Source organism: Electrophorus electricus, chromosome 5 (assembly GCF_041902795.1).
Source record: "Electrophorus electricus isolate QZ-2024a chromosome 5, ASM4190279v1, whole genome shotgun sequence".
Lineage (NCBI taxonomy): Eukaryota > Metazoa > Chordata > Actinopteri > Gymnotiformes > Gymnotidae > Electrophorus > Electrophorus electricus.
Genome location: NC_137501.1, coordinates 3,907,293 through 4,150,000, shown reverse-complemented (window position 1 = coordinate 4,150,000; position 242,708 = coordinate 3,907,293). Strand labels below are relative to the sequence as shown.

Sequence of the window (242,708 nt, the reverse complement as noted above, 5' to 3'; positions counted from 1 at the left end):
GGGCTTATCTGTGTGTTGGCCAGTGTTTCTAGTTACTGACAGCGAGGGGCTTACCTGTGTGTTGGTCAGTGTTTCTAGTTTCTGACAGCGAGGGGCTTATCTGTGTGTTGGCCAGTGTTTCTAGTTTCTGACAGCGAGGGGCTTATCTGTGTGTTGGCCAGTGTTTCTAGTTACTGACAGCGAGGCGCTTATCTGTGTGTGGGCCAGTGTTTCTAGTTTCTGACAGCGAGGGGCTTATCTGTGTGTTGGCCAGTGTTTCTAGTTACTGACAGCGAGGGGCTTATCTGTGTGTTGGCCAGTGTTTCTAGTTTCTGACAGCGAGGGGCTTATCTGTGTGTTGGCCAGTGTTTCTAGTTACTGACAGCGAGGGGCTTATCTGTGTGTTGGTCAGTGTTTCCAGTTACTAATGACTGCGTGCACACGTGCACAGACTACATGACCAGGCGTGTTTTTCCCAGTGATCGTTCCTGTCTTGACTCTCTCCTGCCGTGCTGGCAGCTTACAGTCTCATGTCCACCTCTCCTTCTTCTGTCCTGCTGTCTAAAGTCACAGCTGCACTCAGATCATTAGGTGACATTTCTCTGTTTTTGCTATTGAAATGTAATGGCTTTGTGAAAATAGATAGAAACTGATTCACAACTTATATTCCGAGACCAGTTTTGCAATATATTTTCTTTACAATGCAAGACTAGTTGGACGAGTGTTTTTGTGCTTAAAAATTTAATTGCAAGTTAATTTTAAAATATTAAGATTGTAATAATGTGAAGGCGTGTGTGTGTGTGTGTGTGTGTGTGTGTGTGTGTGTGTGTAAGCACATGTCTGGGTGTGAATGGAGTTAGACACAGACTGTAAAGCCAGTGGCAGCTAGGATGTCCTTGGTCCAGAGGCAAGAATTAGTGTGTGTCAGTAATTTCAACATATTGACCCTCTAGCAGCATATCCTCTGTAAGCAACACAGCCTAAGAATGAATCGTATTACGTGCACATTACAGAACCGTACTGACCTTGTCCTGCTTATAGTGGTCAGTGTACTGCAGGGGCTGCGAGGAGCTTCTGACGTCTCAGAGCGCCCTCATTACAATACCTCACTGAAGCGTGTGTGCGTGTGTTTGTGCGTGCGCATGTGTGTGTGTGTGTGTGTGTGTGTGTGTGTGTGTGTGTGTGTGTGTGTGTGTGTGTGTGTGTGCTGAATAAGGGGAATCACTGGTGCGGTTCTCCTTACCCACACTCCCCCGCCCAACATTCTCAACCAGCTGATGAAGCTGCCAGTGCACTTCCTATACTAAGCGCGCATGCGTGGTATGTGTGTGTGTGTTTGTGTGTGTGTGTGTGCGTGTGCGTGCGTGTGTGTGTGGTGCGGAGAGGAGAGGTGAGGAAGAGGTGTGATGAAGAGCGGAGGATGCTGGGAGCCAGACACGGTGCGTGCCTTATGCAGCTCTGGCTGCCTGCGTCGCCTTGGCAACACCCAACCCATATACCACGCGCACGCCAGCGGCCGAGGAAGAGGAGACCGAGCCTCGTCCTTATCCGCACACGCTCCGGCTCTAGTTCCAGCGCTGGTTCCAGTCCGCTCCAACTCATTCTGTCAGTTCTTCAGTTTCACCTGCCTCCGAGGTAGCGGCTTCCTCCTGTCCTCCTCTCATTCATTCTTTCTCTATTTCTTTCCATCTCTCTTTCTATCTTTGTCTCCGTTTAGTTCAGTTCAGTAGTCTTTACTGGCATTACTATATTTAGATACAGTACTGCCAGACCCTCATTGAAATGACCTCTCTCTCTCTCTCTTTCTCTCTCTCTCTCTCTCTCTCTCTCTCTGTCCTCGCTCTCTCTCTCTCCCCCCGCTGTTGTGTTCATCCTGCCGTGTTGTGTTTTCTCTCTTTCTCTCTCTCTCTCTCTGAGGTGTTGTGTTCTCTTTCTCTCTTTCTCTCTTCCTGAGGCTTTTTCTCTTTCCCCATCTCCGTCGCTCCCTCACACAAGTGTTTTGTGTGTGTGTGTGTGTGATTTGCAGCATCCCCTCACTTCCTCCTCACCCTACCATCATTTCATGGGTGTGACTGCTGTTTCTAGGCTCTGACTGAGGTGGACTCTAACTCATTACTCCCTAATGCGCTTGCTTTATACATCTAGCTTTCACTTTAATTTTCTTTATCTCTTCTGGCGTTCTAACCTGTTCCTTCTTAGTAGATTTCATCACATATATAATTGCTTGTCATTTCAATTAGCTGTTTCGAAATTTCGAAAGCTGTTGGCTTTTTTTTTAAACTTTGTTGAAAACTATGTATGTAAATGTATGCAAATAAGTGATAGAGCTGCTATCCATGGTGATCTGGTAATTGTGCAGTACTTCATTACAGAAATTAACCCAGACTAGGTTGTGGGCAAAAGTGTGTTTTTCTGGGTCACAAAGCCCTACTATTTAATTTATTACTAGTAAAGTATAAATGAAAAAAAATTTTAAGCATAAAGTTCTGTGTAGGTGTTGGCATGGAAATGCCACAGCACTGATATGTCATGTGTTCTTAGCTGGTCATGTGTCAATTAGGCTCTCAGTAGTGCAGTTAGAAATTTTTTACATAGTATAAATAAACTGCAGGAAGCATTTTGCCGGTCCCTCGTCCTTGGATGTTGCTGTGTGTCCCTGCCGCAGAACCCCTGACTCCTTACCATGAGTTGGCTACAAGCCGCCTGTAAAAGTTGGCTCTTAAAAACAAACGTACAACAGCAAGCCTAAATTTGCCCTGCGTTCACAGTGACAGGATCTGTTACAGCAGCAGTGTGACACTCGCAGTGAGTTGCTTTCTCTGAGATCCGGTGATGTGCAGTGATGGGAAGCATGGCGACCGTTGACTAAGGGAGCGGTCCAAAAGAATGCGCGTGGCAGGAAGTGGCATAAAGCTGACCAAAGCTGTACTTTATGCAGATGAGAAGTGAAGTGAGGTAGCAACAACCGATGGGCGTGAGAAGGGTGGGATTACAGTCTATATGTGCTCTCTACTTGCACTTAAATAATACTTTTAATTACTCAGCCTTATTTTTTATATCAGATGTTTGGTCCTTTCAAAGGTGGTGGATAAATACTTTTATAAATTGTATATCATTCCAATAGGTCTTTTCTTGCAAATATTTTTTGGTTAAATGCATGTACTGTCTGCATGTTAGCTAGGTAAGCTAGTTTATTGAGGCAGCCAATTTAGAGGGGAAGTGCAGAATCTGTGCTGCATTTTGCCTTCACGGAGTTAGTTATGAATACTCATGTAGCAGTTCAAGCACAGTACCTGTGAACACCCTATAAGAGTTCAGCCGCATTACCTGTGAACACTGTATAACAGCAAATATTCCACTATCATTACACATTCACAGGTAATGCGCTTGAAGTCATGTGACTGTAGATTAAAGTTGAACTAAAACATTTCAGCATGCGCTGCTTCATAGCACATGACAGCAGTGTGACAACCTTTCTAGACAATTGAGGGAAAATGCTTGTAAATACTGTATCTCTTTCTCATATGCTATGAATGAATTCAAATATTTGCACAGTGAGTGAAAGTGTCAGGTTGTGTTGTGAAGTACACCGCCTCTGATGACACTCGCAAGACTTGGCCATTGTGTATTTGTATAAGGAACTTCAGAACTGAGTCTGAGTGTTTGCTTTTCTGATGAAAACACACTTTACTTGTCCACTCTATAAACAGCATGTCACACACAACATAGTACATTGTCGACATTAGTCTTTGCAATGTTACCAATAAGGGCATGCATTATAAAGAAATAGCTGTAACATATAAGATACGCTGTGTGCTGTAGTATGTATACATTGCAAAGACAATTATTATAAGGTTAGACAGAGAAATACTAAATACTAACATGCACATAAAACACTATGTAACACATAAATAAACACTATTGCATTTAACACACAGATAAATACCCCTACAATAAAGTTTAGGCAAATAAACATTAATGCTCTAAGAAATAAGAATTTTTTTGTTGGGTGGAACATGCAGGCGGATTGCAGTGCTGGTATATCTCAGTGCAGGTGGATGGTGAATTGTATTTCTGCCCTTTTGACTCATAAACATTCAGCATGAAAACACAAGGCAGCCTGTCCAGCAGAAGACAGGCAACTTCAGCGTCACTCTGAAAAACATTTGTCCTTTATCAGCAGTTTTCATCAGGCCACACCAGTGTTCATCCTTGTTTTCTGCCATTTTCAGCATGAAAAGACAAGTTTATTTATAGAGCACTTCATACGCAGACCTTTGGATTATCAGATGGAGTTTGATCTTAGTACTGGGTTGTTGTTTTTTTTGTTGGTCCAAATTTAAAAATGGGAAAGGTACAAGGGAATGGGAATGTGAAGGGAATGGGAATGTGAAGGGAATGGGAATGTGAAGGGAATGGGAATGTGAAGGGGAATGTGTGATTCTAACTACTGGACCCAAACTGGTGCACCAAAACTGGTGCCAGTTGCAAATCATCTTTTACGTTTTTATAATGTTCATGTTTTATAATGTTTATAATGTTTTGGAGGGTGTGACCATTGTTTAGGCTTTATGTATTTCAGCCTCCTCTTGTGCTAAATGCTGGCTTTTACTTTCTTTTATTTATAGTAGTATTCATTTTATGGAATTTTACACTAAGATATATGATGTGAGGGTGTTTATTCTTTCGAATGTCTTCACTCTCTTTATGTCAACACAAATGTTAATGAGATACTAACATTCTTGCACCATCACTGCCAGATTTCACTCTGAGAGAGCAGGTTTCAGGACTAAACTAATTCATTTGTTTAAAAAAAAACAGCGCTTCAGTGAGTTCCCATCATTCACTTAAAGTGCTGATTCAAAGAGCTGGCACATCCAGTCTCCTTCTCCCTCTCCCTCCCTCTCTCCCTCCCTCTCTCCCTCCCTCTCTCCTTCTCCCCATTTCTCTTGTTCTTCCTCTCTATTGTGCCAGTAATTGTATGCCAGCTGCCTGTATGGATGAATAGGCAGGATAATATGAGTCATACTCAACATTTCTGCTCACATATTTTCTTACTAAAGATTTTTTTTCAATGATGCTACAAATAGATAGTGCTTATAATTGTCTGAGATGTTGTTTCTATGGCAACTATTTTCCCCATGTAACCTAGTGGTATGAATTTTGGTAGGAGGTGTCTGGGGTTGTTTGTGTCTGTGGATCACGTGTTGGATGTGGGTGTGCGTGTGTGTTCATGTGCAACTTCGTCTGTTCTTAATGTTATTTATGGAGGGCAGAATGAGTGAAACTTTTTTCAAAAAAAACCCCAAAAAACCCTGATGTGTACACACACACACACACACACACACACACACACACACACACACACATATATGCACACACAAAGACAGATATACAAACAAACATGCTCACATATACCTGCATACACAGTCTTGGGTCGATAAACATAAGTACTCTATCCGATGCCCACTGAGTTTAAATTGCTGTGGTGTACCTTACTGAAAAAGTAATTAAGTGTAGTAGCGTGTTTGACAGTAAGTGTTTGAGTGTGGTAGAGTGTGTTTGACAATAAGCGCTTGAGTGTGGTAGTCTTTTTGACAGTAAGTGTTTGAGTGTGGTAGAGTGTGTTTAACAGTAAGACATACATTGTGGTGTACCATATTTAAAAGCCTTTTTAAGGCTCAATGAAAACATCACAATTATTCAGGGAGGTCAGCCAACTCTACTCAACATCTATAAATTTTAGCCACACAGAAAAAGGTTGAGGGGTATGCCTGGCTGACTAAAGGTGCAGCATACATGCTACTTTTGTTTTTTGAATTGTGGTCGCATTTTTTTTATTTTTAGGAGCTGCATTTTGGAATCCAAATAATTCTTTAAGGTATTGCAAGAGGGGCTCCCCCTTTATGTACCACATGAGTTTGATATAGAGAACTGGAAAATGTCAGTGGCCTTAGCTACGTGCAGCGAAATGTCATCTAATTTTTGTTTCTGTTACAGGCAAAGAATATGCAGCAAAGGTTGTTTTAGATAGTAAATGTGTGAGTATGGTAGAATAAAAGTGTTTTAGATAGTAAATGTGGTAGAATAAGTATTAGACATTAAGCATTTGAATGTGGTAAAGTGTGTTTTAGACGGTAAACATTTGTGTTATATACGTAGTTTCTGTAAGAAGAAATTGAGTGACGATAAGCCTTTGAGTGTTTTAGACAGTATGCAAATGATTGGAATTGTGAGAAATGTGATAGGCAATGCATGTAAATTTGATAGCATGTGAAAAATAATTTGATAGTGAACAAATAAAAGCTTGATAGTGTGTGTAAAAAGCTTGACAGCAGCATGTGAGTATGACTGTGTGTAAGAGAGTTAGATGGTCATGGTTTCTGACTGGCTTATAACCTTGACATTTACATGAACGTTTATGGCATTTAGCAGATGCTCTTATCCAGTTAAAGTGACTTATTAAAGTGACTAGTTCACTACTCAGAAAAGTGTCCTTAGGTAGCACAAACTGGTTAGAGTCCAAACAAACCCTTAAGTGAGATACTGCCAGAGTCAGTGCTGAAACCCAGATTGAGAGAAACATCAGAATCTTGTGCTGTAGGATTATAGAGTACAAGGCAATTCCCAACTTCTGATTTGCTTATGGTGGTAAAGTGCCCCCACCCACCTTCAAAACCGTCGGTGGTTAAACAAAGTTATTTGACGCAGCAGCTATGGCTGTTATCCTGATGAGAACATACTTGCACGAGTGTGCACAGACATACACACACGCGTCTCTTATACAGCCCTGGTGTGCTCTGTTCCAGTTAAAGCCTGACTCCTCTCACAGTAGCTGCTCAGTTTGTCTTCACTTATCCACTGTCTCCTTTTTGCCATTATGTGAGATGTATTCACTCAACCAATGTTGTTTGTTTGTTTGTTGTTGTGCAGGATAAACAGTGAACTCATACCCGCTCTTCCTGATTCTTTTGCTGAGTATGTTGGTGGTGGGCAATGGTGTACAGTTTGTGTGTTCATGTCGGGTTTCTGTGGAATATTTCTAAACTTTGTGCAATTTTACTGGAGTAGATTTTTTTCTGTTCTCTCTTTTGAAATCTGTTGACTGCCCTTATGCCTATTTAATCAATGTGTGTGTGTGTGTGTGTGTGTGTCCCTGTGTGTGTGTGTGTGTCTGTGTGTGTGTGTCTGTGTGTGTCCCTGTGTGTGTGTGTGTGTGTGTCCCTGTGTGTGTGTGTCCCTGTGTGTGTGTATGTGCACATGTGTGTATTGTCTTGCTAGGACTGACATCACCTGCATTACCTTTGTCTGTCTGTTTGTCTGTCTGTCTGTCTGTTTGTCTGTCTGTCTGTCTGTCTGTCTGTCTGTCTGTCTGTCTGTTTGTCTGTCTGTCTGTCTCTCCCCCCATGTGTGTGAAATCTCTTCAGTAAATCGACACCTTCCTTTGTCAGCAGTCCTGTTCTTTAACAGAAGCATAATTTCACACCCACAGAAGAGATGGAGCAGAGTCATGGGTTTAGTTTCTCTAAGACACAGCTGTGTGAAGTTGTGCAACATGGCTGCAGCAGAAAGGCTACTCTGGGTCACAGAACATGTGCACATACGCACACACACACAGGGACACACACACACACACACACATACATGCACACACACACATATACACAATCTGTCAGTGGTAGGATTTAATGATTTGGCAACATTGTCTGGGTCAGGTGGAAAGAGAGAGATTTAGCAACCCTTGTGGAGTAGCACAAGAGAGGTTTTGAAAAGCCTCTCTAGAGGAGCACTAAAACAGTTTTTTTAGGGTAAAACAAGGAAGAGGACTTGGCAACCTCAGAGGGCTGTAGAACTGGGAAGGTTTAGAGCGATGTGTGCGCATATGTATGTGCGCGTATGTGTGTGTATCCTCCCTGTGCCTACCATATATATATATATATATATATATATATATATATATATATATATATATATATATATATAATTTTTTCTTCTTTACACCTATCATTTTCTATCTCTCTCTGTTTTCCATGCGTGTATGTAGATGACTCGGGAGAGGAGGAGCCAACATCCCGCTCGGACCGCAGTGAACTGCAGGGGGCGCTGAAGACCTTGGCGAGTAAGCTGGATGACCTGTGCACGTGCAACGACCTGATAGCGAAGCACGGAGCCGCGCTGCAGCGCTCGCTCAGTGAGCTCGAGGCCCTGCGTGTGCTCGTGGAGGGCGGGGAGAAGATCAAGGCTGTGAACGAGAGAGCCACGCTTTTCCGCATCACGTCCAATGCTATGATCAATGTGAGTAACTCACCTGTACAGCACTGCGGAGTAACACACCTGTCTAAACCCACAGCACTGTGTAGACAGAGTAACACACCTGTCTGAACTCACTGCACAACAACGCCAGAGTAACACACCTGTCTGAACCCACCACACTTTGCAGTTCATATCTCCTCTGATATGGTGAGCTACACACTGACCAAATAAACTTCCTGGATTCTTTAGCCCCAGACCTGCAGCAGTGCACCCTGGTTGATCAGTCAGATCTATCAATTAGTCAGTTGATCAGTCAGCCAGCTGATCAGTCAGTTGATCAGTCAGTTGATCAATCAAGCTTGAGCCAGTAGTGTCGTAGGTGGGTGTCTGACCTTTGGTGATGAGCTACGTGGTTGCACCTTCCTACCGTAGCAATGTGAAGGTAGTTTGGGAGTTTGACTGTGGGATGGATTCTAGGTTCTGGGAATTCTTCATCTCCTCATGCCCAGTTCACACTGCACAAGTTTAGCCCTGATTTTCCGCCCCACAAAAAGCAACAGACGGGGGGGGCTGTATCTTTAGATTATATTCAAAAAATGTAATTCTATTATTTTTCAGAGAAAACAGCAATAATCTCGTGGCAAGGTGTCATGTAATTCTCTGTGTCATGCCTTTCCTGATAAAACGTAGTTTGGGTGCCAGAAAGACTGGCTGGACAATGAAATATCTTGTGTGTTACCCCCTGTTACCCCCTGCCGAGAAGCCGTGCAGTGTGCAAACCACAACGACTTAAAGAATCTTGATTACAAGATAGCAAGTTGTGTAATGTTAACAGTACAGCGATCTGACTACTTTGAAAGTCGTGTAGTGTGTCCGTGGCTTAATGCATTGTGGGGCTCCAGCCAATGCCGTGACTAATACCGAGGGAGATTTTAGTGGCTGTAGTTTTGCTCCTCTGATTAATGCCACAGTTTCCGTTTAAAATGGCGATGCTGGATTAATCTGATTAGCGTTTCTTATTAGAGACTGATGGAGGTTGAGGTGGTTATTAATGTAAGCAGAATGCTTTGGTCACTTTGGTATAGTTGTGCTTGGTGTAAAGGTGGAGTGGGTTTTCCGTCAGGCCACTGCTGTGAAGGGTGTCTGTGTGGTTAAGCTCCAACTGGATCCCCTTCTTGCGATGAGCACCTGGAATTATCTGATGTTCTGAAAGATGGGGATTGCCATCACTCTGTGTTTTTGTGTGAGACAGAAGGAGTGGATGGAAGTCAGAGGTGTGTGTGTGTGTGTGTGTGTGTGTGTGGGTGGGTGTGTGAGAGAGAGAGAGAGAGAGAGAGAGAGAGAGAGAGAGAGAGAGAGAGAGAGAGATGATCTGCTCTGAGCAGAAGTCTCCACCAGCCATAAGAAACAGATTCTCTTCTGAGCTTCTCTACAAGCAAATGTGTTTTTCTATGTAATGATGCACCAGACAAATCCACTTCAAATAAGAATATAATTCAATTTCTAAATAATTTATAATTACTGTTTTTATTTTGCTCTTGCATTATCCAGTAATCTACTACTCTGATGGCCCCAGATATCACGAGGACACTGCTAGCACAGTCTTGTCATATAAAGCCCACCTCCTCTCTCTTTAAGACCCTGCACACTGTGTAGATGATTAATAGTACTTGTACAGTTGAGCTGGGCAGAGTTAGATAGCTATATATTTTAGGGAATTGGGGAATATATTGAGGGATTTATATATTTAGGGGATTGGGGAATATATTGTCATTTTTCTATGTAATCTGTGTTGTATTTATTGTGTTATTTGGTTATGTATTTACCTGTACTGCGACTACAGATAAAAACGAGCTGGTTAGCCAACTCTGGTGCAAAACACTTATTATTTCTTTTTTTAAATGTTTTGTACAAACTAAACATGTGCACATGTGAAATCTAAATTAAACATGAAATCACATCTGGGTGTGCCATTAGTAATGTACGTACTGAATTGTTCTGTCAGAAACATCATTTAGTCCTTACCCTAATGGTGGATTTTTAGCCAAGTCATAGAGGACTGGTGCCAGTCCAAGACTTGCTTTCAGCCCCCTGATCTTTTTCACATTCTGTGTTATACCTTGGAATAAACATTTTCCAGTCGAAAACTGGGATAACTAGGTTGTTTACCGTTAGACTAACACATACAATTCAACAATTTCATTGTGAAAAATACTTTATTTCGACACTATAACTTGACTTCACATTTCAGTACTATGGCTATTTTGTGTAGATTTATGACGTATATTTCAAGTTCATTTAAATTCCAGGTTGTAGCATATCAAAACTGAAATAGTTCAAGGGTGTGACTTATATACTCTTATACAGCACTGTACAGACACAGTAACACACCTGTCTAAACCCACCACCCTCTATATACCCTTATACAGCACTGTACAGACACAGTAACACACCTGTCTAAACCCACCACCCTCTATATACCCTTATACAGCACTGTACAGACACAGTAACACACCTGTCTAAACCCACCACCCTCTATATACCCTTATACAGCACTGTACAGACACAGTAACACACCTGTCTAAACCCACCACCCTCTATATACCCTTATACAGCACTGTACAGACACAGTAACACACCTGTCTAAACCCACCACCCTCTATATACCCTTATACAGCACTGTACAGATACAGTAACACACCTGTCTAAACCCACCACCCTCTATATACCCTTATACAGCACTGTACAGACACAATAACACACCTGTCTAAACCCACCACCCTCTATATACCCTTATACAGCACTGTACAGACACAGTAACACACCTGTCTAAACCCACCACCCTCTATATACCCTTATACAGCACTGTACAGACACAGTAACACACCTGTCTAAACCCACCACCCTCTATATACCCTTATACAGCACTGTACAGACACAGTAACACACCTGTCTAAACCCACCACCCTCTATATACCCTTATACAACACTGTACAGACACAGTAACACACCTGTCTAAACCCACCACCCTCTATATACCCTTATACAGCACTGTACAGACACAGTAACACACCTGTCTAAACCCACCACCCTCTATATACCCTTATACAGCACTGTACAGACACAGTAACACACCCGTCTAAACCCACCACCCTCTATATACCCTTATACAGCACTGTACAGACACAGTAACACACCTGTCTAAACCCACCACCCTCTATATACCCTTATACAGCACTGTACAGACACAGTAACACACCCGTCTAAACCCACCACCCTCTATATACCCTTATACAGCACTGTACAGACACAGTAACACACCCGTCTAAACCCACCACCCTCTATATACCCTTATACAGCACTGTACAGACACAGTAACACACCCGTCTAAACCCACCACCCTCTATATACCCTTATACAGCACTGTACAGACACAGTAACACACCCGTCTAAACCCACCACCCTCTATATACCCTTATACAGCACTGTACAGACACAGTAACACACCCGTCTAAACCCACCACCCTCTATATACCCTTATACAGCACTGTACAGACACAGTAACACACCCGTCTAAACCCACCACCCTCTATATACAGCACTGTACAGACACAGTAACACACCCGTCTAAACCCACCACCCTCTATATACAGCACTGTACAGACACAGTAACACACCCGTCTAAACCCACCACCCTCTATATACCCTTATACAGCACTGTACAGACACAGTAACACACCCGTCTAAACCCACCACCCTCTATATACCCTTATACAGCACTGTACAGACACAGTAACACACCCGTCTAAACCCACCACCCTCTATATACCCTTATACAGCACTGTACAGACACAGTAACACACCCGTCTAAACCCACCACCCTCTATATACCCTTATACAGCACTGTACAGACACAGTAACACACCCGTCTAAACCCACCACCCTCTATATACCCTTATACAGCACTGTACAGACACAGTAACACACCCGTCTAAACCCACCACCCTCTATATACCCTTATACAGCACTGTACAGACACAGTAACACACCCGTCTAAACCCACCACCCTCTATATACCCTTATACAGCACTGTACAGACACAGTAACACACCCGTCTAAACCCACCACCCTCTATATACCCTTATACAGCACTGTACAGACACAGTAACACACCCGTCTAAACCCACCACCCTCTATATACCCTTATACAGCACTGTACAGACACAGTAACACACCCGTCTAAACCCACCACCCTCTATATACCCTTATACAGCACTGTACAGACACAGTAACACACCCGTCTAAACCCACCACCCTCTATATACCCTTATACAGCACTGTACAGACACAGTAACACACCCGTCTAAACCCACCACCCTCTATATACCCTTATACAGCACTGTACAGACACAGTAACACACCCGTCTAAACCCACCACCCTCTATATACCCTTATACAGCACTGTACAGACACAGTAACACACCCGTCTAAACCCACCACCCTCTATATACCCTTATACAGCACTGTACAGACACAGTAACACACCCGTCTAAACCCACCACCCTCTATATACCCTTATACAGCACTGTACAGACACAGTAACACACCTGTCTACACACACAACATTCTGATATACTCTTATATGGATTTTATACTGAAGAAAGGGAACTGGAATTGGATTAGGGCTCGCGGGTTGGAACTTGCCGCAGGCCGACGCTATAAGCTCGGTGTCTGAAGCGGAGTGGAGAGACGGGATAAGTGCATGCTGTGTTTGTGAGTCCGTGGGCTGGAATATGATACCCCATCCCAGAGTTACTCAGATTGGTAGAGTGATTACTGTAATTATTATGTCATCTTTCTCAGAACGTTTTAGAACGTCACACTTTGTGAGCTTTACAGACATGCATATTATTGTGACTCAGTGATTGGTCAGTGTACTCCCAGTGCACTTAATAGAGATGACTGGGCCATGAAAAATAGCAATTGCACAATTGCACATAACTAATTACAGACACCAAAGACACCAAAGTAAGAGATTCATGTACTGTCAGTTTTTCAGATCTAAAATAGCCCCTGTACACACGTTGTGCACGCACACACACACACACACACACACACACACACACACACACACACACACACACACACACACACACACACATACACACATACTTACTTCCTTTATCTGCTGTGAAGTCACGAGCAGTCTGGCTCTCATTTGTATTTCTCAGCAGTAAAATGTGGAAGAAGGTGTTTGAGCATTTGATTGCATGTGAGTTCACAGTGACCATAACTCTCATGTGCTACTAACATTCCACTGACTGCTGAAGAAACCCTGCAGCCCTCAGCATATCAATGCAGAAGGTTAGTTGAGCTTAGGGGCTTTGGGTGAGTGAGTCATTTGTTGCATTGTTTTCTTTATAATCCCTTTGTTAAATGCTTACAATAATATTTAGTATTTTACAATTATTATTTGCATTTAAAAATAATTAAGAATAAATTATACTTTCACTCAGGAATTGCTGTCATTCTGTAAGCTCTCTTCATTAGTTATGTGAAAACACATAACTGAAATGTGTGTGTCAGTGCAGAAATTAAAAGTAATTTTAAGGCTTTTGTGGGTTTGCTTTGCATCAGTTCGTATGGTTTGGTAATTGTAATTGTGTCCAGTCTGCAGAATTAAACCTGAAATGATTATAGTCAGGATTTGTGTTAACCTGAATCACCACCACCAGGATGTTAGCAGGGTGATGGGGAAGGATGGGGTGGAGTCTGACCTGGACGTCGGTTAGAGACCGAACGAGGCGGAAGGCTGGGATGTGAAATGAAGAGAGCATGTAAAAAATGGACCTCCTAAAAGAACCAGTACATGTGTAGACAGTGCTGGTTGTGGTACAGACTGTATGTGTGCAGGCAGGCCAGCCGTGACTGTTCTGTAGTGTACAGAGGTCAGAGCGCATCGCTAACACCAGCACATGTGGCCAAACCGATGCTGAACTGTGGTTTTCAGCATGCTGTGACCCAGAGTAACCTCAGCAACTCGATTGCTCAATTCTGTGAGTGAGTCTGTGTGTGAGTGAGGGAGTGTCTGCGTGGTGAAACCAACTGTAACCTCTGTACTATAGCTAAACTGCATAAACAAAGCCACAAATACGGTTATTTCTTGCGTGTGCCTTGCATGTTGGTGTGTGTGTGTGTGTGTGTGTGTGTGTGTGTGTGTGTGTGTGTGTGTGCGTGTGTGTGTGTGTGTGTGTGTATGATGACCTTGTCATCAAATGAATGAATCTGTGCACTTCTGCTTCCATGCGCTCGTCCGTCTGCTGCTCCGGTGATCAGCCCTGCAGTAGAAACACTGCTGATGGAACAGCAGGACAGAGTACAACATACAATCACCATCCACGTTAGAATGTCAGAGGAAGCTCTACGCTCGATGTCCGTGTGCATGCGAGCGTGTGCGAGCACTCTTGCGTGCTTCTAGAAGAAAAGTGACAGACCTAAGTAAAGGATATTACACTGTTAACCTTAAGAAGAGAAAAGCACTAAGGAGGGTGCATACCAGGAGTTCCTCCCTAGATTATCCCAAGGGAACCGTAGGTCTGAACTGTAGGTCTGGTTGTGTTGCATGACGTGCCTGTATTACGGAGTCTTGGTTGGGAGCCAGTCTTGTTCAAAGACTTCAGTTCACAGAGCCTCACACTAGTCCCGCTCACACTCACACTAGTGTCTCGCACTCCGACATTACTCACGCTCGCGCCCTCATCGCCTCCCTGCTCTCGGATGACAGCCCGTGTTCCCTCTCCTCAGGCATGCCGTGATTTCCTGCAGCTGGCCGAGAGTCACAGCCGGCGCTGGCAGCGGGTCCTGCAGCACGAGCGTGACCAGCGCACACACCTGGAGGAGACCATAGAGCAGCTGGCCAAGCAGCACAACAACCTCGAGAGGGCGTGGAGGAAGGCTCCCTCCCTCGCGCCCGACACACCCTCCGCTCACACGGGTGAGCCGCGCCTCCCTGGGCAAGCTGCCTCTTGACCGTTTTGTGACACCCTCTCGTCAAACAGCGTATATATTTTTCTGATCGTCTTCAGCGTGTCAGTTGGCGGGTGGTCATGAATAATATTTTTAGCCTTTCTCCTCTCTCCCTCCCGCCTTCCCTCCCTTTCTCTCTCTCTCTCTCTCTCTCTCTCTCTCTCATTTTCTTTCTGTGTGGCAGTTTGGAAAATCTCTGTTCTCCAGGGTTTCCCATTTGGAACCATGGAATAGTCCTGCACTGTAGCTTTAATGTGTGTTCACTGTTTTTCTTGCTTCAACAAGCTTCTTCGGCCAGAGGCCTCGTTTCCTCGTAGTTGAGTTGAGTGACCTGAGTGAGTTGTGTGGGACCAGTGAAAACACTGTAATGTGTAATGTAGGAGCAGGACTGGGAAACAACCTTCTGATGTTTCTCAGTGTTTCTGAATGTTCTGTAGTGTTTGGGTTGTAGTGTAGTGTTTGGATTGTAATGTAGTGTTTGGGTTGCAATGTAGTGTTTGGGTTGGGTTGTACTGTAGTGCAGTGTTTAGGTTGTACTGTAGTGTTTAGGTTGTACTGTAGTGTTTTGGTGGTAATGTAGTGTTTGGGTTGTGGTGTAATGCAGTGTTTGGGTTGTACTGTAGTGTTTGAGTTGTGTGCTCTCTGCAGTAGTGAGTGTGCAGTCCAGTAAAGAGGATCCCAGTGATGAAGACGAGGGTACGGAATATTTTGATGCCATGGAAGATTCACCTGCCTTTATCACAGTGACAGCTACAGAACCCTCACAGCACAGGTCAGCAATCTTACACACACACACACACACACACACACACACACACACACACACACACACACACACACACACACACACACACACACGTCTCATCTATTCACATGCATGTGTTGACTGTCTATGCTTACATCAGCACCAGTGAGACCTAGGTTATGCTTAACTTTAACACCACAATTCCCTTCTTGTCCTGTAGAGGGTGCAACTTAATTTTTTTACTACATTTGGCTGCTGCCTCCTTGGGGTCACCACAGAGGATCAAGTCCTGTGTGTGTGTGTGTGTGTGTGTGTGTGTGTGTGTGTGTGTGTGTGTGTGTGTGTGCCTTGCAGGCATTCTCAGAGTAATCTAAGTGGTGCCAGTAGTGGACACCCCAGTGACTGGAACCTAGACGATCATGTAAGTGTCAAAGCTACCCTTTACTGCTGATCTGAGACCAGTTTAGCAGTAATTGCTCATAATCCCAGGGATGTGGGATTGGTTATCTAGATTTCAGTACTGTATTCAGGAAGGGCAGATTCATACTTAGAGAGGTAGATGGTGTTTAATGTTCGTACTGATACCTACCGATGTGCGGCTTAGCTAGAGGGAAGCAAGCATGGAATGATCTCTCCCTCTCTCTCCCTCTCTCTCTCTCTCACACACACACACACACACACACACACACACACACATTGATAACATTGATATTCTAACTTCTAATCCTGTCCTTCTGTTGTCTGTTCTTTATTTCGCCATCCCTCATCCTTAGTCCACTCTGAGTTATAATAATATGACAGGAAAGGAGGTGCAGTCATGCAGGAAGAGGAGGAGCCAAATCCCGTCCAAGCCCAACTATTCGCTGAACCTGTGGAGCATCATGAAGAACTGTATCGGAAAAGAACTCTCCAAGATTCCCATGCCTGTGAGAACGCACACATTTTACACACACAAACACACACACCCCGTCACATTGTACACATACATACACACACACACATACACACACACACACACACACACACACACACACACACACACACTCACACGCGCACACACACGCACCCCCCGCCACATTACACACATACACAGAAACACATACACATGCACTCTGCCACATTACAGACACACACACACACAGCCCACCACGTTACACATGCACACACACACACACACACACACACACACACACGCACACACCCACTCACACCCCGCCACGTTACACACACACACACACACACCCACTCACACCCCACCATGTTACACACATATACACACACCTTGCCCCATTACACACATACAGACACCTTACACAGATACACACACTCTGCATTGTTACACACATACATGGATCTCACTGGTACACACATACACACACCTGCCTAGAATGAGGAAGAAAAGCATATTTCAGAGTCTCTCTCCCTCCCTCCCTCCCTCTCTCCCTCTCTCCCTCCCTCCCTCCCTCCCTCCCTCCCTCCCTCCCTCCCTCTCTCCCTCCCTCCCTCCCTCTCTCTCTCTCTCCCTCCCTCCCTCTCTCTCCCTCCCTCTCTCCCTCTCTCCCTCCCTCTCTCCCTCTCTCCCTCCCTCCCTCCCTCTCTTCCTCTCTCCCTCCCTCCCTCCCTCCCTCTCTCCCTCTCTCCCTCTCTCTCCCCCTCTCCCAGGTAAACTTTAATGAGCCGCTGTCTATGCTGCAGCGTCTGACTGAGGACCTGGAGTACAGCGATCTCCTGGACAAGGCAGCCGGCTGTGAGAGCTCGCTGGAGCAGATATGTCTGGTGGCGGCCTTCTCTGTGTCTTCGTACTCCACCACGGTGCACCGCACGGCCAAGCCCTTCAACCCGCTGCTGGGAGAGACATTCGAGCTGGACCGCCTGGACGAGTGCGGCTACCGCTCACTCTGCGAGCAGGTTACTGAGCACACACCTGCTCTGCCGTGCCAGCTTCAACAGGCACACAGTGCCCCCCCCCGTGGCGTCTCTTCATTTGTCTCTATGGTTTGATCAAGGATCAGTAGTAAAATTGAAGTTGAAGTTTGAGTTTAATTGGAGTTCAATTTGAGTTAAAGTTAAAGGTGAATTAAAGCTTCAGTAGTGGTTACCGTGTAAGTGATGTCATTTATGTAATAGCTACGTAATATTGCTTTGGTGATGTTTTTGTATTTATTTTAGAATGCTTTATGTTATATTAAAGAACATGACAGGTAACATTTGGCTGCTCTACAGGTGAGTCACCATCCTCCAGCGGCTGCCCATCACGTGATGTCACAGAGAGGCTGGACCCTGTGGCAGGAAATCACCATCGCTAGCAAGTTCCGGGGCAAATACCTGTCCATCATGCCCCTGGGTGAGAGCTAGAATGCCCTCCGCCACACAGGCTGGACGGCATGCTTTAGGCAGTCAGCATGTGTTTAGTTTTTAGTGGTACACAGTGTGTGTTCAGTGTTTAGTGTTACACATAATGTGTTCAGCATTTACCGGTACACGGCATGTGTTTGGTGTTTAGTGCTACACGGCATGTGTTCGGTATTTACGGGTACACGGCGTGTGTTTGGTGTTCAGCGCTACACGGCATGTGTTCGGTATTTACCGGTACACGGCGTGTGTTTGGTGTTTAGTGCTACACGGCATGCGTTCAGTATTTACCGGTACACGGCGTGTGTTTGGTGTTTAGTGCTACACGGCATGCGTTCGGTATTTACCGGTACACGGCGTGTGTTTGGTGTTTAGCGCTACACGGCATGCGTTCAGTATTTACCGGTACACGGCGTGTGTTTGGTGTTTAAAGCGCAGGCAGACCCTCTTGCGCTACCAGTCCCACTCCCAGTCTGGCTTTCATGTGTGAAACACCACACACCTCTCATGGGCCTTTTCACTCACCAGTTCAGTTAACTGTTGCTTTGACTGAGGCCTTACGACTGTGTTTGTTTTATTTGAGAACATTTCATTCGTGAAAACAAAAGAAATTATAAGTACAATAAAATAAAATAAATAACTCGATTTAAAAAAAAAGGTTTGCTGTTTTGTCATCTCCACACCACCCCCTGGGTCTCTGTAGGTACCATTCATCTTCAGTTCCACAGAAGTGGGAACCACTATGTGTGGCGTAAGGTGACTTCAACCGTGCACAACATTATCGTGGGCAAGTTGTGGATCGACCAGGTGTGTTCCCTCTCCTCACTACCATGCTGGTAAACTACAACTTATCACCGAGTCACACTTCTGTAAAACTGTAAGACTTTTTATATATTCTACAAAATCCATTTCAGCATGACTGTTTGAATGTTTGTGTTGTTTCTCTCTCTTCCTCAGTCAGGGGACATTGACATCATAAACCACACTACCAAAGAGACGTGTCAGCTAAAATTTTATCCCTATAGCTACTTCTCCAGGGAGGTCCCGCGTAAGGTGAGGTCACCCTGAATCGCAGCGGTGTGTGGCTGAGCTGAGTACCAGTAAAACAATCGGGCAATTTTGCCATTTATTTTATTGGTCTAAAATTCTTGCGTTTCTTGTCTTTCTCTGTCTCCATGGCATCGTCTAGGTGACGGGCGTGGTGGCAGACGGTGAGGGCCAGGCACACTACATCCTGTCGGGCACATGGGACGAGAGGATGGAGAGTGCAAAGATCGTCCAGAGGAACCGTGGCAACAGCGGCACAGAGGGCAAGCAGAAAACGATCTACCAAACGCTCGCTCCTAGACTGTTGTGGAAGAAATGCCCACTCCCGTACGCACGGAGATGTGAAAACGCGCACGCACACACACACACACACACACACACACACACACACACACACACACACACACACACACAGCGTTCCTCAGCTCTTTTTAAAAAGCTCTGCTGTTTCTTTGCAGAATGACTAGAAATATATACCACACAATTATGTTTTCACAAGCAAACATGACTTATCATTTCATCTCTCGCTTTTGCTTCATCTTTCTCCTTCTACTCTTCTACACCTTTTCATTTCTCCCCATTTCTCTCACCTCTTTCTTGCCATCCCTTTTTCTCTCCCTTTCCATCCTCCGCCCCGCACCCACCCCCTCCGTCTCTCCCCGCCTCTCAGAGAAAACGCCGAGAACATGTACTACTTCTCGTCCCTGGCTCTGTCGCTGAACGAGGAGGAGGTGGGAGTTAGCTTGACGGACAGCCGGCGGCGGCCCGATCAGCGAATGATGGAGGAAGGCCGCTGGGACGAGGCCAACGCGGAGAAACAGAGACTTGAGGAGAAACAGAGGGCTGTGAGGAGGAGGAGGGAGGCTGAAGCCTCTAAAGCTCTTGATGAAGGTGAAAGAGAGGATAGGAAGGAAGGAGACAGAGGGAGAGAGAAAGAGAAGATAACCGGGCAGAGAGACTCCCCACAATGCAAAGTGTTCTAGCTAATTATATATGCCTAAGGGAACTCACCAGCTATTGCCCAGACCCTAATGAACTACCCTAATGAACTACCCTAATGAACTACCCTAATGCCCAGATAGACAGTCCCTAATGATTAAGCTCCAACAACCAGACCCTATCAACCAAACGGGTCATGAGTTGAACTGAGTGTGTTGGTAGAGGGTTAACACTAACAATGCTCTGTGTGTGTGTGTGTGTGTGTGTGTGTGTGTGTGTGTGTGTGTGTGTGTGTGTGTGTGTGCGTGTCACTCTGCTGCAGGGCGGAGCTATGAAGGCTACCACCCGCTGTGGTTCCACCAGAGGACAGATCCTGTTACTGGGGAAACAAGCTTTGTATATAAAGGGGCTTACTGGGAGGCTAAGGAGAGGCAAGACTGGAGCATGTGCCCTGACATCTTCTAAACGGCTTTTACTGAACCCAGAAGGACAACACAAAGTGAAACAAAAAAAGGTGGAGATTTTCCCTGACACTCACAGGGGTGTAAAGCCACACCTCAGGAGACTACAGCTACCAGAGAACGTCACGTGTGTCCATGTTTTTGTGCTCCTGAATGCACGCCCTATCCCATACTCTCCTAACAGCTGTGTGTTTGTGTGTCTGTGTGTGTGTGTGCACGCGCAGGAGTGAAGTACACACATCTACCAAACCCAAATCCCAAATCAGGTGCTCTTTCTTCTATAGCCTTCTGAAAGCACTCCTCTCCTTCTGGCCTGTCTTCCTCTCTCTCTCTCTTTCTCTCTCTCTCTCTCTTTCTGTCAGACCATCCCCTTACACCACCTCTTCCTCTTTGCCTCTCCCTATACTGGAAGATACTGGAAGAACTCCAATAGGATAGCGATCCCAGTTAGCACTTGTGCATTACTGGGAAAAATCTAAATCGGTCATTACAATTTGTGCAGTTGATATGGTCGCATATAGGCTGTTCTGTCTTTAGAATGTGTATATTGAGACTAACATCTTTTTTATGTACTTTACATATTTAATACACCAGGTATCTCAATGGAAAGTCCAAACCTGCAGACATTTAAGCTGTTAGAGAGAGTGAGACACACACTAGCACTCTGAGATGAGCAGCACAAGGCCATAGAGCTCTGTGCACGTATCATACATCACAAAAGAGAGACATTTCCAGCCCCCCCCCCCCCAAAAAAAAAAATCTATAACAAAAACTCTTCTAACAGGTTCATTCTGATATGGGGAGATCAGTCTTCTGGTACTTAACGACATTCTACAGTTTTCTCTTCTGTGTGATTGTAGCAGGAAAATCAACTGAATTGAACATCCCACCACCGGGTGGCGGTACTGCACATCTGCCCTTATTGAGGAGCTGAAATAAGAAACATGCAGGACTCAAGTTTGTCTGTTTTTTTCTGTGATGTTACCATGTTTCCCCTTTGAAGACATCTGTGCCTATAAACATCTTCCAACATGGCTATCGTGCTCCACACTCATCTCAACTACCTTTGGAAATACTCAGATTAAATAGTATTTAAAAAAACATACTACAGCCAAAAAGACAAAACAGGATCTTTGTGTGTCTGGAAACGTCTGAGTGAACTACAGTACATGTTCCCTCGTTTAAACACCTCCCGTATCTCAGTACTGATGGCCTGGGGTAAAATGTTCTTTTTCTGTGTCTGAAGCACATAATCTTGTAGGGTTTAAGGCTGAAGTCTGCACTGTGTAGGTGTTGTATGACCCAAAACTTCGAATCTATGTTTTCTAATTGCTGTCAAGAATGTAGGTATACAGGGTATAACCTTACCACCCATCTGGACACTTGTGTGGCTATTTTGTAATAACAAAGGTAACCAGAAAAGTTATATAGTTATAATTAACTGAAGAGATGTGTAATAACTCTAATTTACACTGTTTTGCTCAAATCTGGAGTTTTCAGGACATAATCAGACATTTCATGTAAAGTAAATGTCCTCTTATCCAAGTTCGAGCTAGATGGAGGTTTTAATTTTTGACAAGCATCAGTAGTTTGATTTGAAATTTTAATATTTTATATTAAAAGCTATTTGCTCACACATTTGGAGACTACCCTTTATTAAAGTGAGCTTGACTGTGCCTGCTGCATTAGCGTGCCTGCTGCATGTGAGGGATGTTCGTGTGGTGGTGTGGTTTTGATGAGGGGTGGTGCCTCAGGTCACAGGACAGACTGCACGGCACTGTAACTGTGATGAAGAGAACCCCCGAATCAACTGCTGTAGGTAGAGTTCACTGAGAAGCAGTGAGTGGGGGCAGTGATGTCATAAAAAAAAAAAAAAAAAAAAAACACTATCAGAGGAAAACTGACACAGAACAGTGGGAAAACCCATAATGTGGTTCTCAACACCACACATGGTGCACAGTTCCATACTTAACTATCAGTGGTATCCCCCAACATTTTATGAGTTGGATCAGGTGGGAAATTGGTGCAGTGTGTTCATGTTTGTTTCAGTCTTCATTCTCAAGGACCTAAGCACAACAGACTTGTACAGCAGGCTAAAGCACATCATTTTGTTGGTCCTACATCCGATCGCTCCCTTACATCAAAGCATAGTTTGAAGTTGGATCCACTCATTTAATAGACATGAGCACATCCAGCAACGATCACACACTCACCAAAGTCTCCCTTAGGAACACTATCATTGCACCTGCCTTCACCTTCTACATGCATAGATACATTTGCCTTACAGGTGCATTTCAGACTTGAGAGATTGTGGATGTCGTCATGCACAATTTGTCATCAGCCAACCTCTAACCCTACCGCTGGTTAGTCTGAGCACAGAATCCCAGCTGAGTGGGTGGCGCCTGAGTGGCAGACCCCACACAGCACCCCAACAAAAGTGCCGTAGTAGTGGCAGGGTGGCGTGTGTATTAGGATTGGCTAGGCTGCATAAGGAGTTCTTGATCTTTGTGTGGTGTATTAGACTTGTACAACATTTGTATGAGTGGTTTATATAGATCATCAAACCATGTAAATTCAACTGGTTAAAAAAATTCTTAGATGAAATGGAAGTGTAATAAGTATTGATTTGTAATGTCATCTGAAGCGTCATGTTTCAGCGAAGTGGGAGCAAACTCCAATGACAAAGCTGCAGACCCTGTGGAGAGACACATGTCAGTAACACACAAGCTCCTCTGTGAGATTCTCACAAAATTCCAGTACAGCCTCAAACCTTTCATCATCCTACTACTCATTTCAGTCATCCATTCCTTATTCAAAGTCTTAGCACATTGTTGACTCTGAGTTCTTCTGAAAACTTGTCAATTTTTCTGAATATATCATTGACACCACACCCCCAAAGGTCTGTATGCAAAATGGACTTGCATATGAATATTGATTTAGAATGCTTGAACAATAAATATAAATATACCTCATAAGGAATATTAACAATTCTAAAATACAGCCTAAAACTGAGATAGCTGAATAATTTGTGTTCATCCTAAAACAGAGCTGAGCCATTACCATTCACATTCCTCCTACGGTTTATGACCATATACACAGTGCTGGAAAATCCTGCCTCCTCTTTCTCATGTGCGTCTGTCAGCAAGGATGAGGGACAATGATCCTAGCTAGTGAAAATGCATATAATAGAATCACAGTATTAGGCTAACATACTGCATAGTGTTAGATTAACCTACTGTATAGTATCAGATTAACATACTGCATAGTGTTAGATTAACCTACTGTATAGTATCAGATTAACATACTGCATAGTGTTAGATTAAACTACTGTATAGTATCAGATTAACATACTGCATAGTGTTAGATTAACCTACTGTATAGTATCAGATTAACATACTGCATAGTGTTAGATTAAACTACTGTATAGTATCAGATTAACATACTGCATAGTGTTAGATTAACCTACTGTATAGTATCAGATTAACATACTGTATAGTGTTAGATTAACATACTGTATAGTATCAGATTAACATACTGTATAGTGTTAGATTAACATACTGAATAATATTAGATTAACCTACTGTATAGTATCAGATTAATATACTGTATAGTATCAGATTAACCTGTATAGTATCAGATTAATATACTGTATAGAATCTGATTAACATACTGTATAGTGGTAGATTAATATACTGTATAGTATCATATTAACATACTGTATAGTGTTAGATTAACATACTGTATAGTATCATATTAACATTGTATAATATCAGATTAACATACTGATTTGATTTGTAGAAGAGCTTTGGAAAGCAAAACTTAAGACTTCTAAAGCTGAAGCCAATATGGCAAATTTTTATTTAATGTAATGATAAATTGTGTTTAATAAAAGCAAAACAATAAAAGTAGCTCTGTTAATCATGTTTCATATACACATACATACCTACATACATACATACATACATACATATAGAAACAGATCGTTTTGGACAGAGGTCCTTCATCAGCTGTGCAAGCAAAGCAAATCTTTTAAGATTTCCAACACTTAAAAACAAACAAACAAACACATACACACACACACACACACACACACATCAGCAATGGCACCACACTGTTTCTCACCGTTTACGGATTCATAGCTAAGATCACGTGAGGGCACCTGTTGCCAGGTGTTTAAAGAGTTATACAACACCCGGTGTAAGTGTCCTGGAGTAGAGTTTTCTCACTAGCTTCTGGGTATATTGGTGCTGTACGCTGAACTGGGGTCTGTGAACATTAACCTGAGTTAAGTGCCCTTGCTGTCCAAGTGAGCCAGGACCAGGTGGATGACAGAGACATCCTTTGTGGAGCATTTATGCTTGTAAGCATATCGGTGGAGGTCCAGTATTGGTGGGAAGTTGTCCTTAATGTAAGAAATGCCCAGGTCCTTAACGTGTTGTCCTTAATGTGAGAAATGCCCAAGTCCTTAACGTGTTGTCCTTAACGTGAGAAATGCCCAGGTCCTTAATGTGTTGTCCTTAACATGAGAAAAGTCCAGATCCTTAATGTGTTGTCCTTAACGTGAGAAATGTCCAGGTCCTTAACATGTTGCCTTTAACGTGAGAAATGCCCAGGTCCTTAATGTGTTGTCTTTAATGTGAGAAATGCCCAGGTCCTTAATGTGTTGTCTTTAACGTGAGAAATGCCCAAGTCCTTAATGTGTTGTCCTTAACGTGAGAAATGTCCAGGTCCTTAACGTGTTGTCTTTAATGTGAGAAATGCCCAGGTCCTTAACGTGTTGTCTTTAACGTGAGAAATGCCCAGGTCCTTAATGTGTTGTCCTTAACATGAGAAAAGTCCAGATCCTTAATGTGTTGTCCTTAACATGAGAAATGCCCAGGTCCTTAACGTGTTGTCATTAACATGAGAAATACCCAGGTGCTTAAAGCACTTCATAGGAGGATCAATAGGAGCGATGTGACTGAGGACATTTCCAGCATGGGGATGACAGATGCTGTAATGGGGCCTGTTTGGCAGCCTGCACCAGGGTGATGTTGAAGATGTCTGGGAAAACATCAGCTACCTTAGGGTCAGCAGCTTCGCTTGGGTTCAGCCCCTTCAGGATCCTCCTCTCACTGTCAGCAGTCACAGAAAACCAGTGGGCGGACGGATTCCCACTGGTTCCACGCTGAATGCTTCAGAATGAGCATAGAAAGCGTTTGGAGTGTCTGGGAGTCGTGTCATTGGTAAAAAACATGGCTCTTCTTCCTGTGAAAGCAGCAATTTAACCTGCCAGGTTGTGGGTTGTTAAAGGTCTTTGAATTTGTATTGAAGCAAAATAAAACGAGTAGCCTATGCAACGTCATGACGGACTGTATCAAACGCTGCAGTAAGATCCAGTGTGGAAATTCAGTGTGATGATTATGCCTTTGACTAGAAGTCTACGGTGTGCAGGATGGTGAAGTTCAGGGATAGCACAGCTGCCTGTGGTGGTTCAGTCCTACTCAGTGACTGCTCCGACAGCCAGCTACTCAGTTTCACAAACTGGGGTCTCTCTGACAGGTAGGCTGTGACCCAGGTGATCATGGAGGTGTCCACGTGCATTCTAGCCATCTTCTCATTTAGGTCGGATGTTACTGAACACACTTACCTGGGAGCAGACCTTCTGCAGTGAGTGGAGTAGCACATCCTCCACCATCCAACCACCGATGGCCGACGGGATTGTTTTCTACAGCTCTGGCACCCTCTTCTGACGAAGGTGCAGGTTGCCGAAGTGCTGAAGTATCCTACACAGCTGGTTGACTCATTCCTTAAGTAAGCTCATTCCAGGCTAATTCCATACTTGACCAGGTTTAGCTTCTTCAGCTGTTTCATCTCTTGTGGGACATGTAAGGGGTGGGGGGTCCTATAGGGTATAAGGAAAGACTTTTAAATGTTAATTATATGGAAATGCCATATGTTTGATTTAGACTTTGGGGGGGTACTGCTCACATTTATGGAATTTAGCTGAGGCTTTTATCCAAAGCAACTTACAATTATGACTGAGTACAACTTGAGCAATTGAGGGTTAAGGGTCTTGCTCAGGGGCCCAACAGTGGCACCCTGACAATGGTGGGGCTTGAACCAGCAACCTTCCAATTATAGGTCAAGTACCTTAACCACTGCTTCACACCACCCAAACTATTATACCATTATACACTTCTCACACTACCCAACCTAACACATTTTATAAGTAATGCGAGCAGCAGGAATATTACGGGCTATATTTTGCAGTGGGCTTGAGTTGGAAACGTTTACTGGAACAGGTAGTGTCATTGCTTCTGTGAAATAATGATTCATAGCCAGCATGTATGCCTTTTAAAGACACTTCAGACATCAGGGGTGAGGCCCTGAAATATGTGCTGTGTGTAGCGTCAAGGAATCGGTTAATGCATAAAGGTTGTCATGTCTTTGAAGTCCATAATAACCTGTAGTCTTGTAGCCTGGTATTACTCTCTGATGACAGCATAACAGGTTCACAAATATGTGAATATTTTCAAATATATTCACAAATATATGAATGCATAATGGAAGACACAGAAATTGATTACTGTTATTTTATTATTATTGATCTGTTGTGTTAAGGAACCATTTTTTATAGTTCTAATACACATGTAACAAGTCTCAGGTTAGAGGAGTGATGGCCAGGAAGTAGCCAACAAAAATAAAATATATGCTTAAAGAGATAAAACACTATATACATTTGCCAAGATTTAACAAGGAAATGAGTCAACGCCACCACCTTTTGGCCAAAAAAAAGCACTGCACATGAATTGAAGTATATATGATGATAAAGTTATCTTTGATCTTTAACCTATGTAAATGATTATATAAATACACAAATGTATATAAAATCCTACCTGTTCTTTTTCTCTACATGACAGAGCATGTTTTGAAATAGAAGGGATGAAATTTGGCTATACTGCATCATGCCTTGCAATATAGCAAATAATCATTAGCTACAGGGTTTCAGACCTGGAGTTTGTTTAAGGTTTAGGAATGATTAAGAGTTGGATTAGGGGTTACTGCTGAGGTTCAGATGAGGGTTAGTAGGGTTGGGATTAGGGTAGGAGATGGAATTGGGGTTAGGATTATTTAAATTTGGGAAAGGTGTCATCCTATAAATTAATTTATTTTCAAAATACACACACACAATTTTAGATGTTTCAAGTTTCAAGTTTCAAGTTTGGTTTATTTGTCACATACATAGTCATACACAGTACAACACGCAGTGAAATGGTGGAGAGTGCTCTGTCCAAACTGAGGAAGAGAACCAGGGGTGCATAGAGAAAAAAAATATATATACAGATAAATATATATTCTATGTATGTACAAAAATATATTAACAATGTATGTACAATATATGTATATTATGATTATATACACAATGTACAATGTATATGGTTGAGTATATATGTACACAATCTACAGAATGTACAGATCCATTGTATAGTATCATATCTACAGTTGTTGTAACAGGTTAATTGAGTATAAATCTAAATCTATATATACAGATGTACAGATATACAGTCATGTTACGTGGTGGTGGTCCCCACAGTTTATCAGTTTCCCTGATTCAGGGCCCGAATGGCCTGTGGGAAGAAGCACCCTTAGCAAACAATTTTCTTTTCAAACTTTAGCTCCTCACTCTACAAGTGCTCTGCATAAGTGAGAATGTCTTGATGGAAAAGCATCATAGGTAGTGCCTTATGAAGCCGGTTAGCAGAACACCCAATATGCGCAAAGATGCCATCAAAGTACAGGATAGTTACATTGAAGAATCAAAAATCTAACATAGTCAACATTTATCACAGAATAATCACGTGTTATTTAATTGGTTTCATGCCCTGGTTTTTTTTTTTTTTTAGTGTAGAAAAACAAATAGTAGGTGTGTCCAAACGTTTGACTGGACACACCTACTATTGGATAAACATTTTTATAATATCCTATTGCACCCATAATAGCACTGAACAAAAACAACATTATTTACACGATGCTGATAGAAGATGGAACAAATGAAAATACAGCAGATAATATGCTCCTACATCCATAATAACAACTGAATCACATAAAAATGTTATGTAATGAAAATATATGGCCTACTGTAAGATAAATAGATCAGCAAAATACATTTTATTATTTATTGTATTTAAAAATATTTTCTTGATCTGTGCATAAGTGGCTTCAATTTAAATTGTAATGTTTTAGACTGCATCGTTCAGAAATGAATCCAAGACTGTTGATTCTTATCTAACGGTTTAACAATCTAATGAAGTCAGACTCCTTGCGTCTGGATGTGTGTCGACTTCCTTGTTATTCTAAACGCTAAAGTGTAACGCAAGCCATTTCAGACCAGGTCTAGGACTAATCAGGGGGGCTTACCAGAAATGTCTTATGGTCACATATCAGTCACACTCTCAAGACCAAGCATTGACACAGTGTCAAAATATCATCAAACCAAACATCCAAAGTACAATCCCGTTGACGTAAGAAAAGTTTGTTTCGAATCGGTTTTTTATTGAGCACTTTGGTCCTCACTTTTATGCCAAATCTGAATAATATGATTGTTGAATTCAGCTTTCTAAAGCAAAAAATGGCTGGTTTTAAAACAGAATACCATACAATACCCTAAAACAAAACATAGATTGGTGAACGTGGGGCATGGGGTGCCATCTCATCGACGGCTACACGCGAATACATGCTGAAATGTGCTTGGGCCCCGTTGAGCCGTAAACCATCGCCACAGAATACCTTTACTCAACACATATTCGGCTCTTGTCAGCAGTATTTATATTTACGGCATTATCTTTGTCTTTGTAAACACATTCTCTACCGCAAAATATTTGCATCCATTTTTAGGTCAATTTCTACGTCTTATTTTATTAGTTAAACACACTGCAGTACACGCGTACGTAATTTTATAATAAATATAATCAATATTCTTCCCTCATCCGCGCTACTCTGTACGTGGTTGTGGCCTATTCCCACTCGTCCTCCGTCCTCCGCCTTTCCTGTCTCTCGGCCAAGAAATGCGAAACGCAATCCGAGCACCAGGTCACAGAGAGTAGTTATTTTAAACCCTAAAACTCGGCTACCTCGAAAGAGCATGGGTATACAAGCAATCGGACTGTCAATCGACATCGGTTTACTTGACTTGAAGTAAAATGAAGGAACGCCCGTCAGCGCTTCGCGTCCGTTTACCGCTTGCTGTTCCTTTGCTGCTTGCGCGTTGCCAATGTCTCTACCAGTAGTCCTGCCTGGATCTTGCTGCCGATTAACCGGGGCTTCGTTCGCCCCACACTTTTCAGATTCGTTTTACAGAAGCCGCGACCGCCGCATGCCCGCCGCTCCGTCGCGCACGCCTGGATCTCAGTCCGGGCTCATCCCGGAGTGGCCGCCCGGCCGACCGCTGCTGTCGCTCGGGCTGCTGCAGCTGGTTCTCGGCTGCGCCATGGTGGCGCTCTCCTTCGGGGCTCTGTCCCTCAGTAGCTCGCCCCCCATAAGGAATTCCTGTCCGTTCTGGGCAGGATCTTCAGTGAGTATCGTGGAAGACTGTACCTTCGTTTTCAGCCAAACTTGTAGCCTGTTTCTTTTCCTCCACTAGGGATTGCTTTCGGCAAAACAAGATGCAAATGTGTAAATAAGCTGTTCGCATCAACAGGTATCACACTGATTTGAATGCTTTTGTTTTAAGTAGCCCAATATCACTGTTATGACGTATAGAAATTCGCTCTAAACTGCACAACGGAGTACATGATATTACTTTATCTCTTGCGTAATGAAATCTACACAACAGCGTGATTCAGGGTGACAGGCCGCTGATGTGTTTGGAACTAGTTATAAACATTACTGAAGCTGTCGAAACTCATATGGCACAAACTTAGGAGTTACCCTTCTACGACACAGAAACGTTTGCGCAATGTTCCTTCTTTACTCTGTTCTGTTTAATCTGTTTATGCCGAAAGTGTTTCCCTAGCACTTGTGTTGTGAGCGAAAACATGCATGCGAGTGTTGAGGTTTCTCCTGTCAAGTATTGCTGCTGGAAGTGAGCTCCACATTGCAATGGGGCGGTGCTGTAAGATGGCACTGGTCACATAGCAACTGTTGAGACTTACGCCTCCTCATACACTAATGTTTTCTCAGGATGCCAAAGGTCTTTGATTTGCAAACCCTGCCCACTTCCTCAGAAATAAGGGGTGGTATGTGGTAGCTCTGCCAGGCAGGGGCACCGCCAGGGATTTCGAGCACAATGAGGAGATACACTACAGCGCCAGAGACACCCCTCACCCCACTGCACCCAGCTCACAATATTAATGCTGAAGTAATTCAGTCTGCCCAAACTGGGTTTCTCTCAGCAACAATGTTCCAGACTTTATTTTTGTTGTTGTGTTGTTGTTTGTTTATTTTTTTGCTTGCACGATATAAGAAACTTGATGAGTTTAAACCTCCTCTGTTTGAATGAAGATAAAACCGAGATGGTTATGTTTGGACGACCTGAAGACTTTTGGACAAGCACATTACTGCTTTTGGTTCATTAGCTTGCTACAGTAGACCACGTATCTAGGCGTGATTTCTGATAGCGCTTTAAATTTTGATAAGTTGATTAGTTCTGTTGTAAAAATAGTTTCTTTCAGTTAAGAGATTTAGCAAAGACAAAGGCCTATTTGTCTTTTAATGATTTTAAAAATGTCATTCGCGCTTCTAATTCTTTTCCATTATATTACTGTTCATTATATTCATTAAATTCATTCTTTTAATTAATTCCTTATATGTTGGCGAGGATCCGTTGACACTGTGTAGTCTGCAGCTCGTCTTTTACCTGGGAGAAGGAAGTGTGATTCTACACTGTCTCTTCTGGCGTTCCCATCACTGGATTACCAGGGAAATTTAGGATGGATTTTATGATTTTATAGTTTAGGATTTAGGATTGATATTGAGATATTCATAGATATTGATATTCATAGTTGGGCGTTAAAGCCCTGAATGGGATGGTACCATCAGAGATTCTAGAGGTGTGTCTTCCACTGAAAGCCAACTTTGTGCTTTTAAGAGACCCCAGGTCAGAGGTCAGGAGTAGAGGTGATCCAGGTTTAGGTGACTCTTTGGAATACCGTGCCTTCCCAAATTAGGACTGCTCAATCGTTGGATATTTTTTAGTCAATCCTGAAATCGCATTTCTTTACTTTGGCAGTTAACTCTAGCTGAGTTGGTGTAGTGATCGTAACTATTTTAATGTCTGTCATATTATTAAGATTTAGCTGCTTTTCCTGCTATGATTGTGTATGTTTTACCTTATGATCATTTTACATCATTTTGATCATTTTGTTTAAGCATCATTGTGTTAATATGCTATACAAATACATTTTGCATTGTTTAAAAAAAAAAAAAAAATACAAATGACTAAATGGTAATAGAAATACTTTTCTAGAACATTCCACTCAGCTGACTGGTACATACAAACTGGAAACAGGAAATAGCAGTCAAAACGTCCAAAGGAAAAAGGCATTTATCTGATGTGGAAGTGAGCCAGCTGTGGACAGATATCTGAGCAAGTGTGTTTTCGGAAGTCCTCACAAACACCAGCCAAAACAAGGGTCAAAAAAACACGAAGAAAAAAAGTTCCCTTGGCCCCATGAAGATGCATTGTGCATGTGTTCTTGGAAAAGGATAGCATTATGCAAATTAATGCATGCTCATTGGTCCATTAGCTTTTAATTAGAGTTACCCAAGCCACCATTCTGGGGCGAAGTGTCCCTGTCATCTGTTGGTCCAGGTGCACTGTACTGAATGTATCGATTCCCCTCTCCTCAGGTCATCCTCTCAGGGATCATCGGCCTCACAACATGGAAGAGACCCATGCTCTTGCTGGTACGTGTCTCTCCCTCTCTCTCGATCGATGGAGAAAGGGTTGTACTTTTTTGGCAGTGACTCACACTACCACTGGACCTCTGTAATCACGTGGTCTGAAGCAATATTTTTTCCTAATTAGCCGAACCTCAAGGTGTCCCGTTTTGCTCTTCCCATGGGAACAAACTCCACCTCGTACGGGTGTTTATGCCAGAGGCAGAGGGTGGGATAGCCGCTTTGTTCCTCGAGTAGGCCATCCAAGTAGTCGTTTCGAGATTAAACTCGGTTAATGTCAGGCTTTTAACATCCTGTTTTTTTTTTTTTTTCCAGCCGGAAGCCCCATATCACAAATCGCTCATCTCCTGCAGTCATAACCTCCAGTCATCAGAAAGCTTTTGATTATTCATTCGCTCCTTGTCTATATGCTGCCGTTATGGTGTTTATAATGTTATTAGCCGTGAAGGTGGAAAGAACAGCTTCATGAAGAGATTTTATAGTAGATTCCATTATGGACGGTACTAAATTCCTCAGTTCTTGGGCACCTGTCCGTGTTTGGTGCACACAGGAATCATATGTTACTGTAATCACACCTTTATTGTGTCCCTGGGGTTGCTTGAAAATGATGTTCGTGTAGTCATGTGACAGCAGAGAGGTCACATTGTACCAGTGTAAGCGCAGATACAAGGACACTCTGTTATTCTTTAAACACACAGAAAGCATTGTTCTGTAGCGTACTGTGCAGTGTGCAGCTTTAGCATGTATTATAGTGCATATAAAACTATAAAGATTTGTAGAATACTGAATAGCAAGAGCTTGGTATGCCAGAGTGAGGACTTGATTCATTTTAACATTAATATTAATTTTATTCACATTTTCTGGTTTCCTGTCACTAAAGGAAGGTTTGTGCTGAATAGATTTGAATTAAAGATTGAAGAAGATTGTTATTATTTAGGTTATGGACATATACATAACCTAAATAACAGGTAATGTATCTATAACTTATGAAGTCCCATTATAAACCTGTAAGTTTATCAGGACTTATCATCAGAACTGATTATTGATCTCTCACACTCTCTATCCTTACTCACTCTCTCTCTCTCTCTCTCTCTCTCTCTCTCTCTCTCTCTCTCTCTCTTTTCTGCCATATTTCTACCCCCTGCCCTTTGTGTCTCTGTGTCTTTCTGTGTCTTCCTCTCTCAGGTGAACCTGTTTGTGTTGCTGTCCGTGGTGTGTATCCTCCTGAACCTGGCAGCCTTCATCCTTTGCTGCCAGGGAGCTCAGCTGGTGTCCAACTCCAACTTCTGTCAGCTGGTGAGATCGCCTTCAGATCCGTTACCCTGCTACGCTGCTCCATTCAGAACCGTTACGCTGCCTCGTTCAGATCCGTTACGCTGCTACGCTGCTCCGTTCAGATCCGTTACGCTGCTACGCTGCTCCGTTCAGATCCGTTACGCTGCTACGCTGCTCCGTTCAGATCCGTTACGCTGCTACGCTGCTCCGTTATTTCTCTCCAGGTGCCGAGCCATAGCTCAGATGGCTCTTTCCGCAGATAACGCATAGTGCTATATAATTTGCCTCATCTTGGTTTATTATTATATTATATATCTCATATTACACATTCTGAAATTCAGGTGGAGTAGCTCCAGTTCCATCAAAATGTTATTCTAAACCACTGTAAGATAGACAGACATTATTTTTGGCCAGGGCCGCTGGCTTGGTTAGCCAGAGTAAGCACTATCGGTTAAGCCAAAGCAACTTTAATCTATAAGCAGAGTGAATCCAAGTCAGGGTCAGCGCCCTGAAATAGAGCGTGAAGCCCCGTCTGCTCATCTATGGATCCCGAGCTCATACAGCTGACCCACCACACTGGCCTTCTTCTACCCCCCCATCTCTCTCTCTCTCTCTCTCTCTTTCTCTCTTTGAGTAAAGGAGACTACAGTCCTAGTTTTGCCATCTGTTCCTGAATCAGGTGTTTAGGTGCAGCCAGTTTTTGCCGCCAGAAGGTTGAATCTGAACTGGGTTGTTCCTCGAATGCCCTACGCGGCTCTGCTACAGTAGCCTTGCTTCTTTCCAGGACTTTGTCGGTCTTGCTTCTATGTGCCTCAGTCTTGCTGTATCTGTGAGCAGCAACAATTCAGTCTGAAAAACAACAGGCCCTAAAAGACTCTAATCTCGGATTTGTGCAAACACAAACAAAAAAAACCCCCTCAACCTCAAGGGCTTGTTTTTACTGTTTTATTAAACACAATATTATAATGTTTAGTTTTTTAATGCATTACATATATTGTTGAATATACTTATTATTGCAGTATGTTAATGATAGCCCATTTATTCCTATATACACGTTAGCCAACCAGCTCTCTATCGGATGTTTCTGAGCAGAGGATCAATGCTGGCAGTGACATTGACGCATGTGAAAACACCAGGAGCCCTGCTGTGCCCCCCCCCCCCCCACACACACAGTGTGTGTCACGCACACACACGACACACGCTGCCGTACCACTACCACGTCGGCATCTCTGCGGCAGTATCTGGTCAGCGACCCGAGTGGTGACGAACAGGGAGGCGGGCAGTTGATGAATTGCGCAAGACAACAGATGGACTACAGGCGGTTAACCACCATTAACAGATGATCCCAACAGATGCCAGACTGACGGAGCACTCGGATGTGTTTCAGAGCGAGCGCGGCGACATCTGCAACTGCTGTGCCGAGAGCCCGAGTAGCCAGTGTCAGGACGAGAAGCTGCTACGCATTTACGCTGGCCACTCGTGCGAGACCATGCGAATACTGCTTAAGGTCTGGGCCTGCAGTGCCTGCCATACCTTACATTACCTCACATCACCTCACATACAAACGTGAGGGTGCATGAGAACAGCTGTGAAATGCTGCACGCGATCTATCTCTGTGCGGTCCCACAGGCCGGATTACGTTTTGTGCTTCTTTGTTCCAGAAAGTTCTGTTTGCGCTGTGTGCACTGAACGCGCTGACCACAGCGGTGTGTCTGATCGCAGCTGCTCTCCGATACCTCCAGATCTTCTCTGCCAGACGACCATGCATGGTGAGAGGGCCCGGTTCAGTTCCATTTCACACTGGAATAAAGGTTAGATTCGTGCCTTGTTTTTACACGCTGACATATAATCTCGATGACACGAGCCCAGCTCTGCTGTACCCTGTCCACACGCTCGCACATGGCGAACGTGTTTCACAAGCGTTTAGTAACCCGGGCCACGTGCTTAGCTGCTGACAGGTTGACAGGTGTGGGAACTTTATTCCTCTCTGGCAGGTGGAGGTGCAGAATGTTCCAGAAGAGAGAGAGGAGCAGCAGCGCTTCTCCGATCCGGAGGAATTTGTGCCGCCCGCACCACCTCCATCCTACTTCTCCACCATCTACTCCTGTACCCCACGGCTGGCGCGCAGGTATCAGACCTACCAGACCTCGCCCACGCCCACACCGTCCGGTCTGCATAAGCGCTTAACCTCCCACATCTTCCAGCTGATTTATATAAAACAATGAGACCATGATAAGATTCCTAACCCTGATATGTGTCTTTCAATAATATTTCCAGAGCACATTATAAATAACTTGTGCATAACTTAATAATTTTAAATGTTTAATTTAATAAGAAATACTTTTGAACGAACAAAAATAATTGTTTATTAAATATTTGAAGTTCAACAGGAGTGAAAAGCAATAGGACTGTTGATGGTAAGAATATAAGTAGCAAAATTAAGAGGATACGGTCTCAGCCAGACAGATTTATTACCTCATACCAGCTCTCGACCTTACACTCCATTTACGCTGGGATTACCCCCCCCCCCCCCCCACACACACACACCCATGAAAAGCCCCTTCAAGTGCATTCTGTTCTGCACAGCACAGTAAAGGTCCTCAGAGGAGCTTTACAGTATGCGATATACTCCGTTTTCATGGCGCGGGGGTAGGCCGGCCTATAGCCGTCCTGTGCCTTCACCTAGTTCCTGCTGCTGGAGCACGTTTCATGAGAAATGTGTCCATTTGGCCAGGATGTTCGGGGACAGCGTGATCCCACTGCCCCATATATACGGCGCCCGGATCAAAGGCGTGGAAGTCTTCTGTCCCCTGGACCCCCCTCCCCCTTACGAGGCCGTCGCAGCTGTGGAGACCCCGCCCCTTCTGGTGAGCAGGCGTGGCGTTAGCTAGGGCTAGGTACAGCTAGGGTTGAGGAAGCATGCGTTTTTTGTTTTTTTTTTTTGTTTTTTAACCCATCACTACCAACATTGTCAAGGTTCTTTAAAAGATTTGTAAGATTTACACTATTTGTTTTGGGTTTTTCTTTCTAGCTTTTAGTTTGTTTCTATTTGTGTTTTTTTGGTTCTAGCATGACAATGACTAACAGTTTTATATTCATGCTGTGTAAATAAACAGTAGTGGCAATTGCATCACGGTATGTCGGAACAAGGAATAGGCTTGCAATTATGCTTGGTAGATAATGCATACGCCATAAAAAAAAACACACACACAGAGCTTAATCAAAATATTGGTTTTAAGAATTGTAATTAAATATTTTCCCCAGATTTTGCATCCCTAGGTCTGACTGACCTCTCATCACTTTCTGTGGGTTTTCACCAGACCCACTAACATGCAGGAGTTGTCACTTACATTGGCATGCGCTCAGCCATGAGAAGTCTGACACTGTGTTTATATCAGGTGCAGGGCTCCGAGGCTCAAGTGTCGGATCCTACAGAAGGGCTTTCGTGCTGCTCTGTGATGGATATAGTAAACGACGGTGAGCCATGTTCCTTCCTTTCACTGGCGTTAAGCACGACGGAACGCAAAGAGAATCGCAATATACGCATGTTTGATGTTTTTCTGACATTACAAGCTTTTCTGACATTAAAGATATCGGCATGGCCTCAGTCTTGCAGTCTCGAGCTGGACATCTCTCACTGAAGATTGTGGTCTGAATTCATCTCACACCATTTATGTGAGCAGTGCCCTTGGGTAGAGACTATATTAACAGTTCCGTTTCTATATTTACTCAAAATAGGCAAGTGGTATAACCTCACGGTTACCCACAATTACATCACTCCTGAAATGGAATGTATTTTAGTGGCCCCCCCATGTCTCCTTCTCTTTTCCCGATTCCTCTGCAAGTGCACGGTATTGTGGGCCAGAAAACGAATGATTCCATTGGTTTCTGCGGAAGCTAAAATTAACCTGTATTCAGCCGATTGCTTTAATGACAAAATACCTGTATATCTCATACATTAGGGCTTGTTTAATTATCTGGTTATAGTTCAGTAGAGCTGTTGCCACCTGTTGATGATAAGATGGCCTGATTTGGAGTTGCAATGATCGAAGATGGAATGATTTCAAAATAAACTGAGTAAATGTACTCAGACTCTTTTCAAATACGTTCACTGTATTGTCCACTGAATTGTCTATTTTAGTCTGCACATATATGAACTGGCAACAAACAGTGTTAGTCTGAAACTGGACGAGACACACTTCCACACATTTTGCTAACAGAAGTGCTTTATTTGCTGCCAGAAATACTTATTGCCTAGATAAATTTTAGTTAGTTTTTTTTTTTTTTTTTTTTTTTTTTTTTTTTTTTTTGTGGTTTTTGTGCGTGTTGTGTATATATAATCACAGTTTAGTGACCCGTCCTCCCCTGAAGCACTCTCTGCTTCTGCCGTACGATGGAGTCACATTCTAAACCTGCAGGGTTACTCTTCTCTCTTCAGGCAGGTGTCTGCCGGGCCCCACCCCAAGCCCCCCACGATGCCCCGTGCCGCCCGTGCAGGTGCCCATGGCCGCCAAAGTGAGCAGGAAGGCCCGCAGGCCACGGACGCGCAGGTCCAACAGTGACCCTGTTCTCCTAGACCTGGCTGCCAAAGGTACCTGGACAAGTTCAGGATAAGATACGTAGCACATTCGGAGCCATTACGTTGTAAGGAACGGCGCACCGTGGGTTGTTTGAGGCGCCTGGTCGACCTGAGCAAATTGTTTTGTAAAAACACAACATTTTTCATCAAGGTGGACAAAGGACCACTTTGATTTGGGGTTCTTTAGGGACCGTATGTGGGGGTTAGAGTTCTGGGGCGGACAAATCTTTAGGCTCTGTTCCATGTCATGTCAAACTGGAAGCACACAAAAGTTATTAGACATTCCAGGTTTTTATGCTATAATGGAATACACATACGTTTCAGTGGATCCAGAAGAACATGGCACACGTAAAAAACTAATATAATGAATGGAACCTATTGTTTTTTTCTCAAAAACTAACAGTGCGATAACTGATAAATTAGCATAATTATTATTTGACATTTGCTGCCTGATGCCCATCACCTCTCAGTCAACATTTCTGTCAAAGTTCCCCTTAGAGACTTTGCAACACAGCGCAATTCATTCCTCAATTGCCGTTCTTCTCGCCACCCCCCCGCAGTAATGAGGTGTGAGGCGGCTACACAGACGGAAATGGGGGCGGGGCCAGCCGCTGTCACCATGCGGCGGGGGCGGGGCCCTCGTCGGCCACGCCCCTCCTCCATGGTCGACTACCAGAGCTACAGGGACACCAAGCTGCTGGTGGCCCAGTTCCTGCAGCAGTCGTCCTCGTGCAGCCTCACGCGAGAGGTGCGGGAGTTGATCGACAGCATCACGAGCGTTCTGCGCTCGGACGAGGAGCACATGGAGGAGGTGCTGCGCTGCGCCTGCCTCATAGACCAGGTGACACAAGCCAGCACGCTTTTTTAAAAAATGCATTATTTGTGAAACTAAAAATGTATCTTATTTATTTGATATTTATTATAATCTTATTTATTTGAAGGCAGTGTGAATTTGGTACCATTTAGCGGCGATGAATACCACAAAATTATTGCCAACCACACCAGGTAGTCACATGTCAAGTGATGAGATTTCTTTAGATAAATATGTAGATACTGTATTTAGCTGTAAAACTGTTATAGCGTCCATGTAGGATTATTACAGTTAGCCTACTTGTTCTGCATTGTGGTACACTGCGGGGGAAAAAGCTGTTTTGCATACTAATACAAGCTAACATTACCGAATGCATCGTAAAAAGCTATTTTATATTAGGCGTTTAGTCTGGTTGCGAGACAGCGTATAGACTACCATTAACGTTACGGATCTTACAGACCCGAGATCCAAAGGGTTTTTACCTGTCATGTTTATTGGCTATGACTTAATCAGTTGAGGCTCTCAGTAATGTCACCGGATTTTTGTTTTTTGTTTTTTTCTTTTTCGCATAAATACGATCCTCGTAGCAGTTAACTTTATTTTTTAATACTGACCCGGGAGGAAAAGGTTACGTTTCTGTTGATAACTACGCCCATGCCCTTGTGCTAGCTACAGCTATCACACAACTTGCTTTTCGACTGGTGCAGATTACCTGGCCTGCAGGAAACGGGTATCTTCAGCCTCACCTGGCCATCAGCAACCGCGTTATAGTGCCAAAAATGTAAAATGTCGTTTCAGGTACTCTATAGAGCCAGTGTTTAGTTTGTCCCTTCTGGGCTATTGTATAAACATGGAGGCCTCTGATGGGAGACAACTCTATGAAGGGTTCATTCTAAGATAACGAAAACTCGTGATTATATGCAAATGAAAACATTAGTATACTGTATTCCATTTCTGCCAACAGATCCACTTGAATCTTACACACGGAAAAGACACAAAAGAAAAGGCCTTTGTAATTTTAAGGCACATTTCATAGCTGGTTGACGCCTGGAATATTAGATATTAAGCAGTCTTAGATGTGCAGTAAATATAGTGGTTGTTATTGCCAAACAAGAGTTCCAGCTGTGGCTCTTGCGCTCCAGGTGATGTCCGGGAGTGGTGGGTCGTCACGGGCAACCCAGACCAGACAGCCTCGGTGGGACTGCACCTCCAACACGGTGCCCCTACGAAAGCAGCCAGGCCTGCTGCACCTGTGGAGCTGCGGCGACCTCAGCACGTTCACCTTGGCCGAGCTGCACCTGGCCAGCAAGGAGGCTCGGTCGGGCTCGCGGCCTGGAGCCCGACGCCTCCCACATGAGCGGCCCCACAGCCTGATGGGAGTGTCCCAGGAAACAGTTATCTGAAAGCCGAAGAAAGAAAGACTGACGTCTGCTCTGGAGCTAAGGAACATCTGCCTTCAGCGGCAAGAAGCTGAAACAAAACAGCTGTCATCATTTGTGGTTTTTATTATTTTTCAACTTATTTTTTTTTGTTGCAGGGGTGTGTGTGTTTTGTGGGTCGCACTAGAAGTTGGGAGTTTTCTGTATTGAGTTTTCTGTGCTTTGGCACAGCTGAGATAATGCGATGGAAAGCAACAGAACGATTATTGTTATATGCTAATGATCATGATTTCTTACAAAGGATGTACTCTTTCACATAAAATACTAGAACATGGATTAATACATTGTTTGGTTAAATTCTTATAAAAATGAAACTGGGGCAGTTTTGAGCCTTACAGTCATCCCAGTTTTCTTGCCCACAAATATATTTTTGAACTTGATGTGACCTGCAGATTTGTAATTATTTTATTAATATTCTAAACGTATTGTTTGTACATTTATCTTCGGTATTCCATCTACTGTCCTACTCGTGGAATTCAGTGTGCATGGGTAATATGTTTTAAAGGTCAGCGGAGCGGCCTGAAGACTTCCTGCTTCGGATGTTCACCCTTCATCGGTTGAAAATCAAGATGTGAACTTTAAAGCCATGACAACCATGACAATCATGTATCAAAAACAGCAGCTTTCTATGTCACAGTAAAACAGAATGATTGTAGTACAGACTTTGTAGTGAGGACTGGATTCTTTCAAGGCAAAAGCAACAGGCATCGTGTGTTTTTCAGTAAGTCATTTATTGTTTTTAAATACTGTTACAAACATTCCTGCTATGACGAAGGAATGTGGCTCAATAATTCATCACAGAAAAGCTAGCAAATAAATAAACATTGCCATTGCTTTACAGAAAGTGGTTTTTCCTATTTCTTTACCTTAGACATATAGACAAACAGATATAATTTGGAATACATTCAGAGTGAGTGCATAATAAACACTACAGTCAAACCCACTGCAACAATCTACTCATGTCCTTCAAGTAGAATCCACACATCTGTCTTATCTATGTGCCCTACACATGAAAGGGTTATTTCCTTCATTAATAATGCACCATATCAAGCCACTTGTGTAACTACAGAAATTCACTGAATAAGCCATTCATATAAACCATCACTAAAGCCATCAGCATTGTTAAATCTTGCTAATTTGGCCAGATTTCCTACAGAATGCCTGTATTCTTTGGGGAGGGGGTTGTTTTGTTTTGTTTTGTACAGTGTGGAAGTCTGGGACATTGAGGTGTAAAGTTGTTTACATTTGAACAGTAGTATTCTTGCCTCTCAGCTGTCCAACATTTGGTAAATCACACTTTTACTGTGATATAAACAGGACCTTTCACCTTTCTCATATGCAACGGAAACCTTCCATTCAGTTCATTTCTACTCAGTGATTATGTGCATCATGCTTTTTGCGATGCATGTCATCAAAAATTAGCTAAATGAAGCAACGGCCCATGTCAGAATGTGCTGAAAACGTGTCACAATTTCAGCTAAATGGGGATCACTCAGGCAAGTGTTTCCTTTACCTGGAGCAGTCCATGGGGAGAAATGTTCCAGGACAGAGTGCTACACGTGTAAGACTTCTTATCATTGTGAACTGTACAACTGTGCATAACTGGATGTGTATACTGTACCGTATATGTGTATATAAATATATACTTAGATTTGTTTACAGTTACCCAGCTGGTTTTGTTTAAGGTGGAGTAAATGTAATCACACATCACACCCACTACAAGCATAAATGGGAATGCATACCATGCTTAACAAAACCAAACCAAACAAACAAACAAAACCAAAACAAAATCCTGTGAAGTCATCCTTTCTATGCTTCAGTGGAAATGAAGATATTTTTTAAAAAAATGACAGAAATAGTAAGGCCAGAATGTTTAGGGAGGGGTCAAGATTGGAGCAACCCGTGCAAAAGAACAGCTTGTGGATACGACACACCGGTGTACCTCCACAGGGTGGCACCACAGTCATCAACTGTGAGAGACAGCCAGACTACATAACTCATAGTACCATTAACAATGTGAGAGTTTGGATTTCTTGTACAAAATTATAGGCTGTATGAATCATATCACTTTAACATCATAATATTTGTATTTCTGTATTGTGGTATAATTTCTATCACAGTATCATATCACTTAGCTAGTGAAGATCAGCCAGGATACTGTATAGTACCATTTTAAAGAATGTCTTTGTGGGTGTGGGTGTGTGTGTGTGTGTGTGTGTGTGTGTGTGTGTGTGCGCTCTACAAGAAAAGATGGTTCCATAAGACACACCCGCCTTGGAAAGAATGTAAGTAGTACAGGAAACTGCAATAACATTCCAGAAAAGAAGAGTTCCTGGAATTTCTGGAAAGTCAAGGATTTTCTAGAAGTTTGAAATTTATAATGCAGCACTTATCAGATTTGCAGCTTTGTGCTTTGTAAGAACAGTTTGCAAAAACTGTACGTACCTATTTAAATATTTAAGTCTTTTAAAAGTGCCAATCCAGACTGATCCACACTGTTCACTTAGAGTCCTTGAGCGGGTTTTTGGGGCTATCGCACAGATTAACAATAATCTCGACCAAACTTCAAAACTCTAGTCTGATTTGGATAGCTTCATGAGAATACCCTGATGCATGGTGCATCTGAAAACATGATGTTATACAAGAGTAGGAACTCACGTTATCTGAAATGGTAAAAACAAACTCGTCTGATGGTGTACTACATTATTTACCACGAGGTAAAAAAGACTGCTCTCTCAGTGGAAGGAAAAAACAGAAAAATAATATTAGAAGAAAAGTCAATATACAGGCAGAGATCCCCCCCGCCCCCCCAAGTATAAATTTTTAAAACTTAAATACTAAAAATATGAACGAATCAAAACAGCCGCATCATCCTTAAATATGAAGGCTCCGTAAGAAAAACTAGAAAAGAAGAAACCAAATGTGTGCTGTACACCAGGATACAGAGAACATGATTCCAGTATTCAGTCACAAAATATCAAATTACATGTGATGGGGAAACAACAAATAACTATTTTGTGAACTAAAAGTTAATAAATGGTTGCATCCTAAGCATCACACGAAACAAAAAAAAAAATCACTAGTAACTATAATTTGATACGATTTTAACCAACAGACGAGCTAATTTCTAAAAATTTGGTTATTATGCCATACCAGCCAGACTTAAATAGCATTTTTCATCATGTCAGATCAGAAGATCAAACATCTCATGTTTCTCCATGGCGCATCATGCACTGAAAAACTTTGATTTGATTTTTTCTTTCAAAGTATGGCGTTATGACTTGGTTAAGGCATTAATAGTCCACATTGTACATTATCTACTATATGGAATTCAACATTTCTTCAGGAGCTGAGAGCTATCTTGTTCAATCTAATTAGCCATCTACTCAGGAATTCACACTCAGAGAACACAGTTTCCATAAAACATTTGGTCCACTTCTCCACACTCTCTTCCTCGGACAGCTGCCCTTTTTAAACGGGAGTGGATGAGACTCGAGCTGGAATGTCTGATGGCTGCCACGGTCAAATAAGTAAGAAGCAGGGGGGAGAAAGTTAAAAGTGAAAAGGCAAGTTCTGTCTGTGTTTTTCCAGGGATGAGGTGAGGACGCGCACCTCTCGCACACGCTCGCGCAGGGAGGGAGAGGGAAAATGAGGACGGCTGGAAAAGGGGCCACGCGTTTTGCGCTCAGAGCTGGAAGAATCTCGGTCCGTCTTCCTCTCTGCCTCTTCCTCCGTTTCCCACCTGACACGGGCGTGGAGGGCCACGGAATGAAGAGGAGAAAGACAAAAGGGGAACCTTCATGGAACTTGCCTACCTCGATTTGCTCACTCGGTCGCCAGTCAACGTGAGGTTCCGATTGGGATTAGGTGTGAGGTCGGACGAGGACAGGTCAGAGGTCGAGGGGTGGCGCCGTTGGTTTAGATGTAAACTGGCTGCTCCTGGGCTGTCAACAAACGGTACATTGCAGCGGGCATCGTCTTCATATGAATCTGTTTAGAGAAAGACAGAAGGATGCTGTCATGGCAACAGCCCACGGTCCACAGCGTGCCCGAGAAAGCAGGGCACTCTGTTCCATAGCTTCGTTACGACCCTGATATCATGTGGAATATGGGGAGATAGCTGAGATGCAAAACCTTGCCTTAACTTGTCTTACCTCCCCGACTGCACTGGACAGGATGTGTACGATCTTCTCGTGGGGCGTGGCCACCACGCTCTGGCTGTTGATCTCGATGATGCGGTGGCCAACACGGACTCCGCCCCGTTCGGCGATCCCCCCGCGCATAAGGCTGCAAATCTTCCGGGAAGACGAGAGGATTTGAGAGGCCAAACGGAGTGATTTGTGGTATTTAAAAGATTTGTTGCATTTGCGGAATTTAGAAAAGATCACCTCATCTCACTCTTTGGGCCAAATTCGTAAAACATCGCCTGATTTAACATAATGTTAACAGCAAATAGTGCCATGGTAACACGTCTCCTCATTCATACATGTGTAATTCTGCCACGTTTTACTGTTTGCATAAAATATGGTGTATATTTTGTCCTCGTTTGCATATGACGTTTGTGATTCATAATAGAACACCACTATGCAAAAACTAATCCTGTACCAATGGCACTTTACCTGGTTGTTGCCTCAATGAACTTTTCTGTAACTCATTAACTAATTTTCACTAATTGACAAATTTATTTAAAATCCACATTTTTGGTGTGTAAATGATGGCGAACTTTGCAACTGCAATAGCACAACACGAAGAGGAAATTGACGTGATTGATCAGGATCTTAGAATGCCAGGAACTATCGCCACAGCAATGCAAGTTTAGGTGTTGATTCCCGAAGATGCCACAGCCACCTGTGGCTGGGAGCCAGAGACAGTAAAACTGTCCTCATTGTCACTTACAGTGACACTGACCAATCATGGGTGTCTGTGATTGGGTCAATCACCCATTAATCAAATGCCAGTCAGTCACCCACCAATCATGGATATCTGTGAGCTCTTGCATTAGAAGGGGTTGCATAGTGCTATCTTCCAAGTGTTCCCCCTGATGCTGCACGAGCAGCAGCTTGAAAAGACGTTGTGATTGGCTGCATATGCCTTGGAAGAAGCATGTGACAGCCATTACCCTTCCTGGTTGGCAGGTATTGTGCGATGGGAGAATTACCTGATGGAACAGGCGCTATGACTAATATAGGGAGAAAAATGTGGGAATACCAAATAAAAGAAGTCTTCAAGTGCAACCATACAGTTCCCATATTGATGAAAGTTCCAAAAGTGTTACATTTTTAAGCAGCCGGCAGTTTACAACATATCACTGGTCTCACGGCTGGGGTTAGTCAGTCATGTGCATCTTGGCATTGGTCTTTAATATGCATGGATCATTTACATATAAATTTTGATCGCCTTTCACGTTGGGCACAGGAGAATTTACCGCAGTTAAGTTGACACCGGTGTGCAAATGATCACCACGGGGACTTCATGAATGGTAATTAAATACAGTGTTTTTACGTTTTGCGTAGTGTAGTCTTATGAATCTGGCCCTTTTTTAGGTATTCTCATTCAGTAGATACCCACAATGCCATTCTGCACGCTGAAGCCCAGCTGGTATCTGAGGTCTGGTCGTCTGATGAGGACAGTGGTGACTGGTGGGCAGCGCACGATGTTCAGCTTGATCCTGGACTGGTTCTTCAGCCCCTTGGGAGCAAAGGACACATCCAGTGACGAGAACTGAGGCCACTGTGTCAAATCAATGCATCATTCTACTCTGTACTTGAGGGTTAGTATATAATGAGCTATCTCTAACTGGGAACAGTGAACTAACGCCTAAACATGCTGGTAATTGTGTATTGTGCGGTGGCAAGCCAGCGGCACACAACTCTGAACTTCTATCCCATACTTTGCATAACAAACCACAGCTATAACACCACCAACCTCTTTCAATCATTTGAAACAATGAATCGTAAGCTAAGTTATACCTTGATGATGCTCTGGCAGGTGGAGAGAGGCAGCCCCACCAGGCTGGTGCCGTTAATAGACATGATCTGGTCTCCAATGTTCAGTCTTCCGGATTTTTCTGCCGGCCCAGCATGCATCATGTTAGCGATGATAACTGTGGGCAGGATGGAGCCCCAGCCAGATTCTACAATGACCACTCCGAGGATCTCTCCCTTCTGCTTTTCTATGAAAACCTGTACAGCACACACACACACACACACACACACACACACACACACACACACGGAAACATACATGCACATACACACACAATCACAAATTGTACACTGAATACTGAATGATGTCAACAATGCATGTTGTCACCCCTCTAGCGTCTACACACTGTGCGTTGTTGTGCTTACGTCTTTGCAGTTCTCGGACTTGGAAAAGTGGACAAGGTCGTCGTTGTACATGTCCTGCGTGTTGAGGAGGTCACTGTACTCTTTCTGGCTCAGGTCTTCAGGGTTGATGCCGTTGGCACGCAGAAACTCCTGATAGGCCACACTGAACGCCTGGCCAATGGACTGTGCTATGAGCTGTGCCTGAGGGAAAGACAGGAAAAAAGGACTGTAAACATACCATCCAGCAAAGTCCAGAAAAGTGACAGTAAATATACCGTCCAGCAAAGTGACTGTAAATATACAGTCCAGCAAAGCCCAGAAAAGTGACAGTAAATATACCGTCCAGCAAAGCCCAGAAAAGTGACAGTAAATATACCGTCCAGCAAAGTCCAGAAAAGTGACAGTAAATATACAGTCCAGCAAAGTCCAGAAAAGTGACTGTAAATATACCGTCCAGCAAAGTCCAGAAAAGTGACTGTAAATATACCATCCAGCAAAGTCCATGAGAGAAGTTGGTGGCCAGTACAAATAGGACCATCAGATAAATGCTGTTACCATCGAATATGTGATTTGGTTTATAACTACAGTTATCAAACCACACAGTCATTCTAATGGAAGTCATTCTAATGACAAAATCAAAATCAATTTCTTCATGTCTGAAAATAATGTCTTTAAGGGCGTATTCGTGCTTGGACCATTTTAGCCTTTCAAGTGGTCTCAGACTGGTGAGTCATGGTTATGCATATGTGAACATGTCAAATAAACTCAGACCCACCCCCAAAACTAACCAGTCTTGGATCACCTCCCAAGCTGGTACGGATTGGTTGTGGCTCATACTGTGGTCTGCTTGACTTGTGTGTTTTTATTTACTGTGAATGTCGAGGTTTGTCATACACTTGCCATTGATGGCCATCACTTGTTCATTGTTGAAAACAAACTGGAGAAAAATGACTGCATGGATTGTGTGATTCTCCAGTAGAATATGTCACCTCTGTGCTGGTCTTGTTTTTAAACCATTTTGGTATTTTATATCAGTTCTGTTTTGTTACTTTTCTGCATTTAAAAAATACCGGCACTGAATCGTGAACGCACCAACCATAATGCAGTGTAACAGATTTCTGAAGGACCTGTGCTGTGAACAGCAAGTGGTCATAAGTGTGAAAGAGGACCAGAAGGAGAACAGAGTTCTCGTTAAAGCTCACTTTCAATGTGAACATAAACACTGCGGTCAGTTGCAGCTGGTTCTCTTTCATTTTAACATCATTCTAAAAAAAACTTTGTGAAAACACCCTATCACAAGCTAAAAATACTGCTCAGCTGACGAAACCAGCCATGTTTATGTAATGAATAACGGCTCTTTCTCTGCAGCACTTCAGACGATAGATCGGGACAGACCGGATCAATCCCACTCAGAAGGGAGCATATCAGAGCCATCTGGACAAATGTTATTCGAGGTCAATTCCAGTCAGACGAGTGTCCTGTGGTTAATGTGATTGTGCGATTGGAGAGGCAAATAGATCTTACTTTAAATAACTTTAAATGACGTAATGCCGCACAACATCCTTACAGTAAGGTTCAAATTGGTCATTTTCATCACAATTAAGCAAAAAGTCCCAAATAAGCCTAACTGAGATATAATGTGCATATAGAGGGCATGGTGATAAACTGTGGTGTAGTCAATAGAGCGCCATGCTGACAGTTCATTACAAACGTACATCTTCAGACTCGAACACATGACAGATCATCTTGTACTGCCGCTTCTCATCCTGAGCTGGGTCAGAGGCCTCCAGGTTCTCCTGCGAGTCGGAGCGAAGCATCCGCCTCCGGGCCATCAGTACCACGATGTTCCCGATGTCGGCGATGTAGGAGATGGTCCTCAAAGGGTGGTCCATCATGGTCTCCTGGAGAACAGAAGGGGGGGGAAATCAGCGGTGCCGCAGCTGAGAGCTACACTAGAGGCAGGGATTGAAGGGGGATGCGCGCGCGTGTGTGTGTGTGTGATAAAAATATATAAATATGACAAGAACCTAGCACCTGACAATATGAAAAAATTAACTACTTGAAATTAAAATAGTTTTTTTCAGTCCTAACCAATTCCAGTGCTTTTACTTGTTGAATATACTACTTGAGAACGTGGCTAATGCATTTACTGTTATAATGATGTTCCTTCATATGAAGCTGCTCGTGTCAAAAAACCTTGTTTATTTCATATTATGTCTGCGCATTTGAATAAAATTTGCATTTAAGAAGCGTTTTGGTTTGTGTCAAGCAATTTACTTAAAAATTCATGACAAAAATAAAATGTTACAGAAACAACTATTCCACACACATTCTACAAATTTATTTATTTTTTTAATCAAACAGATTCAAATAAGTTTTAGCTAACCAACTTGAAAATAGAAGAATTAATGGCCTGCAGTAAATATTAGAAAAATTATTTAGGATTATTTACATTTTTAGGAGAAGACACTGTTCAGAAATCAGAAATAATTGAAAATATATTTTCTTTGCGTACATATTATTATCGCAAAATAACATTTTCAGAGACTGACTCATCTTCAGTGGCGTCTTCACCTACTGCCATGCACTGCCCTCCTTGTTATGGCTGAACAGGAAGAAAAGTGGTCATGTGGTAAAAATCGATCATAAGCCCGTAGGAAGGCCGTACCTGGGAGTCCGCGTTCAGCACTTTGATCCGCTGTGTGGAAATGAACAGATCCACCTCGGTCATGGGCTGAGCCTCGCCCTCCGTGGCCTGCTGACACACACAGGAGAGCACGGCACGCAAGTACCTCTCAGCGAAGGCCCGCGCGAGTTAGTCTCGGGTTAGTTCAACACCGGCTGTGCGGCAAGGCAGGAAGAGAGCGGTGTTAGCGGGGAGAGGGGGTTAGTGCGGCCCAGCGGCGTGCCGATGGAGCGCTCCAAGTCGGTTTCGTTAAGGGGAGCCGTGGTCGGCTTTGGGAAGACGCTGGCTTCCTTTCAGCCCCGGGCTCAGTTGGATCAGATAGGGTGTGTAGAAAGATCTCCTTCAGTGGTGTCTTTGATGCTTTTGGCAGTCGTTTCACGGCCGTCTTGCGGCGCAAGCTGGCTTGAGTGAATGTGGTGGTGAATTTTGTCTTGTGGTGGTTTAAATGGTCCGAGTGAGAGAGAGACAGAGGAACTGAGAGGTTTGACAAAGCCATCCACTGGTTGATGATCAGATGAGCAGAAAGCCAATTCGTAAAGCAGGCAGGAGTACCAGAGACACAACCTCAACAAAACACTCACAAACACAGCACATCACCACTGAAAGACTCTAGAAAGAAAATAATGCAGTAGGAATCTGTATTTTCTGCATCCAGCGTCCTCTGTCTTAAACAAATCTAGTATTTTTCCATTGGTGTTTATGGAAAGACCGGATTTACATCCGATATGAAAGGGAGACGGGATGATGAGCAGACTTGGCAGACAAACACCTGGTGCGAAGTTTAATGACTTGTTGCTGGATTCAGAAAAACAGCAGGTGAGAGAAAGAAAGGCAGGAGCTACGAACACACGAGTGTCAACAGAAGACAAGAAAGAAAAGAGGAAGAGGTTTTTAAAAAAAAAGCAAAACACCAAACCAATGAGGATGTACTGCACCTTCTTCCTGTTTTTGGCTAATTTCTGGGCCGTCTGCTTAGCATGGAACAAACAGAGACAGGAGACATGGTTAGAGCAGTGCGGGGCCTGATGGACTCACCCCCACCCGCACCCCCACCCCACCCACCCACCCACCCCAGTGGGTGCTAGAGCTGGAGCTACGTTAGGCCTCCTGGCACAGACAAGCATCGACACCTGACTTATGGCTCACAGTCCTCAACAGATATGCAGGTGGACATCGTTCTGACACTGATAACAGTTTATTTAGGTCGCTCAGTCAAGTTTAAATTCAGCACTGGCCTGACTAGAGACATCCATCATATGCGCTCTCTGAGTCGATCCGTGGCACAAGCAGTTTATTTTCCTTTCCCCCCACCAGGGGGCCTACTTGCCTTTGTTTTAAGCGTGCAGCAGGCGTTATATTACCAAGCGTGGTGCAAAATAAGACCGAGGCCGCACGCAGTGTCGAGAATTAGAACGAGCGCTAATTTGTACTCGCCAGAGGCGCAAGAATAGATCAGACGGAGCGTCGGGGGTGAGATTTGCGTCACGGCAGCCTCCGTGTGACCGGCTGCGTCGAGGATGCTCTCCCAGGGTTCTAGAGCTCGTGCTTTCTTGAAGATGACACCAGACCATTGTGCTGCGCACGAGCCGCGGCAGGATGGCTCGGCGCGTGTGAATTATTGATGGCTGGGTGTTCGGGCGATGCCAGAGGGTAGGAGGAGGGTTTCTGACAAGGCAGGAGACACAGACTGACAGCACCACTGCAGCAGAGTATTCGCCATGCCGAGAACCCCACTGCTGTGTGATCAAACGTAGCGAGACACAACGCGACTTTCACTTTTAATCAAACGCAAAAAAACAAACAAACAAAAAAACCCTGAATCCATAAACGGGATTTTCGATGCTAATGACATGGCCAGAAACGATGCTTGAAGTGTTAAACACATGAACAACATATGAACGATGAATACCCGACCCACTTATAACTAGAACTTTCCTGGGGTCTCCTTGGGTGGGAAAGAGATCAGTACTTCAGTGGTAGTACGCAGAGAAGGTCCATCTCCCAGCCTCTGGGTGGCGCTCACGGAGCCGAAAGCTGTCTGTTATTTATCACCCGTATGACTTGTTAGCTACATTCTCAAAACTCATTACCCTACGTATAGTTGGCCTATTTTTTCAGTTTGCCAGTTAGGGTTTTATTAATGTAACTAGATATTCTGATTGTCAAGTCCACCATCAGGTCAAAGGCTTAATTAGGGCTGATGACATGTGTCTGTGTCTGTTCAGGCCTAGGAACGGTCGCTATGGAAAATGTCTGTGCTGTGGACTTCAGTGATGTTTTGTTTGTTTGCGGGTGTGGATTTTTATTATTTTTTTAAACTGTTATTTGAACACTTCTGTCGCTGTGGCGCCAGAATCGGCCAACAAGGCGCAGCAGGTACTGACAACGGCTTCTTTTGTTGCAACACTCCCGGGTGCCCCTGAGCCGACAGAAACGGTAGAGGCTGGCAGCTGATCAGTCATCCTGACAGCCCTTCATAACTAAATGCGCTTCATTACCGCAATCCACTACAGCAGCAGCACACGGCGAGGCGACACCAAGCGGTGCCGGCCTCTACGCGTTTTTTGAAGGTGATTAAAATCAAACAAACAAAGAAACAAACAAAAACCGCAGAAATGCAGCTGCCTGGAGGGATTGGCTGTCGCGTGCTGCAGGAGGAGGAAGTGGGTTGAGGCAGCAAATGCGTGCAGACGTAGACGCGCGGTGGAAACTCACCACCGGCCTGCCGAGGTGTGGCGGCCATACAAGTTAACAAGTTAGAATACGAGTTATACAAAGACTGCCAAGAAAAAGAAATAGTAACATTATACTAAAATGAGGACCTAATGTAAGGAGTCTGTACACATTTCATTTTTATAACAACTTGTTTATGTTTAAAAACATAACTTGTTTGTCTGTCATATATATTCATGAATGCGTATAAAGACAAAAACAGGCAGTGTTATCACAGCATCTATTAATAAATGTCTATATAAGATTTACAAGTAAGAATAAGTGTTATGAATAAGTATTATTAATGAAGTCATTAAGCATGGCCCTTTATTTACCAAGGTTCCACATCTCAAATATGTTTCTTGAATTAGGCCAGAGGACAAGAGCACTTTGAAATTAATGTTCTTTCTAAAAAGCAGAATGTAAATAGTGCAGCATATTCCCAAGATATGCTGACTTAAGGTTTTTCATTAGCATTCGCCGTTTCTGTCTGGACAACACGTTCGTCGCACACCTCCGATGCTGTTTACTCGCCGCGTTTTGAAATGCTATCCACATCCTCGTGCACATTTACAACGAACGGGACCGATATACACATGCGGCTATCCTTGATCGCCTCTCTCTCTCTCTCTCTCTCTCTCTCTCTCTCTCTCTCTCCACCCTCAATACCTCGCGCGGGGGTTCCCGCGAACCTGTCTGCTTATCCTGAGCACTGCTGTGGTGTTTTGCAGAGAAAGAGGAGTAAAGGGCTGAGGTTCACACTCCAGACAGGGGAGAGCCACCCCCCCTCCCCCATGGCCCTGCAGGGGGGTACCAGGGGCTCTGGGCGCTCACCTTGATTCTGCTCACGGCCTCCTGGGCCTGCATCATGCGCACGTTCTTGGAGGGCGTCTTGTCCGACAGCAGCTGCGTGGAACCCAGGTAGTTTGCGGCGAAGATGATGCCGTCGATGAGGTCCTCTGGGTCACAAGGACCTGGGACTGTGAGAGAAGACAAGCAGGGTCCAGAACTTAGGCAAATGGGTATCAGAACCGCCCACATTGACTGAAAATGTGACGCAGGTGTAGTACCAAACATGGTGGAAAATGATTCGTTGAGAGAGTTTAGAAATGGTTTATCAAAGTACATGATTGGTCAAAACTCACCTTCCACATATGTCGGGAATGAGGCTATGCTTCTCCTTGACTGCCATTGTTAAGAACAGTAAAACAGTCATAACTAAACACCATCATACAGAAAATGTGATATAAAGATAACAACTGATGGAATGTCATCAGCACCTCCTCAACCACACATCTAGACACCCACTCCACCCCTCGGCGGGGGTCACGTCCCAGACGTTTGTGGGGGCTTCATACCTCTTTGTTGGCGGGTGATGGCTCGAGGTTGTCGTCCAGCAAAGGGTGACTGCTGGAAGACTCCGCCCCCTGTGGAGAGGTGGTGTCTGAACCTGGGCACTGGAGGAAAAAAGACGAGACATTCAGAATACGGGGAAATGGTAGTTCAGTGATTAAGGTAATCGTAATAGTAATCAGAAGGTTGCCAGTTCAAGCCCCACTGCTGTCAAGGTTCCACTGTTGGGCCCCTGAGCGAGGCTCTTAACCCTCAAATTGCTCAAAGCGTATTCAGTTATGATTGTAAATCTCTTTGGATAAAAGCGCCAGGTAAATGTAGCCAGATCTATAGATCCCCATTACATTATTAGAAGGGCAAATGTACCGTCAAAGTACCACCTGTTTGGCATTCAATATCGAAGACGGAATAGAAAATAGTAACAAGAAACAGCGCGGGGTCGGCAGAGATGAGTAACAGCACCAGCCGCCAGACTCGGGTCTCACGGCCGGTACTTTCTGACTCACGTTGGTATGGGAAATTCCACACAGTGGCTAAAAAAACAACTGGCTTGCACCCATTGACAAGAGAATGGTTGAACAATCAGAGATAACATTACCACAGATCATCTCCATCTGGAGAGCCCTGGTTGTGATATTACGGTGCCATTTAAATGCTAAACAAAATACATCACATGGTTGTATAGTTATAGTTAAGTACAAAGAAGAACGTTTCTATTGCTTTTTGGGCAATTCTTGTTGCAACATATGTCATCAATTTGTCTTGAAACTAATATTCAGAACCATTATTGAAGAAAGGACGAACACTGTTAACATCATTTAGAAGCAGGCTCCTCTAATCATAACGAACTTTGCTTCTAACCTCATCTTCATGGCTTTGGTCATCCTGGCCCATCCAGAAGTTTTCCATATCGGAGGAACAGCCCAAGCGGGTGAAAACCGGAGCAAAAAAGTCAGACTTAAAAGAAGTCAGCAAGAGCTCGTTGCGACTAATCCAGGTGACTGTTGCTCTCCTGTGACCCTGACACAGATCAGGACTCAACACAGTGTGAGATGAAAGAGCATGCGTTTCCCATTACAGCCCAGCCCTGCACAGCTCTCAGGCTCTCTCTCTCACCCTGTTCAGCTCTACTGGAAAGGGTTATATTTCCCACCTACATCACGGCAAGCTACCCAGTGCTGCTTTACTAACAGGAGATATGGTTCAGTGTTTGTTGGACCAAAGACCAGCGGTAGGAAGGGACGGTCGTTAAAAGTTCCTGCAGGCCAACTTGTGCTATGTTGGAGTATTTTTTACAAGCAAGCAAGGGTCACCTGTATCATGCCTGCTCTATAAAACACAAAACATAGCATAAACAAGCATAACTTTAACCCAGGTTTAACAGAGATGGGAACCTGTGGAAGAAAGCTATTTTTTCCATTCTCCAGTGTTGTGAGTCTCTAAAATATTTACGCGCAACCTCAATCTTTGTCCCTCACCAGTGCTAAATAAATGATACGGCATTTGAGAGAGCATGGCAGCGACCAGCAGTGATCGAAATTCAGAGGAACATTGAGGGGACTCGCAGACATGCAGGAGGGCCTCGGGAATCCCTCAAGACTTTTTGGAATGGTGAAACTATGGCAAGCAGCCTCTCAAGCGCGAGAGCCCGTGTGTGATTGGCGACGTGAAATACGTCTCTGGGGTCTCCTGAAAAGTGCACTAAAAAAGGGTCTCCCCTGAGCCAGCAGAGCCTGACGCTGGCCAATAAGGCTCAGGCAAACACCAGGAATTAGCATGGCCAAAGGAACAGAGGTGGTCAACAATGGCCGTGTCGTGTAGAGGAGCTCACCGAGACAGCGTGTCTGGGTCCCTGGAATAAGGTAATGGCAGCTGCACTAAATGCGTAATATAGCTGAAGCCTGTAAGATTCTGTGGAGGGTGTGGGAGGAGTTGGTCAGAGAAAAAAAACATATCAACTGTCCTGACTACCCAGAACGATATCCGATACTGTTCGAGTAGGACCGGCCTCGAGCGCAGCTGAATGACAGCTATTCATTAAATTAATAAAAAGCGTACTGCTTATATGAGCTTGTGTGTGAGAAAAGAGACACTTCAGGAGACCGAGAGACAGACAGAGAGGGAGAAGAACTGAGGTACAAGAACTATAGTACTGGAAGAGAACTTGGCAATTAGAACGCTTGACTCCCCCCCACCTCTCTCTCTCTCTGTCTCTCCCTCTCTCTCTCCCTCTCGTCAGACAAGCCCCGTCACGGCCGAGGTGAAAGAGGTCCTGTATTTGCATGTGCCGGTCATGCTCGCCATCGCAGAATACAGATGAGCCCTGCGCACCCCCGCGGTGTGAAGCCCATCCACAGCGCCGTGCGCACGAATGGCCTTCCGCAGGCAGGCGATTGGCCAGGGCAGCATCAGTCGCACTCTGAGGACGGGAGGCTGACAAGACAACGCGGGCCTAGGGGCCGAAACAAGACTGGACACACTGCAAGCTGTCCTCCTTTTTCAGCAAATGAGGAAGAAATGTGGTGCAGTCTATAAGTAACAGGACAGCGAGACTTTTTTTTTGTAGTTTCGGTTTTGTACGCACATCGGAAACCATGAAACCATGACTATGAAGTTAATGTGCAGAATGTCGGTTTTAATTTGAGGGTTTTTTTTAGCCCTTTTTATAGATACAAATTCATATCCTTCCATTCAAAGGTACACAAGCAAATGTTCTTGTTAACAGTAATTTTAACACAGAAACAAAACTGTCATATTTGGTACTTATTTGGTGACCCTTTGCGATCGATGTCTGCAAGGTGAATGTGAATCAGATATCACCAAACATTACATGTCTTCTTAGGAGCAGTCCGGAACAATCCCTCACTTACTCCAGTAGTGCGTTTTAGCTCCCTGACCTTTGGCCATTTGGACGTATCTAAGATGTACACTTAATACAGCCTACTGATGTCACTGGCAACTGCATCATCTATAATGCTGCTGTCATCAATAAAGTCCCCAGAAGCTCTTTAATGTACTTTTTGGTGGACAGTCTTGAGTTTAACCTCACTGTTAATGTTTCAGTTCAAATTCAGGGTAGAGATTGCAATGGCAAACACACACACGCAAACGTCACACACACACACACACACACACACACACACACACAAATACACATACGCAAGCACAAGTGTCAGTGTCCAGTTACAGAGTATTCTCTGGCCCTAGAAATATGCTATATTTGCAACACAGACTAAGCATTTAGGTATGTACCATTTTAAAATAGAAAAAACACCGAAGGTGCAATTCAAGCACAATTTATTTATTTTATATGTCATATTAGTAGAATACTGAAAAGGCTAGTCAATAACGGCATTGTTCAGTCAGTAAATGGGACCTTATCAAACGTTAACAATTAATGATGAAAACAAAACAAAAGCAAGATCAGAATTATGACCACGGTCGTTGACGGGTGTACTTACATCGCCCCCTAGTGACGGCTGCAGGGATGACTCCACAGTGGGGCTCAGGTCCTGCCTCATCACCCAGATGGGCTCTTTGGGCTCATCAGGTGTGTAGGGAGAACGCACCGTCCTGGTCTTCACCTCCTCGATGGCCTCCTTGATATCCTTGATGGCCAGAGAGATGGCGTCCCTCTTCTGCTGGCTGCTCCTGGCGGAGGCGGTCTCCTCGGAAGGGCTATTCGCTGGGAGCTCCTCTACCTTCCCCACTTTGCTCGCCGGGTCTCGGGGCTCGCTCTCGTCGGCCGGGGCCCGGTCGCGGTGCTCTGCCTCGGGCCACTCGTCGTCTCCGTCCTCCCTGTCCAGCTCCAGGCTCTGGGAGCTCAGGCTCTCCTTCACCTCAGCCACGATCCGGTCAATGTCCTCCTCCTGCTCACAGCTGTCGGCCCGTGGGTACGGCGCGAACTCCGCCTCCTTCTCGGGGCTGTCCGACTCGCCGTCCGAGCGTTCGTCGTAGTGGTGCAGCCGCGAGCCCACGGCCTCCTGCTGCCGGTACGAGTCGCGCTCGAAGAGGCGGAAGCCGGCAGGCCTCTGCTGCGGCGTCTGACCCTCGGCCGGCACGCCGTGGGCGTCCGGGATCTCCTCGTACACGTGCTCCTGAATGGCGTAGTCGGAGTACGGTTCGGTGTAGGGCTCGTCCTCGGGCTGCAGCTGGCCCTCGTGGCCCGGCCGGCGGTACAAGGGCCGGGCGTAGACGTAGTTGGTGTAGCCGGGGTTGAGAGCCTCAGTGTCGCGCCTGCTTGGCCGCTCCGTGTTGGGCAGGGGGTCGCGGGGGAGGGGCGGGGGTTGGGGCGGGTACTGGGCGTGGTCGACCGGCTGCTGTTCCGACTCCGCGCTCTCTGTGTACTCCTCGGCCTCGGGCCTCAGCGGGAGTCCGTACGTGCCCTCGTCCTCGGGCTCTGCCTCCAGAGCCATGGCGGCGTCGCCCTCCGCCCGATCCGTGTGGTTGTGGAAGCCGCTCTCGGTGCTGGCCGAGCGGGCCAGCACGCTGCCGTCGCCTTCGTCCTCCTCGGGCTCCTCGGGCTCCCGGGGTGGCAGCTGTGGAGGCAGCTCCTCCCTCTGCTGCTCCGCCTCCCTCTGCTGCCGCTCCCTCTGCCTCTGCCTCTGCTGTTGAGCCCTCAGCCGCGCCTCCGTGTCACCCTGCCGCCGGTAGCGCGTCACCGCCGGGCGCGGTATGGGTTGCTGCTCTGTGTCGCCCTCCTCAGGAGTCCGGCGGGAGGCGCGTGGACGTCCGGCCCCTTCCGAGCCCTCGTGCCTGCGGTAGCGCTGCGTGTTGTCGCTGGCGTGCCCGTTGTGGTGGTTGCGGGAGCGGCCGGAGTTATCATGGCGTCTGCGGTAGTAAGGAGGCTGCTGGCTATCGGGGCCACGCCTGTCCAGGTCGGCCTCGGCCGTCTCGATCAGCTCCTGGCCCAGCGGTGCCTCTTGGTGGCTCATGGCTGTAACAGCACGGCGTCTACACACACGGCTTCATCACCCAAGCCTGGGCAGCGCTGCAAGGCCTGCAGGCACAGCAGAAAAGAATTCCATGTCGCCAACCATACCACCATTTTAACACCTCCATCATAAAAATGCTAAATTTACGTTTGTAGAATACACGGCGTGCACACTATCTGTAACTGTAAATATATAGACTAGTATATATCTGAACAACCACAAACACTGTGGTTCCTCTTCTTAAAGTCATAGTTTTTGGAATAGAAAGTGTTGGAGAAGAGGTTACTCCCCTGGCTAATGGACCGAACTTCATCAACCTGTCCTTTTGTGCTAGAGACAAGGTAGCCACATGAATCAGTTCATCTAATCTACTGTCATTCTGTCTGCCTGGTTTTGCAATACTTGATGCAAGCGAACATTAAATCCCATTTATGCTCTGCAGAGGACAGACAGCAGCTGAGATGGACACTATGTTGTGAACACAAAACCAGGCCTCCACTACGACCTAGTCAGCCTGGCACGACCCGGTCGACTTCAGAAATACAGCCACTCACAGCTCTTATCCCAAGCATGCAAACGTGCACGTCCCTAAAAATACTTACAAATCCAAGAAGAATTTTTAAAAACATGCAGAAAATAAGCTTGTAGAAACTTCTGAAAGCTGTTTGTGATCGAGCAAACATCGAGTCTTGGTCGCTATCTTCACTCAGCACACAGCCTGACAATGTTTAGACCACATGGACAACAAAGTGGAAGTGGAAGCTTCTAGTAGCCACATCCCCCATTCTAACTCACACTGCCAAGTGTATGAGTCACCGTAATAAATACACGACTCCTCAGCAGTGATCCAGCGCTCGTGCACCATCATGATGCGCCGTCACAGATTACGGTCATGTAAGCCACGTGTCACAATGTTGATACCCAACAACCACATAATCGTGAGCGAGCGTACAAAAGGAGTGAATCACAAAGCAGGCAGCAACAAGGCGATCAGCCATGGGAGGATTCGAACCCAAGCTGACAGCAGCGCTTTATGCAGCAGGATATCATTTAGTGTAACAGGGCGTGAGCTCGGCTGGACACCCTGCAGGCGACACCAGCTCCTATTAAATCACATGTACAAAAGCAAACCGCCCAACATGTGTGAAGATACGCGTGCACACACACCCCCCTCCCCACTTACACACAAATACACACATGCACGAAGAGCTCCAGTTGCCACGGTGATAATGCTCCCTCCGGTGAGCTGCTAGCGACCAGCGCGTTCATACTCTGTGGAAAAATGTGGAAGCAGGACTGCGGAAACCCGTCCTAGCAACCGCCTCACTCGTCCTGTACTCCCTAGAGACGGCTCGGTCCTGTGAACCCCGTGCAGAGGAAATGAAGGTACAGTGTAAGGTGTGTGTGGGCGAGTCAGAGCAACTAACGAACATGAAGGGTGAAGGAGTGACTGCTGTTTGCGTTTGCACACAAAACATCCAGATCACATGATAGACCCCTCCTGTTCCTCCACCCCCATCAGAACACACCACCCACTCCTCCTGTGCCACATACCCTGGTCATGCAGGTCTCTCATGCACGATATGAGCGCCAATAAAAAAACAGGTTGTTACAGTAACTGATGGACTCATATCTGAAGCCCTCGGTGCCAGCAGGGTTGCTGGAGCAGCAGTGAGTGCATTTGGCTACTACATGTTCAGTTCATTTGCGAGGCATAATCTCTTTTCCATTCTGAAAGGATGTGTAGAAATTTCCATATATTTTCTGCCCTGAATCAACGCAAAAAAAAATAAATAAAATGCTTGGACATTGTACTGATTTGTTGCAGAAAAACCATTAAAAGGTGCAAACAGTGTGAAAATGCAGTGGAATGTTTTGTAAAGAAATCCTGTGAATGAAATAAAGGCATACCAAGCACCGTGGAAGCTCACCTCTGATCTACCTCTGAGAGGAGAGAGAGAGGAGAGGGAGAGCGCGCGAGAGCGCAAACGCGGGGTGGAAGGAGGCTTTGGAGTGCTACATTTAAGGAGCAGCAGTAACAGCTCACCTTGGCAAGAATTCAGATGAAGGTCACTGATTAAGGCACAGCTAACCGGGAAGAGCTGACAAACTGATAACAGAAAGAGGAAGGTCCCACGGGACTGGAGAACCACCGCGGGTTCTCCGCTCAGCCCGCCTTCCTCCTCTTCTCTCTCTCCGGCACAGGACGGGCGGGGACGGGCGCAGCCCGGCCGTCGTCGACCCCTGCACGGCTTCAGCCTCGCCAGCGTGGCCGAGCGAGCCACCGCGCGAGCCTCGGCTCGTGCGCTCGGAGGAGGGGGACAACGGAATGAGCGCAGGTGTCACACGGGGGAAGATGTGGCACGGCGCATGCAGCCTTCGGTTTTCCGTTGAGGGCGGAGCCTGTATCGCGCGACGTCAAAGAACCTCCATTCAACAGCACAAGCACAGGACCTGCAGCGCGCCGTTATCTACCGTCGTCTTCCTCATGGCCGAGCTTGTTATAGGAAAGTGGACACGACACAACACACACACACACACACGAACACGGACATACGCACGGCTGGGCGGAGTGAATTTGCTGTGTGAGGCTAGGAGATGAGCAGGGTTCGTGAGGTCAAAGGAAACCATAAATAAGAAGGCATGGCACCTGCTAGCCACCAAACAATCCATGATTCATTAGCCTCTGCAGCCCCACTGCAGAGAGAGAGAGAGAGAGTGTGTGAGAGAGTGAGAGTGTGTGTGTGTGTGTGTACACGCGTGTGTTTTTCCGTTTCCGAAGTGACCAACCTCTAGCTGCCTCTCCAATCAAATCTGGGATGTCATCAAAACGTAATCACACACTCCCATGCCATTAATTACCTAAAATAGCAACGACTGCTATAGCAACATTTCCTTTAGCCTGCGCACAAAAATCAATGGATGACTGCCAGTGTTCCCAATCAGCGTCTGCATGGCAGAAAGACACCTTTACCCAGTCAGTTTAATACAGAATAATATTATATATAATCAGTGTTCCAGAACCTGCTCAAGACTCTACAAAGAATATTACCACGATATGGTGCGTACACTTTACATAGGTCTGTTGTCGCCTTTACTATTTTGGAGTTGTTCTGAACCCAAAGCAAACCTGCCTGTGCTTACACGTTTCTGAAACTGCGTTTGTGTGCACACAGAGATAGCAGACCTCCACGGGCACAAAGGCAGCGAGCACACAACCCTGCACCCTCCTCAGCGCAGAAACACCCAGAAGCTAGCCGGGAGCACATCAGCGACGTGCAGCTGTAACCAGCTGCGTGGGTGCGAACACACCGTGGTCCTACGGAGGCGCTCATCTGTGTCGCAGACAGCCACGAGCACTGCCGAGTCATTCACTCCCACCTGATTAAGCAGAGTCAGTGTCTCTCTGTAATCACCGGCAAACACAATCACTTGCTCATGTTCGGGCATGTATATCTACACACACACACACACACACAGAGAGAGAGAGAGAGAGCGCTACGTTCGTGAAAGCATGGCGACCTTGATTAAATCGTGTCCCTAACAGGATTACCAAAGGCGGATTTAAACGGCTAACGGTGGATGTAGATGTACTCTTGTCTATTATGAAATAAACTGATGGATAAATTAGTCTTATACTTCACGTACCATCACATGGGAGGTCAAATGAAATGTTTACCTATTTTATACATTACTATAAGCTTTCATTCAAACCCCACCTATTAAATTTGGAAGTAATTGCCATCCATTTCAGCTTGCATCATGCAGCAACTTTAAAATAAGCTCTCAACGAAGCCTTATTAGCATACTGTGACGAATACAGCCAATCAGCGGTATGGATCTCATACCTCATCCAGTCAGGGCCACTCACATGTTCCTGCAGCAAATAAAATTTGGCCTGCAATTTACCGCGGCTGGATAAGCCAGTAAAAACCTTCCAGTGCTGAACTAATTACATTTGCCTGAATAATGAGAAATGCTCTGACAGTTCCACCGCAAGTCAAGGACATGCTGTCTGGGATTAGAGACTTGGTAGGAATTTCTACAGCCTTGGCACTTCACTTAACTATGCTACATGTGGTGTGTATTAATGGAATCACATATAGACTCAGTTATACAAAAAACCTCCAATACTGTGTGTGTGTGTGTGTGTGTATATATATATATATATATATATATATAGCAAAGCAAGGAACAAAACAGAAGCGCTAGAAAGGTGCAGAATTCACATAAAACATTAATTCCAGGTTAATTAAAAGGTAGTCTCAACAGATGGGTTTTAACACTCTGCTTAAATAGGCCTAGACTGTCAAGAGCCCTCAGGTCACTAGGAAGGGAGTTAAAAAACGTAGGACCTTAATAAGGAAAGACTACTTTACTCATTTAGTTGCACTGCAGGTATGGCTAGCATATCACTGTTGGTAGATATGAGCTCTTGCAGGAACATACTTAATAATCAATGCACTAAGGAACTATGGGGCAAGATCACAAAGGCATTTGAAGGTCAAAGACATTTAGGGGCCTAAAAATAAATTCTGAAAGACACACACAACTAGTGCACAGGTATCCAAAATCCTCACAGAAGCAGTTTGAGTTTTTAACCTTTCCAGTTCGTAAAAGGATTCTCACATTACCATCCCCAATAATAAGAAATTCAGTTTTGTTTTGTGATGCATTCAGGATTTACAGCATCAGATAATCAAGCAAGGAGCTGACAAACCTTCGAGGGTCAGTATCTAGGGACGTATACAGCTGTGTATCCAACAGGAACATGCATAGTGCTGGCCTCATGAGCAAACCTTGAGGGACTCCACAAAACAAGGCAAGGCAAGGATACTTGGATGAATGAGTCAGAAGTGCAACATAATATTCACAGCCACTCAGATTAAATCCAATCAAAAAGCTGTTAAAACAAACAAACAAACAAACAAACAAACAAAAACCATTCAATTAATTTAAAAAAATCAAATACTTGATTGAGGTAACTAATTAATGAGGCTTAGAATGTCCTGAATACTTGGTAGGTAGAGAATCGAGAGGGCTGCTGCTAGTATATGTGAACATAAAATGGCAAACACATTAATACGTGTTAATGAGAATGCTGACACAGTGCTGCTTCCCTTCACATGGCTCCAGACGTCTACGGCTGGGTGACATTCATTTGAAATGCTGTCCCTAATGGAATTTTTTTTTTACTATGAAAAAGTTGGCAGTGTCATTTAATTTGTTATTTAGAAGTTTAGATTTAGCATGGGGTGCGTGGCTAATCCTAAGCCTATCGATTATGACAAAAGGTAACTTAAGGGCTGTATTTATGACTATCGATGAGATGTGAAAGTTGGGCCTTTCTAAATAAATGAGCTCATTATTTCTGACTTTGTGATGAGCAGTACCTTAGGCCCCTACTACTCTCAGGATATGTTCCACAGTTCCTATGAGGAGACATTAAATGCGTGATGGCCTGTTTTGTTTATCTCCAGACATACTCAAGGTTAAAAAACTGACTACAGTTCTACAGAGGACTCATCTTTTCCTCAGTGCAGCAATATATGTGCTGAAACGATGGCTGAAATGTGCTCTATACCATACCAATAAGAGTCCTTGTGCAAGACTCTTAACACTACACTTACCTACCTCTGTAACGTGTCTTCAAATTGTGAGTTGCTCCGGATGAGAGTGTCTGCCGAATGCTTAAAATGTAAAAATGTAAATGTATTAGAGGCATCAAGGAGAATATCCAGCAATTGGTCAGATTTATATGTATGGGCTGCAGAGGTTAGTTATGTCCAACTGAATGCTAAACATAACAGCCTATTTAAGATTATTTGTCAGAATTTTGGGGTTCCTTGTTTTGGGAGAGTATACATAAAAACATAAAACAACATATGGCAACCCACCTCCGTGTCCCGCATCTACACTGCTGTCAAATGGGCAAAGCTGCAAATTCTTAAAAGTCAACCACAAATGATACACCGATAATACACAGGACATTAATATCTGGCATAGTTTGGGCGGTCCTTCCTGAATGTTATAAGAAACCCATTTGTGTCCCGTGACTCTCTCTTGCCACACCATTTCTTGAACCCTCCTCATATACCCACAGTCCCTTGGGAAGCCATCGGTACACTGCGGCTGGAGCAGTAAGGAGTGCCTCCTCCTCTCCTGCCCACTCCGGCACCGCACACCCCGGATCTGGGCCCTAAGCCGGCTGCTTGCTGTATCAGATGGCAACATGGGTAGCTAAAGCTCAAATACGGCAGGAATCTAGCAGGAGCGATTAAGCAGAGACAACACGCTGTCCTATGACATGGGCCTTATTTTGAACATGGAGCATCGGCAGTGATGGACAGGCCTATAGGCAGAAGCCTGGACATCCCCAGTAAGGATGTGATGACCAGTGATAATACCATGCTTCCTGCCCCGTTAACTGCAGACACAGGTAAGTTATGTTCTAGCCGACACTTTTATACACTGACACCGGATATGGTCATCACAGACTGAGGTGATTTTTTATTTTTTTTTTGAGAGAGAGGCTGGCTGTGGACCATGCAGCGAGAGAGAGAGAGAGAAAGAGACATCTGATGCTATGGTGCTTTTAATGATGGTAACACAAACGGAGACCTGAACACAGAAACACTGTGATGTGGTTTGTAGAGGTTTCCTGAGAGAGAGGAAGAGCGAAGGTGTGAAATAGAGTGGCCTGCTGCATTGGCTCTCATTACGATCGCAACACAAGCTGAGTTGCTGCTGTCTTGCAGTGCCCAGTGAGAGGTATGGACACACACACACCCCCCGAAGAGTTAACTCACTATTGACCACAGGAACAGTTTGAGCCAAACTGCATACTGCTCAGGCAGGGGATGCATTTAACCAAATTCAAGGTTAAATCCAATTTATTTTCAACAAGGAAGACTAGGAAAGTTTGTATGCAAGAAATCCTTTAACCAGAGCCAAGTCAGGTTATCCCCACACACCACTCACCACCACCACCACCCACGGAAACACAAGGAACATATGGAGGTCACTCTCAAAGCAGTCCGCAGGCCGTCTGATCACTTGTAAAGAGCTGAAGCATTTGAGTTTTTGCATATTGTATCAGACGAGTATTGCTGAGATTGAGATTGCAAGGTGTGAAAGGAAAAGAGAAAGAGAGAGAGAGATGGCAATACTGTACTGGTAGGTACAGCTGGCTCTCCTAGGCACTTCTTGTACAGTCAGATGTGCAATGGTGCCCCTCTCTCTCTCTCTCCCTGTTTCTGTAGAAAATATGATGAGCACATCTGCTTGGCAGTGGGCCAGAGCCACTTGGATGACTCCCCTGTGTGCCCAGGCTGCAGTAATGAGACTGCATGCGCTCCACCTCCTGATGTACTGACCAGCTGGCAGCCTGGCCAGCACCTACTCTCATCCCCATAACAGCTCGGCGCCACGTTCGGCCTTTTCCAGGCCACCGCTTGTGTGATTCTGAACGGTCTCTCTCTCACTGCTGAGCCCGTGGTCTCACTTCCTCTCTCTCCTGAGAGACAGACGTCATCTAAACCTCACTGAGAGAGCAGAGACAAATGTGGACAGGCCGCTGGACTCTGAAAAAAGGTAGTGACCGAAGTGCACAAAATAGCTCCCCCTGTGTCAACTAACGCTGAAACCTGCCTTCTAGGCTCTGTGACCATCACTGTAACTGTCGTGTGCAGCGAGGGCGATCCAGGCAGAAGGGCCCAGAGGTGTGCTGCTGTTCCCCTGGCAATAAGGCAGAGGGTCGGTGGGTTAGGAGGCCGTGGAGGGTGGGCTCCAGCAACACGGATCAGTGGTGTCTCCGTGCCGGCCGTGCATTCAGCCGCGCACTAAAAGAGATGGAAGAGTGCAAGCTGAAGCCCTTAGAGGCCCTACAGCAGATCTGTACACCGAGGCATGATTGGTTGGTCCCTGCAGCAGGCGGAAGAATCAGATGACTAAGATCCTCTTAGATTGAGAGGTAATATTCAGATTCAACACAGGTTACAATATAAATATCAATTGTTGCCACGACAAAAGCATTCTGGGACACATTTTAGGCTTAATATGTTCAAGCATCCCTTCATTCCACAGTCAGACTGCTGACTTGTGCGGGGGGGGGGGGTATAAAAAAATGGCACTGTGAGTAGGTGGTTGGGTGGGTGAGGATTGTGAAGGTAGTCTGGACTGTGATGTATTGTGCTGAAAGTTAGGTGTGATACTGTGGATTTGGGCTGTGATACAGTAGCACTGTGTCCTTTTACAGGGCTGCTGTCCAGATTAAAGCCAGTGTTGAAATCGTGTTCAATAGAGCATCGATGTTCCCAGTGAATTTTGCTTCAGGGCCTTTTCATAGAGTAAAACATGTTTCCTGCCAGTTCCAGGCCTCCGTCATGGCCAGGGTCACGACGGCAGGCCTGTGCACGGGAGGTGCAGGATGGGGGCAGGCCCTCCGCACGGGTCCCTGCACTCCATTGTTACTCATTAGCAGCGCGCCAGGTGCCCCACGGGGTGGAACGAAAAAGCGCTTTCTGGATCCCCCGTGGCCCAGTAGATGCCCTTCCAACCTCAGCCAGCTGTCCTGCTGCAGCTCGGGATGCAGGACGGAGCACCCTGGAGCTTCTTGTGGCTGGGAGGGGACCGGCACTTTTCATTTGCTCCTCTGATGTCAGTCTCAGTGTGAGGTAACTAGCTGAGATATCTTTCAAAGGCAACGAAATGAGAGCTATTTTGAGAGAGGTTTCCACAGGGCAGGGAGTAGGCACCGTCATATACAGGGCTACAAAGAGCGGGGGGCCACTGCGTTGTGCGAGTGCTAAATGATATTACGTCTTATTGATTCTTTAAGCATTTTCATATCATGACAGCAAGCAGCACTATCATACGGTTGGCTACCATTTATACAGCATATTACCTTTTAACAATACATTTTTATTTCTAAAATGTTAAATGTTTCCATCAGTCCATTTTCTTCAAAAATGGTAAAATTACTGTCAAAACCCAAAAGGTTCAGACACGGACTGCTACATAACATCGTGGGAGATGCATGCACACACACGGACATGCACAGGCTTATATAGAACCCCATTTTCTCAAGCTACTGTCAACATCTTTCGCCGACAGCGCTATTTATATTAGTACCATGTGAAAGCCTCTTCCAGGTTTGTTGGGATTTGTTTTTTATTCATGATCTACGACAGCGCTCATTCCAGGATGATGCCGTGCGCGCGTGTGTGTGTGTGTACACGCATGTTTGAGGGATGCATTTGTGTTTTCTTTCAAGGCCTATTTATATCCACATCGACAACAGCAGCGTCTTTCAAACACCAAAGAACATCACCTTACACGTCGCACACAGTTATGAAACACGGCACTGTCGTGGAGGCTGCCTGGATTGGCTGCTCTCCATTCAGTCGCAGAGAAATGTTAACCTGAGTGAATTCGTTTCCTGACCCACCAACTAAACACCTTCACTTCCCATTCTGCAGAAAAAAATAATTTCTGCTGCTGCTCCTGATTCCACTGCGCAACATTTTTGCTCCGATGCCAAAGCTGCTCACCAGTGAGTTTCTCTTTTCATTAGCAGTTCTGCGAGGTGGTGAAGACCAGTACGGTCCTACAATGATGTGACTCGAAAGCATCTGACACAATCTTAAGGTGAGAGCCCTCCGGTGTTAAAGATACAACACATGGACTCAATCAATCACAAACATATTCAAACTCTGAAACCATCTGCCTTACCAGCTTTCACTGGGAGATCTTATTTTGGGTATTCAACCAGTGTTGATCGGGTTTAATCTAATGGGGGAGAGCAGCTGATTTACTACCTTATAAATTTTCTGGAAATAGCTTGTTTTTTTTCCTTTATATCCTGGCCCTCTGTTTGCCCTGATGTGATCTGACGGAGAACTGTGGCTCCTAACACACCGTGGCACGTCTGATGGTGAATTGTGGCTCCTAACACACCGTGGCACATCTGTTGGTGAATTGTGGCTCCTAACACACCGTGGCACGTCTGACGGTGAATTGTGGCTCCCAACACACCGTGGTACGTCTGACGGTGAACTGTGGCTCCCAACACACCGTGGCACGTCTGACGATGAACTGTGGCTCCCAACACACCGTGGCACGTCTGACGGTGAACTGTGGCTCCCAACACACCGTGGCACGTCTGACGGTGAACTGTGGCTCCCAACACACCGTGGCACGTCCACAGGCTTCCTGCATCACCCCATTTGTGTTTTGGGGCAGGGCAGCTGTAGTGAAGAACGGATGAGCCTGATTAGCACGTCTGGTCTTCCTCACCATAGTCATCCAGCTCAAAATGACTAAACAAAGCAATCAGCCAAACGAGGGCTGAGCAGCACTCCGAAGTCCCCCGGTCAAAACTTGCAGATACGAAAAACGCTCCCATCCTTTTAAAAACCAACGTTGCCCGTAAAAATTGACTGCTGAGTTTATGCCGGCACACTACACCACCATGTTTGTGTGCCGGCGTAGCCACGCGCAGCAGTTCAGAGTAGTTCCAAGGAGTTTGCAGGACTTCGCAGCCCAGCGTGATTATCACATACGACTGCCGTCCTGGAATAAGAATGAAAGTGAGCAGGAAAGCGTGCGCTTGTAGGCAACCGAACTGTCTGAAGCCGAGAGGTAAAGGCAGTTGTGCGGTGGGTGTGCACACAGGGAGGGAGAATAAGCTACTGGAGTGACTCGAGAGGTGTATAATTGCTCCCACTGGGGCCCCCGGTGAGGAGGGGTAACCTTTACACGTACACCATGTGCCCCCACACGCCTCACTGGCCTGCACCCACACCGACATGGCATTTCTTAACTGTGCACCGAAGAACAGACCAAACGCTCACATTAGAATGTTTTAACGCGTTCGCCTTTGTGAAAGCCATAATATCTCCATGACAAGCCACCAGATCAATCTCAACCACGTATTACTGTTCTTTAAGGAACCGTATGCCACTGAATCCCAAAACAGGGCTACCTCTACGATGAGCAGAATCAAGTCATACCTCCGCCTGTACTTGTGATGTATGGGGCTTTTTTCAATTTCACCATTAAGCTTAGTTTTGGCTTAAAACTGGTTCAGTGTCTCTCCAAATGAGTCTGATTTCTTTCCCTGACCTCCAAACCGTTGATGAACTAACCGAGAAGCTTTGGCACAGGTCCAAACACAACCATGGTACTGGTTCATGTGCAATAACAAGAAATACCAGCATCTGGCAGCAGCTATTTTATGCAGACACATGGTGCCATTAATACAGACTTTTTATTTACTAAAACCAAACGGGTCTTTAAATGTTGGCTCTGCCTTTGTTTCTCACTACTGAAATGTGCAGTTTTTGTTTGATAGACATAAATCATTACATCATTCTTTTATGCAACAGCACGCATGAAGGTTCCCAGATGGTGAAAAGCTCGTAATCTAAGCCAAAATGTGAATGGCTCTCTCCACGAGACTAAACCATTAACTGAAACCGACCCAACAGTCACTGTTCATGGCAGCGAGTTTGTTTTGGAGATCTTTTGTCTGGGAGCAGTGGGGGCAACAGTGCCATTGCCCCTTCTCTACCCCCCCCCTGCAGCATTAGACCCTCTTTCACATTATGCAGAGTTAATCCGTGCCAGAGGCTAGCCCAGCCCTCCGCTCACAGGGACCGCCACTGAGCGTGCTCTGTGGCTCCGAGACAGAGCTGCTCACATGCGGAGCGACCTTCGAAAGCTTGGGAATTATCACAGCGGGGCCTGCCTACACCTACACACACACACACGCATGCACGCGCACGCACCCCCATCCAAGGCAGCACATGCGCGCGCGCACACACACACACACACACACACACACACACACACAAGGTCACAGTTTCAAGCTCTATACTGAGACGATGGGGAGACTGTGAGGGCAGACATGAGCCAGACACACAAAGAAAAGCTTTATGTTTTGTGTAATTTATACAAGCCAACATTGTTAATCTGAGAGTCTTTGAGGACTCTGGAGTACAAACTACATGCCAATTAGGCTGTCTGCCTCACAATGCGTAATCTGTGAGAGTTTAGCCAGTGGCAACACTGGGCTCTCCTGAAATGAGCGAGAGGCCCATAAATCCATAACACACACCCGCTCCGTGAACACAGCTGACAGATAGACAGTTGATAGAAAGCACCTGTCTACACATGGTCCCCTACTGAATGTAGAACATGCAGCCCATATAACCACTACACTGACAGTGTTTTCTGACGCTGGCTGTATGACGATTCTCTGCTACTGGTGAGCTGCTTCTGAACAACAGAGCTCCGTGCTATGGAAAACATGGATGTAGGTACATTTACGTTTGGTAAATGTTCTTTTAAATCCCTGAACAGACCAGCCATCTAAACTGAATAAAAGATATTGTACTGATGGCAAAAGAGGTAAGAATGTACATCGTTGCCTGGAGAAACGCACGTACATGAACACGGCGTCACATACAGCACTTCAACTGCCGTAGTTACAAACGCGCACATTTCAGTGCACTGAACAGAAGACTCAACATTCACGAAGACCTACACACTACCAAACGTGAACAAACATCCCAGTCCCAAACACAGAGTAGATAGCTGTGGTATTAATAACGTTGATTAGAAACGCTTATTAAAACACGGACGATTAAATCCTGTGTATTAATATTTTTGTCAGGCCTAATAAAACTGAGAGGAGACGGAGGATTACCAGTTAAACGGGAACCCACATAGGAAACATAATCCATCAGTATGTTCCTCCGAAGTTTTTAAGAGATGATGCTGAAATATCAATTTATTAATTTCTCCAATGGAGGAAAAGACAAGGCACTATATAATTAAGCAATTCTCGTGCTTCAGCAAACCTGCTGCTTACATTAATTTTGCTGCACTGCGTTCATTTCCTTATTACGAATTCTTTTTAATTCCATTTGTGTGAGTAATGAAATGTGTAATTTAAGACGCGGCCAGGCTTTTAATAGGAGTTGATGATTTCGCCTGAGCGCAGACAACACCTCACCAAAACAGGCCTCGCAGGGGCGAGATACTCAAACTCTTCCAGAAGGATGTTCTGATTTCTCTGGAGGCAAAGAGCGGCTGTGAGCATCCTACTGAAACATGTCGTCTTACATTTACAGTCACTGGAAAGTGCTCGCATCCAGAGACGTAACATATTTACATCTACATCCCATCTTACTGGAGGCAAGCAGATCAGTGTAGTGATGCATGTCATGATCCAGTCCGTGCGGATTACCCCAGCCATTCCACATGCCTGCTCACCAATCCTCGGTTACCTGGTTCCGCTGTGACCGGGGTGGGGGTGTCCCCGAGAACTGGGTTCAGAAGCTCGGATTTTAATGCCTCCGTTCCAGATGTTTCACACACTGGTCTCAAATCAGATCCCATTTCCCTAATCCTAACATATTTCCATTGTAAACATCACACCTGGTCTACAGACGGCATGCCAAGGCTCCCATCCTCGTTCTCCGTTCCCCCTCGTGTGCCACGCTGTCGCTGTGTAACCTAGTTTCACTAACGTTTAAAACCATTTGTCTGCCCAGATGAAGAACAACCAGGCGCTTCACGAGACTACCGTCCTAGGGAGGTTTGCGCACAGACATAGAAGTCAGGCAAATGGCTCCATTTCCATTTATGGAAATTTAGCTGACACTTTTATCCAAAGCAACTTACAGCTATGACTGAGTACAACTTGATTAATTGAGGGTTAAGGGTCTTGCTCAGGGGCCCAGCAGAGGCAACTTGGCAGTGGTGGGGCAACCTTCCGATTACAAGTCAAGTACCTTAACCACTGAGCTACCGCTGCCCATTTCCATGGCTCGGAAGCAATGGCAGATTCTAGTTCCTTAAACTCCTCAAATCGTGACTGCCCTCTTTCCAGCCTGTTGTTCAGGTAATATAGGCAAGGCCTCTAAGTGACTTTTGCTAATGTTCGACACTGTGCTCATTTCGCCTTGGTTTAGTAATAGTAGGTTCACTTTGATAAGGTGAAACCACCACAGTAACAAATTGGAGTCACGGAGCCATTTGGCCAATAGTTTCCCCTCACAGAAACCGAGGCCGTACAAAACAAATAATAAATAACCGGAAAGCAGTGCAAGCCCTGCACAAAGCCTCGAATATTTTTGAACTGCAGCCATTTGACCTCTGTGGTTTCATATTGGGGTGGCCAGCCACAATACGCCATCCCACACTTAAAAATTCATATGGCCTGAAGCTTTCATTTCTGAGCGGCACACCTCATTATATTTTTAATGATGGGCTGCTGCTCTACTACTCGGCATGTTTATTTGTGATTAATACTACATAATGTGAAAAGTGACAAAGACGCTTTGCCAGAAAGTGTCCGATACATGTGAAATTTTAGCTCAGCCAAATGATTGTTCCACCCACAGTTTCACTACTGTATTTTTCAGACTAATGACGCATGATTTACAAATGAACTTTTTTATGCACACTGGCAGGGAACAGACTCAGAGTAAGACAGTGTTCCACTTATATAAATGACTACAAAAATAAAGATTAATACTGTTCCAAATGCTAAGATAACAAATATATTTTAAACATATTCCATTAAAATGGTGAAAAAAAACAAAATCTCCATGGGCAGTTATTTCATGTTTTGACATCTTAACAAATACATACGTCCCTTAAATGGAAGCTGTCTCCATTGTTCAGCGTGCTTGACCTCTCTGTGAACCGTACAAATAGCTTTGTCCCATGCAAATAACCCCTTCAAAATGTTATCAGTGCATGTTCAAGCCATGTGTGCGCAAAAGCTGTGAAAATGTATGACACTATTTAAAAGAAGACTTTTTCAGGTGGCGGTGGGAAGACACCCACCCACCCACAACCCCAAAAGAAATGTTACGCTTGATGTGAGATGAGCTGCAAAGCTCCCACTTCACAGTCTCCTCCAGTACCAGATTGGTTATCACTGCTAGGCCAAGTGGCTGCAGGTTAAAAAGCCAGGAGGGGTGGGATGGAGCTTTCTTATTCCCACATCCTTGCTTATCTGCCTGGAAAGACTTTCTGCAGGGAGCAAAGGCTTTGTCACACTCACCAGTCTCTAGTCAAAGCGCTAATTTAAAAACACGTGATGGTGGGAAGACAACGGTCACGCCAAAAATCCTCCCTCATGGGAAATTTGGTTGAGGATCACCCTTTGATCCCACCCCTAGAGATGTCATGCTGCTGAGCACGGAGCTTGCAGCCTCTACACACGTCCTGCTTTTGAGACAGCTCGTGTCAAGTGGCTCCTCTGCGTCTTCTACGACTCCAGCCCATGAATGTGCACAGGAGAAATCGAGGTGGAATGCAAACATGCGCAGAGGAGGATTTTCTATTTTGATTTCTCCAAAGGCTACACAAAGATGGAACTCAGTGACTGGGTAAAAAAGGACCTGGTGGAAGACGACCATTGATCATGCGGTTTAGTTAAAAAAATCTTAGGTACGTTCAGAAATCAGCCCCAGCGGGTTTTGTCAAAAGGCTGCACGGTGTTTGGGATTTAATTCCCCACACTGTCTCGAAAGGTAATGGCAAAAAATGCATTGGTATTATAGTTGTGACCACTGAAAGAAAGACTGATTTTCTAGATGAGAATGCACTGTTCCATTCTAGCATCAGCAACATGCTGTTCATGTTTCCTATAGACCAGTTGTATTTACATTAAGTCAATATAGGGTGAGCAACTATAAATTATGTAGCATTTCTACTTTCCAAATTGTTTGTAAGTACTCTTGGAAATGTTTCTCAAGATGTCAGGTCTTTTCTCCTAATTGTTTGTATTTTACCAACCACATGAAGTCCATTGGGATGAACAATATTCACACTTGTTTAGTCCTATTTAATCATTGCCTAGATTGATTTATTGATCTGTTTTTTGGGTTTTTGGTTTTTTTTTGCCTTGAAGTCTAAACATGATTACAGAAAGTCACATGACAGGGATAACTCTCCACAGACAGTGACCATTACCTCTTTAATACTGAGTTCAATACTTATTTGAATGTTACTAATGACCTTATTGATATTAGGTAATTGAATCAATCAATCATCAATCCTGTATCAATCATTTGATACAGATTAATCATTTGTTGGGTATAGTCTTTGGTTATACTGTACATAACCCAAGGGCACAGACTCCATACTGGGGTTATATTTTTCAGTGTTGTCAGTCATACCCACACATTACTACCTGACCACCCTGACATCAACTTTTGGTCATTTTCATCACCCTCTGTTCCTCTCATAATGCAGTTGTGTGTGTAATGCACCATAACATTCCCCTCAAAGCCCTATGTCCCTGATATGACTGCAGTAAGATATGAAAATCGTACAAGCCTAACTCAAGGGTGGACAATTTAGCATAGCTCCGAACATACTGTCATTCACCTACTTCTAAGATTAACTTATTTTGTGATTTCAGTAACAAGTAAACAGAAAAAAAACTGTTAAGAAACAATTAAGCATCGTTCGTCAAAGACAAAACACAAAAATCCACCCATATTGTTATTTTCACGAGTGACTGAGCAATATTGTGTTTGTGTTAGGCTCAGCAGCGAATTCGTTCATATTTGCAAAGGGTGGGTCAAACTAAGGGCTATCCTTACACCTTCATCTGCAATACACAGGCTGACAGGATACAAGAATTACAAAACAGGTATACGGAATGTTCATGGTCCGAGAACAGAAACATACGTGGCCGATTTCACACTCGACTCTCGTTCAAAAACCACCCCAGTCAAATCATCCGTGCCATTAGTGAAGGCGATCTTCGTAGCGCAGTGTAATCTACCTGCACGCAGCACCAACGCGGGCGTGAAGACCAAGCTCCATACCAAGTCGAATTATAGAAAGCACATCAGTGTAACGAAATTCTCCTCAAGAATTAGGAGGATTCCCAGTTTATCACCTATAATGGTTACTCTACTTTCTGTTTCCCCAATCTCCACAGCACCCGATGTCTCACAGCGGAACAGGGCAGGATTTTGCACAAAAAAAAAGCACATTCAGATTACACACACCGCTACCGTACTGTACGGACGCCATACCAAACAACAGCCGACGAACAGCAGCGCACAAGTACCAAGCCCTATGGACCACTGCGACGCATAGGTAGACATCGCGGTGGGAAATAGACATGCCGCACCTACCGATCACTTGTGGCGTGCCAACGGCTTAATGTCGCTTTCTAATAATGTAATCAGGAAATATGAGGGTGGATGTAGCCATGAAGGATTTCGCGCAGTCTCTCTCACACCAACACAGATGCTCAAGCAGTAGCCCGTCTACGCAGAACACTCGCACAGCTGGGAGTTTGTCAGATGTCAAGTTTGCCTCAATCTTCCACCCTACTGACTAGCGTCGCTTTTTTTTTTTTTTCCCCTAAATAAAAATCCATGTTAGAAAGTTAAGGTTATACAGATTGGCCATTCGGGCCCAGATCTCATCTGCATCGCGGATCTGATTCAAAATAAATTAAGTGGGCGTAGCAGAAATGCTCATATGCTTGTCGATCAAGCACCCTCGTTTACCTTCGTCGACGCAGGTACAAGATGCAGTCACTGACAGATTCACCAGCGCCATCAACCACTAATGAAGAATCGCCTCTGAAGTAATCCATATGCACACCAAACTGGCGAGATTTGTCCTCATCGCAAGAGGTTCCTCCCCGCAGCACTGAACAGGCTCGCGGACACAAACAGCTGTTTTGGGGCGCAGGGTTGTTGGTGTGGAAGGCTTTGCGCCAGTGCTACAATAATCTCTCACCTGTGTTGAACGGGCAGGATTTCAGTAATGTAACGGACCACCCGCTCCGCCTGCTTCCACCATCTTCCGTCGCTGCCTGTCGGTCTGCGAACGTGACTCCTCCCACATCGCCACCGTGACATCAGAGGCTCGGTACCGAACCGTACCGAACGCGGCCCCGGTTCTGAATGATACGCTGCTGTTCTGTGTTCGGCTAAACTTTGGGTACTGCCGCTTCGCGTTTAGCTCGCTTTGTTTGGGTTTCACGCCAATTCGCGCTTGGTAAAATGATATGAGTCACTATAGTCTTCTCGCATTTCCATCAGGCCTGAACAGAAACTTGCAGAAGTGAGCAAACAATTAATAAAGGCCTACCCAATTCCAGGCGAGTGAGAAAACGCTATATTTGTACACAATACAATAATCTAGATATTGGGTACAAAATGCTGTATCAGGTACCCAAAACATTTAATCATACATGTCTTTAGCATTATTACTTTAACTCGTGGTCCCATCAAAAATGTTCGATATCACTCGAAAACCCACCTTCCTATTTTGATCCAGAAGCTATTAAAAAGCTTAAAATTCTTTTTCCAAAGAAATTTTATTTTATGTTGTAGGCATCTGACAAATGTGAATATGAGTCTTTCTACAAATAAATACAGAACACATTGGTGAGATGCTAGATTTGTTAGTTATTGTGGCTGATTAAAGAAAAACAAAACAAAACAGTACCTTATGCAAACTTACCTAAAAATACACAACAGAAAAACATTTCTTATCAAAGCTTGATGAAATTGATAAGAATGTATCTGCATAGATGCAACAGTACATTTCCGTTCTTCATATGTTGTTTGTCTAAGCACATTCAATCCAGACAATATGATGCAAGAAGATAAACCATGTTGCAATACAAATTAAATATTTTTGATTTTTTTAAAAAGACAACAGAAAAACACACTTCAACCTGTTAAAAGTTAGATCTTCCAAAACGGAGGATAATAGATTAAAGTTAATATGGAAGCCCTAAAATAATAATAATAATAATAATAATAATAATAATAATAATAATAATAAAGACCTCATTCTCAGAAACGGAAGCTTTCATCTGAACACAAGACTACATGACAGCTCTGGTCGGTTTGCAGACTTCACTGAGTAGTCGGCTGGTACAGTGGCAGAACCTTTATAGCAAGAATACAAAAAAGCAACAGAATTGCATGGAAAGATTAAGCTAGGAGTGAGCGTGTGCTCCCTTTGTGCCAGTTTGGACCAGGAAAGCAGGAGACAACTCACAGAGACATGTTTGATTCCAACGGAAGTAACAGCAACGGCAGCTCTCTTAAATCAGAAACAAAAACGATGGCTTCAAGTAAGATGCAACGAAGTTGTTTTTTTTAGGTGAACATGTAACGTCTCAGTTTGATGTAATGGAACTATACAGGAGTTACTAATATCAAACATCTGGAGTTTAGATTAATGAGGGATGATGTATTTTTAAAGCCACCCTTCGTTAAGGGCTTTGATATACATCAGCTGTCAAACCGTAACGTATGTCTGTTCCAGCATTACCATTATAGGGCTGATGCACACAACAGTGATGAGGAAGACAGAACCAAAACACTATGATGTGTTCATTACGTGAAAGTTCGACACGTGACGAAGGTGATGACACACGGAATGATGTTCCTTTTGCCAGCAAATAACAGATACAAAGCAGTCAACATTTCAATATGTTTAACTGTGCAGTGAATGTGTGTGTGTGTGTGTGTGTGTGTGTGTGAAGAATGGCTTTTATTGCCAAGTACAGACTAGTAACCCAACACCCCATATTACTCCTTCACATCAGGGCAATGTGGCATAAGAAGCCAAACTGCAAGAGCTCTAGAAAAAGTCATCTGATCACTGCACAAAGATGGGAAGGTGAAACACTAATGTGCATCTTCTCTGTGCAACTGCGCAAATATAAGATATGGTACAACTTTTATTAAATCAAGATTAAAAACATCATAGCTCTAAGGGCCAGGTCTCCCCCCCTCCCCAACACAGCTCGAGAATCCAGACCTCAACTAAAGCATAACAACAGTAGGAATTTTCCAATAAATATCATTTTCTGCCTATAAATATGCTAAAACAGTCTAAGCAACTGGTGTTCAAAAATTTCCAAATACGCTGAAGGACTTTTTTTTTTTTTTTTTTGGGACACTAAATCACTACTTTTTCCACAAAGTAAATTTATATATGCAGTAAAACTATAATAAAGTGAATCTAGAAGCGACGTAATCCATAAGATTGATGAGGTCATATTGCTTGTGTGTTTCTAACAAACAGACCTTGAGAAACGTGCTATTACTTCTGCTACTGTTAAAGTTCAATGTGAAGAGTTATTACTACAGGTCAGTACTGAAAGAGGGCTGGCTCAACTATGAATGTCCTTAAACATAATAAATCATGACAAGTAAAGCTACCATGAATTTTAGATCAGGATACAAAAGTTATTTTTTTTTTGTGTGTTTTGCATAAACTTAGTTCAAAAGTATCGTTTAAAGTTAAGCAGCATGTCAACCCAGGCACGTTAAAGCCTTGTTTCACGGGCGTCGAAAAAATGAGCACCATTTAGCGAGTGTTAGACTTTAACTAGGTAGCTTGTACTGGATTCTAATAAAGTAACAATTTCACACGCACACGAGGCGCGCACTACCACAAATGCTGAAATTCCCCTTCATAAGGAAAAGCCATGCTTGTGTGAGACCTTTGTAAAAGAGTATTAAAACAAACAAACAAACAAACAAACAAAATGAACAAAATCGCTGTTTGTGCTTAAACACTGACATTCATTAGACAGCATTTGGTGTTTCTGTCCGGATGAACTGTTTTTAGCATGCGATGAGAATGCCATGTGCTTCACCGAGATTAAAGTTAAATGTGAGAAGCTCGGGCTCCATTCATGCAGGGGCAGATGAGGAACCGGGAAATAAACCCTTAAAAACCTCGCAAGCACTGCCCGTTTCCACTGCATGTTTATTAGCTACACACAAACGTATTAATAGTCTCACTTAGAAATGGCTTGACCTGCTAGACAGACTTCGAGTCGTTTAAAAACCCTTGATTGTGCTCACATTGCTGAGTCTGAGCAAAAACGCTCAGAGATTTGTATTCGTCAGTACAAAAGCTCAAAAGAGGAGCTGCAGACAGGCACCCAAGCCCTGTCTGCTCTTGATTAAACATAAAAAAAGAAGGAAAAAAAAAAAAAAAAAAAAAAAAAAAGAGAAAGTGGGTCAGGATCACTTTGGGCTGCATAAACTCTCAGGTGTGCACCAAAGTCCTTTGACAGAAGATCTAAAACCGAAGACGTGTGCACATCCTGCAGTCGTGGAACAGGAAAAGGAAAAAAACCAAAACAAAACCACCAGAAGATTACAAAGATAAATGGTATAAAAAGTCGTAAATAACGACATTTCGGAACAGACCTGAGATATCAAGTACCTGAACTAAAGTGGGCGTAGCACGTCAGCTAGAGCAGAACTGTACTCTGCCAAGGCTTGCTAGTGGTTTTCATCATGAAGGGGAATTCACTCAATGAGCTTCTCTGTCCAACTGGAGTCCAAACCATTTTCAGCGGGCAGGGACATAAATGAGTGGTGCCCGAACTAAGATGGCCTATCGTGGCTCGCCCACCTCTGGGGGGAGGAGGCATTTCTCACACTACTGACCTATGACGGAGTCCAACCACTTCCTGTAGGCTCTGGCGAAGCGGCCCTGCTCCGGGGTGGAGCGGGTGCCGAGGACCTGCGAGATGAAGGCATGCTCAGAGAGCAGTCCGGGCCACGGAGAGACGGGCCCGCGCTTCAGACGTTTCGTGTCCTGCGTGTAGCCTCCGTGTTTGCTGCCATCCTGTACGCAGTCGATGTCCATGGCCCGGGAGGCCTGGAGCTCATCGCACGGGTCTCGAACCTCGCTGAGGAGGGCGTTGCTGTCGGTAACAGCTGGGGACAAGGACCCTGTCCCCTGACTGAGTTTCTGCCAGCGGTCCCACAGATAGAACACGTGCCGTCTGTTGGGGGAAACACGCTGGGATTACACATCGCAAATTGGTAAAGGTGTGGCCTCGATCTCTGGGGATATGAGATATGATGGATATATAAATGTGTATATGCAAAGGTGTATTATTCAGGTTATTTAGTAGTGATGACGTCTGCTCAGGACAACCTAATTACAGACGTTGGAACACCTTTACCTGCCATGCTTTAACCAAATACCATAGGGCATAGGTGCCATTCTAAAGACTCCATTAATGAGAGAAGGAACACTTAGCCACACCATAACAGTGGGAACATAACAGTAAATGAGACCCTCCTGTTGGCATGGTACTCCTTATGATGGCAACACAAGCTGAGGAGGTGTAAACAACATTCGCTGAGCTGCTGCTGCTGTCCTCCTAAGCCCCGAGAGACAGACGTGGCCAGGGAGAGAGAGAGGGAGAGAGAGAGAGAGAATTCTCTTCAGTAAGCTATTGCTCTGCAGGCCTTGATCATCCATCAAACTCAAACGCTGCACTATAAACACATCACGCAAGTCCATGAGGCCAAGGACAGCTTACTGGAGACAAAGTCACACTACTCACGGTGCACGGCAAGGCCAGCGCCGACGGAGCGGCTTCAATTAGCACACAGCCGAACGTACAACTGAACGCACAACACCCTACCTGATCTCCAATCCAGATGGATATTTACAGTCACAGAGAGTCACTGAACACAGCTCTAGCTAACATGTCAGAGCAGGATACAGCCATTAATGAGACTCCAGTGGGGTTTTAGCTGCTGATGCTGAAACACTAATCGTACTTGCTAGGTTCCCATACAGCTGGGTGAGGCATAGCCACAACTGGAACAGGCTACCACACTACACTCCTTCACATCTAGAGAGAACATTTTACTTTATTTACTACCATTTTCCATACTAATTTTGCTTCAGAAATTTACCTGACTTACAATTTTAAAAAATATTGGGCCCTGCAATCTTTGATAATTATAATTAGACATTGTCAAAATGGATAATTATAATTAGACAGTGTCAAAAAATATATATACATTAAAAAGAAACCCCACTTTATTCTACATTGACCTACATATTACTGCATATTAATTTGCATATTACAACACTAAACTGGGCTAGAACATCTGCATAAAATACAGTCCATATGGCCAAAAAGGGTGTGGCCTAGGTATAGAGTTAGATAAATTAGCTATATAACCAGTCTAAATGTGCTGTGTGGTAAACATTAACTAATGAGAGCACTAATGACTCTAAACCACACAGAGCAACTGGCTGCATTATCTTAAGAGGCTGCTAAAGCTTTCAGGCAGTTAAAAGAAGTAGCAAACTGGATGTGCAATGACACACCCTTGAAATGATGTTAGTGTGGTGTTACTCATGCACTGGGATGTCAGTCTAGGTCCAAGTACCAGGTCTATGACGAGGCCTTCAGGACTCTCACCTGTGGCACCAGAGTGTCTCGTGGCCGGGGTACGATTCGATGAGGTCAGTGCAGAGCTCCATCTCCTCACGGAAGAGCTGAGGAATGGTGTCAGCATGGGGGTCGTCCGTCAGGCCCGCCTCACAGGCCCCGGCCTCTCCGTTAGACTGTGCCGCTGGTCGGGGATCCAGCGGGGGGTGGAGGCTCTCAGTCTGGGACCCATTGTGGGCCTGGCCCAGCTCACCCAGCAAGGCCTTGAGCAGGAACTGCCGATAGTGGAAGCCACTGTGGTCAGACACGTGCATGGACACCCAGAGCCTCGTGGAGGACAGCTCGTCATGAAGGACCTGCAGCAGAGGGACGGCACAGGCGACCTGATGACCAGCGGGACCGAGAGAAAAGGGCGGGTGCGTGTGCACGAGGACAGATGCTGTTGGGGTTCTCTACACTTCAGATCAGTTGTGCTTCAGAAGCAAACTGAGCTGGAAAGACAGGAAGCTCGAGAGCACCATGCAGAAATCAGTGGGTAAATTCATGCATAATTTCATGTAAATCATCTGGATGAACAAATCGAATTCTAAATGGCGATAAAAGGTTTTTATTAAGACGTTTCCCCTAAAGAATTACACGACAGCAGGATTCCTGTCCTCCTTGTTAACCCATCAGCCCTAAAACAGAGGTAGAATGGTAACGTTGCATCCAAATCCGTTTCGGACCATTAAAACCCACCAGCCCCCTCTTGTTTGGCTGGGCCCTGGGGCTCGGATTGTGTTCAGTACATCTGCCTCATCCGGAATCCCATTAAGAGCTGAAAAGGACACATCAAAAATGCTGAGACTCTGTGAGCCCAGAGATCTAACAAGCTCTCCAGACTACCTCCTTGTCACTTATTTCCACAGCGATAAAACACTGCGGCTCAAAGCAGAGCATCACTCAGAGGCCCCAAGGGGAGGCTGGTAAGAGCCAGACATCAAGAATAGACAGTAATAAGGTCACAAAATCAAAACGGATTTGACATGCTGTCTTAAAATAGGGATTATTTTCACTAAAGGTGTCATTTTCATATTTTGTGATTAAAAAAACAAACAAAAACAAAAAAAAACCAACCCTAAACAGGGGAATGCTAACAATATGAAGCACTGCTAAGAACACATTTTCAAAACACCTCCTGCCTTGATTTACAAATGATCATCATTAGGTGCAATAAAGCGGTTCCCTTCACGCCCATTCTAATCCGCGTCCTGCCGTGCCAAATCTAATCTGAGAAGCAGACACGCTGTTTGCTCATAAAACCAACTCACTGTGAGGGACCCGAGGCTCCACGGGCGGGACCTCAGCCTACCTTCACGCTGCCTTGAGACATGTGCTGCAGCACCCAGATGCGGTGAGACCAGGCATTGTAGTTGCTGGGGTAGCGGCTGGCGGCGTCCGCGCACACCCTCAGCTCCTCGTGCAGGGCCCTCTGCAGGCGCTCGCCGTGACCCGGGCCATTGCCGTTGGCCCACGCCTCGGCCTGGCCCCTCTGCTCCTTCTGGTCCGATGGAGACGGGCAGCACTCCCTGTGCAGCCTCTGTAGTACCCACCTCCTGCAAAACCAGGAAACCGATCGAGCCAGAGCTAAAGAGCAAGTGTCTGCATCGCAGGTCTTTTGTCACATTGTTACATGCCGGTATATTCGATTAAAGGGCACATTCTGGTGTGTAGCACGTTAACTAAACCATGAGGCCAATAGTACACTAAAGAAATGCTAACTAAAACTAAAAAGATCCTTTATAGAAACACATGAAGCAACACATTTGAACTAGAGGCCTGTTAAATAAGGAAGGGAACGCTTGTCTTCCTCATACTCCTAGGGCCTATGCGAGCCCTGAGCACCTGATCTGACAGGCTAAAAGTGTATTCTAATGCTCTTAATGTGGCAGGCCTGTGGGCCAACACGTGTGACTGGGGAACTTCATTGCCATTTTTTAAAGGCCTGCTGAACTGTCATCATTTAAGAGTACATAGAGAGAAACAATCTGTCCAACTTGTTGTAGATGCTTTAACTGAGTGTAGGACGCAGTATTCATGCCACTGCATTTAACTGTTTTTCTCGAAAGCAACCATTACATCTAGCTATCATTTTAAGTCTGCTACCATGTAGCTGCACTAATAGGTCAGACTTTTTTTCTTTTCAAAGATAAAGAATCACAAGCAGCCTGACCTGTGTATCCATGTCTCTGGGCTCTTGGGATACTTGGTCAGTGCCAGTTTTCCCAAATAGAGGTCTTTCTCTGGATTCAGCACACCATGCTGAAGCAGCTCCTTTCTACAAATGAAATGTATCAGAACAAAATGCCTCATGAAGATTCAATAACTGAGGGGAATGTAGCAGTCTTGAGTCACAGTTGCTGAGTACTGACTATAGCGCCACCTAATGGACAATGTAATCAATTTGAGGATATATATTTTTATGATTATTAATCGATGTTCAACAAAAAGCCACCAGTGACTCAGCCATTACATCCAGATAAACAATAAAAAATAATAAATCAGTCATCACAAAAACTAGAAAAACTAAATTATTCAAGGAAATAGACCAGGTTATCCATCAGGATCTGAACAGTTTGCTCTCTTATAAATATACTGAGGAGACTGTTTATCAAAGGGTTTTTTAAACAAACAATTTGAGTATATACACCAAACTTTGTACCTGACATTCCAAGCAGTAGTGAAGTCTGGATTTAGCAGCAGTAGCGTGCAAGTGATGTCCACCAGCACTGAAGGGGAGAGAGGACGTTTTTAAATATGGCCAAAGCTTCGATCATTTGCTCTCACCATCATTAGTGTTAGCATGCACGGGCAACTCCTGCACATGACCAACGCAGTGGGAAGCAAACACCCCACTGAGCTCAATCTCGTGCATCTTCAGTCTACCCACTTCACAGCTTCTCTTCTGTCCTTCTCGCAACGCAGTGGAATCTGAGACTCGTGTGAGAAACGGCCTTACCTTCCCTGTCCTGCCACTGCTTGCGCTGACGGTACAACAGTAGCTTGTTGTGCACGTATGGCAGCAGGAACTTGACACACCAGCTCTCCACTCCTAGTTTATTCTCAACCAAGACGATGGGGCTTCTGTTGTAGCGGGCCTCGGGGCACTGTATGAGCCCAATCTCATCTCTACACCAAAAACAATAGAGAAGCATAAAAACAAAAGGGCTGGTGTCTAAGAAAACAAAACAGAACAAAAAACAAAGCCTAACCTATGCCGCACTGTGACGATAGGCAACCGCATACCTAGGCTGGCAGCGGAGTTAACTAGAATGACGCAAGTTAACTGAAGACTGCGATGCAACATTTGGGATGGTGTTTCAAAATAAACACCTTTAAAATAAACACCTGGAGAGTTCTGCTTCTGGATAAGTGCAATGTTAAACCTAGAAAACCTAGAAAATCGGTTTCACTGTGTAAAAGCAATGCAATTTAACCGGTTAAAAGTATCCATCCATATTTCATCGTTACCGGTATGATGTAACCAGACATTAGTCCTGGACTGCGAAGCCCAAAACAACCGAACATCAACATGCTATCGGTATCCAACATCAAAACAAGACGCTAGATGATTAACTGACAACATAAATCCACCTGAGTAACATTAAATGTTAGTTTAAATTCAGTTCGCTGCCTAACCTACATTATAACTGTTCAACCTCAGTCAGCATCCTAGTTACACACAGGCGTAGGTTAGCAAGCAGAGACATCCAAGATCTTATCCAGCTAATACAACAGCACGAAACACAGAAAGCTTGTTAATTTGCTGGTTAAGTACTTTAAAGTAAGTTCAATTTTGCACAAAGTAGGAGTGGTTAATAGTTTTTTTTATGCGTTTGCCAGGTTTTGTGCAGCATCTACTAACGTTACCCACACCTGCCCGGCTATTAGCCATCTTAGCTGGTTAGCTCAAATAAATAGTTTGCACTGTTAACAAGCGGCAACTGCACATTTTCACGCGTGGACCTGAAACACCGTGAAGCATAAAGGTGTTGAGTTGCAATTAAACGAAAGGTACACACATATTAGGATTCCTCTTAAAGGCGTTAGTGATATCTTTGACAACTCTCTGCACCAAGACGTCCACCTCTTCTTCTGACTCGGCCATTTTCAGAGCACGAATGACGTCAGCACGAGTGACTCAACCTCATCCGGGACACTTTATTTTCGCACAGAAGCAGACTGTCTTGGTAACAGCGTGGCGTCATTAGAAACGTTCCGCGAAACGTGGTGAAATGATGATAAGCAATTCATTTTTATTTTATATGTAGTATATTGCTCTGACATACCATTGTGGTTCTACATTTGATTAATAAATTTTAAAAGTGAATGATAGCAGGCTGACTTTAATCTCCAATTGGTGAGTAGTCTTATGAAACAATTAACTGATCAGTGAAACTTATAAGCGACCATTTCTTTGTCTTTTAAAGGCACAAACATAGTGAAGCAGAACCAAAAGACTGATATCACCGCATGTCGAGGCAAAGAAAAGTAATTACACAAGTCAACATATAAACATTTTGGAACATTCATGGACGCAGTAAGTGTTTAGTGTAGCCTACTGCGATATCCATTGTCGGCTGCTTGTTTTTTAAAAAGCCTAACTTTGTAGTAATTCACTGAATAATTTGATTTGCGGGACTGGAGCACAACAACGGAATCCCAGATGTCCCAGTATCTCTTAAAAAAAAGAGTATGAGGTCAAGGACACTCCAAAATCAATGGTGCATGCATGCATATATATATATATATATATATATATATATATATATATATATATATATATATATATATATATATATATATATATATATATTCTCGACCTTTTTCTTCAGTTTCAACTTTACTCCTACTATTATTTTTGCTGTTGTTGCTGTGACAAATACCGGGCTACTTATTTCTTCGTTTAGCACTTTGTCTTCTACAGAGAAACAAGACTGTCAAACACAGAGTGGCAAGCTGCCCTACCTTTCCACTGACCTAACTACGATGAAATGTGAGTAGTGCAGGCTTTCCTACTGTCCACGGCAGTGCGTCACTCCGCCGCTGAGATACACGTTTGTCTGTGTTGGCTCCTTGAGGAGACTGTGTTTGTAACGGAGAAGAGGAGTGTTGTTGCTGTGTTGGCCAGAAGAGGGAGATGGTCATTAGTGCTTGGTTTGGTGCTGTGCTTGGACTTTTGTTTTTTTGTTTTTTTGTTATTTGGTGAAGCAGGCATTGCCATTTATATGTTTATTTGGCTGAGGGGATTAATTACGATTTTTGTTTTTCTGATGAGAGTAAGGAAATGGTGCTTCCTTACGTGCAAATCATCACCTTCTTGAATATGTCATAATACTGTAATCAATCGAGTGAAATTGACAGGTTGTGAGCAATACTAATTTAAGAGAACAGCTCAAGGCTTAAAGAGCCTAATTTGGAAACCACATTGTTACCTCACCCACACACTTTAAAAAAAAGTGTGGAAAAAGTGTTTCACTCACAGGAGGCCTGTTTCCAAGGCTTGTTTTGCTCTGATTCTTGCAGACAGCACACACTGATTTTCAATGCTCATCCCAGACATTTCCAGGGTGATTTGCCTCCCTGCTCAGTGTAAAGCTCACCAGAGCTCACATATAGGCACCAAACCCCAATGTAGCTCCATCCTATCGGCAAAAGACAGTTTCACCTTGAGAACTCGGTGGGTATTATTTTGGTGATATAGGTGAAGAAGGATTACTGCACAGATAAAACGATGAAAAAAGAAAAATGGACTTACCATGACAAATCTAGATATCAGAGTGAGGGAGGGACTTTCATTAATTTACATTTATATCTGATTTCAGGGACCTGAATTCTACACATGCATTAGATCACCTTCCTCCACATATTACAACATAGAACAAAGTACACGATGTGCAATATATAAAGTTTGAAGTAAATATCTGCGGTTAAAGAATGTTTAGAGCTTTATTTGACTCAGATCATGAGTTCAGCTCACAGGTGAGTATATTTCCTTTGGCAAGAGTCGAATTGTTATGCAAACTCTCAGTGAATAGTATGGTTCTTGTTGGCAATGACTTGATACAACTGGCATTCTGTAATTAAAAAAAAATCTTTCTGCAGTACATCAAATGATGTCACATGAATGGTAATCTTTAATTGCAAAGCAGATGAGGGAGTTTTTGCATTTACTGTTATGTTTCTAATGTTTCTTTTCATCCTAAGAGTCATGCTACCATATGAGTAATAAATAAAAATGAAATAAAATTCAGACAACTGGCAAGTTGTCTTAAGTAGTCACCTTTTCCCAGGAGCTGGAAAGTACACAGATGCATCATGCTAAAGTTAATCCTCATAGAGTTGTTCCTCATTCTGAACAGGAAACAGATAAAGATATCTGCACACTGAGCATCTCGTGATTACTGCTAAGTCATCAATTACATTGGCTGTTGTGCCTTAGGAAGACTTGAGTAGTCAACTTGTGTGAACCCCTCAAAGTGTATTACTGACATAGAGCTTATAGAAGAAGCATCAGAGCACTTCCAAACTCAATTTTATTTAATTTACTTTGGTGATAATTTACATCTACAAGAACCACTTTTTTAGTTCTTGTTGCTCATATTTTTTTGCTTGTCTACAGATACCCAAAGAGGATGTGAAGAACAGGAAGGCTGATTTCAGAAGGCGTCATTCCCACTTCACCGACGTGGCCGACCATCGGTGATGGGGCCCGAACACTTGGCAGGATGTAAATGAGACCCAGGCTAGACTCCAGGGAGTAGCCAAGCCCCTCTACACGCTCCTGAATCCTGGCTGCACATAGATACATTTACCAAGTTCTTCCTTTTCTCGATTTGCATGAGCAATATTTAGTAAAGTGTGTTCTGTATGCATGTATCTTTCTTTCTAAATAATCTTTTTAATGCTCTTTTTGCAACAATGAAATCTAGGGTTGACTCAATTACTCTCCCACCACCCCACCAATCCACCCGAATACAGGCCAAGGCACTGCTGTCGTTTGCTCATTGTCACTCTGAGAACTGAGCTGCACATCAGTTAAATGCATCCATCCCTCAGCTCTCTGTCTAAACTGCCTCGTGCTTCCGCTCTGCACCCGTACACCCGCTTCTTTCATTAACCTGCATGCAGCTTGCAGATTCTTGTGCACGGCTCGTTCTGTAGGGATCTTTATCTCCGGACAGATAACTGGCATTTTCTCCACGTTTGCAGGAGGGCCCTGGCCCCTCTAGGCAGATAAAACAACACAGTCAGCACTGACCAGAACTGCGCTGAACGGCACGCCACACGTGAAACGCACGGCAGTGCGTGATCAGTCTCTGCCTCATTGTCTTTGTCCAGGACTGCTGCTACCATGACTGATGTGTTGTGCATCTCCCAGAGACCCTGACATAATTTTCCTCTGCTAGTTTATGGGGTTTCTTTTTTTAGGAGCAGGGCTGATTCCATTACAGCTGAGACAACTGCAGAATCCTAACTGCCTATTATTGACCACATAAAGCAAATGTGGCTGTATTTTTGGACTGAAGTATGAGCCAGGCTCAACCTTAACACTTCAATATGCCTTCATTTCTGTATTTGAACATGTAGATCATAATAAATTACTTAATAATGAATCATTCTTAACTGAGAAGGACCTTACATTTGTTATTTGAAGTTAATCTAGATCCATGGATTTAAGTTTAATAATGGAATCTAACCAAATAAACAGACTCATTTGAAGGGGACAGTAGAAAGACAGATAACATTCACTTTATATGTATTTTAGAGCTGAATCACAGTCAGCTGTGTGTGTGTGTGTGTGTGTGTGTGTGTGTGTGTGTGTGTGTGTGTGTGTGTGTGTGTGTGTGTGTGTGTGTGTGTGTGTATCTCTCTCTCTCTCTCTCTCTCTCTCTCTCTCTATATATATATATATATATATATATTTTTTATAAGAACTCCAAAACCTTACGTTGCATGAAGTTGCAAAAAGTAGTAATTAAAAATTTTAGATTCATTTAAAAAATACATGAACAAACACTTAAATTGTAATTAACTGTTTTACGGTTCATACCCCAGAACTTCTTACCTCATAATTTAATCTTTTTAGATTAAATAAATAATCCAATCCATCATTTTATTGTTTACAGTTTACATGAGGTGTTTATATGTGTGCCTGATGCAGAAACTTGGAATCAGAGACTAACTTTTAAGGTTCAAGTAATTAGAATCTAGGACTTTTATAGCATGGCATTGTGTTGTCTAATTAGCAAGAGCTGAAATGTCAGGTGTCATACACTACAACACATTTTCAAAGCAACTTGTTACTCCAAAGGCAAGGCATTATGGGATTATCTTTAGGAGACCTAGGTCCTAGGTTCTTCAGAGTCTTCAGTTACTATTCAGACCACTCCTCAGCTGCCTGGGCAGAGCTAAATAATGCTGCAGCCCGAAACTGGGGAAAAGGGAGCTGTTAGCTGGGTGTAAACAATCTCTGGAAACTTCTAAGAAGTGTAGTCTGGAATTCTAATGTTAATGTTAGTATTAGCACTGGGCCATTGGATCACAGTCCTCAGATGGTGCCATGATGTTCTCCTAAGGAAGCCCTAACATAACTCAGTCAAAACCCATATTTACATGTTAGTCCAATAGAGAGCTCACATAATAGCATAATAATGTAGTGTTTCAAGAAAAAATAATTTTGAGTTTATTGGTTTTGAAGCAATTACACAATTGAAAAGAAAGATGTAACTACAAAAAGTTGAGTCCACCACAAATGTACCATGTAACAAAATAGCTGGAAATGATATGTCCAATTATGTCATGATTCCGGATTTCAGGACATACTAACCATATATATTCACTAAAGCAACTCCATCAGGCCAACCTAGTTCTAAATACTGAATACTGAAATAACTTCCACTATAGTCAACCAAACACTTATTATCAGTAAACACACAAGAAAAAAATCTATTATCTAAATTCATATTTCTCAAAGGTGTAATATGAGATACACTGTTCTAATCATCCTTCACGTATGTTAGATTAAACTGTAAGGGCGCAACGCCTAGGAGCAACGATACAGTAGATAAATTAATCAAATAAAAAATTATTCAAGGAAGATAATGGTTTCAAGCCCCCCAACAATTAATATCTCATTCTCTTTGTACTTCAAAGGATGAAGCTAAATTTAACCTGCATTTTAGAGGAATTGAATCTTTTGTAGCCATGGAGACCAGATAGCTGGGATGCTGATGAGAACCAGCTGTGCTCCATAAAACTGACTGTCCCAGTCTGCATGCTGAGAGCTATGCTTTGTGCACATAAGCTACGGCTTCATAGTTTTGTTGCCTCAGTGATTAAGATGCCATTTGCAGTCAAGCTGCTGACCTGACCCTAGCTTAGTGTTAATTCACTGTGCAATTGGTTATAAACCAGATGCCATATATTATGCTTGCTGCAGAGTACATCTCAAAGTAAATGTAGAGTGTGAATATTAAGAATATCTCTCCCTTCCATAAATGTATTTGTGGGAATAAAAAGCTAAAAAGTGACCCTAGATATTCTCTTCAAAGTTTGATTCATTACCCTTTCAATGTTTGTTAATTATACTTTTTTTTTTTCTTTTCGATGAGTGCAATGAGTTTGCTATAAGCCAGAGTGTTGTTATGGCAAGTCCTGGGTGGGTCATTTTCTACGCACCTTTTCAACCCCCGATGTGAGGTGTTACCAGCGAGCACAAGGCAAAGAGAGGAAAGATCTGCTCAGAGTTTCTACATTCACAGACTAATATTATTGTGACTTTGAAATCTCTACATTAGTTGAATATTGTGAGAAATGGTACATAATGCTTTGTTTTAGAGGGTAGTTGGCACAGGTTAATGTCTAATGCATTGCATATCTTCCTAAAGCGTCTTGTAACCTTTAACCTTGTACCCTTTAACCCTGTTTACACTTGGCCATTTCATGTGACTTTGGTATCAGCATTAGATCTGCAGAGGAATTATTTACTTAAAGCAAATGGAAGCATATGTGGGATGCATTTAAAACAGGTTTAAGTATGATCGTTTATATCCCTTCAGGAGGTGGTCTGAGATACATTTAAGACAGATGTTACAGAAGTTTCAAAAATCTTCCTCTCCAAGCCTCCTTTGAGTACAATGTCCCCTCCTCATCTCTTCACATCACGAAAGGAACTGTGCAGGAAGCACCTCAAAGTAGCAAAGTTATCATCCTCCTGTGACAATAGGAAAACTAAAAAGACCATACAAAAAAATCATTTGACATATAATGCAACAAGAAAAGAGCATCGATACAGGAAGTTTGTTGTCAGATCATATAAATAGCAATTGCAAATTGAACTAAATAGCAGATGAATTTGAAACTGGCTAACCTGAGATGCATTTGACTACATAGTATAAATTAATATTTATAAAATCAAGATTTGATTCAGATATAAGAAGCATGAAATAACGTCTTGTAAAAGTATAAATGACATTTAGTGTTTTCCCATATCCAGCTTTTTATCAGGTTATTATTATTATTATTATTATTATTATATTTTATTGGTAAAATAGACATCAATTCAATACTGATGAGGAAGGGAAACACTGAGACTTACATTTTTGATGCAAAGCTTCCCAGTGACCTCACAGGTGCTGACCAGCATGACCTGATTATTCCACCGCCCTTTTTTATGGCTTTGAGGCTATAAGCCTCAGGAGCTGATCCTTCATGTTCTTTGCGGTGTTTCATGATAGTTGACGGATATGATGCTTTTCTGGCTAGCACAGGATCTATTGTCTGCCAACTCACCTCTGTTCCCATTCCCAGGCCTCTGAGAGCCTTCCAAACTAAACACGTGTTAAAACTCCAAGAGCTCAACCCACAGTGCACTGCTAGAGAGAGGGGTTTTCAGAACGTCCATATGTGGCAGGGACAGAGCAAAGAGAGAAAGAGAGAGAGAGAGAGAGAGACAGAGACAGAGAGAGATCAGTATGACACATTATTTATCAGTATCTGCACAGTAACATTGTTTATAATAAATTAATCTCAGTTATTTTTCTAACTGTCTGGTTACTCAGCTATGCAACAATATCAGGTCCCTTCAGCTTATATGATGATCACAATACTCAATTATGTTATTATGATGATGTATAATACCAGTTGTTAGCTGGATGAATACAAACTTCACATTGTCAGGCAGCTGTACATTTTATAATCAAAACACTCCACACCATAGAAAGATGTGGCTATTCTAGAAGAGCAACATTGTAAATAACTATGCAGTGGGACTTAGTAGGTTGTGAAACCATATATGTTACCCTTTACTAATGTTTACAACTACAGATCTTTTCCTTTATGCACACCATCATTAGCACCAACTACAGAACACACACACACACACACACACACACACACACACACACACACACACACACACACACACACACACACACACACAGGTGTACATGTGTTTAAAACTATGAGGAGCACTGATCTCATCACCAGTTGGACAGAGGCCCAACGCTGCATCTCTGAATCATCCCCAGCAAACACTGCTCCAGTCTGTAACTCCTCATATATCAAAGTCTTCCCTCTGTTCAGCAGGCCGACAAGTTTTTCTGTGGTGGAGGCAGAATGTGACAATAATAACCACAGTTCTGTGCTATCAGCCTGGGAAACAGCTCAGGGAAAGTGTCAGGTGAAACATGGAGAGAAGTACCCATGACACACACCTCCTGCTCGGAAACATTAAATGCAATTACTCAGCATGCAGAAACTCACAGAGCTGCGTGGGACGACAGCCCATCTGCCTTCCAACAGCAATATAAGAAAAGGTGTGCATGTACAAATGCACAGACACACAACCTGCAAATGTATTTGGGTCTCTGTTTCAAATTGAGTTGATATGACATATGGCTGCCTAGATGCTCTCCGTAGCCACCGTGCAAAAAGGAACCTAGAAATATTTAGTTTCCCAGTTGGCCTGAATTTCAGAGCAAGGAAACTCTGCTGTGTCAGTGGAACAAGCCAAAACTCTGAATTTGCTGAAGGCACAGCCTTGTGATAACTTATATCCAGCGTCTGCTGCCATGTCTGAAGAAATCCAGCACTCTCCCTTGAAGTGGGTGTCTTACGAAGTCCACGCGATGGCGTGCTGTAGAACTGTCAAACAAGTGACAGAGAACCCGAGGTGGACAGACAAGGTTCTGCACTCATCCCTCACACTTTGTTACCACGAAGGACCTGGACTCAAGGCCCCTACCCAGCCCTGGGTGGCTGCAGAAGGGTGCTGTTGTAGAAGCCTGCTGGGATCTCCTGGAGGTCTTCTTCACAGCAACACACTTTGTTTAAATCTGTCTTGACTGGGCCCACTGATATGTTTACATTCTGAGAAGATGGCCTTGCACACTCGAGCAAGTCCATTAATGATAATGTCTGACTTCTATGCTTGAGAACGAGCAGAGACTATGAGGGAATATGTGTGTTTTTAAGCAGAGCTGATTAAGGTGACCCCTGGGTCATGTGTATGGCATGAACATTGTACAGAAGATCGTGTTGTTCTTAGGAGACATAGGAAACACTACGAAGTGATTTGGATTTTTCCAACTCTAGCTTTTAAAAAATGATCTTGGTCATAATAATAATAATAATAATAATAATAATAATAATAATAAGAAGAAGAAGAAGAAGAAGAAGAAGAAGAAGAAGAAAATATGGTCTAATCAATATAATCTAATCAAAAGTGATTTCTGAGGACCTTAGAAGAAGACTCTCTGAAGATCAGCCTGCCCAAAATGGGATTTCTAAAGAATTGGACCTCCATTAATCCACAGTCAGTTTATAAATTGAAGAATTTAGTACCTCAGTCTGTGCCAGGCCACTCCATTGAATCAAACAAATGCCAAAGAACTGTAAGGTGTCAGCAAAGGAGCTGCAGGCCTGTCTTGGACTTTACACCACCATTCATGAGAATGAGCACTGAAGAAGAGCGGCATTTATGGGAAGGGACACCACTGATCTACGAAGCACTCCTGCCCATCTCAAGCTTGCTAAGGTCGCATGAATGTTCCATGCCACTACTAGACATATTTCTTGTGTTAGATAAATCCTGAACTTTTTGCTAAATGTGTGCAGCGTTACAGAAGAAAACACAGCATTGCATATCAGCACCAAAACCTTATCTTGACTGTGAAGTATTGTGGAGTGGGTGTGGTGGTGTGGGCAGCTCTATTCCCTCAGAAGCAAGATGACTTTAGGGACTAGTGAACTCCAGGTTGCATCAGGCGGTGCTGCAGGTGACTGACTGGATGTTTATTTAACGTAAAAATTGGCAGAGGGTGTAATCCTACTAGATAATAGTGATTAGAACATAGGTATAAAAAAAACAGGAGAAAACAAAGAGGAATTGCATTTTAGAATGGCTAAGGCATTGTAGAAAAATACCCCCAAACCACTGCAAAGTAGTTCACATACTTTTTAAAATTTTACCTTTATTGTTTAAAGCATTTTTTAGTTCATTTAAAATTCTGGATTGTACAAGTGATGTGTGCTTTTCATTAAGTAGAACTATTCAATATTACTATTACTTTGGTAAACATCAGATCTTATTTTAGGAGCTATCCATGAAGAAATAAAAGTGATCCCAGAAGGTTCTCAGCCTTTTTCTCACAGCTGTTAGTTCCCATCCTTTGTATGTAACAGATTTTCCCCCCATTAAATCTCAAATGAGATAAAAAATACATTAATTTAAAAAAAACCAAAAAAAACCAAACCCATCTAGAAAAGTACAATATGTTTACTGCAGTAATTTACACAAAAGACACCAGGCTCTTACTGCTAATAGTCTCCTGTATCTTTAGCACATCCGTGGAAACTAGTTTCAACTAGTTTAGAAACTAGTTTGTTTTAAGGGCCACTGCGCTCCATGTCCATGCCAACTGACAGATTCAGCTTAATCCCCCCGTAAAAACCAAAACCACAATTTGTTCCATGACCACATTGTTAATGACTTGTGAAGACACATCCAGGGTAGAGGCTCTGGAAGCACTTTGGTCTTACATGTTGACCTAGAGAGAAACAGAGATAGTGTTTATTAAAAGAGAGAGAACAGACAGTAGCACACACTGATTCACGCGCACACACACAGTCTTTTTACAGCATGGAGTCGAACAGTGGAGGCCAGACTCTTCATTAGTGCTTCTGTGACTTTTGTAACACCTGGTTTTGTATGGTACTCACTCTTTTAGGTGGAGAAACGTAAGGCAACTATGTCATCAACCCTGGTTTCATGGACATGCAGTCCCAATGATGACTTATATGTGATTGCTAACAATTCCATTTACTTCTATTCAAAATTTTATTTCAACTTTATCGAAATCATATCTATACATAGGTGAACAGTATAATGAAACATAACTCAATTTGCCTGAGGTGTAAACATATACAAAGCAGTAAAATGAGTTCTGTATAGTTCACAAGACATTAGTACATATAATCACACTGAATGAAGAACACTGATTAATGTGACACTAAGATAATCAGTAATAAAATCAAATTGATTTAAATCAATTTTGGCTTTCATTGTTTTCAGAAGTGTAAAGTGTAGTACAGGTATATATTTTGTTTTTAATAGAAGATACATTATTAAAAAGTGGCTTTACAAAATGTTGAGAGAAATATTAGCTATTTGTAGATAAATAGCAGATGGATTCAGTTGGGCATATGCAAAGGTGAAATAGCAGTGCAATATTTCTGTTTTCCAGAGACATTTCAAAATGAAGGATAACCATTTAAAATCCTGCGGGGCAGTGGGAGAGGAATCACTTTCCATATGGACGCAGACCAGACTGGCTTTGCATGGATGGGGTCTGAGACAGTGCTGACAGTTCTGGGAATGTATTGAGCATCTACAGGGTCTCGTTTGGTCAGTAATCAGACCTAGACATCTGTAAAGGTGCCTTGTGACAAGGCCTGTTGTGTATAAATAAATCGGACTTGACGTGAGTGACTGTTGAGCTACCATGACCCTGCCGGACAGCATGCTGGGGTACCATACTATGCTTTAAAAATGAACAAGAAATAGTTAATGGGGTGTAGGAAGATCAGAATATATGATTTCACATTTGTGGAACAATCAAGAAATATGTATGATGTTCAATGGATAGAAACAGGCAGTAAGACGGAATTATCTTAAACCAATGGACAGGTTTCCCCTCTTCAAAACGTTTAATATTTAAGAATATTTAAGATTACACACAAAAAAAGAAAAAGAAAAAGTAAGCTTTTCCTCTCAAGGCTGAACTGCGCCCTTTTCAGAGTATTTATTATTTGCAATCGGGTTTCTTCTTGTTTTCTAAAACACTTGTGCAGTTCTTTGCCGTTCCTGAATCTGAACTGGAGAAGAGAAAAACGGCTAACATGTTGGTAAGACAGTGGCGTTGATTATTTCATGTTTGTATACATGATGCTGAAATTGATAAATGAAGTGGAGCTTCTCATGAACTTTAGTGTGTGTAGTGCGTTTGACAATCGGCATACCCAGATAAACCACAGAAACACGAGTTTGCACCTGCATGTGTCGTACTTCTCTTCACTGTATTTATGATTACTAAACTATCAGCATAACTGTATATTACTATTTAACTGCTTACCTAAGCTGGTACACATTTTTAAAATCAGTTTGTGTTTAAATAGAAACAAATCCAAAAGGTTGTTCACACCACATTTGAAGGGACAAGCATTGGCACCTTAAATGACAGTCCACATCCTAACGCAAATATTACGATTAATGATCTCGTCTGTGCGAGAATCACTCATCCCATGGTGTCCCGTTTAGGAAGACGCGCACGCCAGCAGAGGAGCGACCCCTCCTCTTTCCAGCCCGACCAACTGAGCGTCCAATTGCGGCTTCATACAAACGATGGAGATTTTATGTAACGGTAGTTAACGAAGTGACTCTCCAGGAGTCGTTGAACATCCCCGCGTATGACTTGCGTTGACGCTGTCCGGTCTCAGTGATTGTGGAGCAGACAAAGCTTACGCCATCGGCGCTGTCTCCCGCTGCCACCTCTGCCATGCGTGTCCTTCATCTTTCAGTACTTCTGGGTAAGGCATTTCTTTCTATTTTTTTTTTTTTTTGCTTCCACACATGCAAATAGTACGTGCATAGTTCATTTGAACCATTTTCACATGAGCAGTAGCAAGCGTTTGCCCCGAGGTGTACGTATAGATCCTCTGCTCATCAACGTGAACTTTTTTCCCGTTGGAGAGGCAGCTTTTCCCCGTAACCCCTTCGGGTACTAATTTCTCGTATGACTACCGACGTGCTTTTGTAGTTTCTGCAACGATTTAGAGAAGCTTTATTTTATTAGCGTCTAATATGTCTTATTTCTAATTTTGCGTTCTCAGTCGCGCTGGCCGTGGGGGCGCAACAGCGACTGCTCCCCGGTTCCTGCGGCTTTGAGCAAGGCGCTTGCGGCTACACCTCTGATCCGGCGTACGCGCCGTGGACTGTCAACGACGAAGGTATGTTAGACTACTCTGGCATCCATGCTGCCTGTTGAGATTAAACTCTTGCAGATTGATAAAGTGGCCGCAGCGGTTTCGTGTTGATAAAAGTTTCTTTCAGCGTCCCTTCACGTTGTGAGATTTTTTCAACGAAACTCGGAAATGCATGAATCACGGGGTTGACTCGAAAGATTAGGTTCACTCAAACTGTTATACAGTCTTAGAACACTCAGCTTCCTCACTTTGGCCAATGAAACTGACCACGATAACACAACAGCGGATTACAGGAGACACTGGCCACCACAGTGGCCATAACACAACAGCAGACGACAGATGTCACTGACCACTACAGTGGTCAAAACAGCAGATGACAGGAGATGACACTGATCATTACAGTTGCCATAACAAACAGCATATGGCACTGATCATTACAGTGGTCATAACACAACAGCAGCTAATAAAAGACAGCTCCATGGCAGCAATAAGGGAAGATACAAATAATTTAAAACTAAAATATAATTGGGTTACCATGGAAAATGCCTTTAAATGGTTAAAAAATGTAAGGGTCAACAACATCATAAATCATAAGTCATACAATTGCATTGACTAAAACTGTGTTTGTGGTGCTCCATGTGGTTAAGGGCAGATGTATTCAGCAGAATTCAACAAAAATATTCAAATAATGTACATGCTGAATTATTTAAAGATCATCTGCATAGATGTTAACGCATATGCTTAAAATGTACTTATCTGATTAGCAGGTGCTGAAACCAGATAAAGGACATATGAAGAATTGTGCTTAATGTTTCCGTGGTCAACATTCTTTGCACAAGTGCAATACAGTATTTTTCACTATTTATTTTCTTGCTATGTTGTGGTAATAGTGTGACCTTCTCACCTCTGTTACATACTGAGATGTAAAAACCCTGAGATGTAATGGCTCATTAATGGACATGAAAAGACAGGAAAGACTTGGGGTCCTGCCATCTTCACGAAGATTGCCTTTTTGTTTTTGTTATTTTAGTTAATAAAGTCCATCTGAAGTCTTTCAAGCAGTGTATGCAAAAGAAGCAACCTACTGTATTCTTTAATACACATTCTTTTTTCTCCCTCCAAAACTAAGTTTTGCTGTCATTGCTAGTGTGCCAAAAAACCTTTACTGTTGTAAACAGTTGGTGGTGGAGAAATGTGAGGCCTTGAATCAGTGAGCCGAGTGAAGGAAGTAGGCCACCACCACTGACCCAGGATCAGCTGTAATGGCACTTGTGGCTGCATGGTAGGTAGTTGTAACCATACCAATTGCCAGAAATGTCACCTCCTGACTCAGCCCATTGAATGGGGAACAGTTGTTCTGCATTTCCCCTGATAGTATGTTAAATAACACCATAAACCCACACTGGGCCATGACTGTGTCTCTGTTTGGTTTCCCTGGCAACCCCAGCACTCTGTGGTGGAAATACTTTATCCCGTAGGTCCTGTAACAAACTAGCCAGTATGTTGAGGTGAAATATGGTAAATATTTTCTTAGTATTAATGTGGTTTACAAATCCAAGGTGCTTTTTCTCTGGGACGATTGATATCCTTCACCTTCAGCGGTGAGTTTGTACAGCCATCGGTGATATATGTGGAAGTATGGGGGTTTCTTAAGGCATGTGTGTCTGAGAAAAGCAAATGAGGGGGTGTCCTTGTCTTCTGGGGATTGAGTAAGTAAGTCCAGCAGCCCTACTAGCCTGTTTTCTCCTGACATTTTTGAACAGCTGCAGAAATCATTCTGTAAGTGTTTCGAGACACACAGCGTACGTCCGCAAGCTCCAGCTCAGCATCTGCATGCATGGGACGAGGAGGATGCTTTGAACCAAATGCCTCGATTTTCAGGGCTCCCTGATTTGGGCAGCAGCTGGAATGAGTGGGAGAGTGTAGAGGGAACCTGAGTTAGTGGAGTTCTCGCTGGGAGGGGAAGCTCAGCAAGTACCGAGGCTGTTGAGTCATTGTGAAATAAAGGCTCTACAGGGTAGCATATCCCCTTACCACCAGGGCAGCCATCACCGCTACTCCATGTGCATTTCATTGAGTCATGTCTGCAAATGACATCATCACCTGCTTTGTGGCTAGACTTGGTGCCTGGCGGTCAGAGGCACAAAGTGCTGCCTGTCTTTTTTGTAATGAGCTCCTATGTGTTTGATGACTCGAGGCTTTTTGGCTCATAAAAAAAACACTGAGAGAGAGGAAATATACCCCTTCCTAAGTCTCAGTGCCTTAATTAGCAAATGCAGCAGCTGTCTGTTTTGTGTTTTTGAGACAACAGAAGCTTTACAATAGCAGTAAAAGGCCTTTCGATGAACCCAGTTCATGTATGTACACCCGCGGCCTGTCTGCATGGGGCTTTGAAGAGTGTAGAAAGACCAAGATTAACTGCAAACTAGTGCAGTGACATTTGGCCGGCTTCTTTCTTCATGTTGACTGACTACGGCCAAGACATATGGCAGCTGTGTGTCTATTTTTCCACAATCAACCTTCCCAATGTAATACCTTAAATACAACATTAGCTCTAGTAGGCTAGCAACAGAACAGTCTAAAGACATTATTTCATCCATCAGACACCAAGTTCAGAAGAAACTGGGGCAACGGTTCTATCTGAAGGTCTAGTATTTGCCCATGGACTAAATAAATTAAAAAAAAATCCCAAGTACCAAGATGTTGGAAAAATCATTTTAACAAGAGAGCATACAAAGAGAAGACAAAGAAGAGAAGCAGAGATGCAGAATGTGGTGGAATCAGTAGCAGCGCAACTGTGACAACGTTTGGAGGAGTTCCAGAAGGTTCTAAAGGTCATATGGCATGCTGAAATTTCCTTGACAAATAGCATTTCTGTACGCTTTTCAAATTAAACTGTTTAAGTTCAATCGCAGACTGTTGTATATGCTCTAAGCAGTCTTTTTGAACCAGAGTGCTTCAATGAACAGTTCTAGCCATCATCACCATGTGTTTCCAGTTATTGTGTAAATCTCAGTTTGAAAAAAGACCTAATATAGATCACACCTGGTGTTTGATATTCAAGCTGGATAATAACGTGGGCCAGTATGGACCACCCATCCATTTGATTTACTTTATATTCAGCAATTAAGACTTTTCAATATCACTGCAAATGCATTGCCTCATTGTGCATGACACTGATATACTGTCTTGTTTGGGTTATTGGGTCATTTTAGAGAATTCAGCTCCACTGGTATAAATGCCAGCCCCTGATGACGAAAGATGATGGGTCCTTTAATCAGAATCACAAGTTTATATGCCATATTGTTTATTCATGCCAGCACCTGTTAAAATGCAACACATGCATACGGTCAGATATAGCACTATATTTGTTTTAGTTCAATCCTAGGTTGCACTGGAATCTCTGGCTCCTTTGCCCTGTGGGACTATAAACTTTTAACTTGTAAATGTTCAATATACATACAGCTGTCAGTATATGACGTTTAATAGTGTATCTAGGCAACATATGCCAGATTGCCCATCCATCCAACCATACAGGTGAGGGCAGAACCCCCAAAGAAAAACAACACAATTACACACAATAATGCAGTATAAACACAGATTACAAAAATGTGACTAAGTAATGTTTACAAATTATTCATGAATTGATTAGAAAGAGACAGAGGGGGGAAAGTGAAACATGTTCAAACAATGCCTACATGTTTCTTTTTTGACTGGGTTACACATTCCACTAAACTGTCAAAGTGGTAGAACTTTCCACTAAACTGTTACAGTGGTAGAACTTGGCAGGTTTTTAAAGTAGTTGCGATGTGGTATGTTTTTACTGAGAAATGGAAAATCCACAGTAGATATTTTGATGCAGCTTGACTGTTGGCTTGTGAATGTACCATTACATATGATAACATGTCTCTGACCTTCTTATAGGTCGCTTCATAATGGCAGACTCCTCGTTTATGGAGGAGACTGACAAGGCCATTCTAGTGAGCCCTGATTTGGAAATATTTGAGTGGAGCTGCTTGCGTCTGGTCTACCAAATCACTGGGATGGGCTCACTCCTGGTCCACTTACGCCCCGACAGCGAGAACTTTGACTACGTGCTGTGGTCTGCGGACAAATCTTCGGACAGCTGGCTGATAGCGAACGTAGACCTGCGTAACATTTCTGGCACCTACCAGGTTAGCAGCTGACATGGAAGAGTCTCCCTCTGTGTCTCAGCAAGAAGACAACTGAAAACGTTCACACATAAAGCATGTTTGGCCATTTGAGTTTAAAATACAAAAAAGCTGGGTTTGAAAAAAAAGCTTTTGCTAACACTTCTTTTACATGCTATTTTTACACCAAGACCATTTATTTAGGTTAAGTGTTTAGGTGAACAGCATACATTATGGAAGGTGTAATATGGAAGCCATGAACAAATGAAATAAAGATGATTATGTTTAATAATTATTATGAGTTATTACTGCAGAGCAAATGAAGCTGTCCAGCATTTCATTTCTAGCATACACACATTAAAGTAATGATGAAAATATATTAAATATTTACACAGATGTAACAGTCTATGATGTGCGTTAGATGTAGTTTTGGATTTCCTCATGTGACCTCTCTCAGACTTAGCAGAGCAACAACAGAAGACCATCACTCATAGATTTATCCCACATGCAAAAAGAACGAACACTTTAGTGACTTTATTCTGGGCCCCTACTGAGCATCCATGTACACTTGCTATTTTAAAGCTTCCCTGTAGAGTCTGACTAGTAGACAGCATCATGCTACATACAATCTGTGCATGTATTCATTTATTTATTTGATTGATTTAGCTTTTAATGGAGGCCCAACCCAGCCAAAGACCAGGAAACAGCATTGCTATCTTTGAAATTCATATCATCCCTGGCTATTGTATAGGTACATCTTTTGATTCATATATTATTTTCATATAAGATGATATTCCTAGCCTATTGTCATTGCTTCACATGATGCTAGCTATCATTAAGTAGTGACATGTGATATGTATAGATGGCGAATTCTTAACAGTATTGCCATATATGTTCAGTAAGTTTCAGATGACCTAAAAACAGAAATGTGTAATGTTTTGTCTTAGAGTGCAACTTTGAGGAGCACCATTTGTGTGGCTACAGCAACCAGTGGAACCCCAACGTGAACTGGTACGTGGGAGCCAGGCTTGCTCAAGACCTTCAGTCCGACCTCCCAGACGACCACACTATGAACAACGAGAAAGGTACAGAAGGACGGAAGAACAACTTTATGTTGTAGTGATCACAACGATCACCAACGTCACCATGTTTTCCAATAACCTAAGAGCGAGAATGTTGCCTGCGTGGCCGAACGTTCCAAAACCACCAGAGTTCCTTCAGGATCTTCCCAGCTTGCCGGTGTCCTCCGCTGTTGCCTGGTTTCTGTCCATTTACTGATTTGCTCAAAGGGTCAATCTGTCACTGTTTCAAATGATTAACTTATTGGTCTGATGCTTTTGCATGTTTTGAACCAGGTCACTACATGTATGTGGACTCCATTTATGTTAAGAAGTTCCAGGAGGTAGCCAAGCTTGTGTCACCCATGACCACCACGCCCATGGCGGGCTGCTTGTCCTTCTACTATCAGAGGAACCAGGCCAGGGGGAACTTTTTCTCCGTCTTCACCAGGGACCCACTGGGCCACTACGAGGAGATCTGGAGGCCGGATGTGTACGCCACCTCCACCTGGAAACTGGTCCAAGTGGATATTCGGGCATACCACCCCTTAGAGGTCAGTACAAGAGATAGATGGTCATTGATATTAACTGCATAACTGCATATATATTAACTGTTGATATGAACTGTTGCATATGGGATGAAATAATGTTTCACACAGCACTTCATCAAAACAAACTAAGCTTAGATTCACAGAAACAAAAGTTGTTTTCTTCAGAACAAATGAAATCATAATTCTCTTCCAATTAACATACTGAGCAACAAACTGAGTTTGAGTTTCTGCACTGGAATGATTGCACAAATATTTTGTTAGAACACTGGGCTCTTTTGTATGTCTTTTGTAATGAAATTCAGAGACAGTGGGCACTACAATATAAGGCAGCGGCTGAGATTGTCCATTAGTCTCCCTGTGAAGCATCTCATGGAAACAGAGAGTCAGGGAAATGGCACTTGCTCACTGAGTGTTCAGCATTGTTTCAATGTTGTTGTGCAGCAAAGTCAAAAAAGAAATCAAATAAAGGACAAATACTCTTAACATCCAGTTTGGCAACTTTACTGCTTTATGAATAGTTCTTTTGACTTTGAAACTTAGGAAGGGGGAAAGTGTGTTGAGGGTTAGAGAAACACTCTGGAGTCAGCGCTCACCTCTACAAAAAATGAAAGTGTGGTGTGGCTGAGACACTTGGCACTAAGATAACTGGTCAAAATGTGTTTATGAAATACTACTGACCTCCTCAGTCCTGCCAGCTGTTAATGGAGTGACTTTTTATAGTTACACTTGTAAGTTCTATTGCACATTGTCAGGGTTTTAATAACTGTACCGTGTGCTGTAGTGTATGGGTTAGCCTGAGAGACATTATAATGAGATGCCATCAACAAATACAGTAAAATGCACTGTACTGCAACGTAGTGTACGGCAGGACCAAACACTAAAGATCCAGGCCTGCTTAAGCCAGGGTCTTTGGTTGAAGGAGAACGCAGTGTTTGTTTTTTGTCAACACCAATTGTGTAAACACGCCCCAGAGGGCCAGATTTGGGCCAGTTCTCGGCCAGCTCGCAGGCTTGATTCAGACCAGCTGACTGTTGCTCCATTTAAGTGGCCGCAGCCAGTTCTTAGGACCTGTGTAAATAAAGATGTTAAGAGTGCTTGAGTGGGGTTTGGACGCCATAACATGCAGACAGAGTTTTGTGTCTATCGCTCTTTGTGTTTTGATGCAAGAACACTTTCAGTGTTCAGTTAGAACAACACCCAGCGTCCAGAGGCTCCCGTTTGGGTTAGCTCGTCCAGAACTGTCTGACCGGGCCATCCTGTTTTTGTCGTTCTGTCTAATTTTTCTTCTTTCAGGAAATGTTCGTATCGTTAGGCACTGGTTTATCGGTACTCTGTAAACAGTTCACATGCATCTTCGAAACGTTTTATAGCCATGAGAAATATCCACTTACGGGAGAGCTTGTTCTGCGTTTAATGAACTCAGGTTGAAGCACAGTGTTCTGGGTTCCCTCTGCATGTCTAGGTGGTGTACGAGGTCGCGTTTAACAGTGCTAGCGGTGGCTATGTGGCCGTGGATGACATTGCCTTTTCTCCTGAGTTCTGCCACACGGAAACAGGTCAGTGCAGTTGTGTTTTGGGACGAGCAGTAGCACATATGACGTAACTCTGCACAGTCTAAAACAGGGGAATGAAACTGCCTGGATACAGGCTTTAATCGTTGGATTTTTAATCATTTGTGCTCACACTGAGGGGCTCATGTGGCGGGGGAATGTAGAAAAAAGCATAACACATCGTCTAATGCATTAAAGATGCAATATGTAAAAAAAATAAAATCTAAAAGAAAAAAAATTATCATCTTATTTTTAGTAATGAATTGCAGTGTATCATTGCATATCAGTTTCTTACAGACCCACAAAATTAAAAAGGAATAAAATACAGATTTTGTACTATACGACACTTAAGATGCCCAAACTAGCAGATTTGCAGATAGACTTTTTCCAGATTTTTTGTCCTTTGTTACTGCTTCACAAGAAGAAAGGGAGTCAGTTTACGCAGCCGCTACTCCCCAAACAGACACGCCGCTCCCACCGTCTGTGAGTGGAGCTGATATGGAACAGAATGGAACATTTTGCTTTCTCATCACTTTGCATTCTGTTTTGTTTGTACTTGTGCCAATGGTTTTCTTTCTATCAGCTTCTGTTTTTAAATCTTATTCCAAAAGAGTGTGTACACTGACCTACCTAGAGAAAACACAGGCCGGCCACATATATACAACATAGAAATACTTTCTGCATGGTTTGTTCTATTTGGATTCCGTCAGCCATGATGGGAGATTTCCTGTGTTCAGCACCTTTTAGACAGATCCCGGAAGAATAATCCAGTCCACTTGGCGGATGTTGAAGCTTTGTGATTTGTTTTCTATGGCCTAATCAGAGCCGACCTTCGACCCCTCCGTGGCAAACTGCGACTTTGAGGAGAGTCTGTGTCAGTACTACCAAGAACACACTGGGATGTCTGTTTGGAACCGAGTCACTGTGAGGCCAAACGCGTACAGGATCGGAGACCACACTACTGGATCTGGTATGTGAACTGAAGCTATGATGCCAGCAGTCAGGCTCATGACCTAATTTTCCTGATGTCATCTTTGCAGAGCTGTGGAAATGCCTTGGCATACTTTAAATATGAGTTAGCCTTTTAGGGTAAGCATTATCAGACCTTTGCTATGAATGCCTGGTTATTTTGGAAAAAAACAAATACTAAAGTCAACTTTTCATGCACCAATTTAAGAAACATTTATGGATGTTTAGCTCTTTTGGGAAATATGCAAGCCTACATCATTCACATTTAATCTTTCCTTATCCTTAATATTTATGCTCATAAATATAAAATTATATAATATATATATATATATATATATATATATATATATATATATATATATATATATAAAAGAAATGGGGATATTTTAAATGTAAATGATAAAACAAACACCTTTTGTGTTTTTGTGGTTTTATATGTGGCCCAAATTCGAATGCTGCTCCTAAGAGAAACAGTCTAGTTTTCAGGAACACTTGATGTACATTTGAATTTAAAAACAGTGTACCTTATCCAGTTACTGGATTTACTCGGTGCTCAGATGTTTGATGTAAAAGAGGAGATACATAAATCATTAATTAATGATAGTTATTTCCTATTGTTCTGACTGTCTGTGACAGGTTTCTTCCTCATGGCCCACACGCATTTCACCTCAGGCCCGGGCTACATGGGCCGTCTGCACGCTCCCTTCCTGCCAGGGAACCACAAGTACTGCCTGAGGTTTCACTATGCTCTGTCTGGTTTCTGGAAGATTGACAATACTCTTTCCCTGTACATCTACGACGAGAATAATGTCGCTCAGGAAAGAATCTGGACCGTGTCGGAGAGCTCCAGAGATGTGTGGACCGAGGTGGACATCACTTATCAGAAACCCATGTCCACTAAGGTAATCAGAATTTATGTAAATATATTTTTCATTAAACAACTTTCATTTCTTTCATAAAAAAATTAAATACAAAATCTGAGAAGCTCAGGGTTTTGTATACTGAACCATTCCTGCAAAGTCTTTTAAGAGGATCTAAACAGAATGCTTGTGGTAAACCTTAAGATGATGGAAGATGTTCATGGTGAATAATTCTGGAAGACACCTTGATAGTGCTGCCAAAAGCCTACCAGTTATGGCAAGGCCAAATGGTCTCTAACGGTGAAAAATCTGTTTCTTATGCAAGGAAATTTGAGGTAATGGAGCAATAGTAAGGAAAAATGTTTTTTTTTTTTATTTCTTTTTTCATTTTTTACTTGCTACAGATTCTTGATAAATTATGTCTTCAAAACATTCTGCTAAGTAGGTTTACTCACCACACTGACAAAAAGGGAACTACTTTACTACTTCCAGGCCTACAAAAGATTTTAGTGCCGTTTTATCAAAGAGTCACCTGATTTCAAAGTATCATTGCTCTGCTTTGGTTTGTGGACTTCCCCTCTAGATAGTGTTTGTCAGTATCTGCAGGAACTTCTGGGACTGTGGCATTGTTGCCCTTGACGATGTCACCGTGACCCTTGGGGATTGTCGCATCACAGCAGGTACGACTCCTGGGTGCAGAGCTGTGGAAACTCTTTTACCGCTCTGTATTTCACAGTTAAATGAATGTTAAAGATTTCTAAGTGCCATTCTCTACTCGTCACTAACTGAGAACAACCTAAAAATGTCAGCCAGGGATGTTCTTCACTACATACAGTACACAGAATCAATTTCAGCATGATACAGACAGAAACTGTGGAAAGATTCAGAGAATTATGGTCGACTATGAGGAATATCTCCAGCAGCAGGGAGGAAACTATGTTTAGCTCTACTATTGGTGTACTATAACAGAGCTCTGTCCATTTAGCCATGGTAAAGATAGATACCAAGGGCGGTTTGATTCCAGACTGGCCCTAAGTGGGGAACATGAGTGTCAAATAACCCTTATTGTTTACAGCTCTGTAAAAAGACTGGTGTTTGTTACTCTAGACATGGTCTTAAACTTAACAACGTTATATACACAGCTGTTTCGTTCAAGTGAATTACATCTTCAACAAGTGAGCCTTGGGGATAATGGGAATAATACATATTCCCCTGCGTATATGTAGTTATAATGGTTGTGTCCATCATCTGGATACTGTTTTGAACAACCACACCTTGTCAGTTTTTATATAACTGCTGTTTATAGACTGATATGTAGTGCAGAAAACATCTGTTTTTGTGAACATGGAAATTAAATGGGCAGAGCCCATTGCAGTAGGCAAAAATAGATGCAGTCTTACCAGTACCCTCTCTGCAGTGCCCATAGGAAAATGAAGAACAGCTCGTTTAACCAAAAAAACCCCAAAGAAGATTGCAGCGTGGCTACCCCAGTGGTCATTGGGACATTCTTGAGCCTTATGCTCTTTGAGGTGCCTGATTTTTAATCCTGGACGCCACTGTGCTTTCAGGACCTCTGCGACCTGCACCAGGACACTGTTACTTTGAGACAGGCGACTGCGGCTATACTCAGGAAAATGAGAAAAAGAGAGACAACTGGATACGGCTCAGGGGACAGACACCCACCTCCTACACGGGTCCCAGGGGCGACCACACCTTAGGGGTAGGTGAGTTAAGAACATACCCACCTCATGCTGTAGGTTGGCATGACGTGTTTGCTCTCTCGGAGACTATCTGCTCGTTTCGCTCAGTCTGTGTACTACAAAATTGCGCTTGTGGTAATAAAGAATGTACTGAAACAAGCATTTCTTATTTCTTAGCTGTATTCACACAGGCATTCACACAACAGCAGTGCACGCTTTCTCTTAGCGGGCCAGCTAACACTGTGTCCTACCATGACTGTGTCTCCAAGGGCACTTCATGTACATCGAGGCGTCACACATGTTACCTGGGCACTCATCACAGCTGGCATCCCCAGAGCTGCGTGGCTCGAGCAGGCTGCAGTGCCTGACCTTCTTCTACCACATGTACGGCTCAGGCACGGGTGTCCTGAGTGTGTTCCTCCGACAGGCAGATGGGACTAAGGACAGGCTTCTCTGGCAGAGGCATGGGGAGCAGAGCATCTCCTGGATGAAGGCCATGGTGGACTATGATTGTTTTAGCAGGCACAAAGTGAGAACATTGGACCTGCATGCCTGCTCTCTCTCACACACACACACCCACACACACACACTCACTCACACACTTTATGGTCTAGTGATCACATTAGACATCAAAGGGTTTGGTACAGAGAGAGAGGCTCAAATAAGTATTTTTTGGACCCAGTCATACGGTTTTTGAGAGGGAGGCTCTTTGCTGATGAGGTCTCTGATCCAGTACTTTGAAGAATGTTGCGTTGCTTTCACTTTTAAAGAAACTGGTTTTCTTTCTTTTTTGCCAGATCATATTTGAAGCCGTCAGAGGGCCTTCAATAAGAAGCGACATCGCTCTTGATGACATCGTGTTCAGAAAAGGACCCTGCCAGGGTGTGTATGACCATAACAATTCACAACCACATGCTCTGGAATTCCAGACCTGTAACCCTGTGTTCCAACAAGAGGTCTGCTTGTTTTATGGCTTGGCCGGCTCACACAAGGAGCCACACAGCTGCGCACTGCAGTTGGATACCGCTAGAGCAGACGACGGATATCCCGCCCTGAAGCTCACACAGGAAGTGCAGCGTGTGCGTGTTGCCTGTCACAGGATTTACCAAAGCTTGGCCTGGGACGTGTTCTGCACGTCCAACGTCACAATTCGTTTTCGTCAGCCACTTCCAGTGACAGTGGAGGACTGTATAAGGATTGGACTGCTTAACACACCTTAGACAATCATATTTGTCATAGAAATTATAAAGCACATAGACAGCGAAAAACACATACATGCTGATACTGTCACTGTGAGCATTCTGTTCATATCAGTACAATTAAGTACTGCAATACCTGATACCATTATGTTCTGTTATATTTGACTCAGTAGGACGTCTTCTCTAGGACGGCGTTGATCAACTGGACCACAGATAATCATTTAAGCGCCACACGTGTTGCGTATGCCTTATATAAGGATGGCTGTCAGTATCAGCAGAAATACCGTCACTACAGTCAGTCAGTACAAACACATACAGACAGATACTTTATATATGGCGCTTAATGTCAGTGTGTACAGTCATAACTCCAGTTGAGATAATACCAAGATAAGAGTGTAGCCTATATTATTGAATGTGTAATGTGTAACACTCCTTTCTCTCTTATTCCCTCTTTCCACAGATCCTGGAGACAGCATCTCATACTCGGGCTTCTCGGAAAACTTCAATGAGATTGAATACTAAGCAGATCACTGGAATATCAATGTATGTTTGTATCTGCTGTGTGTTTCTGGGATGTGGGTTTGCATTGGACATTGTGGAGAGAGATGTTTTCACTATGCATGGTGGCAGAGAGATTTTGTTGTTTCTCATAGGAGATAATGTCATTCTTTTAGAAATTTTTTTTGGAAGCCAAGGGAACAGCATGAGAACTGTTTTATTTTATATGTCTTGCTTAGTGGTTATCAAATTCAGAATGCTTTATTTTGAATTTTCTGTGTTCTTTGACGTTACCCAGCATCCTGCCTTTACCAGTCCTGAGGTGCCTGATAGAGGTATGGTACTGCTGGGATAAAAGCTTTGTTTGAAAATCACAGACAACCTAAGAACTACACTTATTAGACGTGGACACTGTATTTCTGCAGAACATAAATGAATGGTTTACCATTTTTGTATGATCACTGATCAAGTCAGTTCATTGATTTTGATTTACAAGGTCAATTTACAAGTTTTATATATATAAAACATTTTTGTTTGATTTTGATAAGTTTATGGTTTGTAACATTTGTATGTGACTTCATTAAGTAAACACTTTATGGAATCTCTTAAGTAAACTTATAAATATTCAGATGTCTTGTGTTTAATTTGAGCTTTAAGTGACTTCATCATACATGATCATGAAATGTATGTTAGATGACATTAAAAATTATTGCATTTGCTATTAATTCATAACCTTTCCACAGACACCAAGCATTTCTGTACTTCCATGTAAGCACAGGGTTTTTGTACTTTGTCCACACCTGCCTGCGAGCCAGTCTTCAGTCATAAATGGCCCTTTCTTGAAATTAACTCCATTCTGGAGGTTTGAGAGAAGAGAAAGGATCGTGTGTGTGTGTGTGTGTGTGTGTGTGTGTGTGTGTGTGTGTATGTGTATGTGTATGTGTATGTGTATGTGTATGTGTGTGTGTATGTGTATGTGTATGTGTATGTGTGTGTGTGTGTGAAAGAGGCCACAAGAAAAGCAGCTACAACCAAATACCTACAAAGACTGAGGCAAATCCTGCAAAGTCAGCTAAACGGGAGAAACAAGATACGAACTATTAGCACCTCTGTCCTGCCAGGTACCCTGGTGGCATAATCCGCTGGCTTAAGGAAGAGAGAAAAGCCACTGACAGCAAGACCAGGAAACTCCCCACCGCAAGGAGGGTTTCATCCCAAATCCAGCACTCTGAGTCTGTACACTAAGCAGAAGGAGGGGGATGAGGACTAGAGAACATCAGAGCCACTACCCAGGATGAAACAACCAAGCTCCAGCAATAATCCAGGGTAATGGCCCCAAGTGACAAAGTGCTTAGTGAGTACTCAGACAGCAGAAACCCAAGGGTGGAAATGAGGAGGAGCAGGAACCATCGTGGGAGGAAAAATCCGGCAGAGAGTGGAAGCGGCTGATGGTGGAAGCGGACAAATCCAAATAATGGCTGGAAAAGATAGCACAGAGCCACTAATCATGGCAGCACAGCAACTAGTCCTAAACACGAGATCAGTAGAGGCAGGGATCTACCGCACAAGGCTGGACCCCAGATACAGGCTGTGCAAAGATTCCCCTGAGACAATCCAGCACATAACAGTGGGATGCAAGGTGCCAGCAAGCAGGACATACATGGAATGTCATAAGCAAGAGGACCTGAGCTTGAAGGAAAAATAAATTATAATTATTAATTAACTAATTATATTATTATTATTATTATTAATAATTGTCGTTGTAAGCAGTGAATGCTCTGTCTGTCATTTGAAGAGGGAACGGGACACTGTCTTCATCTCGGCTTTGTATGTCTCACGTGTGTAGGCGAAGGGCACGCGAGGCACGCACTGCGTGGGGGAGGCCTCCACGAGGGGACGGTGCATAAGAAATAATAAGAGGTTTTTAAAAGGGGCCTCCACCCTGGCCCTTGCGGTGTGGGCGCACAATGTTGCGCTACACAGCTGTTCCACTCAAAAATAAAGTAGGCGACGAGGATCTTTGAGACGCCTTCGACTAGTCCCCTTAAAAAAAACTCCCCGGATCAGCCCCTCTGAGTCCTCTCGATGTAGTTGTACAGAATGCAACCAAAACTAACCTTCGTGAACATTACTGACTTATTAAAGTAACCGGCATGATGCTGCCATCTAATGGCCAAAGGGTGTAGTTGTCATGAAGTGGGTTTTTGTAAGGTCTTGGAATATTCTTAGCTTGGAAAGTACTTGGTTCAGTTTAAAAAAAAAAGGCTAAATGTAAAACGCATAACTCTGATCAATACACGAACAGTAAATATTTATAATTTCACTGTTGTAGGTCATGTCGTAAATATGATGGCCGATGTCGTAAGGTACTACGTTTCCCAAAATGCAACCTTAATTGCGTTTTTTTTGTCACGTGAAACTTCTCAGCGTTGCACTGACGCGAGACTCGGCTAACGAGCCGGAAACAAACTCCGACAGTAAGTCGCTGTCCTCACACTTACAGACTATAGTACCTTTCACTGTAACTGTGTCCTTATTCATCTTTTAATTCTCAGCGTGTCATAATTTCTTTCTTTTTTTTCTGAATGAATTCAGCTAGGCTTCATGGCTTGTTATCGTACAGCGGTTAGACAACTGGGCTAACGAGTTTGCTGCACCTTTGCTTACGTAACTACACTGCTATCATCTCTCTAAACAATGTTTCTTAGCAGTGAATGTTTAGCTAAATGTGGTTCCACCATGAAAGTAAACTTTATCTATCTATCTATCTATCTATCTATCTATCTATCTATCTATCTATCCATCTATCTATCTATATATATATATAAATATATATATATATATATATATATATATATATATATATATATATATATATATATATATATATATATCTATCTGTATCTCTGTATCTCGCTTCAGACCAGTATTGTGAGGCCAAAGGTTCAAAGTAGTGGACCAGCTGTCTATCTACCTAGATTAGCCAACCTAAGTAACTACAACTATTGGTTTGGGCTGAGGTGGAGTAGTCTATTTTGGATAATTATAGATAACAGTTTTCTAGAATGGTTTACTTTTAATGGTCTCAGAATTGTTACATGAGTTCAAGACATCAGAAATTTTGAAACTAGTAGTAACCTACTGTTTTTTTCATTAATTTATAAACTAAAGTTAGTCTACTTGTATCTTAACGTTATCAATCTATTATGAAATTCTAAACCCAATGTATTTTTATTGCTTGTGTGTAAATTTCTCTAAAGTGTTCTGACCTGATTTTAAACTGTACAAGTGCCTTGGGACCCATTAAATCGTCTATAATTACTAATGTTTGTAAATTGGAGTATGCGAAACTGTTGATTATAACAGACATGCTGAGACATGGGTTTATGTAAACAGTATTTTTTTTAGTGCTACACTTTCACATTACCATTCTGAAGAAAAAGTGTACTTCCTGTGAAACTTGCTGACAGCATCTCTTCTATACTAAGTACCTGGAAAGTGCGTTGGTAAAGGTGTTTAGCTCCTGCTACAACTTTAATCTTAATCTTAAACATTAATCTTTTTTGCAAATCCATATGTACTATAATCCACATGTTTAAATGTAATCTAGGATATCATTCAGGTTATGTGGTATATTTTGCCATCAGACAGCTATAAAATCAATATGGGTATGTTGAATGCACCTCATGACCTTGTGTTTGCAATAGTAAAGATCAATACATTCCTCAGGGTCATGGGTACCATAAATAATCTGCAAACGAATGCTTCAGACAGGGTCAGGGGTATTTTAAGATGGGGTGGAGGCTTCATTTGTTTTTAAATTCTGGTTGTGTCTGTCTTTTGGCATTTAGGATTACTCAGACAAGTCAGTACCTTTTTATATAATCCTGACTGTTGTAATTAATTAAATTAATTACATTAAATTAAATGTAATTAAAGTACATTTACATTAAAGTTGACCAGAATGAGTTGTAATAAATAGACTGTTAATAGAAACAAATATTATATATTTATTCTCATTTTAATCTTTTGTTGCTTATTCCAGGAATGTACAGAGTGAAACAGGAACATTTGAAAGGAAGCAAAGAACAGGAACAATGACACAGGAACACTGAAATTAGCAGAATGTCTTTCTTTACGGCTGCCGATGGTAATGGAACGCACATGTGCAGTACACACCTGTGCGTTGGCTGCTCTGGCAGGTGAAGAAAAGCATTTATTAAAAACAGTTTGCAGCAACTCTAGGAGTTGGGAAAGATGTATCAGATTGTCTCGGCAACCGTCGGGGATGTTGGGCTCAGTGCCATGCGAGAATCCACGCCTCCCAAGAAGAAGAGAGTGGATCGGCATGGACGTAGGCTAATGGTGGCAACCTTGCTCGGGGTGGTGCTTGTGACCGCAGCTGTGGCAGCCTGGAGCTACTATTCCACCTCACTGCGCAAGGCAGATCTACTGAAGACCGAGCTGTTAGACCTCAACAAAGACGGCTTTGTCATCCACAACCAAGCTGGAGCAGTCATCTTCCAGATGACTTTTAGGTACGCATCATCATTTGGCCCCATAGCACATATATACTCTATTCAGACACTTAATGTACCTTAGCTGGTTAATTAAGATCTCTGCAGATAAGACCTCTACAGATTAGTCAGTTCAGATCTTTTATAAATTTGCTTGCCAATTTTGTATTGGAGCTCACCAAAGTTACCCATTGTGGATTTAGAAAAATTATTTGCATTTTGATCAGATATCAGTACAGCATTTTTATTACAGACTGTAATTCGTTAAAAAAAATTATTTTCTTTAATTGCAGATCAGACTCTCTTGATCTGGATTCTTGCTTAAAAGAAGGCAGAGTTCTCACCTGCAGCCGATCCAGTGCAGGGAGCCTGAATTTCTTCATTGAGACAGTGAAACCCAAGGACACCGTGATGTGCTATCGTGTGCGCTGGGAGGAGCTTGAAACTTCCCGTGCAGTAGAGCATGCCATGGCCTACCACGGGTCGCACTGGTACGGCGGAGGAGAGACCAGATCCCAGCACTGGCCTATTGTCTTTCATGGAAGCCAGGAACCTGAGCCCTTCATCACAGGTGATGTTGGTTCAAAACAACGGGTCTTTGGGAACATCTTGGAGCGTTATTGGCTGTCTTCCAATGCGACTGCTATCAAAATCAATGACTCCGTCCCTTTCCATCTTGGCTGGGATGAGAACAGCAAGATGATGCGATTCCAGGCACGGTATGAAAACAGCCCGTACAAGGCCGATTGTGGACGGCCTGTTCGTGCTGAGTTGAGCTATCGTGTCTGCGTTGGCCATGATGTTGGTTCCATACATAAGTACATGGTTCGTCGATATTTTAACAAGCCCAGTAAAGTGCCTTCTGAGGCCGCTTTTAGACAGCCGATTTGGTCCACCTGGGCCTTTTTCAAGACAGCAGTGAACCAGGACAAGCTGCTGACATATGCATCTGAAATCCAGACCCATGGCTTCAACTGGAGCCACCTAGATCTAGATGATCAGTATACCAGTGGCTATGGGGAGTTTGATTTTGATCCAGTCAAGTTCCCCAATGCATCTCACATGTTTAAGAAACTTGGGGATGATGGTTTTAAATTCACCCTGTGGACACATCCTTTTGTGAACTACAATTCCACTAACTTTGGCACTGGAGTGGAGAGAGGGCTTTTTGTGCGAGAACCTAGTGGCGAATTACCTGCCTTGATCCGCTGGTGGAATGGTATTGGCAGCATCCTGGACTTTACCAACCCAGAAACCCGTGACTGGTATGCCTTGCACCTTCGTAATCTAAAGAATGAATATGGAATAGCCTCCTTCAAGTTTGATGCAGGAGAGACCAGCTACTTGCCCCAGCAGTTCAGCACCTTCGTGCCCCTTCAGGATCCTAGCATGTTCACGCGTCGCTACACAGAGATGGCTATACCCTTCAATGACCGTGCCGAACTGCGCGCGGGGTACCAATCCCAGAACATCTCCTGCTTTTTCCGGATCACCGACCGCAACTCGCTTTGGGGTTACGACCTGGGCCTCAAGTCCATCATTCCTACTGTGTTGACCGTTAGCATTCTTGGCTACCAGTTTGTGCTCCCAGACGTGATAGGCGGGAACGCTTACCCAGACTACACCGATGGAGAGAAGGGTTTCCCGGACCGGGAGCTCTACATCCGCTGGCTGGAACTGTCGGCATTCATGCCAGTTATGCAGTTTTCAATACCTCCATGGGTCTACAACAATGAGGTTGTGGAGATCGCCAGGAAGTTTACAGCACTTCACGAGACCCTGGTGGCTCCTCGAGTACTTAAGCTCGCTGGGGAAGTGTTGAACACTGGCGATCCTATCATTCGTCCTCTTTGGTGGATTGCTACAGATGATGAGGCTGCCTACAAGATTGACTCACAATTCCTCATTGGTGATGAGCTTATGGTAGCCCCGGTGCTCGAGCCAGGCAAACAGGAGAGAGATATTTACCTACCTGCTGGCAAGTGGAGGAGCTACAAGAGTGAACATTTTGACAAAGGTCCCATGCATCTTACTGACTACCCAGTGGACTTGGATGAGATTGCCTACTTTGTGAGGTCAGCGTGATGTGATCATAGAAGGGAAGTATTTACCCACAATAAAGATACGTTGCCTATAACAGTCCATTGAATATTAGGCCGCCTTGTGTAATTTTACCTCATGTCTGTATGCCTTGTTGCTTTATGGATATGCTGAAATGTGTCAGTCACGTATTGTTATGCATAGGCTTTGAAGTGGAATTGGGAGGTGGGAGAGTGGCATTCAAAAAGATGGAAATATCGGACTGTGACTGCGTGGGCTTTTGCCTAAAACAATATACTACAGTATTGGGAAATTCGTTAAAACAAACAAAGCAAATAAGGAAGATGGGAAATATAATGGAGGTTAAATTTGCCCATCATTGCAGAGTACGTAAGTGAACACTAGTCTTAACACTGGGTGAAGTAAACAAATATGATGTAATATTATATATTGGCAGCGTATTAATATGACGACACAGAGAACATTGTGATATTTTTCTTGTCACTTCACGTAGTAATTCTCAAAATGCCTTTCACTGTGAAACCCAATCATGGCACACATTCAGTATGCCAGTCAGGGACTGTTCTGTCTTATGTAAACAAGTATTTTTGTTGAATTCATAATTCCTCCCAAACTCATCACGTCATTTTTAGAGCACCATTTTTCATTGTTGTGCATCTAATCTTTGGTTTGCTTGCTTTTGTAACAATTTCAACTAAAAAATTAATATTTAACTAAAGCCGTGAGGTTTGTTTTTTGTTCTTACTGCCCTTCAAGTGGCCCAGAAGCCTAAGAGAAATAATATGCACACATTGGTTTCTGTATATGTTGTTGATTTTTTAATGCTATGAATTTCATCCTAGTCCAGGTTATCCAAAGAGCAAGAAAATCAAATGCACTGTAATGGCTTTTAAATGTAAAATGGTAAAGAGGAATCCAAGGTGCCTTGTTGGTTTTTACAGATTCTTAATTGTAGGATGTCAAAATGTTGTCATAATGAGATACCTCACACAAAAGCTATAGAATTTTAACAAATTCCATTTATTGTTTATTTGTAATAAATACATTTACAAGAGAAAATACCTGCATTTTCAGTTGGGTTTTTATCTAATAGGTGATGAATGTATGCCTAGCGAGTCTTGGGTATTCAACGGTGGTCGAGCTATGCCATAAACAGGAATCTTCCTGATTCATGAGAGTCCTAGTCAGGGCAAACTATAATAACGGCTATGAATAGTTGTAATGAGGTAGCACAAAGTATGTATATAAGGTTAACAATATGCTTTCATTTGTTTTATCTTCTGGAAAAAATGCTTTGTCGTAGCACATACGTTGGCATGAATAACTACCGTGTCTTTTATTTTGAAATAACAGCGCACGAGTAGTCGGCAGTTTTCGTTAGCAACGCGATGCAGCAGGAACAACAGACAGAGCTCTACAGTAAGTAGATAGCTAGTTAAAATTGTATCAAACACCTAGTTATTGTTTAATACCAAAGAAAAATAAGCTGTTTCAATCATTTCTGAGAAGAAACGATTGTTTTCGCGTTTATTAGCTACTTGACGTTCTGTCTTATAAGTTTGTATTGTTTCTACATCTTGGAGCCCACCAGCGTACGTGGTAAATGTCGAATAAACTATATTCCCAACTGTCCTCTGTAACTTATACTAACTACTGTTTGTACAGAGTTTTGGCATAATTTATTGTAAAGAGAAACCGTTTTTATCCCATCAAAGGGGACTCCCTTTTGATTTTCACTTATTTTTGCACCAAACAAAAACGTTTTTAGTATATTTGTTATGTGAAAATTTATTGATTCTCCCCTTGCTCACAAAAATGGTAAAAGGATAGGTGCATCACACATGATCTGGTTGCTCTTGAGAACTTGTTCTTCTGTGTATGGGAAAGCAGGTTGCAGGACTGCTTCCACTGAGGCAGACGTGGGTCTGTGACCCTTTAGACACACTACGGGTTAAATATGTTTAAGATGTTTTATTAAGTATCTGCTCTCAAAGCCTGTTAGCTGGTCCAAGAAACACGTATCCACAAGGACTGACGGCAGGTTAAGTTGTGTATGTTTGGGTGAGTGTGAAGATGTGGAAACCCTATTTTTGGCTGAATGGTGAGACCTAGCACTCACAAATTCACATCTCAGAGAAGATCCAGACTCAGTTTCTCAGCATGACTGAGTACAAGCAACTCTGCACATTCTACGATAGCATCCACATGGCATGAGCAAGCTAGGAGAGCTTACTGCAATAATTAGTTCAGGGTTGCACCTGTCTGCAGAGGTACTTGCCTAGCAACCCACCTGTCCACTAGCATTGGCAAGAATCACCGCAGACTGCAAGGAGAAAGATCCAAAGCGGTGCAGTTCAAAACAACTACCACTAGGTGGTGCTGCTGAGCCATTCCAGGAAAGCAGGAACCCTATTGTCATCATGTGATTTCCCAGCCTTGTTAAATGCATTGTCTAGAGTATTGTAAGATTGTAGCCATGTATAATTCAACTGCAAGGTGGTGCTGTTAGTGAGAGTAACTGAGACATGCAAGCCAAGTCTTCAGGGGTGTTGGGGCTTAACAAGCAGGGAGAAAAGGCATCACATTTTACTTCATGTTGCTCTGTGGTCATAGATGACCAAGAGCTGTAGGTGTTAGAAAGTAGATTTCTCCTTTTCTGCAGTTGAAAACAAAATTGGAAAAATAGTGGACAAATTGCCATTTCCTTCTAGTGGTTGTTGGTTATCTCTGTTACTCATAACAACAGTTTTTTTTTAAAGAGCCATATAACTGAGATGGAGCACAAAGAAAATTGCTCGCCATTTTTCCTCACTTATCCTCCACCAAATCATGGGCTTTTGAAGCAGCAGCCCAGAAACCTCTCTCTCATCTGGCAGTCCAAACTGCCGAGGCGGCCTTCCAGTCCACTCTGTTCCCGAACACATCCCCATCACATGCCCTCCATATTAGTTAGATAGCTCGAAGTGGATACAAACAAACAAAAAGGTCGCAGAATAAGACACTGAACTGCCGCTGCCTTCAGCTGGGCTGTACGAGTATACGTTTAGTGTCTGGTCACCTGAATCCATTGGTTTCTCAGGCATGACAGGCGGTCCCATTCCCGAACCGAAGGCCGCACGCCGAGGCTTCAACCTCCACCCGGCTCAGCAGTCCGCCTGGGAAGGTCACGACCTGGCCTGGGTAACCAGAAACCGCCTGCTAATTAAGCACGCTGGACGTGGCACGCCGATCAGTATTCTCACTGCTGGGGGGAGGGTTCACTCGGTCCCTCTCCCTCTGGCCCCAAGCCCCTCTGCTTTGTGCACGAGGGTTAAGCTGAGTGCAGCGTTTAATGTTCGCTGGGGTCAGGCTGAATGCGAAGGCTGATTGCCCTTTCAAGCTCACCATGCCGTGTCTAAAGATGGCATCGCTTGATGTGCGTTAGGCTTTAGTGATTGTTTAGCTCTCTACTGCACGTAGGACATCGAGAGACGCAGGGGGAGGGAGAGTTGCTCTGATGAGTCCTGTCCCCATACGCATGCTCGGTGCGTCCCAGGGCATCGTCTAATGTATCCATTTATCGATCGCATCTCTGTTTCTCCCTCCCTTTTCCTCTCACTTTCTCTCTCGCTCTCATCTCCTTCGCTCTGTATCTGGGTGTGAAAAGTGTGCTCCTTGAGAACACGGCCCTATTTGCACACAAATCGGCGATTGTTCTTGCGCAGCGCCCGACGTGACGCAAACAGTCCATCTCGGAAATATTAGGTCATCGAGCCATGTTCCGAATCTTTTGCTGATTGCCCAGTGCACATCCTGTGTGTGATTACAACTCAAAGCCCACCCAACATCTCCTGTACACCATGGTGTTGGCTCTATCTTCCTATGCTTTCTTCTCCAGCTGCACGGGCCGAGGGGCTCAGAGCTGCAGAACTCCGGACCAGCTGGCGTGGCCTGATAAGCCGGTCATTGGGAATGGCCGTTTAAAAAGCTAGGAGGACAGCCCGTGCTTCCCAGATCTTCCTGGTCTGGGATCAGAAGGCGCCGCCTTTCATTTCCTGCCAGGCAGATTTCCAGTAGCAGCCAAACTGTGATGTCAACTCACCAAACCGGCGGCCAGGCGCTTGGTGAGCGTCTTCTGATGTTCTGGTTTTAAAGTCTAGAATCGTCTAGGGTCAGGCTGTACATTGTCATTGTAAAAAGACTGATCTTGGATCAGTCTTTTGCACTGCATACGTTAACGAAAACAGTTATGTGGGTAGAGATGGCATGATCTCTGACCATATTTGATACTTAATATGCAGACTATGGGCCCAGAGAGGTTTTGCTACATTTGTCTGCATTTTATTCCTCTTTCTTTGTCTTGTTCTTGCTTAGCAGACTCCTGGATTTAGTCTGTGTGTGTTTGCCTTGATGGCACTATTCCGTCATATGCTAATTGGGCTTTGTCTGTCCTCTGCTTTGATTGGGTCGGGGGAGGGGGGTTGCTCTGTGCATCTCAGTTGACGCCGACATTCGCCAGAAAAGCAGTCTGACACCTCCTGCGTGTAGGTCTCAGTCTTATTGCTTCCTGGGGTCATCCCCCGTTCTAGCGCGATAGAATGCATGGTTTGCACTCATGACATGGGTCACACAGTGTCATTTGTTTCTAGTGTTGTCATTCATCTGTTTTTTGTTTAGTTTTATTTTTTTGCACTGGAATATGATCAGGTGGCATTTAATTCCACCGTTTTCACACTTAGCCAGTCAGATTCCACGGATATGACTGAATCCCAACTCTCTTGCGCCACAGTTATGTCATGCCTGACAGACACGTGTTTGCAAACCTGAGCTTCCCCCAACAGAAGGTGCATATCTGCCCCTTCGTTGGCACTGTGAATCTCCGCTATACAGTCATGCAAAAATCGAGACTTTTGGCAACAAATGTCTGTAATTGCCTCAGCTTTTAGCTTCGGTTCTGTCTCCAGTATCTCAGTCACGTGTGAATGTGATGAACGCTGTAGCTGCACAAGGATGTCGCCCAGCTCCTCTGGACCTCTCCCCGGAGCTCAGGTGCAGACATAGGCAGCTGTGGCCAGTTGTGGACCTGGTTGTGACCCTCCTCGCCGTCTGCCTGAAAGGCCTCTCTGGCAGCCCGCGAACCCTCCCGACACCGTGGCTCCATCCGGATTAGCACGCCTTGCCTGTTCCCACACCTCACGCCGGCACAGCCAGATGTGAGCGTGAGAAGCATTCGTCACAGTCCGCATGCACTCTCTGTTTCTCGCGCTCTGTATCTCACTCCTTTACCTCCTTTCTCTTCCTCCTGTTCAGCCGGAATTTGGCATGGGTAGAGAAAGAAAAAAAATGGGTGGGGCTCAACTTTGCTCTCCTTTTCTTTCGTGTTCCTCCGTGTCTCGAGTGTGGTTCAGATGTAAACGGGTCTAAGAGCTTTTTAATCCACTGGAAAGTGGGGGGGGGGGGTTGAAGTCAAAAGGGGCTGAAGTCATCACAGGATGTTCTGCCCATAAATTACCATTAATATCTATCTACAGAGGCCCCTCTCTTTCTGTCTGTCTTGTTTTCTGTCTCTCCCTCTCTCTCTTTTATCTTTCTCTTCGTCTCATGCTCTGTTCTTTCTCTCTCTGCCATTGGAAGCATTGCAGTACTTGCCAAAAAAGTACAGGATGTGAACTCAACAACAAACAGCCAAGTGTTGACATATTTAAAAACCAATGGAGAGGTAATGTGAGGTTTGCTCTCAAGTTACAGACAGGTCAGAGCTGTTGCCGTAGCAGCCGGCTTTGAACGGTCCTTGCTTTCTTGAGGCTGTGGATGTAGAATCTTTATCAAGCGTGAAGTGTAAGTGTGGTGTTTTTCACCCTAACGTTTCCCTGTTACTGCTCAGCTCACGCTGAAAGGCACAAAGCTGACAGCCCGTGCGTCTGCTAAGCTAATGCGTGCTTATCCACACGCCTTCGGTATTACTCAGAGTAGACTAAACGTAGGGCAGACATCTCGCAGACCGGAAGCTTTGCGTCATTTCTCCTTGCGTTTGCTTGCACTAAAACCCCGACACTGTTACTGTCTGAAGCATTTCCATAGACTCCCATGTAATGACGGCGAGGGTACTGAACAAGCGTGGCACCACCGTTCCCAGATCCGTCTGCCATCTTTACCTGCAGGTCTTATTCTCTGTGCTTCTTCCTAGGTGGGACTTCAGAGGGGGGTGAGCAGCAGCGACCTGAAGAGATGTTCTACTGGTCCTGGTCCCAACAATCTGTCTAGGAACGCGTGCCAGAACTCAGCCATGGAGGAGGTACGGCTACACCTCCACACCTCCGTTCCCCTGGGAACACACCGAAGCACGCATAATGCAGGGCCTCCTGATGATGCTCCCAACGGTGTGCTGATCTTTAGCAGACAGTAGTTGTGTCTCTACTTGTTAGTTTACATCCACACGAGTGTAAACATTATTGCAGAAACTTGAGAGGGAGAATGCCAAGATGAAAAAGCAGTATGAAGAGCTAATGGTGGAACTTAACCGCTTCCTTGTCGAAAATCTGCCAATTCGGTATCTGCGAGGGTTATAAAGATTGTGTTTTCTATATTGAACCCTAATGCATTTCTGTATGTGCACCCATGCGCAGTATGTTCCGCTCTTGGAGAAGGTGAAAGAGGAGAGGTCTGAGCAGCGCAGGGTCGATCTGCTCAAGGCTCAGGTACACGGCATCCGCCGCTTGTCACCACGGCACGCTGAAGTGTTCGAGCCTTTCATCTTAACTGGCAACCCGCATGGATCTGATCCCGGCGCCGCGTGACAGCTGTGCTGAGCAGCGGTAAGTGATGAGGAAGCGTCTGGGCTATTTTACAGGTGATGGCGTTGGCCGAGGGATTAAGCTCCCAGCGCTGCCGGAGTCGGGATGCGGAGAAGGCCCTTGATCGGCTAACCCACAGATTAAGGTGCGCTTATTTATTGCGGCGGTGCAGGGACCTGAATGGAAATAGAGTTCTTCCCCTGTTTTCTATCTTTTTTCCCTCCTTCCTCCAGAAGTTACAGAGTTCAGGTACTTATTTGAAGTGAACAGAGTGAGCTCAGTCTAAAACTGAAGCAGATAGAACTACAATCTTGGATTTAAAGTCTCAGAAAACTGAAATCTCTTTTTTTCTGGTCTAGTTGAAAACACCCCGGCCAGCTGCCGCTGTGCTGAATTGTCTCAGGCCCACCTGCCCCGTGTCACCCCCTCAGCCTTCACAGACCCCCTCAGCACTGCTCCTTCTGGCTTCCGGATCTGAGATCTGATGTCACCACCCAAAACATGGCCCTGCTTCTTCTAGATCCAGATCTGAGATCAGTTCACACTACTCAAATCTTTTTCTTCTTTGCTGATTTAGGGTAAGCCTATATAAAGTTGTTCTCAGATTAGCTAGAGCAATGCTTTGCCAGCTCACCCTGGGTAGCATTAGGGCTACCGAGCAGCTCCAGGATCAGCGTGGCAGAGGTTAAGGTGATGCGGCACAGTTAATCTGCTCAGCTTGCCACCTCTAAGAGCCTGTTACCAGAGCCTCTGATCCAATAATCACTGGGATTATGGTACTTTGTTCCCAAGTAATTTAATTTGGTTATGCCCTCCGCGCCCCGACTTCCCACTGAAGGTTCACTGGTCAGGAGAAACAGGCACAGCAGTCAGGAGAGGGATCAAAAAAAAGAAAAGAAAACAGCGACTCCTAGATCGGCCCAATCTGCTGTTTCACAGTCAGGTCGCCGTTGGGTTCACGTCCCGCGTTTTGCCTTCTGGTTCTTCCCCTGACCAGGAGAGGCAGTCTGGAAGGTCGTCGCGGAGGAAACAGCTCCAGTGTCTTTATTACTGGCCATTAAAGGAGCTAATTAAATGTCATCTGTCCACAGATCGCTGATGAGCTCCGAGTCCTCTGAAGCCGCCATTGCTGTGGCTCACTCAGAGGCAGCCCTGGTCGTGGAGGGATGCGAGGAGGTGAGATGGCAAGGTGAAGCCCCGCCTAGCCAGGCCTGCCAGCCTCCCTGCACCATGCACTGCTGGCTGAGCTTGGTGTAAATATCCTACTACCCTCACGTCACCTGACTATGGCAAAGAGAAGTGGGACGAGATTGGTCTTGAAGCATATTCCTTGGGACATTTGGCATTATGGAATTACCTAGACCATTTCATCGCAGGCAAATCACATTGAGCCTAAAACAAGACGAGCTCGTCTATGTGCCGTAATAGCCCACCAGTTTCAAAACGAGGATTACCATCTTTCAATATGTTTCTCTTAACCTTTCCACTACCCTACGTTCATTCTTCCCCTCAGCCATTACTGCGTACTAATAACATCAGGCCCCCAGCCAGAAGCACATTCATTTTATTGATGCGCCAGGCACCTATGATCTACAAATCTAGAGTCAGAGAATACAACCTCATAACCTCCATTACCACAGATGGATCTCCTACAACCTGTAATAGTGTGTAGCCCTGAGAGGGGGATTTGTCCTCTTGACTGATCTAGAATCTGTTCATCATCTGCTATCTGTTTCCACTGCTGTATTTCACCATCATCCTCAATTATCCCTGTTGAATGTAGGCCGATACAATGCCCATCTCTCTTCCCCGCAGATAATAACATGCCACAATGATAGAAAGTCCCGTTAAATAATAGGCAAGGTGTTATTACGTGCTCTGTCATCTGTATGCTCTGGGGGTAGGGGAGTGGGAGTTTTGTATTCCTGTCAGCGTGAAAGGATGGTCTTGGCGTGGGATATTTTGCCGTGCTCTGGAGAATCCCCGTGATAGACTTCCGCTCGCACGTCTTTAATTTTCCACCTTCCATTCCCTGTCACGGCGAGAAGAGGCCCGTCGCACATGAGGAGGTGGTGATCTAAGGCTGCTCCACTGCTCCACTGTTGCATCGCGTGCCGACGTCGGTGCCGGTGAGAGCACACCTGCTCGTGTCTGCTGTCGCTAGGCGCGAGAGAGCCTTTGTCTGAACGTGCCCTGAAGATGCGCATATGGTGCTCAGTGTGTGCGTTTACTTGGGGTTCCACACGCCATGTTTCTTGTTGCTGGATTTTCTAATGCCTGTGGGGGTTTTGGTGCTTTGTATTCTTGTTACGGGAGGAAGGGAGACTGGACAGACGTATTTAAACTGAGGCACAGCTGCAAAATAAACGATTGTTCTGTGTGTTTATATACTCCCAAGGCTCTAAAGCTCTTGGCATCACCTTAAAAACTAAAACGTGTTGACGTGCTCATAATGTACAGTGTTTAATAAATCAAACTGTGAGCCCATAAGAACACAGATAGTGATAGTGATTTAATAGTTGTCTGCCTGTGATTTTCCTCAGCACCCCCCCACCCCCCCCCCCAAGTCCACCAAGACCAACAGTATCCATGTTGCAGGTTGTGTTCCACGTGGGTTTTAACGGCCACCTTCAGTCCTGCCACTTGCCTTCAGAGTCATTTCTTCCCTGACTGAGGCTGAACAGGTTGAATCGCTGGCAAGCAGAGCTTTCACAATCCGCCGTGTAATTGAAGTAATTATGGCTCCCATCTGCTGCGTGTGGAACAATGCACCGTAAACATTGTTACAAGATGGGTCACGCGAGGCTGGGTGAGCCAGTCTCGGAAAGCTTGCCTGCCATGTTCCAGCCGGTCGGTTGCTATCACTGGCGGGGACGCTGTCTTCAAGTGCTTCGGGATTGTCGTTTATGATCAAAGCATTCCTGGTTAGCTTGCCTCAGTCTCAGACAGAGGTTATGGCTGAGAGGGAGACGTCGGCGCGTAAGAAACGCTTTGCATTCCGTCAGAGAAAAACTCTCCAATTTCGCATGTTTGTCTTTGATTTTGAATTTGAATTTGTAGTCTCGTCAAGATCTTGAAGCAGTTTTTGGCAGCTTGAGTCTAAGTGGTTTGAGTTTGGACAAACTGACTCTATCTTCTGAGGAATGATATGATGGATGTTTTTTGTGTGTTTGACATTCTGAAATTGCTAGTAATATTCTAATTATTCACATTTGAAGAGCCCAGAAAATCCATAACCAGAAGAACCGTGTGTTTTAACAGTTTGACAGTTCTTCATCCTGCCAACTATTTGCAATACAGGACCAATCTGTATTGACAAAATCCCATGTTTTCTGTGTAAATCTGTTGTTTTGACTGTGTATTAACCTATTTTTTCAGAGTTACTCTGCAAATGGCAAAGTAGGGACAAGAAAAAATTCCTCAGCCCTGATTTGCACCCCCTCCTTCTGTTCACGCTTACAATGTGGAGTTGCTGCCAGTTACTGATAGGTTTGCGCTGATTGCATGGGAGAAATGGCATCATAACAAGTTTAGTTCCTCGCCAGAGAGGCTGGTCACCCCGGCCTTGGGGATGGGGGCCGGGGGTGAGTGCGTGCCGTGCTGCAGCATCTGGGCCCATATTTGGTGCGAGGGTTGTGGCTGGGATTCTCGTTCTCTGCCTGCATCTGGACTCCATCATGTTAGCGTTGCTTCTTGTTAGACTTGCGCACAGAAAGCGTGACAAGCGTTCTTTTTGTTGGGGTGGAGCATTGGGCTTTAGGAAGCCATGGTGTAAAATTGCAGGTCGCATAGTGTGATGTGGTGTGATCCTCGAGCCAGTGGTTTTATTGACTGTGGCTCATTATCTGCGGCGAGGAGGCCTGGAGGGTCATTGGCGGCCGAGGGGCGCGTCACATGCTGAGCCCGGCCTGTCGGGCCAATGAGCTCCCATCCAACGGCGTGTTGGTGTTCTGGTGACTTGGAAAAGGCTGGAGAGGCGAGGCAGCTGGAGCCTCAGCGCCTCAGAGCCTCGTCTCAGTCTTACTCAGCCCATGTAACAGTTTTCCAGCAACCTCATGTCTTTCTGTTCATCTGATTAGAAGAAAACCTACAGACCCTGCGGATTAGAGAGAAGGTGGAGGACTTGGGCGGGGTGTGTAGACGGATCGGAACACAGGCGCGTATTTGCAAGCGCGAGGAGTACTCCCGTGCGCTGCGTTAAAAGAAACCTGCTCTCGCGATAAGGTGCCGACCACACTGGGCGCCGGCCATCTGGATGGATTGCTGGCACTGAGCATCTGCAGAAGCCCTTATTTCAGGAGGGAGGGGGAGGGGGAGGGGGGGAGCACTTGTGATTGAGCTAAGCAGATTCCAGTCTGTGCTGCTGTTTAGGGGCCCGTGGCTGACACATGGATCAGTGTAATTACAGGACAGGCCAGGGCTGCTTATTAGTTTAGGGAATGTCAGGGGCGTATATCAAACCCAATTTACTCCATAGCTTGAGAGGTCACTCATCTTCCTCTGCCTCAGTGCGTCTTCGCGGGGTGGATGGACACACAGTGAAAAAGCTCGGGTTGGGCCTCTCTCTGTATCATCCTTTGAAGTGTTCAGTAAGCCTTTGGAGTGCAAAGGCTGCGTGTCTAGGCTGTTTCATGTATTTGTGGTCTGAATCTGAAACAGCTTTTATGGAAAAGCCAAGGATTTTTGGTCAATGATAAAAATACCACATATGGGTTTGTTCAAACAGTAGAATTCTAATAATTGAGACAAATCTCAATTTCAGCATTTCACACTTGTAAGTTTCACACTTGTAAGGTTTGACACTGGTGGGATTATGATCAGATTAGGTGGGATCCTAATAGCTCTGTACAGGAAAGCTGTGTGAGACCTTTGATACTATAGTCTCTAAATTGCTTATTAATAAAGTAGCCTGTGCTTCCGATGTCCGGTCAGATCATTAAACCTACCATTACTTTGTGTGTGTGTGTGTGTGTGTGTGTGTGAGAGAGAGAGAAAGGGAGAGAGAGAAAGAGAGTAAAATACTGAGCTATATACACTGGGTGGAGCTCACAATGCCTTCTATGCCCATAAGCACTAGAAGATATCAGTAGGATAAACAACAAACACCAGAACAGCAGCTTAACATATGCAGGACAAAACTGTCCATCGCTAAAAGCAATACACACTGAGTGGCCACTTTATTAGACAACCGTCTAAAAGTGTGTTGGACCTCCTTTGGCCTTCAGAACTGGAGCAGCTCATCGTGACACAGATTTCACAAAGTGTTGAAATCATTCAGCAGACATCGTGGTCCACGTGGACACGACAGCTTCTCGCAGTTGCCACAAATTAGATGGAGGTACTGACATGCTCTAAACAGCAAAACAGCTCCACCTCATCCCACAGATGCTCTATATGATTAAACATCCATCCGCAGCTGTCAGAGGACTCGTAGTGGGCCAAGAAGACATTCCCCATGCCATTACTCCACCAACACCAGCCTGAACTGTCGACACCTGAGGATGGGTTCATCGATCCACTCGTGCCAAATTCTGACCCTCCCATCAGCATGGTGCAACAGAAATCTGGATTCATCTGACCAGCTGGTGTTTTCCCACTCCTGGGTGATCCTATAATTGGAATCTTTTGCTCATTGGAGTCTTGCCTTAGACAGCAATGGGATTTGAACTGGTCATCTACTGTTGGAACCATGCCAAGGTTTGTCGGTGCACCGGCTCTGTATTTGGCTGCAATTTGCTTGACTGTGCACCGCCTGTTCGTCATAGCGATTCTTTCCATTCTCCTCTGACCCCCTTTCGTTGACAAGTTGTTTACATTCACAGCAGGGCCTTTCGTGGGATGTTTTTCCTCGATCGCATCACTCTCTGTATTCTCTCGACACCGTCGCATGAGGAAACCCCACAAGGTCGACAGTTTTTGCTACAGCAATTCGGAAGATGCTACAGCATTTCAGAAGAGGGAAGAATTTCAGAGCAAGCAGGAACTTCACTGTTCGTAGTATTCATGTTTGGCGGCGTGAGTAGGACACAGGCTCTCATAATGCATTCATTATTTATGGCTGGTTTTAGGAATGCTCATGCATTAAATTTGAATGCTTTTGCAGCTGAAGATTCGAAGATCCCTGTGCAAAAAAAGGCTTGGTTCGTGGCTTTGCCCTTGATTTTGTCAGTTATTGCTCAAATCTAACATGGTTAAAGTGCACAAGCTAATGTATGTAGGGCTCACAGAAAGTGAAAAGTCTGATTGTACTTTTTGCACGCTCGATGCGACAAGCTAACATTGTGGCGGAATGCTGAAAACACTGCGTCTGATAAATACACCTGCTAACAAACAGACCGTGCCTGAGCGTTCCTCTGAACCCTGACCGCCCTTGACTGCCTTCCGGTGGCTCTATGCTAATTCACGTCCCTATGAGGACGGCCTGGCAGGTGGCGTGAGCGGCAGCCGGTGGTTCTGCCGCCCGCGTGAAGGTTGATCGAAAGTGCGACGGTTGCCCTGGAGCCTGGTGGGGAGGGGGAGTCGGGCTGGAGACAGGGCCCTCCGCCCGACGCCGGGTGCGCCTGCCCGGATCAGAGGAATGCACCAGATGGCGGGCTTGGCGTGGGTGCACACGCACATGTGGAACGGCATCATTTCAAACACGCTCCACTGCCCGTGACATGAGTCTGGGGTCACCTGCAGCTTCACCGTACCTGCGGCGGCGGGCGGAGTGTCTGTTTTTTGTTTTTTTTTGTCTCCACACCAAGACAAGGCTGGCAGACATGAGACTGGCGTATCATGGTAGACGGAAATGAATGTGGTAGGGCACTGAAACGAGCTGTCGTGTCCAGGGCAGCCTGCATAAGGATGTTCAGTCTGCGGTTGTTACTTTATACCTAATTTGAATCTTTAGTCTTGAATTTTTTCCTTTGCTCTGAGTCTTGATCTTAATTTCACACAGGCTACTTTTAATTTCGTTGTGTTGTCTCTGTTTTGTTAGATTTTGACAGTGAGATTTGAGTTTGTTTGTTTTTTTTAAATAGAAAAACTAACCAGACACAAAGAGAACCATTGTACAAACAGTAAATAACAGTAAAATGAACTCTCGTTTGTAATTCTGGGTAGCGTTCTGTGATCCAACACTACCCCATTGATTGCAGCTGGTAATTGCACTGCCTGTAGAAATCTTTCACCTCAAAGCGGAGCTGATGTCATTGGTCCACTGCTGTACTGGCAGGAAGGGCTGTCTGTGTGTGGTTTGCTTTCAAATATTCCTGGTATGCAGAGCTCTGCTTCCAGGCTAGGTGTGTGGTGTGGAAGAAACGTTTCATCAGAAGATTTCGTTCTTATAGTAACAAGATTTGATGATTATTTCTAAGAAGGATGTATGATTTTACTTTTTTTTTAAAAAATAAGAAAATAAAGAATAAGTATGTAAAGAATATAAAGGTTCCTGAATCTGCCAGTACGTGTGTCGGGCCATGTCAGTCCCCGAATCTGTCAGTAGACAACCAGCAGTTGTGAAGATGGCTGCTGTTTTTTTGTTTCGTTTACCGTTTGTCTGTTGCCAGAAGAGAAGCGCTGCGGGGGCGGGGTCGGCTTTGCTTGGCTCTGACGCTGCAGTAGATCCTCCAATGAACACGAAATTTCAACCAAACGATTCCCCCCCCCCCCCCCCCCCAAATGGCATCCATGTGACCGTTGTGACGTAATAGGCTAGCCAACGGTACGCTAGCTGATTCTTCATGCTAAATGTCAGATCGCATTGAACGTCAGTTAGCCTGGGTGAACCAAGCATGGGGAATCAAACATAAAGGAACTGGCTAACCAGTTCAACATGTTCTTCTGTTTAGTCATCATTCCGGTAAATGTTGACAGTCTTCACTAACTGATACTCATCTTTTAAAATAAACATTTTAGACTCGCTGTTGTTGCCAGTAACTACGTTGAACCAAGCGAGGGAAAAAATATCCCCAAAACATCCCAAGCATGTCAGCAGGGCAAGACATGTCTGCTTGATTTAAGTTTGCTTTTCTGCAGGATTGTTTCAGCCAGCAGGAGCTGCTTTGTAAGCACAGCTAGAAAGCTGGAGCCAGCAGTTCACTTGGTTTGAGAAATGTCTTTTGTTGAAGATGTTTTGTTGAATTTCCCACAGCAAGGAATTGTGGGATTTGACGGTGGTGGTCGAGTTTTGTGATTGAGCGTAAATACATTTCAAGAACGCTTTATGAAACCCTCTTTTAATAAACATTTTTATTGAGGCAATTCAGGATGGCTGATGTTTCCAAAAATGAAAGCGGCGTGGTAAAAGTGGGATAATGTGGATGATTCTGAATATGAGCATTTCCCAAATCATCTACTGCCAGCAATGTCCAGCTGACGTCTCTCCCAAAGATGCTCATCTGAGTCACCAAAGTCGACGGTCGTATGGCTGGCTTGAACTCCACCAGCTGTGCTCAGATCAGTTGTGCAGCTACATTCCGTGTTGCTAGACTGCTCTGAAGGCTGGCCTTAACCGACATGATGGAAACCATTCGAGATGTTCTCTAGAAAGAATGTGCTAGCCGCGGTCACCATCATGCGTGCATTGCGTCGCTGAGTAGCAGCGGGTGCACGTCTCCGACCTAAAGAGCCAGCGCAGCCAACTACAGCAGCGGAGACGAGCACCGAACAAAATGACGCTCCGCAGAGTCAGGCGGCTACGGTTTACCGCCCATGCAGGCCTGGGGCTCTGCAGATGGAGTGATGCAGTGGTACATGACAAACATGACGAGCTGAAATGACTAAAACAATCGAAAGCACACGCTGTGTTCTCTCTGTGCTACCACCTAATAGCAAATCAATTCCTCTGTCAGATGCGGTTTTCGTTTCTCCCAGGTCTTGCTAAGCAGTTTGTCATTTGTTTAGTTTACATTACTAGAGCGTGTTTTTTGTACAGTGTGTGAAATTCTTGTAAAATGCTTCTATGGAGGGTTATCAAAGTGTGGAGGAAGGAGATCGATGTAGTGAAAATTTTCGTTGTGTGCAACGGTGTAAATGTCAGGGCTTATGACGTGTTTTTTCTGATCCTGAACATAACTGGGTCCAGCATGGGGCACTGGTGAAGCAGGGTTTCAATTAAATTTAGATTGCACACTCCTCCCAAAGGAACGTGGTCAAACCTTCAGGTTCATTTAGTTCTGGTCTCTCTCCATCTTTCCATCTCTCTCTCATGCCATTCGCTTTGCACCAAGCCTTCAAGTTCACTTAGTTTTCCTCTCGTTCTGTCCCTCCTCCCCTTACGTCATCCATTTCTGATACTTCTTTCTTTGTTTTACAAAATGTATCAAGCTTTTGTCTCTTTTTCTTTCTTTTTTTATTGGTGTTTTTCTGCTTTTTATCAGTCCAATTGGCTGCAAACGTAGCTCTTAGTTCAACCCAATTTTTAGGATGGAGAAAACTCTGTAGCATTCAGATCACGATTCTGTGGTTTCTGCATGAGAAGGACTGCATGAGAAGGATCAAAACCAATTTCAGCAATGTCTGGTTGGCCATTGATGTTGGAGTGGAGAAATAAGATGGGCCGGTCACCTCTTTCCCCTCAGTCTGCTCAATCGTCATGGTTTCTGATGCTGCGCTTGCTTTGATATTCCACGGTCCTGTGCCACAGTTCCCTTCTCACCCCCCCCCCCCCCCCCAAAAAAAAAAAACGGAAAAAAAAACTGCTGTGCCCTTTGAAGTGCATCACTGCACTGAAGGTAGTGAAGCTTTCATCTATAGGCATTGTCCAAATAATCCCGTTCCTTTGATGTAGCAGCGTAGGAAGGCCGGACAGTAGGCGAGGGAAGCTAATCGGATTTGGCTGTATCTGTAGGAGACCGCAGTGGAGGATGTCGCCGTGGCCTGGTTGCTCCGTGGCTCGCCACTGGCAAAGCAGCCCATCACCCTCCTGGATCTCTGTTACGGCAGGGCACACAACCTAAACCTTCAGCAAGTGGAAACCGAAGGGCAACGGGTTTTGTCTGGCAGGGAGAGATCATTGTGTTGGACCTGCGCGTGTCTTTGTGCCCCGTCAGAGGAAGAGAGCTTTTGCTTCTTTTTTGTTTAGGTGGGGTGAAGATTAGAAATAATTCCCTCACATTTAGTACAGAAAACACCATTCTCCATCTGCTTGGTTAGTCTGTTATTTTAGAACAATTTACTGCTCGTAACAGTGTAAATGTGACGATGAGTAAACTCTGTTGAACCTTTTAAACTGGGGCATAATGGAGTGTGCAGCACAGAGGTGTGAGCCTGGTCTTACCCATTCCCACTGTCCTGAAAACAGGCCCCGGTTGAGGTCACGTGGCCCGTCTCGGACCAGCTGTAGCAAAGGCCACATCACAACTCTAATCAATTTGACTCCTACTAGGTTCTAGTCCCTGTCCCATGCTCTCAGAGCTGGAAGTGTGAATGGGGCACGAGGCGTGAGGCCAAGTAGTGGGCCCCTGATCTCACGCGCCTTGCTCGGTCGTCCCAATATCGCCCATTCGTGCGATAATCCTCCTGCCAAGTACAATGCCTTCCACTGTTTATAGCTAGTATTGCAGATATGCATATACACTTGCATTGCATTTATCAATATGCAGTGTGTGTGTGTGTGTGTGTGTGTGTGCGCGCATGTAATTTCCAGAATTTTCATTTATCATATTTCTCAGCATTTTTCATTGACAGTTATTGTATATAACACATCTACAGATAATTATCTCCTGTAGAGGTAGAGAATGTACATTTTAATGTGTAATCTTTCTACTAAGTAGTCATTGCCTGCTGTGCTTCTGTCAGAATTCAGGACTTCTTAAAATGCAGTGGCATATCCAGGGGCTGATTTCTCTCTGGCTCTCTTGGGGCCCACGTCAAGGCACTCTACTTCTAGTTAAAACGTTTCAGGCCGCCAGTAACTTGAATCTTGCTAGCGGTGCAGAAGACAGCCTGATCTGCGGGGGAATGCAGCGTCTTCTGGATGTAGTGCAAAGCCAGTAGATTCAAAGGAGGCTGGACATCTTCCCTCTAATCAACCTGCTTCTGACTCTCTCACACACACACACACACACAAGATTCATATGGTGGTGTGGTTAAAGAACTGGATTACATGACCTGTTCCAGATTTCTGAAATAATTCTAAAGTGCTAGATACTTGGAGTGGTGGAGTACCATCGGTAACTTGGGCGTCATCAGTGGGGGTAGATTTAGACCACTACCTGACTAAACACTGAAATAGGGGAGAATTGTCCTTATTTTGGTTGAAGGTCAACATTTAAGCAAAGCACCAATCACAGACCGTCTGTGTCCTTCAACTGGACATAAAATCAAAAACTAATTATAGACTTTTCTGCATATGAATGCTGTGAAATGTCCTGTACGTTCTGTGGTCTTTATACAATAAGGCTGCTGTTTGTCCTTGTTGTATATGCTCCAAATGTAATGTGGTACGGAGGCAGCTGTAATCCTAATAAGACTGGGAGATTGTGTCATTCATAGCTGATCGTCTGAAATAGCTGGATGTTCTCACAGTTCTTGCCTTTCTCTGAATAATCGCTTTTCAAGCGGATTGTCCATCCTCTCTCCCATGCTTTGTTGGGCTTCCAGAGAGATTTTGTCCTGGATCGTTCCTAAAGCGCACCCTTCCCCATTCCAACACCCTCTCATTCTCCACAGTGGACGGAATAACAACAAGGAATGTTGTGAACCAATTTGAATTTAAAGTGCATTTTCCTTTGACGGCCCTTCCCTGGAGAGCGGCGGCACAGCTGCACACTGGGAATCCAAACATCTCATGTTAGAATTCCAGTTATTCCAGAGACAGCAGCTCTTCAGCTTCACAGTTCTATTAGAAAATACACATTCTGAAAATGTGCATTTCCACTGAACATCGCTGAAATCTGATTTTACAAGCGGGTCTTATTTTACTTGTAAACCTTTTGGACATGGTAAATTAGATCTCTAACAGAGATTGAGGAGGGAGCCAATCACCACATTCTCTGTTTGCCATTTCTATAATTTATATTAATATATGGTAATGGTCTGTTTAACATTTGACGCTTCATTTGAGGGAGTCTGGGAGGTGCCAACATGGGACGGGGAGTGTTGGAGCAAGCTCGTGCGCGGCCTTAATGACATTTGGGTATAATGAGGCCTCATATGGCGCTACGTAAAAGTCATTAAAGGAAGAAGAGGCGGTCTGTGTGTGTCTCGGCTTTTCTGGAAACCGATTTAGAATGACAGAAGTAATAGAGGGCATGTTTCTGCTACTTATCCATTCTTAGCCAGGCTCAACTGCATTCGAAGGACATTCTGTTCATTCTGTTAAAGCACTTAACGATGACTCATTGTTACTAAAGTGATTTGTGAGTGTAATTGATGCTGTTGTCTTAGTTCTGTTCAGCGAGGATTCATTTGGTGCGGGGAATTAATTGAAGTGCCTACTGTTCAGTGTTAACCAAAAAGCATGCTTCTGGAAAAATGGGAAATTTGTTGGGAGGTAGAGCATATGAGGCTTTCTTTCTTTCTTTCTGACCAAATATGTTTAGCTGTCTTGTGGAAGATGCTATTGCCTATTTAAGTCTCTCTTGATTTGGGATTGCTGTTGGGCTGTTCAAATCTCTGCCCCCCCACAGCAACTGGGCTGAGGGGTCCGCTGATCCTGGCGATTTTGTTTGCGCAGGGAGAAGCAGACATTTGAAAGTGTACAGGGATGACGGTCCGTAGCAGGACAGATGGGAAACACATGTGGATGGGCAGGCCTGAGCTCCATGATAACGCTCCCATTCCTGCTTTTTCTCTTCCACACTCACTCAGACTCTCTCACTCTCTCTCACACACACACACACACACACACACACACACACACGCTCACTGTTCACCCTTCACCTACATGGCTGGACTAGCTGATCCATCTTCCTCCTCCTGTTTGCTGTTTTTAAGCCAAAACTGAGACGTGAGCTTTGCAGTGGGAATCTCACCATTCTCAGTTTCCACTCAGAAAATGTACTTTTCTAGTCAGGATTAACCAAACAGTAAGTGAACTTCAGATGCATGCCAGCAGCGTTTGCATGAAGCCCCATACCAAGCAACGTCTCTCAGCTATGCCGTAGCATTACATCACGCCTCTGGAATGCACGGGCTGACCAGTGCTGAGCTGCATGTAACTCTGGAGCATGAGAAAGGGTGAGAAGTTGAATTACACCCATCTCGTGTTTGGGATGCAGGCAGCGTCCAGTTCAGGTGGAGGATCAAGCGGAATTTTTAGCGTCCCAATACCCCACTGTAAATCCTCTCGCGGCTTTACTGGGCCATGAACAATCGCTTACTGGCCTGCCGTGCCTTCACTCTCCCATGCTTAAAGCTCTTAGCCTTTCTGAGGCGGTGAGATAGCTCACCTCCACCCGCGCACTATGTCATCTGGAATAATTTCACACTTAAGCGTACCCCAGCCGTGCCCGATTGCCATGTGTGCCCACTAAATCAAGCCTTCGGCTACCCGCGCTACAAATTGGCCATAAGTCCGCTGTAATGGAGAGCACGTGAGCCTCTCCTCTCTGACGGCACGGTCAAAGGGGCAGGATTGCGTTTCTTTCTTTTTTTTAACAAGGGGGCTCACTATGAGGGAGCCTGCGTAACCAACCAATACCAAAGAGGAGCGGAGCAGGAGAACACCTGAGAAGGTGGGGCAGGTGTGGCGGCTGAGGGGAGATGCCGTTACAGCCAAAGGCATCGAAAAATCTGAACGTTGTTTCTTGTTTACATGCGGTAAATGTCAGTTCAGTGCCCATTCAAATGCACTTTTATTCAAGCCAACTGTATTTTTATAACATATTTAACTTGTCAACCTGCACGACAGCTAGATTTAAAAAGATGAGAAAAAGTTGTCGGTCAACTTACTGCAATATGCATTTTCCCTGTCTTGTCCCTTGAAAACAAAGTGGCAAAATAAATATTTAACCAACTGTTACAGCATGTCGGGCACCCAGCCAGAGGAACATGCCCGCTCACACACACAAACCATGCCAATCCCGTTGCCAGTCCCCTTAGTTCTAAGCCCCTTCTCCCCTAGATCAAGCCCACAGGTGCCCGTCTCTAGTGTTGCGCGTTGCCCCTAGAACGTCAGACGTGGTCTGAGCCGCCGCTGCCGCCGAGTCCACGCGGCAAGTTCCTACTGCCAGCCGTCTGCTTTGGTTTTTTTACCTTTTCGTCTGCCTTTACCCAGCTCGACACCGTGCTCGTTTTGTTTCTGAGTTCATTATGGGTACTAGAGAAACTCCTCCACCACACTCGTGTCTCGGCCCCTCCGTGCCGCTGTCACGCAAGCATGGTGTTTTTTTGCAGGTTTTTTTTTTTTTCCTCAAATACCACACACGTCAAGTTTTTTACGCTGCATGTGTCTATTTTTGTCATTATTGTTTGGTCCCAGTTTTTCCAGTTCCCGCTCTTTTGGTCTCGCGTTGTTATTGCTCCTGTCACCTTGAGCTGGTGTGTAGCGTTGCGCAAACGAAAGCCCCCCCATTTCATCCTCACCTGAAAAGCGTCCTACAAGCCTGGACCGGCAGGCGCATTTCTGTCAGACAGGCGCAAGGGCCCCAGCAGGATCTTTTCAGCCAGTCCCCCGCGTCCAGCTCTGCTGCTTTGATGGATGCTTGCCTTTCTCCTCCATTGTCCTCTGCAGAGCGCTCTGGAGTCCAGGTTCAGCCAGCTGTTCAGGCACCTGCATGGGATCAGGCGGACCCTCGGCCTTGTTCTCGCCCCTTCCCGAGATTGTCCCCCAAACAAGTCCCGGTGCCCCAGGCTCCTTCCGCCATCTACGTCCACCTTCTGAACCACGCCCACCTCTGCTGCACAGTACTGGCCCGCTGCTGCCATGACCTTCTGACCTTGTCCCTCATCATACCCTCGACACCCTGGGTAAGCGGATCACCTCACCCCGGCCTCCCCAGCCCGGCTGGACGGGCAGAACGTCCATCATTAGCAACCCCATTGTTGGCCTGGAGCGTGGGGGTGTCTAAGCTAGTAGCGGTGACATGGGGGTTGTCTTTGTTTTGGAAACCGATACTTTTGCGCTTGAAATTAGCCTGCATGAGGGCTTGTGAAGCCAAGCGGTGGAATGCACAGTGCAGAAGAGCGGAGGGAAGAATGCAAACCGGCGAAGTGTAGCTGCCGATGTTGAAGCGAGCCGTCCAGGTGTGTCGTTTAGCCTGACCATTGCAACCAACCGAGGTGCCCTTGTAGCGCATCAGTCAGTGAATGTTGCTTAAGCACGTGCAAGCACTTCAGTTAAACCTGCACAACATCCTGTAACAAACATCCCGTACTCTTGTATTAAGCCTGTGCCGCTGTGGCGGAAGTAATTTCCTCAAGAGAAAGAAGGGGACTGAAATATCGCCGTTCCGTCAGTAGCGGTGCGGAGATAATTGCCGCCTGTCCCATGCAGCCCCTCCGTCTCGCCCCCGACCAGCTGTCTGCAGCCTCGTCCTCCACTCCATGCTGATCTCTCTGACCTGTACTGGGCCGCTGACTACGCAACATGTCTCCTGCCCTGGACATATTGACTTCACGTGGGGTGATCCGGGGAGAAATGGAGGGCGCGGCGGGGCCGTCGCTCAGCCCTGGCCTCCCCGTGGAGCAGCTCATCTGTATCCCCGAGCTGGGAGCCTGCCACACCCACATCAACCCCTCCGGTCCCCCTCCCGTTTCTGCTGCCAGGGCTTTGGGGAGGGGTGTTACTCATCCCTCATTGAAATGATATGCTATCCACATGTGACAGAGCATAATGAAACCTGACACTTTAGAATTCCGACTTGCTTTGGCGATAAGCCAGAGGAGAGGTAGACTGAGAGAACCTCACACCTCCCCTCAACCCCCTGTGATGAATTCAGGGTTTGCTGGAGAGTCAAATTCATAATTCATTACAGTAATTCAGAGGGAAATTTTGGCTTATGCCAATGGCTTGAAATTAAAATCTAATTAAAATATTAATTAAAGTCAAATTATTTAAATTGATTTATTTGGTTTTAATTGATTAGATTCCTCATTGAAATTAGTCAAATTCATCTAAACAGGCTATAAAGAAGTGAATTCAAGCAAAGCAAGCCTTCTAAAATAATTAATATGATATGAAAATGCTCGTTTGTCCTTCCTTCAATTGTAAATGGCCACAAACATTTAAGTTGTCTGTGAGAAAAAAATAAAGGGCTGATATAAATTATGTTCTACATGTGTCCCATGTTGTATTGAAGGAAGCTGTATATCATTGTGGTATATTCTACATGGCTCATAAGAAGCCCAGCGAATAAAAGGGCTTGTTGAGCTGGAAGACCTGGGCTTGTGGGACATCAGGAAATATGGAGTCTTCTGTTAGCCGATCCCTTGGGAGTGGGTGTGCTCAGTCCAGGGATGTCCTCCCCAGGGGAGGTTGGGGGTTAGCGTGGGTGTGCGCAGTCCTGGGATGTCCTCCCCAGGGGGGGTTGGGGGTTAGCGTGGGTGTGCGCAGTCCAGGGATGTCCTTCCGACGGGGTGCTGGGTGTGCGGGTATAACAGCCCTGCGCTGAGATGCACGTGCTTGGATCGTCATCGAGAAGGGAGGACAACTGTCATCGCCTGCAAGCCATGTTGCCAATAGCGCAGCTCCAAACGGGGAGATCCTACCGCCACCATGCCCCCAACATGCAGAGATGACATTCACGGTGTGTAGCAAAGTGGCTCATGTGTTATTTATCAGGACCAAGCTGTATGATTTATTACGTCTTTAGATGCGTGTGCACCGTTGTTAATAGTTGTTAGGAAGGCGTACCCTTCTGGCACTGTAAACTATTAGTATTAATGGTCTGGGTGTAATGATGGATCTTGGGGTCCTGATTGGAATGACGTTTCCTGTGTGTAGCGCATAATCGCGGTAAGGCATGTTTCCCTGTACATGTGCTGGGAGTTTAGCTGGTGTCTCAGGCTGTCTCATTATACAGGCTGACACGTGCTTGTTTTCAATTACAGCATTTTGGCCTCAGTGGGAGAACAAATAGAGACGACATTACGTCGGCTCAGAGGCGGCAAGCGGCGGAGTCTGAGAGAGAAGGTAAATGGCTTCCTTTCGGGGAGGCTGATTGCACGGAGCGCCCGTATCCATCGTGGGCTCCTGGGGGATCAGACGGTCTCTCCTGTGGGGGGGGCCTTGTCTGTTGGTTGCTCCGCGCTCTCAGGTGGGAGAAAAAGGCCTTGCTAAAGCACCTGCCTTTAAAACAGGTTCAAAGGCTGCACAGCTGGGACCCCAGGAGCGACGGGACTTTGAGCCCCGATTGATTTGTGCGTCCCCGGTTAACACACAGCTACAGGTCAGAGTTTGAAAGCACAGGTGCACACCGCATATCATCTTTGATGGCCTGTAATTCTGAGGGGTTCTTCTCCCTGGGTTTTTAGGTGTTTCAGCATCAGCTGCTACGGTTTGCTCCCACAGGCTCTACCTCATGCACATCCTTATGTTTAGTTTACCAATGATTGACTTCAGCAATTGATTCACACCTACCCATATCTGGTTGTTTTTCCTTAGCCACCCTCAAAGTAAATGCTAACGCCATGGCTACGCTGTCACACTGAAGGCATAGTGTGTTGAGATAAGGTGCTTGGCCTATCTCAGAGAAACAACATATTCAGTATCTAGATTTGGCAACAAAGCATGGTGTGGGTGTTGGATTTGTATTGTCAGCTAATCTGAGATAAGGGCAGTGTGGGTTTCTTTTGTTTAAGTGTCCTAACAACTGTTTTCTGATATTTCTGTCTTTTCACTGAGGTGTTATAAGTTACCAGTGATACATTTGTGGTATAGTGGAAGCATAGCACTTAAAAAATGTTAATTAAGATTCAGTAGAATGTTGAGCCCTCTGATTGGGTGTACTCGGTTCTCTGTGAAGGTAAATGAGGTTTTTCCCCTAAGACAGTGTCCCAGTTCTCATTTGAGTTTGAGTCTGATCCTTTTTTTAATAAGACACGGATATTTATTTAATATTACATAAAATTTGTTTGTGACCTCAACCTTGTTTTATGACACACAAAGCACCTTTCCCTCAAACCTTAATTATAATTTGAAAGACCCTGTAATCTGGCTTTGATGTTTTATTCAGACACCATGCTCTTTAAACCTCATTAATACTTGAAGAAAAACCATAGAGGAGAGAAAGAGGTCTGAGAGCATAATATATAACAGGGCAGAAAAGAGCTGTAGGTTTTTAAAGATATCCTATGTAAGAATTTGAAGAACCTAAACTGGTTTGGATTGCATCGTAGTCCAAGAGGCATGGTTTAATGAAATCCTGAGTGTAAAATGTCCTGAGTTGAAGTAATTACTTTTGCTGAGTAAGAATATTCAAGACATTAAATAAATCTGGGCTGGGTTTCCCAAATTCATCTGAACACAAAGATGCTCTTTAACCAGAGGTGTGGGTATTACAATGGGCAGTTCTCTCACGTCAAGGTATCTGCAGTGCCTTGGGGATCCTGACCCTGATGCTTGCTAGCTCAGTGGTCACTTCAAAGAAGAATTGTTCACATAAGCGTATATTGTCACATTTGACAATATTGACACATTTGTATCTATCTATCTGTCTGTCTGTCTGTCTGTCTGTCTATCTGTCTATCTATCTGTCTTTTATGTCAAGGTTCAGAGGTGCACTGGCTGCTGTTAAGCTAGCCTGAAGCCCAAACACCTGCTCCCTCTGCGTAGCTTCCAAATGAGATAAAATGAAATTTTCTCGCAGAGAAGTAGGAGAAACGAACGATGTATGTCGCTGCCATTTTTCTTACGCACCCACCTGAGCGGCTGTACTGGTGGGTCTTTATTGTTCAGATAGATGCTGCCTAGCTGCAAAAAAAAAAAAGGGCGCGGTTGGGGGAGGGGGGGTTAAAAAAAAAAAAGGAGGAAATGAGGCAAAAGGTGGGCAGGGGAGTGAAGGAAGAGGAAATGAATTGTGATTGACTCTCAGCAGGTGTGTTCCACACTCACAGCGAGGCTGACGGCGAAAGCGCAGGGGAGATGTACCTCCTGGCAGATGGGGTGTGCGGTCGCTTATCGTTTTCTGACTGACGTGGCGTGAGGGTGCTGCATCATAAGCCAAATTGGTTTTGTCCTTCTCTAGAAGCAAATGAGAGAGAGAGAGCTCACCATGCAGATTTGTTGTATTGCAGCTAGTTTTACAGTAAATCCAAGAGAATACCTCAAAACTGATGTTACTGTCTTTATTGACAGAAACGTCAGAAGCCATGATTACCTCGCGTTCTGCCTCAGTAAAGTGGAATCTGAGTTAAAACGAACAAAGGGTGGGCAGATTGGGATTTGTAATCCTGCAACAGCTGGATCTTCCTGCTGTCATCTCTCTTCACTGGGCCTGAATCAGCAGACTCGCATAAAGAGATCATTAACAGTCCCAAACACTTGGGCCTCTTTTAACTATAAATATCCCCAAACAGCCTCACCACTCCTCCCTTAGAAACGCCTGTTTTAATGAACTGGATTTTCTCCAAGTGGAAGGTTATGCTCCAGAGCAGACACCTTATCTGTCAGAGCAGATCAAAGTAGCTTCCAGGAAAAGAAACAGGCTAGCGCGGCTGGAGCACCCAGTATTTAATTAGGCCCTAATTGGTGCACGGCGAAACCGTGCCGCTGAGCAGGTGTAAACAGGCAGGGATGCTATCCATGCACCAGCGGGGACGTCTCCATGGCGAGGGGGAGGCGGGGTCAAGCTGCAGACATGGATCGAACATCGTGTTCAATAGAATAGAATAGCTCTGTTGTTACTGTGCAAGAACAATGACATTTTGTTTATTTGTTTATTTATTTATTTATTTATTTATTTATTGCAATTCCCAGAGTCTGACGTCTGTGCCCAGGAATGGATAAAATCAAAAGTAAGAGAGAAAATAATAAGGACATGTACCAATGAAAGAATGATGAAATTAAAGGAGAGTAAGGTAGGGAAAGAGAGAATGGAAGGAGAGAGACCGGTGGTAGCGCCTTTCTCCACGCCTGAAGGCCGAGATGAAAGGTGTGCTGAGACCTGGCCTGAGTGCCGGGACCCCCGGGACCGCTCCTGGGCTTTGTCTGTGCTCTTCTTTTTTTTTTACTTATCCCGTGTGCAGTAGAAGTCTTTGTTTCAGTGCAGTTGGAGACTTGTTTGAATATTGTAATAAGCAGCGGTGTTCTTTTCTACGTCCACCATCACAACAGCTCTGACTCTTCTGCTTCTGAAGTGGAGTGTCTGCAGTTTATCCCAGTGCTGTTCTGTTTATTTAAAATTCAAGGCAGAGTAAATTATTGAATCCAGTGAAAACATATGGCCTGTAAATCCATTATTGATTTGAGTCACTGTTCCCGGTGGTGGTGTATTTATTTATTTTTTATTTTTTGCTTTCTTTCTACAAATACACTTTTGAAGTTGTGATCTCCTTTCAGAAGTAAGAATGCCATTTGGTCTCCCAGGAAGCTTTTGAGAGCATTATTGAAGCTCTGCCAAACCCAGCCTAAACACAGTGGCAAAAGAGAGACACAGCCATAATCTAAACAGTTCCCTTTGTCTGCTTCTACAGAGTAATCCACCGGCCCGGCCGGCACGAAGACCGCATTTCCATTTCAAACCATAAATAAAAAACGCTGCTTCAAAGCGGTCCCTGTCCGCGCACAGTCGATGAGGACCGGTCTGCATCGGGCCATGTCAAGACAACGGATGGTGTTTATTCGTGCCCTTGAAATGGCACGGGACCCTTGAGGTACACCGTACGCTGGAAACGGCGGGGGCTTAGCTTTTTTCAACCTCACCCCCCGCAACATTACTCCCAAGGATGGCTCGAACCGCTGGGGCGCCTGGGTGAGGGAGCCCTGCTGGACTGATGCTCCACAGAGCTGATTTACAGCGAGGGCGCGGCCCCAGCACTGCGAAGCCAAGCGTCCCTGCTTCCCATTAGATTCCTTTTTAAATAGGTTTATCCATCCTGTCAGCTGGCTGTTTAAATATTAATATTAACTTGTACATTGGTTCGTAGGCTTGGTTGTAGAGTGGGGGAGAATGACTTGGGTGCGTTAACCAGTGAACGTAGGTAAAGAAACATCCTCTGTATAATCTATATATTGATGGCACTACATTTTCAAAACACGAGATACTGAATTAGCTTTTTACAGATTCCGTGCAGTCATGTCATGTATGATTGGAGCAAACTGTCAGTCCACATCTTTAATCGCAGTGAGGTGTCAGATGTAGGCTTGGTGATTTGATCATACAGCAAATTAAGGAACGACAACATATTTACATATGCCAGCGTAGTGTAAAGGCCACAGTATGGCCCTGAAATGTCTGTGGTGTTGCCTGTTCTGATAACCCCCCCCCCCCAAGCGTTTGGTGATGAGCTCACCCACAACACAACTCTTTTCATTATTGAATAATTCATCACGACAAACGTGTCGGATGAAAACCTGACTCAGCTTACTGTCTCACTTTTCCAAAGAGTAAGCAGATTTGCTTGACTTGCCCAAAGAGATAGAGTTTCCGCGTGTGTGTCTTTTATAGCTTTATGACCTAGAGAAAAAGTAGAATCTCCCAAACAGCCATGTTGTGTTCCTAGCCTAGCAAAGCATCCCAGCTTTGAAAAGAGACACAGACACACGCTAAACTGTTAGGGGAAGTTGGAGAGGTTTCTCTGAGACAAGGACTGTAAGGCTACTCGGGTTGGGGGGGGGGGAGCTAACAAAGCACACTGCCAAGCAAACCGAGGAGTGAAAGTCCTGGAGTGGTCCAGCTAGAGCCTGAACCCAGTAGAGAGTCCCTGTCCAGCCTGGCCATGTTTGGGCGATTCTGCCAAGGAGAATGGGAGAAACTTCCAAGGGAAAGGTGTGCCAAAAGAAAGGCTTGTGTGGACATTCCCAAGAAGACGTGAAACTGTCATTGCCGCCTAAGATGTTTTAAACAAATACGAAGTAAAGGGTCTGAACACTTATGTACATTTATGTCTCAGTTTTTTGTTTTTAATACATTTACAAAATATTCCAAAAAGGCTGATGAGGAAAAACCCGAATAATAAGATGAGTCTGAAACTTGGGAAAAGTCTGAAAACTTGTGTCTACTTATATTTTAACATTTTGTACTTTAGTTTTCAAAGCCGAAGCATGACTTCTTAACTCCTAATGGCGTGTGTCTTGTGTGCTGGGGTGCAGTGTGTGACCCAGATGGTTAAGGGTTTGCACAGTATTTATGCTTGGAGGCTTTTAAGGAAAGACACCATGTACCAGTTGCCCTGCCAAGCCCAGCGGATGAAAAGCAGGATTAGAGTGCTGGGTGTGAGTCCGGCCTCTAAGTCGATCTCCCACACACCACAGTTCTGCTGTGTTTTACACCTAGCCATGACCCTGCACGGTGGTCCGCTATGGGTGGGGGTTTGTACAGGCAGGGTGGTCCCAGCACAAGCATGTGACTACCGCCACATGGTCAGTTCACATGCGACTGCCACTGCGAATCATGGCCAAATCATGCCGGTTGGGGGGGGTGGAGATTGGGTTGGGCTGAATGTTTGGAGGTCCTATGGACTCTCTCATTTGGGAACTGTCAGTAGCCTTAGATTTGGTTGATATGTTGGTAAAATAGTTTTTCAGTTGATTACCAACCAGTTGCTTAGTTACAAATATCTTGAAGCGTGCACTGATTATAAGCCTAACCAGTGCTTGCCTGAAGCAGTATGTGTAGAATTAGCATGATGTTTCTTGCCTGTTTTCTCCCTGTTGACTAATTATGTTTCTTGTAAATTCCCAAGAGCTGAGTCCTGAAGCTGTCTCTTTGGCAGGAAATTACTTGGTCTACAGCTCACTGTTTGTGCCTGGGTGGGTGGTGTGTGTGTGTGTGTGTGTGTGTGTGTGTGTGTGTGTGTGTTGTAGGCCTGCCCAGAGCGGCGGGTGATCCTGGAGGTGGAGAACATCCTGGCAGTACTGCCTGCTGTTCCCCAGGGAGTGGCCCTCCAGCGAGCCAGGCGGGCTGCCCTGGCCCTCAGCCAAGCCGCCAATCATTCAGTACTGATGGCCCAGCAGCAGGTGGGTGTGCCTACACTGGTGAAGGAAAATGGAAAAAGAAAGTGAGAGAGAGAGAGGGGGCTAGAGGAAGATGGACACACTGCTGTACCAGCTCAGTTGCGTCTCTCTTCTACACAGAGAAGGGTGGTCGTGTGCTTTAGCGTCGAGTTTCCTTTTCAAAATCTCTCTCCAGCCCCTCTCACTCTGCCTCTCTCACTCTGCCTCTCTCACTCTCCCTCACCCTCTCTCTCTCACACCCTCTCTCTCTCTCACCCTCGCTCTCTCTCTCTCTCTCTCTCTCTCTCTCTGCATATCTGTTCCCTGTTTCCACCACCACTTGCCCAACCTCTTCCTTGGTGTTCACAGTAATGCATCCTGTTCCGTATGCTAACAACCCGTCAGTGCCAATCAATATTTCATACTGAAATAACCTGACCAGGGCGTTCCTGCACGCCCCTCTCGCTCTGCCTTTCGGGGTCCTTGAAACTGTTATTTCAGGAAAAGAGCTCTAGTCGCGTGTTGGGAGGAGGCAGAGAGGGGCCGACCTATGCATCATTCATGATGCACTGCACCCTGCCAGCAAAAGCACAATGATTTATGCAGCACTTGTGACTCCGCTCCTCTCTCTGGTCCCCCGCGGCCCTAGGTGCCTGCCACTGTCTGCCTCTGGGTTTTGGGGCCCTAATGCACATTTAAAGAGCTGCTGTTTCCGTGGTAGGATGGGGAAAGTGAGATGGCGAGGTTATGAGATGATGAGCGTAGTTGTGAGAAGGTGAGCGTGGTTATGAGATGGTGAGTGTAGTTGTGAGAAGGTGAGCGTGGTTATGAGATGGTGAGTGTAGTTGTGAGATGGTGAGCCATGGTCATGTGTTTTTGTTATCAATGGAAAGCCTTGAAGAGAACCTAAGCATGTTCAGTATTTAACCTTTATTCAAAACAGGTGTACTCTGAATGGGGCTTGCAGCATTTGTTAGGAAACAGAACTTCAACAGAATTAGCGGCCTGTGAAATGTCTTCACTATTAAACGCAAATCACCCTGTTGGTTTGTTGCTGGAGTCTGGAAGTGAGTGATTTTGTCATCTGTGCTGGGGCAGTCAGAAGCTCTCGAAGCTGAGTTGGAGTTCCACAGGACCTGCAGCCTGCAGGTCCGGACCATCGAGGAGCTGGTCCAGGGCATCCACCAGGCTTACCACACCTTCCAGAAGAACATCTCCCAGAGTTTGTACACTCCACTGCAAGGTAATGCTTTCAAACCTCCAGTCTCATCAGTACGGACTATATGTCGATTCCAAAAGGCGTCATGTTTTTGAGTAGAACTGGATGTTGTCACCTTGGCTGGAGGAATCCAGATCGTATCCTCAGGATCTGCTCACTCAGCTCAGGATATCGTCACCTCAGCTGTTCTGCTGTATAGCTCATCAGAGAATGGAATGGGGTGATATTATGAATCTTTCCACATTCTGTAAAAACAGTTAAATAATTTAGGTTTTTTTGTTTATTTAAATCTGAACCAATGTTTCATGTAAGAGCGTATAGTGTTTGAGTAATATTATCAACGTACATGATGTCACTCCATGTCAGAGTGACATCATGTGTCACTGCTGGCGCGTGTGTGCGTGTGTGTGTCCACGTCTGCATCCGCAATACTACATGAGGGCCCTGTAAAGAGCCACTTAGCAAGGCTATTCAGGTGTTCGCGAAAGCAAAGTGCTGTTCGAAGTGTGTTAGCATGAACGTGTGTGTGTGTGTGTGTGTGTGTGTGTGTGTGTGTATGTATAAACTGAACCTCGCACCTGTTTGATTTTTATGTTGAGCACGTACACTGCGTCTCACCAGCGCTCATAGCTTCTCGTTAAAAGCTCAGCTGGCTGTACATGGCTGCTGTGCTCTTACTGTCTATAGTACACATCAGACCACAGGGGCTTCGCTACAGGCCGCGCAGTGCAGAGTTTCTGCTCCTTTCAATCGTGCCAGCGATGTTTGTTTATTTACCCTGACAGCGGAAAACCTCAGTCCCTCGTATACATAATCACTCCTTAATAGCCTTAAATGGTCCATGATCACTCCAGATTCTGAGGGATTACAGTTCAAACATTTCTAAACTGGGGAAAAAACACACACATCTCTAAATCTCTGGTGTCCGTATTTCAACTTCAGGGATGCTGGTCTGTCGTTTTCATTCCGATCGTCCGCTCTTGACATTGAATTGCAAATGTTCCGGTTTTTCTGCATTTCGGGATTAATTGGCCGGTGAACGCCGCAGCCACTCTGAGCTGTGCAGCAGCTCTGCGGGGCCTTTATAATGCAGCACTCTCTCCCTCTCTCTTTCCAGATGTCCTTTCATGTTACGAGGATCTGAGGACTGCGACGTCAGAGGCAGCTCTTCACCGCTTCCTGTTAGCTTTTAAAAGCAACTCTGTGCAGATACGGAGAGTCAAGGTGGCTCAGTGCTCATTCAGTGCTCATTCAGTGCTCACTCTCGGGCCCTCTCTTTGTCTCCCTCTCCTTCTCTCTCTTCCTCTGCCTTCCCAAACGCATCTTTCCAGGCACACGTGATGTGTGTAAGTGATCTCGCGCTCCAAGAGCTCCCATTTGTCACAGTAGTCCGGCGTGAGTGTGTGGAGCCCGGTAAGTTGCGCCTACCTCTGAGGAACCTGGCTTGCATCTGCGTTTATTAACTTCAGCTTTCTCTCCATGGCTCCTCTGGCCTGTGAATGTTTATTTTACCATCATTATTATCATGTGTTGCCCGAGATACTGGATGGAGTTCAGCTGTGTTTTATATCAGCGCTTTTTTGTTTCCTCTTGTGAGAGTGTGGCGGTGTGCTGGCCAGAGCGAGCTTCCAGAGCGAGCTTCCACTGAGGAGCTGAAAGGCCACATGCTCCCGCCATGGCCAGAGAACGTTTGCGAGGGAGAGGTTAGAGTAGCAGGGCGCGACGGAAAGCCAACACAAGTGTGTGAAATGGTATGATGTGGCACGAACTTATGTCTGTGGCTATCTGTGTCAGTGTGGCGATTTGAAAGTGTGCAGTGATATCCGATGTGTTTGTGTGAGGCTGTGGAAATGAGGTGCGTTTGTGTGTCTCTTGAAAGAATGCAAGAGAGAGGAAATGATGGGGGAAATCCCTCTGAGAGTGTGGTGCGTGTGGTTATGCAGACGTGGGTGGGTGGGTACACCACACTCCGCTTTAGAGTGTGTGTGCATATGTGTATGTATCTGTGCGTGCGTGTCCGTGTGTGTGTCTGTGTGTGCGTGCGTGTATGTGCATGTGTGTGTATGTGCCTGTACGTACGTGTGTCTGTGCATATGTGAGTGTGTGTATTTCTGTGTGGGTGTGTGTGTTTGTGGGTGTGCGGGTGTGGGTGGGGAGGGATGGGGGTGTGTTTGTGTGAGTGTGCATAGCCAGGCTGTGTGTTAGTGTGCGCTGACGGGTGTCTGACAAGCATGGACTGCAGCCCAGACCTCCCCGTGTGGGAGTCTGTGGGCAGTGCAGGCCTGATTAGACTCCACTCAGCAGCCTGGTGTTGACATCAGTCCCTTAATAACGACCTCTGTATTCACACGCGTGTGCACACATGCCCCATTACTGCACACTCTGGGATAATAACTGTCACATGCGGGGCGGGCGGCGTGATGCCAGTTGGGGCTGTCACTAATCTCCCGCTCTGCCGCCCGTGTGCTCACAAGTGGGCGTTCACCGTGGCAACCCGCACCTCCCCTAACTTTACTCATGCTGATATCACTAACAACGCTGGTCAGTGCAGAGCAATGGCTGTGCAGCACATGGAAATGCTTCTTTTTGCGTGTTGTTGTTGTTGTTGTTTGAATCGTTCTTTCGTTGGATGGTAGATTCTTTTCAGCTCTTGCATTGCCCTGTTATTTCTCGCATCCCGTGGCCATCTCAGAGAAGCTCTCCTCACCTTCCATTCTAAATGAAAGAATGACCTTCCTTGTGCTCTGCATCACCCTTGCCTGCCCCTCTCCAGCACATGTGCTCCTGTTTCTCCATCTCTACTCACATCTTGCTCCATCACTTTCCATCCCTCTCTCTCACTCACTCGTCTCTTTCTCTGACCATCTCTGTCTCACACACACACTCTCTCTCTCACACTCTCTCTATTTCCATCATGCACTGTACTTCCATCTTGCTCTCTCTCTCTTTCCATCTCTCTCTCTCTCTCTCTCTCTCTCTCTCTCTCTCTCTCATTCCAGGTTTCCTTAGGTGGCCTGTTTCCCCAGGGCCTTCTGCATGTGTGGTCTTCAGTGGCAACCAACCGCCTCCAGCCCAGAGGCTTTTCCCTGCTTGTTAACCCCTCCCTGTGTGTGTGTGTGTGTGTGTGTGTGTGTGTGAGTGTGTGTGTGTCAGTCACTCTCTCTCCCTCTCCCTCTCACCCTGTCTACAGAGCCAAGCGCGCACTCGCCACGAAACCGCTCTGGCTCGAGGCACCGACGGCAAATATTTACCCATGCAGCCGCCGGCAGAATGGTGGCGTGTCGTAGCTGGCTGCCCAACACTGCCCCGCCCCCGCGGATCGGTCGTGTGTCAGCACACTCGCTCAGCCTCCAAGTCCTGTTCAGCTGCCTCTCAGAGGTTTTGAGTTTGTGCATATGACCGTCTGGAGCCGCGTTTCAGTCAGGCAGATCGGGGAAGAGAGTGCTAAATGGGCCATGGGCTTGTAGATCTTCTGGACTTGCTAGATGCCCAGTTCATTTGCCTAGTTAGAATGGTATGATGTGACTCGTTACCGTGGTAACTGGATGGAGACAAGATGCCCCCTCGTTCTCCTCAGTTCCCCACGAAGCACCGCTGACCTTTGGAATGCGTCACTCCTCGTGACTATAGAAACCATCTCCCATTATCAGCCCGAGAGATACCGCGAGCGATTCGGCAAGACACAATTCTCCACGAGACAAAGATAGTGCCGGCTCCTGCACCTCCCGTCTCCGGGCGCCGAGCACGCGTTATCTGGCGGCGTGATGTGTGTCGGCCTCCTTTTCTGCTGCAGGTGACGGTGTCCTCCGCCTTTATCGTTCCGTTCTCCCACGTGCGCTTATCTCCACATCTGTGCATGTCGGCGCGTCTGAACCTGGTTATCTCAGACGAGTTTCTACTACCTGCCGCCGCCGGACTCCAGGGCCAGAGGGTGACGCGAGAGGGCGGTACAGCAGGACTCCCGACACTGGTGAGAAGTTGCCTCCAAGTCGGGCGTAGATTTGACTTTTTTTCCCCTTTCCTGGTGGTTCTTTCTTTCCAAGTTTTCCCTACATGTGACTCCCACGCTTCATCCCCAGAGCGACGTCTTCTGAGACCACCAAAGGCTACAGCACTGCTTGGCGGAACGTGCTGCTGACGCGTTCCCACCGCGCTGTCGCGGTGGGGTGCTTCTGTAATTTACAACCCGCAAAAGAATTCCAGCGGAGACTGTGCTGCCCTCGGCAGCTGCGGGCCGCAGAGGAGCTGGTTCCCGTTAGCCAGGTGACTTCACCGAGGATGAAATCAGAGATTTACAGCGTGCCTGACACCTACCTCTCGCCCAGCAGAACACACTCCTCATTTATCTTCTCTCCGTTTCACACTCCCACCTTTCTGTGAGCCTTCTCCCCTGCGTTTTGTTGGCACGGAATGTCCTAAATCTGGTGCGCTCTGGTCTCGGTGTAAACCATCTGCCGTGGTTATCTGCGGGTGTCATGTGATGCTGGGAGGAGGCCTGCCTATGTGGAGTGACCCCTCGACTGCTAGTCCGGGTTACTGCTGCCCGTTATGGCAGCCACGGCTCTCCTGTGAACTGCAAGGTGTGAGCTGAGTGCGAGCAGATTGAATATTCAGCTTAAGAGACAAGTTGTTATCCAGTTGAACTAGTAATATGCATAGGCCTACACATGGTTGCGTGACATTTGTTTTGTTCCTTACGGTTTCCAGTCGTATGCTGAAACGTGTGTGTGTGTGTGTGTGTGTGTGTGTGTGTGTGTGTGTGTGGGGGAGATGAGTTCCTGGCACAGTATGGCCATGATTTCCTGCGAGCAGTGGAGGATCTCCTGAAAGACTGTGCTGTGAGGAGAGAGCAAGAGCATCAACAGACCCTCCGCAGCCTGAGGGCCCAGAGGAAGGGGGCCACAGGCAACCTGGCCTGGGAGCCCTCAGCAGGCCGGCCCCGGGCCTCTGGCTCAGTCTGGAAGTCCAACGGGCCCTGTCGGAGGAGTCCTGGGTGAAGAGCCTCCCCTCCCACAAACCAAGCAGAGACACAGAGTGCGCCCAGAAGCTCTGGCTGCAGACGGCGCAGCGAATGTCCCCAGACACGGCACAGCACGGCTGGCAAAGGCCGACAGTGGGCCGGGGGGGGCGCAGGGGTGGAGGCGGAACAGTGGGAAGGTAGCACCAAGGAGAACGTGAGAAAACGGAAGCTCCCTTCTAAACTTTCACACTACCCGCCCGTCCTTTGTACGGGTCATTCGGAACTGGGTCTGTGGGAGCAGGGCTGGCGATTGGCAGCAACCAATAGCAGAGAAATGTCCCTCCGACTTCATGAGGGCACGTGGTTCCTCTTTTTGTCAGCTCTGCGTCTCAGGCGTGCGGTCAGGGTCACAGAACTGCAAAACAGCAGGTGGGGTTGGGGGTGGGGGCAGATGGAGAGATGGTTCAGATGCTATAACACTGTTCATCCAGAGATGCAGATCCTATGCTTTTACAGTTCAATGGTGTGGGTATTCTGTCTAGGCAGGAGGGAGGATAGGTGCTACCCGTTATGAAGTCTTTCTGTGAATGAACGTCTCTGTGTAGGAAAAGTAGAGATTTTCCATTCTTATTTTATAAATGATTATTTTTTGCAAATTTTGTTGAAGATGTTTGTAAGGAACATGAATAAATTTAGTGAAAATCGTTATTTGCTAAGCCATGTCTAGCACAGTGATTATAATCTATAAATATATATACCAAAAGCTACACAGGTACATTCTTCAAAAATGCACCTTCTAGCTGTCAAATTTGATTATTTAATAGGTTTTGTGTGATTTGATGGTGTTAAATAGGCCAACAGACTAATTGAATATTCATGCCGCCTGAATGTTTATTATTGACATCATTAGCATATTTCTTCCAGATGAGTCCAGACAGCCACAGCAGAGCTCATGAAAAAGACCCTCCCGAATCCCCCATCCCACACTCATCACACTCATACTGTAGGGTACTGTATGTCATCTGTGGCACTGGAAAACAACCCCCTCTGCCCAACCTCCTCCTCCTCCTCCACTTGTCTCGCCTCCCTGCGCTTCTCTCCCCAGACAAAGGTAGTCTGGGGATGCATTAGTCACCTCCCTGCATCTGTCTTCCTCCCTGACAGCATAGATGTGAAAACAAAAGGCAGAAGGACCGAGGGAGGAGATGAGATAAGACGAGCCAAAAAAGCAAGTAGAGTCATTCTTCTCTCTGAGGCCTGCAGCTTTTAGGTGGGTATGGAAATGGGGGGGGGGGGGGCTTAGTCTTTCTTCCCCAAAATTCCACGTCATGCATTATGCATGAAGTGCCCCGCCCTCGTGCGCAAACACTTTCACTTTCATGTTCTTGCCATGAGCCGGTCTCCCTCGTTCTCCCTCTGTTGTTTTATCTCTCCCTTTCACTCTCTCACTATCTCTTTGTGTGTGTCTCTCTCTGGTTTCTCTCGCTCTCTTTTCTGTCTCCCTGCAGGAACACACAAATGGAATAGTGTGAATAGTTTCTTCTCTTAACGTTAACTTGATTACTCTGGTTTTCTACTTCCCCCCCCCCCCAATCCTTGTCGTCCCAGACCCAGATTTGTCAGGGAAAAAGGCAATCTTTTAATAAGCTCCTCTAGCAGGCTGTCGGTGAACAAGCCAGAGGCTTCCAGCTAGCTGCCTCATTCCCTTCCTTTAATTATATACTTTTGGTATAAAGCAAGTAAACATTACATGAGTCCAGTGATAAATACAGTCACAGGCCAGAACACCATAAAGCCTGACACCGAAAACTAAGGGATTGAAAATGACTGCTGTGACTATTCATAGATGCTTGTTGAATGTACTGTGTCCCCTGTGATGAGTTCAGATTAGTCTAAAATGTCTAGTTAGGTATGCATACACCGGCTGACCTGTTCACATCCTTGGCAGTATTGACAAATGTACTGTCCATATCCTGCAGATATCATGAAAATATATATTTTCCTTCCCCTATAAATTCCATGTAATACAATGGAATAGTTTGAGACACTATTCAGATATGTATACTGTGAGCCAAAGCTAATTTCATCTCTTGTTTCTGACAGCATGTTGCAGAGGGTGTTAGTGTTATCAGGACCTAGCGAGTTATGGAGTACAGACAGTCTGTATACAAATGCTCGAGATAACTGCAGGGCCCTGCAGACAAACCTGCTGCATTCTGTATGGAGGCAGTGGATTTGCAATGTAATGAAGCAAGTCGAAGGAGGGTTCAAGAAGGGGGAGGGGGGGGTGGGTTAATGTAGTCAGAAGTGTGTGTGTATGTATGTGCACACGCATGCGAGCCTGCCACAAGGACATCAGCTGCGCAAAAAAGAACAAAAATGATTATATCATGCTTTTTTGTTTGTTTTTCTTTATTTGTTTTTTAAACATTATCAGAGGAAAGGAAAACAGGCCAGAAATAAAGCCTGAAACTGTAAACTTAAGACGTTTGTCCGTTATCGAGAGAGAGACAGAGAGAAGGAGACTGAGCGAGGAAACGGTAGCACCTGACAGTAAATGTCTGAGATGTTCCACAGCCTCTTGACTGGTGCTGTATTGTGCAGTCTGCATCTACAGTCTATTGTGCAGCTAAAGGTTGTGATAGTCATACATCAGTTTCTTAAAATCTCAGTATTACTGTTTTAATAATGTACCAAATGATTAACAAGCCATGTCACTCCTCGTTGTCAGGCAGTGATGTATTTGCAAATGTGTACATCCAAGGTTGAGAAATCCATATTATTTGAGCCCTAAAGATATTATTTCAGTTAAAGCTTAAACATATGGCTGTGCACTCTGTGATACTGTCCTGGAATTCTGATGTTTTGGGGACATTTATCTAGTGGTGAGTAAAAATACTTATTTCAATAAACCACAGCTTTCACTTCAAATTATAAAAAGAGCATTTTTTTCACTGTAGTAGTTAATGTTGGGTGTTGATGCACACGTGGATACATTTAGCTCTGATACACGAATTTCAATAATAATCTCACATAGAGAGATCTGTGAACAAGCATTTTAGCCTGTGAGTGTGTGTCTCTGGTCCATTTGTTCCTAAGTAGCTGTTTCATTACGTCTGATTAGAGCCAAAACGCACATCAGCTGCTGAGATTTGAGACTCCGCACGCAGGTAAGAGCAGATCTGGGTTGGGTCCAGCACCAGATGACGTTTAAAGTCAGACAAAGACTCCAGACATCTGCTCTGTGCTGTAGGTCGATGGTCCAGACTGATGGATCAACGAATGACTTCAGAGGTGTGTGTGTGTGTATGTGTGTGTCTGTCTGTCTCTGTAAAAGATGGGTAGTAGTAGCATTCATATAACATTTGTTTTTTATGACTTTTCTATTTATCATTACCAAATTGATATTCAATACTCTTCAAGGCGAGGTTCATGCTACCAAGAAGTCGTTCAGATTGATGCAAATGACACGGGTGATCCTGGAATCACCAAATGGCAGCCACTGATTTCATTAAGCCATCACAGCAAAGTGAAGAAAAATAGATCAACTGGAGAAAATCATTACTTCAAAATTTGGTCACACAAAAAGTTCCTGTGTGAGATTTTCCATGACTTTCAGCCCTTCTTGTGTGTATATTCTTCAGGACACCATACATTTCCTATACTACCCTGCAAGGCAGTTGGTAATTGAGGGGTTATATTATGCACATTTGGGGACATGGGTAAATAATTTCAGGGAATTGTGTTATATCTTACATTATAAGTTGTTCAAATAAAATATTGAGCTTTCGGCACCCTGCAGGTGTTTAAGCCCAGGGCGTCCCCTGGGTGAGGGGGAAATGTTTGTTTTGGAGTCTGTCTTGGCTATTCTTAGCCCAGTCTGCACAGAACCTTTCTGGAACTTTCTGGTGTAATTTATGTGTGTAGATTTTGAAATTCTCCCATGCTTATGTGTGTGTGGTGCTTTGGTTGAGTGGAGGTATTCACAGATTTTGGCCAGACCAGCTTTTCCTTCCATAAAGTGGCAGTGTTTGATTGGTTTGGGAGTTTCACAGGCACAATGGCAGAGCTCTGGGTTTTCAGCTATGGTAAAATGTACGGTAGAAGAAAGTGTGGACCTAAAATTGTGGTTGCTGGAAAAACCAACATATTTGAAGTGTTATTCCAGATGGTAATGAGTGGAAAGAAGACAAGCTGCAAAGAATCTCTCTCTCTCTCTCTCTCTCTCTCTCTCTCTCTCTCTCTCTCTCTCTCTCTCTCTCTCTCTCTCTCTCACTCACTCACTCACTCAGAGAAGCTTGTAGGTTTATGTATGCAATTCTTTAAAAAACAAGTCTGAACTGTGATTAATTCAGGTCAAATTGACATCTGACAGGAAGAAACAGAAGGTGGAACAAGTTGCAGGCCATAGAACACGCTGCTCTTCTTCAGGGACGTGACCCGTTAGCCGCCTGCGCATGCTAACCAGAGGAAATGAAAAAACAGAGCTCTGTTTCAGCTGCACTGTTCTGACCTGCTGGCTCTGAGCACAGACCTTCTGCTCCAGGCCAGGTTTCTCCAAAGCCATGGGTCCGTATTCTACCGGAGAAAACGCGCTTCGTCTGGGATCACTCGAGCCTGCTGCAGCTGCATACTGTGCACGCGCACACGCGCGTGTGTGTACCCAACAGCCATTAGCAAAGGTCGAACTGAACACATTCAGCTGGGGATTTCCTTGGATATATTTGATGGAAAGAATCTGTAAAATATGTTGGCTTGAACGCCAAGATCAAATTCTTGCTTTTTCCACCCTTTGCATTTTTACTGCATTTGTAATAAAATGCTTGGTGTTGATGTCCAGTAGAGATGTCAGGTACATCTGAAAATTGTCCTTATTTTACTCAAATATCTGCTGCTTTGACTTGTAATTTTATTTATTTCGATGGTTTTCTATAACCGTACAATTTGATCCTAGGCTGCTATTTTCATTTGTGAATATATAGCCCCTGTCTCACTCTTCAAATCAAAACTAATTCAATTTATGCCGACCATTAACCCTGTATTTAGATTCTTCTTTTTGTGGGAGCTTGTCCAAATTACCATAACGGCACTCAACCGTTCGCAATCTCTGTGCAGGCGTTGCACCATTCCCTCGCTGTAAGCGCCCGTGTGCGCTACGGCAGGTATTTCGGGAGAGGGCTGGTCTTGTGGGTCAGTGCTTGGAAGAAAACGAGGTGTGTGGTTGGATCAGGTAGTTCCGATCAGCAGACGCGTGCCAGACTCGGTCTTATCGCCACATACGTGTGCCTGTTTGAGATACAGCGTATGGTTTAGGATTAAAATGGGTCCAGGACCCTTTTGTCCGAGTAGACCAGGTCCAAAAGGCTCACAGCAAAACGGTCTTTTACAGTAATAATTTCAAATAAAATACAAAATGTTATGTTAAAAATAAGTTCAGATTACTTCAGAATCATTGAATGGTATGACTAATGGTTTTAGATGTGTGAACAAACCTGTCATCAAATATTTTTTTTATCCAAGGTTAGCGTCCAAAGAAACTGCTGAAATAACTATGGTGTGCGTGAGATGCACTTTCAGAGTCTCTAGGATGCTTAACGCCTTGTCTGCAATTCGCTTTAGTGCACTGTATTAGAACATTCTACTGTATGAGGGGGGTTACCAAGTTGTCATTATGAATGACTACAGCTATATGCGGGACACAGTTTTCCTCCTTTCTTTGTGTTGGTTGTACGGTCAGGAAGGCCTGCACTGTAGTGTCAGTCGCAATGGAATTCGAGTCAGGAGAGAGTAAAGTTTAGTAGATATGTTTTGTACATATTTCTATGTACTGCACTAGCAACTTATAGATGCCGCAAAACGAAACCCAAGACTGTTGCGAACCACATCCAAACTACCAGTCTAATTAAAAACAATAACTATTCCCCACACTTAATTCCTGTACAGATTAAAGCTCTTTTTAAAGAGTCTTCCTACAAAGCCATAAGCCATCGCAGTGTATCTTTATCTACCTAGTGTAGAGCTATATCAATGGCCCATAGCTTTTTTATAGATTACTGATCATCCTCCTGAGCAATTATCTTCAAAATTATTGAAAACCCACAATTCAGCTTGCTCCTCTATGCAGCTTGTTAATCAGAGTAGTGTCTGCACCGACGGCCCCTCAGAGAAGGTCTTTAATTGTGCAGACTAGAAATTTTATTGTTCTGTCTGCACTATAGACCCTCTGCGTAGGGAGGGTTCTCACACACACACACACACACACACACACACACTTCTGCTGGTGCTGCTTAACAGAGCTAGACGCTCTGACACTTGTCTCTCCATGCAGTGAAGTGTAAATTAGACAGTACAGGAAGAGGAGGGTACTTTAATGAGTGAAGAATGAATTTTTAAATTTTTGAACTAAAGTCTGTGCTGATAGATGGAGAATGATTGGCATTCTGTGTTCTTTCTATCTGTCAGTATCTCTCTCTCTCTCTCTCTCTTTCTCTCCCTTTCTGTCTGTCTCTTCCTGTCTCTAGACCCCCCCCCCCCCACACACACACACACACACACACACACACACACACACACACACACACACACACACACACACCTACACACACACACACACACACACACACACACACACACACACACACACACCTACACACACACACACACACACACACACACACACACACACACACCTCCTTGGCTTTTCTCTTTCCCTCCTCAAATATTGCTCATCGCCCTCCTGCCTGTCAGACTGGCAGCCAGGGGCTCCCAACTCGCTGTGGATCTGTCAGACTGGCAGCCAGGAGCTCAATTAAAAGAGCACCCAGCACCCAGGTTCAGATTCATGATGACACCTTTATTTTTTTTTAGAAGCATCTGTGGGCTTCTTCACCCGACCTCGCTGTAATGCCCTTTTTATGAAAGACAGGAATTTTCACAGGGGTTTTCTTACTTTTTTCTTCAATTTCCCCTCATCCCCCCCCCCCCCCTTCTCAGGTGCATCTGGCATGCTTACAGTAGAAGCAGCATCCTTTTAACAAAGACATGGATTGGTGATGTCTCATACAAAGGTTCACAGCTGCACCGCATTCTCTGGAGTACCGCCATCCTTGTTGCTACACGGTACATCGAGAACTAGGCAGCGGAACCGCTGAGCCTGTCTGTCCACTGCATCGCTCTATGGTTCCTCACCTCCTTCACTCATCATTTTCAGTGTCTTATCAGTGCACACCAACCCCAAGCCTTTTTGGGAGCAAAACAATACCACTAATAGCACTGTTCATATAGACTAACAGGGAGCGCTTAAGCTGACAAAGAAAGTAGTGTGGAGTGTGACTCTTCCCATTTCTGGGTCATTAAAGCTCTGACAACAAACAGGTTTCTTTCATTTCCATCCAGACAGGGATTTGCCTTCTGACCTTTGTGAACATTTTGACGAGATCTACCCTTCTTCAGAAGCAAAACCTTTTTTTTTTTTTTTTTTGTAGTGCCGTGAAATCATATTGATCTATGGCTCACATGATGAAATGGGTCTGGAGCTGATCTTAAAAAGCCACAGAGCCTTGCAGGGGTCAGATAACCCTGGGCAATCTATCCCTTTTGGGCAAAAGCCATGGTGGATATGCCCTCTTTGTTTAGTGGAGCTTTCGAGTTAAGCTCATGTCAATCAAAGAACAGTCTGCTCCATCAGTGTTGGAGTATCTCTGTATTATGCTGGGTCTGACTGGAAAAGCATGATTTTATAGGCTGCCTGCTCTGTGTATACAGCTTTGAAAGAGTGCTGGGTTATTGTTGGCTTGGTGTTCGCCCCTATTAGGTATGATGTGCAAGTTTTAGCAGAGGTTGTAGTTGCAGTGTTTTCATAGCTTTTGCTTTGCACCTCACAAAGCAGACAGTAATTCAGGAGGTAAAGCTGTTCTAGTTCTCTACTTCACATCACTTACATCCAGGAAAAATGTGTCTGTCGGAGTATTGACTGAATTTTCTTACAACTCAAGTTTAGCAAGTCACTGGCTGCGACGTGGTATATTTCACCTTCATACGAAGCCCTCCATTACCCTGTCATGATAAAGAATGTTTCAAGGTGAGGATGTCATTATGGCGGTATTATATCTGCAGATATGCTGAGCCAAGCTCGTCAGGGTTTCTAATGCGTGGATGAGGAATCCACACCACAGCCTCATCATATATCATGGAGCTATTTTAGATATCATCTAGCACAGTGTCACTGGAGTTAGCATTAGGGATGGCTCACTCATATGGTCGGATGTCTGCTGCCTGTCTGAGACAGATTAAGACACTAAGGTCAGAGAGACACCAGGGCCCAGGCTTCTCTGCTGCTTGGGGAATCCTTCACATTAAGTCAAAGATATATACTCCTGTTCTTTAATTTAACTGGAAGGTCGCCTGTCATGTAACACCAGCTAGCCTGTATTTATCTCCCTCCCCACTTGTAACCTGTTTAAATGTCCCCTTCCTGATGTGTTCACCTGCAGGTTGACATATCACACATGACGTGTTTTTTTTTTCTTGATGTTGATGGAAGTCAGTGGCACAGAGCTGCAGATATTACAACATATATCTCATAAGATATGGTTCGAGTTATTGCTCTATTGCTCTATCCAGCTCGTAACGTCGAGAACATCTTTAAGTTATAGCCGTTTCGTCTTTGTCATAGCCGTTTCATAGTCTGCTGGGAATTTATTATAGAAATGACAGAAAAGGTGCGCGCCTAGACAGAAAAGACAGCACAGAGTGGCCGTTACTTCTGAGATTTGTTTTTGTTCCACAGGGGCAGCTATCTTTTCACAGAGCAAATTCTTCCACAGCACTCATGGTTTGGTTGTAATTTACTATAATTTACTTTGGCTGCTGCAGTTGAATTTTGTTGTTTCAGATGGTATGTTTTGAATAAAATGTTGACTGTGGTAGTTTATGGCCCTTGTGATTAAAAACTGTGTTGTGCAATATTAATGAACACGTATAGGCAAATTCTTTGGAATGTAGCCCATGTTTCTGTCATGCTTGATACACAAAGAAGATCATCAAACCATAGAAATGTTGACTCATATGACACTTCTGAACACCCTGAGCCCAACCTACATCTGTTTTTGATTGCTTAACTTATGACTATGATGGATGGAACCTTGATTCTGCCTCCAGTGGGTATGAATCAGTAAACAGGACTTTATTAATTGGCCTACCATGCCGAAAACAGCAGAACATTCCAGCCAGTTTGCTGACAATAAGCAGACAGAGTTCCATCCTTTTGCTTTTCCAGAGGATGGGAACGATTGTCACATGCTACACCGCTATCTGGCTAGTGTTGACTTAAAGGACGTTATCTGCTGCAAGACCTGGATTAAGTTGTCATCGACGATATTCCACTCAGCCTCACAGCAGTTTGGGAATGCCTGCCAGTATGTTTTGCTGGCCTTATTGACCAGTGGGGACCAATCGTCAGGGTTAGAATATGTGAGTATCTTATGTTAACTGATTGCACAAGTTGTTGTTTTATTATACAAATGACTGTTGATCTTTTACAGGTACATAAAGCTGCTGCCAGCTATTTGGGGAGCAGGGCTGGATAATTCACGTAATAACATACTTGTTTTAGTCAATCAGACTAAGGGAATTACGTTCCTAATGACACAATCAGAATACACTCCTGCTTGTATATTATCACACGATAATAAACGGCACAACTCACAAAAATAAATAGAAAATATTGTACTATAAATATATTTGTAAGCAATAGGCTTATCAAAGGCGGCCATACGTCTTCCTTTTCAAGGTAGTTATGCCTATAAATAATTCATGTTACTAAAGTGGTGGGGTAAATTTGCAGTCTAGTTGAACAAATGTAACAAAGGGCCCCTGTGAACTGTAAATGAAAACAGTAGGTATAGTAGTAGTTTATATTTGAATTGGCTTTGAACATCTTTGCTGATTGTTAACTGTAAATTAACACATTGCATTTATGTTGTATTTAATGTTGAATTATTTTTTAAATAAAATATGCTTTAACGTGATGATTGTTGCTGTTTTTCAACTATATATTTATTAGAACTCTTAAAATACATTGCTTGTAAAAAAAAAATTTTAAAATTAAAAAGTGTTTACTTTAGCCAATTGAATGCTCGGTAAACGTGTGATGAGGATGGTACCACCTCTACCTCGGTATATTAATGGTACCTTCTCTACCTCGGCATATTAATGGTACCACCTCTACCTCGGCATATTAATGGTACCACCTCTACCTTGGCATATTAACGGTACCACCTCTACCTCGACATATTAATGGTACCACCTCTACCTCGACATATTAAATGGTACCACCTCTACCTCCGTATATTAATGACATTCCTAGTCTCCATGACAGCAAAGACAAAGGTTAAGTGATGTACTTGTGATGCAGAAATCTTCTGGAGTTTTACTTGGTTTATAGTGCAAAATTTTGAGTATTACCATCAGTGTTACCATCAGGGTTAGGATCTATCATTACAAAACAGAGACAGATCTATAGATATTTTCCCATGGAGATAAATAACCATCAATTAGCCTGTAGTGTCTATACACGGTCGGTGTTTCAGCAATATGTTTTTATTTCTCTTTTTCAGGATTTTTCATTTGAAATGTGTTTTACCCACACAGGTCAGTCTGCTTATTAACCTTTCAGTGTCAACAAAGCACAACCCTTTTTATTGAATTCCCAACTGACACTGAAGTGCCAAAATTGGCTGATATTTCAAACAGAAATTAACATTTTGAAGACTCTCTCATAGTAATTATGTGCATTTTCAAATCTGTTACTTGCCAGTCTAGCTTAAATGGAAGTGACTGTATTTGCATGTCTAATATCTCGAAGATGTTAGCTGAGCTGATTTCACATTCAGAATCGAAATTTGAGTGAATCCGCATGTAGAATACTTGAGATGTTCTTCGGCTCTGGACTGTAGGTAAAGGTTGAAGAGTAATTAAACCTTTTGCAAATACTGAAGTGGACAGCTTGTCTCGTCAGCACTGGGTTTCAATGTGAGCTTCATTTGAACATGAACCGCTGATCGTTATAAATATAGACTAGTCTACAGAAGGGGAAGAGTATTCCGTGCGGTTTTGAATACGGCCGACTGGATACGTTTTAAATGATTGTTTTTGGCGGACTTTTTTTTTTTTTTAAACGCATACCCTGAAACTAAGAACTCATCCATAACCTAATGAGTCGACGGTAAGTGGTTTGCTCAACAGCGGGTAAATGTTTCGAACAAACAGATGTGGGAAAGGTAAACATAGAGGCGAGCTCCGCACGGCGGCCTGACGGAGCCGACGTTCTTTACACGGTAAAGATGGAGAAACGGCCGACTGATCATGTGTTGCCTCTCTGCGATGTCCACAGGCGGCTGAAAGGGAGCGAGTCTGTTTGCAGATCGGTCTTTGTGCGTCGTGGCACGAATTAATGTGGGAGCCGCTCAGCTGGACCAAGATCTTTTTTAGTATGCAAACCGGGTTCCTCATCAAAGTTATCATCGTCCTAAAAAGCTCTCTCCATCCATAATGAATGAGCTATTGTAATCTGGGACTATGGCTTATATCAAAAGCACTGAGACAAAGGGAAGAGACGGAGAGGGGCTTCTCACCAGATGAGCCACTTTAACAATCAGTTCACTTCATTTAATTAACTTGGCTGAAATTAAACCAATTTATTAATTATGGCTATGCTCATTCTTTATTGGAGGGAGATGGATGAAACAAAAGTAATTTCCATAGCAACCCAATGCACCTAATTGAATATTTCTGAAATGATTAATGAACGGATACGCACAATTTTACTCTGCATGTTACCAAAATTGATTTTTTTCCTTGACACTTAAACTTTTGTTTGATCAAAATGCCTGACATAAAGATCCATTATTTGCATGGTATAAGGATGGCATTTTAGTAACTGCTGGTTTTGGCCTGGTTGGGGGACGGGGGGATATATATATATATATATACGACTGTAGTGAAATGAAAATGGTGAATTAAGTGTGGAAGATTGTTTAGTCTGTATTAAGAAAGCATATGGGGACCCAGACATGGCTGCACATCAGTCTGAACAGCCAGCACATGTGCAGAAGTAATTATGCAAACAACCATTCTGAAAATGGGCAATTTAGTTTCCAACACAGCCTAACGACATGCACATGTAAAATATTAATCAAGTATGCATGCATATATCACATATTAGTGAAAACAAGGTATTATGGGTTTTTTTTAAACGTCTCAAAGACTTATTTTCATTTTCCCTAAAAATTGAAGCATGAATGGTAAAGTTATCACCATTATATCTGATGCCTGGCAACTTTACACCAACCTGCTGCAAACACACAAGACTTTGAAATGAAAGTCTTTGCTTGAGCATGTGGTGGACGCAGCCGGCATTGGGTTTGTTTACTGTGGGGAATCTTGTGTGGGTTATCTGGGACCACAGATGGGCGCATTCAGCTGCTTGTCCTCCCCAGGAGAGTGGACCCAAAACCTTCTGATTTCACTTTCTGCACAAGTAGCCTCTGCAAATATTTTTTTTTTTGCTTGAGCAGTTCTTATGGTGCCATTTGGTGAAAGTGTGAGAAAGGATTTAGGGAGATTTTCAGAGGCTTTTTGTTTAATAGGCATGCAAATGGATTCCCAATATGTGAATCTGTTCTGCTCAGCTACACCACGAAGGCCTGCTCACCCATTGTATATTATTGGCATACAAATGTCTATTTGGGTGTAATCAGTTCAAATTGGACCAAGTCCGTGACTGTCATAGCTCTTTAGTTCGTACATGAACTTAGGAACTTGTACATAAACTTATTAGGGAGTAGAACTTGTGTAATAATGTTTTTTTTGAATTATGACAAGAACATTTCTGAAGCATCTGTCCTGGATTCTTCATGAGGAAACATCACCATAGCCATAACTCATGTTATTGCCTTCTTGGCTTATTCATTAGATGCTAGGTCATTCTTGAGGTTGCAACACATTTGTCAAATTCATCTTCAATGTACTTCAAAGCTGATGCCATCTACATTCACACCCTGCTGGCTCAGTGGGGTCCAGAGTTGTGGTAATTGGTGCCAATGGTGTAGAAAGAGAGAGATAAAGTGCTGTCTTTGCCCCTGAACATAGCCCAGAGGTGAAGCCTTCTGATTGGCCACTACAGCCCCAAGGGGTGTCAGAGATAGCTTATGTTATACTCAGTGGACCAATTAGTGCAAAGGGAGGGAGGTGCTACCCAGGTGTTGGCCACTCACAAGTGTAATTTAGACTTTGCTTCATTGGAACAGCACTGATGCAGGCAAAACTAGTGAAGGGAACTCAGCTTCAAAGCACAGAGGGGATCATGTGGAATTTTTGTCTGCTCCAGTGCTGATCCTCTGTGTAAGCCTTGTTTCTGGGAGAGGCCCGTCGGAAAAGCATGCAAATGTATTCCGCTTATTAGCCGCTCCGGCCCCTGGCTGAAAAGCTCTAATGCCTGCCTAACAAAAGACTCTGAGCCATGATACACAGAATTTAAAAGGTGCTTAATTAAAAGTAGAGCTGTGTTTTTTCAACTTTAAGTTAATCCGCTTGTGTTTAACCGAGCGTATTTGCTCTCGAGGTAAAGTTTAAAAAAAAAAGTGTCTTTTGTTGAGGTTCGAATGTCAGAGCATTTTAATGAGGTGAAAGGAACTGAAGTCATAGCTCCTCAGGTATTATATATATCCAGCCTCCGAATAAAAAGCCTGCATGAGTCCAGCAGTGCAGTACTTAGTCTTGGCTAAAACATCTGCATTGTGTGGAACAGACAGCAAATGGCTATTTGCACCTTTGCTAACGATGTTGATGTTTTGTCTCTGCATTTTGAATGGACTGTTAATACTGCTGGTCACTGAAAATGCAACCGGAGCTGTACAATTCAACAGCTTGCTGCAAAAAAACCCCCCAAAAAATTAAATGCAAAGAAGAGGTGGAGATAAGGTGGAGGCGGGATGGACCGATGGAGGCCGGGGCACGGAGAGTCCGAGAAGCCACAGAGTCGAGAACCCTGAATCAAACCTCACTCTGAGATGACATAAAGGCTTAGTGAATAATTCATCTGGTTACTGCAGTGCACACACAACAACAAGAAGGTTCTGTAGAGTTCATTGGCTAGTGAGTAATGAAGCACTGCACTTTGGGATGGCATGTCACGGAGGACCTTTTTTTTTTTTTTCCGTAAATGCAATGTTTGTGACATGAATCTAATTTCCTAGCCATTTTGTCTGGGTGAAATCGAGGACAAAGATCCAGGGAGGCAGATCAGCTCCACGATCCCCCTGGCTAAGGTGCCGATGAGAGGACAGTGAAGGTTGCACGGAGGGCATTCTAGCCTCTACACATGCAAGTGAAGGAGAAATTGCTTTGCCAGACATTTTGACATGGACATAAAAAACCTGTCTTATACCTTAGGTTTTGGCTGATAAATGTGGCCCAAATTCCAAACCTAGACACAAGAGTCAAAACTCAAACACATATCTCATCATTCTTGCTGTTTGTTGCACACCATTGAGCAACTGTAACATATGTGCCCATTAAGAAACATTACAAACTGCATGTCAGCCTTATTACTGATACCTTACCCATTCTTTTACTTTAAAACATTGACTCATCTTGACTATAATTCTATCTTAGTAACATCAGAAAAAAACTTCACTTGAACCTGGATATACCAAAGTAATGTTCTAAAATATATTGCAAAAACTGATCCACAAAAAGGGGTCTCCCCTTTCCTATAGATTTGGGACTCACCTTGACCTTGAACCATGCATTCATCTTTACCAGAAGACATCTGCTCTTCTGAGGACTTCTGCCAGTGGTGTTTATTGCCCCGGGTTGATGTATATTACCTGAGTGAGCTCCTGGCCTCTCAGGGCAGCAGCTTCAATCAGGAAGACATGGCTTCGTTTGGAGAAAACAGCGGAGAAAGCTCCAAGTTTCCACTCCAAAACCTGTTGACAAACAGGAATTGTCAGTGGCCCTGAAATCACAAGCCTTTTTATTAACAAGGAAAACCAAGTTATACTTAGTTATTCAGGCTCAGTAGCCTAAACTTCCCAGACCTGAACAAAACAAACCAGAAGGCTGCCACCCTGACTAGTTTGGGGCATGAGTGCACCAAGTGTGTGTGAAAGCCAAGCAGACAAATCTGTCTTAGAGGAAGGACTTATATGCATAGTAATGAGTTCTGAGAATTTATGGGCTGCATACTGTCCCTATGATACCAAGTGTTTACACCCTCCATGTGAGCTTGGAGTCTGTGCAGTGGTTTGCTTTGGAAGGAAACGTCATGGGTTTCTAGAAATCTTTTTTTATTCTGCAGTATCTTTTAGATTGGAACTTTTGGGGGAATGATCTAGCACTGGAGAAACATCAGCCAGGAGGATAGTTAATATGACAGGGGAGGCTTTTAGAGGACCACAGCTGTCATTGCCAAATTACCCTTTAAATAAGAGCTCACCAATAAAACAAACTTATCTTGGGAAACATTGGTATGGGAGAAGAAGGTTGGGGTTTCCATAAGTCATTTTGGTAACCAGCATTCATTATGATGCTGTCATTCTAATTGCTGCAAGCGTTTGCTAACTCCTCTAAAATTGGGGAAAAATAAGCAAAAATATGTCATGTCATAGCATGTCAGAGAGTGATGTGAACGTGAGACGTGATAAGGCTTAAGAAGCACTGGAGGTGGATCAATAATATCAGTAATATTGATGAATATGTCCTATTAATTTATTCTTTATGTGGAAATGGATATGTTCAGAGAAAATTCAGCCCTGCTTAAGGCAGCAGGTGATCCATGTCCCAGGGGAGGACAGCACCCTCGTAGTGTTCTATTTCCTTTTGTAGATCATTTGCAATGTAATGAGGTGAAAGTAGTGTGTATGTGTGTGTGTGTTTGTGTGTGTGTGTGTGTGCGTGCGTGCGTGTGTGTGTGTGTGTGTGTGTGTGTGTGTGTGTGTGTGTGTGTGTGTGCGTGCACTCACAGGAGAGAACAGAAAGACCCGGGATCGCAGGAGCCAGGGCTAAATGTCCCAGACAGATGCAGAAGATGTTCAGACATCTGTGGTCACCCTGAAGTGACCATAAATATTGTCAGTGTGGCGGCCTGTTGCGTCAGCATCACCCAGGTGCACTGCCTCAGGACGCAATCTAATATACACTTCAGACTAGAGCCTGAGGAAGCTCAGCTTGGGTTTCCTGGTTTGGCTGTGTGGGGGAGGGAGCTGGAACAAAAAAAGAAGAAAAGAAAACACCCTCCCTCATGTGTATCTTCTTGGACGTAATGACCTGTTGTTCAGTTGTTACGCTGAGCAGGCCAGCCATGCGGTAGTTTTCTTCCTGCTGTAATGGCAAGTCAAATAGCTGCGTGTCCCCCTTTGTTGATGTTCAGTGTGATAGATGCACCTGTGAAGTCCCTGTGCTGCAAACCAGTGGTAAAGAATGCTTTGAAGTGTTACGGGAACATGCTAGAACATTGTGCCACAAGCACAAAGCACTTTCTCAGAACTGACGCTGCGATCTACACTACGCCTCAAAATGGGTCATAAACACACTCATATTGTTACACTAAAATATTACTGGTGTTGCATGTCTCGAACTGCTCGCGATCAACACTCAGAAAAATGGGCGTCAACTACAAAATATAGCTTACTCACACTAGTAAAAGAAACAGACTGCAGAAATCAAATTGCTTTTGCATTTTTTGCGAATATGGTACAGTCACTGGCGGTTATGATTAATGCATGATTCACAAAGACCTCAGTGCTTTGTATTTTATAGACATAGTTAGGTCTCCACTGCCTTGTGGTTCCATTATAAACAGAATGAGAAGAGGTGACCTTTTAAACATGAGGGACCTTCAGAGTGTTTGGCAAAGGAAGTAAGACACACTCAGATGTTCGGCTTGGTCAAGGCAAGATAAATATTTGGGTAGCTCCAACACTTCAAGAATGGGCTTATAAAAAAAAACAGCGGCAAAAAGGAGCTATCTATCAACACACAGCGATAAATCCTGACAAAAAACGAAAGACCCAAAAAAAGCAGTTAATGATCCATGACAGGTTTACAACGTGCGCCTACTGTTGCTCTCGCAGCAAGACGAAACCTGAAAATCAAGTAGTCTTGGGTAAATCTGAATAGTTAGTTGAGTTAAGAAAGGGGTCTTTAGTGACATCTGTCATTTATTGGTGTAGAATTGTAGATTTCAGGAGGAATGTGTTCTCTGTGGGAGGGGGAGTTTTTAGTGATTCAGTGATGCATTTTAAATGATTCAGGCAAATCAGTTTGCATGAACAAATAGAATGTTCTTAAACTATATAAAAACCAAGTGCAAAGTTAATTAGATAAAACCTGTTTTCCATGACACTTTCTATGTTCTGTGCTGGCATGCTTTTCATAGTCAAACACACCATGGCCGCAGCTCAGATGGGCCATCGGAGTCTTGTCTAGCAGGGAGATGTCCAGTGCATGTGCTCTCCTATGATTTTCCTTTCCTTTTGCTTCTAACCTTGATCATTCAATCTATGACTTTGTATCAGATTGAAAATGCCCATTGTTTGATAAGTGAGGTGGTACATCTCAGTAGATGTTTGAATTTTACACTGATCCAGGACGAGCTTACTTCATCAAATCCTGGTCTCTGGTGGAAATGCAAAACTGGTGTGGAGTCAGCAGCAAAGGCACTGTCTACAGCTGTGTATAGAGCAGGTCCGTGGCTGTTTAAGGCCTGATTAATTGAGTGCTGAAAGCAGTTCCAGGGGCTCTGCTTAGCTTCATCAGCTCCACACAAAAGCCTGCAGTGTTGTCAGAGGTTGTGGTATCTGCTGTAGATTTAGCCTCATGGTTATCATCACGTTCTGGATTTCGCACCCACAAGAGCTAACGCCAAAATGATATTTTCACGACCTACAGCTAGAGTCCAGCCTGACATTCATCGATCATAAGGACATGGTTCTCCATAAAAGTGGGAGCGGTGGAAAGTGGCTTATCTATATTTTCCCAACTCTGTTTATACTTTTACAGCTTTCATCATTCCCCAATAATTTGATATCTCTGTTGAAAAGCAAGTGAGGTCCAAACCTTACCTTGGAAATGTTTGTCTATGCGGAAGTCGATAAAAGAATGATTTTGGCATCAAGATCGACTGATTGTGATTGGAACGTGACCACAGATGGCTCTGTAAAAGTCACCGCACTCCTACCAATCTTAATTACTTGTCTCTTGGCCAGACAAGAGACTCTTAAGCCAAATAGCTGCAATTATAGTTCAATCAGACCCCCGACATTGCACTATTTGGAGGAAAGGATGGACCAATGGAGTCGTCTCTAATTTGCATTTCATCAGGGAGCATAGCTAGCTCTAAATGGACCGTGATTACTCTGCTGAAGTACTACAGGATGTTTTGTCTGGTAAATATTAATATGTGCTAAATTTTCAGCAGCAGAAATAGTCACTGTTGCCATTATCATGAAGTTGAGATTAATCTTCCTGGCATTTTAGGTAATACTGCCTAAATTATTGTTCTCACATTTTCCACATTCACATTGTAATTATTCTACAATGCATGGACTGGTGTGATTGTCCTAACCCTTGTAAATCAGAACAAAGACCTAACCACCGAGGTTAACCTCTAAGATTATACTGCAATATTATACATGGAAGGCCTCATCACGACATTTTGTATTAATTGTCGCAAAGTTATCTGTGGGATGTCTCAGTGAAGCAGCAGTCTCATCAGAGACTAAGTGAGAGTTATTTCATGCCTGGAACATGACAGCCCCTGCAGCGCTGACAGACGAATTCCTCACTAAGGCCTGCAGGGGCACTGTCTTATTCAAAGGCACCATGGGCCTTTGTTTGGGTGCCGCGGATGAGAAAAACAGAATTGAAAATCTGTGTCAGTCTGGACAAACACTGCAGAGATGGGGGCTGGACTGTAGGAATTCCTGCCGCTCACTCGCATTGTGTTCATCACTCTGCTTGTTTGTTTTGACATCTCCCTAAAGGGGCCTGAAGATGAGAAGACTGACCTGCTCTACGTGGTCGAAATGGCCTGCCCAAAAGTTATCCCAGCTGCTCCCGACACCCGTTGCTAGGGCTCTGTCTCTGAAATCAACACACGCTGTCTGTTGTGATCGACCTTTCATGGGTCTCCAGCTGGTCGGTGAAAGAGACAAATTGTTTGTTTGGGTTCAGGTGTTCCACATGAAAGCAGGCGGTGCTGGAGGACCTCCACCCAGAATTGAAACAACAAAAGAAGCACAAGGTCTGGCTGTGGGAGAGCCCTCGGTAAGGCCAAACGCCCGGGCACGGTTCACGCAGCCCTCAGCTCAGAAGTTCAGCAGTATAAATCAACCCCACCTTTCATTTCAGAGACGGACGCCAACTTTCCAACCTCTGCCTCTTGACCAGCCTGGACCATCTGCTTCATGCGCCATGACTGCTTCTTTTATTCTGTCTCCACACGCTTTGCCAAAGAAATGCACAGCACACACCGCTGCCTGAGCCATAGCTATCATTTTTAAGGGTTAGTGTTAAAGAACACTGCTTTGTATTTTATCACCACAAGAAAAAAGCCGTCTTTCAAAACATGTAAATGCAGATACTTAGCTTAGTAGTTACAAAGAGCAATTCAACAGCCTTGGACTCACAGCACCACCAACAAATGATGTTAGGAACTTGTACAAAGAGGCTTTGCTCAGAGACTGAAAAAAAAGTGAAAGGGATTGTGCATTTAACTTCGAGGTGGAGTTAGTTTAAAGTGACAGGATGATGATTAAGAAAATGAGAGCATCACTGTCAAACGAGGATACAAAGTGAGATTTTGAAGTACTTCGCTTTTGAAAACAGCACTGAATGTAGTGTGGTTTTGATCACAAGAAGCAGCAGCTAAGTACTTGAAAAATAACATTTGCCTTTTCTGACGCTGATAATTTCATAATTTTAAATGTGACACCATGACTGAGTCAGATTTTGATATGGTGGGTGATGGATGAACCACAAACAGCAATAAAGTTGAGCACATTTTCTTTTGCAACATCTATGAGAGAATTTCAATGTGAGTTCATTTGTCTTGGCAATCCATCTTCTCACTGTTTAGCAGTTATTGTGGTTTTACTGATTTTATTTGACAAGTCAATTAAAAGTGTATTTGAATGATTTTTCGCATAGTGTTATTTCAGTGAATGCCTGAAGAGCTGAGGAATAACGTCAGCTTGTCACAATCAGCCGGTTCAATTACGTAGACTGAGCTAGTCTCCCGACACTTCACAGCCCTGAAAACTAAAAAACGGATAAAAGGGTAAACTGAGATAACTGACTCAGATATGAAAAGAACACGCTTCAAATGGGTTGTGTAGTTTTTAGAGCGTTACTTCAGTCTTACTTCTGAATAATATGTCACTGCAGGCATTCCTCAGTGTGTGCCAACAAAAGGAAACCATCCATCAGACAATTACCATGGCGATTTGCAGACTGTTTCTATGAGAACAAAAGCTCAGAGGATAGAACAGACATGCTTCCTACAGGGAATTGCTCACATCATGCATGCAAAACTGGAGTAAACAATACAGGGATAAACAAAACACATTACAGTGAGATGTGGTTGGTACAGTGTGGTGGGTAACGATGCTACTTTTCCCGTAGGGGCTTGAAGTTCAGCCCCAATCCAGGCAAGTGCTTCATGCTATATGAATAACAGGCCACGGGCAAGACTCCTGACACTACACTTGCGTACCTCTGTAACATGGCTGAAATTGTCAGTTTCTTTGTCTGCCAAATGCATAAAATGTAACGAGCCTCAAAACGTAACACATTATGGTGCCCTGCAAAGAATGGTAATGCAATGGGAATGTATACCAGAGTAACTTATTCAGTATGGTAATATAAACAGATCTACAGATGCTTGTAGACAAATGCAGGCACAGAGCATTGTGGGAGACAAAAAAATGGAATCCTGTCTATAACTGGGTGCAGCAGGGCTGTGTAGGGCTGTGAGGGGCCAGCTGTTGAGGGGGTGGAGGAGTGATTTGTTCACAGCGGCGCTCTTTTATAGAGGGTGCTGACAATGTGGCGAATGTTGAGGAAGTGGGTGGCCATTTCTGGCTTCCATCCCTCAGCGGACCAGATGGTAAGAACACTTGTCTCACCATCAGTCCTCTGGCATCCACCCACCCACACACACACACACACACACACACACACACACACACACACACACACACACACACACACACACACACACACACACACACACACTCACACTCACACTCACTCACTCTCACACAACCTCAGCTGCTAACTCTGCTCAAATAACAGCAACAGGGATGTCTTAGTTTGTCCATAAACATTCACATGCATATGAGATGCAACTAAACAGCCTTACTTTTTTTAAAAATGGAGCAGAGTTAGCAGGCGCAAACCAGTTCTTTTCATCGGGGCAAGAACCATTCCCAAAAGGTCCAAGGAATTTTGACATCTGCCCCGGCACACATGGGAACACAGATGTGCATAGAAAAAAATTCAAATCCCAGATTTCCTGTCTTTTGCAGTTGTGGGGTATTTGCTCCTCATAATTGGGCTTTGAGAAGAGCTTTTGCTTTTCCCAAAGGACAAAGATAAACTCTGAGAAGGATTCAGGACAGGCACTTTTTAACTGCCTCATATCTTGCAAATGAAAACTTTCTAAAATTACACTCCGAGGAGTAATCTGATAATTTTTACTAGAGCTATGAAAACATAACAGACAACAGCTGAGAAGTTATTGCTAAATCTCTTTTTAGGATAAGACTGTTCTTATCAGAAATTCTGTGCAAACCAGCAGAATCTATGTTCCCTTAAAGTGTACTGTTAGCACACGTATTTCAAGACCAGCAGAACACCTGTTTCCTCAGGTCAAAGTCAAATTTGTCAGATAGCAGATGCACAGAAAGGCCCAGCAAAACGATGCAAATGAGGAATGAAACTATGATCTGAGGATTGCGATCTGCCCAGTGGTCAGCTCGGCCCGTTCTACGGAAATGATGTTAACAAAAAGTCCTGCATGTCTGCTTGGGAGGATGGCAAGATATTGCATTATATCCGCTGGAGAGAGTGAGTAATGGACATGATGAATTCACTTCATGAATAGACTGGCTCTGGGCCAGACGCTGAGGACAGCCCGCCAGACTGCCAGAGCCATTATCACTGCAGTTGTGACTGACAGGCGAATACTACGCGGGCACTTTTACAGTGTTGTTTTCATTCAAAAATGTAATCATTAATATGAACGTTAATGTTTAAGGTAATTTTTAATGTGCTTAGAGTCAGTGTATGAAATGTTCACAGTTGAATCATATTGATTAGGACACTTATACCTAGTTGAAGTTATCAAGAACCTCCAAACCGCAAAAAAAAAAAAATCTTCAGACTACAAAAGACATTGAATTCCATTCCACCTTTAGCCCTTAAAATCATTTTCTCATCTTAGAAGACTCAACAGCGCACGGCATGTTCTCCTCCAGCGTAAGCGTCAGGGGAGGGGCAGTGCAGGGTCCCACCCCCCTGCAGGAAATGTCAGCTGTCCTTCTGCTGCCCCATCACCCCAGAGACACCTGGGGATAATGAAACGGCACACACACATTTGGCCTCCTGCACTCCAACCGAAAGCAATCCGCTGGGCTCCTCCAGAAGAGCCGTTCGATTTCATAATTACTGCGGAGACCGAGCCCAAACCTCTGTATGATGCTTCAGAAATAGGGGCCTGCCTCCCTGTGCAAAACTCATGCATTAATCATGAAGCTCATATGCTACACTGTGCTGCCTGCTCTCCCCGGAGAGAATGGTGAAGAGGATGAGGGAATACCAGGATCTCAGTCTCGATGTGTGTGGCAAAAAAAACAAAAAAAAACAAAGATTGAAAGCATTAGTAAGGATGTATACACGTTCACCAATTTGCGTTCAAACAGTATATGTTATATTGCTGTGTGCACAAATATATGTATAAAAAATATTTTTTTTCATTTATGTTTATTGCTCAAAACAATATTTCATGGCATTATTGCAAAAGAGAGTGAGGATGATGCTGTGTGTGTGTGTGTGTGTGTGTGTGTGTGTGTGTGTGTGAGGGAGGAGGGGTAAAGCCAGGTTGTTGACTCAGTGTGCAATGTTTTGGTGACTGGGAGTATCCCTCAAGGGATCTGATCGGCATTCAGGCATACTTCACAAAAGCCAGTTGTAAAAGGTTAAGGTTGCTTTACCCACTAGCAATAGATGTGAAGAACGGAGAAGCGCAGTGTTTGGTGCTGGATGTTTGCCAGACAAGGGTACAATGTTTCATTTGTTATATTACTTCACATTCCTATTAAATTATATGACATGACATAATAAATATGCTGGAAAATCACATGCATCATCAGACCCACAGTGAGCTTGCTTGCGTATTTACAGTAATTGGTCGGACTCTGCTGATGCAGGCCTCACTGACCTCACTGTGCCTGGAGATCTGCCGTAGCCCAGCTAACAAGCACCTGCGAAGGCCAGGCAGAGGCTCTTGTTCACCCGAGGCAGCTGGTGATGGTCAAAAGGCTCAAATAGGCCAGCCAGAAATCTTATGATCTTCATGTGCTACATTAGATTTCTCTGTCAGCTGCATTCTCAAGAGGACGAGGGGGATCGTGTGTGTGTGTGTGTGTGTGTGTGTGTGCGTGTGTGTGTGTAAGAGTGTAAACAAGTGTGTGCGCGCCATTTTGTATCACAATAACTGGATTTACAGCCTCTAGTGAAGAGACCCTCCAGGAATCTATGCACATGTGTGCGTGCTTAAGATTACATGTGCATATGTATATGCCCCTGAATGTATATGCATACATGTCTGAGTGTGTGTGTGTGTGTGTGTGTGTGTGTTTGTGTGTGTGTGTGTGTGTGTGTGTGTGTGTGTGTCTGAGTGTGTGAGTGTGTGAGTGTGTGTGTGTGTGTGTGTGTGTGTGCTCGCCTGCGTACGTAACTAGTCTTGTGGTCCCTTCCAGGGAGACCCTCTTTGAGCACAAAGGCAGCCTTGTCTTAAGGTGTCGTGGAGCAGCATGTATCAGACACAAGATTGAATGTCCCTTAAGCATTCAGGAAGCCAGTAAAGGGGGCAAAGTCATGGCGGCCCACTACCAAAGAGGCTTTTGATGGTGGCCAAAACAGATGGCTGGGAATGGAGAAACAAGGTCAGAGGACAGCGAACACAACTCTGCCCTCCTTTCTCCTCGGCGCATTCGATACGCCGGCACACCATCGCATCTCCGCCTCTCTGTTTTAATTAAAATGGAGGGTGTGGAATAAGAGCTTGCTTGTTTTCTCTGGAAGGTGCTTGGGGGGGGGGGGGGGCACAGCAGCTCTGCATGGACCTGACGCATGAAAAGAGCTACTGTGCGGGCCGCTTGGAGCGCGACAAGCTGGAGATGACCCGAGCTTGATTAATAATAGCCACGGCGATGTTTAGGGGACGTGTATCTACACAGAGAGCTGATAACTCATCGGTAACACGACCTCGGGGTGGTCCCCGCTACATTCACCCTGTCACAAAGCGGCCGGTCTCTTTTCCGTGTTTTTGTGGCTTAATCTGACGCTATCCGATGCCTTTTTGGCCCGTGCTGGATGTTTGCATGGTGGTCTCGCTGGACATGGCAGTGCTCGAGTGCTAACACATTATCCCCCCACCCACTAACACATTATCCCCTTTACAAATAAGGCTCTATAACCACTCATTCACTGCTAGGGCACCTTCAATCCAGCTCAGTTTTGTTGTCAATAAAAAAAAATGACCACAAACTTCATAGTAAGGCATAACACATTAAATCACACATTTTATTAATAATAATAATAATAATAATAATAATAATAAGAAGAAGAAGAAGAAGAAGAAGAAGAAGAAGAAGAAGAAGAAGAAGAAGAATTCATACAATATAATAACATTCATCATAATTATAGTCATAGTACTGATTTTTTCTGAAGGCCAAAACTGTGTCTTTAAATAAGGAGTCATGTTAAACTGCAAACTATCATTTCAGTTATATGTCCATGGTTCGTGACATTCTCTTCACCTCTGGCAGTGAAAGACTTATACATGCCTTTGCCCCGATTAGTTCCCATTACTGTAATGCTCTGTTAGAGATTTAGGAGCACTGTTAGAGATTTAGGGTGAGCTGTTTTGAATCAGTAATCAGTGGTGAGTGTCCTAATAGAACAATAGAGTCTCACATAAAAAGATGGTCTAAAAAAGACAGAATGAGATTTATGATTCCAAGACATAGAGGCCTTTATATAAAGCACTACGTGTATTCGTGTATGAGCTTGAATTGTTCACCTAATGCAGCCTCAGTTCGTGACACGGACTTCACAAGATTTTGGACACTCCTTGGAGAGCCTGGTCCATGTTGGCATGATTGCATCACGTAATTGCTTCATGTCTGTCTACTGCACATTCCTGCTGTGACTCTCCTGTTCCACCACATCCTGTAGGTGCTGTATTGGATTCAGATCTGGTGACTGGGGAGGCCACTGAAGTACACTGACGTTGTCATGGCGATGGAACCATTTTAAGATGATTTATGCTTTATGACATGATATTAGGTGGCCCAAAAACATTCCCCACACCATTACAAGCCATCAGCAGCCTGAGCTGCTGACCCAAGGCGGGTTGGCTCTATGGATTCATACAGTTTATGGAAAATTCTAACCCTCCCATCTGCAGGTTTCAGCAGATATTGAGATTCATCCAATGAGATGTTTTTTAAAATCTTCAGCTGTCCAAGTTTGGTGGGCCCTATGCCCACTGTAATCTCATATCCCTGTGGTTGTGGTGAAACCTGATGTGGTTTTCTTCTGTTGTAGTCCATTCCCCTCAGTGTTTAATTGCTTGTATGTCCTGAGATGTGTGTATGGATAGCGTGATTGTAAAGACTAATTATTTGAGTTGCCGTAGCCTTCCTGTTAGTTTAAAACACTTTTGCCATTTTCTTCACACATCTCTCATCAGCAAGGTATTTCCACCCACACAACAGTTGCTCACTGGATGTTTTTCCACACAATTCAGTATAATACGGACTGTGAAAATCCCAGGAAATCAGCAAATTCTGAAACACACAAACCAGCCCATCTGGCACCAATAACCATGCTATGGACAAAACCAGTCAGATCACTTTTTTCCCCATTCTGATGTTTGGTGTGAACATTAATTGATGCTCTTAACCTGTTTGCATATATTTTCTCCATTTTGTGGCTGTCCCATGATTGGCTGTCTGGATAATTGTGTAAATAAGCAGCTGTACAGCTGCTTTAAAAAAAAAAGTGGCCAGTGTGTAGAGAATGAAAATATTTATAAAGTTCACATTCCGCACTTTCAGCTCATTTTCATTTAGTGTCATTTCAAGTCAATGCCCTGAAGCCAAATCAACAAAACTGCAGTCTGACTGCAGGGTGGATGTGGCTTTGTTAGCGGCTGGCCCTTCTTCCACCGCGTCACAGGGGACTCTGGCGCATCACGGGCGTGGGTAGGGTGGACAGAGTGGGCAGAGTGGGCTGTCCAATGGAGAGGAGACCTGCCAACTGCAGGGACAAAGCACTGTAAGTGATACAGGATGAAGCCTACAGACGAGAATAGAAAAGGCATAAAGACAGGATTGTGGAAGGTGACTATTTCCGGGCTCGTGAAATGGGTTGTGCTGTACGAGGTCAGTGCTCCCAAACAGGAATTTAATATCTGTGAGCATACCAAACAGGAATTTAATATCTGTGAGCATATAAATATGTATTTGGGAGGGAACGTTGCCTTTGGTTGATGCTTGTCACTCGTATGGTTAATAAGATTTTGTCCTGTAAACGGCACTGCTATAATCAATACACATGGACTTTATGTCACACGTATGCTAGCTACAGTAGAAATGCACTTTCCTAGTGACAGTTGTGGGGTGTTGCATCAAACAGGGAAACGACTATCACGAACTCCCTTTAAATGAAGAGAAATGCCATTCAGGCCTGACCTTGGAGGATCTCCCTTCGAAAAGTTGCTAAATAGGGCATTGGGCTGCTTCCCTTCTCTTCTAAAGGGAATATGATGATTCATAAAATTGCTCCATTGTTTTCAGGGGCACACAAGTCAAAAGTGCAACTAGTAATTGACCTCTAGACAAAGCCTCCAATAGCATTTCTGTGCTCTATTCAGTCAATCAATAAGCGATTAGCGCGGAATGTGCACCATATATTTCCAAGGCCTCACAGAGACCAAAGATGGTTGAATCTGACGGGTTTATGACAATAGCCACATTACATAATAGTGCACACAGAAGTCTTTAGAAGTCTATACAAGTCTAAAGAAGCCATCTGTAGCCAACCAGCTCTTTAGGAGCTTCTAACTGTGGTCAGGGAAGTGGCTTTGGTCAGCTTTCCCTCAAAAACATTCAAGAGTTATGGATGAAGTATAATCCACAGAGAGCCAACATGTTTATTTGAACCACAATCCTATTCTTGGTCCCGCTGGAAGCTTCCTGTGCACCTCAGTATATTTTGAGCAGGGCCCCTTAAGCCATCGAGGCAAAGAGGCTTACCTCTCAAACCACCAAACTTGCTTCAGCTGTCGCCTAAAAGAGAAAAGGTGTCATTTTGGTTTAAGAAACAAACAAGAAGCATTGCTATTAATTATGCAAGAGTAGCGTGAAAATAAAAAAAATAAATAGGACATCAGAAAAACAAACAAACATTGATTTGTTTTTGTCTTGTTTGAATTCTAACTCTCCTACTTCCATGGAGGACGCTACATGTGCTGTGTGTGCGCGTGCGTGGGTCAGTGAGCGCGAGAGAGAACGCAAGAGGAAGTGTGTCTTTTTCTGAAAGGAGGCTGTGAGTTTGTGGTCATTTAAACACCACTCTCACAGCATATATGCTGGGCAGGAAACGTGAACACATAAATGTCCTGTAAAATGTCCTGATCTGTCACTATATCTGTCACTGCACCTGCAAAACAGCAGACTGGAGCATCCCATAATTTCTGCTTTAGCGCACATCTTCCAGCATTTTCCCCAAATTTGCTTTTAGAATAGTAGCACCTAACTACAGTAGTAGCCCACTGTGGGGATCTGCAATGTTATATTGGATTTGTGGTCAACATTAGGCACTATCATTCTTGTTCCGTAAAAAATAAGAATATTAACAATACATTAGATGTATAAATATCAATATTGTGTATGATTTCTGCTTTTTGATGTACTCCTTTTGTTAGATTCTTATCTGAATACACTGCGTTTTATTCAGTTATGCGTTTCAAGCAAAGATTATTACGTCTTCAGCGCCCACGAGTTTGACGTTTATCGATCAAAGAAATGTCATAAATATATTTCTTACATTAATTCATATCGAAACAAATATTTAATGAAGGTCTGTACGCCATGATGTGTAGGTTACGATATTTTCCCCAAGTATTTTGTACATTGTGAAGCTTCTTGTTTATTCCGTAAAAGCGTGAAAGAGAAACTCGCTCGCCTCTGACTGCTCCCGGGACGTTCAGCGCGCAAAGGAGGACCTTGCCAGTGCACACGGGCGGGGTTTCCGCTAAACCCAACGTTCGGCTGATTCACTATCGATCACTTGGGAAAGACGGAGGATAGATTTCCGTGTGGAAGAGAAACGCGATGTCTACGTCTCTCGGGCGCGCTTTTTTTTGTTGTTGTTGTTGGATTGACAATTTCGCCACGGGCTTCCGCACAACATCCGTGCAATACCAAAACTAGGTGGTCCATTGGACTGGTGCACCGGGAAGAACAGTTTGGGAGCAGACTTGCCTAAGCCGTGACTTTGTTTTTCGCTACTTTGGCGGGGCGGACGGGCTCGCAGTCCGTAAAAGTATTAGCCTAGATACGAATAAACGCAAATACGCATCAAGGGAGTGAGGCGTGAAAGATCGACACCCGAAGTCCATTTACACGCTGTTGGCGCACGTCCTCTAGTCTCTCCCGTGGAGTACTTGAGTCGCTCACTATCGCGACCTGGATGGAAGGGTATGGGGAAAGCAGGATTTTACTACCCCGGGGCTGACTGCCTCTTCCACCCGTCTCCATTACTTTGTCTGCTGCTTCTGGGCACCCTTTCCTTCTTGGGTCACATCGGTAATTACCTTTTTATCTTAGTACGCTGACCATAGTAAGGAGTTAGTCGATTAGAAGTACAGTGCATCGCAAAGCAGCGTTTTGCTTTCGAGTAACAACCAGAATGACACAAGGCATGCGCTGGAGAACATGCATTAATTGCAATCAGTGACAAATCGATATGATTCAACATTCAAACATGTTAAAAGTTTCGCGCTTTGCTAAACTGAAGCGGCGTCCATGTGAATTTGTTTCATTTGTATGAAATTGTACTTGGAGAAGGTTGCGTGTCCTTCGTTCACACGGGGTTGGGTAATTGAGCAATGCGATCCCTCTTCCACTTCCAGAGATAGGACCGTTAGGAGCAGGAGAATTCCAGTAAAGATTTAAAAACCGTAGTGGGAGTATGTAACGTCTATAACTTTACTGTCGCACTTAAAAATGTAGTTCCTCGTTTCGAAAGAAACATTGCTTAATGTAGGAGAAATTGATCTACGATCTAATGATCTAAATCATGATGAGTTTTAGGCATCTTAGGACCGAAATATTATTTTTCAAAGGATGGTGAAGCGTGGCTGTCTTAAGCTACTTAGAAATAATAGTTTTAAAAGTCTTTTGCACAAGGGTTAATTTAAACTAAATACAAAATTGAAAAACATGTTTGCCACTGTTATATTAGTCCTGTCGTTTTACAAAGAGCCCATCCGAATGTCCAGTTTGCAGAGCTTTTGGACGATTCCAGCTAACTTGGCGTGTTTGTGAATAGGAGATTGTGAATACTACACATTTGGTGTCGAGCGTACGCTTGCTTGGCTGTCTGGGAGTCGTTCCGTTCTCGGAGATTTGGCCCCCGTCCGCGTTCTTGCCATTGTGAATTAATGGCAGTAGGAACACTACTGGGTGACCAATACGCGGTCACGCCTTCGTAATTAATTTAATGTGGGTCTTGAACCGTTTAACACTTTTTAGTGTTTTTGTGTAACCCTTTACTGCTTCTTCGTTTAGAGTATTTAAAGATTACTTAAGCATTTTAAGGCATTTAAGAATCATAATGTGGCTCGAAATGTACTTTTTAAATACGTGCCCTAATCTGCATTCTTTAAAGTGAAATTGGTTTCTATCTGTGTCTGGTGCTCCATGTCCCCTTTCAGAGTCTCTTCTGTTTAACAGCTATTTTGACGATGTTTATCTCTCCTTGGTCTGATAGTTTAAGGGTTGTAGCAAATTTCTGTCATGGTGGTATAGTAGTGTGATTGTGCAAAGTGACTTGGCATTGGCATTTTCACCTGTGGAAGATCAATGTGACTCTTAAATCGGTAGACGAATTATTCTTTGTTTCTGTACTGAACTGTGCAGCGCTGCTAGACAGCTCAGTTGGTGGCTCTCCAAAAATGCAGGGGTACTCGATGGTACTTTACTGGATGAAATTCCTGGTGATGCAGCAATAGCAGGATCCTATGCTGTCTCCGGCTTTTCTTTTGTCTTTTTTCATTCCTAAACGGATAACATTTATTCCTCGCTATTGTACAAAAGGTCGGAAAGTTCACCTTTTGCTCTCCAAAAGGCACTATCCAATTAGGTTTCTTTTTATGTGCTGCATGACATGTTCCAAGTCTTTGTTTCAAGACACGTTCGTTTCTGCCCAGTGAAAAAAACTCTGCCCATGTCAAACTGCCCATGACTCCAGACAGCTCAGCAAAAAAAATCTCAGCAGATCCTCGGCGCAGAGGATGTGATTTGGCCCCACAGACTTGCAGGCTCCCCGCTGTACGCAGCGGTTAAAGTTCACTGCAGGAGTAAGGGGGCTTGCAGCAGTTGACCTCTCTGCCCTGGCTAAATTCCACATCTTGAAATTTCACTCGCGCCGCACCAGCAAGGGCCCCTCTATAGCCGCGAGTGCCCCACAAGAGGCTGGCCACCCTGAGAAAATATTTCCAGTGGCTTTAATTGCAACAAGGGTGTGCTGTGTGCTCCGGAAAAAAGCACAGTTCGGCCTTGCAAATTACCTTGCCCTGTGAAACAAACACCTCGTTTCTCTCTCTCTTTCTCTCTCTCTCTCTTTCTCTTTCTCTCTCTCTCTCTCTCTCTCTCTCTCTCTCTCTCTCTCACTCACTCTCTCTCTCTGGTTTATTGCAAGTTTGGTTTTATGATCTTGACTGAACCAGAAAAGAACACGAAGGACTTTGTTCTTTGTACCCCGGAGATGCTAAAAGTGAGGCCATCAGGGTTTGGACTTTCTTCATCTGAGAAAGTTAGATTTATGAAATGATGATCATGAGACAGGCTTATGTCATCTACCATAAATATGTGGATCTTTCCGCTTTTGCTTTGAAACCTATGCCAAATTTTCTTTTTCCTGCCCTCTGTGCCATTTACAAAGTTCTTAATTCTCTAAGTTTAAAACATAACAAAGAGGACGTTCTGGTGGTTAGGTTCAGCCTCTCTGTTTGGCAGTTCTCTGAGACATTCTAACACTGACTGTGATAGCTGGATTTGTACACCCTCTGCAGCCAGTAGTAATTTATGGTCTACTGCTCCCACCTGGGGGACCCCAAAGACATTCCATTCCTCACTTGCTCTAAAATTACAAACAGCCTTCAGCTCCAGGAGATGGGGAAAGCTGACATATTTTCTCAGCCCTCCGTTACTCTCTCTCTCTCTCTCTCTCTCTCTCTCTCTCTCTCTCTCTCTCTCTCTCTCTCTCTCTCTCTCTCTCCATTCCGCCTATTATCAGGTGTCCCCCTGTCATTGTTGTTATTGGTATGACAGTAGATCCAATTGCACCGGTCCCTCGCAGGCGTCTCGGATAACGGGCTAATTGCGTTTCGCGTACCTCTCCATGAAAAACGGCTCGTGTCCGTGGCTGCTGTGAATTGGATTTGCATGGATCTTGGATATAAAGGCCTTGCAGTTGGTGCCCTGATCATATGCACGTTGGGAGAAGCGCATGGCTGCAGCTCTGCACGTCGCATGCGATGGGTACCCTCCCTTTCCACGTTGACCTTAAATAAGTCTCCCCTCCAGAAGCCGCTATGACCAAGACTCCAAAAGGTGTTCTCTGATCAGCCTCGGAGGCCAACGTCTTGCCTCTGCCCCTCATGTAGCTGCTGGCTAAAGATGAGTTCGCAGGGGGCCCATGTGAGTAGCTTCTCTCTGCTGCTGGGTAAGAATGGGGCATATCCACCTCAAACAGTTGTGTTTGGTGCTGGGTCTTTTGGCAGTTTTGGGGCCTTTCTTGGCTGCCTTCTTTGGATCCTTCATAGAGTCAGGCTGTATAATACTACATGTGAAGAAGTGGTTTCACACACGACTTTAAGATTTCACCAAGGGTCAGTGTGGCCTGGGCGTAATCATAAGTTAATGAATGACTCAGAATGAATGTATGAATGAATGAGATCAGTATGGGCTTTTAATAGCACACGGCTTCGTTTTGTTTTCCTGTGTCGAATTCCAGTGTCATGGCGTCGGAGATAGGATCTTTACAGTGCAGTAGAAGCCCCAGTACCAGCCCATACGGGAATAAGCACCTTTCTCCTGCCTTCTCAGTGCAGGATTAATGCCTTTTCTCCTGCTTTCTATGTGTGAGATAAATACCTTTTCCCTGGCCTATTCTGTGCAGGATTAAGCCCTTTTGTCCTGCCTATTCTGTGCGGGATTGAGCCCTTTTGTCCTGCCTAGTCTGTGCAGGATTGAGCCCTTTTGTCCTGCCTATTCTGTGCGGGATTGAGCCCTTTTGTCCTGCCTATTCTGTGCGGGATTGAGCCCTTTTGTCCTGCCTATTCTGTGCGGGATTGAGCCCTTTTGTCCTGCCTATTCTGTGCGGGATTGAGCCCTTTTGTCCTGCCTATTCTGTGCGGGATTGAGCCCTTTTGTCCTGCCTATTTTGTGTGGGATTAAGGCCTTTTTTCTCTTGCGTCGCCTTAGTACCACAACATGGCTTTGGCTGTTCCTCCATATTGTTTTACAGCTTGTTAGTGAAACCCAATCTGGCTACTATTCTGCCCGGCCTGCACTGGCAGCTGGGGAGGGGGGCAGGAGTCTGATCTCCCACCACTGGCAGAACTGCGCCATCGTCCGATAATCAGATCGAATGCATTTGAATGGCCTGTGGTTAGGAGCTCTTGGCATTGCGAGACTGGGGTGGGAGGTCCTTACTGTGCAAGACCAAGTCATTACAGGCGTGTTAATGGAGGGCCTGCAGTTGATATCAGATTATGAGATGCCTTTCTTTCACTCTCTTTCTTTCACTCTGTCTCTCTGTCTGTCTGTTTCTCTCTCTCTCTCTCTCTCTCTCTCTCTCTCTCTCTCTCATATTGTTGCACTCACACTCTTTTATTGTCTCTGAGGTAATGCAGTAGGCCTACACTTGAGCCAGATGCAGCTAATGGTGTGTGGATGTTCTCGTTCTCTCTCTCTCTCTCTCTCTCTCTCTCTCTCTCTCTCTCTCTCTCTCTCTCTCTCACACACACACACACACACACACACACTCTCTCTGTCTCTCTCGCTCTCTCACACACACATACACACTCTCTCTCTCTCTTTCTTTATTTCTCACTTTCTCTCTCTCTCTCTCTTGCTTTCTCTGTCTCCTGCGATTTATTTTGTGCTATGTCATTGCTGGGTAATGGAGTCAAGTGCATTATTTGTGAAAATTATGTAATCAATAATGAAACAGAGCCTCTTTCCATTTTTAAAACAAATAAAAGCCATTGTGACATTAGTACATGCTAGCTTTTTCACTGATGCCACGCACATTTGGACTTTTGAGAATCAAAGGAATCCAGAAAAACACTCAAGTGGTCCTTGGCCCACAGGCAAAAGTGAATTAACATAAACATTTATGCAGCAATTGAAGTGAAGGCAGTTGAATATTAGCCTACAGTAAGTGGCTCAAGTTGACTCTGTGATAAGCAACTCTTTTGTATTTGATGGTTGGGATGCTAGCCACAGCCTGGAGAGAGTTTACAGTAGGAAGGACAGCCGCTTTTCTCCTTTGAGGTGCTGTTTTGCTTGATATTATTGGTGCAGTAAACAGGCAGCTCGGATGATAACGGGAGACTTTACACACTTGTTGAGTCCGATCTTTCTGCCTTCGTACTGTGGTGTAAAACAAGTCAAGGAATCCGTCCTTGAAGAAACACTTATGCAAGACAACCCCTTGCTTAAGAATTTCTAGTTTGGACTAATCCAGGATTTATATTAGGAAATATTTAATATTTTCATGAGCTTTACATATCTGCAGGATCCTGTTTCTGAAGATTTCTTAAAAACTTTTTTAAAGCCTGTTCTCTTAATGGTGTGTGAGTGTGTTTTGTTGCATGCTATTCTTTACATTTGCCTTGTGCTCCACCCAGAATGCTAACATTTAAAGGCTTGTGATCAGGGAATGTGTTCACATTACTGAGAGCATGCTTTGTTTTACTTCTGTTCCTATAATAGTGCATGTGTATTTTATTTCCTGCTATTTTAAGAAGTAATTTATAAGCTAAAAGAGCTGATATCAGTGACATTGTTACCCACGTCAGATAATCCATGTACCACACTATGACGTACTGTAGAATTTGAGATCTTGAGTGCATTGTTAGTATATTTAAATAACATTAAACCACTTCTGAATGCAAGAATGGATTAAACAATAGACACTCTTTCGGTTTTGGACATAAAGCCATGTGAATGTGCTGAGACAGCCTGACGGTAGGCTGTACATCTCTTTGGTAGGGTTTTAATTTAAGATGTCAAACAACAGCAAACAGTCACCCAGGCACAAAACCTGCTTTCCACAAGCGGTTTTGCGGGAGAGTGTTCCTCTTCGCTCTCCTCGATGCCGCTGTTGGGTGCAGCCATCTCTAGATGGAGTAGCACTAATGTCCGCCCCTACTCTCTACCCCCCCCCCCCCCCCCAGGGGAGAGCCAGGTGCAGACCCTGCAGTGCCGCATCCACAAATGCACCACTGACTTCGTGTCGCTCACCTCACACCTGAGCCCTTCGCTGGATGGCTTCGACGTGGAGTTCTGCAAGGCCCTGCGCGCCTACTCGGGTTGTACACAGCGCACCTCCAAGAGTTGCCGGGGTAACCTGGTCTTCCACTCAGCCATGCTGGGGATCAGCGACCTTATGATCCAGAGGAACTGCTCCAAGGACGGCCCCACTTCCTCCACACATCCTGCGGTCCCCATCGAGCCCTGCAACTACCACAGCCGCCACCACCACCCGGCGGCCCTGCCCGGCACAGGGGCAGCCCGAGACTCTGAGCCTCAGCGTCCCACCTTCCTTTTCTGCGGCCTGTTTGGGGACCCACACCTGAGGACTTTTAAGGATCAGTTCCAGACCTGTAAGGTGGAGGGCGCATGGCCCCTTATCGATAACAATTACCTGTCCGTGCAGGTAACCAACGTGCCGGTGGTGCTAGGATCAATCGCCACGGCAACCGACAAGGTGAGCTGGTGGTATGCTGCTTGTTCAGTTTCTTTTATTTTCAGTAGAACATGTTTGCACTGAAATTGTACTTCCCAGTCGTGTGATTTTTTTTATTATAACAGTTTAATCTGTGGAAGTCTATGGAAGTTTGTTCAAAGTGGTGCTTGAACAGCTCACAAAGGACCTCTGTCCAAAATGTTCAGTACAAACACACACACACACACACACACACACACACACACACACACACACGCGTGTGTGTGTGTGTGTGTGTGTGTGTGTGTGTGTGTGTATGTGTGTGTGTACTGAACATTTTGGACAGAGGTCTTGGATGCTAGATGTTATCATGTAATTGTGTTTATAGCAGGAGACATATAGTCATTTCAAATAAGGAGTTATTTGGGGACATTTTATTTTTACTAGCACCACTTACCATTTTTTATGTCTTTTCCTTTTTAATACTTATCATTTTTATTGTGTCGCTGAATGACCATGTTTTAATTACAAGAAAAAAAGTTTTTCAGTTAGCTATTTGAACTTTGACAAAGTATTCACAGGTGCTAGTTGGACAAAGCATAGGGTTCGTGTCCTGTGACTAACACATCTGTGAAACGTCTGTAATGCTGTTAATGACAGAATGTAGCCCTTAATAAGACAGGCCTGAAAGAAACCTCTGTCTCTGTTTTTCCTAGTGCCTCTCTCTCTCTCTCTCTCTCTCTCTCTCTCTCTCTCTCTCTCTCTCTCTCATACACACACACCATCTACCAAGCCATTTCCTATGTTGGATTGTCACATGCTAAATGCCTATAAGCAACTGTAAATATGTGTTCAGTGAGAGGGATGAAGCAATTTTGGTACCAGAGAAACAGGTCTTGTTTCACTTTTTTTTTTTTAATTAAATTACCAAATTGATCTTATCCGAGGTGATATGAGCAGACCAGGCTGGACTGTGCTAATACTAACCACCTCTCATTTGGGACCTTTTCACTTTGGAGGTGGGGATGTGTTATTAACTGTTTGCCTGTAATTATTAGCACACCCTACTCGACTGAGGCCCTTTCAGCTGCCTCGTCTAATGGCCAACTAGTGGTTATTTTTCATCCTTGTCATGCGAACAAAGCTTGCATTCACCCTTTACTAAAGTAATACCACACATGTTAGTCAGCAGCTTTTCTCTCCTTTGCAGTGTTATGGAGTGGTGTGATTTGAAACCTGTACACTAGATTCGCAGGGCACACACCCACACCCACACACACACACACACACACACACACACACACATATATATATATATATATATATATATATATATATATATATATATATATATATATATATATATATATATATATATATATATATATATATATATATATGTACACACACACACACACACACACACACACTCACAACCGTATGAATAAACATAGTAGCTATGATGGTCTGATGTGTCCAGACCATGTCGATTCTGAGATTTTGATTAAATACACACCAAACGAAACTCCAGTCCCACTCTATATTCCATTATTTCAGATCACCATAATATTCAAACCGTATCAGGAGTGCACAGAACAGAAGGTGTACCAGGCTGTGACGGATGACCTGCCGGCGGCATTCGTGGACGGCACGGTCATGGGCGGTGACAGCGAGACACGCAGCCTCCTGATTGTGGAGCGGACGGCGGGCCGTGAGGTGGAGCTCCACGCCGCCTACATAGGTGTCACCATCATTGTGCGGCAGCTGGGCCGCTACCTGACGCTGGCCGTGCGCGTGCCTGAGGAGGTCGCCATGGCCTTCGATGAGACACAGGACCTGCAGCTGTGCATGAACGGCTGCCCCACCTCTGAGCGCATCGACGAGGAGGGGCACCTGCGCTTGCCTGTGCTTGGCCTCCAGCAGGGCGGCGCTCATGTGCAAGCCAGGCCTGGGACGGTGGCCGTGGCAGCGGCGCAGAAGGGGGCCTTCACACCGGAGAGCGCCTCCAGCAAATGCCGCGAGAAGTTGGAGGTTAAGGACATCTATTTCTACTCGTGCGTGTTTGACCTCCTCACCACCGGGGATGCGAACTTCACCTCGGCCGCCTACAACGCCCTGAAGGATGTGGAGGTGCTGCACCCTAAACGGGAGCGCTGGCACATTTTCCCTCGCTCCAGAGCAGGGCCAGGACCGGCGGCGATCTTCAGCACACTCCTCGCATGCATACTGGCCACCGCGCTGTCATAGTCCACCTGGCCAAGACTGTTTCAGCAGAAATGAGGAAAATGAAAAATCAGGAAAGTGGGGAAGAGACTTCATAAACAATCCGAACTTTACTTGTATATACTGTGTACATTGAGGACACAGGAGGCGTTGCTTTCTATGACTGTAAATGTTGTGCACATGCCATTTTCAGGAGAGCTGGAGTTAGAGGTTTTTTTACGTGTATGCTTTTTTATGTGATTTGGTTTTGTTGTCCTCAGGAGAGGACGTTTTGAGGGAAGCACTTTATTTTTTATGTTGCGACTACAGAACAGTGTTCTATAGAACCAGAACCCAGTGATCTTGGATAGTTCATTTTGATTCCCGCAAGCGCTTTTTTATATCTCCTTTGTGCGTGTCTGTATGTAGATAGGACTCACCTCACCATATAACTCCTCAGAACAGTGTGACAGTAGGTTATTTCAAAGGTGCACTTGCCCTAGTATTGTGATTCATGTTTGACGACCTGGAATTGGTATCTGTTTAGAAGTCATTTCTCATTTGTAGTCTAGAACTCGATATGGTTGTTAACTTTTGTGTAGATTAAAAAATGAAGAATTCAGACAAAACCCCAGCTTTATTGTCATTGCTCCTTGGCTCACTACTAATGTACAGCCTTTTCTTTACTTAAGTGCTGCCAGACAAGCTTGGCCATCACTTAAGTATAACAGTAAGGTATCTTTTTTTGTCCTCCAACCAAAGATGTTCTATGTCATTTTGCTCTCTCAGCATATAGCTGGCACAAAGTATGAGTCAATTGGATATTTACACTGTAGATACCTGAGTTAGTCACAATTGCTGTCTGATGCACTAACTGTCCTTAAATGCTAAGTGGGAATTTTTATTTTGCCAAATATTATATGGGCCAATATTTGGAGAACCCACATCCAATTTCCTAATTAATTCCTCATTAACATTAACAATTTCAACTCTGCTATAGTTGCAAGCTAATACCAGACCATTATGTTACCTACTTTGAGGATTCAGATCATTTTGATCTTTAGGTCTTTTAAAGAGCATCTTTAAGGACTTTTCACATCCAGAAACTATGGGAACTGTGCTTTAGTTGTTGCATTACTTCCAAATATGTCACTGTTTTCATTCATGAGGTATTCAAGTGATCTTCCACTGAAAAAGATGGCTGTCCTTTGAGTGTATGTTTAACTGATTATACCCACAGTGCTAAATGTCATACTTTATGGTGATTGCCTTAGGGTGCATCCAAAAAGGTAACAACCTAAATCTTCCTTTGTACCATAACCCTTTTAAAATATTTGCTACTGTAGACTCATGTTTGTGCATTTATTTAATTGCAACTACTGTCAGTGCCGCACAGCTGCTACCATACTGTGACGAGTGTATTAGATTGTATTTGGAACACTGGGAGTTTTGTCAGCAGTGATTGGCCAAATTCTGTATGGGCTGTATTGATTGGCCAAATCTTTGATAGTCTGTGTTGATTGGCTGATTAAATTAAATGATGGAGTATTTAAAGACCAGAGCAAGGCATCTGAGTGCAATTAACTGCAAAGGTAAGCCTTCATCCTGTGTTTTTGTTTTGTTTTGTTTTGTTTTGTTTTGTTTTGTTTTGTTTTGTTTTGTTTTGTTTTGTTTTGTTTTGTTTTGTTTTGTTTTGTTTTGTTGCATTTGCTCTTGTGATCATTTTTCTTTCTTTTATTTGTTGTGGTTGATTTCTGTTTTGTGAAGAGTGACTGCTTGATGTTTATACTTAAATTATTTATAAAATATAATGTCTTGTTAGAGAAGTTAAGATCCATATTCTTGCTGTTTGGAAAAAAAAAAAGTTTCAAATGTGATTGTACTGCCACCTAGTGGGCCACCATTGTTACATCAGTGTTTTAGTATTGTACTGGATGCGGTGACTAAAAACAAAGAAACAAGGAAAAGGTGTGTTTTATTTAAAACATTAAATGAAAATCCATAAACATTGTTGGCTTTCATTGGTCATTGCTTCTGACAGCTTGACACTTAATATTCGCATGCTCTTATATAGGCAAAGTACCATCCACATGATTATTACTATGTTATTTACATACAACATCCAACACACCCAATTACACCCAACAGCCTACTGATTTGTATTGTGGGTTGTGTCATATTACACATGGATATCACATCATTAAATACACAGAGGCAAACATGGTGACAAGTCACGGCGCAATACTCTGTTACAGTTTAGCTGTTCATTTAGAAACACTTGTAAGGATTTCTAATCCTTATTAATATTCTCTTAAATGAGAAGTGACTCAACAGACTGACTCAACAGAAGGAGCAATATTTCAAAACTCCAGTGCACTTCACCTGTTATGTTCTTCAGAGCTTGAGGTTAGTTTGTGATCAGATAGATCTTTCTTCTCACACCATCTGATGGAGCACCTGTGCTCTGGTGCAGCCTGCTTGTTTTTTTTGTCAGTTTTAAAGCTGCAGGGAAAACCCCAACATTCAAATTGTGCGCTCAAAACATGCGCTCAAATTGCGTGCTCACGTGTGCGGACCAGGAGGCGGCTGAGTTGGGTCACTTTCTACCATACTGCCTTTGGATCACAGTTGTTGTAATGACTACATGATATTCTGAAAGAGATTTTAAAAAATGTAAAAAATAAATAATATATATATCTTGTTAGTTGGTATTACTAGGAAATATAGCAGTACTTGTTTAAGGTAGAGTAATAGGTGATAATACAACATTTACCACTTAATGACAGCTTGTGCAGTCATTAGGACATTGAAAACAGTGATCTTGAGGAAGATGATTCTAACAACCTGGATGAGCAGAAGGTCTGTGTGTACTTGGATATCTGGAGGAGAGACAAAAGAAAAACACTTTTTTATCTAAAAAAATTACTAAATTGCATATTTGAAATTGGTTCATGTTAGGACCTTTTAGGTTATCACTAACCATTGATCAAACTAGTTTGACGCTCTGAACACATATCCTCCATGTCCTCATCATCTGAATGCAAAGGAAGACAACATGTTATGAAAAACCTAACTGTGCACAAAATAGCAGCATCTGAGCATTGCTTCATGCTCACGTCTACCAGGTCTGATACTGAAACAGTTCAGCATTCCCTCTGATCTAACACATCTGCTTGATGGCCAGACTTACAGATAAGTTGACTTACACATTAAGACCAGGATCATTTTAAAACACTATGATTTACCAGTTTCCTTCACCAATCCAGCGTAGTGTCTGTGAATGAACTGAGCATTGCTTCGGTGACTCACAAAACAAGTGTAGGTGTTCCATTCAGCAGAAAGCAGATACTGTATGGACGTAGGATCATACACATTCTGACTGTTATCTCCTTGTCCCACTATATTGTAGACGGTAGGACCTGATTCACTGGCACCACTGGTGATCCAGGAGATCCCTCCATCCCTGTTTATGATGTCATTGAACACACAGACCAGGATGGTCAAGCCTCCATGATCCAGTGGGATGTGGAAAAAGGGAAGTGGCATAGCGTATGGAGCAGACTCCACCTCTAATATGTTATTCACTGCCGAAAAGATACACACACACACACACACAACACAAACAAACAACTTTCAAAGGTTTCAGCATTACATAAGCTGCAATAACATATTATTATTGTGTGTTAAATAGACTGAAAACTATCTGGCCTCTCAAAAAAGGTTTTTGACTTACTTGCAATGAGCAGAGCGGTAAGGAGACTGCAAAGCATGGTTGCTGACTGGGCTCTGCAAAGCCACACAGGGGATTAGCAGCTTTCAGTCACATGACTTCTCACCCGCCATGGAATCTTTCCACTGTGTTGTTCTTTCCTCTCAAGGCTCTCTGCTAAAATATAGACACACTTTGTTCCATTTGAGAAGTGACATACCTATGGTCATTTTCACAGTGGGTTACTTTGGCATTGGGATATTATAGGATTAAATATTCATGTGAAGTTATATTGTTTATCATAAATATATAAATTGGGTCAGCTCATAGCTCCAGCAAATCTAAACAATATGCCAAATTTTGTTGTACTAAAGATAAAATACATTCTCAAGGCATTTTCTGTTTAATGGTAGACACAGCAGTGAGTAAATGATTCACCATTTTACGGTAGGTCTGTGTTTAGTAGATCACACCTGTTTGTTGGTTTGTGGTCAAAGAATGATATGAACACCAACGGCTTTTGTGCATCTGTATGTTCACATTTGAACTGTCCTTATCATATGTACCCTTAATAATACCCCCCCACACACACACACACACATACATACATATATATATATATATATATATATATATATATATATATATATATATATATATATATATATATATATACACATATATATATATTCCTGGTTTCCTAAGGAAGTCATAGATGATAGTCGCACTGACCTGTTAAGCAAGAATCCCTTTGGCGCTCACTACTTGTTATCCTACAGAAAAAAACAGCGGCTAATACCACTTCAGAATCCTCCAGGATGATCTCTGTGTTCACGTCTGTGTCACTGTATACTGCAAGCGCTCTAGATGTGTCACATGTAAATACATTAGCACACCCACTAAAATAACTAATATGAACGAACCAATTATCATCACCCATTCCACCTCATGCAACACTGCAGGAATAAAGTCTACTGTATTATTTGTAAGAGACGTAGGTTAATCAGCTTTACAATGGAGAAAGCAATAGAAGGTTTGCTGATCGTTCCGTTAAACACCTTCAGACCGTGAGAATCAAAGACTCATTTCCAGTGGCAGGGCATTACAGTACTATGGACACTGCATTGATGACATATGTTTCCATTAGCAAAGAAAACCAACTTTAGAACCCCATGTAATGAATGTTACGTTTTAAACATCTACTTTTTATAATACAGACCCGTTCCTCCTCCTGGATTTTCAGAAGCACACGTAAAAAAAGCAGTTAGTCACTCCACGGAGCTTTAAATATGCACCAGCCCGTGATGACATAACTCTGTCCCGACTTGTTGCCGGCTGTAAGTCATTTGTTCGAGGTTACCCAAAGCCCCCCGGCGCTCGCATTCGCTTTCAGCAACACGGTAAGGCAGCGCGAGCCCGGCAGCAGCCGCACGCTCACGAATAGTGGGCCGGGCACGTGAAAGGGAAAACGAAAGCGCGCGACCATGCTGCAGCTGAAATTAAGGTAAACTTCCTCTCGCTGTGTAGTAAAAATCGCATTTTTTTCCTGCCGTATGTCGTCGTTTCGAGGTCTAAATGGCTGCGTGTCATGTTCTGAAGCGCTCGTAGCAGTTCTGTTATGAAGACAACTGTCCTCATTGCATCCGAGCCAATCACCCGGTGTCAGTGTGACAGGCCGCCGCGTCGTGTTACAGAGCGGGCTGCGATGGTGCACTGACAGATCACAGATCACAGCCTACTGAACTTTAAAACAATGTCCACAATGAGTTACTCGTTACCATACAAACCACACCAGGATATAGTCTTTTCCCTGTATAATCTGTGTTCTGGAGAATCCCAGCATTGTTCTACAGCATTGTTCCTGCGGGGGTGCTTAATATAGCACAGCAAGAGAAGAACAACAGCATGTCCTGTACCTACACAGTAAAATCACAATAGGTTGTGCGTCCGTGTATTAATTAAACACTGCTAATCATACTGGGTATGCCCTGCTGTAAGTAAGTTGGAACATACTGGAAATAACTAGTTTTCAGATGTAAACTAAGAAGGAGGTTTATAGGTCAGGACTCTACCCTATTAGCCTATATAGGTTAGAGTTCTGCAGTGTAAAAAATAAGTTACACCTCATTTTGGATTATTTTTTTTCTTTCTTCAGGTTCAACTGAATGTGGTTCCTGAACCAGACAGCTTAGAATGTGAAAGGAGCAGCTAAGTGGTAATACTACTGTTCTTCACCAAAAACGTACTATTCCATTCAAAAGCCATGTCATATTCCACCGGGCAAGTTTTATTTTTTACCTCAGTCTTGCTGATGTTCCCTGGCACATACCTGTCCTCGGAAAGCAACAGTGCCTCTGTCAACAGTGGCCATGTGGCTACCAATGGCCTTCCTTTCCCTTGGAGCAAGCTACGTCTTCCAAATTACATTATTCCAGTTCATTACCATCTTCTACTCCATCCCAACCTTACAACGCTGACGTTCAACGGCTCTGTCAAGATCGAGATCGACGTGAAAAACAACACCAACTGGGTGGTCCTGCACAGCAAAGCCCTTGAGATCACTGCAGCCGATGTGCTGGACGAGAGCGAAGCGCCCCTGTTTGACAAGGCGCTCCCCGTTCTGGAGTACCCTCCCCACGAGCAGATAGCCATCTTCTCTCCTCAGATACTGACATCTGGAGAAAAGTACTTTTTGTATTTGGAATTTACAGCAGCACTGGGCAAAGGTTTCTATGGCTTCTACAAGAGTTCATACAAAACCCCAGATGGAGAAACAAGGTTCGTACACTGTAATGCAAGTTCATGTGAACAGAGGAAACAGTGGCCATCTTGTGGAAAAGAGTGATAACTATATAATGATAACTATATAAACATGGCTGTTTGTGCTCAATTTGAATCTAGATTCTTGGCATCTACTCACTTTGAACCTACCTCTGCACGAATGGCTTTCCCGTGTTTTGATGAGCCCATCTTCAAAGCCAACTACTCTGTTCGGATAAGAAGGGGACCCTTTCATGTTGCTCTGTCCAACATGCCCATAGTAAAAAAGTTTTAACATCCACATATCGAGAATCTACATTTGTTTACACCATGAATAAAAATGTATTATATAATGTATTATTATTATTATAGTACAGTATAGTATAGAATATTTTATAGTATAGCAGTATTAATATTAAATATAATGAATTATTATTATTATTATTATCATTATTATTATTAGGAGCAAACGGTGGAGTTGGCCAACGGTTTGTTGGAAGATCGTTTTGAGGCGAGTGTGCAGATGAGCTCCTACCTGGTGGCCTTCATAGTCTGTGACTTCAGGTCTGTTAGCAGACAAACGTCAACTGGCATTGATGTAAGTCAGCTACTGTCCATGCTGTCTCAGCTGCTGCTGTTTTTGTTTTTATTTCCTTCCATATGAATTGGTGTATTCCTCATCGTGAACTGCCTGTAATAATGTAATTCCTTTTCTAGGTTTCCGTTTATGCTGTTCCACACAAGTGGCACCAGACCCACTATGCTCTTGAAGCCGCCGTAAACATTTTGGAGTTTTATGAGAAGTACTTCAGTATCTACTATCCATTACCTAAACTAGGTAAATGTATACAGTTTTTCAGTTTGTAGTTAATGCTGTGCTCTTCATATTGTTTTCATTAATTATGTATTTTCCCTTCTGTTTTTTAGATTTGATAGCCATTCCAGATTTCCAGTCAGGGGCTATGGAGAACTGGGGTCTGACTACCTATAGAGAGACCTCTCTCCTTTATGACCCTGACGTCTCATCCGCCTCAGACAAGTTGTGGGTTACTATGGTGATAGGTCATGAGCTGGCCCATCAGGTTGGCATCGCACGTATGGCATAACTCAGTGGACATTGTCAGTTTAAAAAAGTGCATTGCACTAAAACCTATTATCTGTTGTGTTGAATGTGTTTAGCTGGGTTTTACTCTATGAGGAGGTAGGTGGTGCTAAGTAAGTAGCTTTAGCTCGTTCTGCACAAACTGCTAAAAATGCGACCAAAAAAGCAAACGATCCAAGGAACAGAGACTGTACATGTATGCTACTGAACATTCATGTCGACATGGAAAATGGTATTTCAGGCATTAATTTCTGCTGCCAGTTGTAGTGCTAATTGTTAAGTAGTCAAAATTATGCCCCAGCTGCCAGTTCTAGTGCTTATTGTTTATATTCTTACAGCATTTATTTGTAAAACTGAGGATTACCAACATTTCTAAAATTTGTTATTTTTGAAATGTGTATTTCTGTTCCAAAGTGGTTTGGAAACCTGGTCACTATGGAGTGGTGGAATGATATATGGCTTAATGAGGGATTTGCACGATATATGGAGTTTGTCTCTGTTCAGGCTACGTACCCACAACTAAAAGTGGTATGTCCCAATTTCTATACTCTAATATTTTATTACATCACCAATTATTCAAATATTCTACACTACACAAGGCAGCTTTTTGATTTTATGCTCTGATTTTCAGGAGGACTACTTGTTGGTCACCTGTTTTGCGGCCATTGGACGGGATTCACTGAACTCCTCCAGGCCAATATCCAGTTCAGCAGAGAACCCTACTCAGATAAAGGAGATGTTTGACACTGTGTCTTATGACAAGGTGAGAGCTCAAGCTCAAAGCTTCCTGAAACAGCCTTTTTTAGTAAGATTGCACTTGCTAGTTTGGCTTTGTTTAATTTTTGTTTTGCGTATCTGTTTTCTAACATTTGTTTAGGGGGCATGCATTCTGCACATGCTGAGGAATTTCCTAACAGATGATGTGTTCCAGAGTGGCATAGTCAGATACCTGCGGAAGTTCAAATATAGGAATGCCAAAAACGAGGACCTTTGGAACAGTCTGGTCAATGTAATTACTCCAGATTTTTATCAATTTTTGCAAATATGAAATACATAAATAGCAACAGATTTCTAGTATGAAGTATTCTATATCCTTCTGTTCCATAGACTTGCTCTGAAGAGGATTTTACATCAGGAGAATACTGTTATAGTGACAAACAGGCTACCAAAAATGCAGTAAGTTTTATTTTACATTGACTATTAGTCCAGTACTGTACAGTACATATGAAATAGAATTGCAGAAGTATATCATATATATATTGGGCATAAAGATAGTGTAAATGACTCTCTGCAGTATCAGTTTGCTGGGGAACATATTGACCTGAAAAAGATGATGAACACATGGACTCTGCAGAAGGGCGTTCCTCTGGTGACTGTGAAGCACAAGGGGAACAAGCTTTACATTGAGCAAGAGCGATTTCTGAAGACCATCCAGCCTGGTGACCCCATGTGGCATTCATTGCAAACTGGGTATTAAACCAAATCCCTCATTTGTGCCTCGGACTTCCATAATGCACTGACCTGCATAGCCTTGTGTAGTTCAGCAGCCTTATTTTCTGTAATGTGTTAAGCTCTAATAATGTCTTTTAAGTTCTAGCATTTAAACTCATTCTTAATTTTACATGACTTCTTCTCAATAGCTATCTGTGGCATATTCCTTTAACCTACAAAACAAGCCACTCCAGCACTGAGACGAGGCATATATTAGAGACAAAGTCAGGTATGATCTACCGTTACACGATTTTTCTACTAACAGTGCGTACCCTTAAACATACAGCTCATAAGATCGAGTGACCTTTCCCGTTATCTATTTAGTAACACGTTTGAACACTTCTCAGACATGCTGGTCCTGAATCAGGACGTAGACTGGGTGAAGTTTAATACAGACATGAATGGCTACTACATTATTAATTATGACACCAAGGGCTGGAATGCCCTGATTGAGCTGCTGGGAGTCAACCACACTGCTCTGAGCTTCAAGGACAGAGCTGACCTTATTCACAATGCCTTTCAACTGGTCACGTAAGTAATCAATAAATTAAAGGGCATGTTGGCTACCAAAAGAATTTAATAGTGAGCTGGCTGAATGTGTAGGCCATTAGAAAAAATACAGGAAGTCTTATTTTTCTTTCTTTTTGTTTTTGTTTGATGTCTCTAGGGCAGGGCGACTGACATTAGACCGGGCCCTGGATTTGATCACCTACCTGAAGTCTGAGACCCACAATGTTCCCCTCTTACAAGGCATTGGGTATTTAGAATACTTTTACAAGATGATGCAGAAGAGAAATGTATATGACGTCACTCAAAATCTCAAGGTATTTCAAATTGGATATAGCAGACTGATCCATGCTAACCTTTGGGTGGTGCAGGAAGTACTGCATCAGTGTTGCTAGCAGATACCAGTCTGGTATCTGTCTACTGTTGTACTCAAAATCCTTTGCAGGCATTAAGAAATAGCGAACTGTGCTCTGTATACTTTACCTGGTTAATTAAAAGGTTTTAAATCAAGTGGCCTTACAGCATGCACAATATTATGCAATGTGCCAGACTATCCTTGGTGAGGAGTTCCCAGGATTTTGTACTTTTTATTTGCTCATTTCTCCTGGTCTCAGTCAAAGAGGCTTTCATTTTAGGCACATTTTAACTGAATTTCCTCCACCATTCCTTATGGCAGAATGAGTTCTATTTCACATTCAAATTCAGATCTGCTTGTGAGGCCCCATGTTGATTGGCATAATTCTGCCTGGGTGTGTTCATGGACAGTGATTCATTGTGTCTTTTGTAGATCTACATACTGGAGTACTTTAGAGACATGATAGAGAAGCAGACCTGGAGTAACGAGGGTACAGTCTCAGACAGAAGGATGCGCTCCGAGCTTCTGTCCCTGGCATGCGATCTTGGGTTTGCACCCTGTTTGGAGAAGGCCAGATATTTCTACCACAGCTGGGTGAAAGCTAATGGCACAATTAGGTCATTATTACAACAACTGCTATCTTCGTAATCAATGTCATTTGTCTTTCCCCCCCCCCAAGCAATTTGGTTTGTGTTAGATGGTAGACTATTACTAACAGATTTTATAAATTGAGCTTTAATACAGTGAGCTGATTGTCCTAGCGAATGTGTAGTGTAATGGTATGCCGTCTGTGAATTGAATTCCACAGCCTACCCACTGATGTGATGGAGACCATCTACATGGTTGGAGCCCAAGATGATAGTGGCTGGAATTACCTACTGGAAAAGTACAGGGTGTCCATGAGTGCATCAGAGAAAAGCAAAATCCTTGCAGCTTTGGCAAGCAACAGGGACTCAAGTAAACTACTAAGGTATGTTATCTATACAAAAGCAAAAGGTGTGCACCTTAGCTCATGACATTAACTATTAAAAAGTATCTGTCAAATGAAGATAGACTGATGTATTTGATCTTAGGCTGCTGGAGCTTGGAATGGAGGGATCAGTCATAAGAACACAAGACCTATCTGCCTTAATATACTATGTGGCCAGAAATCCATCAGGTCATTTCCTGTCTTGGAATTTTGTAAAGAAGAACTGGAATGAACTGGTGGAAAAGTAAGTGTCATTTGATTAAAACTGGTAAAAATCATAATTTGCTGAAATAAAAAATAGGAAGTTATTTGTTCATGCTTACCTTTTTGAACATAAAATAGGATAATTAATTACATCAAATCCATATTTTCTTTATGCAGATTTCAGCTGGGCTCATTCTCTATCAGAAATATACTAATTGGTACAACAGGGCAGTTCTCTTCCAAAGAAGAACTTGCTGATGTGAGTTTTATATTATTTATTCTTACAGTAATATAAACATTATAGTTACAATGGTTAACATGATCCTCTTCAGGCTGCTTTACCTGTGTTCTGTGGACAACTCACAGAAAACTAAACAAGTGTGTGTTGCATTTCCAGATCAAGGATTTTTTCGACTCCATCAGGGACCAGTCATCTCAGCTCCGCGTCACTCAGGTGGCTCTTGAGAACGTGGAGAAGAACATTCTGTGGATGGAGAGGAATTTAGAAGCTTTGAGGAACTGGCTTCAGAGAATGCTGGACTAAAAAACCAAACCCCGGACTGGCCTTTAACATCCACCTGTCATAAACACATTTCCAAAGGGCTTAGAAAAGGGGCAGACAAATAAATCAATGTGCTTTTCATTTTTATAAACAAATCAGCAAAAGGGTTACTATCAGTTTTCTATCATATTTCAGTGATACTTAAAGCTAAAATAAAGTTAGCTTATAAGTATAGCTAAAAATAAAAGGTTTTATGCTGTAGATATATTTTGATAACTACATTTAGCATGGTTTGTATGGTTTTATTCTGGGGTAAATAGGACTTTGTCGAAACAACTGGTGTGATGAGTGCAACATTTGAACATTTTTATTCTTTTCCTTTTTTAAGGAATTGCAAAATGTTTTGTGTCAGATATTGTGTAATGGTTTCTAATATCTTTCATAAAATGAAGAAGAAACCGGATTTTTTTTTTGTTGTTGTTTATTGAGTGTCTGGTTTTAACTATGTGAATTTAATGTATGATCTGTATGACCTGACATATATATTTAGTAAAACATAAATATTTATTTGATAAGATGTTTTAAAAACCTTTTTAGGAACATGCCAGAACATGGGTGATGCACAATTCCTGAAAGCAATGCTGTCTCGTGGAGAAATAGTTACTAGTGTTTCTTGCATTGTGTAGCACTCACTAATTTCTTTATTTAGATATATGTGACTGAAATGTCTGCAAGTAATGTCATGCTCACCAGCCTGTAGATGAACCAGAGCTTTATGAAGTGTAATAGACAAAAATGCAAGGCATTACAATCACATGAGAGAATATCCTATAGTGGGAGCCACAACGAAGAGCAGCATAGTGTTACTAATTGTGAAGGTTTGCCAAAGGAATTGACAGCATGTGATAGTTAAAAATGTCTGGTAAGTGACACTAGGCGATTACAGTCAATTTGTGCAGTAGCATGGTGATGTACTCTGGCCTGTGCCTTCTGTATGGAAGCTGTTTGCCTCTTAAGTCACTTGGAATATGGATCCATAGGTATGACTATGCTTTTATTCTATTCTATCCTATTTGTTTATTTATTTTTAGAATTCCACCTTCTCTTCATTCCAGAACTGTGCTGGGAATGACAAAGGTGGTGCATTTTAAGACATGATCATAATGGTCACTAATTGCTAAAAAAAAATTACTCCTACGTCATTGAATAACGAGAGAAACAATGCACGCATGGTTGATCACTCGGCGGCCTGGAGATCTGGGAGTGAAACATCTACTCCGTGTGTAGCAGCCGAGTGGATTTACGTTTGTGTTCGCTGTGTTCCCATAACTGGAACTGGAACTGGAACTGAAACTTAGTTAGGCCCTAATGCGTGTGTTTGCTGTTCGCGGTCGAGATGAATGCCTGCCGACCGTTCTTTCATTTTAATGCTACGAAGTAAAGAAACGACAAGATATAATGCTGGAAGTCAGCTAGCCAAGCTAACGGCTAGGCTTGTTGGCAGCAACTGATTTTATAGCTTTTATCTGAGTGTTTGACTCCGATTTTATTTTACGAGGGTTTACGGAGATCGTACAAGTGAGAAGGTTTTTTACAGACTTATAACCTACCTGACATCTAAAATGGAAACATTTGAAAGTGGTAAGAGAAGCTTCCGTTACTTATTTTGCTAGGTTACATGGCTAATAACCTGCACTCTGTTTGTATCTTAGCTAAGATTGCTTAGCTGTGTTCAAAGTTTTGACAAACCGGTACTACGTTAGCTAGCTCGCAGAAGTTATTTATTTATTTAGTGAAGCTTGCTGCTGAACACTGGACTGATGCCAGTGCAACTTTTTGTTTATCTAGGCTTGCTTTTTTGCTAGTTAACGCTAATCTAGTCACTAAAGCTAGCTAGGTTAGCATAACATCCTCTCAAGCAGATATGTGTTTTAGCTAACTAGCTAGATTAGCTAAAACTCGCTAGATAAGACTCTGAATTCATCAGGGAACTGTAGTAGGTAGCTGGTTAGCTAGCTAATTTAGTTAAATATCTAGTTAATGTATACAAAGCATGATTTTAGAAGGAAGTTTGATGCTGGCGTAGCATTTTCTAACGTATGGTCATATCTATAAATTGTGCAACTATTACCAGCCCAAATGTTAGCTAGTCAGCTACATTACAAAGGTTTGCTTTTTAAATTGAAGCCCAAGTGAAACCCCTCTTCTGTGTAGCGTGCTAGATGTGTGACATCCTAATTCACTTCATTAACCTGGCAGTCGAACCCTGTCGTGAGGGCCAGCTTTCGATGAAGGTATATTTTATTACCTGGAGCAACTGTTACTCATGCCAGGCGGTAGCCATTTATTACCACTATAATTCCATTAAGTATGAATACACCGGTAGTGTTAGTTTCACACCTTACAGTTGCACTAGAATAACCTGTGTGCATTTATTGCTTGCTTTTAGTTAATATTCATTTACTGTTTTACCAAAGTTATAGCATTGTAGTTCATCACTCACCCATGTAAATAAACGACACTATAGATCCTAGCAAGATATTGTAATAATGGGAACTGAAATACTGAGCAGATGTGGTTGAGATGTCCCTATAAAGCAGATTTGTTATGGAACCCCATGGGGGGGTTTGAGGTTCAGTCCATAGATGGTATGTTATTTTTACACAAATGTATGAGATGGGACCAGAGTGCCTGCATGAAAATAGATCACAATGTACTTGTAATATTTGCAAAAATATTGGCATCAGGTCTGTTTTCTACAGCGTTAGACATGTAACAAATGGTGAAGGAAGACATTTGCAAGATCAGTTAGCCACATCATGCAAAATGTTTTTAGGATAGTAAACATATCTGTGCGCCAATAATTCAAAAGAAAAAGTCAGATACTAAAGAAAACCCTAAATAAGTTTCTAGTTAGTTCTGTCAATGGAGTGCAGCTTTATCATTTTAGTTCTGTAAATGGAGTGCAGCTTTATCATTTTCAGTTGAACTTTGCAGGCTTTTTTCAGCACAATCTTTTTTTCTCCTCACAGACTTTGTTAGAGGAGGAAACGAAAGAAGGAAGCACGTGGTTAGTTGTCGCACTTGAAAGATGTTGAAAGATGTTCTTATAGGCTGAAGTAAAGTTGTCAGTCCTAGAATTTTCATAAACATGCCTTTTACCCAGAAGATTAATTGTATGTAGAAAAAAGCACATAATATTGAGGTCTACCTCTTGCTTTAGATTCCTTCCAGTCTGACATTATTTATGTACTGTTAATGTGCTGTTTGCTTTGCATTTTACTTTTCCTTCTAGGCCAGTGTGTAGGCTGAAGAATCATGTGCTTTCACCGAACTGTAGATTAGACTGTCTGAGATCAGTCCACATGTCAACAGGAAATAATCTCTAATCTCTAAAAATCTCCCTAATATCTTTAACAGCAGTGGTATTGTTTCAGTAAATGTCTTACTTAACATTTTATGTCTAAATTAACTTGCAGAGCGAGACCCCCTCCCCAGGAACATGATTGAAAACAGCATGTTTGAGGAGGAGCCAGATGTGATGGATCTGGCAAAGGAGTCGCCCTCCTGTCCCATCGACTCAGACGACGTGGTGTACGAGCCACGCAGTTCCAGACTGTTGGTGCGAGGACTCGGTGAGAATGACCAGGATGATGAAGAGGAAGACTATGAGTCCTCTGCCCGCCTCCTGGGCATGTCCTTTATGAACCGCAGCTCCAACCAGCGTGGTGCTACCTCATCCTTCGTCCGCCAGCAGCCCTCTGGCTTATGCTCCATGCCTTCCGCGAAGACCACTGTGCTGGGGGTCTTGGTACTGGTCGTGGTCGCCTCAGTCGTAATGGTCATCTACTTCCTCCCCAGCTGCACATTCTCCAAAGAAGGCTGTCAAAAGAGTAACTCCAGCACTATCTATCCCGTCACGAGTGAAGGAGAGCTCTTCCCATGGTCGGAGCTGAGGCTCCCCACCAGTGTGCGTCCTGTTCAGTATGAAATCTCGCTGCATCTGAACCTGACCACCCTGACCTTCCAAGGGAGTGTGACTATCAGGGTGGTGGTCTTGAATGAAACCAAGGTGATCGTTTTGCATAGCTCTGGCATGAAGATACTGAAGTGTACTTTCCAGGACAAAGAGGTGAAGGTCTTGGAGTACAAGCCCTGGCAACAGATCGCCATCAACATCTCGGAAAACCTCAAAAAGGGACAAACATATGTGTTGAATATTAACTACATGGCAAATCTTTCCAGCAGCTATGATGGCTTCTATAACAGCTCTTATATTGACACAACCTGGGAAAAGAGGTAGTAGCCTTTCTGTAAATATCATGAGTAGATTCTGTCAGTTTTTATCTGTTGTCATAGTTTTGTTTTTACATAGATCGGGTGAATGTTTTGAATATTTAATTGCTATTTTTTAAGTCACTGTTGGTACCTCTTTTTTTTTTTTTTTCTCTTCTTTAATGAATAATTGTTCTGTCCTCCTGGCTCCCTCCCTCTCTCCCCATGTGTTTTCAGAGTTTTGGCTGCTACTCAGTTTGAGCCTCTGGCAGCCCGCAAGGCTTTCCCATGTTTTGATGAACCTGCCTTTAAAGCCACTTTTCTCATTAAGATAAAGAGAGAGCGTGAATACATCAGCCTTTCGAACATGCCCAAGGTAACAGTGCCTGCTAATTAACCTGTTTTTTGTTTTTGTTTTTTTGTTTGTTTCAAGGAAGCTACTGGTACAGTGCCACCGATTTGTCTTAAAAGCAGATTCTGGACACAGATTGCTTCTACTGTTATATAGTAGTGATTTTTATAACCGTACACATTTATAAAATATGGTTTAATCTCTAATGTTTTTGACACAAGAGAAGTTTTGCCCTGAGCCTTTTTAAAAAATTTCCCTAGGCCAAAACAACGGAGTTACCTGATGGGCTTTTTGAGGATGAATTTGAGAGCAGCGTGAATATGAGCACTTATCTTGTTGCCTTTATTGTTGCGAACTTCAGCAGTGTCAGCATGAATGCCTCCAACACTGTGGTATGTATGTTTCTTGCTATGGATTGATGTTGTTGGAATCGCTCTCCCATTTCTTCTACATGGGAGACTTGAAGTGTTTGTCTATTGAATTTGGCAGCGTTGTGAAGGTTTGCACTAAAGGAGGCCACAAATGACCAAAATGTCTGAACTCCCTTTTCACGTATGTTTCACTTGAGTTTTACGTTTAAAAATGTGGATTCTATCTGAACACACGCATGTGTGCATGCATATGTGTGTGCGTGCGTGTGTACATGGGTGTGTGCATGCATTTTTAAATGCCTTTGTACTTGTTTTCCCCTCAGCCTCTGGTAGAGTTTTTGTTTGTTTTCACACAGCCTCCTTTTCTGCAGGTCTCTGTATATGCAGTTCCAGATAAGAAGGACCAGGTTCATTATGCATTGCAAACAGCTCCCCAGTTACTACAGTTCTACAACAGTTTCTTTGACATCAACTATCCACTGCGCAAATTGGGTGAGACAGCCCCCCCCCCTTTTTTTTTTTTTTTTTACAGGAACTCTGCAAATAGTAATGATTTGATGTGTTGCATAGCAAGCAATCCCTTATAACTGTGTTTACAGGTAACTGTTTTGTGGTAGTTGGACTTATGTGACCTCACAATAACGTCCTTTTATCAATAGACTTAGTAGGCATTCCGGATTTTCTGGCTGGAGCTATGGAGAACTGGGGACTCATTACATTCCGGGAGACTACTCTGCTTGTGGGCAATCATTCTTCGGATATAGATAAACAACTAGTGACCTCTGTCATTGCACATGAACTAGCACACCAGGTATTTAAATGCACTTTAATGTACTCTGATACATTTAATTGAAATGTAATTGAGGGTTATAGTAGTCTTGGGTATGCTTTGCTACTTAATTGTTTAATGATGTTAGATCAGATTGATACTTTTATTCACTTAGATGCTGGTATGTAGTAAATGTACTTTAATGTAAGTAAACATTAATGGAAGTGGTTAATTTTAATTTTAGCATGTTTGTTTACTTTTTTAAAAATGTATTGTGTTTCAGTGGTTCGGAAACCTAGTCACCATGCGTTGGTGGAATGATCTTTGGCTAAATGAAGGATTTGCAACTTACATGCAGTACATGTCTATTCAGAAAGTCTTTCCTCATCTTGAAATTGTAAGTGTTGCTTTGTAATCCAGTACCATTTATAACACCACTCATTTTAAGAAATGACTAACAAAGGTAAACAGGCTTTTGGTTGGTCTTTGTCATGGTGGAGTAGGAAAAAATGTTTGTTTGTGTCCACATTATCAGTGCTTACTGTGGTTGGAGCCAACTATAACAACATTTGCCTTGAGAAATTTGTTACTATGCCTTAATATGCTTGGACACTTTTGACAGTTTTGTTGCTGTTTCCGAAGGTGGTAAATATTTTTGTAATGGTAATTTAAATGGGCTTTTACATTTTTCTGTAGGTCATTTAAGATAAGCATGTTATGGAAGTGCAAAATTAGAAAAGCACGTTTTATAAGTATTTTTAGCAGAAATACAATACAAAAATCATTCAGTAGCTACGTTTCAAGTGACTTTTATCACAATTGCTTTAGCATTTAAATATGTTTGTCGATATGTTTGTAGAAATGGACATTGTGATATACAAATGGCCACAAAACGTTCTTTTGTTCACTTTAGCAGATAATTTATTTGCCATGCATGAGATTTTGTGAAAAATTGCATTGGAACAATTTGTCAGATAAAATATAATAATTTGCATAAATGACAGGTTCTTCCTCACAGGCTCTTATAAAAACACAAAAATGCTCTGTTGTTAAAGAAAAAGATTTTGATTCATGATTCTTGCAGTTAGATACTGATTTAAAGTTTTTAATCGCCTACTGGTTCTGACACGAACATACTGCTATAATGATTCGGTTCAAGTTTTCAGCTATTAAGTTTCATTTTTCTGCTGTCTCCTTTACATATGAATTGTGCTTATTATAGCTGCCACACAATTATTCTGCACTGCCATAGGCATAACGTATGCTGGGGTCAACTGGGGACATGTCTCAACTACTTTGTTACACACTGTCTTTGCTTTATTTAGTCAACAATAATTCAAGATGTAATGTGCTTGTTTTAGTCGATAAAACAATGTATTGCATGTTTTACTTTTTCACATGATGCTGAAATCGTAATAATAGCACAACTGACATTTCATGAAAAGAAACAAATATTTTTTTTTAAATCACAATAAATTGATAATAGTTGTATTGTAATTATATTCTGAACAATTGTGCTAGTTCTTCTTGTATTGTTCAAAGTCAATAGACTTGACAGACACGGCTGTAACCTATTTTGTGAACTACTTCCGTTCAGTCTGAGCAATGATTCCCCTCAGTGCACGCACAAACCCAGGACTTGAGTTCTTAAGTTGACTGTGAATTTCAGGTGCATCTGAGTGTAACGCAAACTGAATGCAACCTTGTTCGCATTCTTAGCCCCTGCACTCTTCAAAGTAAAGTTACACCCAAGTGCACAAGCCAATATTTAGCAGCTGTCTGAGTCTTGACATTTTGTATTGTGACCCTTATCAGTTGGTGTGGGGGAAAAATATTTTTTACAGGAAATGACATCACTAGCATGCATGCTAGTCAGTTTGATGGAAACAAGCTGTTTAGCAGAAGGAAGAAAAAAAACTTTTCAATTTATTGCTTGCAATGGGAACATAATGGTTTATGAGGCTTTCAGATATGAGAGCGCAGGCTCTAAATTAAGAGGTGGTTTTGTGCAGTCATTGTCTGAGAAGTGCTGTGACCTAGCTAGAAGTGTCTGTCAAGACACAGCATGTGTCCATTTGCTACTTTCAGTTCATGTGGGTTTCATCATTTTCAGGACAATGAATTCCTAAGAGTACGCTTCAGAGCCCTGGAGAAAGACGCTCTGAATTCATCGCACCCCGTGTCTTCTGTAGTGAACACTCCGGAGCAGGTGGAGGAGATGTTCGATGCGGTGTCCTACGAGAAGGTACTGCTCCATGTTCTCAGCTCATTTCTAACGTGGTCCCTTCAGGGCACCAGCCACAGTCCAGCACCAACTTCCTCTGTCTCTGTGCTGCTCAGGGGGCGTCCATTTTGCTCATGCTCAATGCAACATTTACTGAGCAGGTGTTCAGGGAGGGCATAAAGGAGTATTTGAAAAAGTACAGAGGAGGCAACACGGACAGTAATGACCTTTGGAGCAGTCTTTCTCAGGTAAGACCTTCTCCTGCCTCCAGGAACTGTTTACTGGTATACTTGCACTGATATCAGTTTGACACTTTCCCTGTGTTTATACAGGTGATAAAACAGTCTGTTGATGTAGGCCAAATGATGAACACTTGGACTAAGCAGAAAGGTTTTCCACTGGTCACAGTGAGCAGAGCAGGCACCCAAGTGAAACTGATGCAAGAACATTTCCTTTTAAATGCCAACAATGTTACAGCTAGCAGGTATCCATTTTTAACCTGTGGGTTTTTTTCTCTGCGGCACAACATTGATGCTAAGAGAGTCCCTGATTATTCGTGTATTTACTACAACTTATAAATAATATCAGCCTAGTTTCTTTTGGCTGAGCTATGGATGAATTTTTATTTTTTTAGCTTTGACAGTTGGCAGTTACCAAGGTGTTACCATGCTGATACTTGTCACCACACATGCCTTCTCAGAATTCGAAAGGAGGAAGTCAGCTCAGGCTCACTCATGCTGTTCTCTTCACAGTAACCTGTGGCACATCCCTCTGACTTACGTCAATGACACTTGTAGCAACTCCATCTCCTGTAGGCAGGTGTTTCATTTCAAGGACAAAACAGGTAAACATTTAGTTGGTTTTTACTTTCATAAGCTCAAAAACATAGTAAATGAAGTCTTTTTGAAGTGGTTAAATTGATTCCTGGGCACAGTTATATCATCCCTGAATGGAATAAGATTAAATGTGATGGATTTGGCACAGGGTGCTGGTGTAAGAAGCATATGCAGTAAACCCCAGCATCACATTAGAAAAGATGAGTTCAAGCACATAGCATTTCTGATCATTCAAACTCTTTTCCAGCCAAATTTGAGGTTCCCACCAGCGTGAAGTGGCTGAAATTTAATTACAGGAATGAAGGCTTCTATGTAGTGGACTATGGAGACAAAGGCTGGGAGGCACTGATGGACGCCTTAAAGGAAAATGTGAATGTTCTTTCCCGTGAGGATCGTGCGTCTCTCATCAACAACCTCTTTGCCCTGTCACGGTAGTTTGCCTTCCTTTTAAAGCCTACTTTGTTAAGAAGTCAAGAAATTCAAAACTTCCAGTTGCAAAGAGATGTTACATACACACTTTCTTCTTTTTTGCTGTTTTAATTTTTCTTTAAAGAGTATTTAAGTGTAAACCTAATGCTTTAAGCTTACAGAAAGGAAAGGGTTGCAAAACTTCTCTACTTATAATATAATGCTTTACAAAGATTTCTGTCCTTTTAAATATTTGTTTTTTATTTTTGCAGGTTGGGCAAGGTATCCATCATACAGGTGTTAAATCTGTTAACATACTTAAAAAATGAGACAGAAACAGCCCCACTAACTGAAGCCCTAAGACAGCTCAACCACATCTATAGGCTGCTTGGCAAAAGATCTGATTTGTTCTTGGTTTCTAGGATGAGGGTAAGTGTGCCTGCTGCTTTGTATGAAACCATCTTTAGGCATTTTAAAGAAAGAGATTTGGGCTTTTGCTTAGACACAAGTTTTTAGACAGAAGTTTCTGGAGTAGACAGAAATGAATTCACCAGACAAATTTTGTTGCATCTTGCTGCCCCAGACACACATATTTGATCATTTTGGGGATCTGATGGACAGCCAGTCATGGGGAAAGGAGATGTCGGTATCTAAGCAGGAACTGAGGTCCGCCCTGCTTGAGACAGCCTGCACCCTGAACAGGCTCAACTGCACACAGCAGGCAAAGGCTCTCTTCAACCAGTGGATGGCCTCAAATAGAACTATGAGGTGTGTTTCAAGAGTTAACTTCCTACACATATTTCATTCTTAACTGACATATTGAAAAGCAGCATAACTGGCAGTGTGGTTTGGAAGGCTTTGGAACACTAAGGAAGTTATACTTTTAGCAGAGGTGGAAAGTGTACCACGATATCCTGCGCAAACAAACTTAGTTCTTACCAGATGTACTCTGAGGAAAGTAAAAGTCCCTCTCCTGAAACGTACTCAATTACTATTTAAAAGTTTCAGCAGAAGTACTTTTTGCGTTGTTTAAAAAAATGCAGTTTACATGTTTGGTATTTGTAATTTACTAGTGTATTCTTGTTCATGTTATATGCTTGTTAATGCAGTGGTGTTTTATGGGAAAAAGAATAGAAATGAGTAATCATAATGACCTTTAAAAAACATTCGAAAATGAAAATCATTTTCAGTAAACCGACAAGTGTATACATGCTTCCCATGTGTCTTGTTACTTACAGACAGTGGGACATTCATTATTACTTTTACTATTACTGAATGTACATCTGCGCTTCTTCAGGATCTGTCACAGTGTCCAGTAGTGATGCTTGTGGTCTTATCATTGTTTCTGTAAAACAGATTATTTTTACTGAATGGAAATGTTGTTGTTGCAGCCACTGTAGCTAGCTGAGTTTTGGCAAGATTAAACTAAGGCATTTTATTGAAAACGTCTGGCCTATAGTGAACTCAAGAGGCTATCTCAAGTCTGTTTGAACTTGCTTTTTAGTTTCCAAATAACTTATGATTGTATGAATGTGGCTAGTCTGCTGTGAGGAATACTGTTATTTCTCTTAAAATATACTCAAATAAAAGTACAAATGTGGCTCTGTTAAACTACTACAAAACCTGCTCAAGAGTCTGAAAGCGTATACAGTTCTGAATAGACATTAGGGATTAACTGAATAGCGATTAATCCCTCTAGACAGCTAATAGGGATTAATTGAAAACTCCAATTTTACTTTGCATGCTGCAAGTACAGTAAACCATGCAGGGGTCTTGAGTTTTTTGTTCAGACAGATCCACTGTGATCTTGTCTATAGAAAGGAGTAACTGGCAAATGCCCAGGGTCACTCAGGCTGCCTCTTCTGAGATCCTAGCTATAAAAAGCCACTTTAGACACAGCTGTACAATTCTCTCCTCAGAATTCCAGGTGAACTCTTGAAGGTGGTTCTGTCTGTGGCAGCCCAGACTGAACAAGATTGGAACACATTATTTAATACGTATAAGTTCTCCATCCTTGACTCTGAGAAACGCAAAACACTGCAGGCCTTGGCCAGCACTCAGAATATACGAACAATCATGTGGTAAGCTTAAAGCCATCAACACTCATCAACCTCTCTCAAATTCAGCAAGATGTAGTGAATTCTAGAAGAGTTCATATTTCTGTTAATTATTAATCTGGTCTCTGTTTTAGGATCCTACAAGCAGGCCTTGATGGAAACGATATTCAAACTCCTGAACTTCCACTTGTGATTAGCACAGTGTGTAGACATTTTGCGGGCCATCTCTATGCATGGGATTTTGTGAAGGAAAACTGGGATAAACTTACACAAAAGTAAGTGATTAGTGTCCATAATTGCTAAATGTGCTTTAAACTGATGTAATGGATGCCTAAAAACTGATAATTCTACAGATCTGTCCTCTTCTGAATCACTTTTCCCATTCAGGTTCCCCGTTGGTAGTTTTGCCTTGCAAAGCATCATTGCGTCCACAACCAGTCAGTTCTCTAGAAAGCTGCAGCTTGAGGAGGTGTGTTCCTCAAAAGACAGGAGATCCGATCATTATCAATATGATTGCTCCTTTTTTTGGATGGTTTTTGAATAACCATGATGGCCGTCTTTCCTCAGGTTCAGAGTTTCTTTGGCTCCCTGAAGGAGAGAGGATCTCAAATGAGGAGTGTCCAAGAGGCCATCGAGAACATTGAGCTGAACATTCGCTGGATGGAGAGCAACCTGGCCACACTCAGGAAGTGGCTGTAGCCTCAGGGGGCATGGCCTTTCTGTGGCATACATGCTCCCTGCTCAGGTGAAGTGGCCAAGCACCTGTGACGATACCGTAACACACAGCCTGAACCACACTGTGCAGAGATGGGTCCCAGTCAGGAAAAAGAGCTATGCTTTGTTTTCACTGCTGCTGTTTATTACGTACTAGTTATGTGCTATCTAAATTTTCCCATCAAAACAGAAATTTCCAAAATAGGTCATTATCTCATGAAGTAACAGGCAGCAGAACAGACTGTGTAGATGTGAACACTGTTTTTTGTTTTGTTAGTTTGGTCTTATTTGTGAGCTTTTTGTTACTTGTGTGAAAATCCAGATGGCACACATGCCTGTGTTTTGCCTCTAAGTGGAGAACAGCGCCTTCTTTGGTGCAGCTTCATGTCTGCCTGTGTCTGCACACGTGTGATTCTGGCCTACGAACCTGTTTGCACTATTAGGAATTTTCAGCTTGCTCAGGGCTTCTCTGGTTGGTTTGTGAATGATGACCATTTTGCTTCCTACTGTTGTCCATGTCTACTGACACTCAGCAGTTTCTTTTAATATGCCTTTTGCATGTGTTGCCAAAAAAAAGGTAAGGAAAGGGGATTGTGAATTCTGGAGTCCTGTAATGGTGAAATAATGGTAGTAGAACTTCTTGTTGTATCAGGTTATGTACCAGTGGGGCTAGGATAATGCATCTGTCTGGATATGTGCAGACAATCAAATTTAAGGCAATTTGCAAAGCCTCTCATACACAAGTTGGTGTGTTCTCCTTATGTACAGTGTGAGAAGTGCGTAATCACCTGGAATGTGCAACGCTTATAGCCAGTACCATCTATATATTCTTGCCTTAGCAGTTTTCCTCTTCCTTTACTTTGCGTTTATTTGAATGTTGTTGTCTGGGTTTGTATATATTTTGTTTTATAATTAGGTGTGGGCTTGCACTTTTATTTACTATAACAGAGTTTAACTTAAGCTTAGAATTTAAGTGTTGGTTTTACCTTTTATTTTGATAAGCACATTGCAAAGCCAAAAGTATCTTATCATAATTTAAAAATGGATCAGGGAAAATATTGAAGACTAGGCTATAAACAGTGGACTCTGGAGTTATTAGCACCCTTTGGTAAATATAAGGAAAAAGTCCTTCTTTGACATATTGTCATTTTTTTTTTATTGTAAACAAGTAACTAACAGTTTAAACATATGTGCTAAAATTGTTAGCCCTCATTATACCCAAATAACATTAAAAACCAGTTAAAGATCATGATGAAAAATGAATAATAATTTAGATTACACTTCCTTTCCAAAAGGTAGTTTACCAGATGAAGGCCCCTGTTCTTCAAAAATAAACTAAAGTGCCTGGACGCTTTTGATATATTGACTGGGAATGAACGCTGTGGTTAACTGAGCGTATTTTGGCCACAGTCATTAATGGTATGTTTGAGGCAGGTAAGAGATACATGTGCCCAAATGGGCATTGTACTCATACCTTCTACTCATTGTAGTGGAGCAGGCTTTTTTTATGCTTTTTTTATGCTTTTCTGTGGAGAGATGCATTCTCAGTCATGCCAGGATGTCAGGTCATAACCTGTTTGCCTCTGCTAAGAAGTTCCATCTCGGCTAAAGATGGTCCATGACCCAGATTAATCTTCAAAATTGATAGATGTTTTACAAAAAAGCAAACCTGTGCTTTTCCTTGAGCATGTCAGTCACTTGACTAGAACCCTATTGATAATACAATCCCATAAGCACATATACACAAACCTTAAGGATCTGGTAAGATCTTGCATGGAGTTGGAAGTCCAAATGTTTGCATAATGGTCACCTAACCTGTTAAATATTACAGGAAAATAGTTGCTTTCTTCATATTTGTCAAGGGGTGCTAGTTATATTGATCTTAATTTACACTCCATGCTTCATGACAACTGAATTTAATTGTAATAATGTAATATGACAGTTACTGTTGATGAGATTGTACAGGTTACAGGGTTTGGTATATTTACACCTGTGCAGCATCATGGAGGTAAGTCTAGAACTGTGTGATTTTTTTTTTTTTTTTTTTTTCTAGCCACAGGGTATTGTATTTGGCCCTCTGCCGAAGATATAGTCCCTTGGGGGAGGGAGTGAAAAACATATTCACACCTGAGACTGTGCTTAATCTAAACTATTGCCATACTATAGGCAGTTATGGTTCCTACTGAATGTATTAACAGTTCTGAATTTGCATTGGAGTACACCAGGCTTTTTGATTGTAACTGTTGCATCTGCTATATTCCTAAATGAGGGGACGTCAGTACCTTTTTGTGGTAGTCATAACTGAAAGCGGTCAACATTGAAAACTGCGCTATACAGTTCCGTGTGCCAGCCAATATAATTTGTTCTTATGATTGCAAGGAAGTTTCCACTGTTTGTGGTTGTATTGTATCATGTTCACATTTCAAAAGAAGAATGCCAGACACAGGACATGAGGTCAGCTCTGGATCTCTGTGTTTGCACCCACTGCGGGTTTTCACACACCACATGCCAGCTTTAATTCTTAATGCTCACTTAGGAACTAATGATGACGTTGAGGTTTTGGTACCGTTTACCTGATGTGGATATGACAGAGTACTTGTGCTGAATCCTTAAATTGTATACAGTGAAGCGGAATTCCAATAAAGGTTCATGTACAATACTTTTTATTCTATCTCTATTCACATATCTCTATAACATTGTTTCAGCCTTTATGGAACATAGATGTAAATTTGCGCTAATCAGGAATGTGTTGTATCCTTCTGCTTGTTGTGAAGTCAGTCTGTTTCTGGGGGAGTCATTTGTTTCTCTGTGAAAATGTCAGGCTAAATTCACTCTGGAGCTCCAGTTTCAGATATAACCCCTTCACCACTTTGAGTTCTCAGTATGCAGCCATCAAGTGAATGAATGTGTACTGATTAACCAGCCAGGTTTTTCTTTTTACTTACTATTAATTGAAATATAAATGTTTTCACTGTTTTTTTTTCCTAATGAAACTACTATTGACCACAAGATTGGATTTGTCCAGTGAGCAAAGTGTTGGCTGTCATGGTTTCATAATTTTTTTTAAAGATGCCATTAGCTTCAAATGCTTAATATGCCTCTTTGCAAATGTTTTAAACAGATTGTAAAGAACTAATCCCTTCTCTCTCTCTCTCTCTCTCTCTCTCTCTCTCTCGCTCATATACCACAAACCTTTCCTTATTCTCTCCCTCATTCCCTTTTATTTTGCGCAAAAGCTTTACATTGGATTTGGGCCATAATATATATTGAAAAGAACAAATAAATAGTTTTCTTTATGTTGTCTCTTTTCATGGTTTGCCTATTTGTGATGAGTCCCATTAAGTTCACTAGATGGCACTGTTCTCCAGTATTTCTGGAGTTACCTTGGTGAAGGCTTTATACACAGTGGGTGTGTGTTAATGCTTGTTTACACCTGCCTGAAATAAATTAAATTCTACACGATTATCTGCACTTTAAGCCAAAATTTGTAAATTGCTTATATTTATATTTATTTGCAGAAAATGCTTACAAAAATGTCTGCCTAAAGCAACAAGATGTACATTTAGTAGGGTCTGCATAGAAGACCCATGAAATGCCATTTTCAGTGCCAAGCAATGCATTGTTTATTCAACAGAACAATTGCAAGAGAAAAAGCTTGACATGGGTAGGGGGCCGTTGACTGAAGACGTTACAGGGACGCTGAGGAACGCATACTACATAATGCCTGGCCTAAACGACTGCCACACCACACTACACCATGCCTATGTTTGTAGCAAGGTCCACAGCTTTCTGGCAGTCCTTGATGTGGCGTACCAGATCTCTCTCCCCTCAAGTAAAAATATGGAAAGTCAAGAAATTTTATGCAGAACCTTGTTACTCAAATACCTTATGGTTTCAAGTTTTTTGGAAGGAAAGGAGTGGAATCTGGGACTGACAAAGCTCTTAAAAATGGATTTAATACAAACTATTTAACAGTAGGCATTTGCCTGAATGAGATAACAGCGGTTAATGAAAGTGCTGGTTTCAAGAATGTGTTCTCTGTGGTTATATAACAACTGTTTGGTGCAATGATCTGATAAGCACTTGAATCTGGGAGCAGTGCTGTCAGCAGTGTTCTGAGTCTATCTGCACGACAGAGGTATAACATCCCAGGTATTTGCAAAAGGAGAACTCTGAATTATGTAACAAAAAATCATTTTGGGCTTAAATGTGACAAGCCCACCACTGAGACTATAAGATGTGTGTAAATGTATTCAGAATATGTTTTAGATGACCAACTTTATTATTTTAGAATGTTTTGGAAACTAAAATCCACATTCATACATGTAACTTATATACCTTGGTGACTGTTCTATGCAGTGACGTAAAAGACTGGTGAAATTCAGATAATGAGGTGTGGCAACGTTCAAGAATTTGATGAAGGCAACGTTCAAGAATTTGATAGGTTCAACAGTAGCTTGGCAGTTGAGTGTGGCCTACACAACATCTTAACTACTGTGCCTAAACTGCAGAACTTGCTGTACCTCTAATATTTACAGTGTCTGTTACATTGACACAGCGTGAGTATTTGTCGCTGCCCACAGTTCTGCTGTGGTCACCATATGGCCACTGGAGAGGTTGGACGTATGCGATCCGTCTGGTCAAATGAGCAGCATGTGACACCGGAGATGGGCTCACAGTCATGGTATTCTTCTCCTCTTGCACTAACTACCTATGATTTTGGTTCACAGTTGACTGGGAATTCAGTTATCAGAAAGGACAACTGCAATTTTAAACCCTTGGTCACTCAGTAGCAAAGCTCTTCTGTAATGCTAAACTACTCACTCGGCTTCCACCTGAGCAAGTAGTTTTTTTGTTGTTTTTTTCGCCATGATAAAAAAAAAAAGCATACATAAGCATTAGTTTTAAATCGTTGATAGAATGAATATCTTATTCAACTGTACTAGCATGCTTCCAAATTTACATGTTGGAATAAAGGAGCTCTAGGACATGAAGATGCGGCTACAGCCAAACAGTGTGAAAGATTGAAATATTTGGTGGATCTCTGACACCGGTGACTATTGCTCTGCAGTACTTTACTAAAATTTCAGTGTCATCGTGTCATGTTGTGTGTGAGGCAGAGTGCCTCTGGGTCAGAATGTTCCTGTAGACGGTGTAACCAGCATGAAAGTAAAGGAAATCCATAATTGGAATATCTTATTAATTGTCTGAAATGATATCTCATTGATATGCTAATGGTAATACCATTAAGGTAGCAGAAAACCCTAATAATTGATGAACAAATGCTAATGACATGTTACTTAAAGAGCAAATTTAAAACTGCTTCTCCATTAAACATTGCAGTATTTAAAGCAAGTGTTAATGTACGGCATGTTCGTTTTTGAAATTTTTATGTATAGTGTATATATTGAAATTTTTTACATGGATATTCAAAATGTTTTTTTGTGAAGAGAGCAGCTGCTCCAACGGCCAGCCAGGTGAGAGGACTTTTAGTTTAAATAAAACATTTTAATACATTTTATCGGCAGTTGATAAAAATCAACTGCTATTAATTGTAGCATCACTACTTTTATCCTGTTTTGTTGGTGTTTTACTAAGAGCACTGTTGGCTTCTGGCTGGGAATATGGACTGTGATTTGTTAATATTTCCTCATGATAAAACAACTGAAAATTGAGAAAAGTATGGGTTTTTTTCTGCTGTAAAATGTCAATTTGCTCTTAAAGTTTGTTCACCGAGGTTATTAAACGTGAATGCGACGACCAAGCGAAGGCATATTTTGATTTGTAGCAGTGAACATGAGAAACACTTATGACCCGTTACTTCAGGTAACATTGTATTATTGCTTGATCTGTCCTTGTAAGTGGATGGATAGCATTTGTCATATAAGGTCTGTGCCGAATACAAACTTTAAAGTGGCATATCTGCTAAGTAATTTTTCCAAATAGTCACATTTTAAAAATGTGCCTCTTTCAGGGTCATTTTTGCAATTCTCCTGGAGGGCTTACTGCCCCTATTCATAAATCTCTAATGACACCCTTGCTGTCTCTGTATGTCCAGGTGGCAGTTATCTTTAGTAGTCTTGGAAATAAATGTTTTTTATTTAGTGCAAAAGCATATTTAACTAAAGGTCTAAATACAAACTACTAAGAATATGACTCAGAAGAAATTGGTAAACTATGCAGTTTCTTCTAGACGTAGATAAGACCAGGGCACACAGAGACTATAAACTATGTGTCTAGACAAGGAATAACATTTGGAAGTGCTTAACTTTTGTCTTGGAGAAGATTTTGAACAGATCAATGCCAGTTTGAGTAAATCAGATCAAAACCATACCCCCTTAGCTTTTTAAAAACGAAAGGCTTACATGCTCAGTGAAAAATGGAATGCATCACAGTGTTTTGAAAGCCATTCAAATGTCGTATTGCGTCAAAGGTAGTCAGCATTGTGGTGATTATCTGCATTCTTTTAAGTCTCACACTTCCTTTGTTCCTCTGTAGAGAATCATCTGGTTGTGGTTGCTTTGCAAGGTAGCCAATGTGAAATCGTTAAGTGTCAGAATGGTCTACACATGTAGAAATACTCTCGACACTCTTTCACTGTTCTTTAAATCCCCTCAAAGCACTTGGACACATTTTGGTTCATGGTGGACATGGTGCAATGTGGTCTCAGCTCTAAGGTCTTGGGTTCGTCTTCCCATCTGGGTTAGGTTTCCATGTTCTCCCTGTTTGTGTGGGGGTTTCTTCCAGGGTCTCCTGTTTCTTCTCACCATCCAAAAACATGGAGAATAGGTCAGTTGAATGTTCTAAATTGTCCTGGCGTGAATGACTTCCACAAGACTTGACAGTAATAGAGAGTCAGTATATTGCTAGCTAATGTAAGTTAATAATAAATGTACACTGAACTTAAGCCCAGCAAGACAGAGATAATACGTAATTTTTCCATCTCCCAACCCAAGATCTGCCCATCCATTTTGAAAACTTGCATATCTGAAAATCTAGGCATGGCACTGTACAACTAACTTTATTCTCTGGCAAAGCTAGCAACATGGCCCAGGCATGCAGGTGACTCATAAGCTTTACCCGCACTTTCGCTTGCATAACATCACAGGCTGTAGGAGGTAAAAGGTAAAGCCACTCTGGTTGCAGCGCAAGTTTAGCTTTTCCAATTCCAAGTATTCCAACTTGCGACATGGTGGTGTTTTTCTGAGCGGGGAAAACGGACGCGTTTGTTTTAACTCTTTTTTTTGTATCATCGAAACCAGGTTTATTTTTGCCTTACTGAAAGAAAATTAAGAAAATAGGACACGCATTAGGGATCTTATGACTAGCTTTGTTGCGGTACCTCATCAACATAAGTTCAAGTTGTGCACAAAATGCATAGAACCGTCGAACGGTTTTGTTAACTGTACAGTTAACATGTGAAAATATCGCTTTTAAGGTAATTAGCGTCCACCGTAGGAGCAGCATTCATGCCGTTTTGTTATTGACACGCCGCCAACTCGGGACTTTATTTAAACTCGGGTGCATTACCGAAAAATCCGGCTTTGCCACTAGCAAAGATGACGCTGTGGTGGCGTTCATTTAACCAGTGTTAATCCCATTTCTTTAACAGCTAATTCAATTAAGATTAATAAGAAGATAATATTTCAAGATATTGTATCTATATGTGTCAAACATTTATTCTACTGTTATTCTTACAGAATGATGCATATACACATTTAGATGTATTAAGATGTGACTAACCGACGGAACGTTTTGGATGTGTGTTTTCATATCTGACATTTTGTATATGACCCCTGTGCGACTGGCATACAGGCGTGCAGTTTCTCTCGGAAATGTCAGGTCAATCAAATGAGTAAAGATACGTGGCCGCTGAACCGGTGGCCATTTTTACAAATCATCCTACCAGGCTACTATTCTGTATGTATCTCGGAGAATGTCTCTTGTTGGTAGGACGAGTTTGGTCATTTAACTGAAACGATCATGATAATTAAGTTGATTTGCATAAGGACAGAGTCGATTCCGCTATTATTGCAAGACCTTTATTTTGAAGGCCCTTATTAAATCTAAATGCCTACATCTATGCATAATCATTGTGTAAGGATAAAAGTGGAATAATGCTTTCTCACACACACACACACACACACACACACACACACACACACAGACAGAGAGAGAGAGAGAAATAATAACACAGGCAAGAACGTTGCTACCAGGCCAATCACTACTGCCGGGAATTTCTATGCCCTCAGAGAAAATTCGAGAAGGCAGATGTGAAGGCCGAGATTCTTTCAACTTTGAAGGAAGACATAACTACGTTAGTGAGGTCAGGGTTAAAGACTCCAGTAAACATGTCTTGATATGGAAGGGCGAATAAGGAGATAGAATGTTTGCATATTAAATGCGGCAGAGGGCCCAGGCTCGAGTTCTCCTGTCACCATTTAAAAGTTGTTGAAAGAAGTACTGAATATGGAGAGGAGGTTATGGTGGATGGGTTGCATCTCAGCTTTCAACCAAGGCAGCCAGTTGACAGAATCTTGATGACCTACCTTTGCCTCTAAAAAACAGATTATTGAAGCCTGATTTGTGTTTTTAAATAGTATTAAAAGTCATTTAAGTGGACTAAAATTCACACTTTGGTCATTCACTTTTGCCACCTTGGGCAGAAATAAGCGTGATGAGCTGTGGCAAAACTTCAAATGTTTTTTTTTTTTCTCTCTGGCCCTGCGCTGTTTGAGTTCGAGATGGTGTTTTGCTGTGTTGATTACTGGAGGACCTAATCTTGCCATTATTGTAATGCTCGAGCTATCAAAGCAAACCCCTGCATCCCACTGCAATTATTTATTTCTAAATCAGCACCACCTGAGTATGTTCTCTCAAGTACTGAAATTTATATTGTAATTAGAGGTTAATCTGATTTATGTAGCTATAATAACAGGATGAGAATCAATTCTTAACAAATTTTGATCACATCTTCATTTAGTTCATCTATGTCTGTAAAATGCTCCCTTTACAAATAAAGAACCAACCACAGCCACCGAATAGGAAGTAACTAACTTCAGTGTCTTTATGTGGTTGTCTGTAACAGACTTTGCCACTAGTATGTGGTTCATACACAGTGAGAACAGGTAAGTCAGACTTACCTGACACCATACCAACTGCAGAGCCAATAACAGCATGAACACAAGTTATCAGCGAAGAAATGAACAGGGCAATAATGAAGATGCCTCCTGTCCAAGGATTGTCACAGCCATAGACCTGCCCAATACCCACAGGAATGGAGCAGAAGAGCTAGGGACCATAAAAAGAGGAAAAACATGGACATATAATGTTGCAATTGGACTTTAGATTGCCATGCACTCCGGCTTATGCCTGCACTGACTTGCACTGATATTGGGTCTGGTAATGTCATGTGGGCTTAAACAAAATGCTGACTGTTCAGGCACTTTTAGAAAATGTCGTATTTGTAACTAGCCTGAAATCCAATCTGATAGGGCCAGCAGCCTCTTTATCTTCTAAACACGGTGGGAGCACTTCTGTCTGTTTATAGCTTTATGCCAACTGTGATGTCGTTTGCCTCCATTTTGCATATTGTACTCATGTAAAACCATAAATTGGGGTATTTAATCCTATTTGTCACCATTCACCATGGAACAAATTTTAGGAATATTTGCAATTTTAGTTTAAACCCAATAAAAAGGAAGTGTGTAATGCTAATCAATGGAAAGTGGAAAGTCCTTTTTTTTTTTTTTTTTTTTAATTGTGCTGAAGTCAGAGGTGTGCATTATTCATTGACTGATGCTATGGGAGCAGCATACAACCTGATTTTGGAATGGCACTAAAGTTAAGGCCAGTACTTATTGTTAAGATGGCTAATTAATGGCTGTGACAGCATTAGAGTCTTTGAACCTTTGTTATTCTTTTAAACCATTTTATTTTCCCTTTCACTTTTTAATTAATAAACTGAATACACAAACCTATCTGGAGGCGTCCGTTGCATTGGTGTTGAGAAGCCCAAATCCCATCCTTGCTACCGTACATAAATCTAAGTTCCTGTGGATTCTACCATCATTCAATGAGGAACTTTCACATTAAACTTTGTGTTAATAACTGACTTTGACATTCCTGAAGTAAAACAGTATTGTTCATTAGTAAATTGTTTTTGACAGAGTTTCACTTGTATTGTTACACTGAAGAAAATCAGTGATTTAGAAGAGGTGCTCCTCTGCAGCGAAATTAGGAGGGTTGCATGGTGTCCATGTCTGGGGCACATGGGATGTTGTGTAATGGGCTGTGCATTTAACTAACAAGAAAACAGGTGTTTGAGTTGAGCACTGGTGCAAGTTTACTGTAAAATATTTATCTCAGGAGTACATTTTTGTGCATATTCCTTTGGGTTATGTAATTTTAATTTCTTAACAAGAACAATCAGGTTTGATGTATGTAAAATAGCTACACAATAAACATCTGTGTAATACAATCACTGTTAGGATATAAGTAAACAACTTGAATGACTGAAAAGAAACAACTGTAATATGTTTGTAAAAAAAAATGTTACTGAAAGGGCACATAGAGTGGAAAATCCCATACCACTTTTACTAATGAGATACAGCAATAAAGATAATACATCAAGCCCATCTTGTAAGAAGGATATCTCCATTCTAACAGGGATAGATTAACTTCTGTTGCAGTCTAGTGGTGCATATGATGATTTGTCTGGTATCCCAGCATGGGCACAGTGTTGATTCAGACTACTGCAGCATCGCCATAGTGTGGGGTGCGTGGTGTGATTTCTTCGGTGCTCGGCCCACTGCTGGTCTCTGTCTCCACCCTGTCAGTGCTGACCTGTCGATTCTGCTCATTCTTCTCTTGACTTTCCAATGCACTCTTCACTACCTCCTCTTTTGCCAGTCCTTTGGTCATCTTCGTCTTCTCAGCTCTCTCTTCCTTTTTCATCTTCCAAAAGTATATGAGGTTTTTCTCAGGGTACGCCACCTTGGTGAGCGGCAGCTTGTGGATGGCCTTCGTCTCCGTGGTGATCAGAAGGAAGGTAAGGGCAGACAGGCAGAAGGGCCAAGTGCATGCTGGGAGCCCAAACTGAGGAGGGGAGCATTAGACCACTGATTATACAAGTAAACCTGGCACTGAACATGTCAGCATCAGCTAGAGCAATTAGGAAATTCAGTCATATTGCTCTTGTGAATCATTGAATACTTACAGTGGCCATCACATTGGCAATAGCACTGCCAAGGTAGGCACAGAAAAATGCTAAGGGGAAATGAGAGAGGAAATTAATGCCATTAAGCTGCATCCGATAGCTCTTACATAACCAGAATAATTTAGCAGTGAGGAGAGAGGAAACGGTCTTCGTGAGAGCATACCACAGGCTACAGACAGGAGATGGACCTGCCAAGTGAGAGCGTAGAACATTCCACCGATGGCGATGCAAGCCAAAACGCAGTTATATCCCCACAATCCAAAGTAGATGTTCTCGAACGGTGCAGCAAGGGCAAGACCTGGATCGATGGTTCACAGAATTTTTTTTTTCACTGTGTAGATTTAGAAGTCTTTTTTAAAAAGTCAAACATACTTGTGAAAAATGTGTGCTCTAAACTTTGACTTGGTTATAGCAGAGCCATCATACAGCCTCAGTTCTTTAGGCTTTGGAATTTGTGCCTCAGTTTTCAGGTCTTCCCTGCTCTAGTACACATAATACAACTTATTAAAAGCTTGAAATTTAGATGCTGAGCTGTGTCATCTTTAGGCCACAGTGGCTTGGACCAGAAATGGTACAATGTTAAGTCAGACTTACCTGACACCATACCAACTGCAGAGCCAATAACGGCATGAACACAAGTTATCGGCGAAGAAATGAACAGGGCAATAATGAAGATGCCTCCTGTCCAAGGATTGTCACAGCCATAGACCTGCCCAATACCCACAGGAATGGAGCGGAAGAGCTGGGGACCATAAAAAGAAGAAAAACATGGACATATAATGTTGCAATTGGACTCTAAATTGACATGCATTCCCGCTTGTGCCTGCATTGACTTGCATTGATAGTGGGTCTAGTAATGTCATGTGGCCTTAAACAAAATGCTGGCTGTACATGCACTTTTAGAAAATGTGGCATTTGCAACTAGCGTGAAATCCAATCTGATAGGGCCAGCAGCCTCTTTATCTAAACATCATGTTCTGAGATCGTTATGATATAAGAAGATTCTAGAACAATATGATGTTACTATTGAAGTGGATGCTTATTCTAAGGAATGACCTTAAACAACCAGTGCCTGGCAGCCATCCAAGAAGGCTCTTACCAAAGCATAGTCCATCTCGGACCATGTGACATTTGGGAAAGTGCTGCGACGCTGAATCAGGACCTGGGGGAAGTAGAGGTTGTAATGGCCTGTAGCCACCATGTGCAAACACACCAGGATGTTGAAAGGTAGTGTGAACACTGGCAGGTCCCACCGACTGTTGATAGATGCCAGGGCACTGGAGACAATCGGGCTGCAGTGCACAAAATATTCAGATATTTACAACAGACTTTTGGATCTCAAGTCAAAAGTGTCTTGCAGACCTTGATGCCAATGGCCAACCTTTTTTCCCCTTTGTGTATTTAGTGTAGAGCCACTCAGGACTCTGCTCGAGGCATGTTTATAGATCTTTTCCATTTAAGGGGTATAAGTGGACAACAGAGAGAACATTACTGGGACAATGAGCAGACCTTCAGAGGACTGCCATTCATAGCTACGTGGTACACGCTTTTGATTAATCTTTTTAAAACAAGGAAAATCATAGTAATGTCCTGATGCAAGTCAGTAGAGGATGGTCACTCATTAAAGCAAAACAGGTTAAAACTCAAAGTTGTCTGAAACAAAGGATTCTCAGAAGCTCAATTTTACAGGCTTACTGAAAGTGTATATTTATAGCAGACGTGCCCTGCTTAATCGGTGCCCAGAACCAGCTCTATGTGCTTGATAATATTTGATAAAGTCACAAAATTCTGACCATAATGAAAGAGGCACATTCCAAACAGTTTTGGCTCTTGTTCAGTCTCTTTATAAACTTAGCTCACAACTAAAACGTACTTCTCCTCAACATGACAGCCTTGTCATGACATGTCATCTTGACCTTGTTTGACATGTTTTTCACCATATGACTGCTTTGAATGCCAAACCTGCCAAGCCAAACTCAGGCACACTAGGATACTAACCACCATCTCATAAATTCCATTCTCTTTACTGCATAAAAAAGAAAGAAAAGGTTGCTTCCCCTGTAGCAGTCTGGCCAATTGTTCTATACTATACCAGTACTAGGTCTTGGGCATGATTCCTAACACTACACTTGCTTACCTCTGCAATACGATTGAAGATTTAAAGTTGCTCTGGATAAGAGCCTCTGGCAAATGTGTCAAATGTAATGTAATGTAAATGTAAACCTCACAAAACTCACCATGCCATCGACATGAAGATGTTGGGTAATAGAAGCCACCAGTACCAGTCGCCCGCGTTGGAGAAGACTGCCATGAGCAAGCCGACCAGGATTCCATTGTATCCATACAAACCTGCTGCTATTGCACCTCTAAGGAAAGATTGGAAAATTCTTACCACACTACTGAAACAACAGCTCCAAAGTTATGATGCTGCATTAGCAGGATGGGAAGTACCTATTTTGTTTTAGAATGAGGGCTGAGATCGTGGCAAACAAGGTGCCCACAAAGCCATTCAGGGCCCACCATCTATTTTGGAGGATCAGACCAGCGAAGATGATGAGCCCGCTCAAAGGGTTGTTCACAAACATCACCTGTGCTGCTCCCCTCAAAACCCAATCCACAATCTGAATCAAGATGAACTGTCCTGGATAAAGTGTTTTACAAAGATGCAGTTAATAAGCAGTGACTAAGAAAATTAAATAGCAGACTTTGTAATTCTCATCATTGCTGCTCTATCACAAACATGAATTTGAATATGTTTGTTACACCAGCAATATAAGGTCTCCTTTTATGAACGTGATGCAATACACAGTTAACATAAAACAACAGTAAACATCGTAAAAGCATTGAAATGTTTAAACTTTATGCATGTTTATAGGTATACTATGTGTGTGCCTGTATTGTTTCTGACATAGGTGTGGCTCCTAGTGCAAACAAATGGAGATCCCAAGAGGGGTTAGTAAACTTCTCTATGGTGCGCTGGAATGCTTCAAATCGGAAATATGAAAAGTGCAGCATTATGGCCTTTATAGTTTACATTTATTGGCTTTTCCAGCCCTATTTGTTTTTTGTTTGTTTGTTTGTGTGTTTGTTTGTTTGTTTTGGGGGGTGCTAAAAAGCTGTGCCAATATTCGACTTGGATAGCTATTCCTTAAAGCTACAGTGGAAGAGATTACTGCGACAGATACAGAAAGAGTACTAAATAGACTGCCATGCAGGTGTGATCAGTGTCCATGTGACAGCATGTACAAGATACGCTGAAGAGCTGCACTAGCAGAGTTATTGAGATTTACCATCAAGTTTTGAGGGACAGAATTCTGTGATGCATGCTGATGTCGACTAATTAATTACGTTGATACACACATCTTCGTTTCTTTATTCACAGATTTACTGAATTACACATTAATTAATTAACTCATTCATTCAGTGGTCCATTTATTTACTTAATTGCATACTTCTCAATTTAACACATCCAGAATTTATGCACGATGAAGTTCAGGTCACGGTCAGTGACAGGCATTGTATCTGTATCTGAAAAAACGCAGCTTCACTTGTACGCTGTTATGCCTATTTAGCGTATGGGTGGGTTAGCCTACCCTTCATCCACTCCGTGAAAGGAGCCATGTCCCCACAGAAGCACAGCGCAAGGCGCGAGAGCCGGGCTTTCATGTTTTGGCAGGGAGACACGTGTACGCTCCACTGTCCGCTCTTCTCGGCGGACTGTGTGCGCGGCTTATTTAGCCCTGGCGCCTGCTGAACTGTGTTGGCCATCAGCGGTTGCAGCTCCTATCAAAGACAGCAGAATATGAAATACTTAATTAGTAGCTTCTTTACAGTTTTGACATGGGAAAAAATACCCCCAGGGACTGTTGCAGGTTTTTTTAATTAAAAAAAAACGAAAAAAAAAAACATTTCTTCTTGTCAAGTTTGTAATTGCGTCTCTATTTGTTGCTTTAAATATCAATTTTATTTGCGCCTAATTTAATCACGTCTTTTTTGGTGGGGGGATGGGTGTACCCATTTAATTTGTTTTTAGAAATCCAGGCGATTTTCAATCGTGAAATGGCCTTATACGTTACCAAGCGGCTGCGACATCAGCGTGCATCAGCTGAAAGAGACTAATCCATTAATATAATCTGTTTGCTATAAGTGTATTATTAACTAACATATAGTACCATTTACTTGATTCCTTCATATTTGTACAGGCTAGACCTTCCTGCTAGTCAGTGGACTTACCTTCGAATGCTCGGGTTGTGTTCTGTAGAAAATTTGAATGCCCTGTAGCAGAATTTAAAAATAATAGGTAAATCACCATGAAATATTAATTATTTAGGGTTATCATAAACAAAGCATACATAAATTACTTATTGGAAATACTATAGAAACCTGAGCTGTCACCTCTGAAAACTGTGTTTCATGCATAAATAATATTGGTTTATTTCTCCTGGACGCCCTATAACCATCAACAGTGAACTAGTTAACAAGAACAAACTAGTCTGAGCAAAGAATTTATATTACTGGAAGCAAAGCCCCTCCTTCTTACATCATGACATTGATGAAAACAAGAGATAAGTCTGAAGGCCTAAATCTCTCTCTCTCTGTCAAGATGGCTTTATAGGCATGACTGTACAGAGTATAATATTGCCAAAGAATTGAAAATATTTTTACAATTTCAAACTTTAGAAAATAATAATAACAAAAAAGACACTACCACCAGCACCAATATTATTAATTATACTAATGATGCCATAATACCAATAACATAAGTATTAATTATTAATTACATTTTAAGTATTAATGACATCTAACAAGTTATTAAGACATTAATGCAATATTATAAATAAACATGTTTAGCCAACATTTAGCCAATGTGCGTGTGTGTGTGTGTGGGGGGGGGGGGGGGGGTGCTTTACTTGCGAGAAATTGGGCATGTGGACCATCACGTCCTCAACAGGGACCCAAGACCACTTCTTCGGACTGTTTCCCTCCCGGCTGACTGTATCCCTCCCGGCTGATGTATTGGCGCTAACCCCTTCTTTTATGGGAGTCCAGGAGGGCTTTCATGGCGAATGCACCATGAAGGCCAAGGAGAAAAGTTAAAGGGTTCAGACTCCTGCACTGGAGCTGGTAAAACAAGCTTAAGAAGAGAGACATGGAGAAAGGATGAAAGTCAGAATTGTAAAGAGAGTTACAAATGGTGGTCAATGGGTTGATGCATTGCAGGAGGCAAATGAAATGAGTGCTGAGTTTCCTGGATGAATGGAATAAATTGAGTTTGAGGTCTCATGTATACAGACATACTCTCTTCGCAGGCCAGTACTCTGGGGCTTTCCTGTGCTGGTGATGGTTCTGGCTCTTCTGCTTCCTGATGGCTCTCTGCAGGTGGATCTGAGATGAGGCTCATACCTCCACACTATTCTTAAACCAGTCATGAACTGCCAAGACTGCCTCCCCACCAAGAGTTCATGGGATGGAAGCCTACCTCAGTCATCCTGTCCATCCCCACAGTAGGTGCAACAGTGCTAAGTGAGCTCCTGGATCAGTGTCTCCACATGCCCAGTGCACTCAGAAGGTGTGTGGACATGAGGCTTGTATTAAAGCCCAGTCGCTTCGTAAATGTCCTTAGACTTGATAAATGAAACAGCTACCTCAGATTGACGTTATGTCATCAGACTGAAATGGCGGAATGCATGAAGGAACAGCGTGTCACCTCAGAGTCAGGATGGCTGGGCTGGAAACACCCAGGGATCCGTCAGGAGGAGCCGGAGGAAGTGACTGCGAACAGAGACACCTAGGTTTCTCTTCTCATCCTATTGCCATGGCAATCCTTGGTGGAGAAAAAAATGAGAAGATGAGATTAGATCTGTCAGGATGGACTTCGATAGGGCCTAACGTGGAGCTTAGTTTTGACATTTAAATATGACATTTGATTATGTATTACATCACAGTTATGCACTTTTAACCCAGTGTATTTACAGCTCAATATTTGATTACATACAAAACAACCTTATGCAGCTCTATATAAGCTCTGTATAGGATCACTGCAGTACAAAACCTCTTCACATGAAGAGAACAGACTCCTGGTGTAATCCTCTCTGACCAAAGGTCTTGCCTTTGGCTATTTGGTCATGTTTCATAAAGTGACAGTAAATCCAAAAACAGGCTCAAAAGGCATAAAGGAAAAACAAACATCTGCATAACAAAGCAGCTTCCCATTGTTTAGCTCTCCTCTAAACTCTAACTTTTCTTCTATTGTATATCTAAAACTCATGTTTGCACCTAGTGGGCAAAACCCATAACTACATGTTACAGCTGCAACTACTTAACAGTCCAGGCGTGAAGCCACTCCAATACCTTTAATGTCTTTAAAATGCTGATCTGAGTTCATAATGGCACTGATGATATGGTTCAATGGTGCTTTACTAATACTGATCTGGAATCAGCAATAATGACTATGATTGTATGATTTCAAACAGCTTTTAAAAAAATAAAATAGGGTAAATAAAAATATTTTGTGACTGAGTGGGACAGTAAAAATACACAATTTTTAAGTTTACCATTCTTCCTTTCTTTGTCACCATATTTGATAGAAGATAAATGCACATATTCCAATAAAGGAATATAAAATAATACAATGACCCATCTATTTGCAGAATATTTAAAGGACAACTGACACTGCTCCCATCTTGACTGACTAATTTAGTACTTATTGTAGGGTATTGTTTATGTTGTTTAACAAACTCTAGCACTTATCATTGTTTAGGATACCTTATACCTTATGTATTTTGAACTCCTAGGTATCAGCATTCATCCCTGTATTCTACAGTATTCTAGTGCATTGGTATGTTTGATTCTAACCTACTGTATTGTACTAGTATATATTCTATGAGTAAATGACAAAGCACTTTTGTAAGTCGCTCTGGATAAGAGCGTCTGCTAAATGTCGTAAATGTAAACGTAAATGTAAACTTCACAGAAAGGTGCAGTATCTATTAAGGATGCAGTCAAGTTCAGTAAATTATAGACTCAGATTTTATTCATCTTATATTTGTATTAATATTTGGTTTCTGCTGAATTGCTCCCATAATTTCTGTTATGATGCATTTTTTAAAGTTGATACTTTGCATAATATGGAATAGTAACGTTTGGAAACTAGTCCTAGTTTTCTAGTTTTCACCTGATATGCACAAAATTGGAGTCAATATATGTGCAAGAGTCTGAACCCAAATAATTATGAATAACATCTTGATAATTGCAAATAATATGCCTATGTATGCCATCAACAGTGCTAGGGGTGTAGTTTTATTTATTCCCAGCTATAACTCCTGAATAGTCTGGTCAGTTTTAATGAAAATTAAAAGATGTGTGCAACAATTGATCAAAATATTCACAAGGGACTGAATCACAAAACGAGCATGCCTACACTCTGGGTTTAGGACATTCTGACAACGAACACATGTTGTCTTAGCTGGGCTATGCATCCGGTTATGTCCCACTTGAAGAATTAGTGGTACACAGATACACACTATACATCCCACATAGAGCAGAAGCAGCTTTCCCATCCTAACCTTTTGCAGATGCATCTCAAAGCAAGTTTTCCAAACATGCTACATTTTAAAGAATCCAATGCCTAATCCAACTGAACCCTGAAATGAGTCTTCCATTGATGAATGAGCCCTAAGACCACTTGGAGTTCTTTTGACAATCAGCATCTAATATCCCTCAACCACAGATCGCATTTGCTACACAAATTTCAATCTTTCAAGTCATAAAACAAGCACATGCTTCTTATCTGGAACATTATAGGAAATACAAAGCAAAACAACTTTGTTTCTGAAATTTTAAACTAAATTACACTTCAGCATATCTCTTGTCTGTCAGACGTACTGAACATCCTGACCATGTATCCTGATCAGACTAAGTGACCATTACACTGGTAAATCACAACATTGAATTTATTTGCTTGTTATGAATAGCATGATAAAACATCTCTGTGTACTTTGAAATTAACTACTTTTTCTGCTTTTCTGCTTACATAGACTTCAGGAGATGTCGGCTTCCTCTTTATTCACTGTATTTTGTGAGATGTAATATGAGGCCTACTTCAACCTGAGTTGAATGTTACAGTAGTCCCCCCATCCCCTTAGCTCTTGAATTCTGTCTTGGATTCTGGTATTGTATTATCTACAACTCGTTTCTTTAGGAACAACAAGAAATGACTTATGCATCAATTTAAATATCAAGAACTCCTTTACAGTATTTAAATAGGCAACCTCTTGCTTCACTGAATATCTTAACTTTGAATAAGGCAAAACTGATAAGAAGAGTCTAATCACAGGTAGGGAGAACATTTCTTTGAGGTATTTTAAATACGATTGTATGGTATTTGATACATCATTTACAGCAATCTTTAATTATACATAATCTCATCCGGCCTTTGGTGCAGACAATGAGATTATATTCCGTGTTTCACAGAGTAGTGTGTCAGTCGTCAGTCCCTTTTATTAAACTGCAAACATGAGAAGAGGATGTTGGAGGGATCAGGAGGGATGTTGCACCAGGCTGGCCACCAGGTGGCAAAAGAGGCTCATCTGAAATGCTTTACATGTCTTTCTTGGTTTGATTATGCAACCAGGCGTCTCCTTTTAAAAAAGACTTCAAAAACATTTGGTGCAGATTCATGCACACAACCTACTGATTCACACTATTTTAATAAGTGTCAAATGTGTCAGTGATGTAATGTTGATCATATTTGATCATATTTCGAGTCAATGTGCATTGGCCACACAGGAGGCTGAAAACGTGTCCCCTGTATAGCTGGTGTGGTGGTAAATGCTTCCTGGGCACCGGTGTCTCATTTCAGGGCTTAATAAGTTATTAACCAGTGAGCTCTGTCCAGCGAGAGCAGCTGGTTGCGGAGCATGGAACCCTCTCCATCTGTGTTTCTCTGAATGGTGCCAAAGTCAATCCAACTTGATACGTCATGACTCCCAGTCATAGGAATGCAACTGGCCCTTTTTTCGAAAAACCTGATGACATATCCATATGGAAGAGTACTTATATTAGCAATTACAGTAATACTCCATCTAGTGGGAAAACACTCTCAAACAATGGGGTGTTTGACTTCATTCCTAATGAGTACTTATATTAGCAATTACAGTAATACTCCATCTAGTGGGAAAACACTCTCAAACAATGGGGTGTTTGACTTCATTCCTAATTCAAAGCCATTTCAAACTTCTCAGTGTCTTTGCCAGGTCTTATCATCTAATCACTTCAGCCTCTTGTCTGGTTTATGGAATAAAACATGTCATTTAAAGCAAATGCTCGCTGCAGTCTTCACAATGAAAAAGTGAAGTTGTGAAATCCTTAAAGGTAGAATGTACTGAAAATGAATGGGGCCAGCAATTCCACTTAATTTCTAACCAGTTTGTCATAAAATAACCACGTACTGCTCCACAAATTCTCTTGTCTGAAATAATGCTGTGAGAAGTCAGGGATACATATTTATTCCGGAGATTTGCCATAATGCATGTAGTCTCTCTTTAAAGGCTGTATTCCCACTGTGAGTCTCACAGGTTGAAGAATCACCAAGACAAATCTTAGTAAGACAGTCAAGAGGATGCCAATCTCAGCAAAATGAGGGGGAAGGGAGCTTAGAAAGTTACTGTTTTGTTTTTGTTTTTTTTGCTATATCTGAAGAAATTGCTTCATGCTGTGCTCTGTTAACACTTTGGTGTCAACACCAAAGTCTTCTGTCAGTGTTTTATTTTTTTCTTACACCTTAGGAGGATTAGCCAATCATGCTGCACTTTGATGACAAGGGAGTGGACCTTCAAGCTCTTGTAACATCAGCTGTCCAGTCAAACTCTAGTTCCCAGCTCCCAGAAGCTATAGCTGAACTTATCCACACCTGGGATCAGCACCTGTTTACACTGGGCCATTCACGGACTTAGGCTCGTCACCATCATTGTCATGCGCTACGCTGCCTCTCAAACAGATCGCATGAGGTCGTTAGTCACTGTCGAGCCTGAGCGAAAAGACACCCACTTGCTTCACTGCACATCACTGTCCCACATTCCACGTACAATAGGTTGGCTATATATGGCCAACAACCTTCCTCACCCTGGAGCTCAGACAGCCGAAACAGCAGAAGTGGTTTCCAGATGTTGACACAGACAGACAGTAATTGGAGTTTGTGATGGCTTCCAGCCGCCATGGCACAGAGCCAGTAAATTCTGAAAGAGCGGGAATGTAGAGCTCCATAACTCACACAGAAAGGCTTGCAATAATAATAATAATAATAATAATAATAATAATAATAATAATAATAATAATAATAACATACTTTGCTGCCCTGTAAGAAAAAGAGTGATGGATAGTGTGAGACAGACAGAGAAGTGGTTGCAATAATCGCTTGGTTTATTTTTGTTCATTTATTTACTTCTTGGTTGGCCTCAGAAAGCTGACTAAGATACAGAGTGTCAACCTTGAAAATGGTTCAGACGTAAGTAATGGAGGCTTCTTTCCTCCAGAATTTGTATTCACAAGTTTCATTTTCTAAAAGGCTTTCAGACTATTCCCGGAATGTTAGGTCTAACAATATATCCGGTCTTAATGCCAGGATTTATTCACAGCACCGAGTGTCAGCACATACTGTTAGGGGTCCCCCTGCAACATATCTTATCTACTGGTGTGTTATAGAGCAGCGAGGGCAGAAATGATGAAGTGCATGGCAATTGGCCATTTGCTTACGAACAAAATGCTTGCACTAAGAAAATAAGAGCTTGGAAGTGCAAAATGAACAGTATAAAATGAAGTCATTAAAGTATTTCAGATCTGCTAGTGTTACAAAATAAGGCTGAATTAATATTACCTACGCCATAAAAGATCCACAAGCTCCAAAATAGGAAGGCTCAATTTGGTCTAAGTAAGCCTTTGTTTTTTTGTCATATGTTTTATGACAAAATCTGAACTTATATTATACCGGAAGAATGTTTTAAAAGGCAACTTAAAAGGGCAGGCACGTTTTTGTGGAAATTCTACCCGAAAAACACACTTCAGCGTACAATTTCTGGCGAGCGGATACATGTAGACGGCTGAAAATCGGTAAGCAGGTACTTGTATTAGTCCTAAGAAATATTATGTTGATAAATGTACTGTACTTTAAGAATGATCGATTTAATCAAGTAATTTATTTGAGTATACCAGTTTGGTCCCGCCCGCGGGCCCGCTAGGGGGTGTGGCATGTTATGGGGTTATATTGGGTGACCCTTTGGTTTTCTTTGAGTCTACTGCACAGCAAATGGTGTATAGCAAGCCCCCACTGCATCAGTGCTCAATGCTGTGGTGTGCTGAGATTATATGAGAGATATATAAAGATAGCAGATCAGACCAAAAGCCAGTGGGCTAACTGCTGTTATTGTCATGCAGGGCTCATTTGAGTTGGAGTATGATATAGTCACGGTCTATTTAACTCGCTGCTTATCTGCTGACCGCTGTTGTCACTTCGTTATTGTGTGAGGGTCTTAAACACATTCAGCTGCTTCTCTCACCTGATCTGCCACTTCAGATCGATAGACAATGGTTTCTGATGATTATGATTCATAAATTCATCAAGGCTTTAGCTCAGTGCTTCAAGGATGTTGGCCTAGTCAGCGTTGAAGCAGGAATTTGAGGATGATATCAGAAAAGTACTTCATAAGGACTTGAAGTGTGTTATAGCCAGGTTCTAATCTGAAACTGTAGTGAACAAAAGCCGCATGTGAAACTGTATATGACTCCAGCTGGGATTTTTTTTATATCTTTTATGTACACACTAGCTTCACCTCAGTGTCTATCCACAGTACCACATCACATATTTACCTTGCTGTAGGATGTTTTGAGAATGGGGCCTCGTTATTAACACTACACCTTTGATTAATCAAAGCCTGATCTGCTTTATATCTATTTGCTGACAGCCAAGTCCAGTTTGACGAGCAACGGCTCGAAACCTTTAGCACTGACATAGACCAGATGTTGGCCACATCCCCAGTATTATCCCAACTGAAACGGTGGCAACTGGCCAACAACCTGAGCTGTGTTCACTATGAAATTATATGTTTACAATAATGTTCTGTGGCTGGGGCGCAGGGGTGCAGTGTCTCAAGCAGAGGGAAAAACTAACCCAGCTGCGAATGGTCACGACCAGTTTGGGTGCAGATGAAGAGGCAGAGGCACCGAGGGGAGTACAGAAGACTCTTTTCATTAACATTGCCATTTTTGGAACTTTTTTTTTTATTCCACATTATTGTGCTTATGTGCCTTTCTGCCTGAGGTTCCTAATGGTGCCAGAGTGCTTCCAAGAAGAAACAAAACGATGAAGGAGTGCGCATGGAAAAATTGAATGGTTATATAATGTATTCGCTCAGAAAGGTCTTGAATTCCAAACAAAACAAGGAGTAAAATTTGCTCTCCTTGAAGGAAATAATAGCAACACAAGCAAACCATGGACAGAACAAGGAGCAAGACCTGTAATTTGGATGCAATTTAAGCTAATTTAATTTAAAAAATAAGTTATCAGTTCATTTAAGATTTGTTTTTAACAACTTAATAACAACTTGAGTCAGCACATGCAATAGAATAATGAATAAATTGTTAGTGTCCCATAATTTTTGGCAGGGAGGCAACAGAGACAAAAATGCCTTGAATTCTTTCAAGAAACTTGAATTCTTTTAATAAAATAATGTTCTCTTTGTCACAAAGTTGAGGTGTAACTTTTCCCTTGTCGCAAAGCCGAGGTTGACAGAGTGCGGTGTCTCCAAAACAAAACTGACAAGTTGCGTTCCTTTAGAGTGTAGTCTAGGTGTTTTAACGCTCACTCCCTAGCTGGACGAGTTAACATCATAGTTCAAATTCTTCTGTTTAAAGAGAGACTACACTGTCTGTGCCCCAGGTTAGCTTCACTGATTACAAGGGAATTAAAAGACATTTAAACAACAATAACAACAAAAAAAAACCAAAAAACAAAGAGTAACCTGAGCATTTCATGGAGACAGATTTCCTGTAAGTAGTTTTTGGAAAAACTTACCCAGCACCTTGAATTGCTGGACAAAAGGGACTGGGGAAAGTAAATCTCAACTTTAAGCAAGTCTTGTGGGGAAAATGGCAGACCGAGTGTCAAAAAGAAAGCGTGATTGATGAGTCTTTAGAAATGGCACCCATACATAAGTGAAGAGAGAAAATGCTTTCACACTCGAGAAAAGGACATGCAGAGAATGCAGATCAAAGCACCGAAGCACGGCTGACTCCCACCTCAGCCTCACCATCCAGCACCTTCCACACATGCAACATTTCAGAGGAACTTGCAAAAAAAATCAATCTTTTCACTTTTGTGATTAACATTAATGTGTTCACCAGCCTCTATTTATTCTTGTTATGGCTTTTGAAAGAATTTGACAAATTCTATTTAGGGAATTTTGTGTGCATTTGTCAGAAAATCTGAGTAACAGGACAGGGAATTTCCTGAGATATTTACTTAATTAATTTCAAATACCGCAAATTCAATTAAGCATTTGACTGGTTTTATGAATTCCATATAGTCACCAGAGGTAATGTATAACCCACACGTGCTTGTCCAGACCTTATAGCAACAAAGTCATACAGTAACACGTGATGCAAAAAGTAATACAAATACCATGTCACATGGGAAATGTCTTCTGTGGAGATTTTGAGTGACTGCTTTGATGGTCATCCATAGAGTCACGGTCTAACAAGTGTTCTGTTTCGATTCTACTGACTGGCAGAGACGGGGCATAGCACAGGTGATGATGAAGATCATGAAGATTATGCGGAACAGGCCTCGTCAGGATGGCTTAAATTACTGTGAGTGCGGAGACCACATTGACTTTAACCAATGACCAAAGACCTTAGTAAAGGAAACTTTAGTCATGTTGTGGATATCAACTATAGTGACAAAATACATATTTCAGGACTGTCAAAACAGACTTGCAGGATGTAAAAATGACCTCAAGTAACACCCAGTGAGAAAGCCTCTGCATTGACACTTCTATTCTTGTTGCTGAAGTCAAGTCTTTTGAACATATGGATTGTACACAACAAGGAATGTTGAGTGTCCTGATTATCTACAGATAAGGTTCTGCTGAAGGCATTTGGGAAATGTGCTGGATCATGGCCGGAGGTTTAGGGGCTTTGGGGATCCAGGATTTGCCTCAGATCTTGGAATCCAAAAAGTAAATGGAGAAGAACCCTCAGACTGAACAGAGGGAAGACCATGGCTACTAATGAGTCTGAAAAATCCATTGTGCTCGTGATATTGAGAAGTAGCATATGTAGGGGACTACTGGAAAAATTTCAGTAAAAACCAAGACCTATGGGTCTGGCATTAGTGCTGATCTGAAGAGGGAATTTTTGTAGTTCGCCTCGGTTTCCCAGTTGCTAGTGTCTCAGCTGCCCCATGATTGGGTTGAGAAGGTAAATAGCAGGAACTAGCAGAATCACGATGTCCAGGGCAGCATCTTACCTGACCGATAAGGCCATTATAGTTGCTCAGGGCAGAGGCTAATGTGAATTAATAATAAATACTGGGCAAGTTATAAAATATTTTTTTGTGTAAGCTAATGGCAACAATTCTCACTCTTTCATGGAAAATGTTAAATTCACTCGTCAGTGTCCTGGTACTGGAATTCTCCATTCATGCTGATCCACTGGACTCCACTTCCAATGCAAGACAACCATTCATTGTATATATGCAGTGTGTCGGTCCTTTCTCCCACAAGTGATGCGGATATATATCAAATTATCATGTAATGTGCACTGTGATGGACTGGCACCATCTCCAGGGTTGGTTCCTGCCTTGTGCCCTTTGCTGCTGGGATAGACTCTGGCCCCTGACGACCTTGGACTGGATTAAGTACGTTTAGATGAATAAATTAATGAATGTACTGTAATCTAACGCCAATGAAAATGGTATATTGGTTGTATAATTAGATTCTATTATAATTACTCAGCAAAAAGGAAATTTAATACTTTTCTTTTTAATCAGGCAAGGTTTTTTTTTTTTTAATGGGAATTTTTAACATTTTGCTTAACATTGAAATGGAAACCCTGTGTTTCTCTCCAGCTCTGGCAGTCATTTGGAAGCTGATTTCCCCAAAGTGTCCCTTCTTTTCATTTCCAGGAGCAAAGATTTCCTTTATAGAGCTGCATGGATAAAAACACTCATATGACATTCGGATAGTGTGCCATTACTTCTAACAAAAATGAGAATGACAGCAGTCTCTGACAGCTTCTAGAGGTGGGAGTCCATTTTAAAACACGCCTCACGCGGTCTTCCACATGCTATCGGCTTCATTCAGTAATCAAATTGCCACGAGTCACGCTGTCACCGTAGCAACTGTGCCTCTGCTCCACCAGTTGCCATCCATACAGAATAGCATCCTTCCTGTCCCGTGACACACATGGATTGATTGCTACGCATCGCCCGAACAGTAAGTGGTGCTTTGAGGGGTGCAAGTCAATGGGGGCAAGATAAGAGGGTGGAGATGGAAGGGTGGAGGCTCCACACAAGCTGTGGTAATAGATGGGGGTTCAAGAGGAAATGATTTACTGTGGAATATTTCTTCTTCCTGGAGTGATTTTCTGTCAGGGTTTGATGCAATATTTGCATATCAATGAGACTCTTGCGGGCCTATCTGTTTTCAAGCCAATCACTGTGAGTCCATGGAAGCTCAAGTGTTTTAAGACTGTAATTAATTATGTTGCTCCTGCTGTAGATGTTAATGGTGAATTTTGAGTCAAGTGTCATAAATCCATGTGAGCAAAATCTATTTAAACAACTCTTATCTGACTAAATCTTCCTGATTTGGATAAATCTTTCATAGGTAGATTTGATATTACAATCACATAGCTATGTGGACCTTTAAAAAAAGTTTTATTGAACGTTAAAATAAAGACTTGGGGTCAAGAAGAATTAATTGAGCAGCAACTGATTCTCTTTCTATTCGAAGGGCATTAAGGTCAAAGGGTCATGTCTTAATTTACATGTAACTGCAGCTGCTGCTAAATTTGCATACAGGCTTGGTGGGTGATAGGGGAGGGGTGACAAATGACATCATAATAGGGAAGACATTTTATTCGGTCTAAATGATTGGTTTTACTGTTTGATTTTTTATGCAGTATTATGAAGCTCAAATTCTGCGGAGAGAAATGTCAGATTTAGGTGGTATTGGTGTCACGTAAATGTAATTTCTGATAAGATAGTGATTTGGGATCTCTCAGTACCTGCTGTTTTTGAACCAGAAAGCAGCATGGAGAAAGTAGCATAGCAAGTAGAACCACCAAATAATCACCAATAATTACAAATGTGTGGAACCTTAGTAGCTGGCAAGGGCATGAACTATACAAAAAATATCCAGTCCCATATTTACAGAATAAAATGAAATCAATTTTCCTTCTGAGATTTCAGAAGGACTGTGCTTAGTAGTATAGATGAGTCATGCTCATAGTC

At 43.3% G+C, this 242,708-nt stretch overlaps 12 protein-coding genes, 2 long non-coding RNA genes and 1 pseudogene across 44 annotated transcripts in view; 9 read left to right on the top strand and 6 right to left on the bottom strand.

Moving 5' to 3' along the window:
• osbp2b (oxysterol binding protein 2b) overlaps nucleotides 1–22,440 on the top strand; it is a 44,670-nt gene extending 22,230 nt beyond the window's left edge. For 2 of the 4 annotated variants that reach the window (XM_081715083.1, XM_081715086.1), the window contains 12 exons: nucleotides 8,024–8,274; nucleotides 15,037–15,226; nucleotides 15,907–16,030; nucleotides 16,358–16,424; nucleotides 16,777–16,929; nucleotides 17,666–17,911; nucleotides 18,227–18,347; nucleotides 19,059–19,162; nucleotides 19,313–19,408; nucleotides 19,545–19,729; nucleotides 20,073–20,293; nucleotides 20,664–22,440. In XM_081715083.1, coding sequence (XP_081571209.1) covers nucleotides 8,024–8,274; nucleotides 15,037–15,226; nucleotides 15,907–16,030; nucleotides 16,358–16,424; nucleotides 16,777–16,929; nucleotides 17,666–17,911; nucleotides 18,227–18,347; nucleotides 19,059–19,162; nucleotides 19,313–19,408; nucleotides 19,545–19,729; nucleotides 20,073–20,293; nucleotides 20,664–20,806 — 1,901 coding nt within the window. In that variant the 3' untranslated portion in view covers nucleotides 20,807–22,440. Of the gene's footprint in view, nucleotides 1–1,311; nucleotides 1,615–8,023; nucleotides 8,275–15,036; nucleotides 15,227–15,906; nucleotides 16,031–16,357; nucleotides 16,425–16,776; nucleotides 16,930–17,665; nucleotides 17,912–18,226; nucleotides 18,348–19,058; nucleotides 19,163–19,312; nucleotides 19,409–19,544; nucleotides 19,730–20,072; nucleotides 20,294–20,663 lie in introns of those variants that run through there. The other 2 variants (XM_081715085.1, XM_081715084.1) reach the window with 2 other exon arrangements.
• Nucleotides 22,441–29,256: 6,816 nt separating this feature from the next.
• On the top strand, nucleotides 29,257–41,446 carry fam189a2 (family with sequence similarity 189 member A2). Of its 2 annotated transcripts, none has more exons than XM_027006299.3 (11): nucleotides 29,257–30,355; nucleotides 32,632–32,688; nucleotides 33,868–33,978; nucleotides 35,345–35,464; nucleotides 35,619–35,768; nucleotides 35,952–36,085; nucleotides 36,692–36,824; nucleotides 37,356–37,434; nucleotides 38,396–38,548; nucleotides 39,097–39,377; nucleotides 40,490–41,446. In XM_027006299.3, exons 1-11 carry the CDS (start codon nucleotides 30,056–30,058, stop codon nucleotides 40,748–40,750), a joined length of 1,779 nt encoding a protein of 592 aa, XP_026862100.2. In that variant the 5' UTR covers nucleotides 29,257–30,055; the 3' UTR covers nucleotides 40,751–41,446. The 2 variants fall into 2 exon arrangements, with proteins under 2 accessions (XP_026862100.2, XP_026862101.2); XM_027006300.3 differs by having other exon boundaries at nucleotides 29,258–30,355; nucleotides 35,619–35,726.
• Nucleotides 41,447–41,498: 52 nt separating this feature from the next.
• apba1a (amyloid beta (A4) precursor protein-binding, family A, member 1a) lies at nucleotides 41,499–76,738 on the bottom strand. Of its 7 annotated transcripts, none has more exons than XM_035529530.2 (13): nucleotides 76,588–76,738; nucleotides 57,328–58,865; nucleotides 53,872–53,970; nucleotides 53,659–53,698; nucleotides 53,348–53,493; nucleotides 50,737–50,769; nucleotides 49,784–49,870; nucleotides 48,831–49,016; nucleotides 47,137–47,316; nucleotides 46,756–46,968; nucleotides 46,355–46,474; nucleotides 44,941–45,081; nucleotides 41,499–44,776 (listed from the first exon to the last, which is right to left on the bottom strand). In XM_035529530.2, exons 2-13 carry the CDS (start codon nucleotides 58,798–58,800, stop codon nucleotides 44,705–44,707), a joined length of 2,790 nt encoding a protein of 929 aa, XP_035385423.2. In that variant the 5' UTR covers nucleotides 58,801–58,865; nucleotides 76,588–76,738; the 3' UTR covers nucleotides 41,499–44,704. The 7 variants fall into 7 exon arrangements, with proteins under 7 accessions (XP_035385423.2, XP_035385425.2, XP_081571206.1 ...); XM_035529532.2 differs by lacking the exon at nucleotides 76,588–76,738 and adding an exon at nucleotides 76,353–76,572; XM_081715080.1 differs by lacking the exon at nucleotides 76,588–76,738 and adding an exon at nucleotides 64,435–64,455.
• A 419-nt stretch (nucleotides 76,739–77,157) lies between these two features.
• On the bottom strand, nucleotides 77,158–86,186 carry ptar1 (protein prenyltransferase alpha subunit repeat containing 1). Of its 2 annotated transcripts, XM_081715078.1 has the most exons (8): nucleotides 86,095–86,186; nucleotides 85,032–85,201; nucleotides 84,735–84,801; nucleotides 84,246–84,350; nucleotides 83,385–83,628; nucleotides 82,064–82,389; nucleotides 80,280–80,620; nucleotides 77,158–77,750 (listed from the first exon to the last, which is right to left on the bottom strand). In XM_081715078.1, the coding sequence occupies exons 1-8, from the start codon at nucleotides 86,178–86,180 to the stop codon at nucleotides 77,671–77,673; spliced, it is 1,419 nt and encodes a 472-aa protein (XP_081571204.1). In that variant the 5' UTR covers nucleotides 86,181–86,186; the 3' UTR covers nucleotides 77,158–77,670. The 2 variants fall into 2 exon arrangements, with proteins under 2 accessions (XP_081571204.1, XP_026862083.2); XM_027006282.3 differs by lacking the exons at nucleotides 77,158–77,750; nucleotides 80,280–80,620 and adding an exon at nucleotides 80,627–81,004 and having other exon boundaries at nucleotides 86,095–86,182.
• A 7-nt stretch (nucleotides 86,187–86,193) lies between these two features.
• Nucleotides 86,194–89,693, top strand: LOC145657948 (uncharacterized; annotated as a pseudogene). The gene is made up of 6 exons (XR_014123897.1): nucleotides 86,194–86,275; nucleotides 86,399–86,432; nucleotides 86,503–86,612; nucleotides 87,664–87,752; nucleotides 87,898–87,958; nucleotides 88,695–89,693. The product of XR_014123897.1 is annotated as an uncharacterized LOC145657948 (transcript).
• An 8,176-nt stretch (nucleotides 89,694–97,869) lies between these two features.
• Nucleotides 97,870–111,721, top strand: mamdc2a (MAM domain containing 2a). Of its 5 annotated transcripts, none has more exons than XM_027006267.3 (14): nucleotides 97,873–98,161; nucleotides 98,465–98,581; nucleotides 102,482–102,732; nucleotides 103,375–103,459; nucleotides 103,656–103,793; nucleotides 104,064–104,320; nucleotides 105,780–105,873; nucleotides 106,691–106,837; nucleotides 107,473–107,738; nucleotides 108,280–108,376; nucleotides 109,265–109,420; nucleotides 109,666–109,925; nucleotides 110,194–110,278; nucleotides 111,056–111,721. In XM_027006267.3, exons 1-14 carry the CDS (start codon nucleotides 98,131–98,133, stop codon nucleotides 111,115–111,117), a joined length of 2,046 nt encoding a protein of 681 aa, XP_026862068.2. In that variant the 5' UTR covers nucleotides 97,873–98,130; the 3' UTR covers nucleotides 111,118–111,721. The 5 variants fall into 5 exon arrangements, 4 of the variants coding, with proteins under 4 accessions (XP_026862070.2, XP_081571203.1, XP_026862068.2 ...); XM_035530198.2 differs by lacking the exon at nucleotides 97,873–98,161 and adding an exon at nucleotides 99,736–99,839; XR_014123979.1 differs by lacking the exon at nucleotides 111,056–111,721 and having other exon boundaries at nucleotides 97,870–98,161; nucleotides 109,265–109,416; nucleotides 109,574–109,925.
• Nucleotides 111,722–113,517: 1,796 nt separating this feature from the next.
• On the top strand, nucleotides 113,518–118,730 carry si:ch211-117c19.1 (alpha-galactosidase MYORG). Of its 3 annotated transcripts, none has more exons than XM_027006294.2 (3): nucleotides 113,518–113,570; nucleotides 115,139–115,631; nucleotides 115,904–118,730. In XM_027006294.2, the coding sequence occupies exons 2-3, from the start codon at nucleotides 115,351–115,353 to the stop codon at nucleotides 117,693–117,695; spliced, it is 2,073 nt and encodes a 690-aa protein (XP_026862095.2). In that variant the 5' UTR covers nucleotides 113,518–113,570; nucleotides 115,139–115,350; the 3' UTR covers nucleotides 117,696–118,730. The 3 variants fall into 3 exon arrangements, with proteins under 3 accessions (XP_026862095.2, XP_026862096.2, XP_081571202.1); XM_027006295.3 differs by lacking the exon at nucleotides 113,518–113,570 and adding an exon at nucleotides 113,590–113,760; XM_081715076.1 differs by lacking the exon at nucleotides 113,518–113,570 and adding an exon at nucleotides 114,140–114,599.
• A 189-nt stretch (nucleotides 118,731–118,919) lies between these two features.
• LOC113575000 (uncharacterized) lies at nucleotides 118,920–154,351 on the top strand. 6 transcript variants are annotated; one of them, XM_081715070.1, is made up of 10 exons: nucleotides 118,920–119,090; nucleotides 123,838–123,945; nucleotides 124,277–124,465; nucleotides 124,804–125,022; nucleotides 125,536–125,620; nucleotides 147,336–147,488; nucleotides 148,563–148,707; nucleotides 149,801–149,907; nucleotides 151,874–152,653; nucleotides 152,763–154,351. In XM_081715070.1, exons 4-9 carry the CDS (start codon nucleotides 124,946–124,948, stop codon nucleotides 152,066–152,068), a joined length of 762 nt encoding a protein of 253 aa, XP_081571196.1. In that variant the 5' UTR covers nucleotides 118,920–119,090; nucleotides 123,838–123,945; nucleotides 124,277–124,465; nucleotides 124,804–124,945; the 3' UTR covers nucleotides 152,069–152,653; nucleotides 152,763–154,351. The 6 variants fall into 6 exon arrangements, with proteins under 6 accessions (XP_081571196.1, XP_081571198.1, XP_081571197.1 ...); XM_081715071.1 differs by lacking the exon at nucleotides 118,920–119,090 and adding an exon at nucleotides 121,554–121,774; XM_081715072.1 differs by lacking the exon at nucleotides 124,804–125,022 and having other exon boundaries at nucleotides 119,023–119,090.
• Nucleotides 154,352–158,809: 4,458 nt separating this feature from the next.
• LOC145658022 (uncharacterized) lies at nucleotides 158,810–168,797 on the bottom strand. The gene is made up of 3 exons (XR_014123978.1): nucleotides 168,745–168,797; nucleotides 168,434–168,633; nucleotides 158,810–158,929 (listed from the first exon to the last, which is right to left on the bottom strand). It is a non-coding gene; the product is annotated as an uncharacterized LOC145658022 (long non-coding RNA).
• Nucleotides 168,798–181,123: 12,326 nt separating this feature from the next.
• Nucleotides 181,124–182,184, bottom strand: LOC113574981 (uncharacterized). Its single transcript, XR_003410370.3, has 2 exons — nucleotides 182,045–182,184; nucleotides 181,124–181,284 (listed from the first exon to the last, which is right to left on the bottom strand). It is a non-coding gene; the product is annotated as an uncharacterized LOC113574981 (long non-coding RNA).
• Nucleotides 182,185–182,398: 214 nt separating this feature from the next.
• rgmb (repulsive guidance molecule BMP co-receptor b) lies at nucleotides 182,399–193,386 on the top strand. The gene is made up of 3 exons (XM_027006234.3): nucleotides 182,399–182,805; nucleotides 188,688–189,220; nucleotides 190,736–193,386. The coding sequence occupies exons 1-3, from the start codon at nucleotides 182,700–182,702 to the stop codon at nucleotides 191,423–191,425; spliced, it is 1,329 nt and encodes a 442-aa protein (XP_026862035.1). The 5' UTR covers nucleotides 182,399–182,699; the 3' UTR covers nucleotides 191,426–193,386.
• LOC145658021 (uncharacterized) lies at nucleotides 193,339–196,445 on the bottom strand. Of its 5 annotated transcripts, none has more exons than XR_014123976.1 (7): nucleotides 196,309–196,445; nucleotides 195,822–195,952; nucleotides 195,114–195,266; nucleotides 194,690–194,964; nucleotides 194,361–194,414; nucleotides 194,154–194,259; nucleotides 193,339–194,032 (listed from the first exon to the last, which is right to left on the bottom strand). XR_014123976.1 is itself a non-coding variant. In XM_081715069.1 (7 exons), exons 3-7 carry the CDS (start codon nucleotides 195,148–195,150, stop codon nucleotides 194,021–194,023), a joined length of 477 nt encoding a protein of 158 aa, XP_081571195.1. In that variant the 5' UTR covers nucleotides 195,151–195,266; nucleotides 195,822–195,952; nucleotides 196,309–196,439; the 3' UTR covers nucleotides 193,339–194,020. The 5 variants fall into 5 exon arrangements, 3 of the variants coding, with proteins under 3 accessions (XP_081571195.1, XP_081571194.1, XP_081571193.1); XR_014123977.1 differs by having other exon boundaries at nucleotides 194,626–194,843; nucleotides 196,309–196,427; XM_081715069.1 differs by having other exon boundaries at nucleotides 194,225–194,259; nucleotides 194,626–194,964; nucleotides 196,309–196,439.
• Nucleotides 196,446–196,451: 6 nt separating this feature from the next.
• On the top strand, nucleotides 196,452–203,443 carry erap2 (endoplasmic reticulum aminopeptidase 2). The gene is made up of 19 exons (XM_027006303.3): nucleotides 196,452–196,593; nucleotides 197,245–197,867; nucleotides 197,991–198,129; nucleotides 198,313–198,447; nucleotides 198,567–198,687; nucleotides 198,777–198,931; nucleotides 199,366–199,479; nucleotides 199,583–199,714; nucleotides 199,829–199,960; nucleotides 200,059–200,127; nucleotides 200,246–200,421; nucleotides 200,592–200,671; nucleotides 200,790–200,973; nucleotides 201,110–201,266; nucleotides 201,737–201,921; nucleotides 202,113–202,274; nucleotides 202,378–202,518; nucleotides 202,656–202,737; nucleotides 202,876–203,443. The coding sequence occupies exons 2-19, from the start codon at nucleotides 197,353–197,355 to the stop codon at nucleotides 203,020–203,022; spliced, it is 2,826 nt and encodes a 941-aa protein (XP_026862104.2). The 5' UTR covers nucleotides 196,452–196,593; nucleotides 197,245–197,352; the 3' UTR covers nucleotides 203,023–203,443.
• Nucleotides 203,444–204,192: 749 nt separating this feature from the next.
• Nucleotides 204,193–218,282, top strand: lnpep (leucyl/cystinyl aminopeptidase). Its single transcript, XM_035529790.2, has 18 exons — nucleotides 204,193–204,621; nucleotides 206,460–207,279; nucleotides 207,493–207,631; nucleotides 207,868–207,999; nucleotides 208,350–208,470; nucleotides 208,638–208,789; nucleotides 209,031–209,144; nucleotides 210,861–210,992; nucleotides 211,088–211,219; nucleotides 211,304–211,455; nucleotides 211,724–211,815; nucleotides 212,055–212,238; nucleotides 212,488–212,644; nucleotides 212,799–212,983; nucleotides 214,135–214,296; nucleotides 214,407–214,547; nucleotides 214,660–214,741; nucleotides 214,840–218,282. The coding sequence occupies exons 1-18, from the start codon at nucleotides 204,603–204,605 to the stop codon at nucleotides 214,969–214,971; spliced, it is 3,048 nt and encodes a 1,015-aa protein (XP_035385683.1). The 5' UTR covers nucleotides 204,193–204,602; the 3' UTR covers nucleotides 214,972–218,282.
• A 7,286-nt stretch (nucleotides 218,283–225,568) lies between these two features.
• Nucleotides 225,569–230,683, bottom strand: slc14a2 (solute carrier family 14 member 2). 4 transcript variants are annotated; one of them, XM_081715064.1, is made up of 11 exons: nucleotides 230,600–230,620; nucleotides 230,438–230,479; nucleotides 230,281–230,319; nucleotides 229,798–229,987; nucleotides 228,656–228,845; nucleotides 228,442–228,570; nucleotides 227,304–227,496; nucleotides 226,799–226,946; nucleotides 226,368–226,502; nucleotides 226,205–226,254; nucleotides 225,569–226,083 (listed from the first exon to the last, which is right to left on the bottom strand). In XM_081715064.1, exons 4-11 carry the CDS (start codon nucleotides 229,970–229,972, stop codon nucleotides 225,733–225,735), a joined length of 1,371 nt encoding a protein of 456 aa, XP_081571190.1. In that variant the 5' UTR covers nucleotides 229,973–229,987; nucleotides 230,281–230,319; nucleotides 230,438–230,479; nucleotides 230,600–230,620; the 3' UTR covers nucleotides 225,569–225,732. The 4 variants fall into 4 exon arrangements, with proteins under 4 accessions (XP_081571190.1, XP_081571189.1, XP_026862072.3 ...); XM_081715063.1 differs by lacking the exon at nucleotides 230,281–230,319 and having other exon boundaries at nucleotides 230,600–230,683; XM_027006271.3 differs by lacking the exon at nucleotides 230,281–230,319 and having other exon boundaries at nucleotides 230,588–230,616.
• Nucleotides 230,684–242,708: the final 12,025 nt, after the last annotated feature.

Coding starts and splice junctions, on each gene's coding strand:
- slc14a2 (XM_081715063.1), bottom strand. CDS start 230,623: ATGCATGAAACACAGTTTTCAGAG. Junction 230,480..230,599: donor ATGAAACACAGTTTTCAGAG/GTGACAGCTCAG, acceptor ATTCTGCTACAG/GGCATTCAAATTTTCTACAG. Junction 226,255..226,367: donor TCTCCTGTCTGTAGCCTGTG/GTATGCTCTCAC, acceptor ATTTCCCCTTAG/CATTTTTCTGTGCCTACCTT.
- LOC113575000 (XM_081715070.1), top strand. CDS start 124,946: ATGGCCCTGCTTCTTCTAGATCCAGATCTGAGATCAGTTCACACTACT. Junction 125,621..147,335: donor TCGTGGAGGGATGCGAGGAG/GTGAGATGGCAA, acceptor TGTGTGTTGTAG/GCCTGCCCAGAGCGGCGGGT. Junction 149,908..151,873: donor TGCAGATACGGAGAGTCAAG/GTGGCTCAGTGC, acceptor CCCTGTCTACAG/AGCCAAGCGCGCACTCGCCA.
- fam189a2 (XM_027006299.3), top strand. CDS start 30,056: ATGTCTCTACCAGTAGTCCTGCCTGGATCTTGCTGCCGATTAACCGGG. Junction 32,689..33,867: donor AGAGACCCATGCTCTTGCTG/GTACGTGTCTCT, acceptor TTCCTCTCTCAG/GTGAACCTGTTTGTGTTGCT. Junction 35,465..35,618: donor CCATGCGAATACTGCTTAAG/GTCTGGGCCTGC, acceptor TCTTTGTTCCAG/AAAGTTCTGTTTGCGCTGTG.
- si:ch211-117c19.1 (XM_027006294.2), top strand. CDS start 115,351: ATGTATCAGATTGTCTCGGCAACCGTCGGGGATGTTGGGCTCAGTGCC. Junction 115,632..115,903: donor ATCTTCCAGATGACTTTTAG/GTACGCATCATC, acceptor CTTTAATTGCAG/ATCAGACTCTCTTGATCTGG.
- LOC145658021 (XM_081715068.1), bottom strand. CDS start 195,150: ATGCTTTGCAGTCTCCTTACCGCTCTGCTCATTGCAA. Junction 194,415..194,625: donor TGGATTGGTGAAGGAAACTG/GTAAATCATAGT, acceptor CTTTGCATTCAG/ATGATGAGGACATGGAGGAT. Junction 194,260..194,360: donor TCAAACTAGTTTGATCAATG/GTTAGTGATAAC, acceptor TCTCTCCTCCAG/ATATCCAAGTACACACAGAC.
- lnpep (XM_035529790.2), top strand. Junction 207,280..207,492: donor GACACAACCTGGGAAAAGAG/GTAGTAGCCTTT, acceptor ATGTGTTTTCAG/AGTTTTGGCTGCTACTCAGT. Junction 208,000..208,349: donor TGAATGCCTCCAACACTGTG/GTATGTATGTTT, acceptor CCTTTTCTGCAG/GTCTCTGTATATGCAGTTCC.
- rgmb (XM_027006234.3), top strand. CDS start 182,700: ATGGGGAAAGCAGGATTTTACTACCCCGGGGCTGACTGCCTCTTCCAC. Junction 182,806..188,687: donor TTCCTTCTTGGGTCACATCG/GTAATTACCTTT, acceptor CCCCCCCCCCAG/GGGAGAGCCAGGTGCAGACC. Junction 189,221..190,735: donor TCGCCACGGCAACCGACAAG/GTGAGCTGGTGG, acceptor CCATTATTTCAG/ATCACCATAATATTCAAACC.
- ptar1 (XM_081715078.1), bottom strand. CDS start 86,180: ATGGCCGAGTCAGAAGAAGAGGTGGACGTCTTGGTGCAGAGAGTTGTC. Junction 85,202..86,094: donor TTTAAGAGGAATCCTAATAT/GTGTGTACCTTT, acceptor TTTTTGGTGTAG/AGATGAGATTGGGCTCATAC. Junction 84,351..84,734: donor ACTACTGCTTGGAATGTCAG/GTACAAAGTTTG, acceptor TTTCATTTGTAG/AAAGGAGCTGCTTCAGCATG.
- erap2 (XM_027006303.3), top strand. CDS start 197,353: ATGTCATATTCCACCGGGCAAGTTTTATTTTTTACCTCAGTCTTGCTG. Junction 198,130..198,312: donor CTCTGTCCAACATGCCCATA/GTAAAAAAGTTT, acceptor TATTATTATTAG/GAGCAAACGGTGGAGTTGGC. Junction 199,715..199,828: donor ACACTGTGTCTTATGACAAG/GTGAGAGCTCAA, acceptor ACATTTGTTTAG/GGGGCATGCATTCTGCACAT.
- apba1a (XM_035529530.2), bottom strand. CDS start 58,800: ATGAGCCACCAAGAGGCACCGCTGGGCCAGGAGCTGATCGAGACGGCC. Junction 53,699..53,871: donor CATCACCCGCCAACAAAGAG/GTATGAAGCCCC, acceptor TAACAATGGCAG/TCAAGGAGAAGCATAGCCTC. Junction 45,082..46,354: donor TCAGCGTGCAGAATGGCATT/GTGGGTATCTAC, acceptor TCTTCCCGGAAG/ATTTGCAGCCTTATGCGCGG.
- mamdc2a (XM_027006267.3), top strand. CDS start 98,131: ATGCGTGTCCTTCATCTTTCAGTACTTCTGG. Junction 104,321..105,779: donor GGGCATACCACCCCTTAGAG/GTCAGTACAAGA, acceptor CTGCATGTCTAG/GTGGTGTACGAGGTCGCGTT. Junction 107,739..108,279: donor AGAAACCCATGTCCACTAAG/GTAATCAGAATT, acceptor CTTCCCCTCTAG/ATAGTGTTTGTCAGTATCTG.